Source organism: Peromyscus leucopus, chromosome 1, assembly GCF_004664715.2.
Source record: "Peromyscus leucopus breed LL Stock chromosome 1, UCI_PerLeu_2.1, whole genome shotgun sequence".
NCBI classification, from domain to species: Eukaryota; Metazoa; Chordata; class Mammalia; order Rodentia; family Cricetidae; genus Peromyscus; species Peromyscus leucopus.
This window is the reverse complement of record NC_051063.1, coordinates 114,984,266-115,272,623: the sequence shown is the minus strand read 5'-3', so window position 1 is coordinate 115,272,623 and position 288,358 is coordinate 114,984,266. Positions and strand designations below refer to the sequence as shown.

Below are 288,358 nucleotides of genomic sequence, written 5' to 3'. Positions count from 1 at the left end.
ACGGAGACCGTCCATTTTGTTACTCATAGGATGGGAGACAAGGAGCTATGCAGGAACTTGCTCATTTCATTTATCCCTGATCTTTAGAGAGCTTAGACAACTCCTTCAAAACTTACTTTGAAATGTTTCCAACTCTCTTTTTACAGAAAAAAATCTGGGCAAAGAATTAAGAGTCAAACCCAGAAAATAAAAAATTCTGATCCTCTATTGAATATGCAGCACTCAAAAAATTAAAAATTAGATGGATTGATAATGGTTAACATTAGAAAATCAGAGAAACCACTCAAGGTCCAGTGCCAAAGTGGCTCTCCCCTTTCCCAGCTCTATCTGTGCCTGCTGGAAGCTTCAGTTCTCATGGCATTCTAATGGGCACGAGAGGACAGGTATAGCGGTGGCTTGGAACACCAAGGGTGACACTCTAGTGCTTTGATGGTCACGTGGACTGAGAGATAATCAAGATAACACAGTTTCTTCTTTCCCACCACTCAATAGTTTAATTTCTATGTAGACTCAAGATTATAACTTCTAGTTTCTTTTTTCCCCTTAAGTCTGAATACAAAGACTCATTAAAAAAGAAAATAGGAGGAAAAGACAAAGATATTCCAAGAATCAAAGCAAGTTTGACACACACACACACACACACACACACACACACACACACACACACACACCCCAGACCTTACTCAGAGTATGAGAAATAGCATTCCAAGGGAAGTCTTGGGTGGGGAGTGTGTGAAGTGGGAGGGAAGGAGAGGGAGAAAAGGGTGAGAAAGGGAGACAGAGGAGATCTCTGAAGGCGTTGACCCAGTCTAGGTCAAATGGTGACTATAGGAGGAGACTTATCCTTTAGGAAACTGGTGACCATGGTCCCCCATCTTTGCTCTGACAGCTCATTTGCTTTATCAGTTTAATAACCACCAGCCTGTCCAGATTGCCATAGACCTTCTCCCCTTGTGCTGACCCCCACCCAAACACAGTGCCACCTACTCTGCCTTGCAGGTGCTGTTGGCTAAGGAATGATTCCCTCAGTTCTCTTGTTCTTGTGTTTTCCCAAAGGTGCACAAGAGCATCCCAGAAACCACTTCTGCCATGGTTCTCTGCTGTGGGATGTCTTTCTGTACGCTGTGAATATGTGTTGCTCTGATTGATTGATAAATAAAGCTGCATTGGCCGATGGCAGGGCAGGATTAAGTTAGGTGGTACACTGAAACTAAAGATGAGATGAAGAAGGGTGGAGTGGAGAGAGAAGCCAGCCCTCCACCCAAGGAGCAACAAGATGCTAACAGATTGGTAATACCATGGCCACGTGGCACCATATACATTAATAGAAATGGGTTGAGTTAAGTTATAAGAGCTAGCTAACAAGAGGCCTGACCCATAGGCCATACTGTTTGTAAGTAATACAAGCCTCTGTGTGTTTACTTGGGACCAAGTGCCTACAGGATGAGGGTGGGAGAGATTCATCCCGACTGTGGGGCTGGGCAGGACCAGAGAAACTTCCAGCTACAGTTCTCAGTGTTCAGGGGCATGAATGAAAATTATCGGGATTATTTTTTTTTAACTCCAATGTGTTCTGATGATATTCAATGTTTTGTTGTAGGTGCTGGCCACACAAGTACAATCAGTTTTAAAGATTTGCTTATGGTATGTGCGTTTCTCTGATTACATATGATATTCACTAAAATGTTTCAGGAAACTACACAAATTGATGGAGTCAAGATATCAGTGTCTGGGCGCTGAGAAAAATTCCAGCGACCTCAAGCAATTTAGGTTTTTTCTTTTCTTTTTTCTTTTTCTTCCCCCATCCTTTCCTTCCTATATATTTCCTTCTTTCTTCCTTCCTACAGATACATGTCAGACATCCAACTTGGATGATCCAAATTTGGGAGCCCTTACACCAAAGAAAAATATACAGAAGGTAAAAGATTAGAAATACTAAAAAACACCACCCAAGAGCCTGCTCTGGTATTTCCTGGCCTATTTTGAACACTCATTCATGAGCATATAGTCAATAACTGCATCCTTGCTTAGGGCCCGGGATAACAGTTGAGATGATGAGCTAAACGATGCCCTCCTACTGCTGTCTGAGGTCTACTGACTGACTTTTAGAGTTTGGATCTAGAATGCCACTAAAGGCTCATGTATTGGAGGGTTGTTCCCCAGCTTGTAGTGCCACTGGGAGGTGAGGAAACTTTTAGGAAGCAAGAGCTAAGGGATGCCATGGTCTTGGAGAATATCTTGTCTCCCCACTTACTCTTTCTGTTTTCTGTCCTCAATGAGACAAGCTGCTTTGCTTTACTACATAATAGTCACCATATTTCTGCCTCACCACAACTCCACGATCAATGGATCTTAGTGGCCATAGGCTGAAGTTTCTGAAGCCAGGAACCAATACCAACGTTCCTCCCTTAGGCTGGCTTTCCCAGGTATTTGTCTTACTAATAGCTGATTTCACACTGAGATAGTCACCTAACCTGACAATATCCCTGCCCTAGAAGAACTCATCGATCCTGGAGGAGATTGCTGAATTCATAGTTCCAGTGCAGGCCATGAGTGCCATAAAAGAAAGGCATAGGCTGATGAGGAACCTTGGCCAAGGGGCCATCCCTAACCCTCTTGCGGTGGAGATTGAAGATCCCAGGTTCTTACCGTTGCCTCTGTTCCCAGAAGAGCACTCTCTGATGCCCCATCCTCCCAAGAGCACTGAGCTTCATCTCTCTAAACTCCACAATGGCCTCATCTTTTAGCACTTAAGACTGTAAGAGAGGCAAAGTGAATGCAGGAATAAGGAGAAATCTGTGCTGCCATTCATGGTTCAGAGCACAGACTGTACAATAAAACCCCATAATTCAGTCTCAGTGTGGCTACTTACTAACTACAAGGATGATCATACTCATCCGTCAGTATCCATGAGTCATTGGCTGCAAGACCCCAGGGATGCCACTATCACAGACACTTAAGTCCTTTACATAAAATGGCACAGTATTTCCCTATAGTTTATACACATCCTCCTGCATCCTTTAAGCTCTCTCTTTCAGTTACATGTGATACTAAATATAATGCAAATGCTTGGTAAATAGTTGCTATACCAGTTTTGAGGAAATATCAGGAAAATATCTTTACATTGTTCAGGACAAATGTGAGTTTTAAAAATTTCCCATCCCCAGCTGGTTTGAGTTTGGAAGCAGGGGATAGGGAAGGATGGCCATTTGGCATGCACACAGGAGAACCAGGGTAACCATGAAACATGAAGGTATGTAATATCTAGGTGGTTATTACAACAATGTTTAGGTGTTACTATTTATATTTAGGCTATTTCAGCTATCTATTGATCTGAAGTAGAAAAATTCCATTCCTGAGAACTTCCAGACAGAGCATTGTCCATCCCCATGGGGTCAGGCTAAAATGTTGGGACAATCCTTTTAGGGAAATGTCTCCCAACTCACATGTAGTGCAAAAGAGCAAAAACAAAATGAACAAAAGATTTCATTCAATCAGAACAAAAACTAAATGATTCAATGGGGTAAAGATGAAAATAACATGGACATGGCCATACTAGGGCCTTTATTTCAGGCTGGTGTTGAGGCAGAATTCTCTACCTTTCTCCACACAGCTGCTAATGCTCCACAAGAAAATAACCATCTCTACAAGAATTGAAATTGTGCAATGATTTTGCCCCAAAGCATTCTGTGCACTTACCCCAGGATTGTTTTGTTACAATCTGAAAGAAGTTATAGTATCTTGTGTTGTTGCTTATATTTTATTGACTAGGAAGCTGAGGTACATTATAGTTAAGTTATTGAATCACAAAGATAGATAAAGATAAGCTAGGCCTTGTGCCACTGACTCCTTACTCCACTGAAAGTGTGTACCAGGAGAGAAGCAAATAAGTAACTCCTGGCAACATAAAACCTAGAGGCTCAGCGACAGTGTTAGGGACCTGGATCATAAGTCCATGGGAGTCAGCAATGGGAAGTAGGGGCTTTGGTCTAGACCAGCCTGAATTTGAGTCCTGGCTTTGTGGGTGATATGTACTTACACTTGTGTTCCTCACCTCCAATAATTTATATTGATACTCTAACTTCTGCTGTAGCTATGATTGAAGATGGTGTCTCTAAGGATATAACTAAGATTAAATTAAGTTATGAGGGTGGGGGTCTGATCTTACATGATTCATGTTCTACTGTCCTTTCAATAAGAGAGATTAGATAGATTATGTGTGTCTGTGTCTCCTCACCCTCTCACCCCCACACACACACATACACAAGCCATGTGAGAGCTCAGTGTCAAGGTAGCCATCTAGTGCTGTGGATATTGCTCTGTATAAATAAAATGCTGATTGGCCAGTAGCCAGGCAGGAAGTACAGGCAAGACAAGCAGAGAAGAGAATTCTGGGAAGTGGAAGGCTGAGGCAGAGAGACACTGCCAGCCGCCGCCATGAGAAGATATTAAGATACCGGTAAGCCACAAGCCACGAGGCAACTTATAGACTAATAGATATGAGTTAATTTAAGATATAAGAACTAGATAACAAGAAGCCTGCTGTGGCCATACAGTTTGTAAGCAATACAAGTCTCTGTATCTTTACACGGTTGGGTCTGAGCAGCTGTGGGACTGGCGGGTGAGAGAGATTTGTCCTGACCACAGGCCAAACAGGACTGAAGAAAACTTCAGCTACAATCTACAAGCCAGGAAAAGACCCTGTACTGGAAATGGGATTCGACTTTGATTTTAAACTTCTAAATACCACCATAAGAAAATACATTCTTACTGTTTAAGCCACCTAGGCCGTAGCATCTTGTTATGGACATCTGAAAAGATGAATGGAGCCCACACTAGTTATATGTCTCTTGATGAGACAATCCTCCTCAACTTCACTTTTCAAATGCAAATAATATAGTGATGCCTTGTAAGATGATCACAGTAATCAAGTGAGACCAATGCATTTGAAGAACAACACTTATTTTTATAACCCATTCAGTTATCTAACAAATATTGTTTGAGTATGTGCTTCCTTTTAAGCATTGCTCTGGCTTCTGGGAATCCAAGGATGGTCAAGAGAAGCAAGGAACTCACTGCTGGTGATAAGTAAGCAAACAAACATGATAATAGGAAACAACCAGTGTTGAGAAGTCACATTCGGAGAATACTTAGGATATGGGGTTAGGGCCTCTCTCCTTGAACAATGTATTTGAGTTGAGAACAAAAGAATGAAAGAAGGCAGGTGGCAAAAGGGGATTTAAGTACATCAAAGAAAGAAAAGGAACCGCCTGTGTTCTGTGGTGAGATGGTAGAATTAGGCAGGAACCAGAGGAGACAACCGCCAGCTAATGCATTTGCGGGAGTCACATGCTCTATTATGGGATTTCATGAGATCAGCAGGCTGTCAGGTAGAGAATGCATGGTAGGGAGCCTGAGCATAGGTAATGGGGTGTGCTGGCTGACTGCTATGCCAGCTCGGTGAAGAGAGGAGAGTGACTTAGAACTGAAGAAGAGCGTTCAGACAACAGCTTCTATGGGAAAGAGAGTTGACAGACTTTGTGGTGTGCTTGAGGAGGGCGGAAGGGGGAAATCAAGGGAAAGTCCTGAGATTTAGCATGGAGAGCAGGGAAGGGGAAGTAGGGGACGTGACCATTGCGGACTATGTTCTAAGACTGCAAACACACAACATACTGACATAACAGAGAAAAACAAAACAACACATTTTCTCAGAAAGACAGAGGGAACAAAGCACGGAGCATGAGCGAAGGGGTTAGTCACTGGTGGAAAAGCTGTATTTCTTCCACTCTAGCAACAAACAAACAAAAACAAAAACAAAACAATCAGCTGTGCTCCCTTGAGCACCCAGGAGGCTTCAACTGCTTGAATGTAGCCCAGAAGGGCAGTGAGCTGGTTCGCGGAATGCTGAAGGAAGTTCTTGTATTAACAATGAGAGACGGGGAGGTAAGAGTCAGAGATAATTGCAGGGAGAGGTCGTTTAGAGTGTGTGAAGAAGGGTGCGAGGACAGAGGTGAGTACAGTAAGCAGAAAGAGATGGGGTCCACAGACCGGACTCTCTGATAAGGTGTTCATCGGGAGTGGAATGTTGGACATCAGGGTGGGCTCACCATCTGTGACAAAGTCTGGGTTGTGACCCTGGGCGTGGCAAGAGGTGAAAAGGATGAAGAGCAGAGAGGCCATGGATTTAGAGTCTTTGTGTGTATGGTAAGCCACCCAGAGCATATGAAAACAGGAGAATGGGACCAGCTAGGGCTCCCAAGCAAAGACTTCAATTCAAGAGAAGGATGAGTGTCTGTGGGTCAGAGAGGCCGATACTGGACAACCACAAGGCACCTGTGAAAAGGAACAGTTTTGAGAGAGACTAGGGACAAATAGTTTAAAACAGTAATAAGAGTATTTAACTATATTCACCCCACTTCCTAGCCTGGAGACACACTTGGTGTGAGCTAGAACCCAGCCTTGGGAGGTTTTAGGGGAAAGGGTGGGCACAAGAAGAAAGCTAGGTTTCCACCAGGCTGGGGTAGGGAACAATCAGAGCACTGAGGGTATAAAGCAGCTTATTGATTATACTTCTAGTTCTGAAAGATGCTACAAGAGTTTTGTTATTATTATATATATAGTACACATTCATGAAATGTTTTAGTAAATGATACATAATTCACCAAGCTGGACCATAAGTATCAATTACTCAGTTAAATACATTGTACTGTGACTAAGAGTGAACTACATCCTCTCCGAATAAAGTTTTATTAGATATTTTATTTTTTAGATCAAGACCACATCTTAGAAGCTAGCACACTAATAGCAATGCTGTCAGGTTGTGGAAAGGAGAAACACAAGAAAATGTACACTGATACATCTTGAAATAAGATGAGGAATCAATAAAATGAGACTCAATACCACAAGGTTGAAGGCTTTGAGAAAATGGCTCTCATATCTAATGATAAGACAGGAAATGCTGCATGAAGTTAGGCTCTCTAGATGAAGGTATAGTGTCTAAATAGCATAAAATGCAAATGCCCCAGTGTGGGAGGCCAGCTCCCACCTTTTAAAAGGATTCCTATGAGGAGGAGAAAGGGATAAGAAACTTTTAGATAGATAGTGAAGAAAAGAAAGACAGAAACACAGGATAGCTTTGAGAGGACTTGGATCAAAACCCAATGGTTTCTTCTGCCTCTTCAAAAGGGCTTTTTATAACAATGCCAAGAGGCAGGACAAAAACTATCCCCTTGATAAATCAAAGCACACCACAGAGCCAAGTGTAGACCTTTCCAAACACCTAGTAACCATGCCTGTGGTCAAATCACCCCCTTATGCAGCCCTGTTGGGTAAAGCAAGCTCAGATTCTCAGACCCTGAGTAAGTTCTCACTAAGAAACCTTTGTGGATCTCTCCACCCTTGTTGCTATTTAAACTCCAAGTCCAGCAGTATGGAGACTTATGAGGCAATGAAAATACTGTGGTAGTTCTTGAATGAAAGCTGGTTGGGAAGCATTCAGCATGGGAGAACTGGACAGAATTAGTAGAGCTAGATACATGTTCTCATGGGTGTTAGAAGTTACTGTTTACATTAGCTCATGTGCAAAAAAAGGCGACAGTTTTGGAGGACAGATTTGGGAATCTGACTTGTATTCAAGGAAAGATAGAGATCCTGCTTCATCTGGCAAGAACATGAATGCTCGTGTAGGTGAGTAAGTAGCCCTGGTGATGTTAAAGGAAGAAGGAGATACAGTGAATCAGCTACAATATGATGCTACTTATAAAGGAAGTTTATCAAACCAAAGAAATTGCCTTTCAAATACTAGGACCCTAAATTAACAAAGAGAACATTGCTTCGCCCTTACTGTATTCATTTTTTACATACAGAATCCTCAAACTACTCATAGGAACACTTTGATTGTGGCATCCTTTGTTTTTCCAGATGGTAGAATCAAATGTGACTTTGAATTCCTAAGATAGTTGATATGTTAATTTTGAAATTAAAAAAAAAAAGTTTACTTAAAGTGGCATCGACAATAAGACCAACAACAACAACAAAAATCTCTAATATCTTGGTTAAAAGTGGGCAAAGGACTTGCTTGCACAGATAGACATTTTTCCAAAGAGTATTCAGAGGCCTAGTGAGCAAATGTAAGGTACTCAACACCACCAATCATCTGAGAGATAAGGTGTACAGAAAGATGCTCCCATCAGTATGGCCCTGATTAGCAGAACAAACCATAGCCTGTTGGGAGCTGTGGAGAAATAGAAGCCTTGTGAATTGCTGGAGGGAAGGTAAACCAGTATAGCAAACTGTTAAAATAGAGAACAGTGTGGCAGTCCCTGCCCCAAAACTAAACATACACTCGCCATGTGTTCAAGGAGTTCCACTCTGGAGGAGCATGTCTAAACAAACCAAGCAGGGACTTGAAGAGGGATTTGTACATTCAACTTCATAGCATCATTCACAAAATACAAAATGGGGAGGCAACCTAAGTGTCCATGGACAGATGAGTGGTCTATACATATGCTGCTTTTCATTCAGCCTTAAAAAGAAATCAAATTCTGATATATTTAACAACGTGGATGAACCATGAAGAAGGCCAAGTGAAATGAGCTAGGCATGAAAAGACACACATTGCATACCGTTTAACATGCAGTGTGCACAGGGTTCAAATTCAGAGGGCTGGGAAGTACAGTGAGAGCTGTAAGGGGCTTGGAGGAAGAGATGTGAGTGTGATGTTTCTTTCTACTGGAAATGAAAATGTTCTGGAATTGGATAGGGGTGATGATTACACAACATGATTGTGTTTAACATCACTGCTGAGCTGCACATTCAAAATGGTAAGGTTTTTTTTTTTTTTTTAAAAAAAATCATATTTTATCAAAAATCTAAAAAGACTGATTAGAAATTGACTAGGAGATCTAAACAAGTTTTCGGGTGGGGTTGAATTGGCTGATTGGTGGTGGGACTGACCTCAGATCTGTGTCTTTCCTTATCTGGGTGTGTAATCTGAAAAAGAAGTCAACGTGACACAAATGTAATATGTAGCTGACCCAGCCTTGAGAGGTGTGGCACACACAATCAAGACAGGGAAATAACTGAAACCTGACTCAGAGATGCTCAAAATACCGACTGCATGGCAGTAATTCTAGAGAAGAGGGAGGGAATCACACCAAGTCGATGCTACACTACAGCTCATTTGTCCACACTGGTTGGAACAAGCTGAGGTGTGGTGGAAAGAACACTGAGGTGGTTTCAGAGTCAGAGATCCTGAGCTCACACCCTAATTGTGTCTCTCCACGGCTGAGTGGGAGAAGCACCCCCACAAATTCTGGAGAAGGGGCCTATACAGGCTAAGAAGGATCAGCAAAGCTTTTCATGAGAGAAGAATTAAGTCAATAACCTGAGTCCTCCAGGAAGAAAGATCCACGCCATGGTGCTGACATGAGTTGGGAGTTTAAGGAAAGGGGAAACTTGGAAAATGTGCCCTGAGAAATGTGATGGAGAGCAACCAGGATTAGTAAGGATTTTTGGGCGGCACCCAGGCCCTTCAGAGATTAGATAAGGGGATTCTGTAGCCAAGCTAATCACAGCTGTTGCTTGACTTTCCACAGCAACACTGGTTGGTAACAAAGGGCAAAGACAAGGGGTCAGGGGAGATGGCAAAACAGATACAGCATTTGCCCTGCAAGCATGAAGACGCACAATCTCCAGAACTTACCCTAACCTGGACACGACAATGGACATCTGTAGTCCCGGCACTCCTGTGGCAAGATGCGAAGCAAGGACAAGAGAAGTCCTAGAAGCTCGTAGGTCAGATAACCAAGCTGACAGAGAGTGACAAGAGACCCCAACAAGATGCCATGCAATAAATGACACCCACATGCTCTGATCTTCACATATACACTGGGCATTCCTGTGATTGCAGTGACCCCTGTTGAGGATGGCGTTTTATTGAACATATTCGTGGCTTAATTAACATCCAAAGGACCCTGGATGAGTGCAGTAAAGACTACGACAGCCAACCATATAGAGAGTTTTGAAGGCAAATGTCTAAAGAAAAGATTTAATAGTTTTAAAAGATGATAGCTAGCTAGCTATCATCTATCATCTATCTATCCATCCACCTACCTACTGATTCACCATCCACTCCATTGATTCTGTATCTCTAGAGAACTCTGCCTAATTCACAGAGTATTTAGTTGGTCACCACCAGCCAGTCAGACATGGAGGTAAGAAATGCAGAGGGAGAAAAAGGTGAAAGGCCCCAAGGCAAGATGTGGATGAAGAGAAACAGGCTGATATAGGTTGCAAGAGCTAGCAAGAAGCAAGCATAGGATAGGGCTGAGAACTCATAACTAATGGTGGGTCTCCATGTCATGATTTTGGGAGCTGGTTGGTGACCCAAAAGAAGGCCTGATAGAGAGAGCAGCTTTGTTGTCCTGGGGAGAAGTGACCTTGTGCAAATGATGACTGGACTGCTAAATGTTATGGCACATTGCAGCCAGTGTGGTATGACTCAAGAGAGAGAACAATTCTATCATTGGGATCACTTGAGTGATAAATTCTATCTCAAATGTTTCTTATCTTTCCTATACTGTCTGAATAAATGTTGATTCACTGTTCTAATAGCACTCAAAGTCAACAAAAAGAAAGTTTTCCATGAGTTTTCTTGGTGGTGTAGCTCTGATTTTTAATGTTCTAGGTACAGCAGCATGCTAAAACTATGATGATGATGATGCATATGGCATTGTTGAAGCTCTCCTGTCTGCTGAAATATACTGACTGCCTTTGATCTTAGCTATCCCTCACTAAAAGTGTCACTTTGGCATGCCATATCACTGTTTCCTTACTAGTAAAATGTGAATAATCTCAGTCCAAGGATCCTTAGAGGATTAAATGAGATAATGCATATAGATAGAGTCCTTAATATAATATCAGCAAATAGAAAGTGAGCAATTAATTTTACTTCTTGCATTAGTGTAAGCATCAGTCTTTCCTATAATTCACTCTTAGGGTTTCAGTGAACTTCTGCCTGCTAATTTGCTCCACAAGCCACAAGTTGGTATAACTCTTAGAACAGAGTTATATGAGGCAGGCACAATTACCTCTCTCTGTGTATTTCTCTCTTCTCTCCCCTCATCTCTCTCTCTCTCTTTCTCCATTTTTCTCTTTTCCTCTTTCTCCCCTCATACATAATCTTAAACGACAAGCTTTGTAGAAAGATTCCATTAAGACAGACATTCTAATAAAAACCACCTAAAGACTCTGTGGATTAGGCAGAGTTCTCTAGAAAAACAGAATCAAAGGAGAGCATAGGTAGGTAGGTAGGTGGATGGATGGATGGATGGATGGATAGATAGATGATAGATAGATAGATTATAGACACATAGACAGACAGACAGAGAGATAAACAGAAAGGCAGACAGACAGACAGACAGACAGATAGACAGATAAGGAATTTATTAGATTGGTTTACAGGCTAGTGGCTGGGTAGTCTAACAGTGGCCTGATAGCCATCTGCTCATTAAAGGACTGTTCTTAATGGTTCCGTATAGGTGAGGGATGCCTCAGCAGTCCCAGTCCAGCCCTGAAAGCCTGGATGAGTCCTAGAGAGTCATTGTTATTGTGTCTACATTGGAAGGCAGATAATGCTGAAGTCTGGTAGTGAGGGACTGCAGCAACACCCACTTAGGAAAAAGAAGCAGAGTAGATAAGAGCACAGTGTTTTCCTGGGGTCTCTTTCTGTCTGGGCTGCCCTCAAGGTGTCTCTGATGCGGATCTTCCTACTCAGTCTTCTTTGGAAATGCCCTTACAGATGCTTTTCCTGGATGATCGACAGCTGTCTGATGCTGCTTTAGAATTCCACTGAACTGCCATTGTTTCCCCCTATAGTATCTTCTTTGTCCAACTCTGCCAAGTGCAAGTTAGGTGCCCCTCTTGAGCATTTCCCAAGCTATGATGCCCTTTGTGCACTTCAAACACTACACAAAGGAATTACTCCCTTATCTGTTTCTCTTTCTGGATTCATAAGGGTAAAGGTCACATTGCTCTGGTTCATCATTGCATTCCACTGGGCTACCAGGTACATAGAAACCTGTCTGTGATTACATTTGGAATGAAACCGTGCCACTCCACATGGATGAGACAAGAATTGTCACTTTCATTTTACAAATAAAGAGATCTTAGATCTTAGCAAATAATTTTAGACTTACAATCATAATCCATGTAAAGATCGGAACAGAAGAACCTTACAGCGGAAGAAGCTTTTGTCTGCCTCACGTTCTGAGCCTGTAGTCTGTTACCTTTTACTATTCCAGCCTTAGGAGGTCTAGGGGTCTACAGATGTATTATCACCAACTTGAGATTTTTCCTCTAGAATCAGAAGAAATTTTAAAGAATTATAAAGAGTTAGTAACTTAGGAAAGTATAGATACCAAGGTCATTTGATTCTATGTCTTTACATCACTTAAATCATCTCACATCCTGCCACTTGTATGCTCCCAAAGCTGCCTTAAGGCAGTAGATTTTACTCCATGTTATGAGAGCCCTGGGGTTTCCTTTGGATGAAAGGAAGCAGGGTCAAGATAAGGAAATAGTTAAGCCTGCCGTGATGGCACACACCCATAATCACAACATTTGGGAGGTGGATGTGGGAGAGTCAGGAATTCTAGGTCATCCTCAGCTACATAGTGAGTTTGAACTCATCCTGGGCTACCTGGGACCTTTTCTCAAAATAAACGGAAAAAATAAACAAAAAGAAAGAAAGAAAAAAGTTACATGGCTCAGAAAGAAAAACAGATCTTGGAAGGTCCCCAGGTTACTGGTGAACAGTGAGCACTTACTTACATGCACTATGATCGATCGTGTGTTTGATGTATTTCAGCTGTTTCATATATTTTAAACTTCTCCAAAGTCAAAAAAGTAGCCATGATTGATAGATGATGCAGTGATGCAGAGAGACTGAGGAATCTTTCCAGAATCATTAGTTGAGAACTGGCACCCAGCCATGTCTCCTGCCTCCTTCCCATTTTAGAATTCGACTTTGGAAGCCTGTAGATGAGTATTTGTACAAAATGCTTCTGCATGCTATGCTCCAGCGAGATAAACAGAAGATGGACTGGAAGAATGGTCATTTTGCATTTTACAGGAAGGATACCATTGAGCACATTGAACACGGTAATAAGGATGGCAGAGAGAGAGAGGACAGTGGAGAGCTGGGAAGGCTGGATTTTGAAGGGTGTCCCCATCCCACATAGACATGGAGCTCTGTGCTTTGCTAGTGTCAATTAACGCTCTTCTCCCTTTTAAATTTTTAGTTGTTTTGAAAATTCTAGTCTAGATACAAAGTTTGTGAAAGAAATCCGCTGCCATTTTAGGAGGAAATGAAAAGATGTTTAACGAAAGTCTCCAGGAAAGCAATGCCCTGAACCAAGAGGGATGCAGTTTAGGTGATGGGTTTGCAAATCTAATTTATCAAACTTTGTCAGATTCAATTCTAAAGTTAGCTATGACTCATTTGACTGGCAAGATCCAAATCAACCCAACTCAGCTCAACTGCCTGGATGAGCCTTACCCCATTCCTCACTGATATTTGGTTTCTGAAGCCTGGGAATCTCAGGTCCATTGTTTTCTTCCAGGTTTTGTTTTCTTCTTGGTCTGTACCAAAGATGACTGAACCAGATGTGAATGTCAACATCCAAAAGTGTTCACTGGCACAACAAAGTGTGACTGAGCAATGTAGACATCACTAAGATTTGTAGAGAAGTTAGAGCAAGTATTTATAGCAGCCACATTATCTACTTTTAGATTCCAGGTTCTTTCTGCACACAGCATCCACCCTAAGATGCCTGTCTTTGTCCCCCAGGCTAGTTATTAGAACTTCAAATCTTTATCTTTATTATGGAAAAGCACACCCATTGCCCAGCCCAAGAATAGACCTGGTCTGTGGGCCAGGAATCAAGATAAACTCCATGTTCTAATCAGTTATAAAAGTGTTATAACCCCACTTCCCACAAATGAGGTCAAAATATATTTTTATTAGGGGCATCCTGGTACAATTCTCCCCATATCATGATAAAATGGTTATGATAACAGCAGTGTCTTTAAATTTGAAAGGATAAAGTCATATTCACATTCAAGATGATCCTATTTTGAAGAATGAAGTTATTCTCATCAATCCCTGGGGAACATTTTGTCTCAAAGCAAACTTAGGTTGGTAAGAGAGAGCACTGTTTTTCAGTCTTGTAATTGAGAGAATTAAAATGTTTAAGAAAATTTTCTAGGCAAAGGGGGTTGTCAACAGGATGGGAACAAAAGCAGGAAGAGATGCCTGCCCTCTGGATAGTTAGCTTATAGCCACTTGTGGGTTCTCTATGAAATAACAAGGTAAAACCCATGAGAGCAACTCATGCCAGCAGGAATTACAATCCTGAGGATACATCACGCCATGGAAGTCATGAAAAAAAGAACTGAGAAAATCAAAAAAGCTGGGAGGCACCCAGAGCCCTGGCCGGGGGGGGGGGGGTCTAGCTCCTATTCTCTGCTAAGAGATCCATAGTATAGATCAACTGAGTTTTATTAGGAAAAGTTAGGAGTAAATTTCTTCATCAATTATAACATGGTTGTTATAAATGGGTGCAGCCTTTCTCCTGCTCTTGGCCTTTACTAGCAGTCCTTTGTGTTAACAAGGAATGTGAGACTGGTGAGGCCCACACGCACCTCCAGCATCTACCAGGTCCCTGGGCACAGGAAAGGGATGGGGAAATAGAAATATATACAGAGTCTCAGAGGTTTAAGAATCATTTCCCCTAGCATTAGACTCTTTTGGCAAGTAGAATTTTATACAAAAGCAAAACACGCTACAACAACAACAAGACCAGATAAATTTAGATAGCTCTACTTGAGTTGGGAACTGGAGACCAAAAGTTTATCTATCCCTTTTGGTCCCTCTCTCACTTATGTGGAGGCTGTCCCTTTCTTCTTGAGGACTCTAGAGACTTGAAGGCCTTCACTTTGAAGGCCACCACTCCAGATAAACATCCTAAATCCTCTCCCCTCACAAGCCTAGAGACTACATACAACTATATTTCTGATATAACATTCAGAGGTAAGACCCGAGGCTTGGGGAAAGGTCATTAAGGGTTTGAGTTTCTAGGACTTTAGGAAAGTATGTATGTGATCTCAAGATGTCTGGATGGGGATTTTGCCTTTCACTGGCCTGTAATGTGTCTGGATGAAGCATTTTGCTCTATCTCTTAAGTCCTTATGTAAAGCTGAATGAAGGAAATCACTACTTTCTTTTTTCTCTCCACCAGGTCACTAGACAGAAGGCAGGATCTATTAGGGAATCTTCCTGGCCTTCTAGTTCCTTCTCTCTCTTTAAGTAAGAGAATATGGGTATTCTCTACATTGGAAACCCAGTTGCCTTCTCTTATGTCTAAGATGGCCTTGTAATACCCTGGTCATCCGGTATGTTTTCCTTCTAATGGAGCACGGTGTGCAGCTGGTGGTGTGGATGCACAGAGGGAGGCTGACTGTGTACTCTGTGCCTCTGTAACCTTAAGTCACATGAGCCTTGGTCTGGCTCTAGATCACATGCGTGGGAGATAGACCCAGTAAGGCTGTCCCACTGGGGTTTTTCTGTCCCCAGAAATAATCCTTGTAGATGGACAATAAATCATAAAAGTTAGTTTGGTATGCTGTGGCCAAATATTGAGGAAATCTGGAAGAACTGGAAAGTTTGGAAGGGCTGATAATTTGGGGGAGTAGACAGGATTGAATTCAACTCTCAGATAGATGACCAAGGTTTTTCCTCAAGGAAGCAGTGAGTCAATTTATTTCTTCCAGACAAGGTTTGCATATCCATAGCCCATAATTAAAGAACTGCGAAATAGCTTTAAAACACAGATATAACATTAGTAAGACCTGAGTCCTTCGTCAGTTTTGTTCATTAACAGAATTTTCATGAACACATATATGAAACACCTAGGTATACCGGTTCATGCCTGTAACCTCAGCACTTGGGAGGCTAAGCCAGGAAGATCATGGTTCCAGGATAATCTGGGCTGTATAGTGCAACCCTGTTGCAAGAGCCTGGGAATGTATCTTGGGGGTAGAGTACCTGCTTAGCCTTAATTCAGTCGCTAGAACTGAGAAAAAGGTATGCATGTGTAAACTTTAAATTATACTTAGTAATATTCTTTCAGCAGTCTACCTACTTGTAAACCATCTAGATATCAGATAAACATCCATTAACTTGATTTAGAGTCAGTCCAAGTCTTTAAGTTACCAGAAGATGTGTGTGTGTGCGTGTGTGTGTGTGTGTGTGTGTGTGTGTGTGTGTGTAGACCAGATGTCAATGACTGCTGTCCACCTCTGTTGTTCTCCACTTCATTAATTAACTTATTATTTTGAGACAGTCTCTCACTCAACTTCATTTTGGTCAGACTTGTCATAGTAAGCCTCTGGGATTTGATTGGCTCCATTCCTCTTGCTGGAGCTGGAGTGACAGGCACACACCAACACACTCACTCTTCCGTGGGTGCCAGGGATTTAAACTCAGGTGCTTAGAGATGTACAGCAAACATTTTTTACCCACTGAGCCATGTTCCCAGCTTTTGGAAATTATCTTTATGTGGAAAGTGGATATGCTATAAAACATAATTGCTGTCCAGAGCTGATAGGATGGGTCAGTGGATAATGGCACTACTTACCACCAAGCCTGATTGCCTGAGCTCAAGCCCTGAAACTCACATAGTGGAGGGAAAGAACTGATTCTGGCAAGTTGTTCTCTGACCTCCATCGGAGCCCCATAGTGCACGGGCACTCGTGTGCCCCCCCCACACACAGTGAAATAAAAATATAATTACTGCTCAAATGGTCATAAAAATGATTCCATTTGATTATTATACTTAAAGCTTTCATAATCATAAATGTTTGATGATATAATGCTTCCTTATCCTACCCGTGAAGCCAAATACATTTAGTTTGTGTAAAAATGAATGAAAAGCCTCAAGCTTAAATTCCTCTTGGTGCTGGAAAGGATTTCCTCTTATTGTTGTTGTGACAAAGCTTCTGTCTAAAACAAGAAGGGCTTTTTTTTGTCTCTTGATTTGAGGGTACAGTTCATCCCAGTGGTTAAGCCAAGGTGGCAGGAATGTAGGGTGGCTGGTCATACGCTTCAGCAGTCAGGAGTCAGAGAGAGATGAATGCTGATGCTCCTTTCACTTTCTCCTTGGTATTCAGATTCAGACCCCAGTCTGTGGGACAGTGCTCCTCACATTCTGGATAGACTTTCCTGCCTCAGTTCAACCTTTCTGGAAATGCCCTCATAGATGCACACAGTAGTGTGTTTTGATGGTGATTCTGAGTCCAGTCAAGGAGACAATGAAGATTAAATGTAAGAAATGATTTTTGTAAACCTATCACATGCCAGCCACTCTTGGGCACTTCACCCCTATTATAATTTAATCCTCCTAACATCCACATTCTGCACCGAGTACTTTATATACTTACTTCTGAACTTTGCTCCACTCTTGCAAGGCGAATAGTACTGCCTCATTTTGTAGAGAACACAACTGAGGCTCCTTAAGCTTGCCCACTTACCCTTGTCATGATGCTGACCTACCTCCAATACCCTGTATCAGACAACAGGACACAGTTTAATGACTTTAGAGAAACCTTAGGCTACGTATTCCAGATAACAAGTTATAAGGATGACTTGATGGAGGGGGATCTACGTCTAGCATTTAGCAGTGTATTGGACCACACTAATAATCTGAGGTTCCCTTCTACCCTCAATCAGTTAAGTCCCTATGGAAGCTAAGACCTGTAAGTGGTGGTTTCGTGTGTGCCAATGAGGCTGTTCCCGTGGGACAGAAGGATGTGCTCAACTAGAACCACACTCAGTCCCACCAAGTCCTGCCATCCAACACTAGGAGCCCACTTATGCCAGACACCCACTACTCCCACTGAAGCTGTGGGGCACATTCTTCATCTTGAGATCAGTGTCCGAAACTGAGCCTATTGTTGATAGATTGTGTGTGTGTGTGTGTGTGTGTGTGTTTAATAATAGCCAAAACAGTAGAATTTTGATGTCTAATGTTTACAACATTGATGTGTAAGAATCTCCATATCAAAACCTTCAAGAGATGATAGTTAGTTAGCTGCCGTTGATGTTGGGAAGGAGGGAGAGATAGATTGATGCCTTTAGTTGAGAAATGAAGCAGGTTTTTCACCTCCTTCAGGAAAGCCAGTTGGGTGGTGAGAGCAGAGAGTTTTAGGACACATTTAAAGTTGTTAGACCTTGGCAGACATGACCACATTTAATTATTGCATCCACATTATTATCCTCCTTAAATTACCTGTTGGAAAATAGTCACAGAATGATTTCAGTTCTTTGCCCAAATGCCATAGGGCTGGTAAATGTCAGTGGTAGCATTTGAAGCCAATAGAATCCAGAGACTGTACTCGTTACTGATAGATTAATAGCCTCTCCAGACAAAAATAATATGGAGGAGCACAGTAATAATGACCAGCCATGAATCATGCTTCCCGGTGCCCATGACTACTTGCAAAGTGTCATTGCTGATGTCATCAAGACATAGAGTAAATTGCCTTACTTTTTGAAGTTGAGATGCTTCTGTGACTCCTTTTGACTAATAGAATACAGCCAAAGTGACATAGCACAAGCTTGGGAGCCTAGACCTTTTCATCAGCTTTTATACCCATTCTCTAAAGGTGCTGAGACATGACATCATTCGTAAGTACAGTTTGTCCTCCTGGCAGGTCACAGGCAACAGGACTGAGGCTCTCTACTCAACACCTGCCACTTGAGGAAAACCATCTTGGATGCCCTAAGTTCAGCTAAGTCCTGCCTGCAGCTACCCCATGAGCCCAGATGAGACAAGCTCCAGCCATCCCACAGTCAGAAAAAAATAGCCAGTGTAACCATTGTATTTTCACCAGACAAACGCATGTGGACACTCTTAAAGCTGAATAGATAGTCTGTATTACCAGCCAATGACTGCACAGTGAACTTGGCCAAATCATGCAGCCCCGAGCTTCACTGTCCCTTGCCTTTTGTGCAGAAAACCCACATCCTGGTTGCCACACTTCAGTTAGCAAGAACAGTTAGTGAGATGCTGTAGGATGCCAAACAGCAAGGTGAGTACATTTAGAGACGTTCCTGGATCCTGGAACCATGGATTAGGTCTAAATTCCTGTTTCCGCAGTTGTTGGGGCCTACCTGCTGGGTTTTAAGGTCAGAATGGTGCCTCTAACATGGCGTCGGTTATGCTAAGGTCTCAGGGCCTGTTACGTAGCCATGACTCTTGTAGGTCACCGCATTCTGAAATGCTTTTAATCCATCATCTATCACAAACTACCCACTTTTTTTCTTTTCTTCTTTTTTTAAAAGTCATTTACAGTTGTTTTCTCTGTTGAATTAAAGGATTAGAATCTGGAGGGACTTTAAGGTATTTAATTAGACTCTTATTTTACAGAGGTAAAAACAAATAAGAAATGAGAAGCAGCTTGTCACAAACCATGGTTTCTTACAGCCTGAGGCAGGGCTAAACTCAGCTCTTTAGAGTACCGCTTCTAGAATTCTAATTGCCATACTACCATTCCAACCACATATGCAACCATAAGATAGATTACATCCAGATCATCTCAAGGATATATTCTGAAAGCTGTTTATGGTCTTAAACTCTGATGATATCCATGCAAGGGGATGCATGTGACAAAGAGCCGTGAAATGCCACGAAGTGACTCCTGGAAGCCAGGCAATGAGCTGTTATAACTGAGCATGCTTTGTAGATGGGCCATATCCTTGGAAGATCAGCTGGTATTTTCCTAGCCTCTCAGTGAATGGTCTGGAGAGTGTTAAAGAACATCTGAAATTTGGCCCAGGCAGCAGTAGTTTAAAGACCCATCTTCAGTGAGACTAATGAGCACCCGATGGTGAGAACGCTACTGCAGATCAGGAGTTCCTAGAGGAAAATGCTTTCATTCTTGTTCCTTCTATAGCACCATCATGTAAACAGTAATTACTGACTGAAACTGAAGCACACTGTTGAAAGCAGCCTTGTCACAGTGCTTTGATAAAAAAAAAAAATGCATATACACACAATAAATAAATGAGGGAGGAAACTGTCCAGAAGCTATGGAGATAGCTCAGTTGGAAAAGTGCCTGCTGCTTCGCATGATGACCCAGCATCCACATGAAAAGGCAGTAATGGTGGTTCATCTTATGACCCCAGTGCTGGAAGAGTAGAGACAGACAGATCCCTGAAGCTCATTGGCCAGCCAAGGGAACCAATGAGCTTCAAGTTCACTGAGAGAGCCTGTCTCTAAGAATAAAAGTGAAGAGAAATTGAGGAAAGAAATCTCACTGTCCACATTGGACCTCTACCTGCATGCACACATGCACAAATCCATACTAACAAGTATACCCCTAACACACACACACACACACACACACACACACACACATGCCACATCTCCATATTGTCATTCATTAACAGTCAATCTAAGCTGTACACAAAAGTCTCACTGAGCAATTAATAGAAAGAATAAAAAATATAAAACCAACTTCCAGGAGATGTGAGGAAGCTCAACTAAGATTATGATAGAAAAGGATCCTTGCTAAGAATAAAGAACTTGTCAAACATCTCTATTTCTCTTCAAAATATAAAGATGGTAGTTTATAATTGAAAGGTGATCAGAATAATTTGAACAATACAGGGTAATAAGGAGAAGCCAAGTACAAATTATTCGCCATTCCATTATACATGTGTTTGAGTACTGTGCTGTTCCCGCATCGAGAATTTGGATTTGTTGGCTCTATTAGTATCTGTCCACACACAAGCACCCATACAGAAAACAACAACAACAATACAATATTAGGAAAGACAAATACAGGGTTTGTTTTGTGCTTAGTTTCCATGTTAATCTGATCAGAAATTCATAAACATAAGTTGTGGTCATTGTGATGTTGTTCTCGCCTGGTGACGTGGTGTAAAGTCAAAGAACGTAGTCTGGATGGAAGAAATGGAAACAAGGGCAAAACCAGTCAAAACCTGCAGAAAGTTATTTGGAAGACTCCCTTGAGTCTTACCCATTGCCTCTTCAGAGACCAGCTAAAGGGACACACATGTAATGAGACTTGCAGTTTTCCCCTTCCTGGAGAACCTGCCTTCGCTCCAATGACCTTGTGCCTACAGCCTAAGAAGCTTTCCAGATAGAAGTTTTTATTTGCTTGTGGTTTCAAAGCTAGGATGGAAGAGAATGGGAGAGAGACTAGAAAGTGCTTAGGTGAGTTAATCATTAATTTGGAGAAAACAATCTGCAGACTAAAACCAATCTAGAGTTGATCCAAAAGTGAGCAGCTGAAAGAGCCAGAGCAAACACTCGGGCTGGACTCTGAGGCTGGTGTCTGGCAGGGAGTCCTGCACTGGGAAGGTGTAAAGACAATCGAGGCTTTTTCAGCCCAGGTGTCCCCCTTTCTAAACTTAACTCCTCACTGCCTGAGCTTCAGTTTATCTGCCAGTGGGGAGCCTTGTCCATAGGAACAAGTGTTTGCAGAACTGACGAGGAACAGATGAGGGTGGCTGCCATCTGACTGGTGATGTGCCCAACATGGGCATGCCAAGTGGCCGTGGTCCCATCAAAACAAAGTCTTTGTCTGAGGAAAGGCTGTTCAGAGCGTCCTTGGATCCTTCTTTGTAAGCTGTCTTCAGAGCCCCACAATAAACTTAGCTTTGTGTAATACTCACTGATATATTTTTCCATAACGATCTTGTTGAGGGAAAAAACAACAAGGCTTTGAGTCGGAGAAACTGTGTGAATCTCAGTTATTTCACTTAAGAGTTGTGCGACTTGGGGCAAGGCGGGTGCCCTTTACATCTTTAAATTTCCTTCTCTGTAAAGATCAGCTCAAGATAACTACCTGTTTTTTTTTGTCAAGTGTGAAATTACTTTGATACAAAGGGAGCCACCAAAGCCACTAGCAAACAATTAGTAATTCCTACCAAAATCCATAAAACAATAACAACAAAACTTCACTATCCAAATTAAAATGTTCAAGTCATGTAGATTATTATTACTATTTTATGTAATCTAGGCTGGCCTCAAATCCTGGCTACTTAGCCAAGGATGGCCTGGAGCGCCTGATCATCCTGCCTCTACCTCTCTCTCAGTGTGGGAATTACAGATGGCCACCACAGTGCCTGACTCAAACGGATTGTTAAATCAATTTAAAGTATACTGAGAGGCTGCAAGTACAGTGAGACTCAGTTTTAGAGTACTTGCTTGGTGTGCACAAAGTTTGGGTTGGACCAGTACCATTTAAAAAAAAAAAGGACTTTGAAAAGTTTAGTGAGATGAAAGGAGGAAAGATAAGGGGTCTACTAGCACTCTAAGCCAAGGTGTGGTAAAAGAGGAACAGGCATTCTACAGTAGTGCCAACACAACATCTGCTGTGCTGGCCTTCCTCGCTGATGGTTTAGTTATGGGACCAGAGTTAAAACTGAAACAGAGGGACCACATAAAGGGAAAGAGGGTGGCCAAGAACATGTGCTTTCTCTGTTGGTAAGCCTGGAGAGAAGTACATCTGAACAATAGCTAAGGAAACGGCTACAGCTTGTCAGTTATCCCACAGGGCAGCCAGGGGCTTCATTTACATTTACTGTGCAGAGGACATGGAGTCTGCAAGGATGTCGTTGATTTATGGTTGAATCAGGCTTCATGAATAATGCCTATTTGTGGTTTAGACAGTTAATGCCTCTAAACGATTCAGTGTCTCATATCTCAGGAATTTTATATATCATTTAAATCTAGTGTACAACTACTTCATGAATGCTGTCTATCTTTTAGTCCGTCTGTGTCTTGTATATACATTAATATGCATGTTATAGCTTCCAATCTAAGCTTATGAATTTCATACATCTAATTTCCTTTCTCTTCTGCGGTGCAGTTGGATACTCTCAAAGGCTGCAAGAATACACTACATTATTCTCTTGAGAAGCTCCAGTGAGAAAGCCTTCATTAAAACATAAAGTCCCACATTTTTAAAATTTTTTTTAATTTTATTTATATATTTATTTTTGGTTTTTTAAGATAGGGTTTCTCTGCGTAGCTTTGACTGTCCTGGAACTAGCTCTGTAGACCAGACTGGCTTTGAACTCAAGAAATCCGCCTGCCTCTGCCTACTGAGTTCTGGAATTAAAGTGTGAACCACTACCACCCAGCTACACACAATTTTAAGAGATTAGTATTTCTGTTGATATAATGAACAAAATAATTCTGGTCATTTAGGGACAGAGCAGACAGTTCCTCTTATTAATCAAAAGAACCTCACCAACTCTACTGACTTCACTAGTGTTTAAGAAGTTACACAACTTTTCTGAGACTTGGTTTCCTCATTTGTAAAACGGGGATGCTAGCAATAGCTACCACATAAGGCAATAGCTTTAGATGAAGACTAATATGATAATATCTTTGGAAGTTGTTTGACCATAGCAGCGATGAGATGTAGGTTCTAGCAAGTGCTGACTTTGTGGGTAGCATTCTATAGTGTAGTTACTATTGCTACATCATCTATTATAGATGAAGACTTTAGAGACAGAAAGAACACTCGATAATATTGAGGCTTAAATTTTTGAGGTAGTATTTGGAAATGCAATGGCCGCAGCAGTTTCCTGACAGGGTCTGACAGTTTCAGGGAAATGAATCCCTTGGACTCAGTGATGGTGATGGCCTTTAACATTCACTCTTCCAGACTTTTTAACAGCTTTTTTCTTCTGTTTATTTGTGTTTAGTTCCTTCTATCTTAAACTACCTAAAATGACTTCTACTCATATACTGAATTTTCATTCATACTATCACCTTACTTCGAAATCATGGTATATTGATCATAATACTTAATGCTGATGATTATCTCCTACATTTTAGGGTGGTTTCCTCTCAACAGGAGAAAGGAAATGTTAATTGCTAAGCAATGCTATTTCTTTCAGAAGCACAATAACCTTCCAGGAAGTGAATTGATTCCAGGTTAATCAAGCAGAAACCGGAAGCTTGGGTTTCAGGCGATTGTCTGGGTTACATATCATGTGAGAAGGACACTGAGTACAGTTCTAAGTCCAGTAGATTCCTGACTGCACATTCTTTCCACTGCACTCTGCAGTTAAGAATATCCTGGTTTCCTCTCTGACCCTTCCCCTCTCTCGTTCCTCAAATTCCCATGGTAGCATCTTCCATGTTTCCTATGATGTGTCCACAGAGAGAGTACGCATGAGGCCTTACCCTCATGGAGCTGGGGCAGACAAGTAAGAACATGAAGTCCATGACAAATACAGCACAGAATTCTGTTGGAATGATGAAGGGAGACTGCAGATAACCTGACCTGGGGGTCACAGAAGACTTGCCAGAGGCAGGGGCTTCTGGTGGTTGCATGGCCACTGATACATGTGGAAGAACTTCAGAGTAGTGTTGCCAGATAGGCCCACTGGAAAAGTGTTCACATCTCTGTGGTGATATTTTATCTGTGTACCCCCATAAAGCTTATCTGAGGATCAGAGGGAAAAGCCAGCCACTATATTAAACAAAGAAGTCAGGCAATGGTAGCACACGCTTTTAATCCTAGCATTCAGGAGGCAGAGAACCATCTGGATCTCTGTGAGTTCAAGGCCACACTGGGAACAGAGTCAGGCATGGTGGCACACACCTTAAATTCCAACACCAGTTAACGATAAAGGTCTGGAGGTCTGTACAGACAGACAGGAAGTGATATAGGTGGGCAGAGAGAGGAAATGAGATGACAGAACAGAAAGGCATATAGGCATGTGTATATAAGAAGTAGGACTCTGGAAACTGAGGTGTCTGTAAGGTGAGGTTGGCTGTGGCTTTTCCTATTCCTCTGATCTCTCAGGTTTTTACCCCAAATTCTGGCTCTGGGTTTTTTTTAATTAATAAGACCATTTAGCAATTCGTGTTACGCATCTCCCCAGGACTGCAGCCATCTTTACCAGACTCAGAGCTGACCCCGTGGCACCCTGTCCATGTTGCCAAGCTACAGCATGTTCCCTGATGGGATCCTTGCTTATTTTCCTAAGATGATTGGCCATCAAGCTCCAGTAGCCCAAAGGCTTGTACTGTTTAGCTATTGGCTCTTTGCATCAAATATGCTTCTCATAATTGTGGCTTTCAAAAGGCAAATTAAAACCCTTTGATATGATTCCAAGATTGATCTTCCTTAACTTAAAGCTTCCCAGCTTCCCTGTCAAAAGGTGTGGGGGGGGGGGTGAGAGTTTCAAACGTAAGCAGAGCTTAGATTAGGAAGGGTATCAAATTGTGATATATATATTGCTGTCTTCCAAACCCCAGTCTCTTAATTTTAAAAAAGACTATATGTGTATATAATTATTATTCTCTCATACATTACATCCCTACCACAGTTTCTCCTTCCTCCACTCATCCCAGTCCCTCCTGCTATTTTCAGTCTCACCCTTCTTCTTCTCCATCACCCTCAAAAAAAAAAAAAAAGAGCAGGCTTCCAGTGATATTAACTGAACATGGCATGACAAAATTCAATTAGACTAGGCACAAACCCTCATATCATGGCTGGATGTGGCAACCCAATGGAGGAAAAGGGTCCCAAGAGTAAGCAAAAGAGTCAGACAACCACCCCCCCACACACACACTCCCATTGTTGGGAGTCCCACAAGAACACCAAACTACACAACAGTAACATATTTGCAGAGGACCTAGCTCAGCTTTACCCAGGGTCTGTGTTTGTCACTTCTGTCTTTGTGAGCTTCTAGGAGCCCTGCTTAAGGGATTCTGTGGGCTGTGTTTTCATGATGTCCTGGACCTGGCTTGCTCCTACAATCCTTCCTCTCCCTCTTCTGCAGGGTTCCCCTGGCTTCACCTAGTGTTTGACAACATAGTATATTCTATTTGAGAACGTGATCGTGGGTAGACAAGTAACAGAATGTGAATGGGCTTGCCTTAGAAATAGCCCCCTGCTCTCCTGCTTTCTCATGCATACCGGGGGCTGCAGCTGCATTTCCTGTGTCCCCTGGTTTCTGTCCGGGCTGGTCAGTGGGAAGTGCTGGAGGGGAGTGTAAGATGGGAGGAAGGAAGAAAAGGGGTGCTCCTTTCGTGTCCTGCACCTGGCAGGTGCCACTTCTCCTCTGTGGGTCTTGGTGCCTACAGCCCTGTCGCCCACAGTCTGGTTTCAGCCAGTGAGCCTAGCACCCTCAGTTGGGAACATCACCTCCTCTCTTTCTCCTCTGAGCTGCAGGTGCCTGGAGCCTCTTGCTGAGGTTAATTTTGAGATGTTTCATCACTTCCTGTTTGGTTTCATCTATCTTCCATCTTTTCTTTGGTCATTTTTCTACTATAGTGTTCTCACTGTTTTAAATTCTTAGAGGTACTTTTATTGTCTTACCCTGAGTGTCGGTGAGTGAAATGTTCTTGACTTATGCAATAGATCCTCTCTGTGAATAATGAAGCAAAAGAAAAGGAGCAGAGATCAGGCACTTGTAGAAAAGACTGGATAGACATGCCCATTAGGGTTCCTAGGTTTCTCAGCTTAATAGCTAGTGAATGAAGTTTCAGTAAGCAGTGTTCCTGACATAGGGATTGTTCCTCTTCTGCTTACAGATAAATACTGGAATAGGAAACATGCTTTGGGCTAAAAGAGAAGGGCAGAAAAATCTAAGAGTTGAGCAGTGGAACCTGGTTCTGAATGCTGGGAAGAGCTGGCCTCAGCTCGTTAGCACCCAGGCTGTGAACACTGTGCCTGCTCTGAAGGGCTGATCCCGCTGCACACAATACCCTCCTAATGAAGAGCAGATTTCCCCACCCCACAATCTGGGGTGAACGTTCTTCCTCTTCACCCTAAGAGCAGCGGAGGAATGTTCTGAGAATATTTGCCAGAGCTATTCAGCCAACACTGCGTTTTCACATTCCCGCTGACAGATTTCCGGCTCCTTCTGTTCCCATCATCGTCTGAGTGTGAGCATCCAGAATGGGCCTCTGCACAGAGGCAGTAAGAAATTCACATGGTCTGTGCCATGGAGAAGGAAACTAGGTGGTCCCTGGGCTGAGCTCTTGGCGTGGTGGTAGCAGGAGCCAAAGTGTTTTGATCATCTTTATAATCAAGTGACCAAGACAGTGCCTGGCAGGCTGGGATGGGAGGGGAATGGACAGATCTGTGAAGCAGGCTTTGAAATCCACTTCCCATCCTGTAGCAGAGCAATGACTTCAGGGCACCAGGCACCTTACATACCCTAGCACTAATCCTTCAACAACCCCAGGATGTAGGGTTTTCAAGTTTACTTTACACATGAGAAAAGCGAAGTTCCGAGAGGTGAAATGCTTTGTGTAGGGCTGCATAGCTGTTCAGACACAGAGTTAGGATTCAAACCCACCGTTCATGTTCCATAATGTGCATCCTTCCAGCTCTGCACTGCTGCCGTGACACCCTTGTGGCAGGAGTTTGAGGACACACTGCAGCCACGCTGTCCACTTTGCAGCTGCCCTCGCCACAGCCTGCTTGGCAGGGTCACAAAAGAATACCTCTGAGCATCGAGGAATTCCCTGAAGGGCATTCCCTGAAGTCAACCCCAGGTCTTTCCTCCAGTTCTATAGATAAACATCAGCTGTCACCCAGGAAACAAGACGAAATCTGTAGAGGGCAGGGACTCTATGGAAGGAAGGTTCCCAGTGATATACTCCACTGCCCTGAGATGAGATTGAATGATATGGAGACGGCAGTTGAGTGCTCCATTGTCCGTGAAGAGAACCAGGTGCTTGTTTTCAGGTCATTTACCGCCAGAGTAAACAACTGTGAACCCAAAGAAGCCCAACCCCCCAGGCAGTGTCCGATGATTAGCTGTCTGGTCATCTTTGTTCTCTGACTTAGGTTCCACTCTCCGAACATCACAGGCATTGCAAAGGCAATCATGTTAACATGGAGAGCCCAAACCTCTCTCTATGGTACGGAGCCTGGACTGACGGGAAGGTAGGAGAACAAGCACCGTAGCTCTCCATGCCAGTCATTTATGAGAAGCCTCAGGAATGCTTACCCACACCCCACACCCAAGAATCAGGATGGCTGATTTCTTCCCAGATATTGTAGCTGCTGCTGAAGGCTAGATGATTCCATACGCCAATGGACAGAGAGCGAGCTCCCGCACGCCACCCTCAGCCACACACAGGCCCACGGTTTTCAGCCTCACAGGGTTGGTATGTTTTATTTTAAACCTATTTAAGTTCACACACATGTTCCCCTTCTAGCTGTGTATTACAGCTGGCACAGCCTGTGGCCCTAATGAAGTAGATCTGGATATGTGACCTGCCCTGTGGCCCTGACCTCTGTGTGCCTGGCAGCTGGCTGGATCCTTTTCCTCTGGTGCGTGATTCAGTCATGGAAGAATACATAGTCCTTTTTCACTAAAGTTGCTTCTTAACTGACAACCTGTGTATATTATATTTAAACTCTCCCAGTAAACAGGCTTCAGTCTTTCTTCTCCCTCCTGATAGACTCTTCCAGCCTTCTCACAAATCAGTGGATGCAGTGTCCCTCTGGGGAGCAGAAGCAGGGCCAGGATTTCCTGAAGCCATGGTTCTTGCACAGCCAAGATTCCTTTTAAGATTTAAAGTATCAGCAAAGGGCCCAGTGTCTAGCCAACTGGCTAAAAGGTCTCCAATTAGAATGATGATAAATTATTAGTCATGAGGTAGGAATTTACAGAGAACTTCTAAGCTGCATGCCTGGGAGCAATGGATTATAATACATTAATGCAAAGAATGTCAAATACTGTCTAGATTATTAATAAATAGCATGGCTTCCTACCTATACATAACACCATTTTTCAAACTTTCATACTGTTCTGAAATTAATAGAGCATGGCCATGCTCGTAGAGTGTTTAGTACTGTGTATTGTAAAGCTCATAGAATATAAAACTATAAATGTGATAGAAAATTAATACATTTCAAAATTTTATTACATTCATAGGTAGTTTTCAGTTCTATTTTTCAAACTAACAGCATAGAATGCATCTCACTAATGTGAAAGTGTCTTACAACTAATTGTTGTAAAAGACACCCTCATATTCATGAAGTTTGCCAAACTTTCAGGGAAGGTTGTAAAATGCACCAAAAACTAGGGCTCTCTACCAGACAGAGGAGCCCCAGGATCTGAATTCCGGGTTCATGCCCCACACTGCTCATCTGCACACTGAGATGTAGAGCTCACATCAGCCCACTCAGCACATCGGTGAGGAAACTCAAGCTCAGGAGGCAGATGTGATTGGACCAAGATCATAAAATACACTATCAATAGGGCATCTGCTACCTCCTGCCTTGTCTTTTTCATGCCCAGAAGGAGACAAAGCCAGAAAAGCCTCTTCAGTCAGGCTGTAGCGGATGGAAGCACAGGGTCCTCAGCCTGTCTCTAGTGGGTGAATGCTCTCTCTCCAAGTGTCATGCAAGTCTTTAAAGAATAATATATGTGCTCAATGATAAAAACACATCTTCCATCCCATATTATTTACAAATAGTACCTCGCTGATCTTCTATGCAATCTTTTTTTTTTTTTTTTTTTTTTTTTTTGGTTTTTTGAGACAGGGTTTCTCTGTGTAGCTTTGCGCCTTTCCTGGGACTCACTTGGTAGCCCAGGCTGGCCTCGAACTCACAGAGATCCGCCTGCCTCTGCCTCCCGAGTGCTGGGATTAAAGGCGTGCGCCACCACCGCCCGGCTCTATGCAATCTTTTAAGGGCACTGTTATTTCTATTTTTATTTTTTTTTAATGGTGTAAACTATTTTCCCAAGACCTCATCAAATGGAACGGTGTCAACCAAGTCTGTGTCCTGTCCTTTCTGTGTTACCTCTGCTGTACCCTGAGACTGACTGTGCTTGGAGTTTCATAAGTACTGAAGCCTGAGCCCCTGGTGAATAGTAATGAACAGGGCTCGGTCAGCAGGAGCCTCCAGTGGATGTAAGGGAGTAATGAATTTGTTATCAGTAAACAGGGTCAAGGATTGCAAAGCAACATTAGAATCTATTGCAAAAAGCTCTAAGATTTCAGATGCATGTCATTATTCCAGGCTGAGGGATGAGTGTCTTAACAAGTCTTCCCACCCATTTCCCATGGAGCCTTCTCTGCTTCAAGGGTGGTTCCCTAAGAGACAGTCAAGACAACTTAGATTTTTAAAAGAGTGTCCCCGGGCCTTTCTTGTCTGACTCACTGTGTGGTCTCAAGCTAGTGAGTCACCACCATGTGACTCAGATTTTACATCCCACGCAGGGCTCAGAGCTGAACTGCTGGGACCCTAGGCATGGCTTTATATGGGGGTGACAAAAGACCAATGATGTGCTGGAGGGCCAGGAATCCGGAGTTACACTTCTCTCCTTTGAATTATGAAAAAACAAACTGCAATAGACTCACGACCATCCTCAATGCTTCTTGTGACACAGTTGTGACACAGAATGAACCCGTGTGTATATAGTCTCTGGGTCAGTGGAATACCATCTTGTTTGTAGATGAAAAAAAATTCTGTGTGAAGAAACATGGATCCTCTGTGAACCTGTCTTCTCTCAACAATACTGAGAAAATGGATAGATACAACTTTGCATTCCTAGCTCAAGTGTTGATCACAGTACAGTAAACTCTGAGATAAAAAAGAAAAGAAAAAAATTTCACCCGGAATATGAGCAGTAAGCTCAGAGGCTTACTTACAGAATACTGTAGACTGAATCTAGAGAATGGTTTGGTTTTTAAGGCATCCCCAGTTTCGGCTTGGTCGCAAGACATAGTTCATTTCACCATCTCTTGGGACACCCTGTTCTCAATCTGAGGTCCTACCACAATAGTGAACATTAAGATGTTTGAAATGAGATTCTTTTTTGTCCCTGGTTTATCTCAGACTCTAGTATAATAAATATTGGTTCAAAAATAGATATAAAAGCATACCCTGAGATGCTGGAAGGGGGCCTGTGTATCTTCAGTCTTGGCTTCAGCCAGATCAAGAATAGAAAACAAGGACTGGAGCTGTTACTGCTCTCTCTAGAGAGGAGAGGTGACAGTACCAAGACATTCCTTACAGGTGGAGTGCAGAGAAGCCTGAAGCATGCTTGTGAAAGTAGACCAGGATCAGGTTCTGGCTCTGCTCCTAAAGGACAACGAGAAGGTGAAAGAGCCAGGGGAGTGTGCTGGGTGGGTTTGGACTGCACACCTAGAGGTTTTTTTTCACTGTCAAGGATGCAGCCATTTCCCATGCACTGGAAGGACAGAACACCAGAGAGGAACCATTATGTGACAGGGTTATCTTAGATCTTGTCTGTAAGTGCCTGCTGAAAGAGTGGGGGGATTGACAGGAAGACTGGAGATACTCTGCTTCTCAGTGCTACAAGTGGCCCCAGGAATAGGAACACATCTGTCAGGGTCAAGGGAACTATGAGACAGAAGTCCTTAAAAGGGATGTCGGAGGTACCCTAGTCATGACCCCAAAAGAAGAGTCCTGCTCTGGGCCCCTCTGGGATGCTTTCTTTAGCCAAAGGCTAAGATCAAGTTAAAAACTGTTCAATCCCCTTACCCTCTGGTCACCCATGGATATAATCACAACGGGTCTGAAATAGCAAATGAGAGAGTGGGAGCAGGAAAGAAGAGTCAGTAATAGATTGCATTTCTGCCATTATGTAAGTTACACTTTTCAGCACACCATTTCCCGAAGCCAGGATAGATTTTGCTTTGTTTTCCTGATTACTAATGAATACTTTCACCTTTACCCCGGAGCTTGGCCACACCCCTGCATTTCCACGCCTTCTTTCTATAACTCATACTTTGCGTTTGATTCTAATAGCACATATAGTTTAAAAGTATTCTCATATAAAAATCTAAATTCTCAGTGTTAGTACCTAATAATCATATTAATATTTTCTGTACCCAGCATGGTGAGGCATTTGGCTTGCATGTCATAGAATTGTGTTCACAGAATGACAGTGAACATAGCCATATTGATGGGAAGGCACAGCGGTATTTCAGTCCTTTGGGGCATCTTGTATCTTACCGCCTGGGCACTCACAGTCTTACTCAAAGCTTCAGGTAAGCTACCTGGGTCCTGGGTAACGCATTCAGATTTGTTCCAGAGAATCCCAGTTATACATACCCAAGGCACAGCATGTGGCTATGGAGAAGGAATGGAGACACTGAAGACAAGTTCTCCATCAGAGCAAATAAAAAAAAAATGGGTACCGAACTGTAGTTGCAGATTTTAACAGTCCCCTCTGTTATACAGAGAACAGTGGGGAAATTGTTCATCTACATAAAAATCTCATCCTGATGGAAATGTTCTGACTGCAAAGTCCATGTCAGCTTTGATTTCCTGCCCCAGAGGAGACTTGGTCAAAAGGCACAGAGTGGGCCTGTGCCGTGAGAGAACTAAGTTGGTCACACTCAACCTTTGTCTAGTGGTCAACCCAGCCCAGTGCGCCCCTAGCCTCAGGGCTGCTGAGAGCGGTCCATTTTCTCTTGGAATCACAAGGAGAACTGTAGAAGAGGCAGGCCTGAGGGTGAGTGTCCCTGTCTTTTATTGCTTCCCTGCAAGTTCAGAGAGGCTCGGGATTGGGCAGAGTCTGGGGGTCCGCTGGCCAGAGGACAAGCCGAACGGCCATTCTAGGTCTCCTTGAAGGGGAGTCAAACTGAAATAACCTCAAAAAGGTGCCGCCAGGGCAGAGGCAGAGCCAGTTGTTGTCTCGAAGCTAATTTTAAGAATGTCCTCGACTCTTGGAATTTCATCAGCATGACTCATGGGACTTCAGGCCAACATTCTGAAGCTCTGAATAATACGGAGCGCTGGAAGCCAGAGCTCAATGGGAGTTTTACCTAAATAAAGCCTACCAGCCCAGCCTGCTGTGATACATGCATTAGAATCTGCTAATTCAGCAGAGGCCACACCCTTGCTCCTCTGCTGTTCCCACCATTACTCGCAAGTTCTTGGGACTGTGGGACAAGTCTTCTTGTAAACAGATTTCTCTTTGGGCCACCAGCTCACACACACACACACACACACACACACACACACACACACACACACCACACCACACCACACCACACCACACACACAACACACAAAACATAAAGGAATATTCCACAACATCTTCTCTCAGATGTGAGATCCCTGCCTGTCTTTTTAAACCTTCAGTTAGTTTCTTGCCATCATTTCCTTATTTTTTATTTGTCTTTTATCCTTTCAGACTTTCATATATGTCTAGGTGGCATATGAACATATACACCCCCTATTCCTTATTCCTCCCCTCCAACTTCCCCCATACCCCTTCCAACATCTCTTGAACATGACTTCATGTTTTTAAAAACCAATGCACTGAGTTCAATTAGTGCTGTCCATATGTGCATGAGTCAGGGGCACCCACTGGAGTACTGGCTACCTACCAGTGGTCATATCCTCCAAGAAGAATGACTCCCCCGTTCTAGGTAGCTATCAATTGCCAACACCCTCAGTAAAGGGTGAGACTGGAGATCTTCTCCTGTATCTCTATGGGAATTTTGGCTGGCTTGATCTTGTACAGGTCTTGTGCAGGGAGGCACAGCTGGTATGAGTTTATGAGTGCAATTAGACCTGGCCTGTCCAGACAACATTTCACAGCACTTGTCCCCATCATTCCGCTTACAGTATTTCCACCTTCCCTTCTGTGATGTTCTCTGAGCTTCGGCATGGTGCTCAGTCTCTGTTCAGCACACTGACCAGTTATGAGTCTCTACATTGATTGCTGTCTACTTCAGAAAAGAGCTTCTTTGGCCAAGATGGAGAGAAGCCCAGGTCTGTGGGGATAAATATAAACATTTAGAAGGCAATTTTTGCTGCCATAGCCCTTCTGTTCTCTAGTTCCTTCCACACATGCAGTATGCACCCTTGGGAGGTTTTGTTTTGTTTTGTTTTTGACATGTGCAGTCAGAACAGATATGACAACAAAGCTCAAGTTTGAAAAGGTGTCCAAGGTCCTCTTCTCTAAACTTCAGTCAAACCAAATGTCATTGAAATTCAGGTCTTAGAATGCGTATGGTGGCTTGTCGGTTATCTTCACAACCCACAGTAGATGCTGACATTGTTATAAATGGAGGAGTGTCACATGATCAGGAGGCAAGTTGAATTTGGCATTTGATGGTTAAAATTTAAGGGATTACATGAGGCCCAGTCACTTCTGAGTGGAAAGGCTTATTGTGAGGTAACAGAGATATCACGCAAGGGTGTGTGCCACAGTATATCCAGGACCCTGGTAGGAGCTACAGTGGCTGGCTCTACGCACCGTTCTCTTGAACTCTGTGTCTCTGTCACTGACCCCACCCTCTGTCTTCATCTGTCATGGTTCTCAGTGTGTCTCTAATTCCTCACTCACTTTCTCTTGATCTCTCTATATTCTAGCTTCCTGTATCACTACCTTTATTCTTCCGTATTTTCATTGACACATGACTCCCTCAGTGGTCACTCCTGTATGGAGTCTGCCTCACCCTTTAGCTTGGCTTCTGAGGCTAATGGATCACAACGTTTCCAGATAGATAAGCTATGGGAGAGAACCCAAATCGGCTCAAGTCACCTTTTAGAGCCTTTCCACGTAAATTAGTCTGGTATCCACCCAATGAGCGAGCCTCTCTGTGACAGGTGTCCAGGACTTATCCAATCCTCTGTGACCACAGGTACAGGGGATCCACAGGCCCTCTGAAGGGAGGAGACACAGATGTGAGCTTTTACTTATAAGACTTAGGATTGGGCTTGGGTTTTTCACACTTCTGAGCATTATGTTCCTTGTCTGTAAAATGAGGACAGTAATATCCACTTTCATGAGATTGTTAAGACAATGTGGTAAACACATAGCTAGTGAATTGATGACAAAGGCCTAACCAATTATTACTGTTACTAACTAGTATTGTTTTAGGAGACTCCAAATGTCAAGAATCTGTAACCTGTTTTGACCTATGGCCCTTTGAACTTCTCTCTGCTGTCTTTCCCCTTGGGACAATTTCTCCGCTCCTCTTGATGTCTTCTGAATTTCTTCCCTGTTATCAGCACTGTGAACCCATGTCCGTGCTCCAGGATTTCAGAATGGAATGCTTTGGAGTCACTCTTTTCCACTTGGAAGTGACTTGCATACTTCGCTCTGCTGTTACCAATTACACTGAGGGAGGGGAGAGGAGGGTGTGGCTCACTGCACTGAGCAGTGTTGTGATGTGTGCTTCGTAAAACTGCTCCGGGAAAGGAAGTGGATTATGATGACGCTGCTGGCTTTTATAACATCAATATGAAGTTTTCTGGTATTACTTGGCAAGACAAATCCTGAAATTTCCCTCAAGAAGCCCAAGACAAGTTGAAAAGTCAACTAAAGAATGCAGATATATATTTAATAAAAAGCAAAAATCACGGCGGATGCCAGAAATTGTTATAAACAAATGCTTTGCCAAACACACTCAGTCGTGTGCATTTCAAGGTCTCTGACTGGAGAACTGAGTGGGTGAGATGTCTGAGAGTCAGAGCGCAAGCAGTGATGGGGGAGGGGAGAGGGAAGCAGTGTGCTGCAGCCAGGGCCATTAGAGAAAGGACTGCAAACGGAGCCGGAGTCAACAGACAGAGCCCCAGTCCTAGCAGCGCTGGGGGCAAGGCTAGCCTGCTCAGAGCAGAGCAGGGAGGTGCTGCATGAAACAGAAAAAAATCAGCAGTAACAATACGGCCATTCCAAAATTTCAGCCCAAATGATGCCAGACACCAGCCTGGTTCCAGGGGTATGTGACCTGTGTTGTTACACAGGTCACACAATCAGGAGAGACCCCACACTCAATGTAATGTTTTGCAGTTGTCATTTTGGAATTCTTAATCATTTTTTTTTCTGGAGGAAACATTATTTAATGTTTCACTGGGCCTTAGAAACCATATTACTGGGATTGGCTGAGGAGAGTTTAACCAAGGACTTAATTAAAGCCAGAAGGGAGATTGAAGAGAAGATGGTGGGCAGATTCCTTCTGGTTAGGAAAGGAGAAAGCAAGGGTAGCCATCCAGTGACTTCGAACCAAATAGAAGCAGACAGAGGTCAGGGACCCATGCATTGCTAATGGGCAATGACTGGGGCATCAACTTGCCACGAGGGCTGTGCCCTGAAGGGTACCCAGGGTGATGTGCTCCACACAGTGGGGTGCTTTAGAGAGACGCTCTTGTAACAGGTGTCAATAATTGCATCATCTGGGACCTCAAGGAGAGGGAGAGTCTCCTAGGTATAGCCAACCAGCACTGGACAAAGAACAGTAGCGGTGCAGGGAAGGTGGAGTGCTGGTCCCAGACAGAACTGAGTTCAGCATTCAGCTCTCCTGTATGCAGGAGCTAGGACTTAAGCATCCTGACTTCTCTGAGCCTTAACTCCATCTGGGAAAGGGGGAAACATCTATTCACAAGACTGATGTTTAAATGAGGTATAGTATACACAGTATCTACCACTTTGCATGATGCATATGAATACTTAAATGTCCCCTGTAACTTAATATTGATTTAAGAGAACTAGAGTTAAGACACGTGTACCAGGGCTGGGGTGATACCTCACTGCTTGTCAAGAAAGTATGAGGATCTGAGTTTGAGCCCTAGAGCCCACATATAAAAAGCCAAGCATTGAGGCACAGCTCATAATCCTAGCTCTAGAAAGGTAAGACATATGGATCTCTGGGACTCACTGGCAAGCCAGCCTAGCCTATGTGGAGAGCTCCAGGCTAATAAGAGAAAACAGTGGATGACATCTAAACAGCAACACCCAAGGGATTGTCCTCTCACCTGAATGCATGCACACACTTACCCACACACTCATACACAGACACACATACACATATATGCACACACATACACATATACATATGTATGCACACATACATGCACACACACATATTCATGCACACACATATGTACACACATTCACACATATACACATGCATGCACACATATGTCCCAACCTCACCACCTTGGACTATGAGCAAGCTACATGTCTCAACCTCACATTCCTCAGGAGCAACAGAAAGAAACACTCTGCCTAGGAAAGTGCCTTGAATGCATTCAATGCGTGCAAAAAGCTGTGTCCTGCCATGTTGTCACCAGGAATCAGAAAGATACTTGCAAGTTGCAAACAGGTTTGCAACTCCAATGATCATTCTTTCATTGACCTCAGGAAAACAGATTTCTTGCTAGGGGAGAATAGGGGTTAAATGTGGTTGGGATCCCTCATCCTACAAATACAATAGCATTCTGAACACTTGACCATTTGGGAACGTGGGTCAATCCTTTGTCCTGTCATGTCACCTAGTTCACTAATCCTAGTGTGGCCAAACTGCTTGGTGTTCCTTTCCTTCCCCCAACCACCCAGGCTTCTCTGCTGAACGTAAAGGGGAAATACTATCACCACATGGCTACCGTGAATCAAGAAGCCTAATTAATGACAGGACATGCAATGTGCATGCACTTGCATCAGACATGGAGGGAGCTGGTTCTTTTCACTGTGGCGCACAAAGCATGCAGAGTATTTAGGGAGAAAAATAATGTCCTTCATTAGCCTCACAGAGGCCAAGAGAGGAAATGCCTTACGTAAAAATGACATAAAACACACACACACACTTTTTAAAATCTAAGTTTGCACATTCTATATGGGATAAAAGGAAGAAATACCACAAGGATACTAAGTGCTGAGGATGAGAGGATTTCTGCTCTTCTAGGACAGAATAACAGTGTGGCGATTTAGAAGTCAAAGATGAGCCTAATCAAACTGCAGTGACCCTGAGGCTGAGCAGATCCTTCAGGCCTCAGAGTGCAGGTTTGCTGCTTTGAAGAAGGCCATGTGATAGGGCTGGTAGTTACCCTGAGGCTGACCTTACTAATTGCTTCTCGTGCTGCACTAGGCCCTGTCTCAGTCCTCTAGGATGGGGCCCAGGCAGGTGCAGAATGTGGGTGGAAATGATGTGGAGCCCTTCTCTAAAGCAATGTTAATGCAATTTTTGCCCATTTACACTTGGATTGCCGTTCTGTATTTACTCTGGTTATCAATCCTGTACCACATGGTGTATGGTTCTCCTTACATGTTACCCGACTTAGTTAGCTAGTATTTTGGTGAAGATTCTACCATTTCTAGGTATAAGATATATAATTGGTAAGTTTTTTTTTTCATGTTATCTTTTCCTGGCTTTTCTAAAAAAGGTATGCCAGTCTCAAAAATCTGTTGGGAAATATTCTCTACTTTTTGAAAAACTTGTGAAGATTTTATGTAAATTCTCCCTCAGAGATTCTTTGGCACCAGGGAATCTACCTAACTGAGGGTTTTTCTTTGAGGGACATCTTTGGTCATTAATAATCTCCTTATTTGTATTGATTTGTTAGATGTATTCTGAAGTTATCCTGTCTTTCATTCCTGATTGTTTTAATTTACGGTCTCTCTCACCTGCCCTCCCTTCCTCCTTCTCCTCCTCCTCTTCTTCCCCTCCTCCTCTTCCTCCTCCTCCATCACCTCCTCCTTCTCCTCTTCTTTTCTTAGTAACAGCTTCTCAGTTTTAGTGAGCATTTCAGAGAAGCTGTTTTCGTTTTACTGACTTTTCTCTACTAAGTTTATATTCTGAACTCAATCTTTCTATGCTGCTCTTTATTACTCCTTTCCTTGTGTCCGCTTTGGGTTTAATTTGCTCTTGAGTTGAGGACTTTGCTTTTTCAGGCTATTGATGTCAATCAAGCCTTTATTCTTGTTTTAAGGTAGGAATTTACCACTGTCATGAATTTTTGCAACAACATTATAGGAGGATAGGATCACCTCTACTTCCAGCATGGAAACTGGAGGAGAACAAATGGTTTGGCTAAGGTTATCAAGGCGGTCAATAGTAGGGTTGGAATTATACTGCCAAGGGTTAGAGTCCAAACCCAACACACTCCGTCACTGTCACGATGCTTCCAGACACACCAAGATACACCCAGAGCACTGCAAACCCCACATTTTAAAAACCACAGTGTCTAATCATTGCAACTGTTGTGTACATGGACGTGAGTGTGTTGTGACAACTTCTGTAATCAGGACATATGTGCTTCAAAAGCTCAAAAAAAAATCCCGTATTATTTGAGGGAAGAAGGCTTTCTATGACGTTCTATATCCGCTGAACTCACAGCAGTAAGTGGTTCAACATTTGTTACTGCCATCGAGTTTGCCTACTGCCTTTTTATCATCTGATGTGCTATTTAATTTCACCAGAATCCTATAGATTAGCGATAGCTCTGGACCCCAAAGCCAGGAAATGTTAGTACATAGATATATCAAGTCGGTGTTGCTAAGAGAAAAATTATAAACACAAAATATAATGCCCCATTTTAAATGACTTACCTTCTCTTCTACCTAGTTATAGCCACAATGCAGAGTGGCTTTAAAATAGAGTGCTTTAAAAATGTTTCAAGCTGGAGAGATGGTTCAGTGGTTAAGAGTGTTGGCTGCTCTTTCAGAGGAACCAGATTCAATTTCCAGCATAGTGGCTCAAAACCATCTATAACTCCAATTTCAGGGCCTCCAACACCATCTCTGGTCTCTGTCAGTACCAAGCATACACGTGGTACACAGACATAGATACAAGCAAAACACCCTACATATACAATGAGAAAATATTAGTAACTTAAAAAGTTTCAGTTATTTACTCATGTATTCAAATAACATTTCCAGAGCCTGTTATATGGTGAGCTGTGCATAAAATATTGATGGCAATGGTAAAATTAGACATTTCCCTTTACTCATATTTCTTACAGTTTAGTGTGATAAATATTAACCAAGTGGTCACAAAAATAAATGTATAATGGCAAGTACAGTAAATTTTGAATGCACATACATCTACATCATGATGTGTTAACAGTAGGATAATCTCTCCAGCTACATCATAATGGCTTCCCTAGGAATCATTGCTCCATTGAAGTCTGAAGTAAAGTACAAGTTTAGAGAAGAGTGATTAACGAGTATTCCGGATCAAAATAATGACCTGTCTAAATTTCCTGTGGTGGCCTCAACTCTAAAGAATGCAAGTTGTTTCACTCAAAATATTGCAGTCAAAAGCTGAATTATCCATCCTTTGGATTAGCAAGTACCTCTTAATAAGGGAGTTGATGTTACCATGAATTTTAAAAATATGTCTGTGCATATCAGTCCTGAAAGATTTCCGTGTCTCTTCATTGCTTACAAGGATTTTTCTCCATGAATATCTTATTTTAGGAAGTTAAGAGTTGAATAATTTAAAATTTAAACATACATTTTCTTGTGTCCAATATAAATTACACCATAATAATGTGATTACTCATACATTATTTCTTTATCTATTTTTTTTTGTTTTTGTTTTTGTTTTGTTTTATTTTGGGGAGGAATGAGACAAGGCCTCATGCTATAGCCCAGGCTGACCTGTAATATAGGGAAATTCTTCTGTCTCAGCCTTCTTCATGCTGGGACCATAGCTGTGAGCTATCATGCCTGGATTTCACATACACTATTTCTTAGGGTAATGCTCAAGCATTTTTGACCATGACTAGTCACTCATAAAGCTGATGAGGTTCATTTAGGTTCATTTTCTAATCACATCCTGTTATCTTTTAACATGTAAGTTACTGGGTCTGAGGACATGACTCAGTTAACAAAGTGCTTGCCACACAAGAACGAGGACATGAGTTCAGATCCTCAATATCCACATAAAAGATAGCCATATCTGTAACTGTAGAACTGGGGGACAGAGACAGGAAGAATCTTGTAGCCAGTGCAGTGATCCCAAGTTCAAGGAGTGAACTTATCTCAAACATAAAACAGAGAAGTGATTAATGTCAACACCTCTCCTCCACACACATGTGGACACACACACAAACACATCTACACAAAACAAACCAAACAAATAGACAATTGGCAGCAAAAGCTGTGTTCAGAAGCCTTGCAGTAAATGGCAGGGTATGAGCTTCTACACATCCTTAATTTGCATGAATAGTGCTAGCTCTTTAAGAGTCATATGTCATTTCCAGTGGTTCACAGACATAAAGCTAGCCAATAGCTTTTTCTTTCCAGATGCCAGGTAGTACTGTAAGAGTTTGATATAGAAGAATACATAGAGTCAGTAAAGTGATTCTATGATCTATGACTGTGTCCGTGAAGAAACAGAGGCACAAGGCGGTTAGTTTTTTTCTAGTTCTCATTGCTAAACAGTAACAAAGCTGAAACACAAACCTGTGCTCCCAGCTGCAGTGATGCCATGCTTAAAAACCACATGATAGAGTCAACCAAAAGTATGATGAAGTCTGGGGAACAGGAGTACAGGATGGAGTATACGGACCTCATCAGTTGACACGAGCTCCTGCCTGTCTTCTGGTTCCATGACCTGACCTTCATCACTGTCCCATTGTGCTGTGAACCAATCCCCAGCTATGTTAGGGCCTTTCAAGCTCCATGGTGCTTGCCATAACATCCAGCCACTTTCAGCATCATACAGACCCAGAATCTGGTCTCCATTCACTGCTGGATTCACAGCTCAATACACAGTTCCACATGTATTGCCCAGTGCTGTATCAAAGAATGTTAGAACAAGAAGAGATTTTAGAAGTAATTCAGGGCACATTAGAACATTTTTGGTAATGAAACAGAAGCTTCAAGTTCAGCATGTCACTCAAATCTCTTTGTAGAGACTAAGAAATGTGATCAAGATGTATGTGCTGATTTAGAGACAGTGAGTATAAAATAGAAAATGAAGAGTATTTTAATCCGCTGTCCCTGGTGCTGCAGGAGTACAGGAATTAAAGAAATAAAGCTACTTTTATTTTGTTGGTATTTGCATTAAGGTAGTAGTTATCATCCTATCTAAGCTGTTTATTTGAAATAATTCTCAAAGCTTTATGATCACCCGTGAATTAAACTCGATTGGTCCAATTTCCAGGCAGAAGGAAAAATAAACATATCTTTAGGTCAATATTGACCTTTCCTTATTTGGCAATTTTCCTTTGAGCACTGAAGCTCCCTGGGGCCTTGAAAACTGCAAGATAAGATGGAGACCTCCCTCAGGGTTGCAAGCACCTCTTCATGAGAAATCTGTCTTATAACTCAAAAGAAGCAGGGGTCAGAGCTACTTAATACTTGCATTAGATTTTTATTCATACCGCTCAAAGTCATATTTACATGCCCTTGCATCTCTCTCTCCCTTTTTCTTCTTTACTTATGACTGATTTCTTTTCCTCTCCTAATGTTTCACTTCTCATATTTCATAGATGATTTGTCCGTTTATAAGGTTAAAACTGATTAAATGCCTATAAAGTGTCACGTACTACTGGTTCAGAAATAAGTAAGATATATTTTTTTCTCCAAGCTATACATAAGAGCTTTTTTTTTTTTTTTTTTTTTTTTAAAAAAAAAAAAAGTATGAATTGTAAGAATTTGGGGTTAAAAGTCTGGGCTTAGTGAAAAGAATGTGCAGAATCCTTCCCTACCTCTGTGGTTCATTTCTAGCATGCCTGAGATGACTTTGGGGTACTAGTTGATGACAGAGAGAGCTCGGGAAAGTCTTCTAAGAAAATTGCAGGAAATGTATCTCTTAGTTGACCCTTCAGTGTGGGAAAGACTTCTCTCGCCTGGGTTTCATTTTCTTCTTGGAGACCCTGGTGGACAGCTCCTAAAATCCATGTCGGCACCAAAAAAGGGTAAAGGAGAAGGAAACGAGGGGATGAAGTCAAATCATTAACTCCCAAGTCATCTGGGAAGACTGGGCCACATCTTGCAGAGTAATCCGCCTAGAGCTGAGACAGATCCAGGTTTTTTGGGTCCCAGTGGCTAGATAATTTAGTGAGAAAGAGCTCCTTAAGAAAATTAATACAGAATTACACGTTTTAAAGTAGAAACAGAGCCTTGGAAGGGAACACAGAATTAAGCAGTCCTAAAACTGTTGTGAGCTTCCTGGTACATCTATGGCCACAGCTTCATTTAAGGGACAGACAGAACTATTAGGTCTCTCCCTAAGTTCTGTGTTGGCCAAAAAAACACTAGATTTGCTTCCAGCCTACCCAGAGACCTTCATGATACATCCTTTGACATCAGTTCTATTCAACTCTGTTGGGTGCTTAAGTTTTTTAAATCCTTAACTCATGCCAGTAACAAGGAAGAGTGTGTCTGTGGAGCATCAGAGGGACCTTGTGAGTGAGGCTCTTCTTGGAGATGGCTGTAAGTCCTCAGAAGGACAAGTATTACCATTGCTTTTGCAGCCTGTGAGTACCATGAACTACGAAGGGAGTCTCTGGGGGCCATTCTTCTATACAGAGTAAGCTGTTTTGCTTTGACTGTCAAGCATGTCCCTACAAGTTTTGGTGCATTAACCAACTTGAGGTCAGGATTAAAGGCAGTGATTCACTCGAAGCAGACAGTGCTGTTGGTGCTTGCAGGAATTTATTCTGGCAGCTTGGAATCCAACACCCTGCTGAATTTAAAACAAAAAAAATGATAAATAAAAGTATGTTTTTCCTTTCTACCTAAGCAAACAGGAGAGATCCTTCTAAAAAAAGACCCACAATGGCTGGTAGAAAAGAAATGTCAAGAGAATAGTGATTTTCTTAGTATTTTCACATCTCTTTAATTTCTTCCTTACCCTTGCTTTCTGATTGATATTAATGAACCTAGTGATTTTTGCCATAGATGATTGAAGACACTAAGTTTTGGGCACTGGTGGGATCTGGGGCTATGAAGAAGCCAAACAATCAGGTCCTGCCTCAAAAGAGGAAGGATGATCACAAGAGCAGTTAATAAATAGCCACTAATATGAGATTAAATTAAATAAACTCATTGTTAGGAGAAAGTAAAGAATAAAACAATAGCTATCCTATACTTTAATGCTTGGTTTTTCTTAAAGAAGCAAGATTAAGGGATCTAGACTTAAGCATAAAATCCAGGTTCCTATCTTGGCTCTGTCATCAATCACCCATTCTTACATGAGCAAATGCCCTCACGCCTGTGTGTCTATTTCCCAGTTGTCCTATAATTTTCAGTATAGCACTTGCCTTAGATTGCTGTTGTAAAGTTATAAGAGAAAATATATCTAAAATATGGGATAAAACACCTTATACATGTGTTTAGTATTAAGAGCATTTTGAGTTGTAGAGGATTTACAAGGGCTAAAGAAACACATGGGAATGGGAGAGAAGGAACTTTTGTGTATGCGGTTGGAAACCAGGATGTAGATTTTAGAGTCTGTGGAGATGGATGGATGGGTGGATCGGTGGGTGGGGGAAAAGGTGGGTGGGTGGATGGGAGGGTGAGTAGAGATAGAGTAATGACAGGGTAGGACAAAGGTTAGTTCAGGATCCAGTGTTCTATTTAATCCCATCTGATGCTTTTTTGAATGTCTCATTATCATGAATGTCTTCCAGGGATAAGCATATTATGAAGAAATGAGATTGTGAGGGCTCTCTTTCTGATCATGTGCATCATGATGATGGATGTATAACACTGATACAGGGAGACACTGATACAGCATGGATTTGGGGCTTAGAGATGGAGAATCAGATAGCAAACCAGACTTGGCAGCAAAGGCATTAGCAGTGGAGGAACAGAATGTGCCTGGAGCAGTGGATATTAACAAGAGGGCAGAGAAGTAGAAGTGACACTTGTTCTTGAGTGATAATGAGACAAGAGCTCTACCAAATGAATGAGAAGATTTTCAAGAAAGAGGTCCTTCAGGGGAGGCTTTGGACCAAACACTGTGAGCATTAGTGAGAATTTATTCATTCCTTCAGGTTGATGGAACTAGGGGCATTTGAGTTATAGAAAGTTTTAAGTATTCTATAACATTTTAGTGCTTCTGTTGTGAATTTTAATCATCTTATTTAACTTTTTTCTTTTTTATTTAACTCTTTCGAAAATACTTTTAGAATGAAGAAAGCTGGTTTATAGATGCCTTACCAGTTATTATATTTGGCCTAGCTACATACTGTTCACTTTCAGCTTATCCTATGATGTATCTCTTTATTATACACAAATGAAAAATGAGGAATCAAACCAGGAAAATGATTTACAAGGTCACCTGGGTATTAACATTTAATCAGAGCCCATTATTTAATGTGCAATCACTGTTACTGGAGTTCAGTATATGATATCCAGAAGTATGATGCTTTGGCATTTGTGTGTACTTTGAGCAAAGGAAGACTAAATGGCTTCAGAAGCTAGAAAGCATATCTGGCCTGGTCCTCTCTCCTGTTCCCCCTTTCCCTCCCACAATTTCCCCCAGAAGTAGGTAATAGAAACTTGAATTCCTCTCCTTCCAAGCAAGTCATAAATTTAAAAATGTCATTCACCACAATCTCACTTTCCTCTGAATCTTCTCACGTAATAGATGTCTTGGTTTATACTTGAGGAACATACTGTTATAGGAAAACTAAGAATAGACCAAATGAACAGGACTTTCTGTTTTTCACCATCATTCACAGCCTATAGCTTTTAAAATCACATTTCTATGTGACTGTGCACTCTTCATCAAAATAGTGTTGTTTAATCTTGTCAACTTCAGTAGATTAAGAAGCACCTAGAAGATAACGAAAACACATTCAGATGTTTCTAGAGAGGCTAGACTATTTTGAATGGAAGTTGTACTGTCCCACAGACTGGAGGCCCATAGGAAATAAAAGGAAAAAAGGAGAAAGCCAGTAGCATAGGAATTTTTATATCTGCTTCCAGACAATCGTGATGTGAACTGCTCTGCCTTACTATACCCCTGCACCGTGATTGACTGAAACATCGGAACCCAAGAGCTAACATAACTCTTTCCTCCCTTTAAGTTATTTCTGTTAAGCACTTGTCACAGTGATGAATGTTGGTTTGACATGAAAAATTGGTACCAGAAAATGGGTTTATTATTGTGACTACACCTAATAACATGGTAGACTCCTTTGGAACTGGTTTGCAAGAGGAGTGTGGGAAACTCTGGAGTGGGCTAGCAAATGCCTAGAAAACTATAAGCAGAGCAATGGGTAGCTCATGATGGTACTTAGAAGACCAGACTGCAGAGAGGAATTCAGGTAATCAGATTGTTTTCAAAGGTTTGGGTGGCAGCATGACTTTCTTGGGTCTAGAAACAGAGGCTAAATATGTTACGTTCTGGTAAAGAACTTCTCCACATTTTGTCTTTGTCCTGAGACTTTGCAGGGGGATGAATTTAAAAGTGACTAGATAATATGGCAGAGAACACTTCAAGGCCACCCAGCATTCAGCCTGTGACATGATTATTTCTCTCTGATCCTACTTAGATTTACACTAAGAATAGGGAGCAAAAAGCAGATAGGTTGGGAAAGATTGGGGAAATGCACAGTTTAGACAGGAAATGCACACATTTAATGTTGTGCAGTTATTAAAGAGATATTTTGTGACCTATTTACAACATTTCTGTGAATATTTGGAATGAATATTTTAAATAATTAAAAATTTAAATTGATTGCTAATTACTCATGCATGATAATTATATTTATTCTATTTAGATGCCAGTAATAGATAGTAACCAGAGTTGTCTTATTTGGGAAGCTAGAAACAATATCCAGTTGAGATACAAAGTACGCATCCCTGGAAGGAAATAGAACACTGAAAAGTCCACTCCCTCTGGTACTCTCCCTCCCTCAGTTTAATCTCCTGATTTTGAAGGTTTATTCTCCCTTGTCTAATCAATATCACAACCCTAAGCTCATTCTTAATTAATAAACAAAGAAAGTACATAAATAATATCCAGAAAGATTCAAGAACATTTCCAACACATCAATAGTCTAAACCTAAGAAGTAAAACTGAGTCTAATCAATTGACCAAAGCAAAAAAAGATCAGTAATTATGATTCTAGTTATCATTCACTGAGTGTGTGTTTCATGCCAGAAACTTGGTGAGCGTTTTTTGCTTTTCTTACCATTCACCTATGGGTAAAAACGTCAATATCTATAGCACAAGTATAAAAGCTGAGGCCTAGTGATGAAGTCACTTTACAGTCTCCTTTCTTAAATTGAAAGGTCAGAGTAAATACAGTTGAACCTAAATGAAATGTAAGACTCTCAGTCAAGCACAAATATTTTGAAGCAAGAGGGAAATAGAATATTGAAGGTATTAAGCTTGCATTTGCCATGAATTACAATATAAAGATGATTTCCAGCAATTTGCTATAGGAAGTTTTTTTTTTTTTCCGTCTAAGCATACTAACTCATAGTCAATATATTAGCATTATTAGCATTATTTTTGCAAACAAAAAGAAGATTTTATGTCCTAAATAGTCAGCTCATTAACATTATTATATCAGGCACACTGGAAAGAAAGAAAACAGCTGGTGTAACGAGAAATTTGACATCAGAAGTCACAGAGCTGACAATACAGACTAAACTTTGGTAAGGACACACCAATTGTTTATCTGTGGTAGTATTCTAATTGTACTGAAATGTGATTTTGATTGTATGTTAATAAATAAAGTTGCCCGGGGGTCAGAGCTATTAGAGCCATAGAAAGAGCATGGTGGTGGTGTCACACGCCTTTAATCCCATAGATCTCTGTGTGTTCAGGGATACAGCCAGCATTGGAGACATACGCCTTTAAGACCTAGAGGGCTGTACATACAAACAGTGATGAGGCAGTCATGTGTTTGGGTTTACAACCAATGAGAAGGAAGAATGACTTTGAAACGACTGACACACAAGGAAATAGCTCTCTTTCGGGAAGCTGGGGCACAGCAGGAGGAAGGGTGAGATTTTAGCTCTGAGTTCTGACCTCTTGGCTTTCTCTTTTACATTGTTTCTGTGTTTCTTATTTAATAAGATGGTTGGTTAGATCTACATTTATCTGTTTATTTGACAGTTGCATTGACTCTCAAAGTTATTATCGGCCTCATTAGAGATGGGAAAACTGGAGCAAGGGACCTTTCCAAGGAACCACAGCCAGTAAGTGACAGAACCAGGATCCTTGCTTGTCTGATACCAGGATGACGAACACCTCTTTGCTTTGGGATAGGTGGAGCCCAGTCATTATAGCTATCTGGAACACCATACCCTGCCTGTGTCGCAGGGCTCCTCACTCTCCTTAGAGAGAATTCTACAAATCTGGGTTCTGAGATCTTTCTATCTGGCTCTGAACTGTAAGAATTTCTGTATTTTCTGACCCCAGGATCCAGCAGCCTGTGCTGCCCAGCAGCCCCAGGGCTCATGTCTATTTCTGGTTCTCCGGACATGCTGAAGGCTGGAAGAGAAATAGTCCTTCACTATGAAACAGAAGAGGGAACTAGATGCACAGGCACACAGGAACTGGATGTTGCCTAATGCACAAAGTTCCAACGGCAGACACAGCAGAGCAAACCTGACAATGGGAACAGGGAACAGCAACAGGCTTCAGGAAGTCTGCAGACCTTGGAATAACAAGCCTATCAGTTATTCCAGGCAGATGGACAGGGAGGAACCTGATAGGCCCAGATCTGCCACCTTCTGATACTTGTCAAACGCATTTCACTTAACCAGTTTGGGCCGCAAAAGCCCTTTGGAAGGCACCTTACCAGCCCCATGCCATATTTCATTTGAGATGATAACTTTTAGATGTAGACATTTGTCCCAGTTGAATTAAAACTAAAAAGGCAAATGTCAGAGTGGCTGGCTCTGGACTAACAAAACTCAGGTGAAATTTGGACTAATAAAAAAACTCAGGGGTCCTTTGCTCAGGACATTTCCATAGTGACAGTTGTTAAAGGAACCTCTTTAGATAGACTATCTCCTGTGGGGGTGGGGGGTGGGGGTGCTCCATGAGCATGGAGAAAACCCTCCCCCACCTACCCACATATACCTCCTTTACAATCTTTTCATTCAACCAAACTATGTACTGTCACAATATACAGGTGGCCTCTTCAGAGATTGTTAATTAGTACTAAAATATGCATTTATTTTTTTTCCTTTTATTTTATTTTACAATACCATTCAGTTCTACATATCAGCCACCGATTCCCTTGTTCTGCCCCTTCCCACCCCCCTCACCTTCCCCCCAGCCTAAAATATGCATTTATAAAATACATTTGTGAGCAAGACTGGAAATGTCAACAACAGCCAGTCACTTCAATGGTCACAAATACAACAGGTTCATTCTAGTGCCAGGCAGTGGTGGCGCATGTCTTTAATCCCAGCACTTGGGAGGCAGAGGCAGGTGGATCTCTGTGAGTTCAAGGACAGCCTTGTCTACAGAGTGAGTTCCAGGACGGCCAAGACTACACAGCGAAACCCTGTCTGGAAAGACAAAAGAAAATGACAACAACAATAACAACAAAAGGCTAATTCTTCAGGAAGTTGAGAAGCAAGGTGAAGTTCATTATACTCGGCACTTTCCACTGCTGACCCGTCTGTCTGGAGCAGAAATGTGCTGCAGGAAAGGGCTGGGGTACACAGGGCACAGAGAGTCATGCACGTGATGAATGAGTCAGTGAGCTGTTTGAGCCTCAGATATCATGCTAGCTCTGAGATCCAGTTTTTCTAAATTGTTCTGAAATATGTTTTGAGCTTCTACTCTGTGTTTCGGGCATGGTGTTGGCTGTTAGGGACATAAAGGTGAAATAAATCCATGCAAATATATCTAGGATGGGTTGGGGGACAAACATGTAGACAGACTACTTCAATTGAGCATATTAGGATCCAGATAAAAGTTAAGTCAGGATGTTACGGGAGCACAATGGAGGGGTTGCTTAGTGTTAGCATGGGTTTTGGTGAAGAAAAGGGTTCAGAAACACATCCTGGGAATTTCTAAAGAGCTCTTCAAGAGTAAGTAGGAGAGAGTCAAGTGAGTCTGGGGAATTAAGGACACAATAGAGGTCTTGCCAGAGCTAGGGATGATCTGGGAGAAAAGCGGAAGATACAGAAAGTAAACAGATAAGAGATGTGTGTGAGAGGCAGACATTCTTATCCTCTTCAGGGGTGGAGGAAGTGAGACTTGAAGATGTTAGATCAAATGCCTACCTCTTAAAATTGGGAGCCCTAGTCTGAGGTCTGAAAGCTGTTGTACATAGACGGATAATATCACTTCTTGGAGTCCCATTCAGTCACCTACAAACTAAACTAAAGATAACAGATTCAGGAGGGGTAAACAAGGTATGGTGCGCAAAGCTTCAAAATGGGCACAGCATGTCATAAGTACATGTGAATGGTAAAAATCAAGATGGTAGAAATTTACTGTTAAATCTACATAGTATAGGGACTGGGGATATGGCTCAGCTGTTAAGAATGCAGGACTTAAGTAGTTCAATTCCCAGTATCCATATCAGGTGGCTCACAGCAACCTATAACTCCAGTTCCAAGGGATCTGATGCCCTTTATGGCCTCCAAAGGCAACTGTTGTGATGTGCACTTACACATACACACACACACACACACACACACACACACACACAATTTTTAAAACTATATAATTTTATTTCAGGCACACAGAAAATGCCACAATGAAGACCCAGTAAGAATCCAGGGTGATGGTGAAGTGATCTGTCCTGGGTACTGGCAAGAAAGGGATGCAGAGTTAAAACATTTAAAATTCCAATAAAACTGAATAAAAGTTGGCCTGTTTTTTGTTATTGTTAAGCCTAAAGAATTCAAAACAATGTCAAATAGTCTTCCTTCAAATATCTTTGTTTGGTCTAAGAATTCCAAAGCAGCACTGCACAGTTACCGTTGAGTTTCAATAATATAGTTAAAACCTACAAACCACAGTAGCCTCTGACACACATGACAAACTAGAGAGGCTCCCCTGGGTCATATTCAGTTGTACATCATTTTCAAATAATCATTCTAGCAACACTGTCTCCCTGGTTTTTTGTTTTGAGCAGATAAATATACAAATAAGCACACAGCGCAACAACAGGACATGTTCTATTCCATTGTCTTTTCAATCAGGGTGTAATTACTAGTTCTTCTTTATAAGATGAGTTGCTAAACAGTCTTATTAATAAAAAAAAATGGAGCCAGATATTGGGGTGAAAACTGATTGATCAGAAAAGCAGGAAGAAGTCAGTCACGTTTTTACTGCTAAGAAATCTTCAGCCAAAGAGAGAGCTACTTTCCTGTCTACTCACACCTGTATACCTCTCTATGCCCTGCCATCTTACTTCCTCTCTCCACCCAGCTCTATCACTTACTGTCTGTCTGTACAGACCTACAGACCTCTATGGTTAACTAATGTTGAGATTTAAGGTGTGTGCCACCATGCCTGGCTCTGTTCCCAGTGTGACCTTGAACTCACAGAGATCCAGATGAATCTCTGCCTCCCTAATGCTAGGATTAAAGGTGTATGCTACCACTGCCTGGCCTCCATGTTTCATATAGTGGCTGGCTTTTTCCTCTGATCTCCATGCTAGCTTTATTATTAGAGCACAAATAAAGTATCACCACACTTCTTATGTTCTGATGAGGGAGTTGAGAGCTGGGGAGGTGGTTCAGTCGGTGAGATGCTTTCCATGCAAGCGTCAGTATCTGCATTTGATCCCTGGAACACATGTGAAAATCTGGGCATGGTGGCATGCATTTATAATAGCAATGCTTGGGAGGTAGGCACAGCAAGGTGTCTGGGACTTGCTGGCTAACTGGTCTACCCAAATCGGTGAGCTCCAGTGAGAGACAAGTATGTTAGAAAGTGGCCAAGGAAAATATGTGACATCAACCTCTGGCCTATACACACACATGTGTACACACACTCACATATGTGCACACAAAAGCACACACACACACACAGAGGCTGGAAGCATGAACTGTACTGAAAGTGTGCTTAAATAAACACGAATTACAAGGACACTACAAGAAGGTCTCTGAACTAATTTCGTGTGGACAAAATGTTTATCATATGATCAATAGTAAAAATAACTTAAAGCTATTTACTGCAAATGTTTTCTTGTACAGAAGAAAATGTTAAGTTATGGGTTCCAATAGTTGAGGGGTTCTTCCCACTTCAAATCTGTCAGACTCCAGTGTTCTTACAAGGACCTGTTTTCCATCCTGACTCCTGCAGGTTTCCATTTGTACCTATGCCTCTTTCTTTATCCTGGAATCCTGACACTCTCACATGTCAAGTCAATTACCTGGCTTATTTTGTGTCCAGCTAAGTCCCACATAACGTAACCACTGTTGGTAGGAAACATTAACAGGATATCGAGGAATAAAGTACCTCCACAAAACAAAAAACTATTTGTTTCACAGGCACCACTGGAAAAACATGAAGATAGAATATGACAAATGGCATAGTCCATGATCAGCAATACACTGGTAGGTAGGGAAATAAAGAATGTGGAAGAGGGCAGATACCAAGCATTGTAGTGGTGAATCTCCAAGCTGCTCTTAACACATTGTCGAGTGCCGGCATTTCATCGATAGCTTAAAAATAAACCAATGCCTATAGTCTTGTCAACAGCCTGGGTTGTTTGGGGATTCCCATGGGACCCCTTAGGCCAACAACTCAATTGGATGTAACCCAATCCTGGAAGTGGAAGGTTCATTTGGTGACATGTGATACCCAATTGATACTCTGCCTCCCCATTATTTGGCGATTTCATTTAGATGCCTTCATATGTGTATAGATTTTAGGAAGCTTCCACTGACAGCAAAGCCCCACTGCTGAAGACAACACCTACACAATACATTGAATATGGAGACGTCACACTGGTGCCTCCACAGAGCCCTCACCCCTGCAATCTAGAGCCTTTGGTACAGGAAGGTATTCTGCATACAGTAAAAGAGAAACAAACACCAAGCCAGCCACAAACCTTTGGTCTACAATTGTGTCCCGCCTGCAAGATATGCTGGGGTAGTGGTGACACAAAGCTTGTGGGAGTGACCAACCAAAATCTGATTTGATTTAGGCCCACTCCACCAGATGGAACTCGTACCCTACCCTGCGTGGGTGACCACAACCAGAGCCTAGATAGTACAGGGACCTAGGTAAAACCAAGTACTAAGGGAAAAAAACCAACAAACAAAAGTCGAAATAAAATGACTCTTACAGCATTCTGCTATACATAGAGATAAGTGTCTCACTCAGCCGTCATCAGAGAAGCTTCTTCCTGAAGCAGATGGGAACAAATCCAGAGACCTGCAGCCAGACATTATGCAGACAGTGAGAGACCTTGGGACACTGGTCCCTAAACAGATGCCTCCTTCTAATTCCTCCCCTCAGGGAATCCCACCAAGAGGAGGCAGAAAGAGGTAAGAGCCAGAGGGGTTGAAGGACACCAAGAAAACAAGGTCTTTTAAATCAGCATCATCAAAGCTCATGAACTCACTGAGACAGAGTATGCATGCACAGGACCTATGTGGGTCTGCACCAGGTCCTCTGACTATATTTTATGGCTCCCAGTTTAGTGTTTTCATGGGATTCTTGAGCATGCAAATGAGTGGGTCTCTGACTTTTGTTTCTTCTCTTGGCTTTTTTCTTTCTGTTTGTTTGTTTTGTCCAACTCTGATGTAATAGTATTTGTTTTATCTAATTACATTTTACTTTATTATGTTATATTATTATCCCTTAGAAGCTTTTTTGTTTTCTAATGAGAGACAGAAATGGGGTGGATCGGGATGGGAAGGGAGGTAGGGAGGACCTGGGAGGAGTAGAGAGAGAGGAAACCATAGTCAGTATATATTATGTGAGGGGGAAAAATCTATTTTCAATAAAAGGAAAAAAATTACCCAGTGCCATCCTTTGAGTACACAGTGAAGATCTCCCAGATGGCTGGGAACTAACTGAAAGGTAGACCATGAACGGGTGCAGGGCCTTTAAACTGGCCACAAAGGTAAAGAACAAGCTGATGGCAATAGATCAGTTAATTATTCTTTTCCCCCTTAGCTATAACCTGAGTCCTTGCTGACTACAAAGCTAACCCAAATGATATTATGGTTAAGTATTTCCTCCTTTGATCTGAAAGAATGGAGCATTGCACACAGCCCTGAAGGCCACAGAGCAGGAGGAGGTGGGCACTTCTGAACCCCTTTCAATGGAAAGCCATGGGTATCTCAGGATTCTTCCCCTTCCTTGTATGCCCACTTTCTTCTCAAAGGTGTGTCTTTTTACTTACTGTCTATAAATCACTGGTGCTCCTCTTTCTCTTCTTTTCATCCCCCTCCACCCATCCCCTACATCCCCCACTCCACACAGCTGCCAAGACCCCAGACTTCCCTGCCTCACTGCCTCTCTCTCGTGCCAATAAAATTGTCTTAGAGTTCCCTCTGTGTCTGTTTCTAGTTTTTGTTTTGTTTTGTTTTGTTTTGTTTTATTAACAAGACCAGGAGTTGCAAGGAGGACTCTGCCTGCATCTTGACATCACCCAATTGGGCAGCACTTTATTTCTTAGTGGTGAGGTCTGGATTCAGGAGAGCTGAAGAAGACATTAGGAGTTGGTTGTGGGGAGATGGCCCAGTGAAGAAAGGAGGTTGAAACCAAGCCTGAAGACCTAAGCTTGATCCCTGAAGCCCACAGGATGGAAAGAGAGAACAGACTCACGCAAATTGCCCTTTAACTCCACATGCGTGCTTTGTGAGGTTCACTACCACCAACTAAATAAAGGTCATTTTAAAGGTTTAAAAATAGAGAATGTGGAGAGACCGGAAAGCAGATGCCAAACCAGAGCTGGACACCTCGAAGTGGCAGAGGAGATAAGCCAAGTGAAGAGAGCAGGCCCAGGAGAGACAGTGCTGACAGGGTGAGGTCCTGTAGTGTCGAAAATGTCCTTCTTCTTCAGCTTTGCCCCAGGCGGTGGATTGTTGACTTGTTCTTTGTGTTCTGCTGAGCTGGAAGAATTCCAAGGGGGAAAAACACCCTACAGCCTTGCAGCTAACATGGCATGTGGCAGACGTTTTTGATGAAGCGTCTGTGAAAAGCTAATTTCATAGCTCCCCAAATGACAGAACCAGGAGTGTGGGATGGAGGCTGTGAGAACCCACAGACACTGAGTTTCAGGATCCCAAAGGTGTGTCTGGTCCTTCAAGTAACTGGAATTTAGGAGCTGGTGAACACTTACCTGAAAAGTCATGAATTCCCAGACATGATCTACAGGACAGCAATGCACTCTCTTGGCAGGGCCAGTGTCATCAGCAATCGTTGCTATTTCACGACATGAAGGCTTGAGACCATCAGTCCCTTAGTCACTTGTATTGGCTAGACATTTACTTTGCTTCAGATAGTTTATTTGATCCTGCAGATGCAGTTATGAACACAACCCTTATCTGTAACAGGATTAAAGTCTGGCAATGATGGTGAGCCTCAAACTAATTATGATATACACAATAACAAATCAAAATGGCCTCAGGTAGGCGAAGCATGTGAAGGAAAGACACAGGTACTGTGGGAACATACAATGGGGAGGTCAAAGAAGCCTTACCCAACCACGTCATCAGTAGACATGCCTGACCACACTATAAGGAGATGTACTAGGCTGGTGGAATTCAACCAAGGCAAATCTTATCAGTAAACCAAGGATAAAATGAGGCTGGAGTGATGTGGTGTAATCATACACACTAAATGATACTTAACTCATGACATTCACCAAGGATAGCACATTTAGACTGTAGCATATTTCAATATGATTTATACTCACAAAACATTATCATATAGAATGTGGTGTTTCTGTATTTTACACACACACACACACACACACACACACACACACACATACACAAAGCCAATACTGGCTGAAATACTTTAGAAGACTACTAGATAAAACTGGTACTCCTTGATGGGCCCAAGCTAAGCCAAGTACATCATACATATATGTGTATCTGTGTATGTATACATATGTACATGCATACATACATATATTGCTATATATATACATATGTATATATAAATTGCATATATATATATACATAAGTATGCATATATAAAGATTACTAGGTGACACCCAAATTCAGAAAGCCTGTAGAAGATATCATTCAAGGAAAAAGGGAGAAAATGTCAAACAACTTGAATAAGAAAATTTAGCACTCAAAAACCCAATGCAACACATAATTGGACAATATACTAGTGAACAAGGATGGGCAAGAACTCCATAAAAGCCCAAGAAGGACTTTTAAGTAATCCAGCCCAAATGGAAACAGATGGAGGTAGAGGAAGCTGGCTTGGAATTTTGGCAGCAGAAACAGAGAATATACAGAAAATTTATGATTTCCTAAATCTCTGGTAAATCACAAATAGTGAACGCACTTTACATGAGTGCTCCCTAAATGCCAAGAAACTCAAAAGTGCTCAGCTGTACAGGTGGTGGGGGTATAGGAAATGCGAAGACTGCCTGTAGATAGAACCATATTGAAAGAATCGAAATGGTTATTGTGATTCCAGAAACACCTACATTATATTGCCCCTCACTTCTCTTTTCTTATAATATTCTGGAACTTCACTTATTAGTTTACATTTTACCATACATGTTCCTCTATTTTATAGTTTCTGGGGGCCAAGACCCTGGTCCATAGGTACAGTGCCATCTTTTCACAGGGATGATGGAACAGACGAAGCATTAAAACAAGTATCTGAGGCATAGATGAATGAAAAGACTTGAAAACTGAGACGTGACGATGAATCCTTATTTGATCAGTCATTGAAGGGGTCATATTCTTGGTAAACAATACAGAGTGGAGACAGGAGACCCCTCCTGCTGAATAGGAAACCACACAGCAGTTCTGAGCTGAACATGTCCACCTGCCCAGGAAATGAATAAGACAATGGATTTTTTAATTCTCTAGAAAATAAGCTGAACTAAAGTTCAGAAAATAGAAATACTAAAGATAATAGAAAACTGAAGAAAAATCATAGGATGAGTTTGAGATCAGCTACTCTCCATCTAGGTGGTGTGACTAACGGGTTAGTCATACAAGTCTGGAGGTCAAGAGAAAAGATGAGCCTCAAATTAAAATTTTGTAAAACAGGTGAGAATTTAGTTGAACATTTGGGGAAGGAGCAATAGCAGATAAAACTGGAAATATAGGGTGAGAAAAACAAAATAAGATTTCAATAGAAAATACACCCTAAGGCTTTTGGATGGTTATTATAAGGACTTTTGGGCCAGCTGGAGCAGACCTGTGAAAATCAGAACTCACGGAGCAAGGATAAGTGTCTATGTCCATGAGCCCTCAGGGTTGGCAAGAACAAACTTAATGACTTGTAGATGCCTACAAACCTCAGAAAACAGCGGGCGGAACTGATATCACATGCCAGGACTCCCTTCACAGTCTACCTCTGGCTTGGAAGAAACCAAATAGGAAATCAATCACGTAAAAAAACACATAGCAAGCAATTGTAACAGAAGGACGGATACCTGTTCTATCAACCAGAGATGAGGAGCTGAAAGACATGGGTCCCATTTCTGCTGTGACTAAATACCAAGAAGTAGGAATAAATTGCACACAGGAGTTCAGGGTCTCCTTTGGTTTAGCCATGGTCACAGGCTGTGTTGGACAGCCAAGTCACCAGAAAAATCATCTGCACTGGTGGGGACAGCTGCAGAGCAGAAGTAAAATCCCCTGCCTCCTGAGAGGGCCTCCCAAAAGCTTTGCATAAAGGACCCCTTTAAATCCTACTGCAAACATTCTCTAGTAACAGAGCCAACAGATACACAATCAATTACAGTCAAGCATCTGTAAGAGAATCCAAGGAGTACATTCTAAATGGAAGATTATACATTTAAACTTTAGAAAAAACATATTTTTCCATTAAAATGTCTATGTTTAAATTTCATTGGAGAAAAGTAATCTCGCTGCTAATTTGTAGTTTGATCTATAACTCTAGAGTTTGCTTAAGAATTTCCTAAGGCCATGGAGCAAAGAGGTATGCATTTTAAAACTTCAGTGAAATAATTAATTGCAACTCCAATGATGTACAAATGTTGTTTTGTTAATCCTTTTCAACCTGTTTCTTCTTCATGTGGGGTAGGGAAAACAGCATGCTTTCTTTTTCTTTATCTAAGAGTGCTAAGACGTCTTTCTTGAGTGGAGGTGCTTTTACTACAGAAACAGCACTTTTTATTTTACATGTCATATATGTTTGGGTACAGAGTGACCAGCAGTTTCTCTCCTACCTGTCTTGTGTACAGTAGCATTGTTATAATGAAAGAACCTCACCTCTGTCAGCTCAAGGCTCATGATAGGACATTTCTCTTGCAAGTCTTTGATAAACTTGAAAGATATAGAGATTTGGGGGCCAGCATCCAGAGGCCTTATAAATGAATAAGGTTGTAGGTAATGTGTACATTACACAGGTGCATTTTCTAGGGTAACTTCTGCTTTTATCGGATTCTCAAAGATGTTCTTGATCCAACCGATGATTAAGATCACTACTGTAGAAGTCTCTAGGAAACCCTATCTAACAAAAGGCATGGTGTGATGGAATGATGCAGTTCTTCTTCAGTGCAAGAAATGAGCCCAACTCCCCTCGGTTCTTGAGCCATGTATGCTGCCGGGTCAGTGCACCTCCCCACCCCCATCAGAAAAGTTTCTTTTTGCAGCCGGTGATGACTAATACAAAGACTCACGACTGGCCAACATGCAGACAAAAAGTGACTGCGGAGAGAGCAACCCTAACTGGGTTATTATATCATATCTCCTTTCTAAGACTCAGGAAAATCATCTAAGAGAGGGCAGAAAGATTGTAAGAGCCAGAGGTGGAAGAGAAGTAGTTAGTGTCTTACGAACATGACATGGCCATATTCCATTTATGATCTCACAGCAGCTGTGGTTGCCTGAATAGGACCTACACAAGATCAAGCTAGCCAGCACTCCACCATGGACGGGGGAGGGCTTCATGAGACCCCGCCCCTAACATAGGAGCTTTTGTCAGTTTCTTCAAGGGTGTGGTCCACAGTGGGTTGCCCATGAGCCACTGGATGGCCCTACATCCGTTCACATATGGGCAGCATTAATTGTACACAGTAGGTAATAAAAACAAAAGTATGAAGTAGGGAATGAGAGAATATGGAGGGTTTCCAGGAGAGGTAGGAAGTGAATATGCTCATATGTGAAATTACCAAGTTATAAATAATAATAACATGAAAGTGGGAAATGATGGTCCAGGTTTGTGACTGACACATTTTTCTCTCCCTTAGATTCTTTTATCTCTTTGTCAACAATATTTTTTGTGTGCCCTTAATACTATATGAGAATGTAGCCTTTTGTTTGCTGTGATTTAGTGGCAAAGTGGCAGTTTGATTTTCTACCAGTACGGAAGACAGACTTGCCCAACACAGTCATTCACAGTTTTCATTCCTCTTGACTATGAAGTGAGAAAATATTAATAATGGAACAGGCTAAGTAAATGTACTTGTACACAAAAGCAGGTGCAGATGTAATTGTAAGTTAATATTAAAGATGCACGCTATTTGACATCCAGCAAATAAACATGTCTCAACTATCTACAGACTGCATCTTGGCAATAGTTTCACAGCAAAGAGATTTGGCCCTGAATCTAAGGTAATTCAGATGAAGTTTAAACTTAATGAATTTTTTTCAGAAAACATTAAATGGCTGATAGTGAAAGACAAAGATCATTTGGCATTCTCCTTTTCCATCTCGCATACTTTCACTAATTCCTGTGCACCACAGCTACCCTGATATATCCTCCAACCGCACCCTTAACTCTTCCAGGCTTCCCCTAATCCACCGTAGAGTCCCATATCTCCTCTGTGTGTTTGTGAATTCTGTGTTATGTAGATCAACTGAGTCTCTCTGTTTTACTTTTTTATTATTCATGAAATTATTCCAATGCCTCCTTCACTTCCCGACTTCTTCTAACAGATCCAGCAAGCAAGAAACTTTTGTTGGGTGGGACAGGCAGTTGGGGATAAATTTACATTTGTAACTCATTTCTTTTGACTCTGAAACCACTGTGAAGGAAAACATGCATTTAAGAGCAAATCAACTTCAGTTTAGATCATATCTTTCTTGATTAACCTGTCCCTTTAAACTATTCACACCCATTTTAATCTGTTAAAACGAACTGCTTGTACATGTCAGTACACAGTTGTTTGAATTATATTCAAGAAATTAATTCATTATATGTAACACATAACTTAACTGAACCAATTTTTCTAAGTTCCCTGGTCCAGGAAGGAAACGCTTTTAAGCCACAGGCAAGTGGAAAATGATTTGCATAAAAGTATCTGCACCAGTGAAAGTTTGACACATCCTAAGTCCTGTAATTATTTAGCTTCTCTTTTATTTCTCCACTGAAATCTGGAAAACAAACCTCTAGGGGAAATGCCATAATAAGGCATGTGGAGCCAGGTATGTTGGCAAATGTAAATCAAAGGAGTCTTTGTTCCCACAGCGAGGCATCCCTCTGTACCACCTGACATGAGGCTGCAGACATGCTCATACACGGATTTGAGGATGTGGTAGACTGTGCTCTCAAAAGCCTCTAATCCCAGGAATGATTGCTGCTGAAACCTGCTGGGTTTCAAAAGCAAGGAAAGGAGCACAAATCGTAAATATCTTTCTGTAATTGTCCTTCAGAAGTTAGAAACAACTTAAACTTCACATGTCAATATACTTGGGCAGGAGGGACCAGATTCTAAATCCAGCCTTGGAGAAGAAAGTGTATCTGCCATGCATCAACTGTCACCGACTACTAACAGATTCACAGCGGATCGGTCCATAGGAGCTAAGGAGTACCTATAGAGAAAGCTGCCTTCGGGTCACGGACTACCAGACTGGACATTGGGAGACAGCTGTTTTCTTATATGTCATCAACAATGTGTGTGACCTTGGCCTTGAAGATAACTTCTAATTCAAATATCCTTTGATGTAGCACCCATGAGGCCATAATTTTGAGCCAATGAACATGGAAAATTAATGTAAAAGGATGCACAACTGATGTACTTCCTGGCTCTAGGTGTTAGGAAGCAAGTGGGAGCAGAGAAGCTGGCTAAAAAATTATCTCCCAAAATGTAAACCAGCTTCACGTGTGTGCCTGTGTTTACAAACCAAATAGACATGAGAAGCTCTGTGTCAAAACATTAACAAACAAACATGTGGGCAAGTGAGATAGATCAGCAAGTAAAGGAGCTTATTCCTAAGCCTGATGGCCTGAGTTTGACCCTGGAATCCATGTGGCAGAAGAACTGACTCCTTAAGTCGTCCTCTAACCTCCCCATAGGCATCATGGTATGCACGGTACAATAAATAAGCTACAAAAACAAAACAAAAATACTTCTTTCCACATGGGGTTCCAATCTAGGTAGCAAGAAGAGGCTCCCAAACCCACATGATCAAATAATTGATGAACCAGAATATGTCAGTCTTATATACATTATTATTAGCAGGTGTCTGGCTGGAGTACACTGTTAAAAATAATAGCCGTGTCTAGCACCATACCACCCTGAGTGTGCCCAACCCCATCGGACCTGGCAAGCTAACCAGGGTCAGACCTGGTTGACACTGAGATGAGAATAAAAGTCACACATTTAAGCAACAACCCAAAGCCTGTTAAATGTGCAACATAGAAATGGTACGAAAAGGTGGAAATTGGCTGGCTTTCCACTGTGCATTTGTTCCTGACATTTACACGTAAGTCCCATGACTCTCATTTGCATGTAAGCTGCAACTTTACAAATGTCTAGCATAAGGAAATGTCCTGTGCCCAGGACAGTATTCCCTGTAGTAGTAAGATAGCCTCACTTGGGGTTGCTTTGTTTCCTCTGTCTCGTTTCTCATTAACTCATTCAGCAAAGAAGCCAGGCACTTTTCAGGAGCTAGGGATATACAGGAAGATAACCATGAACTGAAAGCTCATGTCCCAAGGGGATTGGATTTCAGGATCCCCCAGTGTAGGGTCTCTTACCTACCCACTTCTCTCACGAAGTTCAAACGAGTTATTGCATGACTCAGCATCCCTTGTTCTCTTTCGTTACCCAATAGTATGCCATAGCATGACATACCATAGCCTCCTCAACCATCCATTCACTGAATGGTGTTCATTTTTGGTTTCGGTTTTCCTCTACGAGGAATAGAGCTGCCGTGAACATCTGTGCAGAGGCTATGCACGAACATATGTCTAAATATCTGGGATAACTGCTCAAGAGTGAATTTATCTGCCAAACTCTTTTCCGAGAGGCTGCACCATCTCACATCACCACTCTCAGTGTATACAAGCTCTAATTTCTCAGCATCTCTTCTGCATTTAATGGTATCATTGGTTCTTATTTTAGCCATTCTTGCAGGTTGATAGCGAAGCCTGATAGTTTAGTTTGCATTTCCCAAGTGAGTAATGGTGTTGAACATCTTTTCATTTATTTTGCTTTTTTTCTAACCATAACTCCTTTGTCCCATTCCTTAACTAGATTCTTAATGTGTTTTAGAGTTTTAATGTATGTCAGTTTTAAATATGCGTCTATAAAAAGATTTGATATTTTTATCAGATAGATGATCTACAAGTATTTCCTTCCTTCTCTAGCTTTCCTTTTTATCCTCCATTAAGAGGTTCCTTTGATGCAGTAGAATTTTTTATGTAACAATAATAATTATAGAAAAGGTCATGAATTTAAGAGGGGGTTGGATATGGACAAGGTGTCGGAGGGAGGAAAGAGAAGAGGTGGAAATAAAATAATGTGGATACAGTGTGCTCATATATGAGTAGATTGCTTGTTTCTCAAAAGTTTATACTTTAACTTAAAATTCTATGATTAATTTTATAACTAATTTTTATACATGATAGGAAGTTTAGAATGAATTCATTTTTTTCAACCTAGCAATCTCCAGTTATTCCTACATGATTTGCTGAAAAAAAAAATCTGTTCTTCTTTCACTAAGTTGTTTGGCACAAACTACAAACGTGTTTTAAACTTGATTGACTCTCATAAAGTCTATGTTCTGTGTAGCAGAATGTTTTAAAGTGTGTTACTTTTGTTCATGATGCATTTGTTTAATCTCTGTGAAGCTGTGTTACTGTGCTGTGTAAAACACCTCATGCTTTAGCCGGGCAGTGGTGGTGCAAACCTTTAATCCCAGTACTCGGGAGGCAGAGCCAGGTGGATCTCTGTGAGTATATATAGAAGCAGAAAACTGAGAGGAGGGAGTTAAGATCTAGGAGCCAGAGAAGGAGGACTCCAGGGGCCAGCCACCCAACTACACAGAAAGCCACGAAGTAAGAGTAAGATTTACAGAAGTAAGAGAACCGGAAAAGCCCAGAAGCAAAAAGTAGATGGGATAAGTTAAGGAAAGCTTGCTAGAAACTAAGCCAAGCTAAGGCCGGGCATTCATAAGTAAGAATAAGCCTCTGTAAGTGATTTATTTGGGAGCTAGGTGGCAGGCCCCTCAACAAAAGAGAGAGAGAAAAAAAAACCAACAACACTTCTGCACTCTCATAGAGTCCCAAATCTTCAAAGAGAAACAGCAGCAACCACAGCACCATAAGGTGAAAGTCAGGAGAGATGTAGGTCAGGGTTCTAGGGCAGTAAAACAGCTCTATCCTGGTGACTTATTATTTCTTGTTCACTTGTCCACATCTCCACATCTCCTCAGGACTAAATGCCCACTCTTCTGAAGTCTGCTTGCAAGTCTAACCCATTGCATTGAAACAATGGTCCTGAAATATGCTCCCAGGTGATCTCTGCTCTTTGCCCAACAGGTCACATACCCTCTCATTCTAGGTCACCTTCTGTCTTGGCTCCCCAATGCCACCTAAGATGCAGTAGTCCAACGTGTGTGACCCACAGTCTCTCCCTGATTTTATTTGCAGTGTCTTATCCTGAACGAGAATATCAGAATGGAGTAAAGCAGGGCACAGTGTGTTCATCAGCAAAAATGTCATGTGTATAGCAGGACTCACAAAATGATACTCCAAAGTTTGCTACTTTTGCCTGTAAGTAACTTGAAAGATGTTGGAAACCATCAGAAGCAGATGTTGTGACCTTCTCCCACCCTTCTCTGTTACTATCTTCCTCTTAAGAAAGTCCATAAAATTCAGAATTCCTTTCTCCAAAGTGAGTCAGAGAAACTCAGTACTCCTCTCAAAAAGCCAGTAATGAAACCTAGAAATAGCTCTAGGTTTTCTGTGTAAATGCTTGATATGAAGAGTTCTCTCACTGACCTTGCTAATAAACCACAAGACCCTCCTTCTAGAGTAGGTCTTACCCTGTTTCTGAGAATGAATATCACACGGAAATGAATACTCCCAGAAGACTACCAGTGGGATTGGATGCCTTTCCTTTCTCAGCCTCTTATGGTCAGGTCATTCTTTATGGATTCTAAACAGAAATGGATAGCCTCCCTGGGTTGTTTTTTTTTTTTTTTTTTTTTTTTTTTTTTTTTTAGTCTCTAGAAATGACATATACAAAACTTTAATTAAATATATCTGTTACAGGCTTACCAGGCTAATAATCTCTCTTGTGACAGGGACATTAGCTATGACCTTTACGCATGGGATCAAGGAAAGGTATCACATCTTTCTGCCCTTACACATGCAATCAGTCAAGCTCATTCTGACTATGAGTTAAGAAGACAGTGGACAAGAAAAAGACAGGACTTTTTCCTGGTATGTGGACTAACTCCTTCATTTGAACCCATTGTGATGGCTAGTCTCAGCTGTCAACTTGACCATATCTGAAATTAACTAAAATCCAAGTGGTTGGGCACACCTGTGGGGAATTTTTTTTTCTTAAATCATTTAAAATGGGAAGATCCACTTTTAATATCAATCTTTTGAGGTGGGAGAATATACCTTTAATCCAAACCTTTTGAGGTAAGAAGATCTACTTTTAATCTGGGCCACACTTTCTGGTGGAAACCTGTATAAAGGACAAGGAAGAAGGAAGCTTTCACTCTTTGCTTTTGCTCTTTGCTTTTGCTCTCACTGGAAGTCCATTCCTTAACTGGCATCAGAGTCTATGTCTTCAGGATTCTGGTGTGTGCTAAAGACCCGCTGGGACAATCTAGTAATTAACTGAAAAATTACTGGATTCTTGAGCCTTCCATTGGTAGACAACCATTGTTGGACTAGTGTAGTGGGTAGCCATTCCAGTTTTGATCTGGAAATTCCAACCCGCATTGAGGCTTCCGTAACTGTCACGCCTACAAGTCGGGGTCAAGGGAGGCCCTGGGAGACCAGAGATCAGGATGGGCCAGAGTGCTCTCTCTGTTCCTTGGCCCTAGATGGTGGAGGTTGATGGAGCAGAGCACCAAAGAACACCGCTGGACTTCGATACACCTTTCCCAGACCTCACAACCTACCTTTCCCTTTTCTGTAAGTTACCCACTAGATAAATTTTCCTTTTAACTACATGGAGTGGCCATACTAATTTCACCAACAGACTAGCTGGACCACAGCCTGTAAGCCATTCTACTAAATCCATATATACACATATATATTCATTGTATAAGTTCTGTTCCTCTAGAGAACCCTCATACAATCTTTACATACAAATTATAGATCATCCATATGGCAGCAACAGTAGCAGTCCACTGTGTATCCTAAATTATCTGGAGTGTAGGTCTACAACTGTATAATTAAATGGGTTAGCCACAGAACTGCACCATTCTGCCCCTCTGAGGATTTCTCTGTCACTGATCATATTTGGCCATTTTTGCTTAAGTAGTTATGACCTGACCTCTAAATAAATCTTTGAAGAAAACCCATCCCTGCAAAATCAGCTAGTAAGAGTGCTGTCATGGGGAGGTTCTCTTCTGTGGTGACAGTGCGTGCCAGAAACCAAGGAATATTTTTTCTTCAGTGCTAATGGCTAGAAATGTGATTCACCAATTAAATACTGGAAAACACTGGCCTCTTTCATAAGGCAAATGCTTGGGACGTTAATCAACCTAAGTCATCTTATTCTGTGGCAGACCTGGCATGGAGTCAGACTCAAAAGGGGAAATTCCAAACATGAACTGTTGGCACTAAAGTGTGCCCTCCATATTCGAGTTTTATGCATTAATGGTATGTCTTTGTCCTGGAAGGTGTGCCGATTGGTCATAAACTGAAGTGACAGTCCCTCTTAAGGTTAATGTGACAGCCACAACACATAAACTAAAATGCTAACAGTTTAACAATGCTAAATGTACTTCTACTCTCTGAAGTGTGTGTTCCCACTTGGTGGTTAGCTCTGCCCTTAGTACAAATTAAGGGACCCAAGCTTCTTCCACATTGAGCCCCTCTGTCTTTGATAGTGACTTCAAAGATTTTTTCCTGTAAGGAAAGAACACTGAAGATGACAGCTGGGAGTTTCTAGGAGCCAGGGCTTCAAGGAGCTCAGATCATTTTTGTAACATGGTAGCCTGAGAAATATCATAAAACTGATCGAGAGGAATAGTAACAGGTAATGGGTGTCTTTACTCTATGGTGTCTGACATCACTCTACAGCATCTGAAGTCACTATAAATAGTTATGTGATTTGCAAAGTATCTGCAAATCTTCCCAGAGATCCAATATAGCTTAGCTTGCTGATCACATCATGATGAGTACAGAGCTGTTGATACAGTAAAGAGTAATAGATGAGCTAGTGAGTTCACCACCAAAGCATGTTCAGTTATTTTGTTTCTTATATGTGAATGAGTATATAAATCCATGAGATCTTTTCTTTACCATTGGAATAAATTGATGATAACTAATCAATAGCATGATTTTCACATACTTACCCAGAATTAGCAAACTGTCCATAGGCTAAGCAATTCTTTGCCTAGGAAGTTGATGTAGTGTGTTGGCTAGGAACAGCCTGGAGTTATAGCTTTAAGTTCTGCCACATGCTGCCTGTATTAAAACTATCACACTGCATGTAATGGAGACAAGTTAGATTAGCTTTTGATAAAAGAGGAGATTTGTTATAAGAATAGAGAGTTTTATTTTTTGTTTTGTTTTGTTTAGTTTTTTAATTCTGGGTGGAGGTAACAGCTAGAATTCAAGAAACCAGGAGCTAGAAAGCAGGCATGACTGTTTCCCATCTCTACATTTCTCCAGCCACATTGCTGGAATCTGCCTCCCCAAGTATGCCACGCCTGTGTCCCAGCTCTAAGAACAGACTGAATTCTTATTTCAAGTTTCTAAGAAAAAGACTCTGATTGGTTCAACTTGGGAGTATTCATCACTGGTTCTAACCAATAATAACAATGAAAGCAATCTTGCATCCAAAACTGTCTTCCAGAGGCCAATACCCCCAGCCCAGTGTGGGCTCACTTCCTGGAAAAGGGAGAGAGGAGACAGAAAGAGAGAGAGAAAATGAGAGGACAGACAGCTAAAGAAAATTCTGTTAACAAATCTTACCTCTAAGAGTCTCAGTTTCTTCATCTGCAAAACAGAGACAATGCTAATATCTAACCCAAAGTGCTATTCTAAGGATCGAAAAGGACGATGCATAGAAACTCTATCACAGTACCTGGTGGAAAAAAGATATTAAACAACGAAGGAAGATGTGCAAGCAGACAAGCTAACAGCCTGCTACTCCATTGACCAGTGGTTGCAGGCTTAAGACAAAGTTGGGCAGATATGTAGCAGTTCTGATCATCTAAAGTTTATTAGATTTCAGATTTATGTAACTGCAAGTTTTCATGCTGCAGTCTTGACAACTTGAGATCATTGGGCCTAGGTTGTGAAAATGTTGGGGTCTTGAATATTACAATAAATTTGTAGGGTTGTCCAGTTCTGTATCTGGGCTTTTTAAACAATAATTCATGAAAATATCTATTACAGATATAAATAATATTATTGATATTTGTAACACAAAATGCTAAATGGTCTTATTAATTAAAAAAAAAAACCCCAGAGCCAGATATTGGGGTTAAAGCTGACAGATCAGAGAAACAACAAGCCACAGCTACCTCACCTCGCCAACTCCTCAGCCAATCCTGCTTCCTCAGACTGGAAGCCTTTGAGTCTTCACCCAAAAGTGTCTCTGCTGAACTGCTGCTAAAAAGCTTCTAGTTCCTGGTCCTCACACCTTATATACCTTTCTGCTTTCTGCCATCACTTCCTGGGATTAAAGGCATGTGTCCTTCCCTAGCAAAGACATGAGTCCTCAAGTCCTGGGATTAAAGGTGTGTGCCACCACTGTCTGGCCTCTATGTCTAATCTAGTTGTTGGCTCTGTCCTCTGATCCCCAGATAAGTTTTATTTGTTATAGTACAAATAAAGTACCACCGCAGATATATATGACACATCATATAACAGAAAACTCTCACTTTTATCTTGTATGAGTTAATATATGATAGTTAAAGCAGGAAAAGGCTTTGTAAAGTTAATGTGTTCCCAAACTCCTTTCCTCTCCAATGAGTTAGAAACGTGTGCAAAGCTACACAGAGAAACCTTGTCTTGAAAAACAAAAACAAAAACAAAACTAGAAACACGTGCTGGGAGGTAGTCACTAATGCCATGCTTAAGTCTCCAATGTTGTTGCAGAATAGTTGCAGATAGAAATCCTCCAAAGCCTATGTTAATAGGCTAATGCTATAGACAGCCTGGTTTTCTTTGATATCATCTGCCATCTCTTATGAAGAACTAAAGGCAAGATCCTACAGCACTACAGAAGCTTCACTCATACATTTGAGAGCTACTTCTACAAGTGTTTTTGTAGCCATCATGGAACATCAGTGTGGAAAGCATCTTCCTCCTAGGAAACACCCACTCTGCTCCTCTCTTCCGTGAGAAGAACACTTGAAAAATTTGCTCTCTAATATGCAGCAAAGGTCATCACTGGCAACTGTATCCTCCCTGCTAGTCCTTGGGTTTTCCATCAGCTGGTGTCATTTCTATGTTGATATCAGCACAAGAAAGGAGGCACAGTGCTGAGGAACACTGAGAGCATATAGACTCCACAGGTGGGTGGGATTCCTAGTTAAAAAACACGTCCCCCACCACTTCTCCTCAACTATTCTCAAGTCCATTTCTGACTATGGGTGCGTTCAAACAAGTCACTTTCTGGGGAATAATTCAAAGAGCTGGATACTGTTGTTGGTTGTTTTATACTCCTTTGACTCTTTTGACTCTTTTCTCTTTTAGAGGGCACACCACTCAGCTCCCAAATAAATCACACACAAAGGCTTATTCTTGATTATAAATGCCCAGCCTTGGCTTGGCTTGTTTGTTGCCAGCTTTTCTTAATTTGAATTATCCCATCCTACCTTTTGCCTCTGGGCTTTTCCCTTTTCTTACTTCTGTATATCTTACTTTCACTCCTGCTCCATGACTGGTTGTGTACCTGGGTGTCTGGACCCTGGCGTCCTCCTCTCCTTGTTCTCTTGCTCTTCTTTTTCTTCCAGATTTCTTTTCCTATTTATTCTCTCTGCCTGCTAGCCCCACCTATCATTTCTCCTGCCTTGCAATTGGTCATTCAGCTCTTTATTAGACCATCGGGTGTTTTAGACAGGCACAGTAACACAGCTTCACAGAGTTAAACAAATGCAATGCAAACAAAAGAAACACGCCTTAAAACAATATTCTACAATAGGATACATCTTGAAATAAAAAAGCTTGATTGAAGGCATGCAACAACTATAAGGGAGCTAGGAATAAGGTCCCGGTGCCAAACTCCTAGAGAGAAGAGAAACATATTTAAGTGGACAGCATCCTGTGCTGTTTCTTGTGAGGCATTTACCTATCTGAATCAGTGAGCTGTAGAAAAGGCCAAGAGCAAAAAGCAGAATGTAGCAGCAGATCTGTGCTTCAAGGCATATGGAGTTGACATTCAGAAGTAGAGTGCAGGTTACCAAGCTCAGGTTTGCATCCTCCAAAAATACACATGTTGAAACCCCAATCCCTGGTGTGAGCGTGTCTCAGGAGGAGTCTCTGAGCCATAAGTAGGCCATGAAAGTGGAGCCTCCTGGATGACTTTTAATAGACTGATAAGAAGTGGGAGAGGGCTTGCTCTTCAGTCTCTTTCCTCATTGTGTGAAGATAGAACATTTGTGAAGAAGAGAGCCCACACACATGATCTCAGGTTTTCTGGCTTCAGGAAAGTGAGCAAGTGTTTGCTCCTAAGCCTGACACCCCATGGTACTTTGGTTATGGCAGTCTGAGCTGAGGAAGACACCAAGACAAGAACCTTGAGGGAACAAGAAAAGTGCAGCAGAAGGAGCCCTGGAAGTGTTGGCCAAGGCGAAAGTGCTGTGGGATAATCCTCTCGTACACTGTAAAGATTTGTCACTCAAACTGGTTTAATAAAATGCTGATTGGCCAGTAGCCAGGCAGGAAGTATAGGTGGATGATGGCAAGGAGAAGGGCAGAGTCAGGAGTCACCAGCCAGACACACAGGGAGCAGGAGATGAAAGTGTCATGCTAATACAGGTACTGCCACATGGCAGAGCATAAATAAGGAATATGGGTTAACTTAACATGTAAGAGTTAGCTAGTAACAAGCCTGAGTTATTGACTGAGCATTTATAAGCAACATTAAGCCTTCAAGTCAATTATTTGGGAAGTGTCTGTGAGGTATCTGGGAATAGGTGGGTGGGAGAGAACCACTCATTTACACACAAGGAGCCCCAAGATAAAAGCAGGTGACAGGAGGCAGAGCCACTCACATGAGCTTTCCTTGAGGTCACACAACTCAACAGCCCAAACTGACAGTTCAGAGCCCCCTAAAGTGGATGGACACTAACTATTCTAGGTCTTCTGTTTGAGCTACAAGTAACTAGTGAGATGTTTTTAAGAACATAAAATAAGAAAGTTCTTTTTCTTCTAACTTCTCTTCTAGACTGTTAATTTAAAAACTGATATCTTTTCTATTTTGGTTAAAGTTCACATTAAAAGTATTTTTCCCAAACCTACTGTTTAGTCTTTATAAGCAAAAATCACCTTCTCTTGATCCTTCTACTTGTTTGCTCTAAGAGCCTTACTATGGAAAACCAGTGCCCAAAGTGAGTCTAAACTGAAAGAGGGAACCAGATGTATAGAAGGAAAAAATGTTTTTTCAAAATATGAATCCTTATGCCCGATGCTGAACCGAGATGATGAAATCTACTGCGCAGAGCTGTGGGGGAAACCTGCTGAAGGTGAAGTGTCTACTACAGTGCCAGGCACACAGTAGAGCTTCCGTGAACTTTTGCTCATGTAATTCTGTTTTTAGTGGCTGTTTCTTTGACACTAAAGATAAAAAAAATGTTCTTTCCAAACTCAGCCAAGAGGGTGTTTGAAGAGTTGGGACACTAAAAGTGACTCCAACGTTCCCACTTTAACAGTCACTACTTTACCGTTTGCAGTCCCCCTATGACGAATGCTTCTCATGACCCAGAACCTGTGAAGTTATGACAGTGTGCAGTGCAGCTGAAGTTTTGTCAGAGAATCAGGGGGTCTTAGAATAGAGCTTCCTCACTGTCCTGTGAGGCTCCCTAAGCCTTGGGGGTCTCAGAAAGTAATGCCTCAAGTTCAAAAATAGAAATCATCTTTACAGAAACTCAAAATTTATAACATCAGCTAAATAGAAGTACAAGTTTTTAATATATATGTATGTGTATGTGTATGTGTGTGTGTATGTATATATATATATATATATAGCTTCCATAATCTTCATTTATTTATTCATTTATTTATTTATTTAGATGTGTACAGGTGTTTTGCTTGCATGTGTGTCTGTGCACTACATGTGTGCCTGGTGCCCACAGAGGCCAGAAGAGGGCATCAGATCACCTAGAAGAGTTGATATACATGGTTACAAGTCACCATGTGGGTGCTGGGAATCAAGCGCTCTGGGAAAGTAACCAGAGCGTTTAATTACTTAATCACTGAGCCATCTCTCCCACCCCAAAGGCTAAGTTTCTTTAGGGTAAAAGTAATATCAACTCTGTTAACCTAGCTTAGCTTTTCCTCATCATAGCTGTGATTCTGTGTCAACATAATCAGAATCTTTTGGATAAACTGGGTGGGTAACAGTTTTACATACTCATTTGTAGCTTCAGTCTTCCAATGGAACAAATCCAGAGAACATATAACCCTGGACCTGTAGCAGAGCAGCTGGAGTCATAATATTTCCTTCATTATAATGATGTCTGAACCATGACCATGACTGCTGTGATTATGCAGTTCATGACACTAAATATAAACCACATTACTAATAGCTGCATAAAAAAATGGCCCCTAAGAAAGCACTGGTGAACAGATGAACTTTTTCTTAATAAGTGCTGTTTACTTGGGTAACTTGTTTTTTTTCAAAGCACATAATTCATAAAGGAAGAAAAATGTGGGGCCAGGAGGTTGGGGTGTCAAGATTTGAAAATTCTTTTATTTAAAGTGCAGTGTGTGTGTGTGTGTGTGTGTGTGTGTGTGTGTGTGTGTGTGTGTGTAAATGCATGCATACTGGTTCATGTATGTGTGTGAGAGAATGCAGATGTGTGTACAGTTGCACATGCATGCTTTTTGCATGTGATTGTAGAGGTCAGAGGTCTGGCTCAGGTGATTTTTGACGTGAGAGCTCTCACTGGAACCCAGGTCCTGCTGATTAGGGTGATGGACTGACCAATGAACTCTAGGGATCTGTCCATCTCTACCTCCCCATGTACCTCTGTGTTGGGATTACAGGTGCACTTTACCATGCCTGGTGTTCTACGTGGGTGCTGGGGATCAGACTCAGGCCTTCATACCTGTACAGCAAGCACTGTACTAACCGAGCCGTCTCCTCAGGCCCTGCTAACTTTAACATTAGTTTATTTTATTCATTTTTCCCAATTCTCTAAAATGTCTGATGCTGCAAAAACTACTGGGCCCTCTAAGTGTTTATATTTTAACTAACTGAACACCAGAGCAATAGTCTTCACTGCCTCTGAGCCTGCCCCCAAAGTTCCTATTAACACAGGCCCAGACAGCCAGATTGTCCAATGTACATAGAATGAAAAACTATGAACAAGAGATAACACGATGAACAGCAAAAATCAATGTTATAAAGATTACAGCAATATGCAATATGAAACCATGAATTCAAATTCATGACAAGTAATGAAAGAACAGAAGGTACTAAGGTTTAGACTTCCCTGTAACACTTGTCAGATGACTGCCTCTTTAATAATGCCCCTGCCTTGGAGGTTCCCACTAGTAACAACTCAATGTGAGCAGCGTCGTGGTGGAGCTCACACTAATTTAACTGTGTTACTAGAATATGACGGATTAGGGTAGTGGGAGTCCTGGTGTACCTTCCTTATCTGACCACAACAGGAGTTAGTCGTTAAGCAATGCATAGAATGCCTGCTATTAAAAGAATGTATTCTCACTCTTTCCACTTCAGCAATGGAGATTTAATACCATCTTGTAGTTTAGATTTCTGTGACAGTTTATCCCAAACAGCTCAATCCCTTTTCAATACAACACTGAGAATACATGCATTGGCGAGACTCCTTCTAAATTGTGTTTTTCTTATGGAAAAAGAGAGCCAGCCAGAGTTCTCCTATTAGAAGAAAACTGAATCATTAACTACTGTTAATTTAACTGGTTTATTGAAAATGCCAAACTCAACGGACTGTGATAAGGAATTCCGTTTTACCCTTTTCCATCCCTGCCTTCTGATATGGCCGGCCATGAGGAAATCAAGGCAGATCTCACGACTTCAAAGTTACTTTGAGGTAATTAAAGTTCAGTGAAGTGCAACTTAAAACTACAATCTCACAGGCATTTCAAAGATTCTTCTCCCAAACCTAGGCTTGTTCCCTTCTCTTCCCTTCATTAAATCTGATCGCCACCTGATTAGAGATGGGACGTGAGACATGGAATGCAGAGGGTTGAGTTGTTACCCAACAAAAGATGTTCTAATACCTGGAACCTGTGATTGGAAACTTCCTTGGGGGGAAAAAAAGAGTCTTTGTAAGTGTAATTGTGTTAAAGGTGCTGAGCTGAGATAATGCCAGGCAGGCTCTAAATCCAATGACATTGCAGTATAAGAGTTGGCACAGAGACACACACAGAGAAAAGGAGAGGCAAGGTGACCGGGGACTGATGGGAACGGTGTAGCCACAGGCCAAGGAGCATTTGGAGTCACTGGAAGCTCAAAGAGCAAGAGAAACAATATCTCATTGAGCTTTCAGAGGAAAAGCAGTCTGCTGACACCTTAACTTTAGTGTCCCGAATTGTTGGAGAATAAAGCTAGGATGGTGTAAGCAACCAATCTCACAGCAATGTCTTACGGTAGTCCTAGGAAATGAACACAAAGGGCCGAGAGACAAAAGGCCTTTTGATTTAGACTTTGTTTCCTGTCGTGCTCTTGGAACAATCAATGTTCATTCAGAAGTAGGTGTTCCAAAGCTGGATTTGTCGCTAGATGCAAGATCAGCGTTTTTTGTTAGGAGCCTCGTGGGATCCTGGCTTCAGAGACTAACTAGCTCCAGCATTGGGTCCATGTGACTTTCTGCTCAGACAGTTCTTAGTTCAGATGTTGAACACAACATCCTCTTAAGTCTATAATCCTCTCCAAAAACAGGATAAAGAGTACTCCGGGGGCCTTCATGGGTATTATATCCTAGAATTCTTAGCTATTTCCCTGGTATTGCTTTGAGATCTCCTGGGCACTGGTCACCTCCAAAGCATCTGACCTCTTTCCTCTCCCATTACTGACTACCCAGTCAACCTCTGCTTTTCAAACTCCCCAATTTGCAAGGCTGCTTGCAAGCTCTCTCATGAGTTGTCTCATGCTGGTCCACCTGGTGGGCCCAAGTTAGTTCACCAATAAGCATCTAGTCAGAAACCAGGACCCTTCTCTTCTGTGACAAAGGCCCTTGCTCATGCACGGTGCCTTGGCATCTTCTTTGTCTATGGACTTTTCTCAGTCACAGGCTCTCATCTTCTACTAACAGAGTGTTGAGAGTGAGCGATAGAGAACCCCTTCAGCTAAGACCATTGGAGGTCATGTCTGGTGGTTCCTTGTTTTCTGCAGGACATAGAGTACTTACTGTTCATCTTGGTTTTGATCTGTTACTAAAATTGTGAGTTAATAGGAAAAAAAAATTCATCCAATACCCTGTCATACACTGTATAGAATTTGCAAGATTTCTAAAATGCAAATATATTGTGCAACTCTCAAAGCTTTTTCTACCAATTATTATTTATTATAGATCACTTCCCATTCTGTCGGTGATCTTTTTATCTTCTTGGCTTGTTAGAACTAATGATTAGGTTTTAAAACCCCAACTCGGAGTCTATTCATTCTTATAAACCTCCTCTCTATGGTAGTTCCAGGGCTCAGTGTCTGGATTCTTTATCCATCTCATCTCTTGCTTAAAATGAGAAAATATCTATCTGAACTATGAATTGTCTTTAAAAATATAAGAGGAGAAACAAAATAAGTCTGCCATGTGTGGTTATTCTGATTTATTCATAAGAAGGGACTTCTCACAGGAGGGACTGCTCCCATTCCACCAGAACCTTGCTAGTGATGACCCACTGAGTGACCTCTGGCATCCAGAAAACTTCCCAAAGAGAAAAGGTTCTATTCTCGGCACCATCTTTCATTAATTATAAAGCCTAGATGATTCCTCAACTTTAGAATTATGTAATTTCATGTGCTCTATAATTACTGGAGGTTGTAGACATTTTCCAACTAAGCTTCAAATCTTCTGACTCATAAGGAAACTCTAATCCTCCCCTCTGTTACTAAATCTTATTAAAGAAAGTATTTTTAAAGCTGTGTGGATGTATCATGGATAGGTGTGCTACATTACACAGTGTTCCTGTACATTATAGACTGACAAAGGTCATAAATATGATGGAGGTTCTTAGACATTTATTTGGATGCCTGGGTATGTCACTGATTTACACGTGAAGCAAGTTCGTCATGAAGAGGAACTTGCAGGTAACTACAGTTGGCTGATTTTATGTCTGTTTGACTTGGTGGGTCTACAAGGCCTGAATTTCCCCCCAGGAAATCATAGTAAACAAAAAAAGAAAACTGTCTTCAGGATAGACTTTAATTAGAGGCAGGGACAGGAGTAAACAGAAGTTCCCAGTGTGCTATAAGGTTGTCCTGGAGCCCACTTCGTGTGCATTGAAGAGAGGAGAGGTAAAGCAACTGGATCCCTAGAGACGCTCTCCATTCTTCCGGAGAACTGCCTTCTTCTTGGAGCAGGTAAATCTACACCAACCATGGAAAGAAGAGTGCTAGGCATCCATCTCCACCTTCCTCTGCCCCATCAGGAGAGATCCCGCAGTTTCAAGCAGCAACAGCTGAGAAAGCAGCCAGCTTCAGGGCTTCAGAAGTTATGGTGGCCAGTGACTCAAGAGGAACAGAAACAGAGTTACAGCAATGACTGGATCTCTCTATCTCTCTGTCTCTCTGTGTCTGTCTCTATCTGTGTGTCTCTCTCTGTCTCTGACTCTCTCTGTCACACACACACACACACACACACACACACACACACACACCTCTTCGGTGCAGGAAAGGACTAGAGCAGCCAGAGGTGTGGCTCAAATCACAGAACCTGACTCTGCTAAGTAGATTACAAACCTTCTCCTCTGCCAGATGGACTCTTAGATATGCACAAATTTGGGGGTAGCTGAGGTCCTTGTATTTGAAGTTGCTGAAATGGAAGTTGATCAAGAAAAGTAAAGGCCATGTGGGAGAATGAACTTACCTGCAACACGATGTAATTGGGGCCCATGAGGTCATACAGCTCCCATTTTGGTAGAAACTGACACAGTACCTAAAAGCATATTCGTGTTTTGTCATTTAAAAACAACAAAACTCTGAGTATTCAGCCTCTGCCCCAGGTTTATACCTGCTCTGGAGATATACAAATATCTCATACAGAGCTTTTGAAATTTGAGCCCATAAAAAAACTCAGTCAAGTCCAATTTAGCCAATGTTTATTCAGTATCACATGCTCGGAACTGTTTTGTGGGAATACAGATGCAGTATGGAAATAATACTTAACATTTACCCAAGGTTTACTATGTGCAGTTATTTAATCCCCACAGCCATTGTGTGAGCTAATTACTATTAGGATCAGGCTTGCTTTATAGACAACATGGGCTTTCAGAAGGATTAAGCAAATTCCCTCAGGATCACACGCCAGTGATCTTGCCAGAACCAGGATTCAGCTCCACATGCTGTGACTCCAAAGAGAAAACTCTGAGTTACTATACAATAATATATATAATATTATTGTACTGTATAATAATGTATACAATACATTAATATTGGGCAAAAGTCTGAGATGATGGCATGAAATGGCAACCTTGGCTCACATGCTTTCTTTCATCGTGCAAATAAAAGCATTGTATAGCATGCCCTTGATGCTTAGACCTTAGAATCTGCTTTGAAACAGCAGTGTGGAGCCTGTTACAAATAAAAACAAAGATAAATAAGATCTACAGCTAATTGTGGTGCCTGAAAGCAAAGCAGCATCTCTTTAGTCCGTAGCATTTCTACAGGGCTGGCTTTGTCTCCATTTTCACCTTTGAAAGCCATTCTTCCAGATTTGAGGCCAAGCTGAAAGTGCAAAGCTAAGGGAAAGGAAATCAACCTGTCCTTAGAAGTACAGATACGTCTGATAAGAAGCCTGCGACTGGAAAACTGGTAGTCTTCGAGGGAGAACCCTGGCTCCTTAGTCAAAATCCACACTGGGTCTCACTGCCCAGTGAATGCGGCCTCTGTGTGCTGCCTGAAGGCCAGATAACATCCATCGCAATAACACCCTGCACAAGCTAAACCCAAGAGCTGTGAATCCACAAAGGAAACAAATTACATCTCCTTGGGGGAAGGCTGGGTGAATCAGGCAAAGGGATTTGAAGCTGAATACCAGCTGAGAGAGGGGTCGAGTGGCTAAACCTTGTGAGACGGGAACACAAAAACTAATTGAGGTAATAAAGAGCCGAGGAGAGCCCAAGTTCTCTAGAAACAACAGCCTGTCTTAATCTCACCAATTACACAGAGAGAAAACACGCTTTTAAAAACACTTCGAACGGAAATAACCCAAACTCTCCAGTGAACTAACTCGGGATTCCTCCGGCTTGCCCGTGAGTTTTGTCCCACGAAGAAAAGACTGTCAGCGGGGAGAACCTCTCCTTCGCCCCTCCTTTGTGGAAGTGTATGGGGACTGTTGCAAAGTCAATTAGGAAACGGGGAGAGATGCTCATTACAGCTTCACAAGTTCGGAGGCTGTGAAGGAGCCAGGGAAGCAGCCAGTGGCCAGGGTCAGCTGGTCCAGGGGATGCTGAATGGGCCAGATGGTCAAATCACACCGTGGACAAAGAGCCCTCCTCTCGCCCTACTGGGTTGCTGCTCTGACCTCCAAACAAACAAGGAGGGCACAGATTTGTTCCCCCTTATCAGCTGTGTGGCTCAGCAGCTGCCGCCATGGGTTTCTGTTTCCGAAGCCTGCCTTCGCCCAACAGTTGCCTTTTTGTCTAACTTTTGTGTGAGGGAAGAGGAGGTGGAAGGGCCGGAACATAATGGTGAGATGGCGCAGTGGCTGTCAGAGGAGGGAGCGCTTGAATAGAGTATTTCAAGAAGGGCAGAAAATAGATTCCGCCCCCCCCCCGCCCCGCCCCTTAAACAACCTCTGGGAAATCCACCGGCCTGGAAAACACACAGAAAGCACTGATCACTCGGACTAAAGACAACATTTCTTTTCAGAATCCATATCGCGGAATGGAAGTAGAGCCGTGTATGAAATGGCCTCTGCATTGTTAGGGCTTAAATGAGCCATGAAAATAAGGGCTGTCCTTGAGGCAGGGCTAGGACTCCAAGCAGGCCTGCTGAGATCTAACTGCAGAACAAAATGAGAATGCAGAGAAAGCCTGTTGAGAACGACGATGTATCATGTTCTTCTATCTGGGACCAATTATACCCGCTGTAACAATTACTTAGGAAGGCTGCAGGAGTTTATAAACAGATTCCAAAGTGTTCTTGCGATAACAAGGCAGGGAAAGCTGAGTCTGGATGGCTCTCTGTTAAAAGTGTGATTAGGTAAAAGTATATCCTTTTCTTGTTCAAGTTAGCTATTGTGGCTATGACAGTGAAATAGAACAGGGAGGAATGTAATGCACCAAAAATAAAGAACATGTTTTCTTCTGCTCCCAAACCGCTTAATTGTTCTTTGTTGTGTTTCAGACTGTCCAACAGCTGTTTCTTCTCATTTAATAAACAGAAAGCCTGAAGTCAAGAAACCGAGTCACGGTGAGCAGTGAGGGATAGCCGAGAAGTGGGAGACGGCTAAGAAGAGAGGGAGAATCGTTTCCCTGGAAACGCTTTGCACAATGGAGATCAGAGGGAAGGAAGGAGAGGCTCCTTGCTCTCTCTCTGACTGGTGGTTGGTTACACAGCCGTGTGGGAGGGCTCGTGTAGGATAGAGGGCTGATAGAGAAGGCGATGGCGAGGTGACTGGCTACCAGACCACGACTGTCTGTCTGGGGTTCACCACACATCAGGGCTGGTGGAGCGCTTCACAGACCTAAGTCTTTGGTGTCCTAGAACCGCTATGGCATCTGGAGTCCAGATTTAAATCCCAGCCCACTCAGGCAAAGCAGCTCCTCTGGTTTGTGTCCTGGTTTGAAAACTGAGGGTAACACCAGTTTCCAGGTCACGTTAGGCTGGACTAAGTTGGGCAAACAGAACCAAACAATGATTTCGATATAAAGAACGGTTTTCACTGGTGCTAGGGGACTGAATGAGAAGGTGGGGAGTGCTGGGGCAGCCACTGGAAGTTTCTGGAATATTAACCAGGTAAAGATGTGTCACATTGGTTTATGCTGCAGAATATTACTTTAACTGTGTAAAGGTGTCTTACTTTTGTTTATGCTGCATTTGTTTACTGATGTAAAGATGGGTTGCCTCTGTTTCATCTTGCCTGCCTAAGGCACCTGATGGATCTAATAAAGAGCTGAATGACCAAAGAAAGGATAGGTGGGGCTAGCAGAGAGAATAAATAGGAGGAGAACTCTAAGCTCAGGAAGAAAAGAAAGGAGAGAATCAGCAAGATGCCTGAGCCAGAAGCCAAGGAGCCTCCAGCCAGTAGACACAGAGTAAGATACACAGAAAGAAGGTTTAAAAAAAGCACAAAGGCAAAAGGTAGATGAAGAGACACAGGTGAATTTAAGTTTAAAGAGCTAGCCAGAAAAGAGATAAGCTAAGGCTAGGCATTCAAAACTAATAATAAGTCTCTGTGTCATGATTTGGGCGCTGGTTGGTGACCTGAAAGAGAAAGCCTGGTACAAGAAACCACAGGAGGAAGCTTAAGGTGAGGAATAAAAGTTGCTGCTGGAACTGCCAAAGGCTGGACTTGAGGAGCCAGAGGCCAGCTGTCAGGTGTGCAGGCGCTTGGTGAGGCTGTATTTGGTAAGGAAGGAGGCTGCACTCTGGGATCAATGACTGATGCCAGTCAATGGACTATGGCTGAGCTCTTGAACTGAAAGGGACCAGTCAAAACAGAGTAAAGTCTGTCCTCTCCAGCCTTCAGTCTCCCCCATTGCCCCCACTGACAGGAATTACTGGGCAACCTGCTGCCAAAGAAGCAGTTTGTAAGACGCATGCTCCAGCCATAAGTCAGAACGACAGCTCTGTAAAGGAGTAATTACAAAACTACTGTAAGAGTAAATGAGCTACTACAGGGGCTCTTTGACTTACAGTTAATTGGCCTACCACCCCTAAGTCCATTTTGAGTGAGAAATATTATTAGTTGAAAATACACTCACTCTACCATTTGAAAGAAAATGGCCCCCATAGACAGTGGCACTCTTAGGAGGTGTGGCTTTGTTGGGATAGATGAGGCCTTGTTGAACAAAGTGTGTCACTGTAGAGGTGGGATTTGAGGTCTCCTATCCTCAAGCTACAATCAACAACACAGTTCACTTCCTGTTGCCTGCAGATCCAGATGTTGAACTCTCAGCTCCTTCTTCAGCACAATGTCTGCCTGTGTGCCGCCTTGTCTGGCCATGATGATAATAGACTAAACCTCTGAAAATGTAAACCACCCCAATTAAAAGTTTTTCCTTTATAAGAGTTGCTGTGGTCATGGTGTCTCTTCACAGCAATGGAAACCCTAACTAAGACAATACCCAACCTCCCAAATATCAGAGCTTAGCAGCCAGTGCATTGCCAAACACCTGTCATTTATTCTCATGGTTGAGCAATTGGGAACCACAATTTACCGCTGCTAGCCAGCATGAGGAGACTGAATCTGGACAGCCTGGGAAATGATCAAAATTAGAAGCATGGGTTCCATGGACTTACCTTACAGTTTCCAAATCTCAAGTCTCCACTTGAGTGTTTAGAACTGTGCTTGGCATCATGTCAGTGCATTACAAGTGCTTTGAGTAAGCAAATAAATCCACAAAAAAATGCTAGAAATAACAGTAGGATCTCAGTTTTAACGTGATGATGGTGAGGTTGTATAAGGTCACTTAAAATGCTCAAGGTCACATGAACTATTCACTAGTAGAATCCAGACCATTGGAATCTACAGTTGTTTGCCTTCATGAGGTCCCCAGAGGCTCAGAGAAGACAGGCATATAAATAAACCACATGCAAGAGAGACTGGTTTTCATGATGTAGTAGATACACGTGGAGGCATTGGGGGAACATGAAGGAGGATGATGAGCTTACTGACTGTGAGAGACTGGCTGGTGACGACGGTATTTAAACAGAAGTGATGGCGGAGAAAGGCCTTGCCTGACAGATGTCGAAATTCAACAAACCAAGTATATTCTCTGTGCCAGCCAGGCACCGACCCAGATACTAAAGGTACAAAGATTTGTAAATGGTTGTTGGAATCTTTTTTAAGTAATATTTTTTTATCCATCCTTTGAAAGGTTCATACAATATATTTGATCATATTCGTCCCCCTCCCATCTCCTCCCCCTCTTTTCTATCCACCCAACATCATGTTTTCACCTCTGTTTCAAAACAAAACAACCCCCATGGAATCCTGTCTGTGTTGGCCAACTACTCCTGGACATGGGACCTGCCCTGGAGTGTGACCCATATACCAAATATCGCTCCACTGAAGAAAACTTTCTTTCCTTCACCCAGCTGCAATCAAATGCCAATAGCTCCTTGCTGAGGGGTAGGATTTTATGCCCACCTACCCTCCTCCCTGCTGGGATTTTGTCTGGCTTTTACTTATGCAGGTCCTATGCATGCTGACACCGTCTTTGTGAGTTTGTATGTTCATCCGCCCTGGTGAGTCTGGAAAACACTGCTTCCTTGAAGGTATCTACCACCTCTGGCTGTTAAAATCTTCCCACCTCATCTTCCACATAGATCCCTGAGCCTTGATAAGAGGGGTGTGATAGACATCCCCTTTAAGACTGAGGACTCATAAGTGTCTTATTCTCTGTATATTGGTCAATTGTGGGTCTCTGTGTTAGTTGCCGCCTATTGCAAGAAGCAGCACCTCTGGTGAAGGTTGAGTAATATACTCACTGATCTGTGGGTATAGCAAGCAATATGTCATCAGGAGTCATTTTATTACAATGTTCCTTTAGCAGAATAATATAAGAAGGTTTCCTTCTAGGGCCCATGATCTAGCTAGTCTCTGGTTCTTAGCCTCATTGATAGGATCTGATATAGGACCCATCTCATGGAGCAGGCTTTAATTACATCAAAGAGTAATTGACCACTCCCATAACATGTATACCACTATTGTACCAGGGGAGATAACTTACCAGGTAGATCATCATTATATCTCGCAGAGTTAATAGCTGGGTGAGATTGATGATTACTTTTCTCCTTCCATAGCATGTACAGCACCTTCCAAAACTGTGAAGAAGCTTCCAGTTGAGTGCCACCTAGTTTTCTTGATGTTCTATGACATAAGCACATGGTATCTTCAGCAATGAGGACTTACTGCCAAGTAATGTTTTGGGGGTCTTTGAGGCGCGAAGGGTCACCAACTCAGAAAGAGGTAACTCATTCCTGGCACTAAGGTTTTATTTGGTAATGTATGGTTTCTAGCTGGAGTAGTCTCCCCCATTGTAGGGTGGTGGTTTCATTCTTTAAGGAAGTCACAATTCAGTAAGGTAGCACATAAATACTCAAATCTCTATGCTTGTGCTAGAAAAGCAAAGGTATTAAGTGAATTTAGAATAAAACCTTTGGTAAAGTGAGATTCCTACCCTGTCACCTCAGGGAGCAACATTACAAAGGCAGCAGAAGTCAGTAGGTGGGATGTGATAGGGGAGGAGTGAGGCAGATGATGGAGAGTCACTAGTTTTATCTAATGCTAGAACAGACTACCATACTGGCTGGTTAAGGATGTTAGGTGTGGGAGTCTGCCGGAGACCAGCTCGCCGACCTGCTCCCACCTTTTGAAGGGTCCTTGGGTGGAGGAGAGAGGAATGAAGAAATATTGGGTAGAAAGATAGAAAGATGATAAGAAAGACAGTGACACAGGATAGCTGCAGGAGGGCCCTGGGTCAATACCCAGCTGTGCCCAGAGCTTTATTCAAAGGGGCTTTTTATAATGTGCCACAGGAAAAGGCAAAAGACCTCCCCCTTGCAAGATCAAAGGACAAAGTACAGCCAAGTGCAGACCCTTCCAAACACCTGGTAAACATGCCTGTGGCCGAATCATCTCCTTATGCAGCCCTGCTGGGTAAAGCAAGCCCAGATTCTCTGACCTTGAGTAAGGTCTCACTAGGAAGCCTCTGTGGGTCTCCACAGTTAGGGTTTTTTGCTGTTGTTTTGTTCTTTTTTTTTTTTTAATGGAATTGGAAAAGTTCTAGAATGTTCCCTTGCTTCTAAACTTTGTCTCTGAAATCTTGTGTTCATCTTGAAAGGTAAGGAGGTTACTATAAAGCTGAGCAAGAACCCACAGAGCAGTTATAGATGCCAGTTTCCGAGCCTACCCTGTATGCCAAGCTCCTCATCACAAAATGAGTATTATATCTAGACTGTACTTTGTAGTACAGTCAGCCCCTAAAAACAATTCTTAGTTTCTTCCTTATAGTAATAGACTCCCCGGATGAGCCTCAGTAAAGCATATATGCTTTTATGGCAGACAACAGTTTCCAGACTTCCTTGGAAATCAATGTGATTATGTGATGTACTTCGCCCCCTTCAAAAAAAAAAAAAACAAAAACAAAAAACAAAACTGAGCAGATGCCAACTGACTGCTCATGCATCCCATTCCCCTTGGGGAGAACCACTCTTTCCCATTCCTCTCTGCCTTTTCACAGGGAAGAAATGGGATACTGAAGTGGGGTTAGCGCTCCTGTGGAGCACACCAAATCACCTTGGGAGGACTGCAACAGCAGGATCTGTGTCCTGAAGAAAACAGGGCCTGAGAACTCACCTTCTCTCGCCATTGGCCCATTACTGTAACCAATACGATAACATTGTTAGCGCTGTGACTGGGCTGAGGGTATCAGCCACCGGTTAGGAAACATGAAAGACTTCCAAGCAAACTTTATAAGCTTCGGTGAATTGATAGTGTAAAAAATTACACATACTTGTTTGAACCCTTCCGTTATTTGCATCTTTGTTTCTAGCTGGCTTTCAAAAGACTGGGCTTACACCCAAGCAAGGGTGTAAAAGATCATTGTGTTGAGCAAGGGCATACTCACTGAACAGCTTCTAGTGATTTGCTCTTTAGTCACTACTGAAGAAGGGAACACGCATATGAAATCTCTGTCCTTAAGATGTTTGATGGTGATATATGCAAATATAAAAACATTAAAAGAGGTTGGTGTTCTTGGTTACAGACTGTAAAAGCTCTAACTCAAATTTGCTTTATTAATTAAAATGCCACTGATAGGCTTGTGGAAACATCCAGCCTAAGAATAATCCTAACCAGGCATTTAACCTCTACTGGCTGAGACTCTGTGGATGGGACCTGAAAAATCTGTACTGTTGACCCTGCTTCTGTCCTTTCAACAAGGAATCCTGATGTCGCTCTAAGAAGCACTGGTTAATATAGATCTTTCCAACTGCGAACTGGAAATTGGAGCAGAGAGGAGATGGACTTCAAGAGAAGGCCATCATTCTTGAGGAGACGGAATCCTGAGTCCAGGCAGGAGGACTCTGACAGCTCCACCATGCCTGCTTTGCACTTGGGACATGAGAATGGGATGAGGTTGGAAGATGAGTCTGAGAGAAGCACACCTGTCTGGCTGGCAGCCATTCTGAGAGTTGGTAGCCCTGATGAACAGAGCGGTCCCTCACCTTCATTCACCAAACAACTATTTTTTATTGTACAGAGACATGCCAGGCCCTGAGGACAAGTGGTTACAGGCAAAGACCCTAGCCTAGTGAAGCCTGTCTTTAAAGGGTGGGAAGCAGACACTAAGCTGCCAGAACGATGAGCTCATAACTGACTTGTTAATTTATATGTAGGGGGAAACCCTTTTCTTATGCCTCTCCTGGTGATGGCCAACACTGACTGGAATAGCTAGGGTGATGGCCTCCAGGTGGACACATCAGGGGGCAGCCTGAGGGGTGAGATTGCAAGTTGTTTGGAAGGTTGGAGGATGGCATCCCATGCCAAAGCAACAGCAGGTGCAAAGGCCCTCAGGTGGAGGCTGGGGACTGAGTAAGGCGGAGAAAGCAAGCAAGAGAGAGGAGACCTCAAGGGCAACACAAGGTGAAGGAGGATGAACATGAGAAGTTGGCAGGAGCCAGGCTGTGGTTAACCGAAAGGCCTCCCAAGGACTTGGATGCTATCCCACACAGAGTAAATAGTTCCTGTAGAAAAAGGCTTTTGACTACTGGGAGGAGGATGTACACGTTTAAATTCAAGGATAGGAGGGCATCAAGGTGCGGGTGTGACCCTAACATCTATGGCCAGCGGCATGGGGTTCCTAAGAGCCCACTTAGGAACTGCTGAGGGACTTTGCACAAAGCTGGAAGTGGTCTGCACATACACACATGCTCTCAACTGCCGAAAGAAGTGCTTCCCAGGTCTGAGAAAATGGGTGTAAAGTTGTACTTTATATTATTTAGAGGAATTTATTGAAAAATCACAGCCACGTGAGGCTTATGATTGTTATACTGGACAGCATCCTTGCTCAGGACCAGCTCTAAAGGTGGAAGCAGAAGAGGGAATGCTGATCCTTAAGCGCTCACCCCTCAGTGCAACTCAGTTCTCTCTGGGTGGAGAGGGCCAGGGTGAAAAAGTACAAAAGCCTGAGGTGGGAGGAAACTGAGCTTCATCTTGTCTTGTTATGAAGAGCCCCACGTGCATCCTCAAGGGAAGTCTGGTGCCACGAGGGAAGGTTTGGGGACTGCTTTTCCTGAACGCACCAGTCCCCAGTCCTGCAAGCTCATGCTGCCTGTGTGGTGCAGCCTTTGACGGGAGAGTGACAGGGGACAGTAGCGCCTGGCCCCACCTACCTGCAGTGGGACCGAGTAGGCTTTAGCTTCTCAAGCTAGACAGGTGAGCAGAGGAAGCGGGGACCAAGGCTAACCACAGGGATTGAGAGTGCAGGGACCTCTCAGGGCGCAGTCACCCATTCTCCAGTATGGGGGAGGGGATGGCACGGGCTGTCATCCACACGCACACGGGATCTGCTTTCTGAGCTTGCTTTCGCTTTGCTGCGTGCCGGGTGAGGCTTGGAGCATCTGCAACCTAGTGCAGAGCAGGTGGCCTCGGAGGAGGGGCCCAGGCTGGCGTCTTGAACCCATCCGGAGCCCCCAGCCTCTCCAAGTCCTGACTCAGGCCCCACGCTCTGCTGGCGCTCAGGACCTGGCTTGGCTAGAGGGCAACCCTGACCTTGGTCTCTCCCTAGTTCCAGATCTGCGCCAGGACCATGGGCGCCGCGCTGGTTACTGGCCCGCGGCTGGCCTCCCTGCCACGCATGGCCTGCGGCACCCTCCGGTGCCAAGCACCCTCCGTTCTTGCCCAGGGCTGCCACTCCAAGTCGGGTCCGCCTCGCCCAGTGCCCCTGAAGAAGCGTGGATACGATGTCACCAGGAACCCTCATCTCAACAAGGTAATGGTCCGGGTTTAGAAGGGTAGGACGTTGGATCCTGTGGCTGGAGGGACGGACGCCCCGCCCCCTGGGCCTGGGAAGAAGCCTCTGGCGTCCTTCCAAGGCCCTTCTGGTTTTGCCTAGCGGAGATTGCTCTGTTTGTTTTGGTCTTTTCGTCCCCTTCTCTCTCCCTTTTGACACGGAGAGAGGTGACAGGTTATGCGGACTTTAATTTCTTCAGCAAACCAGTACAGACCCAGTGAAGGTTTGCGATGATTCCTCTGACCTAGATTGAGTCAGATTTCCAGCTGATTTTTGAGGACAGTTCCTTTGACCTCCAGGAATTAAAGTTTCTGTATCTGTTAGAGATTTCTTAGGAATATTGCAAGGTTTAAAAGGAAAATGGAGGCAGAGTTCTTAGCACAGACTCGGGCACCAGTGAGATAAATACTCGGGCACCAGTGAGATAAATATCAGCCAGAGTTATGATGATTGTTTGGGGAACATGAATCTGGAAGACAGGTCTAGAATTATAAACTTTTAGCACTGGAGGGAATGTCAGAGATCGGAGTTCAAACCGGTCCTGGAACAGGATTTTATCTTTATGATTTTCTCTTGTTTTTATAGACGTACGGATTTTATGTTACTAACATAATAAATTAAATGGTTCTTTAGCCCATATCGGATGTATTATCCTTCCTTAATATATTCAGCATATTGTTCTCTATGTTGCAACTTTCAGTTCATTACTATCTCTCTGTGTTTTATTTTTTTCTCTTTTTATAGAACATTTATATACTCTCTCTTCTCACCTCACACCTCTTGCATCTAATCGTCTATAATTAAGACATATTTTTTTATATTCTTCTTCTATAAATTTATCTAATTTTTTCTTTTATTTTTTTTTTTTTTCACCTTTTTTTTTAATACATATTTTAGCCCATGATAATGTCTTCAATCTCTCTGTGTCTCAGATTGTTATTTTTGATGATAGATTCCGCAAGTGGCGAAAAGCTCATACTTAAGACCTAATAGCCTAGTCTCTCATCATCTTCTTTTTACAACCTACATAACTCTCTCTTACTTATAATCTTTAGTGAGGTCTTCTTTTATTTTTTTCAGCTCTAATTTATGATCCATATATAATTTTTTTTATTCAATACATATAATTTTTATATTCTTTCATTATAAATTATATATTTTTTTTTTTTTATTGATTTTCAGAAATTACACCATTCCATATAAAACTCTCCTCCATTTTGGTATAATACTTGTGATAATCTTTCTTCATTAATATCATATTTTGATTTTATAGTTTAAATTTAATACTTTATTAGTATTAGGCTTGTTCGTTTATCCAATCTCTATTAGTCCTTGAATTCTACCTATTCAATATACAAACAATATTCTTTTAATTAATATCTTCTCATTGTAGAAGTAATCTTCCATAAAATAAAAAAATAAAATTATGTTTTATAGCTTCTTTGTTATTTTGAGAAGTATTATGTCGATATTTTTCCAATTAGATCTAATCCTTGTTATTATACATGTTGTATAAACTCTCTTTTTGTAATTCTATTATCAGGATGATGTGAAGCCTTTAGTTTATGCTCTTTTATATTATTGGATTGTTCTAGCTCTTTCTCAAATACTCATTAATTACTAGAATATAAGTGATAAACGTTCTCTTTTTTTGCTTTCCTAGTCTATAGGTTCCCTCCGTCACTATCTGTACCTCACTTTCAAACATATGCTCTCTCTCCTCTCAATAAATCGATCTTTATAACATATATTGTGTCTCTGTACTCTCTTCTTTTCCTCTCTAAGCTATTTTAATGGTCATTTTTACTATCTCAGTTTTATGAGTTTTAGACTTTTGGTTAGTACTTTAAATTGAAGTGGTTTGTTTTCTCTTAGTCTCTCAATACTTTACTATTAAGTTTCCTTTTTTTTATTCAGAAAAATTAATCCAAGTTGTTAATAGTGGCTTGCAAATGGTGAGTAATATCTTGATTGGTGATGATGTCTATGTTTTTGGATCAATGGTTGGTTTTTCTTTATTTATAAATACTTTTTTTTTTCTGGGGATCTTTATTTTATAATTACTATTAATAATGGTTAATAATTAATCTCAATTTGATTTCATTCGTTTTTTTCTCTCTATACTTTCTTGGCTTTTACTCTCAAATGTTCATCCTCTATACTTAGTCTCATGTTCTCTTGTTTGTTTGATTTCTTCTGAGTTTAAAGCTCAACTCTTCTTCTCACTCCTAGACTCTGCTTTATGGATTTTTCTCTTCCATTTCTATCCTTAATTGTCATTTTCTTCTAATCACTCTAATTTCTACTCTTACCTAGCTGACTTTATAAGTCCTAAGTTTGTGTTATCTTTCTTTATGTTTCTAACATCAAAATTCTTTTGTCATTTTATTAAATTTTTCTAGCCTCCATTTCTCATATAGTGAATATTTATTAGGTTTTATGGTTTAGGTTCACTCTCTACACATACAATTTTCCTTATTCTCTATAGTATTTTATGTTAAAATTATCACTATTTCCTCTCCTCAATAATAACTTCTTGTTATTTTATATTCTAGTATAGTATTTGTAACGTACACGCTTCGACTCTCTAAGTGTGAGCATTATCATATATTCTATATTATTACTACAGCCTCGGTTAGTGTTAGAAAAATTGCTCTAGATGTTCCAACACCTTAGAAGGTAATTAAATTCATTTGCTTCAACACTCAGCATCATAATTGTATTCTAAAACTATCTACTATTGAGTAGTAAGTATTACTTAATTGTTTTATTCAATTGTATTTCTTGTCTCTCTGTTTTCTTTTTATCTTGTGCTCATTCACATCCCTAAATATCTCATTTCTTCGTTACAATCTCTTTTTATCGTGTGTATTAGTTCTTTCTGTATGTGATACTCTTGCTTCTCTCATAATATTTTTAACTTAGTTAGTCTCATCTTTTTTTTAACTAGATTTGAAACTCTACAAGAATGTCGCTATATTTGTTTTTATTTCTAATATTTATTCTATTTGCTCTGTTGTTTTTTCTTATTCTTGTCCCATATATGTTATGATTTATATTAATCAAATAGATACATAAATACCATTCTCTTTATTTTTGTTGAAGCTTTAATGCTTTTTTTGTCTACTGGTGATTGAAATTGATGTGTGGCTTTAGTTTGATATTATATATACTAGCTTCAGTGGCCATCTTTTCTTGACTCTTCTCTCTTCTTTCTTGCTCATTTTATGATATGATATGTCATAGTTCTTTATTTCTCTCAATATTGATCTTTCTTTCTAAACAATAATGCTTCACTCTCTTTCTTCTCCTTTCGGGTTGTATCTCTTATGCATTTTTGTGTGTTTCATCAAGATAATATTAATCTTTTTTTTCTATTGTATTTCTTCTCTCTAGTCCTATTCATATGGGACATTATGTTTCTTTTTTTATTTTTGAGTTTTTTCACTTATATCTACAAGTATAGCACACTGTCTATATAAAAGTAGTACTACTGTTTTATGTTTATCTTCTGCTGTGGTTGTTGGTGATCATAACTATGTCTTTTATACCAACTTTTAACTTCTTTTTTACCACTTTCCTTTTTTTTTTTTTTTTTTTTTTTATTTTTTTTTCTTTCTTTCTTTTACAAGACTATATCAATTATATAACATGTGGCTTATGCTTGATATCCAATGTCTCTCTTCTTCTTAATCAAAGGTTTTTTTTGTGTGTTGTGTTCTTGTTAAGCTGAGTTCTGTCTCCGTTTGTGAGTGTTCTTACGGTGTCACTTAATTTCTTTCCCTTCTTTATTATATCTTATGTGTCTTTCTCCTATTTTGTCTGGTGCCTTCTTTATTGACTGTAAACAAAAGCTTACTCTTTTCTTGTATCTCAAGTCTTCATATTTGTCTCGCACTTGTTGTCTCTTCTTATATTTATAATGTCACACTCAATACAAATTTGTGCTATGTAGATAGTGCCTTGGGATCTTCTCGCGATTTCAGCTCTTTAAGCATCTTTCTTTGGTTATAGATCTCTCTCATCTATCATCGTTTCTGTTTTTGTTTGTTGTTTCTCTATTTTTTCTTTTGGCAGGTCTCTCAGTGTTAATATGGATCATCCATTATTGAACGTCTGATACTATAATAGTTAGTTGAGGTTAAGAATAAGTGTGATGTTTGTGATTTGATTGAAATAAGCAGTGGTATCTCACTTCTTTTCCTATAACTACAAAAACTCTTGTCTTGGAACTATTTGTGTGGTTTTTTTTGTACACTTCTCTGTTTTATCAATTTAGAAGCTCTATCCTCACTTACATCTTCTGTTTTTTTCCTGTCGCGCCTGTACACTAAGTCCTGTGTTTACTTAAACACCACAAAACAAAATAACATACCTACTCTATTCTTGCTATGCTGTTGGCTCTCTGTTAAGATATACTCCTTTTTTGTGTTTTTTTTAGCCATAAGAACCTATACTAATGCCTTTTATCTCTCATCCTCTCTCTTCTATATTCCTTTAATATGTTTAAGTTCTCTCTTTGTCTTTTTTGGTTCTTTGTCTCTTTCTCTTTTTTCGTCTTTTATTTTCCTTTGACCATATTTTCTCTCTCTCCTTCTGCTCCCACCTAACTTCTTTACTTTTCTTCCTCATGACAGAATAATATATCTTTTCACACTTTTTTTTTCTTTTTTTTTTTCATTCTTTTAAACCTCTTCTAAGTCTCATCTAAATTTATAAATTCGTTTTGTCCTGACCATAGTCCTTTTTCCTAATTTTATGACCATTACAGATCATATTGTAATCACAAGGGTCTTCTTGAGTGACAGTATTTACTGATTTTAATATACCTGTCATTATATGATAATAGTTATTTTTTCTGTACTTGATATTTGAACATCGTAATCCATATTTTCTTTAATCATTTCTTTTTTTTCTGGATAACAATATATCATGCTATCCTTCGATCTCTTATCTTGAAGTCCTCTCGGCATTGGTCCACTCACTTGTGTTAATCCTCACTTCACTGTATACTCAGTAATAACAGGGGATATTGCATTTTTACCCTTCCTTTGGTAAGGCGCATATTGTAATTTTTGCCCAGCTCCAGCCGAAGGTAGTGCTGTAAAAGATCAACAACACAGCTTCATGGCGAACTCGGTTGACTAAGTGACAGAATACTTTCTTTCTCATTGACACTTAGGGATGCCTCTGTTTAATGAGCCCTTATCGTCGTGGAGAGCGGCCCAAGGGACTGAAATTAGCCTAACAACATAATGAACTGTATAACCGCCCCATGACGCTAGAGTAGTCCCCATAAGTATCTTTTATCAAGACCCTTCTTTGCCACATATAAAGCCACAGATCTCTGGTCTGTCTATTGCTATACAGTGCGTTCCAATCCGAACACTCATCGCACATCGTATTTAGATCCTACCACCCAGCGAGGTGGATTTGTTTTTCTAAATTATCCAGGTAACTTGACCACTTTCAGTCATCTTGCATTTGCTCTTCTTGCTCAAGTCTTGTGAGTTCTCCATTAAATTGTGCGGTATGTTGTGTTCGTTTTAAATGTTCATTTTTATTTGATCTCTAGTGACACTGATAAATAAGTATATAGAGAAAAATTACGTTGTGAACTAAAAATACCTGTGTAGTCCTTTATGTCTTCTTAATAATAGCAAATTCTCTCCTGGTACCTTGAATATGACTGACTCACTATTAAGCTGCCATTGTTACAGTAAGGCAATACCCTTTCAGAACTCTCAAGCCGATAACAAAGGTGTTTTCCTGGCCTAGTATACATTGGCTACTATATTAATTCGAGTCCAGTGAAGTACGGAAGGACCTGGATGATCATAACACATAGCTCTTCCCCAAGCATAGACTCTGACCATAGCTATTGCGGTCACTCGCGTGATCTGATTTAGCCGAAGTCCAAATTCCAGTAACAATGATGCACAATTCAGCATATCAGATGATGATACAGAGAGAAACGGTGTGTCTGTTGACTCTACCTATTTAGAATTTCTCGTTCGTTTCTGATATATTTTCTTTCTTTTCACGGGGTTGTTTATGTAAGCTTATTTTTTACTTTATATATACTCAAATGTGTAGCAGTAATCTTAGAATCGTATACTTCTCATGTCAGCGGTTGATTATTGTCGCACATGTGGGATAAGTACTCTCTCTCTCTTCCCCCAGGGCGTGTGAAGCTTGATCACACCCTTATGATGATTGCCTTGCACAATCAAGAGGAAAAACAAATTGCTAGTGTTGATTGAGATGAGAATGAGGTGCGAGATGAGTTTAGAGAAGTAGAGGAAGTTTTATGCCATACACAGACGAGTGACATAATTGTACATCATCGCATTCACATTATTGTTTTTACCTCGAGACCTTCATCGTGTCGACATTCATGACCACGAGTGAGGTTGGCGTCAATTTGGTCTGAAAAGAGATACATAGGCTCAGGCACGCTACCTGTGATAAGCATCGCTCTGTGGGAGCATGCAGCAGGCATTGAGGTCTCTTGCTCTCTTCTTTAGTGGGACTCCTCCGGAAGAGCACGCTGCATGTCTCTGCCATATGTTGGCATTCAGGTTTATACTCAAGGAACTAGGTAACCACCTAATAGTGATACCGGTTGGGACCGCCTCTCCTCTCGAAGCTCGTGTATGAAACGCGTAATTTCAAGATGAAATATGAGACAAAGCACCACAGGTTGAAAGTCAGTTCTGGATTGTCATGCATTTTGAAATGATGCTCCTGTTCTTAATAAAGGCGACCCTAAGTTATAATTCGTGCTCATACAAACAGCTTGAGGACATGCTTACGCGAGCGGTATGTGCTGTCTAGGAACAGCGCCCCTAAGGAATTTTTACTATGGTTGCTAGACCAGCCTAGTGAGCCAGACTCTTAAGATCATTACCACGCTGAAACGCTGCATAACAGCAGAGATATCCGTGAAACTACGAACTCGAAAAAATAAACAGAGCAAGATTAATAGATTCTTTCTTCGACAGAGTTACTGTGAAAGTTACGGTTGAATTGGTGAGGTGCTGGTTCGTTACCATAAAGCCCTTGACACTCTAGCCAGGGTTGGCTCTCATTGTTGTAATACTTCTGCTGTGACCTTAGTTTTTGATGTTTTCTATCACGTTCTCTACCCATTACATGAGCTGCCCTCCAGCCAATTGTCTTCCCAATACCATAGACTCTTTGAAAGGGCAAGTTGAGGAATATTATTAAACACTGTGATCCCTCGTAGATTGGGCACTTGCCCAGAATACAACGAACAGTTAACCTGTGGTCACGTTCACATTCGTGCTCCAATCCAGTTGTGGTAAGTTATTTCTGTGATATGATGCCTCTATAGCCTGTTACAGTAACACCGGGCAAAGGGATGGAGGGTGGAGGTTTGAAGTAAATGATAAGTGCTTGGGTGTGTACTTTGTCTTGTTAACTTAATGTAATGGTGATCAAGGTTAAAAATCCTGAGTTCTACTATTAATAAGGAAATGAGATGCGCTGTTTGGGTGGAACTGGTCAGGAGAGTGTTGTCTGTAACTCCTTACAATTTAGTCTTTCAACCATTTATCTACTGCTCAACCTTTAAAGTCTGGTTTCATCTACAAGCCTCCTTCGCTACTAACGCCAGCTTGTTCCACCGAGTTACTTTCAGCGTCGCTAGCATTCTCTAGTGCTAAGTGCTATATGACACCTATCATCATAACATCCGCAATGAATTCCTAAGCATCCCCTTAAGCCCTCCTCTTGTCTGACTTAACGCTCCATACATGGTCAAGGATTCCGGTAGCTGAAGTAATTCTCAGGTATTTTAGCGATACTGATTATGGAAAGTTAGCATAGTAGAAGGTGTGAAGCTAGCTAATGGTTGTTATACAGAAGACCTCATAGCATCTAGGAAGTCTCAGAGATAATGCTCGCTGTCAACCGGTTGGATACAAGACTATCGCGTGTCTCCAGTAGGAGGCATGAAAGATATGGAAGTTGATCGCTGAAAAATCAGAAAGAAGGGGAATAACTGCTAGTGATATGTGGCTACTTTAGCGACAAGCAGGAACAATCGATTGCCGGGCAGGTAACCAGAACTCTTTCATTTTGGAGAAGAATACAGAATGGAGCTAAAAAAAACAAAGAAGCAAATAGCAGCAATCTCTTACCTTTTTAGCAATTGTAACACATGGGTTTGTAGTTTCCTAGTAGAGTGAAATCAAGGAAATTGATTCAATGATAGACATGTTTTCTATATCCGTAATTATTTTAACTATTATGAAACACTTAGGTTAACAATAAGATGATATGAGAGCTTTATTAATAAGGGCATTTCTTTCTCACCATATGCTTAGGATAATATTTCAAAAACTTAGACGAAGTTCCTAAGTAATTTCTAAAGATATGTAATCTGTTATCATTGAATAAAGCAGCAGGTTATGCAAGAGACACAGTTGTATGAACCTTTTGATTTTTTTGTTGTGCTTAGCTATTAGAGGATTATTATTGTAAAAATAATCTATATCAACCATAGTCGATATCATTTACATTTTTTCAGATGTTACTCAAACTTTGACTCTCAGTTCACAATGTCGAGCTGTGTTCTTGTGAGAACTTCATGCTAAATGCGCGTAGTGTGTTTAGGATAATCTGTGACATATAGATATCTCTGGTTTAAAATGCATTTATTGTTTCTATATATATATCTCTGCACTTAATTCATGTCCTAGCATAAGTGTTTTGCGCGGAACACCGCTTGTGTGTTTTTCTTTCCTCTCGTATCTACTTTTACACAGGTCGTATAGATCGAAGAAAATAGACGCCAGCGGAATACTTAATCCTTGTGTGAGTACAATAGAGAACAAGCCACAAGCTGTTTTGGGTCCTCTCGTCTCTTCTTCAGCACCTTACTCCAGTCATGTCCTATCTCTGCCTGCCTTGCCTTGCTTGGCTTATTCCTCTTCCCCTCTCTCTTCCTTCCTCCTCTGACCAATCTGTTACATAGTTCTCTCATGACGTTTCCCCTTACGGTTCCTAGAGATAATGGACATAGGATTAACAGTTATCTGCCTGCACGTTCTTGTAGCTAATCTACAATACTAGGGGTTCAAAGCCAGTAATAAAAACAGGTGTGTCGTCCACATCACTGTGGGACTAACACACTTTACGAGTCACACAGCCCGTTGTTGCCGCTGCCCAGACACTCCTACCACGTGCAAACTACAGACAAAGGCCTTGAATGGGTGTTTCCTTTTGGTTCCAACCTGCCATGGGTCGGCATGAACAGACCCAGTGGTACCCTCTGGTCCATGCTCCAGATACGGTGGCAGCAGCATGGTTTGAAGCGTTAATTAGAAAGAGAGCAGGCTGGGCTTTATTCGAAGTTTGGGGGGTGCTGGTGTCAAGCACGCCTTTTAAATCCCGCACTTCGGGGAGGGTAGCAGCTTCTTGTCGGTGGATGGAACAGAGCACATGTGGGTAGGGTATCCTATACTGGATACTTGCTGGTGCGAATTCTCGAACGGTCCGGAGTCTGTGAGCTAACCTTAAGGTGGTGAGTGTTCCATGGTGCAAAACGGCGCAAAGCTACACAGAGAAACCCTGTCTCGAAAAACCAAAAAAAAAAAAAAAAAAAAGAAAGAAAAAAGAAAAAAGAAAGAGCAAAAGCATAACTCAGCAGCCCTGGGTGAGGCAGGGTCCTGTCTATCATTCCATCACAGATACATCACTGTCTCCTGGTCCTTGGTCTGCCCAGCAACTGGTCAGCACTGGGTGAAATCTCTTGCTAGGAGACAAGCACCCTTCTGACTGGCACCAGGACCTTAACTTTTTCCTTTCTCAGAATGAGACTTCTTAGAAAATTCTATAATTCCTTGGAATCTATTTTCTCCATATTCTTAATACCCCAAGGAAGAGACTTAAGTGTCTCACTTTAGAAGTTCTGATTATGTTATTCCTGCCAAGATGGCTACAAATTAAATGAATCATTCAGAATGACCTCTGCTTGGTTCCCTAAATTCCTCCTTTTCTTTTACCTCTCTTTTTATCAAACAGCTCTTCTTCAGGACATCCCCTCCCCTAAGATCCCTATCACTGATATTGACATGCCCAGTGGGATGGGACAATCTCACACTGGATATCTGGGGAGTGGATCAGAGAAAGGAGGTCCAGCTTCAGTCAGTACCTCCAGTGCCCTTGAATCCTCATCCTCCACTTCTGATGTCTTCGCTTCCATCCCTGCTGTGACTGACAGAGGAGGCAGAGGGATTCCAGTGGGAATGGAGGATCTGAGGCAGTGGTTCTCAACCTGTGGGTCATAACCACTTTGGGGGTTGCATCTCAGACATCTTGCATATCAAGTATTTATATTACACTTCATAACAGCCACAAAATTACAGCTATGATGTAGGAATGAAATAATTTTATGGTTGGGGGTCACCACAAAATGAGAAACTGTATTAAAGGGTCACAGCATTAGGAAAGTTGAGAACCACTGGTCTAAGGCATCAAAACTGCAGGATGGGGGTTCAAGGATACCATATAAGAGCAGCCTCCCTTCCAAATACCTGAAAATGGAACAAGTATGCGACAGGTTGACGGAGGCTCTGGAAGGAGATTTACTGTTCCCGAAACCTGAAGTTGATTTGCAAAGTGTTTTCTCATAAGCACGTGGCTATAAAATAGATGAATCATTCTCTAGAGCACATAGAACATGTGCTAAATGGGCATCTGTATATTCATTATGAAGACCTTCAGAATTTGTTGCCAATGAATTCTTAAGGGCCAATGTACCATGCTAAGTAGACTCAATAGCCATGACTGTTGCTATTGCGAGTCTGGAAAATGGTTTGGCAATAAGCATCTGAAATGCCTGTTTTGTAACAGAGGTATACTGAGAACTTTGTTTTCTCTCTGCATAGTTCTTTAATAGCCCATTGTCTTTTCAGTTTTAGGTAACAGTTTCTATTGCGGCAGAGTTTCTAGAATTGAGTAAATGACATTCAGCTTAACTTGTACATATTGATGCATCTGGAATGTGTGAAGAAATCTCTCAGTAGTAGTCCCATTTCAATCTTTTATAATTAACCATCTTCTGCTGCCAGCTTTATATGCTGTTGTAAACAGCAATATCCAGATTGTATAAGCAGCTGCATGGATGACAATTCCTTTACAGACACATGTGCTGTCTGGCCCTAACCTGGGCCAACTGACATCTTCAAAGGTTCGAAGTCTTGGTTGCCATTGGCTTTCGAACACTCTGAGGTTTATGATTTTATTGGTTTTATTTGACTACATTTTTGCTGCTTCTCCCAAAGATTTCTTTGATTATCTGCTTTCTAACTGCAGTCATACAGCAGGGTGGGAACGTAGCCTTTCGATTTGTTGGCCCTTGCAGGACACCAATGTGAGCACTCTTGTTTGCAGACAGGGATTACAGTTCACTTACAATCCCTCCACTTTGATGTGGAGAAAGTACATTTGGAAGTCCTTTGGGGTGGCGTTTGACTGCCTTTCGGAGGCAGAACACAAAAGGCGCTCTATGATGGCATGGCGAAAATCCTACAACCGGAGGTGCCAAGGTCAGCCGTTAAAAGCACGCATTCATTTTGGACGCAACCGGTTGCCAGGCAGCCTGGTTAAAACACAGTTCTTACCGAAAGGACAGAGAAAAGAGGAAAATATACCCAGTCATTTGAGGAGAGGGGTTTTTGATAGAAAGATCATCAGCTTTTGAAGGACTTGAATAAAAGAAAATGAAAGCTGTGTTTGCTTTTACGGTGAGTGGAATCTAGAGGAATAATCCTGTAGGTAGCTGAATGGTTGGCAACTTGAGATTATTATTTTTTTTTTTTGTCTCATTTGACGGTTTGGTTTGATTGTGAACTACAGAGCATCCACATGATTTGTCTTGAAACACATTCTGTACAGTGTAGAATTCTGGGGAAAGCAGGCTTTATTGAGTTCTTTTGTGAAATAAGATGCCCTTCTCGTTCACCCAAATAAGCATCTCTTCAGAGCTGTGGGGCTGAGTAGCTTCTGAGGCTGAAAATCACCAGGCATACATTGTAGGGAAACTCCAACCTGGTTCATTGTCCCTATCCCTTCTCCATGCGGTATTAAGAAAAGCATTGGTGATTCCAGTTTAGATGCCTATTGTGCCAATTTTCCTTTAGTATTGTTATGGAGGGGATTCAGACAACCATTATAACAGCTAACAGTTTCAGGAGATATATTGTATCCAGAATTCTTCTAAGCAGTTTATATAGGTACTAACTCATTTATTGCATTATCTCAACCTTTTGAGGTATACATTGTTATTATTCTTATGTTACAGATGGCAGAGGGGGGGGAGCATGAAATGAGTAACCAACTGCCCCATACTCTGTCTGTTCAGTAAGGCACAATGGTACTTACAACCAGGCAATCTAGTTTTAGGGCCACACCTGCACCCAATGTGTGCACTAGACTCAGAATACAAGATCCCTCTTACTTGGTACTTACTAAATGCAGCCTGATGAGCTGTGGCCTTCCCATGGTAATAACTAAGATAGTTCTTGTTCCCTTATGTGGCCACTAGGTTGTGATTACTTCTACTTGCTTGGTTCAAATCAGGAGATCCTGAAGTTGGAGGGGGCTTTAAATATCACTAAGAGTCTTCTACTCACTCTTAAAGTATGTGTAATTCTGCTCAAACTCATTGTTTACATATTAGATTCATCAGTAGCCATTTTATGAGTCCCTACTCCACTTTAAGCAGTGGGTAAGTCATGGTAAATATAGCACTTCTTCTGCCTGTGAGGAGCTTACAGTGTAAGACAGGTGCAGGTGAGGACCAGGGAGGATCCGTATACAGTTTCAGTTTGCTGGGTAAGTGTAATGAGAGGGGCATCTGGACAGACTATGAAAAAGCGTGTAGCCATGCTTTCATGGCAGTGTTTTGGGGACTGGTCTGAATGGATGCCTCGGAGTTGGCAGGTGAAGGTGATGGAGGGGAGGCTGGTTAAATGAAACTGTAAGAGGCTGGCCATCTATTACTGTTGGGATGGAATGGACAGAAACTGAGTAGTCTGTAATGGGCCTTATTTTAAATGAACTGTGTAACATTATTGTAACAGTTGCTTTCCTCACAGCTGTGATAAAAGACCTGTTAAGAATCAGCTTAATGAAAGAAGGGTTTATTTGATCTTACAATTCAAGGGGATGTAGTCCATCATAGTGGGGAAAGGGTAGCCAATGAATGGGGGCAATTAGTCACATTGCATCCATATTCAGGAAGCAGGAGAGAACAGGAAGTGGAGCCTGGCTATAACATCTCAAGGCTTACCCACTATGACCCACTTTCTCCACTGAGGCCCCACCCCTTAAACATGCCACAGTCTTCCCAAACACCACCAGCTGGAGATGAAGTGTTCAAATACATGAGCCCATGGGGAACATTTCACATCAAAACCATCACAATTATAAAACCTCTAATTTGACAAATAGAGTTAATGTCTCCAGCCCTTGGATATGGCCTTTGCACTTATTTGCTTGTTTGTTTATTGTTGTTGCTTTTACAGTGCACAAAGATGGAAGTACCATTTATATCAGGCTACTTATCAAAAGCTTAAGCACACTTCAGGACTCGGCATCTCTTCTGCCACACCCCTTTCCTTGTTAGTGCCACTTGGAAGCCATTTGTTCATCCTGTGCATTCTTTCAACATTTAGTGTATGTAGGTGGTACTGGCGCTTTTCCAGTTTGGTCTCAGTGTTCACTTATTAGTCATGTGTCTGTCTCCATAAATTCGCACTATATTTAGATCCAAGGTATTTTCTTAGACATACATAGTCAGTCATAGCGTACACTCAAGTGTAGCCAGAGTTTTTCTGCCTTGCCCACAGTCAGGACAAATCCTTGTCACCCGCCAGTCCCACAGCCGCTCAGACCCAACCAAGCAAACACAGAGACTTATATTGCATACAAACTGTATGGCCGTGGCAGGCTTCTTGCTAACTTTTCTTATATCTTAAAGTAACCCATTTCTAGAAATCTATACCTTGCCACGTGGCTCGTGGCTTACCAGCATCTTCACATGCTTCTTGTGCTGGCGGCATCTGGCAGCAATCCTTCTGCCTTCCTGTCCTTTTATTTCTCCTCTCTGTTAGTCCCGCCTATCCTTCCTGCCTAGCCACAGCCAATCAGGTTTTATTTATTCATCAATCAGAACAACTTGACATACAGATCATCCCCCAGCACAGCCAAGTGCAGACCATCTCAGACACCTGCACTCAGGCCCATGGTCCTAATCATCCTCTATGCGGACCTGCTGGGTAACGCCACAAAGAACCCAAGAAGGGCTCCCACAGGACATACAGAACATCCCACAGCACTCAAGAGCACATTCAACAGATCAGAAACAACAAGGATGAATACAAATAATACACCAACTGCTCCCTTTCAGATTTTCTGAGGAAAAAAAAGTGAAAAACTTGATTTGAAAATATAAATTATTTTTAGATTTGTCCATGGGACTTGGAGAATTTTAAATACAACAGCTAAAGAATACCATCTTTATGGTGAGATTATTTGTCTCCGGGGCTGATGCAAAGACGTTAGCTATGCTGTAACTAGCAACAGGCTCAAGGACTTTGGAGATAAGGGAAAACAATCAGCTGGAATCGGCTATGTTTGACCCATCAAGAAGTATCACCTGTAATCAGGTATTGGGCAGCAGAACACATAGCCTGAAATCTAGGGAACTTGGGATCTGAAATTCCCATGCTTTCCAATATGGTTTGAGTACATTCCTTGAAGATTCATATGACTAAATGTAATTATTATATTCAGAGAGTAGATACTTAGTGCCTTAGTTAGGGTTTCTATTGCTACCACAAAAAAATCATGACCAAAACGCAAATTGGGGAGGAAAGGGTTTATTTGGCTTACACTTCAGCATTGCTGTTCATCACTGAAGGAAGTCAGGACAGGAACTCAAACAGGGCAGGAGCCCAGAGGCAGGAGCTGATGCAGAGGCCATGGAGGGGAGCTGCTTACTGGCTTGCTTGCCTTGGCTTGCTTAACCTATCTTCTTAGAGAACCCAGGACCAGCAGCCAGGAATAGCACCACTCACCATGGACTGGGCCCTCCTCCATTGATCACTAATAGAGAAAATGCTTTACAGCTGGATCTCATTGAGGCATTTCCTCAACTGAGGCTCCTTCTTCTGATGACTCTAACTTGTGTTAAGTTGACACACAAAACCAGCCAGTACACTTATGATATCAAAAGGTAGGGACATTGAGGGGTGACTAGGATTAGATAAGACCATCATGGTGGAGCTCACAGAACTGAATACTGATGCTTCATAAGAAGATGGGATACAAACACTTGCAAGCGCATGCATATAGGCTCATGCACACACACACAGTCTCTTGCCACATGATGCCTTATGCTACATAGGGACCAATTTAGTAAGAAATCCATTACCATATATGACCCCTAGATGTTGGAGCCAAAATAAAACTCCATAAAGTTATATGTACCCAGCCTACAGTATTTAGGTGTAGCGATTAAAAATGGACTAAAACAATTCTAACCCCAGCCTGGCCATTACTAGATTGAGGGCCTTTGAAAAGCTCTTATTGAAGACTGTTTCCTCATCTATGATGGGAACAACAGTAAAACATACCCTCTTGATAGGCTGTCCTAATGATTAAATCAAACAACATATCTAAAGTGCATCGTAAGCCTTCAATTAATTCTCAGTTAACCCATTTCTAACATTAACATTTCTACACAGTGCAAGCTTTCTGTGCACCACAGACATCAAAAGACTCTGTGTAGAGCATCTGTCCAGAAGGAGAGGGGGAGGGGAAGGCTGAAGCACCAAACCCATTCTCGTGGACGTGAGAGGCCTGCTGGAAAAGGAGTGGGGCAGGGAAGGGGCGGGCTAGGAGAGACCGTTCACTGATAACTTCTTTGTGCCTTGTGGAGCCTGTGTCTCCATAAACTAGACATTTGTCTGAAAGAACCTGCAGTAAGAATGTCTCTAGAAGTAGAAATCCGAGTGTCCCTCCAATAGATGTTCTGGAAATTGAGTCTGGTGTTGAAGATGCTGCTGCCATGAGCAATCTCAGAACTGTGATCGCAATGTTTTGGCACATAATAACCAGAATTTTAAAAAAACTAACTCAAATTTTAAAAGTTCAAATTTAGGTGGATCTCTGTTTCATCGTTGCGATAACATTCCCAGTCTCAGGAGATTATAGCAGTAAGACAGCAGATAAGAGAATGTTTATGATGACAGTTTAGAGACATGAAAGTCAGAACATTGCCTCAGACTCATATAAATATAGCCCGGCCGGCCCAACTTACCTTGCTAACACAGGGAATTTGGGGATCGTTCCATCCCAGGAGAATCTACATATGCTCTGCTGTGGGTAATAAAACTCTGTGTGTGTGTGTCTGTGTGTGTCTGTGTGTGTTTAAGTGTGCATTTTCCTTTGTTAGAATTCAGGATGAACATTTTCTGAAAAGAGTAGGTGATCATCTCACCCAGCATGTTGTGTTTGGAAGAGACTGTTCTAGCATCATATATCATTTTACAGATAAAGTTCTAGCATTAGGTGAGTCCACATTTATCTTGCCTAGGGTGTGAGTAGTGGATGGGGACACAAGTAATAGCTGCCTCTTTCTCTTTTTAATCTCTTTCTCACTTTCTCTCTCTGTGTCTCTGTGTCTCTCTTTGTCTCTGTCTCTGTCTGTGTGTGTGTGTCTCTCTGTGTATACATATGTGTATGTGTGAGGGAGCTATATGAACATGTGTATGAAGGCCAAAGGTTAACACTTGGTGTCTTCAATTCACTATACCTGATTTTTTGAGGAGGGTCCCTCATTGACTTCATTCATTCAGGTAGACCAGCTGGACAGGAAGCCCAGGAATGCCCCTATCTCTCCCTTCCTAGCACTGGAATTATAGGTGTGCATCCATGTGCTTGACATTTTTATATGATTTCTAGGGATCAAATCCATACCTTCTCCTTAAAAAAGTAGCAGTTTGCCTGCCATTTATAAATACCACCTTGAACCAAGTCTTTGTTGACATATATAGGAGTACTTTCTAGCCTTCATTTCCAAAGAAAGTACATTACTATTAATCATTGCCATATACTTCAGACTGAAGCACCTGCTGATGTAACGCTTGCTGCCACTCCTCTGAGTTTATTCTGATGAGTGAGCATGTTCCCAACTGCAACTTCTTTCTATGCTTCTATTTTTCTTCGCAGTAACGTGACCTAAGAGACAGGCCACAAACTCCTGGCAGAAAGCTGAGCCCTTATGTCAGACTCTCCTTTCTTATCTCTTTCATTTTATTTTTGATCTCTTCTAGCCCATCGTTATTTGTTTTGACTGGTAAAAACCATTTGAGGTCACAAGGACAGCAAATAGCTACACAGCTGCTGCTGGGTGAAACAGGAGGAGGTATGGTTGGTGTTGAGAAAAACCCATTAACAGCCATTTTTAGAAACAGGCTTTGAAATCCATCCATTGGAGTTAAAACATTCTCCCCTGCTCTTACAAGAGTGGGAGGCAGCTTCTGCTTGTGTGTCTGTGAAGCCTCAGACACTGCCTAAGACTTGTGGGAAAGTCTGACTTAGGTGCTGATGATGGAAGGAGAGAACTGACTGCCTCCAGTTGTCTTTCGATCACTACCTGTGTGCCATGGGATGCATGTGCATACAGACAGGCACACATGCGTGCACGCACACACACACACACACATACACACACACACACAAATAAAAAATAAGTAAATGAGAGAGAGGGGAGAGAGAAATAAGGAGGGTGTGTGTGTGCCTGTCTAGGGATAAGAGATAGCCTTCAAAGCCACACGCTCAGAGACCTCCTTCTTCACCTAGGCCCAACCTCCTAATAGACAATTCAGCTATGAATTTCATCGATAATGAATAAATTAATTGATGGATAAATCCATTGATGAAATTACTTCTCAATAGTGCCATCAGCAGGACACCAATCCTTCAATACATGAGCCTGGGGAGAAGTACTTCATATCTAAACCATAACATGTAGGGAAAATAATAAAGAATTCCCTTCAGACAGCAAGGGTGAGCTTCTGAAAGAAGTGATAGTTAATAAAAGATAAAAAAAAAGAAAGAAAGCCAATCAAAAGAGAAGCCAGGATTAATTTTGTGTGGGCAGAAGCAGCAGTTCCTATAGAGTCTTGAAGTACAAAGTGACTTCACGTGGCAGGTTCTGAGAAATAACAATAGACAGGCCAGTAAGAGTATGATGAGAAAGGGGGAAACTACATAAGATCAGGGTGGAGAAGACTGGCGCGTATGGGATGTGAGCTAGGAGTCCTTGCTATAAAACAAGAGTTACTAAATGCTTCTAGTCAAGGAGGAGCATGGTATGATTTATACTAATAAAAGGTTTTCCTAGTTGCTGTGTGGAGACAGAGTGGGCGATGGCAAGGGAGGGAGAAGAACAACTCTGTAGAGGCCAGGGCAGTTCCAGAAGCAAGAGAGGGTGGGGACTGCAATGTGGGATGTCAAGAAGAAAGGAGTGGTTGGATTAGAAATAGAGTTGGAAGGTAGAACAGATAGGGCAAAGCCCTGTGTCCTAATTCACCAGGACTTGATCTGTATTTTCCCTCCTCACACTCCTCAATCCCACACAGTAACCACTACCATTTATTGTAGTTACTTCTCTTCTTATATCAACATACGTAGCTCATCATAATAAGGAAATCGTACATTTGTTTTTAATTCTGGCTTAGAGCATATGAGGGGATTGCTGACTGGTCAATTCATTTGATTCTTACAGAAGTGCCTCTGAGTAAGGTGTTATGACCCTTGCTTTCTAGGGAAGACATTAGGATCCAGAAGACTGAGATGTCCCTTGTGTGACTTTCCTGGTGAGAAGTGAAAGAAAATCTAGTCATTCCAGTGCCTTAGTTACTTTTCTATTTGCTGTGATAAAATGTCACGACCAAGGCAACTTATAAAAGAACGTGTTTAATTGGGCTTATGGTTCCAGGGAGATGGGGTCCATGATAATAGAATGAAGGCATGGCAGTAGGGACAGCTTAGAGCTCACATCTTGATCCACAATCAGGGGGTAGAGAACATACCCAAAATAGCATGAGTCTTTCAAAACCTCAAAACTTCAAGCCCACTCCTAGTGATGCACCTCCTCCAGCAAGGCCACACCTCCCAATCTTCCCAAACAGTTCTACCTATTTTCAAATATGTGAGCCTACAGGGACCACTTCACTCAAACTACCACTCTTCAGATACAGCACTAACGACAGACCAAAGAAATTATTTCACCTAAGCCTCGCTTAGCGAATCAGTGAGTTTATTGGGTTTACTTACAGAAGCATGAGTGAGGGTCTAATTATAGGAATGATTACCATCAAAACAACCATGGTAAAGAAAAGACCAAGCTTAGGTTCTAAGTCTTTAAAGGAGAGTCTGACATGAAAGTTCAGCTTTCTGATAGTTGGTGGACTGTCATTGAGATCACATTACTGCAAAGAAAAACAGAAGCATGGGAAGATAAACATGTCAAAAAAAAAGACAACAAGAGGAGCATGGATGCTTCAAAGGCAGCTGCATCATTAAAAAGCCCACCCCAGAATGGGTGATGACTCATAACAGCCACTTCCCTGCACCACTTTCAGGCAGCTTGGCAAACCAGAGACTCTCTTTCCCCAGTAATTATTTACTATTTATATAATCATGAGGAGGGGCCTTGTGAATCTTATAAATTTCAGGAACTTTCTGAGCCTTGTAGGTTTCATTTAGTTCTTGAATCTTCTGAGCCTCACTTCCATCTAGGAGAAAAGGTTGCAATTAGAAAGAAATAGCTCTCCAATAGCCCTGATGTCCCAGAAAATAAGGCAAGATTCAACTCCAGATTTCCTGAGACCATTTGCTGATAGATTCAACAATCATCTGTGGACCACTTGCTGTATTACCAGCACTGTGCTGGGTTCATGGTGGTTAGTCTCAAGGAGCTTGTAATTCAGCGAAGAAATACCCTTGCAAGCCCATAAAGCTATATATGATGTGTTCTGTGTTAAAAGTGTATAATTAATAATGTGTCCAAGTAACTTTTATGTTGGTAGTAGAAATAGTAAGTAGGTTTCTTAAAGTGGGTAACTTTTGGTCATCATGTTAAATTAAATAAAATATTTGCATTGAGAAAAAGGAAAGTTCTCTTTCAGATCCCTTTCCTGGGGTGACATTTCATTTCCTGGTGTTCTAGTACTCAAATTTGAAAGGTATCTAGGAATTCCCTAGACAGACAGGATCAGGGGAAGATGTTCCAAGGCAGTATAAGTACAGGGTGTGAGAGAAAATGAGTGACTCCAGACAGAGGAAAGAGTGTGGAGTGATGGGACTGGAGGAAAGGATAAAGAGTAGGAATCCAGGGCCGACACTGTCTGGGCGAACAGTTTGACCTTAGCCCCGAAGGTGAGGAGGGACACTATACCAGGCTTTTTCCTTTAGGCCCACCAACCAGCTCCCAAATCATGACCCAGAGACTTATTGTTAGTTTTGAATGTTCGCCCTAGCTTAGGCAGGTTTCTGGCTAGCTCTTTTAACTTAAATTAACATGTTGCTCTTTCTCTACCTTTTGCCTTGGGGTTTATTATCTTTCTTACTTCTGTGTATCTTACTTTCACTGCTTGTCTGTGTCCGCCTGGCTTCTCGCCCCTGGCATCTCCCTTGTTCTCTTCTCATTCTTCTCTCATCTTTCTTCAACCCTAGATTTCTTCCCCTATTTATTCTCTCTGCCTGCTAGCCCTACCTATCCTTTCTCTTGCCTAGCTATTGGCTGTTCAGCTCTTTTTTAGACCAATCAGGTACCTTAGGCAGGCAAGGTGAAACAGATGCAACGTACCTTTACATAATTAAACACACCTTCTTACATCATTAAACAAATGCAGCATAAATGAAAGTAATATGCCTTTACACAGTTAAAGTAGTATTCTGCAACATAAATAAATGTAACACATCTTTGCCTAGCTAAAATAATGTTCCACAACAGGACACTAGCATATGGCCCCACTGGATCTGAGTTTTAGACATATCACCTGGCTCCAGGTAAAAGAGTAAAATCACAGAAACTAGTTGCAAAGGGATTCAGTCCCCATAAGGAAAACGAAGATCTGACATTACTGATGATGAGGGAGACACAGATGTGAGAGCTGAAGAAGCAAGAAACTGGTTCCTTTCCAGAATTCCGTGAGCTCCATGATAGCAAGTCTAAGAGTCATTGCTAATATTCAGGAAAAAGTGGAAAGCTCATATTTATCCAGCATAGATTTACACGGCTTAACCAGGATGTTACATTTCTATGCCTTTGCCTAGAGAATTAAAGAAAATAAAACCATAGTTAATGCCAGAGTCAGAAGTTCTGCTTGTCAGTCATGAAGCCTTAAATATTAGAAAGTAAGTTGGTTAGGAATAAAGGCAAGATCTTTCAAAATATACATTTCCTCATGGTTTTATTTGAAACTGTAAAAATGTGAAGGATGGTGGGGCTAGGCTTTTTTGAATGTTTGTTATAAATGCTGATGTCCTTGCCTTTTATCTAACTACCTGTCCTTGTTCTGGTTCTGTTTTCATAAAGCAACATTCTGGTTTTGATTTTGTCTCCCAGAGTGTAGGGAAGGTTGCCAATTGCAGTGCATGGCTGCATTAGTTGGTATTTTCAGTTTCCAGCCTCCTATACAGTAACTGGTATCGATGTCCACATCACAAACATATAGTGACACTCTACTTCAACAGCTCGAAGAACTCAAAAAACTTCCTTCTTTTTCTCAAGTTCCTGGAGGAAAAAAGTAACTCCTTTCACTGAAAATGAAGAGAGAGACAGCTGACTTGAGAAAGTACTTGGGGTACATGAGGACCTGAGTCCAATCCCCAGAACCCACATTAAAAGAAAAGGCACAGCATAGTGGTGTGCTCTTGTAGACCCAGCAATGGGAAGGCTAAGACAGGAGAATCTCTGGGGCTCTATGGCCATCTAGCCGAATGTGATAGGTGAGCTCCAGGCCAGTAAAAGACCCTGTCTCAAAACACAAGATGGATGACACCCAAGGAATGATACTCAAAGTTGGCTTCTAGCCTACACTCACCCACACCCACCCCACACACAGAGTCCCCCACACCCCCACACACACGCACAAACACACATATAGACATCCACATGCATATACACAGTTTCCTTCCCCCACACCCGCCCACACACACTTTTACTTTATTTTTTTAAAGGACTCGGGTAGAATAAAAAGAATTTAGAGCTCATGCAATATGAACCTTTCACAAATTGAGGCCTCCACGGGGAAAGTGTTGTCCCTTTCTCCACTGGATTGAAGTTTAGCTTGCCTTTCTCTTTGCCAAGTTCTAGTTTGTCTTTATGAACCACGATTCCTAGAGAATAAAAATAGAAAATCAGAAGCTTGCAGGAATGATTTTCTTGGCTAGTTTTACCAAGTATCAGCTACTTGCCTAAGTTAAAAGCTGCTTAAAGATTTTTTTGTAAGTAGAATTTTAAGAGAATAAGCAGTGGAGATACCATTGTAAACCCTCTCCTATTTTTCATGCATTTTTTTTTGGTATTCTCTAGGAAAGGTTGTATGTCACATGGTATGATTCTAACCACCATGCCCACACACCATAGAAAGTTCAGCAATGAAACATTTCCCAGAATAAAATACTCTGGTGTTTTAGTCTTATAAAGCTTGTACAACTGTAAAAGACCTTTGGTTTGAAAAAAATACCATGGGTTCCAAAATCTTTGATAGTGTGCAACTCACTATAGAATAAGACCATTGTGGTTGACTTCAATTCACCTCCCCTTCAAAAGAAGTTTTTATAATGGAATCTAACACTATAAACATTTCAGAGCATTGCGACTTCAAAGGAGAAAATCTGTAAGCGTGTTTGCTTCCACTTAGCTGATGGTCTGCAGATCCGAAGGACTCATGGGTCCATTCTGTACGTGGGGAAATGCTTCTTTTATTGCTTGCCTCAGAAGTGTGGCTTCCATCAGCCCACTCCGAAGGAGATGCTGCACTAACGTTTTGTTAAATAGCCTTCTCTATAGCATTTCCCTTTGTTTATCTGTATTATAATTCTTTTTATGGTCTATGTTATTTCATTAATTTTACTATTATTTTCTTATCCAGTGAGTTAAAAGAAAAAAATTTTTACTTTTGTATTTTCTACTTGATGCAAGGACTTAGTATTTAGCCCAGAAAATTGCATCAAGATTACTAAAAATATATCCTTTCTTTCCATTTCGCTCTCTCTTCCTCTCTCTCTCTCTCTCTCTCTCTCTCTCTCTCTCTCTCTCTCTCTCTCTCTCTCCACATAAATGTACACATACATATGTGTGTATGTATGCACACATTAGTTGGGGACTAGCCTCAACTCTCTACCCTCCCATCTCAGCTTTTCAAGTTCTTGACTATAGGCATATGTCATCATGCATTCTCTCTGTATTTTTCAGATGGGCTCCCATTGACACCAATAAAATAGAGAATGGGTTATTGTTTGTATCTTACTAATACCCTAGTTGTTAACATGATGACATCTATCTCTGGGGAGCTATGAAATTACCATGTCTTCCAATGGGAGGCTGAGGAAAGGGGTACCATCCTGGGACTGATGAGAGCGAGTGATGTGTCTGGAACTATCCATCAATGGCGGAGACAAAAAGAAAAGAAACTGAGAAAAAAAAGTGTGTCAGCAGTGTAAGCTAAGAAGCACTGGGCTGCATGTCATATTGGAAGGGCGATTGAAGGTAGAGCATGTCCACCTAACTACAAGCAGCCTCCAGTTAACCACTGGTGCTGTCTTAGAGATTTGGAGCCATGGAAAACTGAGAAACCTCATGTTTCTTGCTTACTTAGCAAGAGAATATTCTCATTTATTTTACGTTGAAGCTCCCAGCCTTAAGGTGGAGCTTCATTTTTAATCCCTTTAGACTCTCGGTTTAAAGAAAATGTAATAGACTTCTGTTCAAGATCATTGAGACTCACGTAAATCATTGAGACTATGAATCACTCGTTCCTTTGAAAGAACATTCACTTTGAATGCAGACCAGTAGAAAGCTCAGACTCAGTTTCCAGCACAGACTCCTCCACAGAGTGTCCCTGAGCCTCTGTTGTGCAGGCAGGCATCCCTTATACCCCGGATTCAGATGCTGAGATGTATACTTCATGCTAGCAAGAGTACAACAACCTGTGGGGGGACGTTTATCCTTGGGATAAGTGTTTGGGTGGGAGCTTTGTGCTTCAAGACACTGAGCACTAATTATAAATAGAAGCATTCTGCTGTGATTGAATCTTTCTTATTTACTCTTCTGATATAAATTATCTAGGGAGACTCAGCTCAAGGCAAGAATAGGAATTTCACGATTAAGACAACAATAGCGACAGCTTTCTATAGGAAGCAGTTAACCCCTGAGACAATGCTAAGCAATGGGAAAAGAAGACATTAATTATAGATGAGTGAACTGACTCCCAAGCTCACCTGGGGACGTCTGTTGCTAGTAATCGCTAGTCCTTGCCAAGGCTCCTTTCAATCTAACATTCTCTTAGAGACAGGGAATGCACTCTGGGAGTGACTTCCTGAGGGGCTTTCCAGCCATGTTTGAGAGCATAGTCTTTCGAAGTCTGATGGAGTGAAGCGAGGTAAGCAATGGAGACTGCACAGGGTGTGAAATCCAAGGGTTCTGGACTTGTATCCTGACATGCTACATACTATCTGTGCTTGAGAAGACCTACTTCATCCTTCTTGTCCAAACTTTTCTATCTATGAAGGAGTTCAAGAACCCCAGCCTCCTAAAGTGGTAACATTTGTCCGAAATGCTCACTCAATACATCTGAAGGATAGCGGCGATCTCCTAATGAATTTGATTTAGCATCTCAGTCCTGTCACAAACATTTACACTGTGTTAATAAGAGCTTCGGGAACCTGGAGCTAGGAGAGTAGCTCAGTTGCTGGGATGCGTGCCTAACATGCACAAGGCCATGTGTTTAATCCACAGTGCCACATAAACCAGGTGCATGCCTGTAATCCCAGCACCCAGGAGGTAGAGCCTGGAGAATCAGAGGTTCAAAGTCTTCAGCAGCTGCACAGTGGGTCTGAGCCCAGTCTACCCGAAATGAATCTCTCCTGATTCCTGCTCCAAGGATTTCTGTCCTTCCTGAAGTACAACTTCAAAAAAAAAAAAAAAAAAAAATCCATGAAGATCATTTGGTTTTATCTCTTACAATGTGTACTGTAAATCATTACCATATTTCTTTTGTTTCCTTTTCTTTTTCATAAAAATCCACAGTAAGTGCTAATTTCCTTTTCTCTTGGTATCTGTAATACCTCTGTTAATGTAGAAGTCTGATTACAGAAGGGAACACAGCTGTGCTGCTCCCAAACTTCATGCCCCTGGATATTCTGTGTGTGGTTGGCCACGCACCCTGCACTTACAGTGTTTGGGAGGAAGAGGAAGTTCTACACTTAATCACCAAACACTCTGGGTTTGAGGTTAGTCTGTAAATGAAAAGCCACTTGGGTTTACTGCATCAGAGAAGTAAGAGGACACAGCATACCTGAGAGACAACCTGTTAGGAGCCAGAGCCAGGCTGGGAGGGTTCCTGAGAAGAGCAAGAAACTGGGTGGGACACAGGCCAAGGTGTTATAGTAAACACAGAATGAATCGGTTGGTTCTGTGCACGTGTTTACACCTGTGCACACCTGTATGCGTTCACGTGTTCACACATTGTTCATTAACATATTATCTTTGCATCTGGAGTCCAGGCCCTGGCATCATCAGAGTCTCCACTTAGTGCCTGCCGGGTAAGGTTCAGAACCTCACCTTCTCCCACATGGAAATTTCCAGAGTCTTCATACTGATTTCCTTGTCCTCAGTTTCTTCCCCTGCTGGGTCCAACTTCTACTTATCTCTACCAACTTCTGGTTAGAGGGTGCTCATTAAGAGACAATTTTTAAAACACTAACCCCGACTTCTAAGAAAAGTTTCTGTACTCTTCATCCTGCACAACACAAGTCATAGCCCCCAACACCATGCACAGCTCTTCTGAAAGGGAGACTCAACCTCGCTGACTAGTCTGTGTGTTCCTCGCACTTGAGTGCACCAAACTCACAGCTTGTTCCATGGCCTTTCTTCTCTTAGCTCTGGCAGCCCCAGAGCAAATGTAGGGATTTTGCACTTCATAGCCACGTGCATCCCACAACAGTGACCCTTATCACACTTCTGTGGAGCATTTTTTCTTTTATTTTTGTCTTATGCCCTAAAGACAGTGCCACTTCTATGACACTTTGCACTTGTAGCAGACTATACAAGCTTTTGATGATCGAATGAAATAATGAGAACTCCCTAAATGTCCATGTGTAGATTCCAATCCTAAATAACACTCAGTCTCTATCAGTCTTGAACCCATCGGAGGTTCCAGATAGAGAGGCCAGGGCTGACTTTCCATTTTTGTTTTTACCCCATTTTTCTACTTAGTTCCTCCTCTATTGAGTAAAGGGAGGCCAACAATAAATTCTTTGCACACCTCATCCACATTGCTAGCTTCTCCCTCTCTCTGCAAACCCACCCCTCTGGTTTCTCCACACCCAAAGTCTAGCTGTTAGACTCCACTCTGCCGTTCGCCAGCTCCTATGCAGCTTATAGGAAAACAAAAAACGTTTTTAGGAACACCTTCCTGTCATCTTTTGTACTTGGTCCCCACGGCACCTTTTAACATAGTCATCTCTCAATTCTTTCTTTGTTAGGATGAAGACATTCAGGATCTGAAAAGTTAACTTTCCCAAGATCTACACACACACACACACACACACACACACACACACACACACACACACACACACAGAGAGAGAGAGAGAGCAAACACAAATGCCAATGAACAGATATGCAGCTCTGGTTTCAAAATGTATGGACATTCTGCTTAATAATGTCCTCTCTGAGACTCCGTTTCCCCATCTGAAACCTCACAGAAGGTAGAGGACAGCAGCTGTGCAGGTGTCTCAGGGTGTGGGGAAGGTTGTCACTCTGGGCTTTCACTGGAGTGACATTTCTAATTAGCATTGGCAGAGTGGTTGGGCAAGGTTCTGCTACCACTATCCCATCCAGGCCATGACCTTGATGCTTCTCTTTACAAGTGTTTACTCAAAGCCACATAGTGCCCTAAAAGCACTTCACAGATGTCATCTCACTTTACAGCTCATAAAATCCTCCAGGGGAATACACAATTATTACTCCCACTTTACAGGTTAAATACTCCCCTGAGACATAGAGAAGCAAGGTATCCCTAGGTATTACAGAGAATTTAACCCTGCAAGTCTCAGACCAGGCATCATAAGCCCCAACGAGGAACTCAACGCATTCCTCCCACCCTCAGATGCTTAAGATCTGGGCCTTCAGGGGCCCAAGTTCCTTTCTTAATCCTCACCAGCTGTGAACTGGTCTTTGCCATCCGTGTTTGATACTGTGTGTACTGTAGCTCTGAGCAGTTCCAAGATACAAGGGAGAGAAATTATCAAACCAAAGACCAGAGTTCCAGTTCCTCGCTCTGCCAGTTAGCAGATTGTGCTCACCCTCGACCTCTATAAATGAGTCCTTGTTTCTGACTGAGCGTAGCATCACTCCCCCATTTGGGCACCCGTCACAGGTCCTCTATGATCTGTACACCTTGTCTCTCAATTCAGGCTACGATGATAGAATACCAGGCTGTAGCCTTGGTTGGTTAAACAATAGACTGGCATGTGAGATCACGTGTCTGCATGGTTGAATGTCAGTGGGGGTCCTCTTCCTAGATCCCTCTCACTATGTCCTCATGTGGCCCTCATCTGTTATGTGGAGATGTTGTGAGGACTCCATCACTTTGCAAGGACACAAATTCCAAAGCAAAGCCTGCCTTCATGATTTCATCTTAGTTGCATTATCACCCAGAAACCCTGTTTCCAAATGTCATCACATTCAGAATCGGGGTGCAACACATGAATTAGAGGACTATAGATATTCAGCCTTAAACATCTTTCAGTATGGAGAGGACAAAGGAGTAAGGCTGTTGGTAAGAGATGGAGTGTAGGGCCTGTCACCATGGTCTCACAGTTTGGGAGACATGTTAAAGTCACCCACAAATCTCCAAACTCCATGGGAAGTTCCTGCTTTTTTAAGAGTGCCTGGGGACATCGAGAGCCAGCAATACTAGTATCTAGCCCCTCACAAATGGTCATTTGAGGTTTCTTGGGTTTTCAGTTTTTGTCTCACAACTCCAAGTCAATGAAGATGGAGAATTCTGTCCAAATGAACTTGTATTGTTCCTTATCAACAACCACAGTTTCAGCTTGTTCTACAAGAGTAAGCTGGGAGTGTTATGTCTGAAGGAACCCAGGGGAGGTTCCCCAGCAAGAAGACAACAGAAAAACCAGCTGCTATCTTTTTTTTTCTCCTCTTCAGAATAAGAAACAAAGTAGAGGAAGCAAACAAAGAACCCTGAACCATTTCCCAGCATGGGAATGTGATCCTCTCTAACTCAGACTTTGTGTGTGGTAGACAATGCCCAGGGCACAGGACTAAAATACTACCAGACATCCTTGGCTTGTCAGGTGGTTTTGTTTTGTTTTTTAGAAGGCACAGTAAGTTGATTTTAAACCAAGGTCCACAGCTTTGTTGTGAGACAGGTAATCGGAGCAGCAAGTAACACAGATCGCCCTATGGTTTGTGAACTCATTAGAGAAGACCAAAGGTTTAAGATGTGGTCCCCAGTGGCATCTGTCCATTAGCTGGCATGATTCCCTGCTCTCAGGATGTCAGCACACAGCCTGGGAGCTGCTCAGGCTGCTGGCAGGTTAGAAGTGACAAAACCATCCGGACAGGGATGACAGTAAGGTATGTACCCTGGGCTCCGCCTCCGTAAACCCAGGTCCCGATTAAGGAAGACTTGAATAGGAGCCTCCATTCTGACTGGGCAAGTAGAAACATCCACTTCTTTCACATCTCTTTGTTCCACTTTCTTTTCCTCCTGTTTTTTTTTCCTCCTTCTGTTCTTCATGCCCAAGATGGCTATTGATATAAGGGAGTATGTTGGGAGCAGGATGTAGGGACTGAACTAACAGTATATACCAAGAGTAGCAATAGAAACCCTTCTCTTTCTTTCCTCCTGCCCATTCTCCAAAGGTAATGAGGGGTCAGAGATCCAGTGGCCCACTCACTTCTCAGCTATGCCACCAAATGCAGGCCAACTGCATAACTGTGTGGAGCCTAGATTTCCCAGCCTGGATGGTGGACATGCAGCCTCACAGCATCGCCATGGTAACTTGATCAGATAGGAACTGTGAATGTGGCTTGAAGACAGAAAGTATCGTACATATTGACAGTCAGGGCATTGACTAATGCTGTGTAGTTTTCTGAGTTCTGAGTACTCTCCTAAGCTTTGTTCATCTATTAACATGTCACATTTCTTAATAACTTTGGAATTCAGGGGCTATTGTTATCCCCATCTTAAAATCAAGGCCTGGAGAGGTTGAGAAGGTTGTTCCAGTGTGGCTGCACAGCAGGGTCTCATAGCAGAGCACTCAGGCTCTAGCATCTGTACTCTGGACCCGTCTCCTCTAAATACCATTCACTCAAGAGAAAGCTGCTTGGACCTTTCTAGAGTAAAGAATGCTGCATCTGTGTCCTCATGATATCTTAGCTTCCTTCTGTTTGGTGGCCTCGGGCCATTCCACTGGGACCCAACAGCCTGTGTGAGGCCCACCTTATTTGGCCTATCACTGGTATCTGTTCCAACACCAAAGCTTCTAAGTTGTCTAAAAGTGTAGTCTGCTTCCTTCCTGCCTGTTCTCCAATACAACTGGATGGGCACCTCTGTGCTCAGGACTCCTGTATTTCCCGAACGCCCACATGGTCTCTGTCCCAACATCCTGTCAAATCTGCCTCCCCAGGGTACATCTATTGCAGTTCCTGTGCCTCTGAGCTGCCTGTCAGTCCCACACCCACTCCCTGGCCTTGCTGCTGACTTCTCTATTCCTGTATCAGTCAGCCTCCCCCCCCCCCCCCCCCCGTGCCCTACCCTGAGCCAGCTTCCAAGGGCTTTGCTGTGTTTCACATTGTGCTCTTGGGAAGAGTCACCACTACCACCTGCTTTATGAATAAAACTTAGGCTGGCATGAGTCTTCTTTAATCAGACGTCTCCAGCCCGGCTTCTCCCACTGTTTCCTTTTGCCTGTAACTGATGAAAACTAAACCCCTCACTGTTTCGTCTGTGCCTGCTTGCCTTTGCCCTAATATATTTTTCCTCCTATAAGGACCGTTGGTGCCTGGAAAGCCCTACAGGCCCTGGTAAACACGTTCTGTTTATGAAACTCCTCATGATTACATCAGACAGACATAGTTCCTTCCTCTGGGTCCCCTAAGCACTGTCCTCTCTCACCCCTGGCCTTGGAAGAACATCATTTGGGTTTAGGGATAATCTTGATCTGCAGTCTAGGTACCTCTGTAGACTCCCACTCCGTCACTACAACCCCCACAAATCTCAACATCCTCAGCAGCCTGTCTGTACCCTCTCATTTCTCTTATTGTATGTCTTCCCCATGCTGTCACTGTCTAGTGTTTTAAGGTGATGATCAAAAACAGCATTAAACTGAGGGGTGTTAGAACAAGCTTTCCCTGTAGGTTTGAATTCTATCTTTGCCTTTCCAACACATGAGTGCTTGGGAAGATTCTGTAGGCAAGCTATGCTCAATTTCTTAACCTACAAAACAAGATCAATAATAGAGTCACTGGAAGGATTAAATGAGCTGAATCCTCTCCAAGCTCTCAGATCAGTATCTGATATACAGGACGTAACTAACCGTCAACCTGTTGCAGTGGGGTGGTCTCGGTGCCATCCCTCTGGTGAGACAGTAAGCTGAATGGAGATGATGAAGTGGTTTGAAACTTTTTGGGGAAGTTTCTGTGGCCAGAAAGTAAGAAAGCAAATGCTCAGCCAGGCTTTGTGGGGACTTTAGTGGCCGACACTGAAGAGCATACCAGATGCACACAGCATTTTCCTGTGGGAACCCTCGACATCCTGACTGTGTCCCTGGAATTTGGAACTGTGGGGTACTCCAGAGGAGAGTGACAAAATGTGGCTCAGCTGTGGTGGCTGACTCATGAATGGGAGGGCGGAGGGAAAGGAATTCTGAAAACCCTTCCTTCCCATATGTTTCCTGTTAATACAGCCATGACCTGTGGTCTGCACTGTTGTGAGAAGCAGTGTCCATGGGGTTTATCCACAGCAACTCAGGTTAGCCTGAGGGAAGGGTTGGCCTTTACCATCACTCATCACCTGGAGCAGCCAGTTCGACTGCCCAGGGGCCAGGGTGGCAGGTCTATGAATACCTCAAAGCCCTCATCACAGTGGATGTGAGACTGTCATAGATTTGGCCAGCTCTCCAGTATGTGACAAGAGAATCAATGTATATGGTGTTGGAAGGAGCCTCAGCCTTAGCAATGGGGTATATGGAAACTTGTTATTTGTAAATGTGGAGACTGGCTGAAGTACAGCAGAAGGGAAACCCTGAGGACTAACTCTCAAGTCCTTCTTCTTTTCCAGAAACCCTTTCAATGGTTCAGCTTGGCTCTAGTATGAGGACTCGGCAGACACAAGCCTAGGGAAACAAGCTCGGTATATAGCCCAGCAAAGACCACCCCTCGGCTCCACACAGCAGTCCAGTGGACCTCTCAGCTCCTCCATTTAGTTCTGGTCTTAGCCAGTTTCCTATTACTTCCCTAGCAGCTTGTGAGTTTGAAATGATGGTGCTGTCCCAGGAGAGCATGGATGCCTTTTCGCCCAACATCTCCTAAAGGCGTCACTTTCCAAGCCACTCAGTCCATCATACTATGGCTTTAGCATCAGTAGTGTGTCTGAGCATGAGTGGCAGCCACTGTGTGGCCATGGGCAGGGTACCTAGCCTCTCTGCATCTCCATTCTTCATCTTCAATGGTCTGTAATAAAGAGACAATGAAATAGTGACTAGCTTTCTCACAGAACACTGGCATCCTGGGGGGAGTACAGTGCCCATGGTTAGCAGCAGTATTGATTATCACAAAAGTTCTCTCAGATTGTAGTATTTTGCCATAAGGACCAGAATTAATAGAGAAGCTCTGAAAGCAATGGTTCCCAACAAGTGGGTCTCAATCCCTTTGGGGGTTGTTGAATGGCTTTTTCACAGGGGTCACCTAAGACCATCCTGCATATCAGATATTTACATTATGATTCATAACATTAGCAAAATTATAGTTATGAAGCGGCAATGAAAATAATTTTAGCTGGGGGTCACCACAACATGAGGAACTGTATTAAAGGGTCACAGCATCAGAAAGGTTGAGAACCACTGTCTAAAAACACAACACTCTGATTTGGTAGGTTGGGAAAGTAATGGGGCTTTTTGAAAAGTTCAGGGAACTAACTTTCCTCATGGTCTATGGCTTCCCTGCTCTGAGTGTGGATCTGTTCTGTGGCTTCCCTGTTGTGAGTGTGTTCTGGTCTATGCTGCCCTGTTGTGAGTGTGGTCTGGTCTATGCTGCCCTGTTGTGAGTGTGGTCTGGTCTATGCTGCCCTGTTGTGAGTGTGGTCTGGTCTATGCTGCCCTGTTGTGAGTGTGGTCTGGTCTATGCTGCCCTGTTGTGAGTGTGGTCTGGTCTATGTTGCCCTGTTGTGAGTGTGGTCTGGTCTATGCTGCCCTGTTGTGAGTGTGGTCTGGTCTATGCTGCCCTGTTGTGAGTGTGGCTCTTGTCTGTCACCTGGTTTCACTGCTCACATGTTAAAGGCAGCTTTGTAAGTGGGCTGACACTAGTGTAGGAAACCCTCACCCATGTCTGTAAATTGTTGTCCCCGTTAAGGAGCTACCTGCCACCAAGACATTAATGTGAGAGGGAGGAATGCGAAAGCACAGAGGTTGAAACGCTGGACTTCATTCAGAGCTGGAAATCACTGCTCAAGACCAAGTTCTGCCGTGACCTTTAGCAGAGGCTTATTCTCCCCAAACCAAGCTGCAGGACCGCAGTTTTCAAACTGACTTTCAAAAGATTTTATTCAGCCCAACCCTGCAATTTAGCATATCACATCCTCCACCAAATCCCACTGTTCTCCTCCCTCTGATTGTCCAGAACCTCGGGGCTCTAAGCCTGGGGTCCTCTGCTGACTTGGTCAGTCCTTCACCCCAGCTTCTGTTCAGTTCATGTCTTTCTCCCCTCCCTGCTGCCTGTGTTGGAAATGAGATTTCCATACCACCTTCCAGCTGCCTGCAGGCGCTGACTCACTCTTTCCCAGGTCCGGGGTGGCCCCTATTAGCATTCCTTGAGAAGTTGTGATTAACTTCTCAGGCTTGTTTTCATACCTGCCTGGCTTCCCACTGACCATGACCTATGCCTACTCTGAGGAGCAAACCTTTGAGTACCCTGACGTACCCTGACTTCAGTCTCCAGCATGACTCATGCCTGTTAACACATTTATTCACCAAACAGCAGTTTCTGAGGAGAAATACTGGAGGTAGATATTCAAGGAGGATGCCAAGGAGTGTGTTTCCTCCAGGCCATGGGCTGGTCCCATAAATGTACTTCATCCTGTTGCTGTTTCTTGGCGTTGGGAACTTGTCTGAAGCAAGTCCTGCAGGAGACTTAGTTTTTATCTAAAATTGTGCCGCTCTGGAGAAGTGTGGATGCAGTGCACCAAACTGGTGTTTAACTTAGGTTTCTCAAAATAAGCTGGGTGTAGTGGCTCACATGTATAACCCCACTGCTGGGGGAAGTGGATTCCTGGAGCTCACTCACCAGCCAGGCAATCTACTGAAATCAGTGAGCTCCAGGTTCAGTGAGAAATCTTGTCGGGAAAAAAAAAATGAAGAGTGAGAATGGAAGACAGCTAACATCCACATCTGGTCTCCACACAGATGTGTATACATGTACCTACACCAACATCCATGTATGTGCACATAAGCATGAACACATAACACACACAAAGAGAAGGAGAGGCGGAGAGGGAGGTAAGGAGGGATATACTCTCTGAGGCTGGTGCTGTAGCATACAGAAGCCCTGGTTTGATCACCAGTACCACAAAGAGAAACAAAAATTCTGTCCGCAGAGGACAGAAGGACCTAGGAAGACATCCCCAGTGATCTGCCATTGAAACAACAAAGCCCACAATGTTATGAGACAAGAGAATAATAAAAACAAAACTACCAAGCTGCCCCCCTCAAGCCCCTGGATATTTCACTGGTGGATGGCCCAAGCTTTCCAAGTACATCTGTCTTTACAAAAACACTCCAGGCCAAGTGGCATCAGCCAGGCCCTCCTGATAGGAATCCATGTGCCCATCCCTTTTCCTTTCCCCTTTTGGGTGATAGAAGAGACTCAAGTCTTTTGCTGGTACACTAGTGTGACGTGGCCAAGCACTCCCATTAAAACACAAAACGACTGTGAAAGCCTCATCACAAAATTTCCGTCTTTATTGTCGGTGGCAAGCCAATGTCAGCAGAGCCGGAGGTGTCTTTGATTCTGGGGTGCTGGAGCATTTTAGACCCAGCTCGTCAGGCTCGATTTCTACTGAAATGCATCATACTACCCCACTGTCATGGTTCAGGCTTAGCAGAATGAAAACTGAGCAGTTAAAAGCCACATTGTTATTGACATCCAACTTCAGTCATGACTTGTCACCCAGCAAAACTTGGTGTGAGACAACTGGTGCTGCTGGGTGGGTGGTGATGAAGCCTAGCCAGCCTGGCCGCAGAGTAAGCCCTGAGGATGACTCACTAGGTCAGGATGACTGCTGGGCTCACGACCTTGAAGATCCCAGGCCTGCATCTTTAAAGCCACTCCTGACCCTTAGAAACCACCTTTGCTACAGCAAGGTTTGGAAGATAACCCAGACAGTACCATCTGTGCTTATATTAGGATAGTAACGGACTGGTTTCTGTCAACTTGACACAAACCTAGAATTGGCTAGGAAGAAGGTCTCTCAGTGGAGGTATTGGCTCCATTACATTGACCCATAGACAAGAGGGTGGGCCATTTTCTTGAATGATGTCGAACCGCCCAGCCCACTGTGGGCGGTATCACCCCTGGTCAAGTGTCTTGGGTTGTATATGAAAACCAGCTTAGCAAGCTAATAAGCATTGTTCTCCAGGGCCTCTGCTCCGGCACCTGTCCTAAATTCCCTTCACAGTGGACTATGACAAGGATGTGTCAGCCAAAGAGACCCTTTCCTCCCTAAATTGCTTTTGGCCAGTGTTTCATCACAGCAATGGAAAACCTAAAAAAGACAGCTGGTCCTCTTCTATCAGTGAGTAAAACCTTAAGTGGTTATCTTTAGGCATTCCAATGCCTGGAATGATGAAAGATGTTGTAACCAGGATAAGTTCCAGGTCATAGGAATTTGACATCTCTACCCATAGGGGAAACAGGAGGGTCTGGTCTAAAATTTGATATTCAGTCAACCTCCTTTCTCGAACTAAAAAGGCTGCTTCAGTGTTTTTTATTTTTATTTTTGTATTGAAAAGCTTCTTTAAGAAAACAAATAAGTGAGTCCAAGTCCTGCCTCTTTCTCTTGAAATGTGTTCTGAAGCCCTGCAGACAGAGCCATGTCCCTGGGAATAAGTATCCCAGCTGCTCACAGTGTTATGACAAAGGAATACAAGTTCAAGGACATGAACTCAGGACACTAGACATTCTCATGACCTGGTGAGAAAGATAGTGTGGCTCCAGTTTCCAGGCTGGGTTTTCTTTCCCCAAAGACAAATCATTAGTGAAGCCCGCTAGATTATCAGATGGAGACCACAGTTGGCACCGACATCTTATGGCTTTTTCAACCCTTGTTTGCCAATACAAAAGGAAACAAGATCTAGAAGCTTCTCTCTGTGTGAAGTTATAGTTCCCTGAAAGTAGGTGAGTGACATTAAGACGAGAGACTGCAGAATACATTGTAGGGAGTAAAGTCTGAATATCCATTCCCTAACTCGGTTGCCTCAACCACTTCCTAAAATGAAATATTGTTCCTGGACAGGTGACCCAGCACAGAAACAGAAAGAGCTTCCAGGAAAGACTGTACACAAACTCTGAAACTAGCATGGTAACTGTAATCCTGATGGAAGCACACACCTGTATTGGTGAAATATTATGGCAACTCCACATAGTTAAAAGGGAGGTTTATTATGTTGGGTAACTTACAAGTGAAGGGATAGGTTGCAGGGTCTGGGAAAGGCGTGTCACAGTCCGGCGGTGTTCTCTGGAGAACTCTGCTCGGTCTACCTCCAGCCTCCAGGAACCAAGAGAGCCCACACATCTGGATCTTAGGTCTCAGGGCTCCTCTCTCAGCCCCGCCTTGTAGGCAAGACAGTTACCGAAGCCTCAATGGGGGTTGGAACTTCCAGATCAAAGCTGAAACAGCTACCCACTACACACCTGTGATCCCGATGATGGTAGCACACACCTGTAATCCTGATGGTAGCACACACCTGTAATCCAGATGATGGCACACATCTATAATCCTGTAGATGATAGCACACACCTGTGATCCTGATGATGGCACACACCTGCAATCCTGATGGTAACACATACCCGTAATCCTGATGTTGGCAGAACACACCTGTAATCCTGATGATGGTGCACACCTGTGTTCCTGATAATAGCACACACCTTTAACCCTGATGATGGTAGCATACAACTGCTAGGCTGATGGTTGTACACACCTGTCATCCTGATGATAAAAGATAGCTGTAATCCTCATACTCAGGTGACCAGGACAGGTATATTGCCAGTTTCAATACTCATCCTTGTTGTAGGATGGGAAGAGAGTATGACTCATCTAACACTTTGCAGTGTCAAGGTGGACGCATCATAGAATACAGGCTTCAACTTTACTTTCGTGATCTTTTTTTAATTATCACTATGATTTCTTAAAATACTAATTTCAGTTCTCACTCCAGAGATTCGGTCTATGGGTCTGAGTGTGGCCTGAGCATCGGAATTTCGTCTTGCCATGTAGTTCAAATGTGTAACCAGAATTGTAGAATTGAGAACCACTGCTTAGGACAGACATTGTATCCTAGACTGTGGGCCTGGATCCACTTAAGTATCTGCTGCCTCAGGAGCAGATCCCAGAAGTTTCTGTGGCCACAGCAATATTGGGAGGATGCCGGCGACAGGAGCAGGCAGTCTATAGCTCTATATGGCTGGGGCACAGCCTGTCACAGCTACTCCCGTGGTGACAATTATAGGAGCCAAAAGGTGAATCTTCTTATATGCTGGCTTGGAAATATTTTGTGTGCTTACATCTCAGCTCTCCCACTAGAATCTCAGTTTCTTCAGAATGAGATTCTAGCACCCAAAGATATCTGTCATCTTCACCATTTAACTACATCCTCCATTAAGGAGGTCTTCAGTTACTCTCCCTCACTGTCTCCCAGGCCTCACAGCACAGGCCTAGCAAATGGTGACTGAGCACAAACATTCCTGAGAAGGTGGTATTTTCAGTTTTTTTTTTCATCCCAGAAGCTATTTTCTCCCATTTAAAACCAAGAACATGCTTTTGTGCAGCGCAATTGAGGACACCAGGATAGCTCACTGAGTTTGCCGGCCTCTGGGCCCAGGTTTAGCCTCATGTCCTCTTTCTTTGCTCCAGGTACCCACGCTTCTGCTGAACACTCAATCTCCCTTGTCCAGGGAGGCATTAGAACGTTCACCGAGTCCTAAGGGCTGTGATTTTGAGGTTGATACTAAATCCTTCACAAGTCAGCAGAAAAGCTGCCAGGGACATGTGTGCCAAGTGACCATGAACATAATTCTCAGAACCCTGGTAATTTCACCGTGAGTCTGATTGAAAAATTATATTTGTGGTTGGGCAATGCAAGAACAAAAGAATTATATTTAATATTGATTTGCATATTGGCAGAGAGATTTTTTTCGCTGTTTGAAAAAGGCATCCTTCCAACCTTGAACACCACCGAAGCCAAGCAGATCTGGTTGCACAGTCCTTAGAGCCATGGTTACAGAGAGGGAATACAAGTGGGGAACTGAGATTTGTTGGGAATTTGCTGGGCTTTTGTAAGTCATTTTGTAAACATTAGTCCGCTTAGTCCTTGCCACACTCTATTTGCCTCATGAAGATATTCAAAACACAAGCATGAGCCTGCATTCCATCAGACTTGAACAGTAGAAAGCTAAGTCCATAGCATGGCCTCTGAGGTCTTCCATGGGCTCTTTAGTTCCTTCCTCTCTGACATGGCAGCTGTACAGTGAGCCTTGTTCCCTTTTACTGATGACATTTATACACCTTTGTCCTTCTTCTGGAGCGCCCTTCCCTCAACTCCCTCTGAGTCCTGCGGTAGCCCTCTGCCTACCTAGCTCCCAGTCTTCCTTTCATAACATATATGTATATATGTACACATGCCAGGGTCTAGGAGGCAGAAACCACCATACCACTCATTTGAGCTGAAGGGATGGGGATAATATGATGACTTATTAAATATGTGTATAATTATTTAATAATGATTTTTAACAATCTTAAACAATTTGATAAATTTTAAATTATTTGAAAAGTTGTTAACCAGGTAACAGAAAAGAGAAAAGGAAACTCCAAGCTGGGATTGACAAACTCTGACAAACTGTGGACCGAATCCAGTTCATGGCCTGTTTTTGGTGGACCAGTGTGCTAAAAAACATTTTAATAGGTTCTTTTGTTTTTAACCTTTGTAAAGATTGTCAGGTAAAATAGCAACAGTGACAGCATGTGAAGTATTTACTATCTGCCCCTTCAGATGAAAAGCTCAGTGACACCTCACCCCCCACACCCACCCCCGACCTCCCCATCTAAAGTTTCATGAGGTGGCAAGTGTAGGAAGCAGCTGCCATTTCTAGTGAGTAAGAATTGGAATTATTAAAAGGTAGAAAGCTGGAGAAGGGGCCTCTACTGCTGAAATGAGGCACAGCTGCCTGGAACAGGCGTCTCTGAGGCAGGGTAGGCTACTACTGGCTTTACGAACAGTGAGAAAATTGTGCATTCTCCCGAAATGCTTCCACAGAAGGTATGTATCGGCAACTGCCCAGTGAAGAATCCTGCCCAGGTTTGGTCACAGAAACCACCCAGGAAATAGAAAGGAACAAGTCCCTCCTCCTGCCTCCAGTCTCCCTCTGTGATGCCATCTTGACAGAGCTAAACAGGGGGACAGTTTGCAAAGCCAAAGTCTGGTTTGCAGGGTCCCGGTCCTGACTGATCCAGGTGATAGTGAAGGAGGTTTGTGACAGAAAGGGACTGATCTAATAACTAGTATTAGAAGGTTTCCTGGGATCCCGTGATGTCATAGTGCCCTCCATCACGTCTTTATTGTACTGTGTATTGTTTCTCCACTTGGTTAGCTATAGTTCATGAAAATACTAGGAAGAACCTCATCTCAGGGAAACTTGGCATAGTTTTCAATGTTCACTCTTCACAAAAAGCCAGTGCAGAAGGACACATTAGTCTCCCTTTCCAGGTGAAATTAGCACCAAGATAAGGGAAATCGTTTACTCAATGGAACACTCAGCTAGAAACAGACAGGCTTAGTCCAGGGTCTCTTTTCAGGATGATACTGTTCTGTCTTCAGCTTCAGTTTTCCTTGAGAGTCTTTCCCAGCGTCTCTCTCAGTCTTTCATTAGACTGGGTCTCTCTCTGCTGACCAATGGATCCCCTCAGCTCACCACGAGGTCTGCCAAATAGGAGGCCTTTGATGAATGTCTGTTGGGCGACTAAATAAACAGAAGAGAAATCTGTCATAGAAAAGTTAAGGCAGCAGTTACTAACCAAAGCAGAGATCATATTCCAGTCTATCTGACCTCAGATGCCATAGTCTGCCCAGTCATGAGCTGGCACAGTAGAGCTTTGCTGGTTGGTAACAATGAGCTTCCTGACGATGTGCATGAGACTTGTAAATCTCCACTGCTTTTTGCATTTTGAACAAATGATGTATTTTGTCTGGCCTTCCAATTAACCAGAAAATGTGATCAGCTACACTTCTCATTTGGTGGTCATACTGCATCAAAAAAAAAAAAATCACTACATTTCATTGTCCAGGGAACCCATCTCCAAAAACAACGGTCCTATACATCTTATGTTAACTACTGCTAGTGTCTAGTGAGGACTTTGGTATGGGAATGGGGATTCTTGGGGGTTTTGTATCATATGCTGTTCAAGCATTTATAGTTCCTTCAATGAGCATACTAAAGAAACATATCATTTTAATTCCTAAGGAGAGCAAATATTCCTCCTAGTAAATTTAAACATAGCTAAATGGTACTCCCTCATCTTGGGGCAATGTGTGTGTTCCTTCCTGTGTCATTTTCTGTCTCCTGTCTCTTCACTCTGCCACATAGGCCAGACACTTGCTGAGCTGCATGTGCCTTGTGCAAAAGTTTCTCTTGGAGTAAAGCTACCATCCCACAACAGTGTCATGAGGCATTCCAAGATCTGGTCTTCAGAGTAACCCATTTTTTTGTCCTCTTCCACTGATGCTAGTGTAGAAGTTTGTTCAAAAGCATCAGAAGGCTATATAGGAAGACAGAAGTGTGGTAAATACAACACATTCACCCCTGAAAACTCAAGCCTGCTAATAAAATCTATTTAGTCAGTGCACCAAGCTAACTTTCCTACCTGGGTGATTTGTATATCAGTGGTATTGATATTGGGTAGTTTTCTGTTACTGGATGTTGCTGCTATTCTGAAAAATAAGATTATCAACAATCTGGTTAAATCTGGGGTGAGAGAATAGAGAATTCAAAGCTGTTTATGAAGTAAACATTGTTCAGCGAGATACTGTGGCATCCACCTAGTTTGGAGAGCCTAGGCAAGAGAATCCTAAGTTTGAGGCAAGTATGGGCTTCTTAGTGAGTTCTGGCCATGCTGGGTTGCATATTGAGGACCTAGTTCATGCATTTCCAGCTGTGGATCATGGGACCTCTGAGCTCTTAATAAAAATTCAATTGCTGAGACTTTTTTTTTTTTTGAGGGAGGGTCTTATTACGTAGCCCAAACTGGTCTTGAACTCATGGTCATCCTGTCTTGGTTTCTCAAATGCTGAGATTGCAGGTAGGTACCACTATGTCTGAAAAAGGCCTCACCCTTAACTGAATCAGAAATCACTCAGGTCTCTGAAAAGACCCAAGGTGCAACCAACAGTTAGGGATTCTCATCTCTCAAGAACACTAATTATGTGGTGAACAGCCTTTTATTTTACGTATCCTATAACTTTGAAGATGTCATCAAGTATGGCAGTTTGGTCTTTGACTCTTTCTACAATGATAACTATAGTTACATATCTACTATGACAGGGAAGTATGTACTTTATTTGTTAATGACTCCCATTGACAGCATATTATAAAACCAGAACCGCTAAATTTCAATCCTATCTCTGTTGCAAACTTTTGCATGACCATTCGTAGACCTTAACTTCTCTGCTTTCTCAGAGCTTTCCTTCATTGAGTTGTAGTTTGGAACACATTCTTTATCACATATTCTTCCACAAGTCCTACAGCTCCCCTATCATACTCTGGCCATGCCCACATCATTAATCAGTCAATTACAGAATGCCTTCTTGAACTTGGATGATTCAATCTAACACACATCGCAGGCATCCACCAACAATTTCTTAAAGCTGATTCCCAATTGAAATGTTAGCATCTCTTTAGACTACAATATCCCAAAAGTTTCTATAAATTTTAAAAATACAAAGCTCTTTGTAATGAGAAAAGGGAAATTTCATCTTTTGTTTCAAATATTCATTTTTTTATATAAAAGTTCATGTAAAGAGCTGCCAGGTGAGGTGCTACACAATTGTAGTCCTGGCAATTTAGAGGCTGAGGCAGGAGAGTCATGCATTTTGAGATGGTGGTGAATATATAAAAACTAATTTACTGGACAAATATTTTTATAAGCTGCTTTAATTCAAGTCTCATGCTGAGCTCCCACCATGTCTGTTTTTCTAATCTCAATAATGATTATGATCTTAGTGCTGATTGTCTAGAAAACCCTCTCAGCCTGTGCTGTTAAACTCTACTCAGAGTGAGATGCTAACTTTACCCTAATCTTGAGTTATAGGGCAGCTGCGATTGAGACACAATCCTACTCATAAAAACAAGCTTAAGGCTGGAAAGTCATTATAAAAGAAGGGAAATAGAGACAGGAAGGAAAGGGAGAAAAGAAAGGACAGAGAAGGGGAGGGGAGGGTCAAAAAGGCTCTGAGGGACCAGGTACAGTGGCACTTGCATGTAACCCCAGCACTTGTGGGGCTGTGGTGCGGGGAACACAGAAAACTTTAGCCACTGGGCTTTCCAGAGAGACCTGGTTGCAATGTGTGTGTGTGTGTGTGTGTGTGTGTGTGTGTGTGTGTGTGTGTGTGTGTGTATACACACATATATATATATAATATATATATTACAAATATTAAAAATAAAAGTACATTAAGGAAAAACTTTAAATAAATTTTTTCAAAGTGATGAAATCAGTCCTGGCCTGTTGATTACTTCAGGCCAAGTGTCAGGAATTCAGAGTTCTACATTTTTGTTTAAGAATTCTGAGATTCTAATTACAAGTTAACTAAGACCAAGGGCACTGAGTAGTTTCTTTGTTTTGGTTTATTTTCTTCTGAAACAGTGCAATTAACCTCCATTGTTCTTAAATGTCACAAGTTCTGTGCCAATAAAAACAATATTCTCTTTCTATTGACTTTAGACCTGGATAGAAATTGCTTTAAGTGTTGTTTTTCTTCTTTTACTAACTTCATACAACATTGTATAAAGATGGAAAATGAATATATCGAATAGGCCAAGAATTTTTCCCAAAGCAATCAGGGAGGAATTTGGAGATAGTGAGAATAGGTGTTGTTGTTGTTGTTGTTTTTGTTTTGTTTTAAATTTCTGATCTAGACTCAACACAGTAACATTATGGTCTGGGCACCTCACTGAGAGACCTGGAAGAACTCCCTGACATCAACTGACCCCTGGATCCCAAACCAACCCTTGTTTGGGAGGAGGCTCTCTCCAGGAGCTTGGCCAGAGCTTAACCAATCACAAGCATGAGAAAGCTCACACTCTGATGGGAAAATGATCTGAGTTGAGGATTAGGTGAAGCCAGCCTGGTCAAAATACGTGGGCTGAGGCTGAGGAGAACAGACGTTGGCAGATTTAGCAGAGTACTGGAATTTTAAAACTTTCGATCAGAAAAAAAAAAGTATTATATTAACGTAAACTAGTAGCTGAGTCTAGCTCTCCAGGGGGGTGACTAGTGACAGTGCCTGTCATCTCTCCTGAAAGAAGTCATTGCAACCCAAAGATCTGAGTTTAGCTCTAGCTCTGCCCACCCTTGCATGAAGCTTATATACTCTTATTTTCAGATAGGACCCTAAGCAGCTGGGGTCCTGGTATCATATCACAATGCACAACATGTGAGAAAATAGCCAGCCTCCGCAGGATGGCTAGCCACAATGGCTGATGGCTCTTTGAAAAGAAAGAGGATGGAAAACTTAAAAAGCACACTGGAAAGAAACCTAAAATCACATCTTAGACCACTTTATGAGAGCAAATTGCCTCAGAGGGCTTTGTTGGCATGAAAGGATATATGGTTATTATGCTTTGAACAATGACCGTACTTAATAATAAGGCTGATCACATCTATTCCCTCTGCTTAAGGTCAGGACAATGAGTCACACACTTCACTTTAATAAAGCATTTACTAAACGTCTAGTAAACGCCAGGTACTGTGCTCAGGGCCATTGATTCAAGGGGAGATAAGACAGATGTTTGCAATCTGGAGCAGGAAACAGATAACGAAGTGTTTTATTTTTCCATTTTTATCCAAAAATATCAAAATTTAGCACTCTTGGTGTTATATAAGTATATCAGAAAATTTGCTTCCATGAAAAACTCATTCCCTGGGTAAATGAATTATTGTTATGGATCCTTCTTGTTCTCATAGCTGGAAGAACATTAATTAGCTAATCAGGCTCACACCCAAACGATAAATTTGCTGCCTCTAATTAATGTATGATAACGTTTGGTCCATACCCTTCTTTCTCTCTACTTCCAAAAAGCATCACATTGAAAAGCAAGGTCAAACTTTGCAGCCAGAAAGAAGCTGAAGGTAATCAATGCCATATGTTTGCCCCTCGGTGTAATAATTCAGTATGCAGCTTCAGTACTAGTCCATAAACTTTCATGCTAATAGAAATAGCTATTTCTATTAGTAAGATTGTAAGTTGCTCAACGAAGGCATGTATTTAGCCGGGTCAATAATAAGTCAGACTTCACTGGTGGTCTTTATTTGGAGGAGAGGGGAATGTAGTGTATGTGTGTATGTCTGTATATAGACATTTTCACAAGAACACAGATATCTGTAGAGGCCAGAAGAAGATGTTGGATCCCCTGGAGCTAGATTTACTGGAGTGTTTGTGAACTGCCCAGTGCGGGTGCTGGGAAGTTAACTCAGGTCCCCTGAAAGAATTCTATGTGCTCTTAAGCACTGAGCCATCTCTCCAGTCCCTCATGTCTCTTCGTTGCTCCCTTTTTGAGAGCTTGGCATGAACAGTCTTTACATGTATTACCTCGTTTAACCTTTGTGTTAACTCTATAGGGTCTTGTTATGTCACTGTGACCACAATTTTTAGAATGAGGAGACTGGAAATGTATGATACCTATGAGACAGTCCGCGATCCTTTCAGTAGCTCTGAACTCAAAGCCTGTGTTGTAGCTGTTTCCTCCAGATTGGAACACTCCCTCCCGAAGAGATGTGGGAAGCTCATGAAACTCAAAATACTCACAAGGCCCTTTTCAGAGGTGACAGAAGTAATAAGGTGCTGTGGAACAGGAGACTTCTCGGAGTAGCTGTGTGAAAGTTGTACAAGGGACTCCAGAAAGGCAGCTTTCATGTGTGGTCACCTGTGCAGGAGTAGGGGGCTTCTGATGATGTGGCTTTCTGAGTCACCTGTGCCCCTGAAACACCAGTAAACCCACTGGTTCACGGGCTGGGCTTGGACAAAACCCTTTCTTTGGTCTGGTATTGTCTTCTCTAACCAGGGAGAATAAAAAATCGAGTCCCCAGGAAAACTCACATGTTGTCCTAGCCTCTAGGCTGGTGGCATTATAGTTTGTTTCAACTGTCCCCATTCATAGGCTTCTACGACAGTTTAATATCAAAGCTCAGAATGCCTTTTGACATGTTGAATTATTTACTTTGCCTTTGTCATTCAGAGTCTAACTTTTAGATCAGGTTACACATCTGTGCTGCAGTTTAGCGCCCAGCACAGGGAATTGTGTATGTGAGAAAGCCAGTGTGTGTTTTTCTTTCCCCTTTGGTTATTTTTCCTTTCCTGCACACAGAACTTGTGGTTAAATTATTTTCCTTAGACTTTCATACTAAAATAATTTGCCTTTGGACAGTGGCCAAGCACAGGCCATTTTCAGTGTTCTGCCAGATTGTTTTTCTGAGCAGCCAAAATGAAAGCATGTCCACGTCTTATAATGGACATTTGTAAGTCGGGTGTTTGGGCAGTCAGGGCAAGAACATGGGAGTCTCCCTAATATCTTGCATGTTCTCACTATGCCTACTCTTAGGGAATGACCCAATAACTACACAGAAAAAACGAAAGCATGACCCCAAATCCCACATCAGTTACCATTTCCAGATTTGGGTTATGGGTCCTTTATGTTGAATCTAGAATTTTAATGAGGCCTTTTAATCTTCCACTTTTTACATAACCCTGCATTTCTATTTTATAAAATTCTTAGTTGCCATAAAGAAACTAAAACCTGGAGAGAAGCACCCTCATTCTAAACCAGTGAGTGCTGAATTGTGCCAGTAACAATGCTAATTATGTCTACATCATTACCGGTATGATGTAGATTATTCTCTTTGTATATAATAGGTGAACTGAAACTCAAAGACACAATTGTTCAAGGCTAGTCAACTATAGCAAATGGCAACTTTGGGACTCAATACCAAACCAGGCTGCAGGGTTCTTGCTCTTCATCTTTTAAAAATTTTGAAGAATTTTAGGTTTACAGAGAACTTGTCTGGATAGCACGGAGAGCTCACAGCACCTCTCATGTCCTCGGTGTGTAACGTTTCTCCAGCACATTGGTCGAAGCTAAGAAAGCAATGGTGCCCTATTGTTGTTAACTAAAATCTGGATGCTAGCTGAATTTCAACAGTTTTCCACTGTCTTTCTGTTCCAGGACTCCATGCAGAAGACCATGGTGTGTTTCACTGTGATGTCTGTGATGGTGTCCTTAGGAGTTTCTTTTTGTTCACAATTTTGAGGCCCCATTGCTCAGACATCCTGTAGAATGTCCGTTAACTGTGTTCGCCTCATTTTATTTTCCTCACAATCAGACCAAGCTATTTTGGGGACAGGTTCTCACTGTGTAGCTCAGGCTGGCCTGGAAGTTCATTCTGCCTCAGTTTACCAAGTGCTGGGACTACAGGCATGCACCACATACCTGACTTGCGACCCTTGTTCTAGCCACTTTCCGGTGCTGTCACTGCCATTTTTAGACATATTTATATCATAAGTTTCTATTTGTTATTCCATTTTAAATTCTATCAATGTGGGAAATAGAACCTTGGCATGCCCTTTATAAAAAGTTTATTTAAGATACTAATTTAATTGAAAACCCCAAGATGACTTGAATATTTCTGTAATCATAATAGCAGCTTGAGAATTAGTGTCAGCACTAAATTCTTAATGAAATAATGTTTTCAATATAAAGAAGTTCCAGTATTTTCATGTTGAAAATTGTTCTAAGAGAAGTAAGCCTAAATATCACAAAGGGCTTATTCAGGGGAGGAAAAAATAGGCTGTTATTTATGATGATGAAACATTTAAAACTCACACAAACGCCTAACAACAGGAACATAGTTAAGTAAATTATAGAACATGCACAAAATGATGTATTATCAGCGTCTTAAGAAGACATTTACAAAAGGGGGCCATAATAGGATACTATTTAGTTGAGGGAAAAGATAGAATAGAGCATTCCTTTCGGTCATGACTAACAACACAGGCATTGTCCCGAAGTGACCAGAGGAAAACACAGAAAATGTCAACAATGACTGTCCTGGGGTGGCCAGCTTTGCCATTCTACTTTGTTCTCATTTTCTGTACATTCCATGCCATTTAAATGGTTCTGGGTTTGTATTGTAAGGAAAGAAAAAAGAGAAGAACAGAGGGAGGGAGAGGAGAGGAAGGGAGAGGGGGAAACAAAAACACCCTCAAAGGAATTTGCTTTTAAGCCACTACAGGAACATTTTGTGACTACAACAGGTGATTTCATAAAAGAATCCCAGAGAGTAAGACCCATGAGTTAGGCCCGATTTCAACCCCCGAGTCACAGCACCACCAAGAGCAAGATGCCAACATTTCTTGAGTAGGAAGAGTGCTACTCAAAAGGAGGAACGAGTTGTTCCATGGCACTCGCACACCAGCAGATCCCCATACCACCTTGTGAAGGCAAGGGCACACCCAGACAGAGGTGGACTCTTCCTAGCTCTGTGATTTTGAATGAGTCATCCACCTCAAAACCATTATTTCTGCACCCATCAAGAGAGAGAAGTTAGCAACTATTCCTATCCAGAGTTGAAACCCTAACACAGTGACCATTGCCAAGAAGCAGAAAGCCAAGATACTTAGGCCCATGGTAAGAGCACCAAGCCTGGGAAGAGGGAGACCTGTATCTCTCACAGATGGATGCTTTCCTTTAGGGAGCCCTTGCTATCTAGTCATCCTACTGATGGCCCAGAGAGAAAGGAATCGTGTCTCCAGTCTGCTTATATGACACACAGGGGCTCCGGAACTCACAGCAAAAACATATTCCAACCCTGTATGTTAATACCACACTTAATCATTTCAGAAGAGGGCAACCTGCATTGGAGTCCCCACTCCACAATTTATTAGCAGAATCACCAGGACAATTTATTTAACCCTCTCTTCCCAGTTCCTTCTTAGAGTAAGAGATTAAAAAAAAATGTGGGATTCTATTTCAAAGTTCCAAATATAGGGCTAGGCACACAGTGAATACTCGGTAGATGGCAGATAGAGGATGGCCAATACTGCCTTTGCATTTCAAGTGAGAAAACTGTTACAGAAAGCTGGGTGGGTTTTCCAAGATCCAACCTGTAGAACCAGAGGATGAGTCAACCATCCAGGCTTTTGCTGCAGTCTCAACATCTGGGTGTCCCTGTTCCCTGATGGGGCAAAGCTCTTTTAATTAATGGCCTATATTCTTTTTACAAATTTATTTTATTATTTTCTATCAATGAAGCATTATCCAGACATTCATCCCTTTTCTATTTTCTCCCAGATCTATTGAGGCACGATTGACCAACTGCAATTATCTAGACTGAAGGTCTACACCGTGGTTATTTGGTACATGTAATACATTGTGTTGTGATGACCACTATCAAACGATTTAGCTCGTGCATCCCCTCACATGGTTACCCATCCCTGCTTTACTCTGGTGAGAACATTAAGATCTACCCTCTTCCAAAGTGTCAGGCACACAACACTTCCTAACCACTGTCACTTTACTATGTGACAGACCCAGAGCTTCCTTGTCTTGTAACTAAGTTTGTGCCATCCTAACAGTGTCTCTCCAGACCCCACCTCCGGCAACTACAATTCTACTTTTAGTTTCTGTGAATGGCTTTTTTAGTTTCTCTTATGTGTGAGATCATCTAGTATTTATCTTCCTGTATCTGGCATAGTTCACTCAAAATAATGTTCTCTGGACTCACCCACATTGTCATAAGTCACAGGATTTCCTTTAGCTGAATATTATTTGCACATATAAAAATACATACGCACACTGTGTGTGTGTGTGTGCGCGCACGCGCGTGCGTGCGTGCGTGCGTGCGTGCATGCATGCGTGTGTGTGTGTGTGTGTGTGTGTGTGTGTGTGTGTGTATGTGTGTATCTGTCCACATCTATTAACAGGCACTTCTATATAGGATGCTCACTTTTTTTCCAGATATGGTTTTTGTTCTCTTGAATGTACAGCAGGGAAACCAAGGAGTCACCACTATTGCCCACCGAGACTCTGGTGAACAGAGTCCAGGCTCTAAGTTAGGCCATCACAGACTTTCTGATCCTAACTACAGGTGCTTAGTCAAACACCCAGTGAAACGGTTCTACAGTATAGCAGTATGTTCTACAAACACAGTGTGTTCTGGGAAGAATAGGCAGCAGTATAGGGAGGAGATTGAAGGCAAGATCAAAACCTATTTGAGGAATCATCTTAGTTTGATGCAGCATCTGGAGTTTGGGACTATCCTAGCTCAAAGCTGTATAAGAACTGGCATTTCTAGAAAACAGTTGGCTGGGTCCTAAGCAGCAAAACATGTATTGCACATACCACCTGCTTCCTTCCCATCACCCAGTCTCTGTCTCCGATCTGGGTTGCAGCAAGCGCTCATCCTTTTCTCAAATCTCAGTTGCTATTCACATTTGCTAACACAGGTCCTCCCTGGCAACCAGTCTGCCTCTGAGCAGCAGACAATGGCCCCAACCCACCCACAGTCTGAAAGAGAACCACAGGCGGCCAGCTGAATCATTTATTCAGTCACCATGAGCAGAAAGAGGAGCATCTCCCAGTTTCCCAGCAATGACTACAGAGGAAAGGCAAAGTAGGGTGTTGTCCAGGACCTGAGCCAGTCTCCCTGGGGCCTTGGATGAAAAGTGGACATTCTCCTCTCACTTTGAGCCTCGCTTCATCTTCCCATTTAGTGCACAGCTTAATTCATGTACTGTTAGCAGTGATTTCACAGTTGTTAAATTCCCACATTGTCCTCCTCATGAGTAGACTCAGGACAAGTGATCCTTTCTCCATGAGATAACTGGATGATGTTTCTTTCCACTGGGCCCTCAAGGTGTTTAGTTTCTACTTACAGATCATTTTCTTAATTATAAAATAGTTCAGACATAGAAAAAAAAGTATAACTTTTTAAAAATCTGATTACTAGGCTTTGGAGATAACTCGGTAAATTACCTGCCTTGCAAGCACCAAGGTATACATTTGATTCCCAGAACCCATGGGGGAGAAAAAAAAAAAAGCCAGACATGGAGGTGCATGCTTGTAATCTCAGCACTGAGAAGGTAGAGTCATGTATTCCTCCAGTTTGCATGCCAGTTAGTATAACCTACTTGGCAAGTTGCATGCCAGTAAAAGACACTGTCTCAAAAGCAAAATAAACAGAAACAAAGCTGTGAGTGTAGTTCTGGGGTAGCACAAATGACCAAAAATAAAGATGGAGGCACTTGAGGAACAACATGCAAGACCATCCTGTGACCACACACTGTGACCGTACACTGACCACACACTTGTGCACATGTATACACAAAACACGTGGCTTAAAAAGTGGAATATTATCATTGCATCTGTCTCTCCACTATTTTCCTCTCTGATCACATGTTCCTCCTCATTATGTTTCTTGATTCCCATGTGTGTTTGTATGCTTTTCCTGCATATGTGTATAATCTTAAACCTCTTTGGTCATGTTTAAACATTTGAAAACAGGTCCAATGTAGCTATTTTTCAACATCCTCATTTCTATGGTGGGCTGAAAAGGTTATAAGGACAAAATGAATTAATACATATAAACAATATAATAGTGCCTAGCATAACAAGTGTGAACTAGCATTACCATTGTTTTTGCTAGTTGTGTTTTGAAACTCATCCATGCTAAACATTTAGTTTTATTCAACTTATTTTAATCTCCTTGTACCACTAAACTCAAATGTAATTCTCCATGCTTGCGTAGATGAACTTTCATGCTATTCCTAACTTTTGCTACTGCAAACTATTTTGTGATCAATATTTTTTCAAATGTTTCCTTGTGCATGGGCAAATCTTACTGGTTTATAATAGTGAGGAATGAGCATTATATATTCTTCAATATATGTTAGCTCACTTCTATATACTAATGGGTATTTATAGGTATGTGCATTTATGTGCACAGATTTTTATCATTCCTAGGTCACTTTAAGCTCCTTAGAGAAAAGCCTAGTAGAATTCAGGCATTCAATAATTAGTTTAACACATGTTCATTCTGCCCTAGTGTAGAGAGCATGCAGGTCAAGGTGACAAAAATTCAAATATTAAATAACAGTGGCTAAGGGCCTGGAGAGCTGGCTCAGTGGTGAAGAGCACTAACTGCTCTTCTAGAGGACCTGAGTTCGATTCCCAGAATCCCCGTGGTGGCTCAGAACCTTCTGTAATCCCAATCCCAGAGGATTTGATGCCTGCTGGCCTCCGTGGGCACTGTACTTGTATGCAAACAAAACATCCACACACAACAAATAAAATAACAGCAGCTGTCTGCTAATGTATATATGATCTTGAAGATACAGATTGCACAGTCAGAATTATGGTCCCTTACGAGGTTAGGGACTGATTTTCCAACATGAGTATTCATGTTGGATTAAGCATTCAATGTGCACTTTTGTTCCAACAAACACTAACAGTCCCACTTGCTAGTAGCGCTCACCACTCATCTCACTGAATCCAATTTTATCTAATGAGAAAGCACTGTTTTATTGTGTTTAAGTGCTAAGAACCAATTGCTAAATGTATGATCTTGTACAAAGTACTTAACTTTGATAGATTCCTGTTGTAGAATATTAGTTTAACATGTGTTACATTTGTTTATGCTGTGAAACATTTGTTTGATGATGCAAAAATGTGTTGCATTATTTTATGTTGCATTTGTTTAACTCTGTAAAGATGTGTCACGTTGCCTGCCTAAAACACCTGATTGGTCTAATAAACAGCTAAATGGCCAATAGCTAGGCAGGAGAGGGATAGGCAGGGCTGTCAGGCAGAGAAAATAAATAGGAGGAGAAGACAAGAAGAACGAGGAGTGAGAAAAGGAGAAGGAAAGGAGGATACCAAGGGGCAGCCACCCAGCCACTCAACCAGTCATGGAGTAAGAAGGAAAGAAAAGTATATAGAATAGAGAATGGCAAAAGATATATGGGACAATTTAAGAGCAGCTGGCTAGAAACAAGACAAGCTAAACCTGGGCATTCATAAATAAGAATAAGTCTCTGGGTATTTATTTGGGAGCTGGGTGGCGGGCCTCCAAAGAGCAAAGAGTGAAAAACCCAGCTACAGATTCCTGCTTCCAGGTCTGTAAATTGGTGCTGTTTTACTATCCACCTAAAAGAGGTTTCATGAGAAAATGCAAGTGTTTACTTATCCCAGACAGGTAATAAGTATTTGGTGATTGGTACTCCAATGATGACAGTGGTAATGATGTCATCCTCATGCCAAGATGGGTGCCCTTCTGTGGTGATACATTGTGTGCCCTAGTAAAATTTACCTGAAAATCAGAGAACAGAACAAGCCACTTGATTAAGCATAGAAGATGAACAGTAGTGGCACACACCTTTAATCCTAGCACTCGGGAAGCAGAGATCTGTCTGGATATCTGTGAGTTCAAAGCCCCCCTGGACTACATGAGATTGACTCAGTCTTAGAGAGAAAACAGAGCCAGGCAGTGGTGGCACATACTTTTAATCCCAGTACTGGAGCACACACGCCTTTAATCCCAGGAAGTAATGGGTGGGCAGAGAAAGGTATATAAGGCGTGAGGAGACAGGAACTAAAGGCTTTTCAGCAGAAGCATCCCTTTCAGCTAGGGGCTTTTCAGGCTGAGAAGTCCTAGAGGTAAGAGGTGGCTTGTTCCTTTGTTTCTCTGATCTTTTAGCATTTACTCCAATATCTGGCTGCGTGTTTTTTATTAAAAGACCATTTAAGATTCGAGCTACACCCTTCCAGGAACCAACACATCTAGGGAGTAATTATGAAATTTTTTACTTCCTTCCTTCCACTGTACCACAAATCGTCAGTTATAATCAAGTTATCTAATTTGCAATCTCATATTACAGGCTACAGCCTCTTTCATAAGACGTGTACTCACAGTAGGTTTGATCTCAGCCTTGCTGTATAGAAAATAAGAAAACTTTTATGCCATTTAAATTTTTGAAGGCTTTTTTTTAGTACATCATTTTAATTCTTTCTATGCAATCTGAGAACTTCACCCATGTATAAAATGTAGTTTTAATATTTTAACCAATAAAATTGTCTGTAATGAAGGAAAAGAACTGATAACTCCCAGTGTTTGTTTTATTGTTGTTACTATTATTACTGTTGCTATAGCAATGCAATGTTACAAGGTTATTTCCACACAGGTGTATAATGTACCTTGAGCATGCCCATCCCCCACATTCTTCCTCCCTAGCCACAGCCATTTGTATTCATTTTGACTCTGCTCTTCAGGAGTTAGAGCAGGATCCAAGCAAGCCCCAGAGCTCCGCAGACAGCTGCATACTCCCACCTCTAGAGGGAGCCTACAGTGTGCTTGAGTCCATTGCTCTGACTTTAGGAAAAACTGTTGAATCCCTGCTTGTGGACATCACTATAGCAAGAGATCCTCAAATGAAACCCCCAGGATCCTTTCCCAAACTCCATTCACACACAGCCCAGACTGTTTGAATCCCATGAAAAGTTAATTTTGATAGGACTGAATTTCACTATAGAGTGGTCTTCAGCTCTCCACAGTGGCCTCTCCTAAGAACTTTTCCTAAATTAAGCAAGTGGCACATAGACGCACAGACAGACACAGGCTTTGTCTCTTGGACTCTTTGCTGCAGCTGAACTTTAGAGTTAGGCTCATTGTGGAATTTCTGGAGCCTTCCTTATCTGTTTGACAAACACCCTCTGGGTTCTTTGGATCTTTGTTTTATACCATAAACTTATATGCAAGGAGTATACTGCTTATGCTAATACTGGACTCAATTCTGTGTCAGAATGTGTTTACATCCCCCAAAGTACTGCCTACTGCCAAACAGTTGGAAATAACCAGTAGGCATGTGCGTGAAGAGTCTGTGCATTGTCCTTTCTAGCACAAGAGATGCAGTGTTACAAAGCCATTTCCACTCACGTGTATCATGTATCCTGAGCATGCCCATCCCTGACATTCCACTTTCCCAGCCATCTAGAGAATGATTCCAGAGCTCCATTCTCTTTTTGAAGGACTAACAGCAGATGAGAACATTGTTGTAGGCTCATTGAGTAGAAAATTGGTCTGGCACCATTCTCAAGTCAGATCAAGGACACACTGAGTTTACTGAAAGACCAACTTTGGCTCAATAATGAAAAGAAAAATTCTTTGTTAAAAATCACTGTCTTAGTGGTGTAGCCACTGGTACATTGTCCATGCTCCAATATATAATCCCACAGTCATGCTGCTTAAGCAACCTTAGCTAGACTCAGTTCATCACACACAAAAGACATCAAAGTGCAAGGGAACTTATTGGAAATAAGTTGTTCAGCAGAAGTGGGGAGATTAGAGGAGGTAATGGCATGGGTGTTAGCAAAATATGTTACTTAGATGCATGAAATTATGAAAGAACAGATAAATTTTAAAAAAAGACTTCCGTATTTCTGGACACACTCAACTGAAAGCCAGAAACGTCCTATCAAGAACATCACTCCAACTACTCAGCAGAGAAAAACAATGAAAGCATGAAATTTGCAGGCAAATGGATGGAACTAGAAAAAAATCATCCTGAGTGAGGTAACCCAAACCCAGAAAGACAGTCATGGTATGTACTCACTCATAAGTGGATTCTAGATATAAAATAAAGAACAATCAGACCACAACCCATAGAACCATGGAGGCTATATATATATAGCATGGAGGTCCCTAGGATGACTGTGGCTTATAATAAATTTCGGTTTTACTCAATTATTGAAAAAAAATAGCCAAATGAATGGAAACACATAAACTATGAACCAAAGGCTGAGGGGGCCCCCAGCTGGATCAGGCCCTCTGAATAGGTGTGACAGTTGATTGGCTTGATCAGTTTGGAAGGCAACTAGGCAGTGGGACCAAGTCCTGTGCTCATTGCATGAGTTGGCTGTTTGAAACCTGGAGCTTATGCAGGGACACTTGGCTCAGTCTGGGAGGAAGGGACTGGACCTGCCTGGACTGAGTCTACCAGGTTGATCACAGTCCTGGGGTGGGGGGAGGATTTGCCCTGGAGGAGGTGGGAATGGGGGGTGGGCTGTGGGTAAGGGGAGGGGGTGGGAGGGGGGAGAATAGGGGAACCCGTGGCTGATATGTAGAACTGAATGGTATTGTAAAATAAAATAAATTAAAAAAAAAAAAAAAAGAACATCACTCCACCTCAACTGCTCTGTAAATCTCTCATAAAGGCCGATTTCCTGATTCATTTTTTTCCCAAAGCTATCCATTTGGCTCTCGATGAATATTTTTTCCCCTCTAGAAAAACAAAAGACCCGTGTCTCAACTCACTGGTTTGTAAACAGTACTGTGAAGTCAAGAGGAAATGATTAATGGTGTGCATGGTGGGGGAGGGAGAAAAGATGGAGTTAGGGAAGGCTGCAGAGTGCTGAGTGACAGGAAGGGTTAGACATGGGCAGCAGGGCAGCAAAGGTGTGAGAACACACTAGAGCTTGGTTCACTGAATGCATGGTGTGTGTCCTGGGATGACTTGACTGAGGGCCATCAGGTAATGGTAGAAATGGTAGAGGTTAATAAGTAAGGGTGATTTCCACACTATTTAACGCCGAGCATGGCGTGGCTCTGAACCAATTAAAATGGAGGCCAGACAACTCAGATCCCTGTGAGGTGCTAGGCAACTAACTGACCTGCCAGTAAGCCTGAGAAGTAACTTCTGGTCAGATAATCCTAAATGAGGAGAAATACAATCATGTTTGCAATCGAGATCATCCTTAGGAAAGGCTGGATTACTAAATGTCTTAGTGGCTGTGAATGTGTGAAGCTGATAGAATTTACTTAGCAAGTCATTTCAAAACGAAATGCTGATTGGAGTCCCAAACCCAGCCATGGAAAGAAGCCTGAAGAGCACAGTCCAGGGTGGCGGCAGCGGCAGCAGCAGCCATAGTAAAGCCCACAGTAGGCCAAAATGAAAATCCAACCTTTGGTTTCTGAGAAACAAAGCTTTATCTCCTTTTCTGGTCATTGGTACTGGAATGACCTTCAGGGAAAGCCTGGCTTGGCATTGACTGCTGATTTTATTTATTTACCACAAACAGCAGCTCACCTATTTATACTCCCTTTTCCTGGTGACACATGGACTAAAAATGAAGTAGGGCTGGTCAAGACAGGAAGATAAACATCAGTTAATTTAAAGTAATTTTTTTCCAGACAAACGATCTCTAAGTCAAGTGATCCCCAAGCAGAGGCACCATGTCATCATACTGAAATTCCTCTTCTCTTTTTGATTGGAGAGTCATCAGCACTGTGGAATAAGGGTCACTTCCCAGTGGCAGTGAAGGCCTTTCCATTAGCTCCAAAAGAGGACTGAGCCCTAAGCAGGATCTGGGACCATCAGTCAGTGGATTGTCAGGAACATTTGTGGTTCAAACTTCTGGAGCATAATGAGAAGCCTTTGTAGAAGAATGTGACATCACCCAAAGCACCCTGAGACAGCTTCTAGGGACAGGCCACTTGTTAGGCTAGACCAGTGTTCTGAGTGACACTGTATTTTAACTGTAAATGGGCAGAGATGCTCTCATTCTTTTGTAGTGAGCTATTACTGGAAAAGCTGACCCCACTTCAAAAAGAATCTTCTAAACTAGGTCTTGAGATATTTCCCTAACTCCAAGGCACACAGCATGTCAAAGGCCTGGGGGGTGAAAGTTGTACTTGGAGCCAGGAATGTGACTTGAGGCAAGTGATGTCTTAGTCTCAATGCCTGTGAAAGTAATCCTCTTCTAACTTATGGCTGCTGTCATGATCCCCTAAGGCATTAGGAAGTAATGAGTCAATGAACTGGTGATTGCTGTGTAAGGGTCACATGACAATGTTGTTCTCATTGGTTCAGACAGCACAGGAAGGGGGAAAAAGCGAAGTCTTCCCTCTGCAACATGAACTCCTAGGCCTGCCATTGGAGAATGGACTTCAAAAGCTCTTAGAAACAAGATGGAGCTGGGACAGGGGTTGGGGGTAGGACCAGTGGGTAAAATGCTGGCTTTGTAAGCATGAGGATCAGTAGCCAGATCCCAGAACCCACACACAATCTGAGTAGAGTGGAAAGCTGCCTGGAATCTCAGCATGCATCCCGAGACAAGGGTAGGGGGGTGTGGTGGGGGTGGGGGATCTTTAAGGCAAGATGGCTAGCCAGATGTACCAACACAGTGAACCCTGGGTTCAGCAAGAGACCCTATCTCACATAAGAGAGAGCAATCAAGGAAGATACTGGATGCCAATCTCTGGCCTACACATGCATGCATGCATACACATGGCCAGGTGTCTGCAAACACCACACACACACACACACACACACACACACACACACACACACACATACACACACACACACACACACACACACACACACACACACATGCATACCATACACACATACAGAGAAGAGGAAGAGGAGGGGAGGAGGAGGAGAGGGGTGATAATAATTAAGTAGGACTGAAGGACAGTCAGTTGTCTGGGCAGCAGTGGGAGAGCCCTGGGCCTGATGATGTTGGGAAAGGTGAAAATCAGTGAACAGAAGATGGCTGAAAGAGAACTGATGTCAGAAACGGGAAGAAAAATAAGTGTGGTCTTTGGATTTCTGCTGTCTGGTTTAAGCCCTAGCTCCTTGTCCTCTGACTATTTCTTGCCCATTCCATCTGTAAAATGGGCATAATTTTAAATTTATCTAACTTAAGGGGTTGTTACAAAGGCTCAAAATTATAGCTAAACAGCTGAAAATAGAAGCTATCTATGAAAAGCAACCATTCTTTGAGGGGAAAACTGACTTAATTGTAACACAACAGAATGAAATACATCATGAAGATACAGGTCACTGGTTATCAGGGCTAGAAAGGACTCAGAGCTCTCTAGAATTAATATTGGGTGGGTGAGCCCAACAGAGGTGAACTAGCAGTCACATAGCTATTGGTGATAAAGTGAGATCCCAGCAAAAGTAATTTCCTTTCCTTGTCCTCAAAGACTTCTCAGGACCAATACACAGCCATGAACTCTTAAAACAAAAACCTCATGACTTAGAAGCATGTTCAGCCTTTGTGGTGGACTTACATATATACAGATGCCCTGGGGGATGGGAGGTGGTGCACACTGGAATCCAGGCTGGCCCATTGGGCATCAGGCCCTGTCCATCATCACATGGGTGGACAAACAGCCTAAGTATCCATCAATAGATGAAAGAATAAATAATTTGCATCATGCCTATACAATAGAATATTGATATACCATAGAAGAAACGACATACTGACACATAATAAAACATGAATAAACCTAAACACATCACGCTAAATGAAAGAAGCCAGACAAAAGGCTGTATATTATACAATTTCATTCATATGAAACATCCAGAATGAGGAACCTGTAGACACAGAAAGTCACTAGTGATTGCTTAGAGCTGGAATTTGCTTGGGGTTAAAGGAATAAGGGGAATAAGAAGTAACTGTTTTGTGGGTAGAGGGTTTGGGGGGGGAGTTGTGGATATTGCTCTGTATAAAAAAAGTGCTGATTGGCCAGTAGCCAGGCAGGAAGCATAGGCAGGACAAGGAAAGAGGAGAATTCTGGGAAGTGGAAGGCTGAGGCAGAGGAGACACTGCCAGCCGCCGCCGCCATAAGTACCAATATGTAAGATACTGGTAAGCTATGAGCTATATGGCAAGGTATAGATTTATAGAAATGGGTTAATTTAAGATAGAAGAACTAGATAACAAGAAACCTACCATGGCCATATAGTTTGTAAGCAATATAAGTCTCTGCATGTTTACTTGGTTGGGTCTGAGCAACTGTGGGACTGGCAGGTGAGAGAGATTTGTCCTGACCATGGGCCAGGCAGGACAGGAGAAAACTCTAGCTACAGGCATGTAATGAAAGTATTTTGGAATCTGATAAAGTTAGTGACTGCACAATTTTGAATACACTTCATGATACCAAACCATTAACTTTAAGGTGGTTCATTTTATGTTAAAAAAAATACATAAGTTACAATGGATTGGCTTTGCTTTAATTATAGTAGCTGATACATAAATAATAATAATTTCTTGGAGACTGGGCAGGAGGAGGACACACACATGCCCACCTGGGGCTGCTTGCCCTAGGTAGAGAGAAAAAAACCACAGGCCCACTCTGAAGTGCCTAGCAGTAGGGTGTCAATTATGGTGAGCAAATCTATGGTGGTAGAGAGAGTATGGGAGGTCGGCTCCCATTTTTTCCCAGGGTACTCTTGAGAAAAGAGGGATAAGAAATATTTAGACAGAAAGATAGTGTGGAGAAGACAGGCAGAAACACAGGATAGCTTCAGGAGGACCTAGATCAATATCCAGCAACCCCTTCTGTCTCTCCTAAAGGACTTTTATAGGAATGCCAAGGGACGGGGCAAAAGACCTCCCCTAGCACAGTCAAGTGAAGACCCTTCCAAACATCTGGTAACTATGCACATGGTCAAGCCATTCCCTAATGCAGTCCTGCTGGGTAAAGCAAGCTCAGATCTCACTAGGAAACTTCTGTGGGCCCCCACAGCTCCCCCCCTTTATATAACAAAAGCCCCTCCAGGCCCTTCAGATAGACTGTGCCTGTATTAGGTCATTCTTCTTTACTAATCTTCCTTACCCATCATGGAGATACACTTTCCATCAAGTATATTCTGGCTTAGGTTGGAAGCTAGCAAGAAGAAAGATGCCCATCTTTAATTACCAGCCTCTGACAAGAGGGAGTACAGAGCCTAACTCAGCTCTGATTCAGGTCCCTACTTAGAGCTTACAAGTAATTGCAACATCCACAGCTATCCCTGGGCTGCCACACGCCCCAGTAAAGGAGTAGGGGATAATAAAGAGGGAATGTTCTTTTTGAATGGGTCTAAGATGTCTACAACAGCCTTAGCTGTTCCAAGCCCTTTTCTAAATCAAAACTCTCAATGCAAAGGCATCAAATAAACGGCATCAAACTTAAAGGTTCCCTTAACTTCACCAAACCATGGTTCATTAATAAATTAACATAGCGGGGGGCAGGAAGGGGGAGAACAAGGGAATCTGTGGCTGTTATGTAGAACTGAATAGTATTGTAAAATAAAATAAAATAATAATAAAAGAAGTCAAAAAATAAAAAAAATAAAAAAATAAATTAATTAACATAGTTGTAGTATGAACATTACTATACATATTTACAACTAGCATAAATATCACTATACATATTTACACTTTTTACAAACTTACATTCAAAAGTAAACACTATAGGACTACTTTACAAACCTTAGCAAACATCTAGTAAAGATCTCTTAACAGAACTATTTATATTTTCTTCCAACAAGACAGAGAGTACACAAATCATGAGTTAACACAGTTAAAATTGTAGGTAAACTCAAAACCGCTTCATCCCTGTAGTTTGGAGTTTACAGTCAGCTTTGATATCATCCTCAAAGTTTTCCTGACAATTTGAAGTCAGAGCCTAAATCATCAGTGGCTCAGGAGTCTTTGTATCCAGCTTCCTAGACCCTGGAATTCAGTGAGTTGCCATTGCTAGGGGGGGGGGGGCTGTAACACTTGGGATGACACTACTCTCCCAAATCCACCTTTCCCACCAGGCCCTCTCAGCCATTCTGGAACTGGCAGAAGTGCATCCAGCAGTGGATGGTCATCAGCCAAGGGGCTCTCCCTTTACTTATTTAGCTCACCTGAGTGCCACAATTCAAACAAACATTTCTGAAACTTCACTCAGTTACAGCAGCACTTTCAGTTAGCTTTCTCAAGAAGCCTTTCCTCAGGGCAAGAATGGTTGCCATAGTAACTTAACTGAGCCACCTTTTTATTCAGCTGGTAAGACTCAAAACTGTCCCTTAAAGGGGCTATGCATTAATTTGCTGCTAGTAAACAGAAGTGGTGTGGACCTGGGCTCTGTTTCATTACTAAATGGCAACAAAACCTTTTGTTCCAAACTTCTTAGCAGTTTGGGGGCTCCCTTGCTCTACTTTCCCCAGATTGCAGGATGGAATCTCAGTATCAGTAACATTGGTTCCACTGCTTTTCCTCCAGCTCTTCTGGAGGAGCGTCATTAAAGCTGAGGTTCCTCAGTTTCACTCATTGTATCAAATGCTCAGGCAGCCATTAAGCTTCATTTGGTGATGGGTAGTACAAATTCCCCTTTCTTAATTTTTTGAAGCTGCATCTTAAGATTGCTATGAGCTCTTTCAATGATGCCTTGTCTTTGATAAATTTCTATTAGCCCAATGGTTCCCTCTTATATCTCAGGCACAACCCAGGTTCCTTATTCACCCTTAAGCTTTTTCTACACCCAAAGCAACTTTCCTGAGTTCAGACCACATTCCCTTGCTTTCTAAAGGGTCTCAAGTGGCTTGACAAGTGACATCAGCATTTTAATTGCCCCCTTACAGGCACGCTTTGTTCACCTGTTTCCTGTTCCCTGGAGCTAAGCTTTCTAACAGTGCTTGGGAAAAAGCAGCATTTGGGGCTGTACCTGTACCAGCAGCGAGCAGTTTTTTACTTCTCAAGCTGTTTGAAAGGAATTTGGAACATGCATTCACATGATATTTCCCTGGGCGTCTTGCTGCTCTATTATGGGGAACATTTGAAGGCCTTGCCCTTCTCCCCTGCTAGCCACTTCCCGGATGCTGGCTTGAAGAGGAGATGCAGCTCTAACAGTGAGGCTTTGCAATGCTCTAGGGGGTTTTGGGGCTAAGGCAGTTGCAGCAACCTTTCCATTCTAACAGACACCCCCCACCAGGGTGAGTCTAATCCTATCCCTACAGAAGAAAGATGAGCACCCTTCTGAGAAGGAGAGACGTTAAGAGTTTCAGTTTTTGAGGAAAAAAAAAATTACTAAACATTTTAAGCTCTTCAGTTCTTCTCTTGTCTCACCCCAAGACTTCTGTTCCCTTAAATCGGCTTCATGGCCAAGCAGGAACTAACTCTGATTGTATGATGTTATCAACGAGTGTTTTATCCCGTGGCACTAGAGTGAAGGGTTTTGTCTTGTCCTTGTCCACCTCAGGGAAAATTTTGCCCCTGCCACTCAGGACTCAGAGCTAAGCTGTCCTCCCCCTAACACAGCCAAGTGCAGACACTTCCAAATACCTGGTGACCACACATGTGGTCAAGCTATCCCCTAATGTGGCTCTGATGGGTAGAGTATGCTGTGGGACAGTCTATATGTCAAATTGCTCTGATTGGTCAATAAATAAAACACTGGTTGGCCAGTGGCCAGGCAGGAAGTAGGTGGGACAAGGAGAGAGGAGAATTCTGGGAAGCAGAAGGCTGAGGCAGAGAGACACTGCAGCCGCCGCCATGACCAGCAGCATGTGAAGATGCCGGTAAGCCACCAGCCACGTGGCAAGGTATAGATTTATGGAAATGGATTAATTTAAGCTATAAGAACAGTTAGCAAGAAGCCTGCCACGGCCATACAGTTTGTAAGCAGTATAAGTCTCTGTGTTTACTTGGTTGGGTCTGAGCGGCTGTGGGACTGGCGGGTGACAAAGATTTGTCCTGACTGTGGGCAAGGCAGAAAAACTCAAGCTACAAGAGTAAGCTCAGATCTCACTAGGAAATCTCTCACAAGAGAGGCAGAATGGTTCATGTCCTGTGGAGAAAGACAGATCTGAAGAGGTGAGGCAGTGAGGAAGAGCTGATATGGGAGGCCTGTTTGCCACCCAGATATAGGATGCTACCAAGGACCATGTCTGGGTCTGTGGTCCTACCACAGCCAGGTCTGTGTGTGTTGACGTCCATGGCTCCTGTTATCACAAAAGGTCATGAGGATGCCAGGGTCTGGGCCACCACATGTGGCCACATTGGTGCCAGAGGGCCACACCTCCACAGGGGCCATCCCAATCTGAGTGGCCTGTACTGCTGCCTGGGACCATTGAAACCCCCATTCTTGAGCTGCAGCCAAGGGCCATGTCTGGGTTTGCGGCCCTGCCACAGCCAGGGGCGCTGTTGATATACATGGTACCTCTTACCATCAAAGGCCATGTGGATATCAGGGTCTGGGCCCCCACCTGGGGCCATGTTGGTGTCTGAGGGCCACCCTGCAGCCAAGATGATGCCAATCTCAGTGACCTGTGATGCCAGCTGCTGGTATCAGCCCAGCCACTGGGTCTGTGCTACTCTACTACAGCTGGGGTCTGTGTTGATATCAGTTGCCTGTGTTACTAAAGGAGCCCATGCAAACCATGTGTTGAAGTAAGAGGGTCATGATGACCTGTCCCCACCCCTCACTGGCCCCAGGAGAGCTGTCCCCCCATTGGAGAGCTGAACGCGGGGCCCCCCCCCCCCGTAGGAGAGCTCTTCCCACCACACACTTGGGGAAGCTGGCTCCACTCCTCTCCTGAGATGAGTGGTTCCAGTGGCCCAGACTGACCAACTCAGCTACCGCCCAGACACACCACATCCAGAGCTTTGAGGTCTCAATCCCCAACACCTACCCCATCTATGACCTGCTAGAGTGCATGAAGGAACTGTTCCTATGGAGCCAAGGACAAAGGATCTCCATGACTCAGGGCAACAACAGGATATCAGGGAAGAGTTTCAGTGAGGGCCCAGTATTGATGGTATACCAGAAGCCAGAGGCCTTGAACCAGACCAACAACTCACCACACAGTGATCATTTGCAAGTTAAGCTGTTTGAACAACGGAGTATAGTTCATGATACACAGCAGCTCCCAATGCCAGTAAAAGGAATGAAGAGGTGATGGAGGAAAGGGAGAGATGGAGGAGTGAAGTGGGTATTGTTGTTTGCTTTTTGTTTGCTTGTTTGTTTGGGGTTTTTTTTTGGTTTTTTGGTTTTAATTATTTTTTAATTTTTTATTACTTCTTTTTTTCATTTTCCTTTGGGAAAGACACTACAAGGGTGAAGGGTTGATACAGAGGAACTGGGAAATGAATGGGACTGGGATGCATGATGTGAAATTCCCAAAGAGTCAATAAAAATTTATATTTAAAAATAAAATTTCTTAATTATCATTATGGCAATTCAATACAAACCTAGAAGTTTATCTATTCAGAATATTTGTGTCAATTATCCTCTAAACATTTCATATTTTTTTTCTTGGATTATATGTCTGTAGTATATGTGTGTATGCATGTTTACATGTGTGGGGGCACATGTATGTGCACAGGTGCATTTAGAAGGACACGTCTTCTTCAGTTGCTCTCCACTTTATTAATTGAGGCAGGAACTGTCACTGAACTCAGATCTGAATGATCCCATATAGTCTAGCTGGGATTCCCTGTCTTGGCTGTAAGAGCCCACAGAGGTTTCCTAGTGAGATCTGAGCTTGCTTTACCCAGAAGGGCTGCATAAGGGGATGGATTGACCACATGCATGGTTCCCAGGTATTTGGCTGTGCTAAGGAGAGGTCTTTTGCTCCACCCCTTGGCATTCCTTTAAAAACCCTTTAAAAGAGACAGAAGGGGCCAGTGGATAAGGATCCGGGCCCTCCTGAGGCTATCCTGTGTTTTTATCTGTCTCTCTCCCTTCTATGCTTCTATCTTAATCTTTTATCCCTCACTCCTCAAGAGTACCCTGGGGGAAAAAGGTGGGGGCAGGCCCCCCACACTCGGCCTCTCTAATTCTGGTATTACAGGTAGCTGCTTCACCTGTCCAGTTTTCACATGGATTTTTAAGGATCCAAACTTTAAGGATCCTCATGCTTGTGTGACAAATGCTTTGTCCACTAGGTCATCTTCTCAGCCTGAAATTATCTGTACTTGCTGTGCCTCAGTTTCAATCTGTCAAGTGGGTATAATAATATTTGCCTCACTCATTGTTGAGATTAAGTATTAGATGTAAATGGAAATGTACCTACATTTCCAAACAGGTAAATTTGTTTGCATTTATATCACATTTTAACATGTTCATACTAGATAAGCTCTCTACCATTGAGCTTAATCTCCAGCTTCAGTATATTTAATTTATGAATTCCTTATCACTGCTCTCTTTTCCATTTTGATTCTTCAACAAGACAGGCTGCTGTACTAGCAGAGAACATTAGTTTTATAGAGGAAATGTCTTTGCTCTTGCTTTGTTCTCAGAGGCAGTACCTGTGTAGCAAGGTATACTTTCTTGATCAAAGGCATTTTCCACATTGTCATTAAGTCCTCAGACAAAAAAAAATGCAATGTCTAAGCTGTACATGTTCCAGAAATATACGTCATGAACAGAACTGACAATAGGTCTATTCTCTAGGACTCCCAGGACCTTCCCTTCCTCACTAACATGTGTAGTTCCCATAGCTTCTGCTTCCCATCCCAGTCATGTGACTAGAAGTAGTCACATAACCCCAGGCAGGACACAGAACGCTAAGAAGCACATAGGATTGCATGATGTATTTAGATAGCCATTGTTTCTTCCATATTGTTTCTCATTAGTCCAAAGAACCCTAAGCCAGAAGTTCACTTCTGGTTCTGCTTTGACTTTGCAAATGTGCTCCTTGGAACTGTGCTCCAGATTTGTTATTCCAGTTCTCCCGAGGCCCCTGTGGTCACATTCTTGCCTTAACTCTAAACTTCAGTTCTTGTGATGGGGAGCGGTTCCTCTGAGTGCCTGTTACCAAGGCTTCCCTTATCTACTTACGGCACGTCTGTAATCTGATAATAGATTCTGTGCTCTAAATATACTGCAGATATAACCTGGCTGCTTGCCTTCTCTGAACTTCTCTATACTTTTTCTGGCTGATTCCAGAACCTTCCCTTTATTTTCTGTTCGCCTTTGCAAACTTTGGCTGTTCACAAGCCGGCCCACTCCCATCCAGGATCTGGTTCTGACAAAGGAAATGGGAAAAATAAAGAAAAATAAAGAAAATGGTGGCAAAGTTCAGAAAAAAGGGAGGTGGAATAAAGGCAAGGTGATCTAATAAGTGCTCGTTACATGTGGAATGTCTAAAAGTCACTGAACCTTTCTGAAATTGCGGTTTCTTCATCTACAGTCTGAATAAGGTAGACAGATGAACATTAAGGTCCCTTCCATCACTTAAAATGTATGATTTTCTAAGTAGATAAGAACTTTGTTTAAAATCTTTGAGATCCTTTGAGAATCGGAGAGAAGAAAGCCAGAGCATGCATATTAACTCAGAAGTAGTTTGCCAAAATTTTAAGTGGAAACTATTATTATTTAGGAGCATCTAGTTCTAATGGTTAAATATTTTCTAGGGATTTCCTGGATAAAGTCTGGAACCTTTACTTCTAAAATGGAAAAAGGGAGAGTTAACTTTTGATATATTTCACCTGACCATGATGAACATATTAAAGTTGCCCAAGTGGGAAATTTATAAAGCACTTTTTATTCTGCCCATTTTTATACTAGTCAAAAGAGACTGAAATTCAGTATGTTCTCAAATTAGTTAGAGAAAACCCTTGTCAGATCCCCCACAATCCATCTGGTTATTATTATTAAAACATCATGGGGTATATGTACTTTCCATTGGAAAAAAATGAATAATCCCTTGAAAAATGTCATTTCATAGGTTTTGAAACATGAAAGCAACTGTTAGGGGAGCTATCAAAGCTGTCTAACCTGCAGTGTGAGCTGTCAAGGGAAAAAACATAAAGGATTTTTCAATAACTGGAAGTTCAGTGGATTCTGATGCCAAAGCCTGGGATTGTAAGAACACTTGGTGGAATTCTTAAAGACAGTTGTCCACTGCCTACAGGCATCTGAACCCAAGAGACAAATCCTGAGTCACCTGGACCACATTACACTGTCTGGGACCTGGAAGGTTGCAAAGAGGGGTCCACTCAGAGACAGCCCTGACACAGATGTCCTCATGAGAGAGAAGAGTTCCAGTTGTGACATTGGATTCCAAGAGGGCCATGTCCTGTGCAGCCTTGCCTCTAACACACCAATTCCAGTGAGAAAATACTTCTGAAGTAGGATACATTAGAATGAGCAAAGTCTGCAGTCTGGCAGACTTGGAGCCATGTCTGAACTCTTGGCTTCCCAGTCATCAGCTTGGTTATGAATCTAGCACAGGAACTGATTCATAAGAGACACTCGAGAAGTCTCTCTTGACCCAACCCATTGAACCAAGGAAGGACTGTTCTGGCCACAATTAACTTCTCTTGGTGTAGTGTTGTGTATGAATTCTAAGGTAGGCTCCATGGGATCAGATCCTGGCTATACAGGTATTTAATTCTCTAGATTCAATTTCTTCATCTGTCAAGGGAGATGATGATCATATCTACTCATAAATCAAAAGTGCCTAAAACAGTATCCCATATATAATAAGCTCTACATATACATATCTAGAAAACAAAATCACTTGGGTTATATATGTTATATACTTGGGTAATGTATTTGGTTTCTGTTTTGTGGTTTTTGGTTTGGTTTTGGTTTTAGTTTTTAATGATGCTTTGAGTTTTAGTATAACCATGTAATTCTAGGTGGAGAAAAAGATGAATATGAAATTTTGCATCCAGGATGATCTGAACTTTGTTTAAACTAAGATTTTGCTTTTATGACTTTTTAAAATAGGCATAGAAAAAGGACTAAGAGAAAACAGATAAAAATGATACAGTGTTTATCTCTAGATGATGATGATGAAAGACTTTTTTTTTTCTATCATGTGCTTAGAATGTATTATCTTTAAACTTAGGAACATGGCAGTAGGCTCATGATCCAGTTCCAAAGCTTAGTAGCTGTGTGTGGAGTCCCAAAGCCTGTGTGGGACTCGCATGTTATATGCAACACTGTTGTCCTGTAAAATATTAAACATAAAGCCAGAATAGGAAGTATTGGTCAATATTTTTTTTATCTTGCTGAAATTGTGGCATGTGGCACTTTTAAGAAAGCCTCCAAAACATCAAGAGATCCCTTTATGACATGTGTTAAAATTCTCAACCTGTTGGGAAGAACTCTGCCAGTGCCTGGAAGAGGGAATCTGTCTGCTTTGTGCAGAGTTCCTTGCCTGTTGCAGGTGGCTGTTCGCCTTTGCTGTGTGAGCGGTGGAAGGCTGGGGAACTGCTGACCTTCCACACTCATTTGTCCCAATAACCATGAACTAGGAAACTGACATGCAGCAGTGAGTCATCTTCCTGGTAGCAAGCCAAGCCCACCTTTGTCATCTCCACCCGACTTCTTGGGGGTTTGTTTTGTTTTGTTTTCATCCACAGTCACCCTGACTCCTCACAGTCACTCTGTGCAGAAGGGTCCATAGTAGGCCAGGTTTGTCGATGAATATTCTGAGGGCAATGGAAGATTAAATAGCTGTCTTGAGGCCCTATGCAGAGTAACCCATGGGCCAGGACTCAAATGCTAGTTGTTTGTCCCCTAAATTCTGATTCTTCCCTTCTCAGTGTACCCCATCTCAGAGGAGTGGCCAGAAAGAATATTCTCAGGTCTTGCTGAACTGGGAAGGCTTCCGTAGATAATCTAGATTGCTGTCTGTTTAATCTTTGTCTTGTTGCTAGCCACAAGAAAACTTGGCATCTCCAAATCTGAAGGGCAGCTGGGTAAAAGGTTCCTTGTCACTAATTTAACATAGCCACCATGGCTTATCTTAGATCTAGAGACTGACTTGGTCATATCCAGCAATTGTCTGTGAAAACTCTGTTTTCCTATTGGTTACTGTGAGATTCCCAAACAGTGTTTCTATGTTTGCCCAAATAAGGCAACCTATTAAAGCTCACCTTCCTACATCTCTTTGGAAGTAGTAATGAAGTCACCCCTTCTAGAAGAAGATGGATTCTACAAAGTGCTTCTTGACTTCTCCAGTGGTCTTTCCCCTTGAAGACAGATTCTCCCAAGTTGTACTTGTCAACAGAGCTCAGTGGTCATTCCAGGTTGAGCTGGAGTGTTCTCCCTCCCAAAAGCCTACAGTTCTGGCTTTGAACTTGTCCAGTGTGAGGAGTCTCTGTGAGCTTTTGAACCAATTGGTGAGTTCTTTACAACAAAGCCACAACCTGGACAAAACAGCCCAGTGACATTCTTGGTCAACTGGCCAAGTTCCCCTCCTTCTCTTGCCTATGCCGTCATGGTTTTTGTAACTGTAGGGGTGTAGAAGATGGACCAACGGGAGAAATAAAAACCAGAGGACAGAGTCTCAGTTCCTGAGAGACTTCTTGTATCCCCTATCCAGGTAGGCTTGGCCCATGGTGAGTTTTAGCTCACAGGGAGTGTTTTGGTTTGGTCAGGTTGCCATAACAAAATGCCATAAACAATATGACTTATATGGCAAAAATTCATTCTCTCATATTTTAAGAGGCTACAAGGCTATGGTGCCAGCAGGTTGCGATTTTTCTGAGCTCAGCCTCTGGCCTTGGAGATGTCCACTCTCTCACTGTGTCCTCACAAGGTCGCCCCTCTGTGTTCATGCCCTGATTTCCATTTCTCATAAGGACAACAATCACATTGGGGCCTCCCCTAACAACTCCATTTTAACTCCTCTTTTAAAACTTCTCCAAACACAATCTCAGTCTGAGGTACTGAGAATAAGGGCTTCAACTCATGAATTTTAAGAGGGCTTAATTCATCTCATAAGGGGAGGCCCGTGGAGAACCAGATTCAGTATTCTGCATGCTAAGTCTTCACACAGACCCTGGCAACAGCCTTGCTATTACTGCCTCGTGGTCTCTAGCCTCTGCTTCTCTCCAGTCCTCTACTTAGTGACAATTGGACTATTTTTGCCTGCTAGACTGCTTCCCTGTTGCCCTTAGATCATCAACTAGTTGCTCAGCACATACCTGAAGTCATACTATAACACCTTCACTGGATCTCCATTGCCTCCAAAGTAACTTTCCAGAGCTCATTTCTGCCTAGCTCAACCTATCTCCAGCCTCCCTGCCTACCACCACTACACTGTCAGCCTCACCTCCCAAATAGGGGCTAATCCTCCTCTGGCTGTGGCTCCATCCCTTTTTGTCTTTCTATCTCGTGTCTTCAGTCTTGAAGAACTGTCTAAGGCATGTCTTCCCTGCATACACACATACCCCAAGCCCCCAAGGAGATGACTTCTCTGTATTCTACAACCCCACAGCACTGAACATTCTTTATCTGTGCTGTTCATTATCTTAAACGGCATCAATTTCTTCATATTGCCTCGCTAGGATGTGGGCTCCTGAGCAAAAACACATTCCCTTCTTCACCACCATAGGTGTGGGACTATGTGTACCAGTATCCCACATCTAGTTGTCCCATACCTAGTAAGGAGGTGCTAAACAAAAAGATAGGTTAAATAATGGAGTCTCCTCATGGCGCTGATAGCACTGATGGTCTATGCTGTGGCATTCATGGGTTACTTAATAATGTCCTCTGCAAACATGAGTAATAAACGACCTATGGAGAGCATCCCTGAATGTAACACTTCAGTCAGCAGTTACGTTAAAATTAGATACACGAAATAAGAGCCGGAGGCAGCAGCTTAAACCACGGCTGACCTCAAAAGTCTGTGCATCTTGTCACTGTGGTGTGAAGTCCGCACACTTCAGTGTAGCTGTCTGAGCCCTAGTACAGCTGAATATGCTGTAAACCTGTGATGAACAAAATCCCTTACTCATGTTCTCCTGAAGCAATCCAGGACAAGAAGTAGAAAAAAAATGTCCCATAGTGGTTAAAGGCTGGAGCAAAACAAGTGCCTGCCCTGTCCATTACAGAGTAAGTCAAAGCTGGAGGAGACTCAAGGAGACAAGCAAATGCCTAGCCCAATATTTTTCTCTGATTACTTCTTTTGGACACAGAGCAAAACAGACATTTTCTTTTCATTGACACAAAATCTCAAGGAAATATTATAAAAAACTGAACAAGATATACAGACTTCAAGACACCCAGCTATTTACATGGCATCTCCAAGTGGATGTATTAAAAGCAAACTCAGTGTACACAAGGTAAAATATGAGAAAGTCTCTCTAGAATAATTGTGGTCCTCATCATTTGTGTCCCATCTGAATAATGCCATCATCAGCTATCCGGTTATGATGACAGTGTTCCTTGAACTCCTGACCCCTTTCTCTCCCCCAACCCCATGGCTCATCTGTCACCAGGTCCTGATCATTTTATTTCTAAATACATTTACCCTTCAGCTGTTCTCCATCTGTGTCTGAACCCAGGCTACCATCTCATCTTATCCAGATAGTTGCAGGAAATTCAATTCATCAGCACATTCTTGGTCCCCACCAAAAATTCCCTTTGTTGCTACAGCCAAAGTGATCTTTGGTGGGAGGGTGGGGAATTTATTGTATCTCTCTTCTGCTGAAAACTTCAAGTGATTTCTTTTTTAGCTAAGTCTGCAAACCATAGTCCTGAGCGAGCCACCTGCACACCACATAAGCCTGGTACACTCTATGTTCCTTCCCTTCCCAAAGCCTTGAAAACCTACTGATCTCCATCTAGACAGCACAGTTGAACTCTACTTCAACCACACAGCCTAATTAGCTGTCATTATTGTTGTTATAATTAAAAATGTAGAATTGTTCTTTACCATAGAGTTTCTATTTGTTACTATGACTACAACTACTATCTTAGAACACCTAACACAAGATCTACCTTTTAAAACAGACAAATAAATATAAAACACTTAAAATGTTACTGTAATCCATTATAAGTGCAAATACTGTACAATGGATCTCTAGACCTTCATTTTGCATAACTGAAATTTTATACCTATTTCATCCTGTGCTGAGCCGATGGAACCATCATTACACCAGTTTGACTATTTGGTAAATATCAGATGTGTGCAATTGTGCAGGATTTGTCCATCTGTAACTGGTTCATTTTGTTGTGCAAAATGACTTCAAGGTTCCATGTTGTTTAATTTTGCAGGGTTGCATTTGTTTTCAAAGCTGAACAGCATTCTCTGTTGAACATGTATACCATATTTTTAATCCATTCATTTATCAAGCAATATTTGAAATGTTGGGCTGAAATGAACGTAGAATGCTAATATGTATTTGAGGTCTTGATTTCAACTCTCTGAAAAAACATCATGAGCAGTGTTCTTAGATTATATGGTAGACTTTTTATTTTGTTTTGTTTTTGAGGAATCTCCTTACTTTTGTTCCATGGGAGCTGCACCATTTTATATCTCTGCCAATAAGGTAGAGTTCCAGTGTTCTAAAATCTCCAGCCAGAACTAGTTATATTTTAATTGATAATAGCCATCCTCACACAGATGAAGTGACAGCACATTTAATTTGCATTTTCCTAATAGTTAATGGCACTGAACATCTTGTGCCTGTTGACCGGCTGTTGGTCTTTGGAGAAATGTCTGTTCAAGTCCTTTGCCCCTATTTTATTCTATTCAGGTTGTTGGGGGTGAGATTTTTGTTTGTTTGTTTGTTTGTTTCACTTTTGTCTCCTTCTTGAAGATAGCATCTCATGTATTCAATTCTGGCCTCAAACATAGCATGTAATCAAGGATGGTGTCTTAGTTAGGGTTTCTATTGCTATGACTACGGCAACTCTTATAAAGGAGAACATTTAATTGGGTGGCTTACAGTTCAGAGGTTAAGTCCATTATCATCATCATGGTGGGACATGTCAGCATGCAGGCAAACATGGTGCTGGAGAAGGAGCTGAGAGTTCTACATCTTTAATCTACAGGCAACAGGAAGTGAACTGAGGCACTGGCATAGCTTGAACATATATCAGACCTCAGAGCCTGTCTCCACAGTGACACACTTCCTCCAACAAGGCCATACCCACTCAAACAAAGCCACACCACCTAATAGTGCCACTCCCTATGAGCTTACGGGGACTGATTACATTCAAACCACCACAGAAGATCTTGAACTTCAGTGTCTATCTGGATCACTGGGATTATAGACACACAGTTACACCCAGTTTAATGTGGTACTGGAACACTAAGCATGGCTTTATGTGTACCAAGCAAACACACCACCAACTAAGCTATATCCCAATAGCCAGGCTAGGTTTGGGGTTGTTTTGATTTTGCTTTTTTTGTTGTTGTTTCCCCTGAGTCAAGTTCCTTTTATATTTTAAGCTACGTGGTTTGCAGTTATGTTCTTCGGTTCTTCAGATCACCAGGCATGGTGCTGACTGCTAACTTGGCTGAGCCTGGGGTTTGGAGTTCCTGCCATTTCACTTGTGTGTTTCACTTTTGTTTCCTGGATTTTTGCATCAATTCAAAAGAAGAAATCATTTTCCAAGCCAAAGGTGCAAAGCTTTTTCCCTGGGAAATATTGCTTTAATTCTTTAATCCATTTCTCTGCCTACGACTCCGATATCAATTTTTGCATGTATATATCCAGTTTTCCCAACACTCTTTTTTTTTTTTTTTTTTTTTTTTTTTTTTTTTTTTTTTTTTTTTTGGTTTTTCGAGACAGGGTTTCTCTGTGTAGCTTTGCGCCTTTCCTGGAGCTCACTTGGTAGCCCAGGCTGGCCTCGAACTCACAAAGATCCGCCTGGCTCTGCCTCCCGAGTGCTGGGATTAAAGGCGTGCGCCACCACGCCCGGTCCCAACACTCTTGTTGAAGTTAGTTAACTCTTTATCTTCCAGGTATTATTTCAAATATGGCTTCTTCGTGGAAGCCTCATCTAATCACATACACCCCCAAAATCACCCATATCCAGGCTTCCAGATCTTTACATACTGTTGTAGCATCGTCTATAACGGCTCTGTAGTATTTCTTCTTGTGGTATTTCTTTCCTACAACAGCTGTTTGGGGAATTTTATAGTATTGCCATCCTCATTTGAAAGTGCACTTCTGCTTTTTCCAACTTTGTTCCCACTGCCTACTCTACTACATAATACAAAGTAGTTGCTCGCTCCACAAGTTTTTATATAAGAAGTGGTATCATTTTGTTTTGAATGAGTGGCAAATCACTTTATCTCGTGTTTTTTGAGTGAGTTCTACCTGAATGAGTATTATTTTTGGGACTTTCCACTTCTTTTCTTGGTTCTAGCATCGTACATGCTACATAGTATGCACTCACTGAAAAAAAATGAATGAATGAATGAATGAATAAGTAAAGGAAATGAGGAAGAAACAATGATAAAATTGATTAAGCAGGGTCGACAGGATGCCTCCACTCAACAGAAACAGCAGTGAGGAATCTGTTCTAAGGCCCTTATTTATAAGCCTTAGGTTATCTGGTTTGTATTCATCTTCAATCGTTAAAATGCTTTAAGGGGAGAGAGAGGGGTATGGCTCAGAGATTTGTTTCCTATAAGAAGCCAGTCTCTAGTCTTGGTTTCTCACCAAGGTTTAACTGCCTCTAAGGCAAAGTCACTTGACTTGGACAACCCCTACCCAGCTTCCTCTTCCTGGTCTTTATCTTCTTTTTCTTCTTCTTCTCCTCCTAGATGCATCTCCTTCACAGACCATGACACAACAGTGTCATTTCAGGGCTGTCACTTCTTTTGAAATATGCAATTTTTATATTTTAAGTCAATTATCTTAATAGTTAGGTCAAATAACAGTGCTTTTCCTTTTTGCTTCTCCTTCAAAAAGTGCATCTTCACATATCGTTTCCCCTTTGTAAGTTTTCCTGATCAATTATGTCAGCTCAGGTACTTCTCAAAGACTGGGGGAGTCACCTTCTCTCCTGAAGTTGAGAGTTGAGGCTTAAGTATAGCAAAACTTTCCCTTCTGATACAGATAACCCTGCTGATGTCATCGTTTTTAGACTTGAACTACAAGTCAGTCACTAAGGTGCTCCTGATGCACACTGAATTTTGAGAATCAATATTCCATTAAGTTCATGCCCTCCCCTTTAACCTACTCTAGTGACTGGCAGACAGGCACAGGAAGGCTTTCCCACAGAGGGTCTCTCACATCCACACACAGAGGCATGGGAAAACATGCTTGCTCTAAGCATGGTAAAGTTGTTCATTATGTTGAAGTCTATCCCTGAGGGGTAGCAGAAGTCATTTAAAGGAGCTTTTAAATGTTGACTTTACTTATCACAGGATATAGGTTTTAGAAGAGTCTGTTAGCCAAATGACACTAAATATAGCTTCTGGCATGGGGCTGTTTTCCTTGGAGCAGTTAGAGGAGAGGTCACCCTGTGGGTCTCAGAGAATGTCAACATGGCCTCCTTCAGAGCAGGAGATGTTACTCTAGAAGAGCCCAGCCACATGTGCAGGAATTCCAGTGACATTCCTGGAAAACAAGAACAGACAAGAGTGCTTTAACCATGTGCAACTAGTCCCTAAGCACACAGACCCCAGAGCTAATCCAGTTTATGAAATGAGGACTAAAAAGAAGGGATACTAAAATTCATCAAGTCTAGGATCAGATTCTATCTCAGGAGGGAACAAAGAAAACAACTCAGTGTTGATTATATAAGCTAAGCGCTGATGAAGACAAAGACGCACATGGCTTGAGATCCCACCTCCTTCTTTTAATATAAATCTAATAAAACACAAAATTGTCATTCAGAAGGCAATCTTGAACCTTCAGCTTTCAGTCCAGTTCCCTTTGCATTTGTTTCATTCCATTTAGATCCGGATATGTCACCAGTTAAAAATTATTGAGCACTAGCTCATATATCCCAAATAAATAGTATCTCAACTCTGAGAACTGAGGAATGAGTAGAACCAACTGAGGGTAAAGGCTAGAAGGATGAGGATTGTTTTTAAAAGAAATACGTAGGAGGCCTGGGAAACCACATGTTCTACAAGGCATTTAGAAAGGGCCCAGTCACAGCTGTGTTTACCACAGTGCTAACCACCAACTAGCCAGGCATATCACCCGGGAGGCTCCAAGCCAGGCTCCCGGCAACCCTTTGAAGTGGATGTTACAATCTTTATTCTACTGAGCAGCAAGCTGAAGCTCAAAGAACTTAGAAATTTTTCCACGAGCACAACAGGTGAGGCTGAGTTACCATTTGAACCCAGGAGCTAACTTCAAGGCCTGTTCGCCCTTGCTTCTGGGCCCCCTGCCTCTTAGGGAAAAATTGTTCTGTGCACACCTAAAGTGCAGCAGAAGAGGTCCCTGTGCATTTCTTGCTCTTCTGCTGATCTCCCAAATTTTCAGGCCCCAAACCAGACCACAAAAATCTAAATGACTTCTGAAATAGGAAGGCTGTAAAGGAAACTGGTTTGTATTAAAAGGTTCCTAGACTGGTGATCTATAAAGGTAAAGGCTGTATATGTATGTATGTATGTATGTATGTATGTATGTATGTATACACACACATATGTATATATATGCATGATCTCTCAAACACCAGCTACCTGGGATAAATCTGCTACTCAAAGTGTGCTTGTTAAATGAATGAATGTTTAAATGAATTAAAGAGCCAGCATGTTGAAACGGACTTGAGACTCAAGATTCATCTCTGTACTTTGTTAGGGCCACTTTAAGAGTGACTCAGCCTTAGCTTTCTGATCTGCAGAATGGGGATATTTTCAAGGCCTACTTTATGTAGTGGTAGATGCCTAAATTGACGACATGACCATTGCATGGTATGGTAAAAGGGAACGTTTTTACTGTAGATATGACAGAGAGAACAGCCAAAGGCATTTGGAAGAGTCGAGAGCAGAGAAAGAAGTAAGCCAGCAGAGAGAGAGAGAGAGAGAGAGAGAGAGAGAGAGAGAGAGAGAGAGAGAGAGAGAGAAGCGAAACAGCAGAGTTATAAGGAGAAAGAATAGCTGGGGGAGGGAAGTCCATGAGCTGGACAAGTTTAGGGCAGGGGAGGGGATGGGATCTGCTGAGAAGAGCCAGCATGGACTTTGAAATGTATAACAGGTACTTGTGATATTGAGGGAGCCTAGAGGTCAGCATGAGTTTTGGTGTACTAATAGTCACCACAGATACCCATTTGTCCCATGGAAAATAACTCCTTTTGGTAGAGGGGAACTGGATTCACAAGTTCCTGAGAAATACTGGATTTTCTCTAACTGCAAGAAATGCTCCTATAGTCCAGGTTGAGTCCATTTCTGGAGTTTAGGGAATTGGAGTCTCCTTTGGACCCAACAGTAGCCCTTTTAGATAGCTTGGAAGCCACTCTCATAAGAAATAGATATTCTTGCCGGGCGGTGGTGGCGCACGCCTTTAATCCCAGCACTCGGGAGGCAGAGGCAGGCGGATCTCTGTGAGTTCGAGGCCAGCCTGGGCTACCAAGTGAGTTCCAGGAAAGGCGCAAAACTACACAGAGAAACCCTGTCTCGGAAAAAAAAAAAAAAAAAAAAAAGAAATAGATATTCTTTGCAGATGTTGACAATCCTAGTTTTCTTCCTGCTGCTGTGATAAACACCACGACCAAAAGCAACTCGGAGCAAAGTGTATGTGGCATACAGTTACAGTCCATTATCGACGAAAGCCAAGGGTCTCAGTTACTTTTGTATTGCTATGATAAAACACCCTGAGCAAGGCAACTTATAATGGAAAGGGTTTAACTAGGCTTACATTTCAGAGGATTAGAGTACATGATGGCCGAGCAGAGGTAGCAAGCAATAAACAGCAGAGTGGCCACTGAGAGCTCGTATCGTAACCTACAAGCAGAAGGCAGAGAACACATTGAAATAGCACAAGTCTTTTGAAACCTCAAGACTCCCTCCAACAAGGCCTCAGGTCCTAATCATCCCCTAAACAGTTCCACCAACTGGGGACAGGTACTCAAATATATGAGCCTATAGGGCCCATTTCCATTCAAACCACCACACGGAAGCAGGAGCTCAGGGGAGGAGCCTGGATGCTTGAACTGCAGCAGAGATGATGGAGGAACACTGCTTACTAGCTTGCTCCCAAGACTTGCTCATCTTGTTTTCTTATACACTCCAGGACCACCTTCATGAGTGTGGCACTGTTCAAGTGTGCTGGGCTCCCCTACATCAATCACAAGCAAGAAAGTGCTCCTACAGACATGCCCACAGGTTGTGTGATGGAGGCAGTTTCTCAGTTGCGATTCTCCCTTCTCACAGGATTCTAGCTTGTATCAGGTTGATGAAAACTAACCAGAACACCAACAATGTACTTAGATGTAGATAGTTGTTCTAAACCCACTCCTCAATGGATTCTGGATCTTGGGACTCATACCTCCTGGTGACAAGACACAGAGAGAAACTGGTTACCCTTATCTGTGATACACAATGGTCATTTGTCCCTAGAAAAATGACCTCCTTCCTGGTTTACCTGGTCAGATAACAGAGCTGGTCAAGACCCAGGAGAATGAGGATTGGGTCCATGGAAGGCCTAGAACAGCTCAATTAACAGCTAGAGAATGACACTATTGATAAGCTTGTCTAGTTGTGTTCTATCACATTCTGGCACCTCCTCCCACTCATACACACACACACCAGGTATGCATGTGCAAGGTCACTTCTGAGCCCCTCCCAAAGCATGTCTGTTGGTTTTATTACTCTAATCATAGTTCACTTTTTGACCCACTCCTCCCAGCCTGGACCCATCAAAGTGCAGTTATGTTGTTGGAGGAAGGAAACTGCCTCCTTTGTTCTCAGCTGCTCTCTGCTGTTATCCTGGTGAGGTTCAGCTGAGTGAGAGCCAGCAGGGTGCCAAGAATAACATTATCTAAAATTTAAATAATAAACGCTTGGGAATACAAGGTCATGCAGCATTCAGAGTGCCACTGAATTTTCCCAAGAGAATGATTCATAATCTTTCTGTCTATTCATCTCCTGTTCAGTGGGGCCAAAATTCCAGAGTTGTCAAATACTTTGGGAGCAGATCCTTCTACTCTTCTCCCCATGATGGTTCTTAACAACATTTTTTGCAGAAACTAGTCTTCCAAGAGAAAAGCAGTTGAAACAGCCATTATTTTCATGTGACTCTGAATGTCCCTTGGGAATTACATCCCCATGACACACTTAAGCTTCAATTTCTTCTTCTGTAAATGGGGATAATAACACCTGCCCTGTCTAGGCTCAAATGGCATAAGTCATATGAGAACATCTTTAATGCAATAAAGCCATAAAATATGCAAAGCATTTTTTTATCATTAACAAAAATACTAGGCCAAGATTCCTTTCACCTCTCAAGCAGTAAATTCATCTTAATTAATATTTGACATGAGGCACAACCTTGATACCAATATCAAGTGAAGATTAAGGACCTATCCACACAGATGAGGATAAATAGTGGCCACTCAAGCATCTAGCAAAGTACTTGGTACAGAAGAAGAATCTGAAATTTATTTAATAAACAAGTACAAGAATAAAACTGTCTTCCTCTCTTCTAAGGATGTCAGACATTGATAAGCAAAGCATTCTAAGCTTCAGACTTAGAGATGATAGGCTCCTCGTTCTGATTTAGTAGACTATTGTGAAGGCTTCAACAAAGCTGTATGTGTGGCCCTAGGGTCTTACTTGATGTTGCTTTCCTGATTCCCCTGGATATATAGTTTCTATCAAGTAAAATGAACCCAGGGCTTCCTAAACAATCTTGTTTCTCCACATGATCAAGCAACCTCTTGCCTGTTTCAAATTACAGGTGTCCACTGAAGGTTAAAGCCAAATTTGGAGTAGTTCAGAAGGGCAATATTGCCCACTGAGTGGGGGTATGGAGACCTGGGCTCTGCCACAACAGGGATCTCAGAGACCTGGCTGATGATTTGGAGGGAAAGATGGCCGAATTGGATGTTGAGCAACCACCACTTCCATGGAGCTACTGGACTGAGCCAGGGTAGAACAAAGAAAGCTTACATTGTCCCTGAAGCTCTTCTTTGTGGGGTCCTACCTCCTTCTTCCCTTCCAAAAAGCTCAGATGGAAAAAAGTCCTAGGACAGCAGTCCCCAAATCTGAATAGTGTCAGAATCACATAAAGAATTTATGAAGACTCATGACTCTCTGGTCTTACAGACTGAATACCGGTTTTTGAAGAGATATACGTGATTCTTTTTTTTTTTTTTAATTTTTTTTTTTTTTTTTTGTTTTTGTTTTTCGAGACAGGGTTTCTCTGCGTAGCTTTGCGCCTTTCCTGGAGCTCACTTGGTAGCCCAGGCTGGCCTCGAACTCACAGAGATCCGCCTGGCTCTGCCTCCCGAGTGCTGGGATTAAAGGCGTGCGCCACCACCGCCCGGCTTATACGTGATTCTTATTGTCTGTCTATCTACCAACCAGAGACTACTGGTCTACCACACTGAGGTTAATGTGCATAAGTGAACCCCAAATAAAGACGTGCCCAGAGAGAAAAGGCCAGCCAGTGGGAAACTTCCACCCTGGGCTCCACTGCAAGGAACTCACGGTGGTGCAGTACGGCAGAGAGAAGAAAAATACTTCTTATCATTGCTCCTGGTAAAAATGCACAGAGGAAGGAGACAGGGGGCCACAAGTAAGTCCGAGCTGTACCAGCTCAGTCAGGGGGGCATGACATGGAAAAGGAAAGGAAGTTGGCTTGAGCCTTCAGCTGAAAGAGGTCCTGGGAGAAAGGGGCAAGTGGAGGTAGAGCAGGCAAGAGAGTTTCCAAGCAAGGACACCCCTCTTTTCCTCCTCTCTACCCATGGCCTCCCCTTACCCTCACTGTTGGAGGGCTGTTGAGGATGAGGAGAATTTAGAGTATTGGTTGGCATGATATTTGTATAGCAAATTCTATAACTCTTTCTCTCCATGGTCAGTCACCTTGCTGAATATTCACCTTGACCAACCCTTGCTTGTCTGCCTCCCCAACCACTTTTCTCTAAGCATCTCATAGACCTAGTCACATTGTTGCCTTTATCTTCAAGGAATGACTAGCATTAGCTGACACTTGTTGGGTGCTCACTAAACACTGGTCACAAAACTAGTGTTACTTGAAATTCACAGAAATCCCTTGGTGGAAAATTTGTGACAGTGGTGTCAGTTGGTGGCGTGACACATAGGATGGGTAAGAAAAGGTGTTACCACACAGCTCTCCTAGTAATATGAGACTCCTATACTGCATTTATCCACTCATGCTTCTTATATAAGTTACAAAAAACCAAAAACAAACTGGAGTTATGTTAGGAGTAAAGGTATGAAGACCAATTCAAGCCCTTGTCTTCAAGGAAGATGGACTGACAAATAGCTCTTTCAAGGCAAGAGGTTGAAGCTTGGTTGAGAAACACACAGGATTCTGTAGGAGCATAAGGCTCTGAACCTAGCCTGTGGGGATCCCAGGCTGGTATAGATCCCCTACTTGTCTCTGTTTTCTGAAATTCTCCTATACACAGTACTTACATCATCCCCAAAACCAACAGGTCCAGATACACTTTTTATCTTGACAAAAGGAGTGAATGGCGCTCTCTCTGTTTCTCCTGTAATTACTAACATCTCTAGCCCTTACACGTGACCATTACTTCCTTGGGTATTAATTTTGCTGAACCATCTACATTCCCACAGAAGAGAGGAAGCATGTATTGTGCACTTTGCCAAAATAGGTGAAACTAGGGCCTGGAAAAACACAGCTCACTTATGTGATGTTACATGAAGATGAGGGGGAAAAGTAGCTGAAGTACAATGTGTCTTTGGTAAAATGGGTCTATCCTGGAGATGTAGTACTGGAACCAGAGCTGAGAAAGACACTCCTAGAGCACATTCTCCAAACTGGCTTGCCTGTACTAGCTGTTTATATTGGCATAACTGCTGTTAGAAGCATGTTTTTAAATGTTAGCAGAAGTTGATCTTGGGATGCTTGAAGGGCAAAGAGAGGTGTGACCGCTTTCCAGGCACTAAGGGATCCCAGCCACACTGCCACCTTGCCCTGGCTGAAACAAAATAGGCTCCAGCTGAGCTTGAACACAGTCAGGCTTGGGTGCTGCCCAGAGGTTTTTACAAACAGAACTATATCTCTAGGACTTCAAGACACCTTTGTGCAAAAGTCTCTTACTGAGGTCCTCCATCAAAGCCCACAGCTTAAGAAGCCTTCCCATTAAGCATCTTGAATGGTGCCTTAAAGATTTATATCAATTTTTTTTTTAGATTTGTTTGTTTTATTTTATATGTGAGTGTCTGTGCCTTCATGAATGTCTGTGCACCACATGCATGATTGGTGCCTATGGAGGTAAGAAGAGGGCATCAGATTCCCTGGGAATGGGGTTACAGAAGGTTCTAAGCCAGCACGTGTATGCTGGAAACTGAACCCAGGCCCTCTGAAAGAACAAGTACTCTTCTTCTCCACCGAGCCTCTCCCACTCTTGTATTGACTTTTCTTACTTCCCCTCTCCGTGGCCACACTTCACTGAAAGCCTTCCCAGACCAGGTTGTAAATGACTTCAGAGTGCATCTACTTGTGTAAGTACATACCGGAAACCACAGAGCTCCATCATGAGACACTCCAATATTTGCAAAGCATGTCCATGTAGGCTTTTGGGAAGAAAGAGTCTTTCTATGAGAATTCCTGGCCCCTCATAGGTTTTGTTTGCATGTATTCATACTTAGCAGGGTTTTTTAAAGTTATTTCTTTATCCTTAAATTTTAAATCATCCATCATATATAAAAAAAAAACAAAAAAAAAACAGGCTTTCCTGAAGCTCCTCACACCACTGGGCTGTCCAGAGAAGGATGCTAAATTCCTTGAAAGGAACCTTTTCTGATATGGCCACCCAGGTGCAACTGAAGCCCTCAGGGTGCTGGTCTATCACTGAGCGTACCTCTGGCTCCGATCTCCCCAGCTCCCTCAGCCACCCAGCGAACCACTGCTCTGCATGGTGGTAGATTCAAGGATCTTCATTATGCAGCTGAGGCAGGACACAAGGCCACAGATCTGATGTCTCAGTCCCTTGCTTTCCAGCACGTATACAGTGGTCCAGAACTATCCAGATCTCGATTCCTATGCTTCCTACTAGGCCTGGCTGGGAAAGACCGCCAGTGTGAGAAAGTTCTGCCCTGTCCAAAGCAGTATGTGTCTCTCTACTAAATTAATTAAAATAAAAGGAACTTAAAAATCCTGTTTCTCATTTATATTGGCCACATTTCAAGTGCTCAGTAGAGATATGTGTCCAGTGGCTACTGCATCTGTCTAGACAAATACACATTTTTCTCATAGCAGCACTGAACAGACCAATGCACTGATATATTAGTGAGGGCCCACTACTACAAGTTTGCTGTATGAATGGCTCACCTGGGGCCTATAGATATCTGGAACATTCTATGTCTTTCATTCAGATTCCACAGGATCTAAATTAGTTTCTGTCTTATAGTTTTCTTGCAAAATGAATTCATCCCCCATCCATGTATGTATTAAGTGATTGCTCTGTATTGGCTACTGTGCCAGGCAATGAGCTCACAGTTGATTTATATATAGTCTCTGCTGTGAAAGAATTTATTGACCTGCATAGAAAGGAAATAAACACCTAAGTGTTTTTCCTAGTTATACCAAATAGCTATTGCTTATAGTCCTTAACCTGAAACTTCAATAACCACAACCTGAAAACACTTCATCTAAAATGAATTTAACTTCCATATTCCAATCTGCTTCAACAGCCCAGAGCAATGAGGAATCTCAGAGGTGAGGTGATTTCCTTAGGCTCACACAGTCAGTAGAAACCGAATGTAGAATTCTCATCTTCCAGATTCTCTCCTGCTCCCCACCCTGCCTGTGTGATGGCAGCACCTCCATGCTCTGTCTGTAATCACAGGAAGAAATGCCCAATTGTATCTGCAAACCTGAGCATGAACTTCCAGGCATATGTGGCTGCAAAGTCACATGCCTCCTATATATAAGTGCAGTTGGAGGTAGCAGAGCCCAGCCCTGAGCCCTCTCCTCCACTCCCCACTGGGGAACTTGAAATGGCTTTCTGGGTATGTAATTTTATACCTGAGAACAGAAGTACATCTGGGAGAAAGGCTACTCTCAGGTCTTTGTCTACAGAGACCTCCCAAAGCTTGTATTTCTGAGACTCCATAGATCCATCCCAGGAGTGTGCTAAGAGCCCTCAGAAATGTGATACAAAGAGAGAATGGCAGTCTTAGTAATCCCACTTCCGGTTCCAACCAGAAATCACGTCACCCTAAGTCTTGAAAGTCTCAGACAAATAGAGTCAAGAAGTAATGTTCAAAGGGAGGAGGAAATGCCATCCAGTCCCCTAACAGCTCATCAGCTTTAACTGTATGCCTTGGGGCTGAGGACACAGCCCTGACTCACCTTTGCTACCCTCTAGGCTTTATAGTTGATTGATGAAGGAAGCAGGTAATCATATAAACAGTCAGCGAAGGGCATGATGTAATGTGTGGGACAGAAAGCCTGGGACACATGTGTCTGCTAATGCTTCCTGCTAATAATTATGTTGGTGAGAGGAAACAACTCTGCGCATACTGTGGTCCATATGTATAAATTCAGAAGTACAGACATACCTGTTTGCAGAAGGGCATGGACTGGTCGAAGAGTCATAGACTCTTAGTGTATCTATATGACATAGGGTGTCAGGGAAAGCCGCTGGGAGGGGATGACTATGATTTGGAAGACCAGCATCAGGAAGCAGTCAGAGCATGGTAGACATGGGCACTGGTGTGAGTCCGGTTGTGACAGCCAGAATGAATGTGACTATGAGGGGGAAATGCCTGGAGTAACGGGTGCACCAGCCTTGTCAGAGCCTATGGACAGACAGTCACACTTTGATGATGTCACTTCAACCCCTGCTCCCTGCCTGACTCTGAAGTGCCCCTAAGGCTCATCTCCAGCATCTACTAGTGAGCTTTCTTGTGCCACCTCCCTTGAACAAAATAATAATAATAATAATAATAATAATAATAATAATAAAATCTGCTGCTCACTTAATGCTTAAAGCCTCACCCACCATGGCAGGGGGCCATGATCATTTTTCCACGATGACCCATGTGTCTACTTAAGTAAATTCATGAGGACAGAGACCAGAGACTATTTGGCACTCCAGTGCCTCGTATGGCAGGCCTGGCACAGATAGGAATTAACTGATGCTTGTGAAATAAACAAGAAGAGATTGCCAAATGAACCACATAGCTCTGGGTCCAGAGACACAAGGGGGATCGGAAAAAAAAATCAGAGAAGCTCAGTCATCAGGAGCAAAGGCCCAAGAAAGCCTAGATCTCAGAACAGCAGGGCCTAGGACAGAGTCTGATCTGCCTCTGAGCCCTGCGTTTGATGGTGAGATATATTCAAACATCCCCTCTCTGATACCAGTAAGTTTTGTCCTGAGAACATGGGCAGCTTGGCAAATAGAGTTCAGAGCCTGGGCTTGAAGGGGGATGATGAGCCAGGCAAAGTCGGGGACAATAAGAAAAATATTAAAACAGATGCAGCACAGTCACTGATAGTCAGAGTGGCCACAAGCCTTCAGGTATTAAACAGGTGGCAGCCCACTGGTTGTTGGGTCTTGTAACAGCCCAGTGGTTCCCTGGGGAAACCCAGAGGAGATGATGGACACTTGAATGGGAAATCTCAAACAGCTGAAACATTTCAACATTCATTAACAATTGGTAGTTCCCCACATGCAGATCTTAGCTGAAAAATGCCACTTGAGTATGAGGTCAGTTTTTTTTTAATTTTATTTTATGTGTATGAGTATTTTACCTGCATGTATGTGTACCATATGTGTGTCTGGTGCCCTTGGAGGTCAGAAGAGGACATCAGATACCCTGGAACTAGAGTTATAGATGGTTGTGAGCTGCCATGTGAGTGCTGGGAACTGAATTTGGGTCCTCTCAAAGTGCTCTTAACCACTGAGCCATCTCTCCAGCCCCAATGAGGTTGAAATTTAATTATGAGAGCAAGTCATTTTCCAAAAGCCATTTGTTCTATCTTGAGGGTTTTGTTAAAAACTAGATAATATCATCTGTAGCTCTGTTTACCAAGCACAGAAAAGCTGTAATTTCTCAATGTGGCAATGATGAGTAAGTGACCCATTACTGACTCCTCCATATTGTACAATCCCCACTCTTACTGAAGGACCTCTGGTATACTTTGTGAAAACTGGCTTTCTGACACGCAGACCAAGAGTCTGAGTGCCACTAAATGCAAGTCCTAGCCCATTTTCCCTCTGCTATAGGGAATGGTCTTTAAGATCTCTATATTGTCCCAGTACTGGAGGCCAAGGCAAGATCACAAGTTCAAGTGAAGCCAAGCTACTTAGTGAGTTGCAGCCAGCTGGAGCAATTTAGTCAGGCCTTGTCTCAAATTTAAAATAAAAAGAAGGCTAGGAGCAAGCTGAGGATATAACTCGGGAGAAATGTTTCCTAGCATGCCCGGGGCTGTGGGTTCAGTCCTCCATACCTCCTGCAAAAAATAAGTACTTACCCTTTTGGAGGCATGGGACTGCTAAATTGTCTTTCTGCTTTGCCTGTTTATAAATTTAGAGCTTCTAGAAGCAAGTTCTTTAAATCCTTAAAATTACCAGTTGCTAAACAGTCACTCGTTTCCCTCAAATACAAAAGAAGTTGATGGAAGTCAGCCAAGAGAAACACTTAAGCTTGTAGAGAGAAGCAGGCTGTTATTAAAAGCCACAGTGGCCATTAACAAAGATGATGTCATAATTAAATGTCTGGGATCCCTGGGATCCCTGCGGCCAAGGAGAGGCAACCACAATCTTTCCAAATCAGTTAAGAGTCACCTACCCAGTGGTGTTTGGTAAGAGTGACCAGTCTAGCCGTGCGTAGTGGTGCACATTTTTAATCCCAGCACTTGGGAGGCAGAGGCAGGCAGATCTCTGTGAGTTCGAGGCCAGCTTTGTCTACAGAGAGAGTTTCAGGACAGCCAGGGTTACATGGTGAGACCCTGTCTTGAGGAAGAAAAATAAAGATGACCAATCTGCAGGCAAGGTAGTTTCCTGCAAAGGAATCTGGGAACTAGCACGGTGCCCCCTGCCTCCAAAGCTGTTGGCAAGCACCAGGGATGTATGAAGCTGGTAACTGGTAGGTCTGAGGCTACAGGCTGATCAGGCCATAGCTTCCTGCAGCAACTTCCTTCTTAAGACTGCTATAGAGGAAATGGCAATGTGGCTACCAAGAACCTGTCTGGGAATCTAACCCTCTAAAGGAATCTTCAGGTAACTGGATTTCCTGAGAATGACGGGGCCACTGCCATTTTTCCAAGGGAGTTACAGGCTCAAGGGACCGGACTCCAGGATAACACAAGGCTATACCATTTGCAGGCATATCCCCAACCAGTATAGAGGTCTGCCAAAACTAAATGTGCCCCTCTTCTCCCACATCCTCACAATAGCATATTCCTTCCAGAATTCCCTTCCTCCCCCTACCACCGTGGAATCAGAAATAGGCTGCAAACCCCACCACCACCACTTCCTCTGAGATTTATAAAAAAGGACCCTCAACCATAAAAACACACACATACAAGTAACAGTGTATGAACTGAGTAAGTTGTATTTATATATTTAGGAATACACACACACACACACACACACACACATAGTACATATAAACATATATATGTAATAACAATTTTTTAAAGAGGCTTTGAATTTGAAAGATTGCAAGGGGGCATATGGGAAGATTTGGAGGGAGGAAAGGGAATAAGAAAATGTTGTAATTATAACATTAAAAACAAAAAAAAATGTTTTTTTTAAAGAGGAGTCTCACTCTGCCTCATGGGTCTGCTGTCTGCCATATGTCCCTGACATGCTGTCTATCTGTCTATATGTACAACTGTGTCATTAATAACTCTTCTAGTAAATCTCTTACCCAAAAAGACTTTCTGCCTCAGTGATCCCTCTGAACCCAACATCTCCATCCTGCCTCAGTGCCCCCTCTGAACCCCAAGTCTCCATCCTGCCTCAGCACCTGCCCTAAACCCCACCTCTCCATTCTGCCTCAGCACCCCTCATTCTGCCTCTTTGAACCCCTCAGTGCCCCTTCTTAACCCCACGTCTCCAACCTTTCAGTAACTTAGGAAAATCTTTGGTAAAGCAACTTTGGGATTTGTGTGGAGTGCTTTGGCCATGTCCGTGTGTATCATCTTTTCAAACAGAGAGTGACCTGTCTTAAGGTAGACCTTTCACACAGTTCATGTACTTCCCAGAGAAGAAATGGTCTTCAAGACATGCAGAAGTTGATTTGTGGCTACCACTTTATAAATCTATGGGGAGCCCCGTCCCAGAGATCCCTGGCCTTCAAACCACATACAAGAGGCAATTAGAAGGTGCCAAGGACTCACTCATTCTCCCTCCCTCCAATTCTTTTCCTTTGATCAAATCTGCTGCCATCTAACCTAGGATAATCACGGTAAAACTACCTTGCCAAATACACTCACTGGCTACAGGATACGCCCTGCTTTTAAGAGGCAATTCAGTATAAAGCAAGTTAGGTAACCCCTCTACTTTAGCCCTTTTGTCTGTAAAGTGGAGGTTTTTAAATGTCCCTCACAGAGTGGTTGTAAGTGAAATATAGAATGAAACCGCGTATTTAGAGACAAACTGTGACATACATGCAAAATGGAATGTTACTTGTTGATAAAAATGAATGAGCTGTCGTCATGAAAGACACAAAAGCCTTAAAGTGCTCGAGTTTGAGAACTTAAACTAGGTTAAAGTTAACTGGGTTCATACGTGAGAAAGAACCTAGTCCAGAAAGCCTGCATATTCTCTTACTCCAATTGCATGGCATTCGAGAAAAGGTGGAACTGTAGGGATAGCAAAAGATGATGGGTGGCTGCTAGAGGCTTGGCAAAGCAAGAAGGGATGCACAGGGAAAGCCCATGGGATTCTGTACATGTTATAAATTCACATAACAATCTCAGTGAAGGAGGAGGAGAGGGAAGTGTCTCCTTAAGTAGCTTTGGAAATTAATGGAGTCTGTAAGACTAAAAGCCAAAGGAATTTCGTACCCTGTCTTAGAAAGTTGTTCTCCACAGTTAAGAATTTTGACTCTACTGTATGTGTGTGCTGGAACTAAGAGATTAATAAACAGATGACAGATGTTGGGAGGTGAACTTCTGACTGAGTGAGAATTTATAGATCAGCAAGATGATCAGGCTAGAATGATCCATGTGGTGTGAATTAGAGTTACAGGCTTTGGTATGAACATAATCCAGGCTCCAATAGGTACAGAAACAGCTGCAAATAAGTATTAATACACATTTTATAGTGCATGCTTATGTGTCCTTGCTTTATAAGCTGAGAGATAGTGCAAACTAGGAAACCTTGCAGCAAGGTAAAGATGCCAAACCTTGGTTTCTAATACCAAACTCCGGGAAAAGAACTCCGGGCTCTTAGAAGAAATGGCTGCTTCTAGAACCAGAACAGGCAACATACAAGATGAGCATTCTGGAGTGTCAGAAAGTGAGGAATTACTCAACACAAAACAAAACTCTGTATTATGGGATGTGTCAAAGAGATACTGAAAGATACTGGAATCAACTGAAAGAGTTCCCAAAGGCCAAAGCTGGAACAACAAAGTAAATAAGGGAGTGTTAGATCATAAGCCAAGGTAGAGAACAATAGTCCATGAGTCTATCCTAATATATATCAGTTCTGACACAGACCAATTCACAGGGCAGAATAATTCCAAAGCAGGAGACACTAGCAAGCACTACCTCAGCTTGGTGGTTGTGATCCACACCAACAGACAATGCCCTCTCCTCTGGTGGCCTTCCCCTGAAAGCCTCCAGCCCCACTGTAACTGTGAGAAAAGCTGGACTTGTTCCAATAGAGAAGTATCATCCAACATACCTGACAAACGCTCTCCCAAAGGTCAAGGTCATAAAAAGCTGAGGGTATCTGGGGACTGCCATAGTTAAAGCAAGCCTAAGGAAATGACTAGACATAATGTGGCTTGCTTGGATGGAATCCTGGATAGCACATGGGCGAGATAAAAAAAAAACGGAGGGAGTCTGAATAAGCTACAAGCATTAATTGTATAATGGGTCTGTTTGTTCATTAACTTTGATGCATATACCACGCTAGTGTAAAAAGTTAGTCAGGAAAAGTAGAGGGGAGGAGGGCATAGACAGGAACATTATTCTATAGTCTGGTTTTTTGTGGATCTCAGCTTCTTTTTTTTTAAAAAAAAAAAAAAAAAAAAGCAAAATCTAGACTTGATTGAAGTGACTGTCTTCCTCATTTGTCTGATCAGGGGCCTCGGCTTAACTAGTACAAGAAAGCCCCCCTTTAAACAGCAGATTTTTCTTTTTTCTGATTGACAAGAACTTTAGCTGGCCACAGATGGAATGTCTGTTCCTTGGCTTCCTGGAAGTTCATTAAGTCTGTGTTCCTTTCTTCCCCAGGGCATGGCCTTTACACTCGAAGAAAGGCTGCAGCTTGGCATCCATGGCCTGATCCCGCCCTGCTTCCTCAGCCAGGATGTCCAGCTCCTCCGCATCATGAGATACTATGAGAAGCAGCCGAGCGACCTGGACAAGTCAGTGGCTGCAGTCTGTTCTCTGTGCCCAGTCCTGAGGCTGAGCTGCCCAACCCTGTGGCCCCCAGAGGGTTTCTAATTTCTCTGTAGCTAGGAAAGGCTGAGAGCCCCGAGAGACTTCAGATCCAGCTCCGTCCTTAAAAAGCGTTACGGGCTCCCTAGAGACGAGGCTTACAACAGAAGTCCAGCTAAACTGAACCTGGATTCAACTAGCGGAGTCTGGGAGGCCATCTGAGAGATGTTAGAGATGAATCAGCCCCAGAAGCCCCTATGAAACAGTTCAGTGGTCAGCAAGGGCTTGGAGGAGGGCAGTTCACTGAGCAAAAGGAGATGGGACAAAAAACGGGAGATCTGGGGCTGTTAAGAAAAACAGCAAAAGGAACCATGGCTAAGAAAGCTCCCCAGCCATATAGACTGTGGTAAATGTTCCAGTGAGGAGGGGAGGAGAATATAGAATTGGAGAGACATGTACACAAACAGCTAGGGAAATGGAGAAAAGATGCCTTAGGAAGGATCTAGATGCTATGTTGAGGGTCATGGGCAGCAAATAAGAGCACTGCTTCCTCTGAATACTCCTCAGTGGAGACACAACCACAAAGATCTTGTTCCAGAGTCTTCGAGTCAACATTAAGTGTTACAAAAGATGGTAGTCACCACCCAGGTACACACCATATCAGCACAGCAAAGCCTAGTTGTTCTAAGACTAATTCTAGAATGAGTGAAACCCACTGTCCTGCCCTGAATAACTAAAGTCTGCCAATCTCTGTCCTTCACCTGTATAATGACTGTGCCCATGACCCATTGGGTTTTATGAGAATTAAATGCATATCTTTGTGATGTGATTAGAATGTTGCCTGGGACGTAGTAAACTCTGTGTAAGTTTGTTTTAGAAACTGTGTCATCTTGCTATGGGCTCTAGCAGATTATTTAGGAAGAAGATAAAGGTTCTCTCTATATCCATAGAGCTAAGTGGCTAGAGCTAAATGCCCAGGAAGGGCAGAGTTCAGTACCACATGAGGCTCATTCTGTATGTAGTTCCCAGTGCCTCCTCCAAGGCACCCATAGCTTCTGAGATGCAGTTAACAAGCCTGTCCCTACCACATTCATGTCCTCACTCCTAATGCACTGAATCCCAGGGCTATGACTCACATTAGCTCCAAGACCATATTGCTACCAACTCAAAATTTCTCTCCCTCTTGTTCATCTAGTCACGTCATCTTGAAGAGCAAACCAGAAGTTACACAATAGAGTACACTAATAGATACATGCCCAAACTCCATCAGAAACTCCTGTTAAATGTACCAAAAAGAATTAGAGTCCAAGGTAAAATATTTGCTTCAAATATGAAATTATAAAAGCTACACTCTCTAATGCTCGCCATCTCAATGCTTTTCAGCTTAATGGGCCTCACTTACTTGCCTAAAGTGATGCTCTAGAACCAAGAAGCGATGAGTGTGCATATTCCCAAGAGCTCTAGAGGGCTTGCTCCTGGCTCACTACTTTCCTAACTCACTCCCAAGAGCCTCTCATTTCAAGAGGTGATTGGGAGAAAGGCTAAGAGGGCTCCCCAGCCATGCAGGCTGTGGTATGCTGGTAAATGTTTCAGTGAGGAGGGGAGGAGAGTATAGAATTGGAGAGACATGTACACAAAGAGCTAGGGAAATGGAATGCCCTATCCTGGCAGAGGGTTGAGGGCATGGCTAACCCTGAGTGTAAATCCTCCCTGGGCAAGGCCTCCATTCTTAAGCACAGTGACGTCATCCCAGATCTGCCAAAGAGTAGTGTCCCTGGATCAGCTGGTTTCTTCTTTCCTTTCCAAGGTATATCATTCTCATGACTCTCCAAGACCGCAATGAGAAGCTCTTCTACCGGGTGCTGACCTCAGACGTGGAGAAATTCATGCCCATTGTGTACACACCCACTGTGGGGCTGGCCTGTCAGCAATATGGTCTGACCTTCCGCCGACCTCGGTGAGTACCTACTAAGGGGGCCAGAGAGAGGCTGGCCTGTAGAGGGTAAGAAATTGCTTCTTGACCTTTAGAGGCTCCCTTGGAGTCAATGGCCCAACAAGGAGACATTAGATTTTAAACACATGCTCAGTAAACTAACACCACCCAACCAGGAAATGCTCTGAGAGAGAAGTTAGCAAGGGGATATTGAATCTACTCCACTTCCAAATGATAAATATTCAACATGTTGCTCAAAGTTGGCCTAAGAAGTCGTGCCCATTGTTTTAACAATGCCTACCTGTCACCTCTCCCTGTCCTCTCCCTTTTCTGTCCATCTCCAGCATACCTACAGCCCTCTGGGTAACTGAGGACAATGAATAGCACTGGATACCAAACACAAACACATGCTCCCTTTCCAGCCCTTAAATCACTACACCTCTATTTGGAGTCGACTTAGTTTCAATACAAAATGTCACTTTGTAAGCAAAAACTGTGGCATTACATTTTCTCCTAAAGCTAAAGGATGTGAGAGAAGCTTTCTAAAGAAATCGTTTTTGCTTTCATTTTTAGTCCTGAAAGATATATGTATAAATACATTTGTGCCAGATAAATAGGAAGGGTCTTCAGTGCAAGGTGTCTGATCATTGTAACCGCACAGTTCTTGCATTAGCAATAAAAGGAGGGTCTAGATATGTTATGTGTAATAGAACATCATAGGAAAGCAATAATAAATGTACAGTGTCCTGTAGACCAGTGGTTCTCAACCTTCCTAATGCTGCAACCCTTTAATACAGTTCCTCATGTTGTGGTGACCCCCAAACATTAAATTATTTTCATTGCTACTTCATAACCGTAATTTTGCTACTGTGATGAATTGTAATGTAAATACCTGTGTTTTCCCATGGTCTTGGGTGACCCCTGTGAAAGGATTGTTTGACCCCTGTGGAAGGGGTTGTGACCCACAGGTTGAGAACCACTACAAAACAGATGCAAAATTTACATTTATAGAGTAGTTATAAATGAGACTTCTTGTTTTACTTTGTTATGGCTTAGTTTTTTATTTTGTTTGTTTGTTTGTTTATTGGCTTTTTTTGAGACAGGGCTTCTTTGTGTAGCCCTAATTGTCCTGGAATTCACTGTGTAGGTGAGGCTGGCCTCGAATCACAGAGATCTGCCTGCCTCTGCCTCTTGAGTGCTGGAATTAAAGGTGTGCACTACAACCACCTGGTGTGGCTAAGCATTTAAAGACAGGTTCTCTTGTAACTCAGGCTGGTCTGGAAACTCACAATATAGCAAAGCTGTTTGGGATCTCTTGCTCCTCTTGCCTCCACCCCTTGCCACCACACCTGACTGCAAACCACTTTCTAAAGGATGTGTTATACAGGGAACATGTGGTCATGGATCTATGACACCTCTTGTTAATTTGTGCTGGGCTGTGAAAGATGAATGTAAAGAGTTGGGATTTTTAAAAAATTGTCTATGTGGAATGCTGTGCCCTAGATGAGACATCTATTATCAACTGCTCCAAAGCTCAGGAAACATCCAGAAGAGGGAATTGGAAAGAACTCATGAGCCAGATGTTTGGGAGGAAGAATGCACAATAGCATCTTCTGGACATGGCAGGGCCATTTTATTCATGAACTCACTGTAGCTGCATTAGGCCATTGCTTTGTGTCATACACGAGGAAGGAGCTCATGAGACTCTACCCCTCAATGAGGAACTATGGGCAGGTAATGAGTGCTGGGGGGGGGGTGTCATTTTCTTTAGTGATGTAGCCACTGACAGGTTGCCCATGTACCAGTAAATAACCCTAACTAATGCCTATATAAGCAACTTTAGTTAAACTCAGTGAGGCAAAAAAAAAAAAGACATCAAAGTAGGGGAGGTTGTTGGGGAAAAGAAGGGTTCTAAAGGGGGACAGAGGGAAATGAGAATAATGGGGGTAAAGTGAGCAAAAATTCAGAATATCCATGTTTGAAATTATTTAAAAAATTAAAAAAATAGAAACATAAAAATCTAGCTCAGGGGAAAGGGGTAGGGGGACCATATCGGGGGACCATGGAATCAAGAGAAAACTAATTAGGGTTAGGAATGCACAGAACCACTCCAGCCACTAAGATGACTCGATCTCCCTGGGTCAGTAGGGTGACTTAAGAAGGCTGGTAGTGACCTTGTATAAACGGATGGCATGACTACTCTGTGATATGGTTAAGGGGGAGGTTTTTATTGTAGATATGACGGAGAAAACAGGCATCTGGCTTAGTTTTTTATTTTGTTTGTTTGTTTGTTTGTTTGTTGGCTTTTTTTGAGACAGGGCTTCTTTGTGTAGCCCTAATTGTCCTGGAATTCACTGTTTGAGAACGTAGACTGGACATGGCCGGTAGACTTGGCCTGGCCATGAGGGAAAGCAGGAGCAGAACAGAGAGGGAGAAAGCAGGGGAGCAAGTGAGGGAGACAGAAAGACCAAGAGAGAGAAGCATAGCTGAAATCGCGGGGTTAGAAGCAGAAATGAGTGGATGCCGGGGGGCGAGGGTGGGAGCATGAGTTGAAGAAGTTTAGGGCAGGAGGAGAGTTGAGAAGAGCCAGGATGTCACCATGGACCCTGAAATGTGTAACAGGTACTTGTGATACTGAGGGAGCCTGCAGGCCAGCATGAGCTTTGGTGTGCTAATAGGACCTTAGGTAGCCATTTGCCTCTTCTGCCAGTGATAAGGAAAATGGCTCCTTTCATAGTACCCAAAGAATGCTGACTTTTGTCTAACCACCAGAATTTGGGGAAAGGAAGTCTCCTTTGGACCTGACAGACCTAGCAGAGGACCATGTGGTGGAGTTTATGAATGTTTCACTGGGGAGCAGGGAAGAGAAAACAGAAAAAAAGATAACTACTCTTTTGAAAAGTTGTGTTGTTAGTTGTAGATGCTGGAAACTCAGGAAGATATGCGGTTCAAGAGGAATTTGTCTTTCACTGGTGTGTTCTGATTTGAGACAGGCTGGAGCAGTCATCCTAGCAAATGTCCGATGGCTGCTTCCTTCCCATCTTTCATGCTCAGATCCCTGTCACCCTCTGGTCCTGGTCTCGTGACATTGTTTGATTGTCTTTGTAGCACTTGTTCCTGTCTCTAATAATTCCATATGTGTTTACTTCTGCCAAGAAAAAGTATGGAATTTTTTAGTTGATTTATCTAGATACCGACCTTTGTTAGCATGCATGGCATCTACCTCCCTGAGGCAGTAAAACAGGAGGTTCAAGGGTCTGGGTAGAATGGATGAAAATTTCTGCCCAAAAATGAAGTCTCTTCCACATGATCAAGGGAGTTGGATGGATGGGGAGCTGTTCCTGGCTCAGGTCAAGTCGGATCTGTGGTGCTCTAAGGAGACAGGAATGGGCAGAGCAGTGGAAGCAAGGTGGGGCTCAATGTGTGCAGAAACAGGATCCTGAACCACTTCCACACAGAGAGCCAGGTCGTCTTTAGGTGTAGGGAGTGGGGGTGCTGCATCTGGGGACACAGTGTGGGGGAAAAATAAGCAACAAGCCGAGCACAAAACCCAAAGATGGACTGGAATGTGGAGAAAAATCGTAACTCTAAGGCCAGATACTATCCTCAAATCTTTACACATCCTATTTAATTATCATCACACCATTGGGAGGTAGGTACTGTTATCTTCTGCAGAATGAGGAAGCTGAGGCACAGAGAAATAAGTTACCCAAAGTCACACAGCAAAGCCAGGACTGGACCTGTGTACACAGAACTAGAGTGTGAGCAGGAAACTGCCACACTGCTCGCTACACCGCCTCACAGTTCAGGAGTGGGTGCACACAATGGGCATTCAGGGTTGGGAACCACAGCAGTTCTAAGAATGATTGACTGCCCAGGATCTAAGGTGAAGATTAGCTAGGTGCCATTTCAGGGCCTCTCCCCAGAGGAAAGATCTAGTCAGGCCATTGGCTTGCAGCTGGCTGACGCTAAGACAGGTTCAGGCAGACTGAAATGTCTTCTCGGATTAGTTCCTCACACCTAGTACAGTGTGTTTTTCACTAACCCTTCTTCAGATGACTACCCAATTAAGTGATCTGACATGTGACATTCTGAGCTGTTGCTCTAGGTTTCCATCTGGCCTCTTTCCAGGTGTTAATTTCATGCCAGCCCTGCTCCCAAGGGAGTGGAGATTGGGTTCTGCCTTAGGCCAGGCCTCAGATGAGGCTCAGGGCTAGGATGGCTTTATAGATTAACATCTGAGGGAAGGACAGCCCCAGGGTCAAGAGGAGGAGAGCCAGGCCCTCTCAGTTTCTGAAATGATAAATATTCCTGCCAGGTTGCTGTTAACAAAGAAATGCTCTGTAGAAGGGCTTGGTCCCATACCAAAGCTAATTAGGTCCAGCCAATACTAGAATTGAGGCCTCCAAGATGTCTCAGCTCCACATTACTGCAGATCCTGGGAGGAGGGACCAAAGTATCTCTGAGTACCTAAAAGTCTTGAGTATCTCTATTAGTAGAGTAGCTATCCCTCATCCCTTAGTGCCTTTCCCTTGGAACAACCTCTGCCTGTGCTTCCGTAAGTCTGACTGACAGGGGCACCCACTAATAGTTACTGGAAAGAAGCGAAAGCCAGAGGGAAGGCTGGGTAGATGCCAGGACAGATTTCAACCCAAAAGACAGGTGTCAAGAGGAAACCAATATGGTAGCCAGATTCAATTCTAGCAATGAAAAATGGGAATTAGAACCAAGAAGTGGAGTAGGGGTGGGTGGTAACATCAAAGGTAGACTACTTTTGCTAAAGTAACTTGGCATAATTCTTGCTCAGAGTGGCTTCTTCAAGAACAGAGAGTGAAATCCACTGCCTGGCCTATCACAAGAGACTGAGGAGCCTGACTGAAGGTTTGGTTGAAGGAGAATCTATCAGAGAGTTAGACCATGGGAAGCAGAAAGAGATCAGATCTTAAAGTCAGGCCATCTTGGCCTCAAATTTCAGGTCCTCATTGATAGTTATGATAAACGGCACTGGTTGCAGCACTGGTTACCACGTGGAAATGTCACGGTCATGACAGAACCCAGTGGTACTTTTTAGAGTTTTATTAGGAGGAAAGGGGGGAGGGGAAGAGGAAAGCCAGGTCTGGGGGGAGGGAGAGATGGCAGGGGCAGAGCAGAGAGCAGGGAACAGAGAGAGAGGGTGGGGGTCCCCATCCAGCTTTTTAAGGTGCAGATTGCTTGACCACGTGGCTGCTACATAGTCACCAGCACCCACTGATGACATAAGATTTAAGACCCTGAGGACAGAGGGCAGGATCCTAACATTACAGACTTTTTGCTTATTATAAAAAGTGAGTGAATAGGAATAGGGGTGTTGTTTCTCTCCAAAAACTGCTTCCAACTGACTTGGTGGGCATTGGTTGGCTTCTTAGGGGGCTAGGGAAGGGGGCCTTCTGATGTAAACAGGAGTCCTGGGATGGTGGGCTGTCCTGCTGCCCTGGAGCCGTCCATCCCTCTTGGCTTGGCACTCTGGCCACTTTTGTGTCTGACAGGATGCTGGTAAGACAGAAAAAGCCTGAAGTAGATATGACCTGTCCAGATGAATTTAAGCTGGTTTCTGGAGCTTGGGAAAAATTTTGAACATGTTAAGAAGCAGCCATGAGAAGATTAGTGACCATTTGTAGTGTTTAGTACTCTGCTTATATTGGTTAGTGTTAATGGTAGAGACAGAGAGATTGGAACATCTTTTTAAGCTTTATCAAAGACAGATTATTTAAGGTACCTGTTTCTTTTACTAGTTTAGCATCCAAGAGACAGGTGACCAATTGTTGAGAGCATTTAACAGTAATAGATGGTTATATTAAAGTCAGTTTTTGTAGAGCCCAGACACTTTTGGGTCTGGGGATGTAAATATCTTTTAGCTGTTGCAGTTTTTTACTTGATGATCTCTGGACTCCAGTTCTGTGGTAGTCGTGTAACCATTAGCTGAGCAGTGAGTTAGAACAGGGAACTGGGAAGAGAAAAGCTTGTGGTGCATAAGAACTTATTTTTTGGAATTAGGGACAAGGCAGAGATCAGGGCCCTGTCTGTATGCATGAGGAGGAGCAGCACTTCTGACAGGTCTGGAGTGAGGCGCATGGAGGGAGCAATGAAATGAAAGCTCCACTGGAAATCTTTTCCATTAAGTAACCCTGAAAGTGCAATTAAGTCTGGTGAGGTGGGTAAGGCTGTCCTCCCCAGCCCGACAATAGGGAAACGAGGAGAGGTGAGACCCCAAAACTCCCAGGGCTGTGTTAGTGACTCTGGTCCAGAAAGAAAGAAATGGATCGCTTCCATGCTGTGTTCTGGGTTCCCTGCGAATGAGCCTGTGGCCAAGCCTAGGTCTGCTGGAGGTCTTAGCTTGATGTTCCCATGCCATCTTGGTGCTTGGGTGCAGTCAGCTGACCAGTTGTCTCTCTAGGTGGCACTTTCAACAAGGCTCAATTGATGGCCTGGCCTGGCAGGGCACACACTAGCCCGCGTGGCTGCCCCCCCACACTTAAAACAGGGACCCAATGGCTTTCAGGGGACAGCATGCACCAGCACTTGGCAATTCTGTTCTCAGGCTTTTTTCATCTCTCCCCAGTATACCTTAAATGCCACAGATGAAACTTCTGCCTGTGGGGTCAGGAGCCTTGCTCTGCAGATGCTTAAGTTTTAGTCCTATGTCAGGGAGGTCTGAGGGACAAAAGACGGATTTTGCTTCATGTCTTGAATTTTTTTTCCTTGATGTCTGCTGGCTTGAGGACAGCTTTTGGAAGACCTGCCAGGAGGCAGGCTATAAACTGAACTCTGGCTCAAGAGCCATCCTGTAAACTTATTTGCATGGATCCTAGCCTACTTTCAGACCATCTGTGCCTCTCACAGCAGCTTGAGAATGAGTGGGAGGAGTTAAGGTGAGCTAGGGTGAGAGTCAGCAGAAGTGGCCTGCCCTATACTGGAGAGCAGAAAGCAGAAGTCAGATAGACAGAAATGGCTGCACATGGCAGGGAGCCCTGCGGGGGGAGGGAGAAGGGTTCAGAGCTTCAGTAGGAAGCTTGGAGATAAGGTAACTCTTTTCATTTGCCCGTTCACTGGCAGAAGTTAGATGATTTCTGTGAAGCTATTATGCAGCCAGATTTACTGGTATCTGCCCCTACATCCCATGGCTGCAGTGCTGAAAGAGAAAAATAAAAAATTAAAATAACAAAAGGGGTCTCAGGCTCCTATTTCAAGCGTCCTTGAGAATACTCAGTCTGTAAACTGGCATGAACAGTACAAGTTACCGCAGCCATCGTCACGATAAGGGTAAGGACTGGGGCGTACATACTGGAGACCCCCCAGGAGCCAGACAGCATCCTATACTTCATCAGGATAGAATGTGTCATGGTACGCAGCTGAGGACACCCCAGGGGTCCGGCGCAAGTAATATAGCTCAGGCTGCAGCCACGGGAAATGGTGGGTGAACTCACCAGTCGCACCTGTGGTGGAGGGAGACGTGGTGGCAGCAGTGGCCGCAGCTGGGCAAATGAATGAAAAAAGCATAGGAGGCAGTTTCAGGTCCTCAGTTAGGTTTCCAACAACGTTCAGCCCTGGACGCTGAGTGCATGGTATTTCCCATCTGAGAACAGAGTCACGGCACCAAATGAAAGTTATGATAAACAGAGCTGGTTGCAGTGCTGGTTGTGGTGCTGGTTACCACGTGGAAAGGTCACGGTCATGACAGAACCCAATGGTATTTTTTAGAGCTTTATTAGGAGGGAAAGGGGAGGAAAGGGAAAGAGGAGAGCCAGGCCTGTGGGGAGGGAGGGATGGCAGGAGCAGAGCAGAGAGCAGGGAACAGAGAAAGATCAGAGAGAGAGGGTGGGGGTCCGCATCCAGCTTTTTAAGGCGCAGATTGCATGACCACGCGGCAGGTACGTAGTCACCAGTACCCGCTAATGACAAAGATGCAAGACCCCAAGGAGTGAGGGCAGGATCTTAACACTGATAACTTTGACAATTAGCATAATAAACTCCCACCCCCGGCCTTTTCTGTAGGAAATAGGAGCAATGTGTATGCTGCATGTGAAGATTTTGTGATTCCCTATGGAAAGGTCCTGGCCCTATGAGGTACCGGGAGCTCCCTGACTCACCATCTTTAGGCTGTGTCATGTGATTCAGTCACCCACCCTGTACTGGATGGTTTTATGTCCACTTGATACAAACTAGATTCATCAGCTGAGCAATGAGGGTGCGTGCCTTTTATACCAGCACTCAGAAGACAGAGCCAGGCAGATTTCTGTGAGTTCAAGGCCAGCCTAGTCTACAGAGTGATATCTAGGACAGGCACCAAAACAACACAGAGAAATCCTGTCTCGAAAAAACAAACAAACAAACAAACAAACAAACTAGAGTCATAGGTGGGGGAGCCTCAATTGAGAAAATGCCTCTATAAGACCAGGCTGTAGGCAAGCCTGTAGGACAGTTTCTTAATTGGTGGTTCATGGGGAGGGTCCAGCCCATTGTGGGTTGTGCCGCCCCTGGACTGGTGGTCCTGGGTTCTATAAGAAAGCAAGCTGAACAAGCAAGCCATGGGGAGGAAGCCAGTAAGCAGCACTCCTCCGTGACTTCTGCCTTAGCTCCTGCCCCCAGGTCCTTGCCCTGCTTGAGTTCCTGTTCTGACTTCCTTAGATGATGAACTGTGATGTGGAAGCATAAGCTGAGTAAACCCTTCCCTCCCCAAGTTGCTTTGGTCATGGTGTTTCATCACAGCAATAGTGACCCTGACTAAGACACCACTCAAGAACATGGGCATCTCAGTCCTTTGAAATGCCACCATACTCCATTTTTTAGTCCAGATCCTAAACAAAATTATCTGCAATCTTAAGTAACAAATTCATTAGCAAGTATCCACAAAAACTTTGAGATAAAAGTGTGCTGAGTTTAAAAAAAAAAAAAAAAAAAGACTAATTGGATGTTCTGTGGAAAACACCTAAAGATTTATTTGGATTTGAGAAAGATAACATCCCTTGGCTCTGAGCCAAGCCACCATCCTTTCCTGCAAACAGATGTGTTTCTGCACCCAGGCCAGTATGACATACATACAGGATATTAACAGCTGTCATTTATTGAATGCTTACAGAGTCTGTGATTGGGCCCTAGGCTAGGAACTCCCACAGAGCACTTGCTATTTCACTGAGAAAGCAACTGGAACCAGCCTGTTCAAGATCTTAGAGCTAACTCAGAAGCAGTTCTCTGGGCTTTTTCTGTACCTGTAGTCATGCTTCCTGTGGCCCTGGTAAACAGGATTCTTCATAGATAAACACCTGCCTTCTTGTAAACTCACTTGCACAATGGACCTGCCCAGAAGAGAGGCATAGAACTCACAAAAGCCCGCAGGCAGAAGGAGCAGTATGCCAGGATGGACAGAACATTGGGGTTGGAGTCCACAGTAGTGTCAGTCTCCCTACCATAATAATAACCAGGCAACCCTGGAACCTAGCTACCCCACCTCCAAGCTTGCGTTACAGAAACTGTGCACCTCGTGGGGCCTGTTGTGAAGGTCAGAGGTGCTAAATGCTTTATTGATGGCAAAGTTCCCCATTAACTTAAAGGGGCTTTTTTCTTCTCTCCTTCCTCACTCCAATCCCCGTAAGAAGCTGTGATTAAGTTTCATTCACCTTGTAGTTTCCTGCTTCCTGCTCAGTATGTCTAATGAGCCTCATTTTCTCACACTGGAACATTTTTATCTTCGCACACACAAAGAGAACCTCTGCGACACACATCGTATGTTTCCTAAATGTGCACTGGAGTCCATTTCTAGCCAAACAGAAAAAATGAGTGTCAATATCCCAAACAAAGTCAATGTGGAAAACAACAGCAAACTATGCCAGCAAATGGGGAGACCCCCTGCCTGACACCCAGGACACATTACATTTTGAGCACATTACAATCTGGATTTACCCAACTGTCAGTTTTGAATCACACACACACACACACACACACACACACACACACACACACACCACACCACACCACACCACACCACATACCACACACCATACCCCTAGCACAATCAGAAGAAGGTAGGCAGAAAGCAAGGATTAACATCATTGGACCCACCTCACCTCTACCCCCAGGGTGCTAAAGCAGAGATTCCCTGTTCCATACCGTGTTCTAACAAACTCCTCTGCCAAACTGTTTCAGCAGCACTTCTGGAAAGGCTCCCTGGAGAACCTGCAAGGTCTGCCCCTGGGTCTCTTTGGCATCTCCTCTGGACCTCCGGGTCTTTGGTCTTACGAATCTTGAGGTCTGGGTTCTTCACGTGTGATCCCCTTCCGGGCTACAAACCCTAGGGCAAGTCATCTCACTCCTTCATTACTGGGTAAAGTATGACTGAGTGGCAGAGTTAGGCTACCTGGCTTCTATAATGTCTTCCAGTTCTAACAATTTTTGATCTAATTAATGAAACTCTATAATCAAGTTAGCAATGAGATCCTGAAGTAAGTCATAGTCTACGTTGTGTGGCTGAGATTAATTTTTCCTACCTGTGAAGTTAAGAGAATTTTGTCTGGGCAGAAGTTCTCAGTCCTAGAAACACATTTGAAAATACCTGTAAAGCATTCATTAAAATCCCTGAGTTAGAAAAAGGCTCTTCGGTTTTCAAAGGCTCTCCAGAAGGTTCTAACAGGAGCCATGCTGCAAACCATCAAGCTGGGTGATCCCTTCTAATTGGAACTGCTATGACTTTTAAGAGAGTCAACAACCTGTGTCTCATATTTTGTAAGCCATACCAGCCCGGGCATGTACTTGGAGATTAAGGTCCCAATATAACAGAACTTCTCTCTAATTGAAGGCTCAGTAAATCAAGTTGTTGATCTCTGCTACCAAGTTCTCTCATGTCTCACGTACAGGGTTGCTGGCCAGGGGGAGCCATTTCTCTTCTAATACACACTGGCATCCTTCTGACTCCCCTGTGTGACTGCCCACCTTGTATTCATAGACGCCCAGTCGCCTGATGTCAGTAATTAGTTACAGTAGCAGACATCACGTTCAAGGTGAATCAGCTGAGTGAGTACATGGCTAGCAAGGTCTGGCTCAAAAGATAACCTGGACCAGTTGATGTCCTTCCCAGGAATTTGACCTGGAAAAAAAAAATGATATAGAGAGGACTTTCTAGTTTGGAAGACACATGAGGACAGAAAGGATGCTGTGGTCCAGATTTTAGAGTAGGGTCATGGTGAGTCAAAGACAAATGCCAACTGGAAAGGAACAGGAAACAGATCAGTAGGTGAAGGGGTCCATGGAAAGGAAACAGAAACCGGGAGAGTGAGCCGTCAGCAATTGGTCCCTAGTGCTTGCTGCCTGACTGGCCGACAGTTTTCCACACTAGTTCCTGTCCATGAACCTACAATGCACCCTCTTTCTCCAGAGGTAACTTAAGTGAACCTCTGCTGTGAGTAACTAGAAGAGCCAAACTGAAAAGGAGCTCTGAACTCAGATAGATCTGATGACCTTGTTAGATTGGCTGGCGTTGACATCAAAGTGTCTCCATCTTTAGCATGCATGAAAGCTAACTGGAGGACTTGCTGAGATACACATTCCACATGGCAGGGAAGGGACCTGAAAATGTCCATACCTAACCAGGTCCAGAGATGCTGCTGCTGGAATCACTGGGCTAATGGGAAGTGAAAGGAAGCTCACAGCAAAATGAATAGAGACCGTTTAAGGAAGCAGGAGTAGGCACTTCCAGGTCCCCAGTGCACACGGGGAGAAAGAACTGTGAGTCATGAACGTGGGTTCTGATCCCAATGCATGTCACCAACAGTGTAACCCTCTGTAAGTCTCCCACCCCTTCGTGGACCTCAATTTCTTCGTCTACAGAATGGAGAGTTTTACTAGGGATTTCAAGAGTTAATTCTGACCCCGACAATCTCCAGTTTGTGGAGCAGACTGAAGGCCTGGAACGATAAAGTTACCACTAAGGTTTGTGGTATTTAAGATAAAAATGAAAAGGTAGATGAAAACACATTCTTTTCATTTTCTGACAAGAGAAAGCTTGCAGGCTTATCTGTAGACTAGTCTTTTTTTTTTTTTTTTTTTTTTTTTTTTTTTTTTTTTTTTTTTTTTTCTGAGAGCCCTGGTTCACAAGCGGGCACTTTTCCAAACAGACCAGCTGGGCAGACCAGCATTGTTAAGTACAGTTTGGGGCTGTGACTTGGATTCCCTGCTGGAATGGATATAAGGCATGAGGAGCCTCTCCAAGGGACATTGTTTAGCTAGTATTTGTCACGAACAGCACAAGGATTGCACTAACTAGTTCCCCCATCCCATGTTGCTGAAACAGTTTGAAGCACAGAGGTGGAGGAGAGAAAGAACATTTGCTGTGTGTCCAGATTACACAGACTTGAATCATGGAGAGAACTGGCTTATTCTCTTTAGAGATTGTCAGGATTTGCATTTTTTTTTTAAAGTCCTTGCTTTGTCGTCTGGGGCATGCCCAGGATTTTCCCCTCCAAAGGAGCCGCTTGCTCTGTGGACAGGACTGAAGGCACTCCTTGGCCATCTGTGAGTTTGAGCATAGAAGGCTGGATGTGGAGGTGGGAATTGTTGAGCAGTCCCATGTAGACACAAAGACTACATTCTCCTTACTTAAGCTGGGAACACATGAACTTTATTAAGTAGGACGGGATGTTCTCTGTTTGACTTCCTTTAGCCAAAGGCAGATTTCCCTGGCCATTTAAACAAACTGATTTTGTTTCTCTGTCACTGGCTCTGTCCTTTTCCTCCGTTGTCCCTGGCAATCCCAGCCATGTGATCAAAGACTAATTGTGAGGGGAATTTCCTCAGTCAAACCAGGAAATGCGCATGTACAAGCAAAAGTTGAGCAGACCTTTCTTCGAACAACCTTGATCTCCCATTGACCTGTAAAATGTGCTAAAGGCTATGTTGACTCACACTAAATTTAGTTCAAAAAGAGCCTCAATTGGTACAAATGTTCTGGAAGGTTCTAGGATAGAGGAAGACTAACCAATTCCTAGCATAAAACTTTTTGAAGAAAAGCAAAAGTTACCTTGCCATAAACACCCCCCCCCCTTACTTAGCCTTCCCCCAGAGCTATTATTATTTTATTTTCTGGCATTAGACCATTACACCTATGCAGATCTCTGGAAATCCCCATGTCTTAGTGGGTAACATTGAACTTTTTGAACATGTTGTTTAGAGATTTTTTTTTTAAGATTTATTTATTATGTACATTGGGGTTTTTTCCTGCATGTATGTCTGTGGAACAGTGTCAAATGCCCTGGAACTGGAGTTACAGACAGTTGTGAGCTGCCCACAGAGTGCTGGGAATTGAACCTGGGTCCTTTGGAAGAGCAGCCAGTGCTCTCAACCACTGAGCCATCTCTCCAGCCCCCTCTTAAAGACTCTTAAGCTATCATTTCTCAAGCCAATAAGGATCAGCAATTAGGAAGAATAGGTAATGTTGCAAATGGAAGGAGTCGATCAAGAAGGGCATGTCTAAAGTGCTAGAGACAAAAACAAAATTCAAGACTTGTGATGACTAATCTTGATTGTCAGTTTGAAACATGGAAACCTAAGTCAAAGAACTGCCTCCATCAAGTTGGCTTGTGGACATGTCTGTAGAGCATTTGCTTGATTACTAACTAATGTTGGAGGACTCAGCCCACTGTGGGCAGCACCATCCCTAAGCAAGTGGGCCTCGCTATAAAGGAAAGGTAGCTAAGCAAGAGCCTAGAAACAAGTCAGGAAGCAGCTTTTCTCAATGGTTCCTATCTTGGCCCCTGCTGGAGTTCCTGCACTGACTTCCATCTGTGATGGACTGTGAAATAAACCCTTTCTTTCTATCATAGTTTGCTTTCTAGTGTTGTGATAAAATAACATTACCAAAATCAATTTGGAGAGGAAAGGGATTATTTCATCTTATAACTCTCGAGCCACACTCCATCTCTGATGGAAGTCAAAGCAGGGACAGAAGCAGAAACCTTGGAGGAAAACTGCTTACTGGCTTGCTCCTTGTGACTTGCTCAGTCTGGTTTCTTATAGCACTCAGGACTACCAGCCCAGAGGTGGCACCACCTACAGTAGTCTGGGCCCTCCCACATCAATCATCAATTAAGAAAATGCCCCACCTGCTTGCCCATGGGCCAATCTGGGGGGAGCATTTTCTCAACTGGCATTCCCTCTTCCCAAATGACTCTAGCTTGTATCAAGCTAACATCAACTAGTCAGCATACCTCCCCAAGTTGCTTTTGGTTGAGATGTTTATCACAGCAACAGAGAAGCAAACTAGAGCGGGACCAGATGTGGTATTATGAGCATTGTGCAAAAGGTTCCTGGAATAGAGCAAGTGGAAACCCAAAAGGATAAAAGGAAACACTGGGGTCCACAATGGACATCCTCAGCTCCATATGTGTGGATGATCTCCTCTCCTGGATCACAGGCTTCCAGGAAAAGAATCTTATATTATACTTCCCTAGACCTCCTGAGCATCGTCTTGAAGCCCTTATCAGAGAAAGCACTTAAACAAGGGTTTCTGCAACTAAGGGGGCATCTCAGTGATAAAGGAATGTAATAAGGATGCACAAAACCCTTGAGTTCAAACTAAGCCTCCAAAAAAGTCACAGGAAGAGGTGGAAGAGGGAGGTAGGGAGGAGAGAGAGAGAGAGAGAGAGAGAGAGAGAGAGAGAGAGAGAGAGAGAGACAGAGAGAGAGACAGAGACAGAGAGAGAGACACAGAGAGAGAGACTCTTCTGGTGAAATTCAACAAGTATTGACTAAGCATCATCTTTATGGTCAGTCACCATAAACACATAAAGTTCCAAATGGAATAAGGATATTTGTTCATGGATTCCTGGTCTGTGTCCTTAAAGAGTTTACAGCCCAACTAAGAATGATTCTAAGGCCATATAAACCAATGAATAATGTATAATTTGGATTATCTAGTTTACTAGACACTCGTACTGAGATAACTCATTATGGTAAAGAAATTTTCTATGTATGATTGGTTCTAGATCTAAGGAACCTTGAAAGGATTTTTGTGTACTTTGGGAAGATGCTCCAGCATAGGCCATGGTGTACAAAGATTAACTGAATGAGTTCCAAGGAGGTAAACTGCATAAGCAAGGCATGCGGAGGGCTTTGCTGGTAGCCTCTGCCTCCTTCCTAACATCACCAAGTTTCCCAGTTGTCTTTTGTTCTCCCAATTGTTGTAAGTATTAAAGGTGCCTTGACTCTTCCAGAACCAATCAGTAGGTCTTAATTATCCTCAGGTTATCCTAATATTCTGCTTCCTTGCCACTAACCGATTTAGATGTAGATACTGACCCAATTCTGGCCAAAAAAGATAGAAGTGATCTGCCAGAGGACTTCAGGGGATTTCTTTTCTGTTTGTTTGTTTTGGTTTTGGTTTTTTACTTCAGAAGAAAGCCTCTAGACATTTCTAGACATTCTGACAACCGTCTTGGAAGTCTGGAACTGTTTGCAACAGCCATTCCACAGCCCCAGTGAATGTAGTCCTTACTATCAACACTACAATGCCAGGGACGGAAAGTAAAAATATGGGCAATCCAGTCTATAGCCACAAAACAAATCCTGGAGGCATGTACCTCTGGACTTCTTGTTATATAAAGTAAAGGTGACAGTAGCTTTTATCTCTGTGTACAGAGCATCCAGTACCCAGGTACTCTTCTAAGCACTTCCCTCATTCAGACTGTAAGGGTATAGAGCGGCGCTGGTGTCTGGCTAGCGCTGGATCCCGGGGCAGGCGTGGTTTGGCTGGTGGCGGAAGAGAGTAGAGGAATCATGAGCCATGGTCACCGGAGTTAGAATGGGCTTTATGAGAGAGAAGAGGGGATAGGACAGGAGAAGCCAGGCCTGGCAGGTAGGAAACAGAAAGAGAGGGGTGCAGAGAGGTGCCAGAGACGGCGAGAGCACGTGGGCGTGCACCTCTGGCTTTTAGGCTGGGACGCAGTCACCTGCTAATGACGTACTGAATGCTTACACAGACCCCACAGTATTTCCTATGGAATAGCATGATTTGACGTTGCTGTGATTAAAAACCATGTACAAAAGCAGCTTGATGAGGAAAGGGTTTACTTCAGCTTGCATTTCCAGGTCACGGTCCATCAAGAGAGGCTGAGGCAGGAATGCAGGCAGAGGTCATGGAGGAATGCTGCTTTCTGGCTTGCTCCAGCTGGCTTGCTCAGCTAGCTTCCTTATGCAGCCCAGGCCTATCTGCCTAGGGATGGCACAGCTACAGTGAGCTGGTCACTCACATCTATTAGCAATTAAGAAAATGCCTCAGAGACATGGCCACAGGCCAATCTGACCAAGGAAATTCTTCAACTGAGTTTCTCTTTTCCCAGGAGCCTCCGGGCTTGTGTTAAGCTGACAGTTGAAGCTAACTATGACGAGGTATGTGTCATTTCCCTTTCTGCTGCTGTGATAAAATACTCTGCCAGAAACAAGGAAGCAAGATCGCAGCTCAAGACTATAGGCTCTCATTGCAGGGGACTTCTCCGTGGTAGGAGCTTGAGGTAGTTAGCCATACTGTATCGGCAGCAAAGATGGATGCATGCTGGCACCCAGTTCACCTTCTCCTTTTCATTTAGCCCAGGGCCCAGCCCCATTCAGGATGGATCTCCCCACCTCAGTTAACTCAGTTAAGAAAATCCCTCACAAGCATGCCCATGGGCCAACTTAATCTAGACAATTCCTCATTATGACTCCCTTCCTAGGCGATTCTAGATTGAGTGAAGTTGACAAAACTAACCATGGCAGTGTGTGTAAATACCATCGATGCAGTTTTCAGGAGGAAGAAAATGGAGCAGCTGAGTAAATCTGAAAAGGCTTTGCCATCTAGTGTCTAGTAGAGCCACAGTTTACACCACAGTGCCCTGATCAGTTCCCTATCCTTTCTTGCACTTCCTGGACTGCTTCATTGAACACCTCTCTCCAGGACAGGAAACTGTCCACTGAGTCGGTCCGCCCTGGACAGAAGATATTACAAGATCAGTCTGTTGCCAGAATGGAGACAAGAAGAATGACCATACAGAGAGTGAGGAATTTGGATGGGGCTAATCAGGGGCGGTGACAGACAGCTGAGTGAGGGGACACTAGACCAGAAGTGCTTCTTGGAGAGATTTCTCCGAGAACTCACTGACACAGAAAACCAAAGAACTTGTCAACACCTCAGGTATGAGATGGAGCTATGGAAACAGGCCACCGAGAAGCCGGGACCCGCGGGTAGAAGTGAGGCTTTTCAGACTGTGGGCCCTGATGAACCTGACAGTGTAGGGAGCAGACCTTGGGCTCCTGAAACAGAACACTGAGCCAGATCACAACCAACACGACTGAATTCACTTGTTTTTTATTGACTGGCCGTACTGGGTCGGTCAAGGTGTCTTCGTTATCTCTGAATCCCACAACAGCCCTGAGAAGTCAGAGTGCATTGTACTGCCAAGACGAGACACTCAAAGGTAGAGGGCAGCATGCCCAAGCCTGTGTGCTAGTAAGTTGCTGGTCTCCAGCTTGTATTGGTACTATCTCAAGGCCTCTCTCGCCATTCATTTTAAAACTTCCATTAGTCTTACATTGCTAAAATCCAGTGTTTCTGAATCATGTGTATTCTTTTAAAAAAATTGGTCAACCCCCTCTGTCCCTAATAACAACAAAGCAAACACATCCCTAGGCTAAAGGAAATTAGCAACAGGTACCTACAGGAGTCCATGTGTATGAGTCTCAGGTCGTTGTGCCTTATAATGAAACAAGGTGTGGTAGGACTGTGAATTACAGTGTCAAATTAAGGTGCTTGGTTATACAAGCTCGGGAAGAAAGCCCAGCTTCTTGCACATAGCAAGGACTTTTTGGGCCCTCTGCTCTCACACTGAGTTGGGATCTGAATATTTAACAGCCTTTACATTTTAAAACCCACCTCTGGCCAACATACCTATGTGCCCCTGCAGCCCATTCCAAACACTGTCAAGCAGCTCCCTGACTCAGCGTTCCAAGAGAAAGTGTGGAATTGGCCTCCTAAGAGGCCTTTGAGTAGGAGACTCATCTCTCCAGGAAGCAGTGGGTAGGACTCTGTCTGGGAACAAATTGGTTGGAATTGATTAGCTCTTACAAGCCCTTGGAGCTCTGCATTTCTGTAGCTTTGCCTCCCTGCACAGCATACAATGGCAGGATCACAGATCTATAAATCAAGCAGCTCAAACTAAGGCTAAGAGAGGAAGTGACGCCCTGATTACCAGTGGTCCAAGTCAGGGCAAGTGACAGGACAATGACATAAGTCTCCCACTCCTTATTCTCAAACCTTTTCTGCCCTTCATTCTACAGAGATAGATACGATCGATGAATTGTAACCATATATTTTAGGGCAAATTCAAGTATAGTCCTTTAGACTTCTCTGTGAAGCAGGGGAGCCCACTTTGACACAAGGAAATAAAGAATTCAAGAGGGTGAGTGACCCTGCCCCCCCCCTGCCCCCCGCCCCAAAGCTGTACAAATAATAAAAGAAGATACTGAGCTGGGTCCTGGGATTTATAGCTTCCTATTTGCCACTCAGAACTGTTTCCATAAGAAGAGCCAAGAACTCCAACAGGGGAGCCCTATTCGTTTGCTAACAGGTAAATATCAACATCCTGCTCCCCATAGGTCCTTCCTTGCAGTACTTATTAGCTGGAAGGAGGGGTGGATTGATGGACAATATGTGGAATCTTCTTTTCCTGATAATTTCTGATGGAAACATAGAGGTGTGGGTTGCTGTTATCAATGGCTCCTTAAACACAAAGAGCTATAACTGTAACTTTGCACAATGCAGTCTTAAATTTGTTTAACGTGAACGTAAAATGTGGCTTGATTCACTTAAGAATTTTCAGCAAGAATATTTGCACCGGGCATGATCAATTTTCACTAAGTGTTCCTGTGATTTAGTTATATATATAAGCACTAGGGAAAGAACATTATAGCAATCACAAAGAGTTTCTATGTTAGCAGGATAATTAAAGAATAGACTATATTCATTGTTTGCAAAACAATGTGGTCCTCAAATCTAGCTCTATCAACTGGGGAGAAAAAAACAGCCGGAGTGGAATAAGATCATGACCCATGTGTCCTGAACCCTTGGTTCCAAGGTCTACTAACAATGACCAATGCTCATCACAAATGAGCTTGAAGAAATTGCCCTTGTCTCCCAGTACAGGATGAACCCCGGGTGAGCCAATCAGTGCCTCTCATGTGCAGCCAAGCAGAGGGACATAGATGTGAAGTTGTCATGGAGACGTTTTTACTTATTGGAAGAATAGATGAAGCCAAATGACCCCCTAGATTCAATAGGGATAGAAGTGGGGGTGTCCAGGAGTGAGGAGCAAGGGGGAAAAAACCATATCTCTAGTCACAGAAAGTACGAAAAGTTTAAATTAAAGTAACAATAGAAGAAAAACAGAAAGGGAGCTGTGTAAAATAATGAAGAGGAAAAGCAATTAAAGGATTTTTATCATCAAGGCAAGAGGGTGCTTGAGAATGAATGAGCTGCACCTGTTTTAAAGTTTCCTAAGAAACTACTTATGAAAATTACACACTCCAGTCCACCCTCTCAAGATCCCGATCCACTGTCTCAGGAGAGGGCCCAAGAGTCTCTACTTAAAAATGGCCCACAACCGACCTTGCTGCAGGAAGCTTAGGGACTGTATATTACCAACACTGCTCCTCGTCAGCACAAAGCATCAGACAGCTGACCCAAGCAGAAGCCTGCTCCACTCCTGGCACCTCTTTGGAAAACTCAGAGAAAAGACTATTTTCTACCTAAGCGTAAATTTTAAAGCAACACAAAAGGAGAGTTTGATTACTAGGTGACTGATAAGGTTTTTTCCCCCTCCAAATCAGCAACTTTAGTTAGTATGTCTTGTTTCCTTTAACCTCACCTTCTACCCTGTCTTTTATTAATTGTTGAAAACCAACAGCAGCTTTCTATGCCCAAGACCTCTCTGCTTATCCAGATAATACGTCTCTGCCTGCTCCAAAATCCACCTCAAACACCTGTCTTTTACCTGCCCCTCAGGTTCCATCCTCCAGGCTCAGCTGCAGACAGCTTGGCTCCTGGTCCTGAGTCTGCGGACAGTGCCCTCTGGACTTCTCTGCTGTAGAAATCGCTGTGTTATAGGCCGGTAGCTCCTCACAGATCTGCCCTGTCGCTCTCAGTCACGCTGCACAGGGAGCTCTGTGTCTTCTTCATTTTTGCATTTGTTTCCCTTTTTCTTTAACATCTACCAAGCTCTTTACCATATGATAGAGTCCAGTGGATGGATGAAGTAGTCTGTGAGAATAAGATTTTTTTTTGTCTGTTTCACCCACTGAGATAAATATCTCAAGTGTTCACATAAAGGGTTCAGTACACCATTATTGAAAAAAATTCAGAAACTTAAACAAGCCCAAAGAAACAAAAGAATGAGACTGCTTTGTCCCCAACACAATAACGTAGCTTTTCATAGTACCTTCCTAGCAGGTCAAAGTGGAGAATGCTATTAGATATTTGCCAGTGATGAGTCTGAAGTTTAGCTGTGTAAGCCTAAGATACTCAGAGGAGAAAAAAGAGGAAGTTTGCAAGCATTTGGTCATTTGTACATAATTTAGAACAAGTCTACTGTCGTGGAGCCCTGGTCCCAACATTCCTCCACTGATGGTAAACCACAGATGTGGAGAGTCCTGGAGGCTAGCTTACATGAAATAAGAATTATAAAAATAACTTTACTTATTGAAAATTCACTAAATATGCCACTTGTTTGTATCATATCGACTTTTCATACTTTTACCTCATTGGTTAACATTTAATCCAAGGCTGATATTTGTTTAATTTTGTTTGTTTGACTTTTTTAAGAAACGAGGTCTTGCTGTGTAGCCCAGGCTGGCCTTGCATTCCCTGTGTAGTTTAAGCTGATTTCAAGCTCCTGATCCTCCTGTCTCAGTTTCCCTAGTGCTATAGTGCAAGCGAGCACCAAAATGCCCAGCTCAAGTGCTCTTTGTGGGACTGTTGCAAATAGGACTTTTCCTAATTTCTTTTTCTACATAGTTTATTGTTATTAATGAAAATAATACTGATTTTATAACTATTTTTGGGTTCTTCAACCTTACTGAATTCATTCATTAATTCTAATTTGGGGGTGATAATTATTAATCTTTCTTGATGAATTGATTCCTTTACCATCATATAATAATCTTCTTTTACCTCTTTTATACAATTTTGATGTATGGTCTATTTTTTCTGATGTAAGTATAACCACCTCTCCTTTTTTATTTCCATTTGCATGGAATAGTTTCATACTTTCCCACTTTCATTCTGTTTCCTTCAAAGTACAGTGAGTCTCTTGTAAGAAACATGTGTCTAATTTCTTTATTTTGATGTATTAAGAAATTCTATAGTTTTTATTAGCAAATTTAATCCATTTACATTTAAAATGATTATCGATGGGTAAGGACTACTACCATTTTGCTAATAGTTTTCTAGTAGTTCTGTATCTTTGTACCTTTCTTGTCTATCTTACATCTCTTCCTGTACTCTGCTAGTTTTTTCAGTTCATTTATTTTTGGTTTTTTTGCGGGGATGGGTTTCTCTGTGTATTCCTGGCTATCCTAGAACTTGCTCTCTAGACCAGGCTGGCCTTGAACTCACAGACATCTGCCTGCCTCTTCCTCTCAAGTTCTGGGATATAGTCAGAAGATTTCTTGTGTCCCAGCCAGCCCACAGGTTGGGACAAATCTCTCCCACTCACATCCCCCAAGTGAACACACAGAGGCTTATATTAATTACAAACTATATGGCCATGGCTCAGGCTTATTACTGACTAGCTCTTACACTTAAATTAACCCATAATTCTTGTTTATGTTTAGCCACATGGGCTTGGTACCTTTTCTTAGTTCTGTCTTGACATCTTGCTTCCTCTTTGTCTGGCTGGCGACTCCTGACAGCCTTCCTTTTCCCAGAATTCTCCTTATCCTCTTATCCCACTTATACTGCCTGGCTACTGGCCAATCAGCATTTTATTTATCAACCAGTCAGAGCAACACATATTCACAGCATAGAGAACGACATTGCCATCTCATCATGCCCATGTGGTTTGATAGCTTTTTAATATTGAAATGCTTTGAGTCTTTTCTTCAAAGAATTATATTCTTTGAATCCAATGCAATAAGCATTGTGCTCACTATTTTCCATAAATTCTCTTTTAGTTTTTATATGCAATTATGCTCTTCTTAATTTGTGTTTTTGTTTTGTTTGTTTTGCATGTATGTGTTGTTTGTTTGTTTGTTGCTATTACTTGATAGATAAGAAAATTAAGGCTCAAGCCTGACTGGTTGCCAAGGTGGGGCCACTGCTACCACAAAGCCTGAAACATGGGAAAGCCCATCTGATCCTGTGCTCTCAGGCTTTGAAATCACACCGGCATCTTACAGATGTAGTACTTCAGTCAGGCCTTTTATTCCTGGGATGCAAACCTTCTAGTCATTTCAGAGAAAATCCTTTCTTGGGCATTGACTAGTCTGATCTGAGTGTTCTGGGATTTCTTCCTTTAATGACATGAGTAGTTTGAAGGCCAAACATGGTCAAAACAACAAATTGGGTCAAATATGTCCTTCCTGATTAACAGCACCAAGATGAGTGGAGTTTTTGAGACAATAGTTCCAGGCCTTTCTATCTCTTACATTAGCTTCCAGTGTGTAAGGTCTGTGGGATCCCAGTGTATGTGTTCTCAGTGAACTTTTGTCCTCTTGGAACCTGTGTTTTTCTCTCTCTCTTATTAAATTCCAGCTTTCATGACTAATTTGCAGTGACAACCCCAGAAATGCTTGTATGATAAATGAAAGAGGGTAGGGGCTTCCGCTTACAAATTGCTTCAAGATAGGCTTCCAATGCCTACCCTTCGAATTGCCTCATAAATGCTACATGAAATAGATTTGAGCTTTTATAGCCTTTGTGTGGGGGCCTGTTGTTTCAGGGTGTCTCCACGTGCTCGTGGGTGCCTGGAAGCTGCAGAGATTTATGAGTGAGTAGGGAAAGGTATGTGTGAGGACTTCTTCAACCTGTTTTGGGAAAGCAAGCAGAAAGGATGTTTTTCTCCAGCTTGCACAGACATGTAAACAAGTGACTCACTAGCTGCCTGAGTCAGGAAGACAGCCACGTTGTCGGAATCACGGGGTGATGAGTATTTGCTTCGAATATCAAAAGTTTGAGCTAGAACACATTCCAAAAACCTCACTTCCCAGAGACTCAGATTAGCCAGCGGCCTGGAAGGAGACAGCAAAGAGTTTGTTTTATAAAGTAGAGGCATGTGTGAGCCTTTGCCACATTCACGGTCAGGAAAGAAAGCAAAGAGTTGTGAAGTGTGTCTACTCAGAATAAAGGGGGCCTGGGATCTGTGATTATTATTTCTGGAAGAGTAAATATTACGATAGATAATGAAACTCCTTTGTACCTACTTTCCCTGGGTTCCTTGGCATATTATAATATTTCAAGTAATGTTTGAAACTACATTAGCCCTCTCTGGTCTAATTGGAAGCATCTGGGAGCTGCAGGGTTGGCATTTTCAGATTCCACGGTCATTTTCAATGTAGACTACAGTGTCTGAGCTGAAATGCTATCTGTGTGGCCTTTTCCTCCCTGCCAGCCGCAGAGGAGGCACGTGACACAATAGACATGCAGGACAGTCTACTGGCTTCCCTCTGCTTGGAGGCTTTTTATGGAAGCCTGCACTTGTTAGTGTCTACATACCTTCTCTACCCCTCAGACCCTTCTTATTCAAAGAACGTGGATGGAGATGTTCCTCCCCAACCTGTGGAATTCAACTCAGGAATTTTCTGCTGCCAAATCCATCTCATAATCAACTAAGAGGCTAGAGAAATATATTATATTTGCAAAACCCAGGAAGGCCAAAAATTAGTTTAAAAGATAATTTCAAACTTCTTATATGTTTTCTCTGTATCAAGAGAAGGCTATCTAAATGTCAACAAGATACAGGAGGCAGAGTGGCTTCTCTCCTACTCTTGCACATTGCTCTGATTCCTTTGTGTTGTTGGTTGTGTTTGTGTGTGGTGTGTGTGTGTGTGTGTGTGTGTATGTGTAGTATGTGTGGTATGTATGGGTGTGTGTGTGTGTGTGTGTGTGTGTGTGTGTGTGTGTGTGTGTGTGTGGTGAGTATGCATTCAGGTATTCATCCACATGCATTTGGCATGTGGATGCCAAATGTTTACGTCGGTTACCTTCCTCAGTTGTTCCTCACCGTAGTTTTTAAGACAGGGCTCTGGCTGAGCCTGAAGCTCAGAACTGGGCTGAGGCAGCTGGCCAGCAAGGTCCTGGGACCGGCTTGTCTCTGCACTGAGGTCACAGATGTGCATGGCCATGCCAGCTTCTACAAAAGTCAGTGCTGGGGTGCAGACTCGGTCCTCAGGCTTGTGCAGCAGGCAATTTATCTCCTGACCATCTCCTCAGTTCCATCCACTGTTCTGATTTCTTCTTACGTTAGCAATGTCTACCCAGCTCCTGGTTGTAAGTGGCAGAGCGACACTTGACTCCCAGACTTGGGACATTGAGTAGATGCTGTACCATGTGCAAAACAAATGTCCCGCCTGGCATGTTTGGGTTTGTTTGTTTTATTATTATTTGTTGTTGTTACTAGGGGATTTTTTTATGTGTGTGGATGTTTTGCCTGTGTGTATATGTCTGTACACCACTAGCATGCCTGGTGCCTATGGAAGTTAGAAGGGAGCATCAGAAATCCTGCAACTGGAGTTACAAATGGTTATGAGCCACCACATGGGTGCTGGGAATTGAACCCAGATCCTCTGAAAGAGCAGCTAATGCTCTTAACCACTGAGACATCTTTCAAGCCCCTTATTACTTGGGTCTCGATAGCTATGTGGACAAGAATTGAAACAATACAACTAAAAGAATGATCTCTAAAAAAAAAAAAAATGTGGGGGTGGAGTCGGCAAGATGTCTCAGTGGGTAAAAGATGCTGGCTGCAAAGGCCTGGCAATCTAAACTCGAGCCCCAGAACCCACATAAAGGTGAAAAAGAACAGACTGCATGGAAGTAATCCTCTGACCTCCACACATGTACCACCCCCCATAATAATAAAAATCGAAACAAATGAAAAAACACTTGAGTTTTTATAGTTGGTATCCAATAAATGTTTGTAATGTGCTAGATCTGCAGATCAGCAAGTTTTTAAGAGCAGAGGGGGAAACAAATAGTAATTGTGTCAGGACACATGGAAACCAGTTGCCCCATCTTTGAACCAAGGCAGGAAATTCAGTGTCTCTTGGGGGAATCTGACCTATATTCTTTTGGCAAACATTTCTATGACAAGTTGAAACTCATCAAGAGGCTGTTTTTCTGATGGCGTCGTGTTGATGTGCAAGGGTATGCTCCCATCAACTGAATGGGATGGATTTAATGATTCCAGCTTCATTCTACTGATGAACCAATCCAGGTCTCAGTGGATCTGGGGTTGAAATCCAGCTCTCTCCGGTTACAAATCCAAGTTACTGCAACAATTCCAGGGACCTCTGTGAGCCCTGCCAGATTATAGGCCAAGTTTTTGTAGTTGTCTGATCTACTTACTGCCTTTGTTTTGCAGATGGGGAAGCAGATTGAAAAGGGTCTAATACTCTCACAGTCCCAAAGCTGGTGGGAAACTTCCACCGCCCTGCCTTCACTGCCCCATTCCCACATTCAAGGAAAGAGAGAATGAATCGACCTGTGTTTGTCAATTGAACTGTATTTATACAGTTGCATAAGTGCGTACCCACAGGGATCCTCTGGAAGGGGTGGGTATGGTGCCTGCTTTTATAATGCTGAGTCTACTTAGGGAAGCCCATACCACGGCAGCCAGGAGCAGACAGAGAAAGGAGATGGCTAATGGGCTTTCTGGGTCAGCTTTGCTTTGTCACTCTGAGATATAGCTGTCCTATTCTTCTATGCTTGTCTTTAAGCCTCCAATAATGGCTTCGTGGCCTCCTTATATACTCTATTATGCTGCTTTTTTTTTTTTTCCTGATCCTAAATCAGAATGGCCTCTGGACCAGAGACAATTACTTTGTCCTTGTGTCCCAGCATGTGCCCAGCACTTTGTCTACTACAAAGCATAATACACAAAGCCATACAGGCTGAAGGTAATGATTAACCTTAAGTGTGTGAGATCAAGATAACCCTACTCACCCCAAGGTCACGTTGATGGTGTCACTTAGATAAAAATCACTGCCATAACTTTAAGCCTCTTTCCAAAGACAAGCTCACTTGAAGTTCACTGTCATCGAAGAAGGTCAGAAGAAAGGGGACCTCCCTTGGGTGGGGATGAGCACACACCCATACGCTCCCTTTGTAACATCCACCTCTGAAGGAAGTGGAGTCCAAACAGGATGGGTTGTCCAGGACACAGGAAATAAGCTGTGGGGCTTCAGTGTCCTTAAATAAGCAAACTGTTCCTCAAGAGAGAAAGGAAACCCAACGACTGAGTGTGAGTGACCCACCACTGACACCTACCCTGTCTGTAGGCACCCTGTCTCCCACTTCCATCATGCCACACAGACCATGGGTATTGGCTTCTCTTCTTACTCTCTAGGTATCTGGCTGGCAGAGCCTCAGAGACACCTAGATCTACTTCCTACACTCCTTAGACTGCTTCTCCTGCATGCTGCTGACTTCAGGAAAAGTGCTGGTGGGCTTGAAAAATAGCTTCCTGTGGGCTTTTCAGAGGACAGGTTGCCTTCCAGCCAAAAATGTGTGGAATGGTGGTTTGCTGTCAACAGTGAGTCTTTGTTACACGGAGCTGAACTTCAGCTCCCTCCTCCTGAGTCCACAGCAGAGGGCTGCCTCATGCAATTGACCCTGTTTTAATTAAGTCTTCCTTTTGTGTTGGACCTGGTGCCAAGGGGTCTGAATGAATGCCGTGGATGTCAATGGACTTTGTTGTTCTGGGTTGTCATTTATTCCCAGTTCTATTTGGGGACCTGTCTGAGGGTCATTCTCCAGCAGAACCTCAAGATAAGGGTTAAGAGACTTTCTCAAAAAAAAAATAATAATAACCTTCTCAAGAGTGAACATTATCTTTGTTTTGCTTTCTCTCCAGTGCAATTGAATTCTCAAAGTTGAGAAAATGTTTCTGCCTCCTGATGGAAACTGGAGATGGTGATGTAGTTCACAAGCCTCTATTGGATGGGGGAAACTTCACCAGCATTTAGGAAAACTAACAGATGTTGAGTTTGATGTAGTTCAGTTGGTAGCATGCTTATCTACGAAATCCTGGGTTTGTTCTCCAGCATCACATATACCGGGCCTTGGGCTATATGTCTATAATCCCAGCACACAGAGGGTAGAGGTAGGAGGGTCAGGAATTCAAGGTCATCCTCAGCAACATAACAAGTGTGAGGCTAGCCTGGGCTACATGAGCTCACTTTAGCCCTGCCCACACCACCCCAGGAAATTTCATCAAGGCTTCAGGCCAGCTTGGTCTCTAACACTGATTATCACTCTTGGCCTTACTCAGAGAAGCCTCACCTCTATTTTGTGACCTGTGAGGAAGGCAGAGACCGAGGACTTCACAAGGTGCTGAGGGTGAGTGCTGACTGGCTGCTCAGCCCTAAACGAGTACTTCCATCACCCCTCCAAGGCTCAGAGAATAGTGTGGTACAAGAGCCAGAAGATGGGAAAAGCGCTGTGAAATGCCATTCTATGGGCAACACACAGCCACTGCCGTCATGGACAACGCAGATGGTTACACAACCATGGTCCATTAACAGTCAGACAAGGAAAGAGAAGAGAGATGCTGCGGGCCCTGCCTGTCAAGGCTGAACCGTTTCCTGTTGATAGAATCAGGAAAGGGGGAGTCGCTGCCCTCAGTGGTGTGGCCGCTGGTGACCTCACCAGGCTCCAGTGGAGCGTCAGCTGATGATCATACAGGCGGCACTGATAAAACCAAGTGAGTCACACAATAAACTAAAAGTCATTGGTCTGAGAAAGGGACAGATTGGTGGGGTGGATCTTGACAAAAGCTTAAAGGCGATGAGAGAGAGCAGGGGAAGAGAATGGTCAGACTGTGTGATAAACATGCATGAAATTATCAAAGAACTCACCTAACAAAGAGTAAAAAATAAGAATGAAATAATTAATTTAGAATTGGGAACATATAGAGAAGGAATTGTGTTGACCCACGACTCAGGGCTGACATAACAAAAATCGGATCGCTGGATTCTTCATCTCCTAACGCTGTGGAACAGGTGAGCACAGGCTCGGTGGTTTGAAACAACAGGAATGGATTTGTCGTTCTGACACAGTTCTGAAAGCAGGGTCCTGTTCTCTCTGAACACTGAAGGAAACAATCCCCTGTGCCCTTCCAGACCTCTCTTGTTTACTGGCAAGCCTTTGCAGTCCTTGTCTCATAGACATGGCAGTCAGGTCTCAGCCTCCATCCCTGCAGTCAGGTCTCAGGCTCCATCCCTGCAGTCTGCTCTCAGCCTTCATCCCTGCAGTCTGCTCTCAGCCTCCATCCCTGCAGTCTGCTCTCAGGCTCCATCCCTGCAGTCTGCTCTCAGCCTCCATCCCTGCAGTCAGGTCTCAGCCTCCATCCCTGCAGTCAGGTCTCAGGCTCCATCCCTGCAGTCTGCTCTCAGCCTTCATCCCTGCAGTCAGGTCTCAGCCTTCATCCCTGCAGTCAGGTCTCAGGCTCCATCCCTGCAGTCTGCTCTCAGTCTTCATCCCTGCAGTCAGGTCTCAGGCTCCATCCCTGCAGTCTGCTCTCAGCCTTCATCCCTGCAGTCTGCTCTCAGGCTCCATCGCTACACGATCAATCTTTTCTTTGTAGGGCACTGTCTTCCCTTCTTACAAGGCCAGCATTCTTCTAAATAGGGTCCCACCCTACTGACATCATCTGACTATTCCACGAAGACATTCTCTCTAAACAAGGCCACAGGTGTGTGGGGTTAGGATTTTAACATTTAAGTAGGTGGACGGACACAATATCCACATGGTTTGGTGGAGGCCTTCACAAAAACATCTTAACATAGTATGGACTCAGTTTATAATTGTGAAAGCACAGGACTGGATTTATGTCATTTCAGTACTGCATCCTGCACCACTAATCATCATCCCTAATGCAAGTACTGTCTGGAGAGTACCTGTTGTGTGCATGGCACTGTTTCACAGCTACAAACAAAACAGGTGCAGCCCAATCCTCTGTAAACACAAACAGTCTCGTGGAAGGAGATGTGCCTTCGAACTACATCATTTCCTAGCCATCATTTGCTCCCATAGCATGTTTTCAGTAATGAAATCTTCTTCCCTGGCTTCATGGCCAGAGTTCTAGCTGAGAGATAAAACTTAGAACTCCGTCAAAAGGACAAGGCCTCTCTCTTTTGCTTTCACCAGAGTGCCAGTGTTTTGTGTATGAGACATCTCTGGGAAAAAGTTGCTGATCAAAGTGGACCATGGTCATGTCATGATATTGAACGAACAATTCTAAGATTGCAATGCTTAAAACAAAGTTCATGGGACTGAAGGATGGCTCTACAGTTAAGAGCACTTGCTGCTCCATCATGAGGACCCATGGTCAAATCCTGGCATCCACATCAGATGGCGCACAAACACCTCTAAGTCCAGCTCCAAGGACTCTTGTGCCCTCTTCTGGACTCTGTGGACCTGTACGTATACACATGCAATCACCCAGACACATGCATATACATATAAAACAAACAAATCTTTAAAATAAGCTTCATTGTGTATTTCATCTTAGGCTTCTACACACACACACACTACTTAGTGCTGTGCTCTGTGTCTCCCTCACTCCAGGTCCCAGGCTAATGAAGTAGCTTTATCTAGAACTGTATAGGTTGCTGTGACAAAGGAAAGGAAAGAGGGTAAACCACACAGTGGCCCTTAGGTAAGTTGTGTTGTGTCCACCTCTATTTTATTGATTAACCACAGCAGCCACCAGGCTGTGCTACCTGTCAGCAAATCCTTGTGCCTGGATGAGATAGCATACAATGTCTTTGGGGAACAGAAGCAATTGCTTCCATACATGGGTAGAAAGAAGGCTTCTGGCTTTGGGACAAGAGAAGCAGCTCATAAAAAATATGCCTTTCGGGTCCAGTTGATTAGGTATGTGGAAGAATAGCTTAGGTGCTCAGTTTGATGAACATCAATTTATCCCTTTCTCTCTCTCTCTCTCTCTCTGCACCCTTACTCCAAAGCTCTGTGCAAGAAGAACCCTGCACCACCTCGACCCAGGTCAATCCAGTAGACCCTGGTGATCACACATCAGCTAGGAGGGTCTGAGTTCTGTTTCTAGAAACTGCAGGAGGAAAATCTAAACTTGGGAAAGCCATGAATCAGTTGCTATGGTTTCAATCTGAAACAAACCTCACAGACCAGGTGCTAAAACCTTCCTGTCTGTCTTCAGTGCCATTGAGAATGGAAGGGCCAATGGAAGAAGACAGACAGGTGACTTAGTTCATACCCCCAAGAGGATTTTGAAACCACAACCCTGTCCTCTTTCTTTGTCTTCCCGCTGCCATAAGGCAAGGGCTTCCTCTACCTTGTATTTCTACCATGGTGTGCTGTGCCATCACAGGGGTAGAAGCAATGAACCAAGCCACCATGGACTGAAACCTCTAAAATGATGAGCTGAGCTAAACCTTCCCTCTTTATAAATTGTCTACCTAAAGCATTCTGTCACAGTGACAGCAAGCATACTAACACATCAGAGGTCAGAGAATCCTACTGCCAAGCCATTCTCCAGTTTTGCTTTGCAATGCAGTATCCTGAGTACAAATACAGTATGCTTTTAGGTCTGGATTACTTACTCACAACGACATTACTCACAACTTCTCAGAACACGTTTGTGCTTTATGTAAAGCAAGGCATTTATTCATTAAAAATGGCTTCCATACATCGGCAGCTTGCCATAGTGTGTTTTTCTTATTCCTCAAATTCTAAATCCTAAATCTGCTCCCCTGAGGTAAGTAAGGAAAACCTAGGAGAAGCCCTAAGTAGCTAAAGTTACTCTCCTGGTCCACTTAGCAGCTACATTGGGGTTTCCACCAATGCCTCTGCCCCAGGTACTCATCTGGGCATCACCAGAAGCATGAGAGGCATTCTGTTCTAGTTCCTCTAAGAAGCCACTAGCCTTGATGAGTGTTCCTGTTGTTGCCTTGACTCTGTAGGCTGCCCAGCACCTGGGCAGCCAGCAATTCACTCAAATTCTGGAGATGCCTGTGTACCTCAGAGCCAGGAAGTACTTCCTAGCACTCCCTTACCACCTCAGTGCTGTGGAATAAAGCTTTTGTACACTGGTTTAATAAAATGCTGATTGGCCAGTAGCCAGGCAGGAAGTATAGACAGGATAAGCAGACAAGGAGAAGTCTGGGAAGAGGAAGGCTGAGGCAGGAAATGCCAGCCCGCCATCCAGGGAGCAGCATGTAATAGAACACAGATAGAGCCACGGAAAACGTGGTGACATATAGATTAACAGAAATGGCTGAGTTTAAGTGTAAGAGCTAGTCAGTGGTAGGCCTGAGCTAATAGCCAAGCCAGTTTTAATTAATATAAGCCTCTGTGTGTTTACTTGTGTCTGAGCGGCTGTAGACTGGGCAGGACACAGCTACACCCCAGTTCTCTGGCTGGGACTGTGGAAAGCCAGTGTTATCAGACCTCTTGGACTTATTCTAATGGACAATCAATAGGCAAACAGATATTGATAAGACTGGTATGTCTTAGAGCTTTGTGGTGCATAGGGATTCTGCAGCCTTGCCCTGTCTATTGCTCACAATCATTCTACAAAGAAACTGAGGTCCCCATTCGTCTAACCAGATGACTAAGGCATAGAGAGCTGAAGCATCTCATCCCAGATCACATCCCTAAAGGAACCACCTCCTGGTATCTTTGAGACCTGTACTTGAAAATCCCCAGGCCTTCACATCACTGTCTTGTGAAGATGCCGGTAGGATGATGGGGGCTATCCTCTGAGAGCACAACCTATGCACAGGGTACTCACATACAGGACCTGTTGAGTCCCTGGATCAGAGATACTCACAACAGCTTCCTGCATGGATGAATGGAGTGGATTTTGTCCTTTTGTGACATATGCTTCCTTCCAAGTTGCCTATGATCTCATTCTCATTGAACATTAGCTCTTGCAGGGATAATAGAAAATATATAGTCCCAACTATGTGTCACCAAATAGCCCTTTTTTTTGTCCTCTCTTAGGTAGGGTGTTTCTATTGCTGTGAAAACGCACCATGACCATGGCAGCCCTTATAAAGGAAAAGCATTTAATTGGGGTGGTTTACATTTTCAGAGGTTTAGTCACTTATCATCATGGTGCAACATGGCAGCATGCAGGCAGACATGGTGCTGGAGAAGGAGCTGAGAGTCCAGTCCTACATCTTTACCCACAGGCAACAGGAAGTGGTCTGTCTCACTAAGAATAGCATGAGCATAGAAGACCTCAAAGCCCACACCCATAGTGACACACTTCCTCCATTCAAACCAATAAGGCCATACCTACTCCAACAAAGCCACACCTCCTAATAGTGTCACTTCTTATGAGCTTATGGGGGCCAATTACATTTAAACAACCACATTCCACTCCCTGGCCCCCAAAGGCTTATAACCACATCATAATGAAAGAAATCCATTCAGTCCAACTTCAAAAGTCCCCATAGTCTATCACAGTTTCAACAGTGTTTTTTAAAGTTCAAAGCTCAAAATGTCTTCTGAGATTCATGCAACCTTTTAACTGTAATCCCCTATAAAGCAAAAGCAAAAGCAAATCACATACTTCCAACATATAATGGCACAGGATATACATTACTGTTTCAAAATGCAGGGAAGGGAGCATAGTCAGGAAATACTGCACAAAACAAGATCAAAACCCAGCTGGGCATACTCCAAACTCTGCATCTCCATGTCTGATGTCAAAATGTCTGCATCTCCAAGTCTGATGTCAAAACACTCTTCAGATCTCCAACAGTGTTCAGCTTTGTTGACTGTGACATATTTCTCTCTTTTAGGCTGGTTTCACTCCCTGTTAGCAGCTTTCCTTGGCAGGTATCCCATGACTTTGGAATCTCTAACATATTGGGGTCTCCAAGGCAATTCAGGCTTCTCCTTCACAGCTTCACACAATGGCCTCTCTGGGCCTCCATTCAGGGACACCTCTGACACATGCCTGGACTCAGAGGTGTTCCTTAGTAATGGAGGAATATTCTGTAACCCTTTTTTTTTTTTCTATCCTTAAAGCCAGAACTACATGGCCAAAGCTTGCAAGTTCTGCTGCTTACTGCAGCTAGAACATGGCCCCTTGCTTAATTACATCTTCACCAGCTTTCTGCTTTCCCTGGTTTCCATGGCCCCTTGCTTAATTACATCTTCACCAGCTTTCTGCTTTCCCTGGTTTCCAAATCTGCCTAAGGTTGACTATCCTGGAACTTGCTCTGTAGACCAGGCTGGCCTCAGACTCAGATCTGCCAGGCTCTGTCTTCTGAGTGCTGGGAACCACACCCAGCTCTAAACTTTTCTTTAATTCCTTTTCACAAGTTGGAAACTTAGCTGGGTGGGGTCTGATCCTGAAGTCTCTACTCCCTTTATTCCATTTCTTAATCCATTTATCTCCTTGAAGACAGGACTTAGCTCCGTTCCACTCAACTCCATTCCTGGTGTTTCTTTTCTCCTTAATTTGTACACTTTGTATTTTTCCTTGCTCAGTTTGCTCCTTTTCATTTTAAATCTTCATTAGAGTTACCACTAATAACCACACGACAGAGTCTATATTAGGCTGTTTTAAGATTTCCTCTGCCAAAGGAATTAATCCAAAACTCTTCACTTTAGCCTCAGGCAGACTTTTTGGACAAGGGCAAAAAGCAGCCATATCCTTCACCAAAATATCACAAGACCGGTTTCTAGGCCACATAACTAACATTCTTCTCCTCTGAAACCTCTTGATCCAGGTACCCACAGTCCAAATTATACTCAGCACCATTGTCTTCCATGTTCTTACTAGGATGGGCCATTAAGCAGCACATAAAGCGTTCAATTACTTTTTTATCCCAAAGTACCAAAGTCCATATTCCTCCAAATGAAAATATGGTCAGGCCTATCACAGCAATATCCCAGTCCCTGGTACCAATATTTGTCTTAGTTGGATTTCTACTGCTGTAAAGAGACACCATGACCACAGCAACCCTTATAAAGGAAAAACATTTAATTGGGGTGACTTATATCTTCAGAGACTTAGTCCATTATCAACATGGTGGCATGCAAGCAGACATGGTGCTAGAGAAGGAGCTGAGAGTCCTACATCTTGACCTGCAGGCAACAGGAAGTTCTCTGCCTCATTGGGTGTGGCTTGAGCTCACCCTTACAGTGACACACTTCCTTCAACAAGGCCATACCTATTCCAACAAAGCCACACCTCTTAATAGGGCCACTCCCGTTGGGGGCCATTTTCTTTCAAACCACCACATGCTCCCATTGGGTGACCCATATAATGAGAGATTTTCTGCCCACTATACTTTATTCATGACTACCTTCCTCTGACACCAATAAAAGGTACTGCAACTGCCAATCACGGCTTGGGACAGTCGGGCTATCATTCCAGCCAAAACGCTAATTTATAATCAGATTCTAGCATTTGCCAGGCAATTAGTATGCGTGTTAGGCCTCCAGGGTGTTGTGCCAGCATTTGAACCCAGACAAGCTGACCCATGAGCCTGCACTAATAAGTACTACTCTGCCAGCAACAGGAAGAGCTACCATGTATTGAGTTATACCAGACATTGTATATCAGTTTGTAGAAGACACTGTAATACACTATTTAATATGCACTGTCTTATTTAACCATTATAGACAAGGTAGAAAGCAGATGGGGCCCACGGGGCCACTTCTTCCCTTTTACATGTGAAGATCAGAAGACCTAGGAACAGAAAAGTTGTGCATAGCTATATCATTAGGGACTGGCAGCCCCAGGCTTTGAGTCCAGGTGCTGCGCTGCAGAGTAGAGACTTTAACCCCTCAATGTCAGTTAAGCCATGAGCAACCTTGTCATTTGTCAGTGCTGTGCTTTAAATTCTCACTCCAGCCAGGCGGCGGTGGAGCATGCCTTTAATCCTAGCACTTGGGAGGCAGAGCCAGGCAGATCTCTGTGAGTTTAAGTCCAGCCTGATCTACAGACCAAGATCCAGGACACGCACCAAAACTACACAGAAAAACCCTGTCTCGAAAAACCAAAACAAAACAAAAAAAATTCTCACTCCAGCCACAGTGACTACCCTGTGATTGAGTTTTCTGTATGGAGCCAAGCAGAACTGGAAGGGGAGCTTCCCAAGGAATCGAGGTACTCTTTCTGAGGTCACTGAGGAGGAATGCATTCCTCAGCTAATAAACATCTTATGGAAATGGGAAGGACTATCCCATCACCAGTGACTGCTGGAAATTTTGATTTCCCCTGAGTGAAAAGCGGCTAGAACTGAAAATAGTTCACTGGGAACATTTTACAAGTGATTCTTTCTGAGCTGGTCTAGATGCTTTTCAGGTGGACGATGAAAACACCCCTCACCTCCCTATTCAGGGATTGACCTAACTGGAGCCTAACTAAAGGAATGAAGAAATGAAAGCATGTGGACACAGAAAAACTTGGATGGTAAAGCCTCAGCACCCTGGAAGCTTGGCGTGTTTACTATATACACTTGAACAGAGAGAGAGGCAGGTTTAGTGCATCTCTGTCTGAGCAGTCTCTACAGAGGGGCAGTCTTCAGGCTGTGACCATCCAGAGAAAGAAAGCTGCAGTGAACTTTTCCACACACCATCAGCATTCACACTCAAACCCAAGGATGCTTTGCCGTTCCTCTGATCCTTACTCAGGGAAGGCTTTGCCCAGTCCCATGGAGCCAAGGCACTAGGGTCCTCAACATGGCCATGCCCATGTCAACAATACACATTCACTCAGGACTTCACCCTCTCCCTACAACCCTTGAGAATCCTTCTGGAGCCTACAATCCTTTTGTTTATTATCATAATCCCTTGCCAACAAGAATTCCAGGAAAGAAAAAAAAAAAAAAAAAAAAACCTCGAAACCCACATCCAGGGCAGTCCTTTACTATAATTTATATGCACATTTTAAAAGTTCTTAATAAATTTCAAAAGGGGGAAATTTTGAAATTTGCAGTATGATCTCTACAGCCCCTGTAAATAAGCTTTAAGAGAAAGTGAATGAACAAGCCTTTCAACAGTTCGTCAGGTCAGATATTTAAATGTAAAACTGTTCAAGCTCCCCATCCCCTCCCCCTCTTATTGTCAATCAAGAGGGCTGATTTTAATGCACCATATAATTTTAGTAATCACACTTTGCCTGTGTTTGCAATTAGCCACACACCGCTCCATTTAGCTCTACACCAGAGTATGTCTGGTACCCATTCACACATGTGTGCCCCCCACCCCCTCCCCCAAGCATCTTACTGGGCCTCTATCAGGGTTCAGGGTATGGAAGGAATGTTGAGTGGGAGACCTTTCCAAAATAAAACCAAGAGTCCAGAAATGGGTCATGGTCATTACTGTGGGTTAAGTGATTTCCCTAAGTGAGAGAGACATCAATAAATCAGGACCTGGCACCTGGTTATCCTAGTTTGAAGGAATTGGCCTCCTTGTTAGTGTAGGAGAGAAACATTAGCCTGTCTGCCCTTCATAGTTCTCAGCTGGAATGAGCCCTTTTCACAAAAGACAGATTAACAAGAGAAAATGGAATTTAACAAGTATAGCCTAAGGAGCGGTTAGAACTTCAAGCTAAAATACTCTTGTAAATTAAACAAAAGAGAGGTGGGGATGGGATAGGGTCCTAAAGGAAAGAGATTATGAGATGTCCACAAGTGAGGTAAGCAAGGGTTATCAATAAGTTTCATTGTGCACTTAAGAGGGATGCATCTGTACAAACAGAAACTGTTAAATAAGTGTAAATGTTCTTTACAAAAGGAAAACAAGCCTAGTGTGGCACATGCCTTTAATCCCAGCACTCAGCAGGCAGAGACGGGTGGATCTCTGTGAGTTCAAGGCAAGCCTGGTCCACATGATGAGTTTCTGGCCAGGAAAGGTGCATAGTGAGTACCTTTTCCAAATAAAGGAAGGGAGGGAGGGAGGGAGGGAGGGAGGGAGGGAGGGAGAGAGGGAGAGAGAGAGAGAGAGAGAGAGAGAGAGAGAGAGAGAGAGAGAGAGAGAGAGAGAGAGAAAGAAAGAAAGAAAGAAAGAAAGGAAGGAAGGAAGGAAGGAAGGAAGGAAGGAAGGAAGGAAGGAAGGAAGGAAGGAAGGAAGAAAGGAAGGAAGAAAGGAAGGAAGGCAAACCATGCCTTTTCTGGATCTACCCATGCAAAACATAGCTCTCAACACAAAGGGACAAGATATAGCTTATCCTGGAACCACATATAAGTGATCATGGCCCAGGAACATGATTCAGGTTTCCTCAAACACTATATTTCAATATAATAACAGTTGCAGGAAATTCTTATAGTTACAGAACAAAAGGAAGTTATAAATCAAGGCATTCTTCAAATACATTGGCGGGAATATCAGGTGGGCAGGTTACAACACAGAAAAAAAAAAAAAACATTTTTTAATCTGTTACAGGTTTCAGATGTTATCTAATCACATTCTTAGCTTTCAGTGGAATAAGACATCTGTTAATACATCCCAAAAGTATTTACCTGAAAAATCAAAGGATGCTAGGTCAGACACAGAGAACTAAAGATAGAAGATAATCTGGCAACATTCCAACTCTCTTCAATCAGAGTTTTAATCAGCCTTGTAGAATACAGGTGTTTTGAGGTGTTTTGTTTTGTTGCTTCCTGAAAACTTCAGTTCACAATGAAATAGCTCAGAACAGTCTCTAAGCGGGAGAAGCTTATTTAAGAGTTGTCTAGTACTCTTCACCTGGAAGCCATCAAGCTTAATGAGTAAGTTAATTCAGATGCTTACACTGCCCGCTTCAGAAACAGGACCTTACACCACCAATCTTCTGTGTATGTCTTTTCCCTGGCCCATCCACCACCCTCTGTGCATTTCCTGCACTGCCTAGCACCACCCACTGTCACTCAGGTCACAGGCCCCTTCAGGGCTCACAGACAAATTGCCTTAGTGCCAACTCTCACCTAGATTTACCCAACAGTTTCCTCCTTCATCACTTGAACAGCATCACCTGCTGATTCACATCTCTATTTGTTCAATGATGATGTTCTCAGCACGTATTATAAACTAAGCTGGAGGGAACCGTGCTGAACGATAATAAAGAGAGATGCAGAGCTTGTCCTTATGATGCTTACAATCTAACGGTGGAACGTTAGCCAAGGAGTGGCACAGTACATATGTCTGTGCATGCAAGGATAAGAGACCACGAGCTGCTAGCAGGAACCTTCTCCCTTGACTTGGAAATTATCAGAAGAATGGGAATGAATTCATTACATGAAGAGTGAGGAAGCCCAGTAGGGTTGGGCAGAAGAAACAGCCTAAACTGAACACCCTGAGCGAGGTAGAAGTCTGGAAAGGAAGCCAGGATGGCTGACAAGTTGAGAATGAAAGAAATGAATCAGTTTTATCTTGTCTTTGAGTCACAGTTGGTGAAAAGCTAGATCATAAATTTGGTATAAGACGTGTTATGTTTGAGTGCCTTTAACACGTGTCAGGCAGGCAGTTAATAGAGGTCTAGAGCAATTCCTTCCAAGCCCAGGTTGATTTTTGTCCCCTCTGGGTATATCTGCTAATGATTGGAGACTAGTGTTGTTGTTATTACAGCAGAGGAGCTACCGGCATATAGTAGATAGAGGCAAGGGATGCTGCCAACAACCTTGCAGGGCTCAAAGCAACCTCACCCACACAGCAAAGAATTCTCTAACCCAATGTCAATAGCACCCAAAATGAGAAATTCTAGTGTTCAGATATTTAAAAGTCAGTGTCCAAGTGCCTCTGGTGTTAATGAGAAAACATAGAGGAAGATTGAAAGTGGGTTACAGGAAGTATTTGAGGAATGTTATCACAAACATGGCTGGACAGCCTGTATAAAAGAGTAAACAAGGGCACTCAGAAAAGAAGGAAAACTGAAAAAAAGGGGGGGCGGGGATCAGAGAAGCCAACATTTGTGGGTAGGGGAATAGTAAAAGTATCAGATTCTATCAAAACGCTGGAGGACGGACAGAAGCAGCTCGGCCGTTGGGAGCACTTGCTGCTTTGGCAGAAGGCTAGAGTTCAGTTCTCAGCCCCTTCATCAGACAGCTCACCAGCTCCAGAGAATCCAGCACCATCTTCTGGCTTCCAGGGGTACTGCACACACATGGAGCACATACACACATGCAGACAGAACACTTATACACATAAAATAAAAGCAAATAATTCTTTTTTAAAAAAGAAACCAAAGAATGTGAGGGCTAAGAAGTGTTCATTGTTTCTAAAGAGGTGGAGCCATTGCAGGTTTGGCAATGCGATGCTAATAAAAGGCACACTGCTGTGGTGGGAATTAGAAAGAAGGACAAAGTCTAGGCAGCTTCTGCAGGCAAGTTTTCTTTTGGTTTGGTTTTGGTTTGGGTTTGTTTGGTTTTAGTTTAGTGAAAGAAGAAAGGAGAGAGAATAGTCCGGGAAGGGATTGGCATTCAGGACACTGTATGGGGGTTGCAGAGATAGCTCAATGGGAAATAGCACTTTCCATGAAAATGTGAGGATCTAAGTTCAATACCCAGCACCTACATTAAGAAGAAAAGTTGAGGGCAGCAATGAGGGAGGGACCGGCAAGGGTCGCTCTGGGGGTTGCTGGTCATCCAATCCAGTCAAACACTGTTCAAAAAATAAGGTGGAAAATTCATTATTTCAACCTCTGGCTTTCACATAAATGTGTGACAGGTGCGCGCGCGCGCGCGCGTGTGTGTGTGTGTGTGTGTGTGTGTGTGTGTGTGTGTGTGTGTATGTGTGTGTGTGTGTGTATGTATGTGACCACACACACACACACACACACACACACACTTATTTTACTTTGGAAATTCCAACATAAATGAAATAAGTAGGTCATTATAACAGATATCTCTGGTATCCATTATATGGATGCTGGATTGTAGCTTTTTGTTCTAAGCAAGTTAACTAATTCAAATTCCAAGCTCCATCTGCCCAAATCAGCAAGAACAGGGGTCTTTGCTCAGCTTTGTGTTTTTGTTGGTGTGTGTGTGTGTGTGTGTGTGTGTGTGTGTGTGTGTGTGTGTGTGAGTGCCCCTGTGTATTCATGGCCTGTCAATGATTGGACTTTTTGTACCCAGACTTGAGAGTCCCTGAAGTTTCTTCCTTTCTGATTTCACCTCTGCACTGTCCAGCAGCTCTTCCTAACCCCAGACCTACTCTCATGCACTCAACCTGGAATTCTGCCTTTCTGTTGTTCCAAGCTGTTTGAAGATTGGCCTGTGCTCAGACAAAAAGCTGCAAAGCTGCACATCTCAGAGAATAGTTCCTGCTTTCAAAGGCATCCGCTCCTCCAGTTTCTACCCCTCCTTCGCCAAACTCCATTGCTGTATACCAAAACCACGTATTTCATAGCATGACAGTAATATAAATTGTTTATATATGAGTGATTTTGTAATAATTGTCTTCTGAAGGGTTATTCTGTGTCATTACCAGAAGCCAGGAGTCTAGTTTCACTTCTAAAATAATAGAGATTTGAGTATGTAAATTGTATGGGTTATCTACTAGAATGAAAGAGAGAGAGAAGGGAATGCCACAAATGTACACATATTCTCTCATCTCTAATCCTAAAGCAGAAGATTCATACCCACATCCTATAAGTCTAAACAGTAGACATTCTAAATCAAGGAACAAGCTAATAAACATAATATGCTCTATTGTCTTGCATTTGGAACTGCACCATCTTGGTAGACTGGAAGGCTAAGTTTGAATTGGGTATTGCTAGACTCCAGTACCACAGAGAAAAGTATCTCATTAAGCACCCTTCCCCTGCTTCCCTTCCTAGCTACATCTCCCATTTTAGAGGCCTGGTGTATACATGTGTGAACATCCCTGTTTAGCAGGGAATTTTGCTTTGGCCCTACTCCTTCCTCTCCATATCCCACCCTCAGAAAGCCCACCAAGCGATGGCTCCTCCCCTGGAGCTGCTCAGAGACCATGCCTACAGGGTATTTAAGGCCCCCTCCTTGGGAACAGCAGCGTGATTTCTCCCCCATCCCCCAAGAGATCTCCCAGGAATGCTTTGCTCAGATAAAACCTGGTCTTATCAATTTGGCTTGATTTGGCTTATTGCATTGGCACAGAAACCCACAATCAGGGATTCAAAATCCCAACCCACATATCCAAGTTCTGGCCCTGGCCATGTGGTCTGTACTTTGAAGCAAGGACCTGGAGAGCAGACCCATACAGTTGCTAAGGCAGTTGTGGGGCTAGCGAGTCAGGGCATTCTGGGACCAGATCTAAAGAGAAAAGAAGAGGAGGTGCATTCTCTAGAGAAGATGGCTCCAGGCAGGCATGCCCTTGACCCAGCACACTCCTGGTCCTATGGAGAGAAGCAATTAAAGAAAGGAAAGACACCAGACCCCTCCCGAGCTTTGAGACAAAACCCATCTTCCTTGGGGCTGGGGGCAGAAGTCAGCAATGCAGTTGATGGCGGTACTCATGATCTTTGCTCTGTTTCTACACTGACTGCTTGGTTTCTTCATGTGTACATGTTTGTTTTTCCTAGTGGGCTGTTTATCACCATTCATGACAAGGGCCACCTTGCAACAATGCTGAACTCTTGGCCAGAGGACAATATTAAGGTATGATCCTGGTTTTATTGCTAATGTCTTGCTTGTTGGAGGAATCATTGCTGTCTGTATTGGTGTTATTTCTACCTATAAAATGGGCCATTGTGACACTGAAGGCAGGATGCTTCCCCCTTTCCCAGGCTCTGATCACACACCAGCTGTAGCCGCCACAAATGCATAATAGAAGAGAGATTTGCCTTAACTACACATCTAGGTGAAATTGTTCTTAATTAATATTAGTCTAAAGAACTGTTCAGCATGTGTTGTGTATCTACTGAATGCACAGTGCCAGTTTCCTTGTGGGTGTAGACAGAAGTCAAGCATGGACCTCTTCTGGAGTAACGAATACTTCATGATGAAAACAGGACATAACACAACAGGCTAGCCAGGTAGAATGTGGCCAGAGCTAAGAGAACCACGTGGAAAGAGCTGCAGGTGACCACAGAGGTAGGAGGACTTTCATCTCGGACGTCATGGGGAATGACTTTGGAACTGGGCCTTAGATTGAGGGTTGTGAAGATGTCAGCGAGGACCTTCTGCATAAAAAGTTTACAGTAAGCAAACTTGGGTAGTTGTGTGTGCCCCAGGTAGCACAGAACAGAGAGTATATGTGCAGAGTGACAAAGTAAAACTGCCACTGCTTCTCAAATATCAAGTCTCCTTAAAATTTTTAGGAAGAAAAGGATGAGATTGCAATATGGAAAGCAAACTGCACAGTGCTCCATATGGAGGAGTCTGAGGGATCTGGCATCTGAGGCAATTAGCTTTTCTGGAAGCGATGTAAGTGAAGCTGATGGCCTCTTAGTGAGGGAGTTTCCAGCCTGGGAGTCAAAGTACTGGAGCTAAACACAGGGTAACCCTGGGGCCAGCTGTTCACCTTACCCTGGCTCCCCTGGCAAGCTGCAGATTTTCTGTAGGGTCCCGCTCCTCCACCCCTGCTTGTTTCCGGAGCCCATGCCTTACCAGAAGGTACCGAAGAGAGCCTCTATTGGTTTTCCACCCAAATCAGGCATTCTGTAGGCAGTGTGAGCATTTAGAACAAGAGCAGAAAAGGATTAGGACCTCGGCTCTCTGCAGCCAGGTCTGAGCTACAGCCCAAGTACAGTCCTGGCCCCTGGGAATAATTCATCCTCACATCTCCATCTGGGTGTGACTTTGCCCTGTGCTTATCCGCTTGGACTCCAGTTATGTGTAAGGCCTTGGCCTTGAAAGTTTTGGCCTCCCTCCCAGGGAAACATGTTTCCAGGGTGTGTCTAGGATGAAACTCTAGTAAAATGTTGAGGACATTAAAGGAAGCCAGCTCACTTAGTAGGGAGTTAACTTTAGGCCAACCTGAATGGGCACAAGGCTGAGGTCCTGTCCACTAATCTTTTCCACATGCCTGGACAGCTCAACCACGGAGGAACCTGTGCATCAATAGACCCTCTGCAGATGCTTGCCATGGTGAATAAATGCAGTCAATAGATGCATTAAGCACCTTCCTTGTACCAGGCACTGTGCCAGAATAGAGATAATGCATAGAGTACTTTCAGGCAAATTAGGAGCAATTGGAACAACTAAAGAAAATTCTTCTTCTTCAAATGGAAGTGAAAAGGTATCTCTTCCTCCAGGCTGGCCCAGGGATCAAACCTCAGTTGTTTCCTTGGCCAGGCACAATATGCATGATTATTATCAGGTCCTCCTCCAAGAATTCCAAAATGAAAATGAAAGGTTCCTTGTCTCTAGAGTCTTTGTGTTACAGTTGAAAACCCAGAATATAAATTCAAAATAGAACCATAGGAGCTGAGTGACTGTTGACTTCAATAAACATATTTTGAGACCCTTCTAAATACTGAATACTAACTACCAGAGGGGTGGTGACAGTGATTAGAGGCATAGACACAGGAACTTTAGACTCTCTAGAGGAAACGTGCCTAAAGTAGGCCCCAGATAGACAGCCAGACCTCTCAGAAGGGTGTAGGATACGTGAGCTGATCTAGGCTGGCGAGTGCCATCTGACTCAGCTGCCTTTGACCACCCTTCAGGAAGCATCTCCTCTGAGGGAGCTCCCTGGAGCTCTGTGATAAAGATGTGCAGGACCAAATTCAAGGAACTCACACTCTGCTTAGATGGGCTTACTTTGAAACAAGGGCAGAATGCCATGCCTCTCCTGCCAAAGAGAGGAACTTCCAGGGTAAGCTGTCCAGCCTCCCTCCCCTTGAGGCTCCAAAGGGGCCAGGTAAATGCCTGGGACAGCCCCCACCCTTTATTTCTGTCTCACTTCAGAGAGGTTCCAGTGACCATATAGAGAAAACAGCCCTGATTTTGTAAGCAGACACATAGGGCTTCTGATCATGAGTCTTCCCTTTGCCTATTGTGTGTGCAGATTGACTTTCTGAGCTTTGGAGTCCTGTTGTGGATTAATTATGATGATGCCCGTGGACACTGAATAGCACACAAATGAGCATTGTCCTTATAGGGGGTATTGGAAGTAGTTGTACCATATGTGGCTATATATGACCAAAGGGCAGCCAGGGAAACAGAGGTTTCTTCTGGGAATCAGAGGTCACAAACGGGTAGTCACATGCCTTGTACCCAGATATACTTGGTTTGGCTCTCAGTGCCTGTTAAAATTCTTGAATTTATAGGCAATATTTTTAAAGCATATTTCATTTAAAACAATAAATATAAAAACACTTGGATTTTTGGCTTCTCTGGAAAGTAGGCACTCTGAATATAGTGTGTGTAAACAAAGGGATGGAGCTGCCTGGACTTCCCCTAACCCAGCCCACACTCTACCCTGCTCCACTTAAGAGTCTTTCTCTGAAGGTTTCCTCCCTTGATACCTGAGGTGCCCTTTCAGAAGTTCAGAATGTTCTGAGCTTCGGTCCTTCTTTCTTGTTCCCTAAAAAAGGGAGGCTGAAGATCTCTCCACTTCCACGAGGACTCTCTGCTCAACCCCCACCCCACCCCCCTTCAGAGCTCACACAGGGCATCTTCCCAGGCACTGAGGGCAACGCTCAGGAAGGATTCCTTCTAAGATTCCCAGGCTGGGCCCTGAAGGATGGGGAGGGGAAGGGGACATTGCTGAGAGGAGCATGCAAGGGTCAAATGGACATTGCTGAAGGGAAGACAAAGTCACCCACAGGTGAATGCAGGTCTCTAAACTACATCTTGTGGCTAAACTCCCCTCCCCCTACACACACACACACACACACACACACACACACACACACATACACACACACACACACACACACACACACACACACACACACACACACACACCAGCAGCAGCAGCTGATTCAGAGAGGCATTTTCTCAAGGCCTAGGAAGTCTGTGGAACCCAGCATGGCTGACTGCTCGGCTAGAGAGGAGGGTTAACTTCAGAGGACCTTCTGAATCCATTTGGAAGATGAAAAATGAACTTTCTGTGGTTTCACAGCTAGAAAGCCAGGAAACTGAAATACAGGAAAAGATAATTATGAGGAACCTACGGCTTAAGGCCAGGACTACCCAAGCTTTGTGGCCTTTCTTCTTCAAGGAGGAGAAAACTGTCCAGTGTAAATCACACAAAGGAGTGAGAATCGCTGCCCCGTCTCCTTCCCACAGTGCCCGTTGCCTCCAGCAGGAGAAAGGCTCAGTGAGAACCTTCTCTCTGTGTCAGATCCCCAGATTCCTAAATATCTCTCCCAACCCAGTACCAACACTTCTGAGAAGAGAGAGCACTGAGCAGCAGCCTCTACCACGAGGCACCAGCCCGCGGGGCTTAAAACATGGTCCAGATTGCTAGAACCATGTGCCTATTGCCATGCATGGATCAGGGTGTGGTGAACACCTTCTGTGTTGGTGTCAGAAACAGGACTTGCTGAAAATCTCTGAGACAGAAATGAACTTGTCAGGAAGGGCTCTTGGTTTAACATCTACACACTGGAAGGAGGTGAGGCAGAGCAAAGGACCACAGGTTGCCTGTAGTAAGGTTTGGAGGAAGACTCGGCAAAGCCTACGAAGCAGGCTAGGAAAGGGGTGTGAGCAAGGTGGCTCAGGTAAAGAAAATTCTCCAGATAGGCTGGTGGCTAAGATCAGCAGTAAAGAAGAAACTCCCTCATCCTTGAATAAGGAACAACCTTGGGCAGACAGCAGCAGTCCCTTCATGCAGTATTGTTATCCAAGTGCCTTACACAGACCGACTCCCTGAATGCCGTTGACAACCACAGGGCTTCTTACTGTCTTTGTTTTAGAGACAAGGAATCTGAGAGGCTAGGTTCTTTGTGAAGAATGGAACCAAGACTTGAAACTAAAGCATGTGTGTTATTTATGTTATGGAGTAGGGGAAAGAAGGAGGATGATGAGAGACAGAAGGGTGAAATGAAAGGAAGAAGAAAGAGTGGTTGGAAAACTTTTGTAGGCAGCCCATAATCCTACTAATAAATCTAAAACAGCCCAAGAGCAATCCAGGACCCGTGATCTTCCAGTCAGCCTTTGGTTAGTTAAGCTAAGGGCCATACCCAACAAGTCAGGAAAGGTCATAGGTCTGAGGAAGGCAGGCCAGAAAGAACACAGCATACCATCCTTCAAACCTCTCCATTTGTCAAAGAAACAAGGGACGTCATGACTTTTCCAACATCCAAATAAGGAAATTGGAGTTCTGTCATTCCAGACATTGTTGCTGGCTTTCCAAAACCAAAGACACTGCCCAGAGTTTCCCTAAGCCCTTGGCAACCCACTGAACTGGTTAAGTGGTTCCCAGCATTAATTGGATTGCTATCAGGGACAATGAGAGGCAGTATCTTCTCTCTGAACTTAACTATACTGGCTTTGAATCCTGTCCAGCCGAGAAGCCACTTTATGCTCTGTTGGAGCTATAGCTTGCCTGGCTAACTGATTATGTGTCACATTGCTGGCCTCAGAGCCAACAGCTAAGGAATCAAAAATAACACAACTTAATATCGCCCCTAAAGAGCTTACAGCTTTTATGAAAGACATGGAAACATGAATATTTATAGTACAAGGAAAAGAGTAATAGCTACTCTGGGCAATGAAAAAGGCTCTGGGAATTCAAAGGAAAAGAGGGAGAAACCTAGGAGGGAAGCTTCATGGAGACAAGCGAATTTATTTTTAATTTTATTTTATTGTTTTGATCTTTGAGACAGGGTTTCTCCCTCTAGCCCTGGCTGTCCTAGAACCAGCTCTGTAGACAAGGTTGGCCTAGAACTCAGAGATCCACCTGCCTCTGCTTCCCTAGTGCTGGGATTAAAGGTGTGCACCACTACTACCTGTAGAGACAAGTGAATTTTTAGCTGTTCCTTGAACCACACAAAAGTAGTAGAATTCCAGTCAAGGAAATAAAAGAGTTGACAAGTAAAATGCCACCTATTGCAGGACATGTATATTCCATACAAAACCGGAAATATTTCAGTTTAGGATGGAGCATGGAAAAGACAGAAAACTTCAAAAGGCAGAGTGGAAATCTTAAAGGTCAGGCAAAGAAAATTCCTGATCTTTGTTTTATAGGTGCAAGAAACTGATACATCCAGATGTGCTCTGTCAACATAAAATAGGATGGGGAGACTCCAGGAGTAAAAAGAACAGTCAGAAAACCATAGGGTGGTTTGAGTGACAAGCAGATTGTCTGGTCAAAGGCAATAGGAATGGTGTGAGGATCGCAGAATAAGAGCCAGAGGACTGGAACAGATCAGCAGAACTTAATAGCCAACTGGGCATGATTGACAAAGCTCAAAGAAAAACCAAAGAAGGTTGGGTGGTCTTGAGCTTGGAAGATGTGGGGAAATAAGAGAGGAGGTGAATCAGATCAGCAGTTCTTCCTGGGTTTGTACTAGAACTCTGAGGGGGAAGACCAGAGATGAGAAGAGTCAAAAGTAGGGATCAGGAGGACTGTGAGGGCTGATGACCCAAGCTAGCACATTTATTAATCATAGCTCCTAATATACTCTTCAAACGAGGAAGCAGCAAACAAATCCATAAAGTTCATCAGGCAGCAGAATTATGGGGAACTCAGAGTAACTCTAGTTCCTCTTTGCAAGATCCATGCTGGTACAATAAGCAAATCATTTCACATCTCTGTGTCTGGAACATTTGGCCACAGCTTTACAGGGAAACTGTCAAGCTCCAGGCTCTGGCCTTGGTAGCCTCCAGAGCTCTGGCACCAGTCCATTGCTGGCCTTGCCAAGCATGACCCTGATAGAAACAAAAGCCCAGAGCTCCTTGTTCCATGCACAGAACCCCAAAGGGCCTTTGACCTTACCTAGCCCCTGACAGGAAGGGAGCAAAGTAAAAAACGTCAAAGGAGAGAAGAATATAAGAATTCATTTAGACAAGGAGTGAGGGCATTTGAGAGGCTTATTGGACATACAGATGGCACAGTAGTATTTTGTGTGACTCTTGGTATCCTCTTAATAAGTGTTTGCAGAATGCATAAAGGTGACAGGGAGTATGTGTATTAGATGTAACAAGTGCTAACTGTTCATAAGAATGAAAAACTCTACTACATATGCCCAGCTGGAGAACAGGAAGAAAGATCCTCCAGAAAAAAAAATAATAATACAAAGACAGAGAGAGAGAGAGAGAGAGAGAGAGAGATTCCTAAGAGTGAAGAAGCCACTAGCCAGAGGATGCAGTTATAGATATACAACAATAACTTTCAGAAGGTATGTTAAACAATATAAAGACTTAGGTGTCCATAGGGGCAGTTAGAAATCAGTGGAGGTCCCTATCTTAGTTATGGTTTCTGTTTTTGTGATAAATCACCATGACCAAAAGCAACTTGGGGAGGAAAGTGTTTATTTCATCATACAGCTTGTAGTCTATCATGAAGGGAAGGCAGGACAGGAGCTCAAGGCAGGAACCTGGAGACAGGAACTTAAAGAGAGGCCATGCTGGAGCACTGCTTACTGACTTGTTCCCTCATGGCTTGCTCAGCCTGCTTTTTTTTTTTTTTTTTTTTTTTTTTTTTTTTTTTCTTACAGCACCTAGGACCACCAGCCCAGGGATGGCATGACCCACAATGGGCTGGGTCCTCCTCCATCAATCAGCAACCAAAGGCATGCACTACAGACTTGCCTCCCAGCAAATCTTATGGAGGCATTCTCTCAGTTGAGAGTCCCCTCTTCCTAAAGTCTCTAACTTGTGTCAAGTTGACATAGAACTAGCCAGCACAGTCTTTGATCCCGGAAATATCATGATGAAAATGAGCTTTAGATACAATGAACATGACATAGGTTGGCAAGAGAGACGAAAAGTAAGAAGAGGGTCCAAGCAGTCTGCGAAGCTATTGTACCAAGTCAACCATTTGCACAGAAGAACTGAGGATTGATGACAGATGGAGAGGCATTCCCACATTAGAGTTGAACATGTAGTGGAATTCCCTGGGGTAGTCCCAGGCTGGGAAACTGCACTCATGGCCCCTCATCATTTTAGGGTTGTAAGAATAATGCATTAGAGTAGATAGCTGCGTGTGCTTAATCTTGCGCTGTTTGTGTCTGTTATGACTTTTCCTGACATAAACAAACATTCACCCCAGATAGGGCACTAACAAGAGATCAAAAAAACTGTCCCACCTAACTATACCTTAGTGAACCAGTGAGTTTATTGGGGAGTATGGCTGAGGGTCTACTTACAGGAGCATAAGGCAGCCTGCATCACTGAAAAGCCCACTCCAGTATAGTGGGAACTCACGAAAGCTGCATCCCTGGAGCTCCCTCCTCAACTTGCAGGCAGCCTGGCCATTCAAAGAGTCTCTTCTCCCCCCCCCACCCCCCACCCCCCGCAATTATCACTGCTTATGTCATCTTCTGGAAGAATCCCCTGACTTCCTGTAACTTTCAGGGGCTTCCTGTAAGTTTCTAATCCCTGAGCCCTGTGTGTTGTGTTTACTTCCTGAGTCTTATTGGCCTCCTTCCTCTCCACAGGAGGGAATGTTTTAATTCAGAGCAAATAGGTACACAACAACTTCCCTCTAAACAACAAAGAATTCCCTCAGATGGGGAACCCAAGTCAGTAAGCTTTGATTTGGACAGACCAGAGAGTAGAGAAATGGAGTTTGGGACTCCAGAGGCCGCATGAGGACACAGGCTCTAGCTGGAAATTCTGCCAGCAGGAGGTCAAAGGCAGGTAGACACTGGATGCTACGGCAGGGCAAGACTTGCCAAGGGCACAGATGCTTTATCCCAGGGAGATAGGGTGGCAAAAATACCTTTGAACTAGAAGCCCAAAGCCTGACTAAGAGGGGTCCCACACTTGCCAACATGACCTTGACAAGTTATCTAGACTTTCCAAGACAACTAATGTGGGACCATTAACCCAGTTACTGGGACTTAGCTGATACATGGCAGGTATATGTAGACCAGGAAGACTTTGAGTTTCAACATGCTCACTTGTCAAGTGGAATAACAGTGTTAGCCATTCCTGTGCCCAGACCATGAGAGAGGGAGAGGGTGTGAGATGTCGCTTGTGATCATTCACCACAGAAGTTGTAGAGCAATCTGAAAGGGAAATGGGATTTTCATGGGTCTGCTGCACTCTCCAAAACTCAATTCCTGAAGTGGATAAGTGTTTTTAGAATCTTTGCACCTTTTTCTACAAAAGGGCAGAAGCAGCCCATGTGTGTTTCTCCCCTGGAGCAGTAAAGAAGTGAGAAAAACTTTTGTGCACTGAACCACACCAGGGCAAGAATGGGTCTTCATCTCTATCCTGGCGTTGCCCCTGCATAGACTAACTCAACCCTTATCTGTTCATTTAACAATGGGGTCACGCAGAACATCTACAGCTCAGAGCCAGTCTTCAGTCCTGGAAAAGTCTAGTTTCAATAGATGAATGAGATGCCTATAAACAAAACTCTTCCAGAGACACTGGGAGCCCGTGATAGTGAGCTTATTGCAGTGACATATAAACTTCACTGTCACCCCATGGGATTCCCCTTGTCCTGATGCTCATGACCCCTCACTTCCCATTCTGCCATTCATACAATTTACACCTCCTTGCCTCTTACACACACTTCACACAAGTCTATCCTGGACCTCAACTTTCTTATTTGTACCAGGCTTTTTCTTTTGAGCTTTCAACCAGCTCCCAAATCATGACACACAGACTAATTATTAGTTTTGAATGATCAGTCTTATCTTAGCTCTTATTTCAATCCATTTCTCTTTATCTGTGTTTTGCTTTGGAGCTTTTTACCTTTTGTTCCCTTCTGTATTTCTCACTTCCACTACTTCTCGTGTCTGGCTGGTGACTGCCTGGCTTCCAGCCCGGGGCATGTCCTTCTTTTTCTGCCTTGTTCTCTCCTCCTTCTTCTCTTCTCTAGCCTAGATTTCTCCAGCTTATTCTCTCTTCCTGCCAGCTCCATCTATCCCTCTCCTGCCTCACTATTGGCCCTTCAGCTTTTTATTGGACCAATCAGGTGCCTCAGACAGGCAAGGTAAAACAAATGCAACACATCTTTACATAATTAGACACACATCCTTACATCAGTAAGCAAATGCAATATAAATAAATACAACACAACTTTACACAGTTAAAGTAATATCCCACAACATAAACAAATGTAACACATTTTTGCCTAAAGCAATATTCCACAACACCTATCAAAGGTCTTCCATTCCACCTACACCCTCACAATTGCTTCTTGTCTGGTGTGTGTGCCCTCTCATCTACAGAACTTACAAGAGTGGGTCACCCTACAGGAATATCTCAATCTCTACTGTCCCTGCACTGTCCTGCTGCATTCAGGCCTCTGTCCCAAACTATAACTGTTGATAAATATGCCACCTCTCTCATTTGGGTCCACATATATTTAATTTTATAGGTAAGCAAACTAAAGTTCCTTCCCCCATGATATGTCTTACTAGCAAGCAGGTGCTTTATGATTACTTATTAAGTGAATGAATAAATAAACATCCATCATGATCATATATAATCATATCTATCATCACCATAAGCTCCATCAACATCATATCTTAAAGGTAACATTTGTACCAGAACTGTGTCTAGTACATAGTTGGGCCTATGATCTATGCCAATCATCACACAACCAAAGAATCCGCCTGATTCCATGATTTGTGATTCTAGGAAATGTTACAAGCTCTGTTCTTTGCAAATTGGCCTCAAAATGCTGCAGCTGGAGCAGCAACATACACTTTCTTACATCTTTCCCTTCCCATCTCATGCCCCAATTTTAGGCTGAGACTGTCCAGTTTCTGAGAGAGAGAGAGAGAGAGAGAGAGAGAGAGAGAGAGAGAGAGAGAGAGAGAGACTAGATGTGGTTTCTCTCCAGCTGTTTCTGCAGCTCCCACCCCAATCTTCAGAATGCAAGGAACGCTGTCTTTCTGTCATTTTGCCTCCCTGATGGTTCTTGCCCACTTGCCAGAAGGGACCAGCCACCTGCAGTTGATGAATCCTCTCTGGCCTTGTCCCAGACAAGCTGCTTTATTCCCAACAAAGGCAGCCAGCGGGTATCCAGCTGTCAGGCCTGACTGCTAGGACTTTGAAATGAGCACTTTGTCATGGAGGTGGTGCTCCTGATTGAAGGTACCCTGCTGTGTTTTTCAGGCTGTGGTGGTGACTGATGGAGAGCGCATACTGGGCTTGGGAGACCTGGGCTGCTACGGCATGGGCATCCCTGTGGGCAAGCTGGCCCTGTACACAGCATGCGGAGGGGTGAATCCACAGCAGTGCCTTCCTGTCCTGCTAGATGTCGGCACCAACAATGAGGTAACAGGCTGTCTGAGCCAGGAGCTCTTGAGCCAGAAGGAAGATGAAGTGGCGGAGGTGGAGGGGGGGGGGCACTTTTGTGGAATAATTATATCCACATGGGCTGTTTCTTTCCCAGGATCCTCTCGACACCCATTTACCATATAGTTGTGAAGTAGAGGACTTTCCTCTCCCACCCCTTTGCTTTTTCATCTTCCTCCTCTGTGTCCACGATGCCCTGGACTTACTTCTTCCCTTGCTTCTATGATCCCGTTTAGCTGGCAGTCCTCCTTGGGGCTACACGTCAATGGTGAGACGAGTCTGTGTTCTGCGTTTCTAAGGCAAGTTGCCTCAGTGCCAGAATTGAAATTCAAAAACAAGGCCCCCAGGCTGAAATGTCTGAGACAAGCAGCTGAGTGTTCTGCAGCTGAAGCGAGAGGACCTGAGGCGAGCCACGGGTCACTCACTCCTCCTGCAGGATTCAGGGGCTTCATCACTGAAGGAGCTTAACCCCCAGGCAAGAGTTTGCTCCTGGTACCACCCTGGCACATTGTCTCTGGCTGTAATTTTCTGTCCTGTGGCGGGCAGGGAAAAAAAGTGTCTTTGACAGGTGGTGCTGGCTCACACCTTTAATCCCAGTATTCGGGAGGCAGAGGCAGAGAGATCTCTGTGAGTTCCAACCCAGCGTGGTCTACAGAGTGAGTTCCAGGACAGCCAGGGCTACACAGAGAAATCCTGCCTGAAAAAACAAACAAACAAACAAAAAATCCTCCTTTTTTTTCTTTATTTCAAAATGTTTGCTTAATTCAAACTTTTGAAACAATTTAGTTCTTTCCACAAAGGAAACAAAATACAGCTCTGCCCAATTGTCATGTTTTCAAATTATAATTTCATTGGAATATGTGAATTATATAAAAATGAGTTCTATTGTGGTATTTTCATATTCGTCCATAATATTCTTTAAAGGAATTCCTTCTAAATAACATGTATTTTTGAGTTTAAGATCAGTGTGTGTTCTTCTTTTAAAAATCAAAATCCAGAGATACATTGAAAGTAAAATATCAGTCACATTATCAGTATATTTATATTTTAATGTTTTGGATATGTGTTTATAAAAATACTGCACCTCTTTAGACCTGATCACCTACAGCAATACTGCCGTTTCTAAAACCTCTTCCTCTTGCAGTGTCTCTTGACTGGACTATGGGGAAGGGGGCTGGGTGGTGGCACAGGCCTGATAGCTGCTCAATAAGGCCAGACCTCAAGATTTGCTCTAAACCATTCAAGTTTATACGAAACAACAATTAAAGCTATCCTCAGACTCATAGAGGTCATCCTCGCCTCTGTAGATGAGTACAGCAAACCTTATTTCAGTCATTCTTCTAGTGCTCCTGATGAGACTGTCACCCTGTCAGTGCCTTAGAAGCTGGCCCTGAGCTGGAGCACAGAGAGCCTGAGAGTAATATGAGCTATTGTATCCCCAGGGGGTACTGGAGATCCTTTGTTGTTGAAGGTCCAGCACCTACCAATGTGAATGAAGTTCAAGGCTGACTTTGATTTGTAACTAATCCATCAGGAAGGATTTCCAAAAGCAAGTGGCAGTCATGGACCAGGACCTTACACCTAGTTTGAGCCTCAAAGTAGCCTCTGCCACTGCCTTCTCTTCCCACTTCAGGAAACTGAGGTCTAGAGGGTTTAATTGGCCCAAAGGGATTCTAATTAGAGCCAAGAGCCTCTGCCATATCACACCCCTGCTGGGATTCAGTTGTTTTATAAGCCAACAACATCTCTTGACTTTTATTACTAAAGTAACTTTAAAGTATTATTCACATTCTTAAAAGAAATGGCATCTCTCCCACAGTTCTATATTTGTGCCCCCTTTTCAATATTTATCTAATGACATATGCACATACAGATGTATTTATTACTTAGTTGTAATCATAATGCACCTGTATTTTGTTCTCATTTTTCAATCAAGGTTATTTTGTGAGCACTCTCTCTTTACTTATTTAATCAAAGTTTATTGAGTGTTTAGTAGGTGCCAGGCACTCTGGTAGGCATGAGGGAGATAAATGAACCAGGTCTGGGTGAACAGTCTAGCTGTCAGTGTTTCAACACTGTCACGAAATGGGTCATTTTAATGAGTCATATAGTAGATCTACTCAAAGTGTCTGCTTCTCCCGAGTGCTTTACTCCAAGCATGAGAATTCCAAGTTGCCAAGTGAACCAACATTCCAAAGACCGTGATTTATCCCCCTTCGAATGAGTTTGCTATGTCATGACCCACAGTAGAATTCTTTGTTAAAAATGTGTTTGTTTGTAAGACTTGCACAATGACACCAGCTAAGATGCCAGTGTAGACTGGGGAAATGTCACAAGGTCCCCTCCTAGGTGAAGAGCTACAGGCAATAAAGGGTGCTAGGAGAGTGAGAATCGGTCTTCTCCAGAGACAATCCCTCTGATAGGCTATCCAATTCTAAGTGGTCAGCCCTAAGTGCATATACATATGAGCACAACACTAAATGGACGCAGGAGAAAAATGTGTTTGTGTAAATATATGTAATATATATAATATATACACATTCATATATATTTTATATATTTGCACATATGCATGTATTTATGTGTGTGTGTGTGTGTGTGTATATATATATATATATATATATATATATATATATATATGAAGTGTTCATGAAGTTGAGAATTCAGAGGTAGCTGGAGGGACATGGGAGGGGCTGGAGATGGGAGATTATGGGGTTGAAATTATGTAAATACAATACTGGTGTATAAAATTCTAAAAAATAATAATAAAATAAATTTTTTAATGCATCTCATTGCAAGGCATTTTCCCCAAGAGTCTTAAAGTGCATCTCGCTGAGAGCAATTCTGGGCTGGGCTGTAGGGAAGCAAAACTGGGCCTTATCACTTCCACTGCCTATAGCAGTACAGGGAAGATGCTGTCATGAGACGTTTTGTGTGCAAATAACAAAACCATCACTGTGTATTTCTCTATTTAAAAAAAAAAAAAAAACTCGGTAGACAGGCCCGGAAGTACTCTTGAACACATTGGCACCAGAGACCATTTCCTAAATATAACACCAACAGCACAGATCCTGAGCACAACAGTTAATAAATGGGACCTCTCAAAATTGAAAAGCTTTTGCAGGGCAAAAGACACAGTCAATAAGACAAAAAGACAGCCAACAGATTGGGAAAAGATCTTCACCAACCCCACATCTGACAGAGGCTTGATCTTCACAGTATATAAAGAACTCATGAAACTAGACATCAAAATACTAAACAGTCCAATTAAAAAATGGGCTAAAGAGCTAAACAGAGAATTCACAAAACAAGAATCACAAATGGCTGAAAGACATTTAAAGAAATGCTCAACATCCTTAATCATCAGAGAAATGCAAATCAAAACGACTCTGAGATACCACCTTACATCTGTCAGAATGGCTAAGATCAAAAACACTGAAGACACCTTATGCTGGAGAGGATGTGAAGCAAAGGGAACACTCTTCTACTCTTGGTGGGAATGTAAACTTGTACAACCACTGTGGAAATCAGTATGGCAGTTTCTCAGAAAATTAGGAATCAAACTACCTCAAGACCCAGCCATCCCACTCTTGGGCATATACCCAAGGAATGCTGATTCATACCATAAAGATACATGCTCAGCTATGTTCATAGCAGCACTATTTGTAATAGCCAGAACCTGGAAATAACCTAGATGCCTGTCAATGGAAGAATGGATGAAAAAAAATGTGGTATATATACACAATGGAGTACTACTCAGCAGAGAAAAACAATGAAAGCATGAAATTTGCAGGCAAATGATGGAACTAGAAAAAATCATCCTGAGTGAGGTAACCCAAACCCAGAAAGACAGTCATGGTATGTACTCACTCATAAGTAGATTCTAGATATAAAATAAAGAACAATCAGACCACAACCCATGGAACCATGGAGGCTATATATATAGCATGGAGGTCCCTAGGACGACTGTGGCTTATAATAAATTTCGGTTTTACTCAATTATTGAAAAAAATAGCCAAATGAATGGAAACACATGAACTATGAACCAAAGGCTGAGGGGCCCCCAGCTGGTTCAGGCCCTCTGAATAGGTGAGACAGTTGATTGGCTTGATCAGTTTGGGAGGCAACTAGGCAGTGGGACCAAGTCCTGTGCTCAATGCATGAGTTGCCTGTTTGAAACCTGGAGCTTATGCAGGGACGCTTGGCTCAGTCTGGGAGGAAGGGACTGGACCTGCCTGGACTGAGTCTACCAGGTTGATCGCAGTCCTGGGGGGGGGAGGCTTTGCCCTGGAGGAGGTGGGAATGGGGGGTGGGCTGGGGGTAAGGGGAGGGGGTGGGGGGGGGAGAACAGGGGAACCTGTGGCTGATATGTAGAACTAAATGGTATTGTAAAATAAAATAAAAGGGGAAAAAATTTGATCTTAAAAAAAAAAAAAAAAAAAACCTCCTGAGGGGGCAGCAATTTAATCAGTATCAGAACCCCCCTCTGAGCTTCCTGTTGAAGGAAAACATCTGCTTTCTACATCCCTGAAACCGAGTCACTTTTACCTGCCAACACCAAGGACGTTTGGAAAAATAAACACATGGAGCAGTGAGTCCATGGGGGAGGGACGCCTCAGGGTTCAGTTCTAGGGGCTCAGGGGAGAGGAACCCCTCAGTCATGGCTGTGTGTGGATGAAACCAAGTATAAGCAGAAGGCACCAGAAGCAGTATCTCATTCAAGTCCTTCATTCTAGGTAGGAAAAGAGGACCAGAGCCTATATGGCTTTTCTAAGGACTCATTCCAAAATCCTGTGCACATGGTACTCTACAGTGAGGTTTTTTGGAGCACCCCAACAGGCTTAGCTCTCTGGTTGCCATCCTGAGCCCTGAGAGTCTTTTGCTGCCTGAAACCCTGAACCTCTGACAGAGATGCCATGTGGCCATCTGGAAGCCACTGTGTGGCTGATGAGAATGTTGGCATCTATAGACAGACACAGGTGAAGACTGACAGCTGACCCAGAAACCTTGACTTTGAAGACTTGGTGAGAATGAACAGAGTCAGAGTCAGTGGCTGTGCTGGGATTTGCTGATTCTTCTGTTTTGCAAGCCTATTATCTGTGACTTGAAGACTCAGCTTCCTGGTGTGCTACTACCAGAGAGCTCCCTCTCTGCAAGCACATGTGAGGATGCCACCCCCAGAATCTTTGCAGCTTTCTCCTGGGCTTGACTTAATTTTCCAAGAAATAAGCAATAAAAATAACTACAGTTTGGAGAAATGGTGCTATGGCCATGGAATGAACCCCAAGCCATGACCTCAGGACACAGATGATTTTCATGACCTCTTAGCATGCCTGTTGCTATTCAAGGTAAATATTTTTTTAACGAGAAGATTTATCTTCCAACTTAAGTACAACATTCTGTAATATATAGCAAAGAGGAGGAAAAACTATTTGTTTTCTATGATAATTTGTCTCCAGAGAAAACCTTAGAAAGGCAGTGCTAGGCAAACAACCCCAGAGGATGTATTCAACCCACAGCAGAGGAAGAAGTTCCAGACTGCCTTCTTTGGGTAAATTCCTTCACCTACAATTCTAATCACTGACTTATTCAGTTCCAAATGGAACTTATTAACCATATAACAGAGAGAAAAGATTTAGCCACCAAATTAATACTTAGGTACCAGGGTACCTTGTACATACTGGAGCTTGGGAATGAATAAGTTCAGTCCCTATCTTGTTCTAAAATAATGGCTTCGTCCCTTTTATTCCCACCAGTGGGTTTTTTGTGACCTGAGGCAGTTTACTTCACCTTTACAAGCCTCAGAAGTCCATTGGGAGGAAGCTGAAGTGAGGGATTCCCAAGATCTAAGCTTTTACACTGGCATCTTTCTTAGCTCAACACTGACGCTCTGGCAGCTGGTATCAGTTAACATGGTTCACAGATTTGCTGTGTGCTGACACTGTGTGATCTCTGGGGAGATGTAAAAGAGAAAGGAACATACTTTTCCTCAAGAAATCACATTATGTGACAGGACTCATTATTATCCCTTTTCAACACAGAGGAAGAAACAAAGCAGCAACGTTATATTTCTTGCCCAAAGCCTCTGAGCGTAACTGACAGGGTGTGAATTCAAACTCAGATCCATCCAATTCCAAAGCCCCAAAACCCAGACTTTCTGGACCTTGCCAGCTACTGCTAAACTCTTCTGGCGAGAACAGACAGAAGTGAAGACAAGAAGATGGTGCTTAACTCCTTGGTCCCCAGATCAAATGATGGGGAAGAATGGATGCCACCATGAGAACCGGTCTGAGCCGCTTCCTCCTGGCTTTGCACAGTCATTTAAACCACTGAACTCCAATGTCCTGCTCTGTAAAAACAGGAATGGGACAGTCAGACACCAGATCCAATGAGGACATTTCTCCTCACAAGCTTGGTGCAAGCGTAAGATGAATTTGTTTTTAGTGTCATCTCTATATGTAAGTTTCCCCCATTTTTTGTAGTTAGTTTTAAAGTATTTGAGGCATGGAACATCTTATTATAAAAATAAAATACAAAGATGTCTTTAAAGGGTTTTTTGGAGTCAGTGTTCATCGCTTCCCTTGTTGCTGTATGAATCCCAAAAGAGGCAATGAAAGGGAGGAAGGATTTATTTGGGTTTGAAAGGTGCTGTCCATCATGAGGGACGCCGTGGAGGCAGGGCTTATTACACTGCATCAGGGCTGCAATATGGGTCTGGGTCGGTGAATTAAATAGTATGTCAGTTCTCACCGATGAGCAGAAGAGCCCACCAAAGCTGCATGTTAAGAGCAGAGACTCTGGGTTTAAATGTTGACTGTTGCTCTTACTAACCGAAGGTCTTGGGGCAGGCGGCTTAACCTCTCTGTATCTTGTTGCTTCATTCATAACATAGGGGAACAATAAAAAAAAATGAAACCCATCTCTCAGGTCCTCCTGGGAATACATATGTAACAGCTTCCTAAGAGGAAACTCCTGAAGACTGAAGAAAGAGAGCAGTAGTTGGACCTTCAGACTATACAACACTGACAAGACTCTCGTAGAAAGAGAAATGAAAGATGGAACGTTAAGAACTCTGGCTACAGGAGATCCCAGAAGAGTCTTTGGCAAGCAAAGACTGTATCAAATGGCCTCATTTAGGAAGAATGCTCTGCCCTAACCCCCCCCCCCACACACACACACCCCTCATCTCATTCTTGAGCATTCTAGAGAGAATACAGATGTGATGCGATGTGTGATGGCCCTTAAACTATCTTCCTGCCACAGATTCTGTTTAGAGAGTTCAGAGTCTTCCTGTGGCTGCTGTGACATCACAGTTAAAGCCCTCAGCATGTGGCACATCAGAAGCTTTAAGAGCTGGAATGCCTGCCGTTATTTTTACCAGGCACTGGAATTCACAAAGCTCTCTCATATTCTTTCACACAATCACCATAACCACTCAGTGTGGCTACACTTTATCCTCATTTGGCAGATGAGAAGAAAGTTCTGGAAGGCCATAAAAGCTTTCTCAAAGTCACAGCAGCCTGTCATGATGGAGGTAAAACTTGGCTCTTGTAGCCCTTGTCTTCACAACTGGCAGCATCAGCTCAGATGGAGCTGATGCATGAATGTGTCCATGAGCTCTTATTCTGGATGAATTAGAAACAGAAATGGGAAATTCCAAGAGGCTCTAGCAGAGAGTTGTTTCCTGTTGCCCAAACATAGCAGCCACTTTCCCCTCACTCTGCCTCCAACCTGGAACCTTCCTTTGTGCTCATCTGCCTGGAGACCCAGCTAACTCTTTAGAATCTGATCATCTTTTCCGGCCTGACCATTTCCCCCACAATACAATTCCAACCCACCATTCAAGTAAAGTCACTTTCCCACTCTGGATATTCATATGCTACACTATCTCCCAAGGCGGTGCCATCCTTCTCTGTGACAGTCAGTTTGCTGATCCACACCCTCAGTACCCTGTGAGCACCCTCACAGAATCAGTCATTCTCACTGATCATTATAATGCTCCAGGCTGCAGTCAGGGGTGTTGATGATCAATAAATACATGGTGTCTTTTATTACATGAGTTGCACATATTTTGACAGTCTTGTTTATTTTTTAACTCTTATTTTGAATTATTATAGATTCAGATTCATTTCTCAGAAAAAAAATACAGTGATCTGTATTGATTACTTTTTTTGTTGCTGTGATAAAATACTGACTAACAGCAACTTATTCCAGAAGGCTAGAGCTCATAATGTTCATGAACATGGCATGGTGACAGGGCAGGAGGCTGGCTGATCACATTCTGTCTGCGTACAGGAAGCATAGAGAGAGGAAGAGAAATAAGGATATATACCCTCAAGTCCCAACCCCAATGTTGTGCTTCCTCCAGCAAGGTTTCACCTCCTAAAGGTACCACAACCTCACCCCCAAAGTCACCACCAACTGAGGACTAAGTGTTCAAATATGTGAGTCTATATGGGACATTCCTCATTCAAACCACCACAAGTCCCTATGCCAACTATCCAGTTTTCTTCAATGGTAGCATCTTGTATACCACCAGGAAAATGACCTTGACACAATCTTATTCACATTTCACTAGTTTTGCATATATTCATATGTGTGTGCATACACGTGTGTTTATGTACTTTCAATTCTGTGACTTGTGTAGATTCCTGTATCACTAAGGCAGTCAAGCCATGGAATACTTTCATCATAGGGATATCTCATGCTATCCATTTGTAACCATACCCATGTCCCCATTTCCTCTCTTTAACATCTGGTGGTTGCTCTCCATCTCTATAGCTTTATCATTTCAAGAATGGTACATAGATGGAATCAGATAGTATGTAATCTTTGGGGAATTGGCTTTCTTTCACATGATATAGCTTGAGATTTATCTAGATTTGCCCATTAACAGACATTTTGGTTTTTTCAAGGGTTTTTTGTTTTTTGTTTTGGTTTGGTTTTTTGCTCTTACATGATGAAGCTTCTATGGTTATTAAAATAAATGTGTTATACATGAGTTAGTCTACTGATCCATAGGGGTATGAATGAAATAGAAAGCTCAGTGGGAGAAGCTAGTCAGGCCAATGTAAACAAAAGAAAAGACCCAATGTGCATGTTGCTACTATTATGGAAAATGTTTTTGCAAGAGGTAATGAAGAATCACCTGCCAAGGCTAAGGGATATAAGGTTAGCATTGTTTTTTAGATGAAATTTCTAGTTGCATCATTCTACCTTTGCATCCCCAAGACCTAGCATAGTGCGAGGTACATGGCAGGTAAGATTTTACTGAATTAATGTTTTATAAGTTATATTGAGGACAAGAAGATGAGATCCCCATCCCCAATCCAGACACTACCTAAGGTAAGCTTCAGAGGTTCTCAATCAAGAGCACTTCTGCTTTCAAGAATACGTTTAGCAATGTCTAAAGACATTTTTATGGTCACAACTGCAGGTGTTGTTAGGTTCTGGTGGGTATAGATTGGAGATGCTGCTAAATATCTTATAATGTACAGGTCAGCTTCCAAATTAAGGAATTATCCAAGCCAAGGTGTCACTAGTGACACTATTGAGAAACGCTGAAATAAACCCAGAGCCTATAGCCAAGGCTTGAAAGACTGTGTCTGATGGAGGCTCATCTGCCTCAAAGCATTGTTCATTCCTAAAGTGGGGATTGCATGGGAATCTAACGTGAGTCAGGGGCTTAGCCTCCAGACTCTTCCAGGGATTACCCTAGGTGGAGGTAGGAAAATCAGGCAGATTCCTACTTTCTTCTCTCCTCCTACCTCCTGTCCTTCCCACTAAACCTGGACACTTGCTTTGCAGAAAACAACAATAAAGCAGGAAGAGTGAGCAGGTTCAGTAAGTGGATGCTCTCTATTCCAGGAGCTTCTCAAAGACCCTCTGTACATTGGCCTGAAACACCAGCGTGTTCGTGGGAAGGAGTATGATGACCTACTGGATGAGTTCATGCAGGCTGTGACAGATAAGTAAGTAGACTGACCATCCATCCCTTTTAGAGAGAGCTCTTAAGAAATACCATGGCCAAAGTCAACCCTAGCTTTGGAAGAATTACAAAAGAGGCTGTGACTATATGCTTTGGGGGTGGTCTGAAGATTTCAACTTGACATATGCACTTGAAAGTCTGGAAGTCATGTGGGGTGGGCCTATCTCCAGGACAACCTTCAAGAAGGTACTATGATGTAGAGGTAGCTAAATACCTGTTGTTTCAGTAGGGAAACCTCTTGGTCTGAGCTTCTCATAGCAGTTTATATGAATACAGACACTGCTCTTCTGGTGAAAAGATGTTACCCTCCTGATAAAAATGGCTTTGGAAAGCAGCTCACCAGATTCATCTTCATACACACACACACACACACACACACACACACACACACACACACACGGATTGGGTTAGGTCAATTTAGGGAAATGTTAATAGACCAGTGCAGCAGAGTCCCCACATCCAAGCCTTCTAGCTTTATGAGTAGTACTCATGTCTTCTCTGAAGACCATAATGTTGGCAGCTCGACTCTCCACCCCTGCTTATTCTGCCAGCCACCGTGGCCACTCACAGCCACTGGCATGCTACCAGGAGTTTTAGCAATGCCCTCCACGAGCTGGGCAAACCAGAGCTTCTAGGACTCAATGGACCTATGAAGACAAAACATATTTCATTCTCCCTTGAAAAGAGATAAAATCATATTGTGGTTCTGTGGAATGGGAAGGATGCTGCAGACAAAAAAAATTAATAGTGGGGCACAGGGTGGGAGCAGAAGTTGGAGTAAGCTGGAGGATCAGGGATCCAGTGCATACCTGGAGAAGTTTAGGCTTTGGAACACATACTACATCATGAGAAGAGAGCAGAGGCAGAGTGAGGTAGGGGGAAAGGGGGGATGAGATAGATGAATCAGGCTTGGGATTCTTCCAGAAAGAAGGGAGTTGAGAACGTACTCAAGGGAATTAGCACAATGGTGTGTCAAAGGTCTAGGCTGATGAAGAAGGGGAAAAGGGACATGGAGAAGCAGGAAACAGGGAAGGGATGAGGAAGAGTGTAGGGTCAGTAGATGGTAAATCCTGGTGAGAATTCAGAATCATTGCACTGGGTACCAGGCAGAAGAAACTGATTGAAGGGAAGTGACACCCTAAACACTGCATGTCTGTAGTGGAGACTGCAGAGGAAATGCACCACTGGGATGCAGACACTAAGGAAGCCAATTCACAAGTGGGTGTGTTAATAGAAGCATAGCTTCTAGAACAAAGGAGGTGAGTCCCACTTCCTTCTTCCCCTTTCAGACTATCTTAATGTCACCTTCAAGTCCAGACAAAATGTACCTTTAAAGAACAATAGCTGTGACAGTGTGGGAAAGAAATGCTTGGTTTGGCAGTGAGAGGCCACTCTGTCTGTATCAAGGGGCAGGAGTACTTCTGGACATCTGAAGGCTATTCTTCCAGAAGAGAATTGGACTTGTCCAAAGGAGAGCCAAAGGGCACAGTGCCAACAAAGGTCATTTTAGGCACAAAGTAAGTGCCACAATACACTGTGTTCTCTGTTGTGGAAGGAATGCTAGGATATGTCTTTTGGCGTTTTGGTGGTGATTGTATGGATGGGTTCAAGCAAAACATGCTTTTGAATGTGTCTTCCCACTCCATTACTCTAGTGTGATCTCTTAAGAATGCCATGTAGCTGGCAGGATAGGTACTATCATGCCCACTTTAATGGAGGAAGAAGCTGAGACCCTAAGATGACAAGGTCACTGTCTTGGCTCACAAGGTATTCACAAAGTACCTTGCAGGACTGTGAGGTGGACCCAGTGTGCCAACTCCACCTGCAGGCTCTTTCTTATAATGTTTTGTGACCTGAGCAAAGGGAATGGCATTGCCTTATAGAGCCTATTTTTTGCTTCCTGTTTCCAGGACTCATGGCTTGCTTATGAGTCAGTAGTCATCCCGTGATTCCCCAAAGAGAAGTCTGGCTATTCATGTGAGAAGGTTAAATAAACTAGGATGTAAGAGGCTTTTCAAATCACCATCAAAAATCAATTCACAACTCCACAGTCACACAGGCAGTCCAGGGTGAGCCCTTAGGGAAGGGTATGCATCAGCCACCAGGAATGTGTCCTTCTGCAGAAGAGATGATGGATGGGTTGACAGTTCATTGTTTTGACTTTCTAGCAAGCTAGAACAGATGTTTCTGTAGATACTGTAGATGGAAAATGAGCTGGTCTCCCCAGGTACTCTTGGGAATGTGCTAGCCTGGATATGGGATGCCTGGCCTGGGGTGTGAGTCAGAAGCCTTGAAGCCAAACACACTGGATTTTAAGAAAGAACTTTGGGAACATGTGACTCCTGCCTTCTATGTCCTCATCGCTGCCCAAACATCCTGCCAATAAAACACTTCCTCTGTTCACCCTTCCCTACTAACTGAGACGTCTGTAGATTCTGGGTGATAAAAGAGGGAAGCGTGAACAAGATTTCACTCTGGCTCCATTTCTGTTCTGAATGTTGGTCACTGAGGGAGACATACCAAGGCAAAGGAATATCCAGTTAAGTCTGCGAACCACTGGGGCTGGGATGTAGCTCAGTTAGTAAAGTGCTTTGCCTAGCATGCTCGGTGGTCCTGGGTTCCTAGAGTCACATAAACCAGGTACGGCAGCACACAAGTGTAATCCCAACTTTTAGGAGGTGGACGAAGGATAATCAGAAGTTCAAGGTTATCCTCAGCTACATAACAAGTTCTAGGCCAGCATGGGTCACATGAAACCCTGTCTTAAGAAAGAAAGACGGAAGGAAGGAAGGAAGGAAGAAAGGAAGGAAGGAAGGAAGGAAGGAAGGAAGGAAGGAAGGAAGGAAGGAAGGAAGGAAAAAGAAAAAAAATAAATCTATGAATCACAACAGAAAGCTGAGTGTAGTTCTCAAATCAGAAGCAGATTGGCATTCCAAGCACTGGTCATTCTGTCTATCCTTCTCTCCTCTCCTGTGTGGTAGGACTCACGTATCATATCTGGGTATTGGACTGGCACGTTCTCCTCAACAGTTTTTGTTTATATTTCTTATTTGTGTTGCTAACAGGGAATTCTTTAGTTTAAGATTTTTCCTGGAAACCCAGCTCCGCCTGATTTAACAGATTTCTGATATTACCTGCAGCTTCAGCCTTCAGGCAGGCCAGGAAAGGAAGCCACCTCCTTTCCCATTAGCTCCACAAATTCTAAGCCTTCTTTACTTATTTATTTATTTATTTATTTTTTTGATCGTGGAGGTTCAAGACAGGGTTTCTCTGTATAGCCCTGGCCATCCTGAAACTGTGTTGCAGACCAGGCTGGCCTCAAACTCATAGAGATCTACCTGCCTCTGCCTCCGAGTGCTGGATTAAAGGTGTGTTCCATGCCCAGCCCTAGCTGCACAATTCTAAATCTTCGGATTCTTCAGCTGCTTGGGTTTGAGTAATAAGAAAAACACCTGATTATAAAGACCTTCACTGTACAAAGGAAGCCATCTACTTTTCTAGCTTCATGAAATGACTATTTTGACTGTCTCATTCCTCTCCATGTGTGTCTCTCTGTGTCTCTCTGTCTCTGTCTCTCTCTCATACACACACACACACACACACACACACACACACACACACAAAGGTTCACAGCATAGTGGAAGTCACTATTCACAATTAATGATCTTTGCAGATAAGATGTATTTATAGACAGCTTTGGATTTCCCACCCCTGAAGCCAGCCACCCCATAGGCTCACCTCTAATGCTGCCTTTCAACCTTGATGCGCACCCTTGATCTTCAGGAGCCAAGCTCCTGCACCCTGTCATACATCCCCAGTACTCTTTCAGTCTAAGTGGGACCTCCCCATCCCAGTGCCCGCTCTGCTTCTCATCCTACTTGTTAATGCCGTTATGTTTGGTGGGTGGCCTAAAGGTTTTGAATCCAAATATCTGAAAAGCACAACTTACTCTCTCTACTGTGCCTTGATTAGATTGAGAGAGAGCAAAGAAAGATGGGTGCCAGGGTAGTTAGAAATTCCCAGGAAGTTACAAATTTCGAGTAGTCAAAAACAAAACAAACGAAAAACACCACCAGACTCCTGTGACCTGTAAGGTCCAGATATTCTCAATTCTATCAACCTGAAGTTACTGAGTGGAAGGTCTTATGATGTGTGTCTTTCGCTTTCTTTTCCCAACAAAGAGCTAACTGAGCTTGTGGCTAGGTGTCTTCCATTGGAGGACAGAGGAAGAGAATGGGAAAACAATTCTCCTGGAGAAGAGAGTGAGGTGCAAGCTTTCCAGAAAAATGGTTCTTCCTCCTAAGGTGGCTTCAGGCTCAGCTGCCATCCCCAGCAAAGCTAGTGGACTAAAGCACCACTCAGCTGCACGAGCTCCAAACCCAGCGATTTCTAGTGGACTAATGCACTGCTCAGCTGCACAAGCTCCAAACCCAGCGATTTCTAGTGGACTAATGCACTGCTACGCTGCACGAGCTCCAAACTCAAGTGATTTCTAGGATCAACAAAAAGCAATCTAAAGGGCTTGGCAGTTTGGTGGGGGAGTTCTTGATCAGCAGTCGTGAGGGTCTGACTTGGGTTCCCCAGCTCTACAAAACAAAGCAATAACAATTCTGAAGTGTAGTAGAGCTAGAGAGTTTATTCCAGCTTTTTTCTTGGTTACATTGCAGGTTCTTGATTGCTGCAAGCTGAGATAACTTAATCGGTTGGCTCACTTATGATCTTACTACTGATCACTAAATGTGACTGCACTCGGCTACCCTAGAAATGTTGAGCCTAGCTTTTCCTCACGGTCTCAAAGACTCTACCTCGTCCCACGGCTGCTTTGTGTGGCCTCTTCTTCTAACAACATAGCTGACATTTTTATATGTCTGTCTAGTATTCCCAGGAACACCACATAGAAGAAGTTACCAGGCTTTCTTAAGAATGATACCTGGGGACTGGAGAGATGGTTGGGCAGCTAAGAGCACTGGATGCTCTTCCAGGGGACTAAGATTTGATTCATAGCACCCACTTGGTGGCTTACAACTGTCTGTAAATCCAGTTCCTCCAGGAGATCTGACACTCTTTTCTGGCCTTTGTGGGCACCTGGAATGCATGTAGTGCACAGACTTGCATGCAGGCAAAACAGTTATACTCATAAAATAATGAAATGTGTTTTTTTTTCAAAAAGAATGATACCTGGAGGCAGAAAGAATGTAAAAGCTACAGGAGAGGATAGAAAGTGAGCTCTGCAATGCTGTTTTCTGTACACAACATGGCTACCACGCTCATGAAGTCACCACAGCTATGGTTACCTACACAAGACCTACACGATATCAACAGCCAATTCCAGCCTAAATGAAGAAGGGGCTCTCCAGGGCCCACCCCTTACTGAGGAGCTATTGGAGGCTGATAGCTGCTGAGGGAGGAAGAATCATTTGGGGTTGGTTTGTTTTTGTTTTTAAGCCTGTAGCCACGGGTAGGTTTCCCATGCCCCAATGCATGATCTCACACCTGTGAACATTTACATGGGCAATACTGATTGGAACTAGTGGGTTATCAAACAGAAGAAGAAAGTAAGAAGCTACAAGAGGGACATGTTGGTAAACTATGGGGTAAGTTGGAGAGTAATGAAATATTGCCATATTTCATTCTATATATGTACAAAATTCTCCACAACAGATAACATATAAAGAATGACATCTGAAACTGGCACAATACAACTGCCACCACATTATACTAATAAAGCCAGATCATGGGTACATACTGAGTTGTAAAGGAGGAGGTAACATAAGGGTATAAATACCAGGGGATGGTTCACTGGGAGCCACCAGCGAATAGACTATCACGGCCCATCATCCTGAGAAAGACAAGAAATAGGGTACCAGGAGTACAAAAGATGCTCTGAAAATACAAGAAAATAATGGCATAGTTACATATATATCCAGGTAAATGTGTTATATGAAATCAAAAGGCATTTTTACCTAGCATTTGCTATATTCCAGATACTAAGCTAGGCTGGTAAGTAATCTGCAGATACATAAAGATCTCTGCTCTCAGAAGAGCATGGAAACACATTTGCCTGTAACCCAGCACACATGAAGATGAGGCAAGAGGATCGTGAATTTAAGACCAGCCTGGGCTACATAATAAGACCATGTATCAAAACATCCCGATCCTGTTCTCAAAAATATTGCATTAAAACATTTCATCTGTATCTACTGATGTTTAGATAACTTGACTTTCTATGATTTCTTTGACTCAGTGTCTATGTAAGTCAGTAGTTCAAGAAGAGTGAGTGTTGTGAGCTTCCAGCCCATAAATGTTAAAGTTGAGGGAACAGTTATGGCCACCTAGGCAGAAGGAAGAATGTTGTGGGATAATGCTTTTATACACTGGTTTAATAAAACGCTGATTGAACAGTAGCCAGGGAGGAAGTATGGGTGGGGTGGGCAGATAAGGAGAATTCTGGGAAGAGGAGGGGATGAGTCGGGAGTCGACAGCCAAACACAGAGGAAGTAAGATATCAAGGCAGAACTGAGAAAAGGTACCAAGCCACATATCTAAACATAGATAAGAATTGTGGGTTAATTTAAGTGTAAGAGCTAGTCAGTAATATACCTGAGCTAATGGCCAAGCAGTTACAATTAATATAAGCTTCTGAATGGTTATTTTATAAGCAGGCTGTGGAATTGTGGGGGCTTAGTGGGACCAGAGAAACTTCCAGGCTACAAATGTAGCCCAATGTGGGTTTGTTATATATAATTTTACTATATTAAAGTTAAAACCTTCTTTTTTGATTACACAGAAAAGGGGAAGTGCTGTGGGATATCTTTCTGCATGCTGTAAATATGTATTGCTCTGATTGATTGATAAGTAAGGCCGTTTGGCCTATAGCAAGGCATCGTAGAGGTAGGCAGGAAATACAAGCAGATAGACAGGAAGAAGAAAGGCAGAAAGGAGAGACATGAGCCAGTCACCCAAGGAGCAACATATAATGGGATACAGGCAAAGCCATGGAACATGTGGTGATACATAGATTAATAGTTATGGGCTAATTTAAGATATGAGTTAGCTAGCAAGAGGCCTGCCATAGACTATACAGTTTGTAAATAATATAAGCCTCTGTATGTTTACTTGGGTCTGAGTGGCTGCGAGACCATGGGTGAGAGAGATTTGTCTAAACCTCGGAGGACTGGGCAGGACACAGGAAAACCTCCAGCTACAGAAGAAAGAAAAGAGAGTATGACTCACCACCACTACCTGAACGGTGCCCAAGTACTCTGTGAAATTTGAGATTAGGCTGGGATAGTGTTGGTAATAGTGGGGGAGGTTAAGCACAAGGTATCATCTTGGTTCTAACTTCCACTGTTCAGGGTTCTGTGTTCAACAGGGAAGAGTGCAGTGGTGGCACTGTCTTCCCTGAGCAGGAAGTAAGATATGTAACACATAGGAAATGCTACATAATACATCTTGGATCTATGAGAACTCTGTGGTCCAGGCTTCTGATTTTATGAGCATTTACTCCAGCTGGTCTTGCAACTCCTACAACTCATTAGCATGTCAGAGGCTAATGAAGCCTCCAGCTTATTCTCTATGTGTTCAGGATAGAGTTAAACCAAGTTTATCCCCCTCCTCTCTCTCTATGAAATGAAAACTGATTCTTCTAGTGTACAAAAATATGCTGGATTATGGATGTAGATTATGGGTACATTCAACTCCCTCCTTCCCCACTCCCTATCTTCCAATAAAGTAGGTATGAAAATGCTGAACTAACCCTCTCCACATACACGCCTCTAATTTCCCTTCTGAATCACACGGGGTGCTTATAAAAAATGCAGAGTCTCTGAGTTGAAATGTGAACATCTGTGTTTTTGAAGTTCCCCTAATAACTCTGGTATAAAGTGGTCTAGCTTCATTTCTGTTGATGTGATAAAATATCCTGACCAAAAGTAAGATAGGGGAGAGAAAAAAAGAGTTTATTTGGCTTACAAGGTCCAGGTAACAGTCCATCATTGAGAAGAAGTCAAGGAAGTAACTCAAGCAACTAGACATAACACATCTACAGTCAAGAGCAGACAGAGAATAAACTCATGGGTCCTTGTTCATTTACTGCCCAGCCAGCCCTTCCACTCTCATACAACCTAAGGGCCCCTGATTAGGGAATAGTCCCACCAACAGTGGGCTGGGTTGCAATCAAGACAATTTCCCCATAGACATGGCCACCAGCCAACATGATCTAAATAACCCCACAACTAAGAGTCTCTTCTCAGGCAATTCTGGGTTGTGGTAAGTTGACAGCTGAAACTGACCAGTACTGACATAAGCAAAGAATCATCTGCATGCATATAAACCAAATTGTTAATAGTGATTACCACTACAGAATGAGATTGCCTGAGATTTTTGTTTATCAAATTACTCATTTTATCATGCTTATTTATTTATATACAGATACTTCTTTTGTAATTAAAAAAACTTTCATTATGAGGGTCTTTGTTAGGGTTTCCATGGCTGTGAAGAGACACCATGACCACAGTAACTCTTGTAAAGAAAAACATTTAATGGGGTGGCTTATGTTTCAGAGGTTTAGTTCATTATTATCATGGGAGGACATAATGGCATGAGGGCAGACATGCTGCTGGAAAAGAAGCTGAGAGTCCTACATCTTTTTTTGGTTTGGGGGGTTTTTGAGACAGTGCCTGTCCTAGATCTCGCTCTGTAGACCAGGCTGGCCTCAAACTCAGAGATCTGCCTGGCTCTGCCTCCCTAGTGCTGGGATTAAAGGCGTGTGCCACCACCACCCAGTGAGTCCTACATCTTAATCAGCAGGCAGCAGGGAGTGAACTGGGTCACTGGGAGTGGCTTGAATATATATGAGACCTCAAAACCTTTCTTCACAGTTACATACTTCCTCCAACAAGGCTATACCTACTCCAACAAAGCCACACTTCCTAATAGTGCCACTTCCTATGAGCTTATGGGGGCAATTACATTCAAACTCCCAGAATATGTTAGATACCAATTCTCACCCAGAGATCATTTCTTATTTTTCATTTATTTGTTTGTTTGTTTGTGTATTTTATATGCATTGGTGTGTGGCCTGCACTAATGTCTATGTGAGGGTGTCAGACCCCCTGGAACTGGAGTTACAGACAATTGTGAGCTGCCATGTGGGTGCAGCCAGTGCTCTTAACCCCTGAGCCATCTACCCATGTTCCCATTTCACATTTTTAAAAAATACAATTAATAAGCAAGTATCTATTCACTCTCTTGGTAAACTGGATACTGGTCTAATCCAGATACCTATGGACAATAAGCAATTCACTTGTTTAAGTTACTTAACATTGTCAACAACCCTAAGTTAGTCAGCTCTTCATCACTCTAATGAAAAACCAGGGGTAATTATAGAGGTGATAACTATTAATTAATAGTTTTGGAGGGTCCAGTTCAATATCAGGCAGATCTACTGCTATGGGCCTCTGATGGAGGTACTATTATGGCACAGGGTATGTTGTAGAGTAAACCACTTTGTCTCATGACCAGGAAGAAGATGAGCCATGTCTCATAATCCTTCTGGAGGGAAAGTGCCCCATTTTCTAAGGACCTAAAATATGGTGGTTTGAAAAAAAATGGCCCCAAAGGGAGTGAGACTATTAGGAGGTTTATTGGAGTAGGTGTGTGGCCTTTTTGGAGGATGTGTGTCACTTTGGGGGTGGGTTTGAGGTCTCCTATGCTCAAACTACTCCCAGTGTCACAGACCACTTCCTGTTGCCTGCTGATCAAGATGGAGGACTCTCAGCTTCTTCTCCAGCACCATGTCCCCCATGATGATAATGGACTAAACCTCTAAAAATATAAGCCACCCCAATTAAATATCTTTCTTTATAAGAGTGGCCATGGTCATGGTGTCTCTTCACAGCAACAGAAATCCTAACAAGAGAGAACTGTACCAGGGACTGGGGTACTGCTGTAATAGGCCAAACCATGTGTTTGTTTGGAGGAATTTGGACTTTGGTACTTTGGATTAGCGAGGCAGTATAAAGCTTTAAGTGCAGCTTAATGGGCCATACTAGTAGGAGCACAGAAGGCAGTGGTGCTGAGAGTGATTTGAACTGTGGGGGGCTGGCTGGCTCAAGAGGTTTCAGAGGAGAAGGATTTTATTATGTTGCCTAGAGATCGTTCTTGTGATAGTTTGGTGAAGAATGTGGCTGCTTTTTGCCCTTGTCTGAAGAGTCTTCCAGGGGCTAAAGTAGACATTTGGATTAATACTATCAGCAGAGGAAATCTCAAAACAGCCTAGTATAGACTCTATTGTATGGTTATTGGAAGTAACTCTGATGAAGATTTATAATGAAAAGGAGCAAGCTGGGCAGGGTAAATTACAAAATATAAAATTTGAAGAGAAAAGGAGCACCAGGAGGTGGAATGAAGCTAAGTCATGTGTTCAAGAAGATAAACAGATTAAGAAATGGAATAAAGGGAGTGGTGACCTCAGGGAAAGATCCCACTCAGCTAAATTTCCAACTTGTGAAAAGAATTAAAGAAAGAGTTAGAACTGGATGTGGTGGTGCAGAAGCCTCAGAAGGCAGAGACTAGTGGATCTCTGACTTTGAGGACAGCCTGGTCTACAGAGCAAGTTCCAGAAGAGCCAAGCTTAGGCAGTAAAGGAAACTATTGAAAACAGAAAGCTGGTAAAGATGTAATTCATTTGGGGTAGCTTACATTTTCAGAGGTTAGTCCATTATCATCACATGACATGGTACCATGCTCCAGCCACAGAGAATATGCAGAAGAATTTGGCAGCTTCAGCTACATGGTTCTAGCTTTAGAGGTAAGGATAGAAAAAAAGAGGCTATGTAATTTGCCTCCATAACTAAGGAAAGCTGCTGAGGCCAGGCATGTGTCAGGTGTGTCCTTGGATGGAGGTCCAGAGAGGCCACTGTATGAACCTGTGAAGTTGAAGCCTGAATTGCCTTGGAGACCCCAAAATGTTGGAGATGCCAGAGCTGTGGGATACTTGCCAAGGAAAGCTGCTAACAGGGAGTGGAACCAGCCCAAGAGAAAGAAGTGTGTTGTAGTCAACAAAGCTGAAAGGAGTTGTAGATCTGAAGAGCGTTTTAAAATCAGACATGGAGATGCCGAGTCTGGAGTTGCCCAGCTGGTTTTTGGTCTTGCTTTGGTTCAGTATTTCCTCACTATGTTCCCTTACCCATATTTTGGAACAGATATATATGTGTGTGTGTGTGTGTGTGTGTGTGTGTGTGTGTGTGTGTGTGTGTATCCTCTGCCATTATATGTAGGAAGTGTGTGATTTTTTTTTTATTTTTATAGGTGATTACAATTAAGAGATTGTATGAGACTCAGAAGAAACTTTAAACTTGAGATTTTTAAATAAGTTTGAGACTATTATAGATGATGTGGACTTTTGAAGTTGGACTGAATGCATTTTTGCTTTATGATATGGTTATAAGCCCTTGCGGGCCAGGAGTGAAATGTGGTAGTTTGAAAGAAAGTGGCCCCCAAAAGGAGTGACACTTTTGGCCTTGTTGGAGTAGGTGTAACATTGTTGGAGGAAGTGTGTCACTATGGAGGTGGGTTTGAGATCTTTTATGCTCAAGTTGCTCTCGGTGTCACAAACCACATCCTGTTGCCTGCCTATCAAGATAGAGGACTTTCAGCTCCAGCACCATATCTGGCTGCATGCCACCATGTCACATGATGATAATGGACTAAACTTCTGAAAATGTAAGCTACCCCAATTAAATATTTTTCCTTTGTAAGAGTCATGGTGTCTCTTCACAGCAATAGAAACCCTAACTAAGGTAGTCCCCATCTCCTAATGGTCACTTCCTAGCAGTGCTACTCTGGGCACTAGGCTCTTAATCCAAGGGCCATGTTCATATCAACTGTATCAGACTCTAGTAACTAGGTATGTTATTCTCTTATATCACCAAAATATAAGTCCCAGGGAGGGGTCATCATCTTTTCTGTCTACTGCTCTAGCTCAGACAACCGAGACAATGCTGACTGCAATGCAGATTATCAAATGAGAGACCTGAGGCCCAGGAAGTTAAGGAAACTGCTCAAGGTCACACATCCACTTAACAGCAGAGTTGCACTGTGAACATAGATGGTCTATGCTGTGGATGATTAATTAATAAATAAAACACTGATTGGCCAGTAGCCAGGGAGGAGGAAGTATAGGCAGGACAAGGAGGAGAAGAATACTGGGAAGTGGAAGGCTGAGGCAGAAAGATGCTGCCAGCCGCCACCATGAAAAGCAAGATGTAAGGTACCGGTAAGCCATGAGCTACATGGCAACTTATAGACTAATAGAAATGGGTTAATTTAAGATAGAAGAACTAGATAACAAGAAGCCTGCCACGGCCATACAGTTTGTAAGCAATATAAGTCTTTGTGTGTTTACTCGGATGGGTCTGAGTGGCTGCAGGACTGGTGGGTAAGAGAGATTTGTCCTGACCAGGGTCCAGGCAAGACCAGGAAAACTCTAGCCACAAATGGCGCCCAACATGGGGCACGAACCCACGACCCTGAGATTAATAGTCCCATGCTCTACCGACTGAGCTAGCCGCCGCCATGGCAAGCAGCATGTGAAGATGCTGGTAAGCCATGAGCCATGTGGCAAGGTATAAATTTATAGAAATGGGTTAATTTAAGATATAAGAACAGTTAACAAGAAGCCTGAGCCATTAGGCCAAACAGTTTAAATAATATAAGCGTCGGTGTCTTTATTTTATAAGTGGGCTGTCAGACTACTAGGGCTTGGCGGGACCCGGAAAGAGAAGCTCTCCAGCTACAGGTCTATCTGCAGAATTCACTTCCTAATTGGATATTTTCTATTGCTGTGCCATCACATGGAAGAAAAGATAGCCAACATTCTCCAGACACCTTAATAAACAAAGAAAGTAGATGAGAGGGAAATCTTATTATTAAAGCTGTTCTACTTAGCTTACTCCTGCTTTCTCTGTCTTGTTCAAGGGCAAGGTTAATGCCTACCTGTCCTCGCCAGAAGGGTACTGTAGAGAGACTAGACATCAGTCACCATTCTAGACACTCTCTAGCTCCCAATGGTGAATGTGCATCCTCTTACTGCACAGGCTTGTTATCTAGTTCTCCCCAGTTTCCCCTTCTAGATGACAGGTGTCCAGTTGCCCCATCACTCACCGGAACTGAGCCACACCCCCATAGCTCTCATCAAACCTCAAACCTCAGCCAGCACTAACTCCAGGGGGAAAGATGAGACACATGTGCTCCCGGCTTCTCCTGGTAGTTTTTAAAGCAACATTACCAAGGGAAAGCCTCTTAGCTTCTGGCAGCCAGACCACAGTGAAAGTGTAAGGATTGTGTTATCATTTTAAAAGATTATAGAAAGAGCACTGTTTGGCTCTAAGCTCTCGCTGTAACATTTAAAGACGGTCCTTACACACTGTGTGCTGACAGTCTCCAAATACAGTCTTGTTTCCCGATTTATCATCTTCTATCCCAAGATCAGCTGCCGTAACTCACAGTGGAGCATGGCTAGCCCTCAGTGAGAGGTTCTGACTCTGAGGAAGATCAATAGATGATTGTATCATGGATTGTAGTGGCCCTGAACAGAGATATACAAATAATCAGAGAGGCTTTGTGGAGGATACCAGTGGCCTCGTGACTACTGGAACACACAGTCTATGGGAAAATGGGGTCTGTTATCTGTGAAGCTCCAGGTGGTTGAGAGAAAAGGATGTGAGATTTATGAACAAGAGTTTGTGGAGTGAGTTGCTGTAACTTAGAAGGAAGAAAAAAAAAAAAAAGCTCGGGAATGACCTCTGACCTGTGAGAGGTTGAAAGGTCAGCAGTCAGCCACCACCCTCTTCCTAGATCTGAGATTATTGATGCCTTGTGTGATTGCCTAGGAACCGAGAAAAACAAGGAAATTCAGGAGGAAATCCAACTGATCGTCAAGTGTTTTCTGTCTGGCCTGAATTTGCCCCCTCATAATGACTGAGGAGTGGCCACATTATCCTGAGATGTTTGCTGGAAATTGCTGCTTCCTGAGACTGTCTTGATAGTTGAGGGGATTTCCCCTCAGTGAGGTCAGAAGGTCAAGCAAGGAGCCCACTAGTCTGCCTTCCAGGCAGGCACACAAGGGGCTTTCCCAGTCTGAGATATGGGAAGGAGAAGGTCTCTGAGGTCCCTCCCTCACACTCCAGGCTGGAATCCCATCCACTAGTCCTCACCAAATGGAGCCACAGTGACCCCCAAATCACCTCCAGCGACCAGCAGCCTGAGTCAGGCCCTTATTTGAAATCTCTACCTTATGTAGCACTAGAATCTGGGTCTCTCTTTCCTCTGCCCATTACCTGTGCACAAAATAAGTTCAGCTCGACTCCCAGCCCAGAGAACGGCCCTTCACATGTTTGAAGATGTTCACTGTGCCTCAGTCCACTGTCTTCTTGTTTTTTAGGCTCAGTGGGCCCACTATCTAGTCTATGATCTCCTGCTCCCTTGCCTGTGGTTAGCTTCCCTGGCATCTCTGTGGGTCCCTCTTCAACCTCTGCCTCCCCATGACTTCCAGAACAGTCACCCCCTCAAATATGTCTGTGGGTGAATTGTGGTGAGACAGCTAATGTCTGCTCCATATCTGACCACATCTTCTACCTCCTCCCAGCTCCTGCCTTCTCCCAGCATCTTAGGATCTCCCCCATCCTCTCCTCCTTCGTTTCATCCCTCATTTCTTATCTCTTACCTCCCCTCCAATCTAGCTCATTTATCTCCTATGTATGCTTCCCATCTCCAACACAAATCTACCCTTCAGTCTTGCACCCCCTGGTGGTTGCCCCACCACAACCACTAAGAAGCCAAACTTCTTAAGACAATTTATCATTGACGTTCCTCTTCCATTTTCCACATTAACCCCATGCATCGTGGTCCCCTTCACCACTCCACTGAACACAGTACTCTGCAAAGCTCACCAGGGTTTTTCAAACAGTGTCTCAATGGAAACTCTGGATCTCTGTTTTACTTGACAGCCCCAAGTGGCACTCGAGATCCCAGCCTGTCACGTGGGTCCTGTAGCAACTGCCCTGTAGGTCTCTACTCCTGTGGCTCCCCTGATCACTGTCCTTACTGAACTCTTCTGGGCCTCTTTCTGATCTTATGTGTCCTGGGATTTTGTTCTCAACTTTGCTCCCTGCCTGCTATATAAACACTTTCCTTAGGACCCTCATTCAGCCTTGTGATATCAACTATTCATACAACCCCCAGTTGAATTCTTCTCCCTCCTGAACACATGCACAGCTCTCTGCTTCATAGACAACTCCACTCAGATGCCACACAGAACCCCAGGCTCAATTGTCCAATGTAGTAAATTTAGCTCTTTTCTTATCCCTTACCTTGAAGAGTCCCCTCTTACAGAGCTCCGTCTCATCTTCTGCCTCCACCCTGTTATCGAATCCTGTTCCTTTTCATCAGTACCTGCAGTGTGTCAGGACCTTATTATATACATTATCTCATTTAACATTCATAACAGGACCTATAAAGAGGTGTCATCATCCCTCTGCCTTGCAGATGAAGACTGAAATCTTTGTCAAATTGCTTATCTATGGCCATACATGTAGTAAGTGATGGAACCATAATCTGCCTTCCTTGTGATTTATTATTATTACTTCCTGAACATCTTTTCCTCAATTCCCTTTTCCCCTCCATATCCGCATTATCATACACCAGCTCCTTATCATCTCCCACTGTGCAGAACGTGTGTGTGTCCAGTGTGTCCTCCCAGCTATCCATCTATCATCTACTCTGCTGCAAGAATGAACTTCCTGAAACACAAGGCAGCTTCCTGCCCATGCTCCTCTGCCTTCTTTAGGGTTACTATTGCTGTGATAAAACACCAGTGACCAAACAACTTAGGGGGGAAAAGGTTTATTTGGCTTATGCTTCTACATCACTCACTGTTCATCGTCAAAGGGAGTCAGGACAGGAACTCAAACAGGGCAGGAACCAGGAGGCAGGAGCTGATGCAGAAGCCATGGGGTAACACTGCTTCCTGGCTTGCTCTTCAAGGCTTGCTCAGCTTGCTTTTTTAGGACCTGGGACCACCAGCCCAGGGGTGGTCCCACCCACAGTGGGCTGGGCCTTCACACATCAATCACTAATTAGGAAAATGCCTAACAGGCTTGCCTATAGCCAGATCTTATAAAGGCAGTGTCTCAGTTGAGTTCACCTCCTCATTTCCCAGTGACTCTAGACTGTGTCAGGTTGACACAAAACCAGCCAGCACAGGCTCAGTGGGTCTCTGCTCTCTGGAAGAATGTTTGGCTCTTTGTAAATTCACTTTAAGGTGTAAGCCTGGATTCCACCCAGCCTCATCTTCCCCAAACTCATCTCTTTTTACTCCCCTCTCGCAAGATTAAGCTTTATGCATTTTTCTGTAAATCCAGGAGAATTCTGCCCCATTCTACATGTGCATGCTGTCCCTCGGCCTAAGACCTCTCTCCTCCCCCATCCACACCCACAGTCTGTCTGGAAATGTTTGCTTTTTCTCTAAGTTCCAACCCTGAGTCCCTGTTCTTTGGAGGCCTTACTGCCTCCCCCCAAAAAAACAGAATTGCCTGCCCTCCTTAAGTTTTCCCACATGTTGGCACAAACCCATGTTATTGCCCTTGCCACGTGGGCTGCAATTACTTTTCCATTTTCTAGTGCCCCCTTCTAGCTGTAAGACCTTTGCATTCTAGCAGGTTCCATTGCTCATAGCAGATATTAAGACTAACTTTGTGGAATTGAAGTGTTTAAATTGTATTACATCTATTTATCTGGGAGGAGACTGTGCTGTGGCACACATATGGAGGTCAGAGGACAATAGGTAGAAGTCAACTCTTGGGGAATCCTGTGGAGAAGCGGGGAGGAAGGATTGTAGAAACCAGAAGGTCAAGGACACCACAAGAAAACAGCCCACAGAATCAACCAAACAGGGCTCATAGGGATTCCCACAGAGACTGAACTGACAATCAGAGAGCCTGTATGGGTCTGACCTAGGTCCTCTGCATATATGGTTGTGTGGCTTGGTGTTCTTGTGGTACAGATAATGTGGGAGTGAGGACTGTCTCTGACTCTTTGGCCTGCTTTTGGGACCCTTTTCCTCCTGCTGGGTTGTCTTGTCCAGGCTTGATATGAGGCGTTGTGCCTCGTCTTACTGCAACTTGATATGCCGTGTTTGGTTAACATGCCTGGGAGGCCTGCCCTTATCTGAAGGGAAATGGAGGAGGAGTGGATCTGGGGATAGGGCAGATGGGGAGGAGGGACTGGGAGGACTGGAGGGAGAGGAAACTGTTGTCAGGATGTAATATATGAGAAAAGAATTTTTAAAAAGTCACTTGACTTCAAGGAGGGAGAGAGAGAGAGAGAGAGAGAGAGAGAGAGAGAGAGAGAGAGAGAGAGAGAAAGAGAGAGAGAGAAAGAGAGAGAGAGAAGGAGGAAGAGGAAGAGGAGGAGAAGAACTCAACTCTCTCCTTCCACTGACTGGACATGGGGAACTAAATCAGGTTATCAGTCTTGGTAGCGAGCCCCTTTACCCAGTGAGCCACTTCACAAGCCCCAAAGTGAATCTTTCTATCATACTTAGTGTATAGCTCCAGGCATAGAGGAGACCCTGCTCATTATAATACTCTAATTAAATTAGAACAAAATTTTAATAAATGCCATATGATGTGGCTTATGTTATTATGGATAGGAACAGCGTATAGTAGTTTGAAAGAAAATGGCCCCCAAAGGGAGTGGCACTAATGGAGGTGTGGCCTTGTTGGAGTAGGTGTGGTCTTGTTGGAGGAAGTGTGTCATTGTGGAGGTGGGTTTGAGGTCTTATATATGCTCAAGCCACACCCAGTGCGTCAGTCCACTTCTTGTGGCCTTCATATCAACATGCAACAGCTACCTCTCCACCATGTCTGCCTGCATGCTGTCATGTCCCGCCATGATGATAATGGACTGAACCTCTAAACTGTAAGTGAGTTACTACAATGAAATGTTTTCTTTGTAAGAGTTGTCATGGTCTTGGTGTCTCTTCACAGCAACAGAAACCCTAACTAGGACAAACAGTATATCATGTGATTCCCTTAGGAGAAAAGAATTCACACTATCCTAAAAGATAGTTCAGGGAGGGCTCCTGAAGGGAGACAGTGTTGGAGACAGGCCCTACAGTTTAAATAGGAGTTGGCCTAGACATACAGAAACCTAGGCTGAGACCCATGACTTGAAGCGAAGCCATTTGCAATGGTCCACGATGGTTTGGAAGCAGCAATATGTACCCAGAGTCTCTGGATGCCCGAGTGTCTACTGAGCAATTAGACTAAGGCCAAAGTGAACACACCTGTGGACATGAACCTGACTCCTACAGGCAGAGGAAGCCTCTTAAGAGGGTTTTTGTTGTTGTTTTGGTTTGGTTGTTTGAAATTGGTTCTCTCTGTGTAACCCTGGATGTCCCTAGAACTCTGTAGACCAGGCTGGTCTTGAATTCAGAGATCCTCCTGCCTCTGCCTCCCAAGTGCTAGGACTAAAGGCATGCTCACCACCACCTGGCAAGAAGAACTTTAAAATCTTTTATTTTTTGAGAACTTCATGAACATACCTAATCACTTCTACCCATCCCTTGCCCCTCTGGCTCCTCCTTCTCCCCACCAAATCCATGAACTCTTTTCCTTTAATTATTGTTGTGACAAGCGCCTAAGTGACCCGTAGAGAATGGGGGGGGGGGAGCCGATATAGAGGGGGTGGGAGCAGTCATGGGAGGGTCCCAGTCAGCGGCAGCAATGCAGTCCTTCCAGAGAGAGATGACTTTGCTCTGAATCCCCATCCCCAAATGCACATCATTGTTTGTGCAGGAACCACGTCCCTCAAAGTGCACTCCGCCTCAGGTGGGAGACGGAGGGACACATCAAGATGAAGTCCATGGTCAAATAAGTTTCAAAACCTTTTTCATTATGCATCACTTTACAAAGCCTTTCATATACACTACGTCTGGTACATGTATTATAAAGAGTTACCCAAACCTATTTTACTAGGAAAATTTATCTGAGAGCATTTCAAGGGCATACCGTTTAATGGAATGTGTAAAATTTTTTAAAGACCTCGAGTTTCATGATTCTGCCAGTTCTAGTTTCTGGAAGAAAGAAAAGAAATAATTTTCCATGGGGTGATGACTGGTAGTTTCGCTGGGCGCTAGGCCAAGGGAGACCTGCATGAGGTTTTCATAGGGAAAACAGAGCAGACTCCCTCGGGAATATGAGTCGTAGCTTTTAGTCATTGGATTCAGACGCAGGCTGAGCAAGCTCACCTGTTCCTTCCAGCTCCCTCATGTTTATTCAGGCCTGAAAGGGGTCAGACCAGGTGTTTGAAAGAATGACAGGCCCCAGTCTCTAGAACAGAGATGGATCTGCAGTCTCTGGAACGTTCTGCAACAGCAGCCCTCTCTGTGCCTCTGGTCAGCCCATGAGGGGAAGAGCCTCAGACGGCCCTGTCCCAGGGAGGCTTGGCCCCAGTAAAGCCCAATTCTGTTGTTCTTGGCCTAGGTCTCCTTAACCTATCTCACAGACACAGGTCACCACCATACACAGCCTGGGGGGGAAATCAGACATTCACCCATCATCCTGTGCCTATAACAGAGCCCTAGCCCTGAAATGGAATGACTTCTTTGACAGGTCAAAGAGCGCTTCCGGGATGCACCCCAAAGTGGAGAGGTCTGGGAGTCCCCATTTGTCTTGGGAGGGCCTCTTTTTCCAAGGCAGGATTTTTCTGTGGGAGGAGAGTCAGATGTTCCTCTGCTGCTGCCAGGGCTGCAGGGTGAAGAGTTCAAAGGGACAAATGGGGACAGATAAGCAGGAGCCTCCCGGGTCAGGGTGTCTTCTGGCAAGGCAAGAATAAAGGGCGTCAGTACACAGGCTACTCTAAAACTGGGAGAAAGCCCAGAATAAGGGGCTCTGAGCAGGGCACGGTCGGAGGAAACTAGACCTTCCTTCTGAGGTTGCTCCTGAGCGATGGCCACCTGCTGGTCTCCCTGTGTAAGTACAGAAAGGACCCTAAGACTGAGTCTCCAGATTTCCTTGTCATGCGTAACTCCTACTAGGAACTATGAAGGACCCCGGTCTCCTGCCTCCCCCACCATGTCTCAAAGAAACATCTGAGGGAAATGCCCAAATGTCAAACCCAACCTCAAGCATTAAGTAACCTATGCCCACTTCTAATAGCCTCAGATCAGGGAACTGTGGGCCAGAGAGAAAAAAGACTCAGGCAAGACTCTGTTTGTCAGAGACAACCAAAGAAAACTATGTTTCTGGCTCCCTGTTTAGTGTTTTCTGCACCATGGATCATTCCAACTCAGAAAGAAGATAAGCTCCACTACCTGTTGAGTTTTATCTTTTATAAATCTAGGTTGCTTTTGACACAAAACTGAAGTACACCCAGATTAGAGCCACTCAGGACTTCCTCTCTGGAAGCAGGGTGTGCATGGCAAGGTGGTGTGAAGACAAAGAATGTGATCCAAAGCTTGGTGTGACCCCTCAGAGGTCAACTATTTTGTTTTCATTGTCCTTGGAATTCTAATTGATAATAACATTTGAATTTATGTTTCAGTAAATGCCTGTGTTTGACTGTACATGAATGGAGAACCATGTCTTTCACCTGATCTGTTTAGATTTCCATGTTGAATTTTGGTTTTGTTCTTAACTAGGCTGTAACAGTTGAACAGGTTAGGAGGTAAATTCACAACACCAAAATCCCACCACTTCTTTCATGTATCTACTCTTTTCCTAAAACTCTGAACGACAGTGTTGGCTCATGACAGGTTTTCATAAATTTGGATGAATAGAAGAATACTGGGTGGTAGGATGGATGGATTGATGGATGGGTGGGGGGTTCCTGATTCATACTGGGTTAGTTTGACAGAAGCCATACAGGAGAGGCTAAGGGATTGGGATAACACCATTGAAGACTCCCAGGTCATGATGGAGAGAAAGAGCAGATACAGTAGAAGCAAAGGAGGATAGAAGTGGAGAGAGGAGCTTTAGTCAGAGGCTGGAAGGGGACAGTGTATAAACTGTCTGCCTGGGGCTGCTCAGAAGTGCTAGGAACTGTCAGATTATTAGGTCCATGTGGCTTTTATGCAATTCCAAGTTGGAATTAGATTAAACTGGATTGTTGGGGTTTTGTTCCATATTCCATGGAACCCAGGGGAATTTCTTGTGTAAAATTAAATGAAACATGAAACAGATATACACTGAACAAAGGTATTTATAATTTTTGCCTTATTCTTACCTTAGCAAATGGGTGGCAGTATTGCTTCAAGGTCAAGTGTGTGAGTATGTATTAGTATGTGGAAAGATACACACACATCACTTGTTTTGTTGTCTAAGCTTTTCAGAATTTTCGCCCCAGGCTAGTTGTGAAATGACACCGAAAGTCTTATGTAGAGTAAAATGTCAAGACATTCTGTTCTCTACTCCCAGTCCAAATACTTGCAATTCATAACCTGAACAAAAAAAAAAAATCACAGTAAATTTTAGCTTGACAGACATGACATTATATTTATGAGTGGGTGGTTTTATTTATTATTTCTATTCATAGTGCAATTGTCCTTCAGTATCCAAGGAAGATTTGTTGTGGAATTCCTTATGGATACCAAAACTGTGGATGGTCAAGTCCCTTATGTAATATAATCTACATACATTGTCCTATATAATTATTACTTGTACATTACTTATGGTACCTTATACATTATAAATGCTGCATATAAAATGCTTTGCACTCTTTAGTAACTAATGATGAGAAAAGAGTCTCTCTATATATATATATATTAGATCTTCTTAAACATTTTCAGGGTGGGATTGATTGAATCCATGAATGCAGAATCGACAGATGTGAAGGGCTAACATATTATCAGGCACCAATGTGTTAGTTACTGTACAGTGCTGCTACTTAAAGAACAGTAAACCACTGGGTGGTGGTGATGAATGCCCTTAATCCCAACCAGGCAGATCTCCTTGAGTTTGAGGTCAGCCTGGGCTACAGAGGGAGTTCCAGGAAAGGCGCCAAAGCTACACAGACAAACCCTGTCTCGAAAAACAAACAAACAACAACAAAAAAAAGAATAGTAAACCATGGACTGCATTATTGAGAGAAATTATGGAACTACTTTCTAAGACCTAGAAAAATATGGCAGTCTGTATTTAATTATACACAGAAATAGCAACATGGAGTGTTGATAATCATACCTAATAATACAGGGGAACTCAAAGAGAAACTTGTTGTAGTCCTCTCTACTGCTGTCCCATTGAGCTACACATGGACAAATCATTAAGTCTTCTGAGGATCACGCCGAAGCCCGGGGCCAGTGTCATACGCTTTCCATCATCCAACCCAGTCCCTCACATCTCACTCTTCTCCCCTTTTCTGGAGTCCTCTGGAGCTAGACCTGCGATTTAAAAAGTCTCCTACATCCCATTACTCTGACTGCTCCCTGGCCTGACCTGGCTGAAATTTAACTTTCCTCTGAGACCACTAATACCCCTACAGCCTTCTGTGTTGTCTCTTACACATGGGATTCTCTTACAACTCCATTTTAAACCAGTTGTAACTAGTCCTCCTCAAGAACTCATATAGAAGGAAAAGAAGCCTGGGTGATGGGCTAAGAAGGACAGAGAGCCCTATCCACCTCATCAGGACTTACTCCGTGAGTGTAAATAAGAATTGTGACCAGAGGGCCAGGTGGTGGTGGCACATGCCTTTAATCCCAGCACTCGGGAGGCAGAGGCAGGTAGGTGAATCTCTGGGAGTTAAGAGGCCAGCCTGGCCTGCAAAGCAAATTCTAGGACAGCCAGGGCTGTTACACAGAGAAACCCTGTCTTGAAAAAAGAAAAAGAAATGGGGCCAGAATGACACTTGTGCTTAGCACTTTGCAGTCTAAAACTCACATGCCGGCTCTAGCTAATAGTGCCATATTTGCTAAGCACAAATTTCAATTTGTGTAATTGGAATTTGCTGAGAGACAACACCTCAAGTTTTTAGACCACACACACAAAGATGAGCATGTATGGTAATAAGTAGTCAGCTAGCCTAGTCATGGCAATTATTTCACAATATACACAAATTTCAAATCATAAATGTTCTATGTTTTAATACAGAGAGGTTTTATTTATCAGTTATACCTCCATAACACTGAAGAAGAAAATAACCTTCATCATTTAATCCTTACAAGAGCCCACAGAAGTTGACAAGGGAGATAGCGTTGTACCTGTTGAACAAACAGGAAGCTACAGCAGGCCTGAAGGTGAAGTTACATGTACAGCTCACTCAGTTGTGTGTGGAGATGCAGGCCAGGACCACCAGATGCCTGACTCGGGCCTGGCACTCTTTAGCACTGGGATGCTGCAGTGGCAGCATCTGGCAGAAGCCAGTGACTGTGGAAACCTGTGTATCTGCCACATGTTTCCAGAGTCTTCGAACTGCTAGAGGGGGCACTAGGAAATCAGTTCATATCACAGAGTCCTGCGCAGAGCATCTTTCCACAGCTGGTCCCAAGTAGGCCTCATGCTTGTGGTCCACATCACATTGGCAAGAACAGGCTCCTTCTGCCTCTCACACACCCAGCATGGATCAATCAGGACTTTTTTCTGAATGAATATGACCTGTTCCTGAAATCACAAATTAACTCATGGGATGTTAACTATTGTTTATCATGTACTAATAAACTAAACAATTCATACCATGACTGCTTAAAGGAAGCCTAGGAGACACAACTACCAAACACCAGAATCAAAGGACAATAATAGATTAGACCTACATGCAAAGCTCTCAGGCTAAGAACTCTTTCTTCAAACAGCTAACAACTTCTCTCTCAGCTTCCCAGAAGGCAACACATACTAAAAAGAAAAAGGGATTGTGAAACACTGATAAATCCAATATTGTTTTTATCAAGACCATGAAGCCTAATAGGCATAGATTCCAGTAAGTCAAGTCAAGCAGCCTTCTGGGCTTGCCTTATCCACCAAGGCTGTGTTTCTTCATTTTCTGGGCTTCTGGAATCACACCATCCAGGGTGCTTGTTGAAAATACAGATTCCTGAGCCTCATCCTACTGTCCCTGAGTGAGGCCATCTGTGAGATGGCCCCCGTGATCCATACTTTCATGGGACCTCCTGTACTTCTATTCCTGGAGGTTGGGGAATGTCTTCACCAGGATAGCAGTGGCTTCACGGGGTGGCCTTTCTCAGCCTTGTTTGTGACTTGCTGGAGAATAACACATGAATGTAGAGGAGTGGAATGAATGACTTCTAGCCTCGGGGTCTAGAAAGGGTAGGAGCAGGCTTCAGAAGCTTCCAGACCCAGAGTGATTCTGCTCATTGCTGCATTTGGAGTGAGCTTTCTGCTGGGGTCCTGGATGGCCACAGACTGCAGAGAAGGCAGGATCTACCTCAGCCTTGCTGATACTCCTACAGTGTGCATGGTGGTTCATGGGGAGTCTGTAGTCCACATTAGATACAGTGAGGTTGACTTGGTAGACTGTGAAGCCCTTAGCCCCTAAATGCTCACACTCACATACGTAATGGAGCAGGCGAAGGTCTTGTTCTAGGAGTTGCTGATCCAGCCAGGTGAAAAAAAATAAGAGGAAGGCCCCACATCATCCTTACCTCTTGTCCTGCGCCTCTTCTGTATCCAGTTCAGGGAGGTTCTGCTCCAGGAGGTAATCATACATTCTTTCCTGCCTCTTTCCCCACCCTCCAGGTTCGGAATAAATTGCCTCATCCAATTTGAAGACTTTGCCAATGCCAATGCCTTCCGTCTGCTCACCAAATACCGCAACAAGTACTGCATGTTCAACGATGATATCCAAGGTACATTTTCACCCACCTAACAGAGTCACTGGGTAATAACACTTTTTCACAAGGCTCACCCAAGTGCCAAAAGCAGAGGGGGGAAATGTCATCTCATAGCTGGTTTGCTGCCAGAAGCTGTTAAAGAAACAATATTAGACTTGGAGTCAGCTTCCACTTGGCTGATTCTTAGCTCTGTGACCTTGAACATATCTCTCCACTTGGCTAAGCTTTGGTGTGCTTAAGCACCAAATGGAAATCATTACTACTTCAGAGGTAGGTAAGAACTGGATGGTTTCATATTTATAAGAAATTCTTAACACTACTGTCAATGATTAGCTACCTGAACTTGGAAAAAACACTTCTCTGACTGTAATTTTATCATCTGTTCTGAGATGGCAATAACTACATCAGGAAAGCATTGTAAAGACTTCGAGAGCCAGGACTGGGAGGCTGGAAGCCTCAGTGGGTAAAAAACACTTGCTGCCTAAGCATGAAGACCTGAGTTTGGATTCCACATTCACATGAAAAGCCTACTGCACATGCCTATAACCCCAATGTGGCTGATATACGAGAATCACTGGGGTTTTCTGACCTCTAGACTAGCTCCCGTTTCAATGAGAGGCCTTGCCTCAATAAAATAAGGTACAAGTGACACCCAATGTCTTCCTCTGCTTCTAGGCACACTGACACCATGTGTGTACACCACTCACATGTGTATATACAGCACACGTGTGTACATACAACACACATAGATGTACATGCACACACATACATAAGAGACATACACAGAGCGAGAGCTTATACACCGAAAATAGTACCCCATGACTTACCAGATCAAAACATCATTGTTCATAAAAATGCCTTTCCATGACCATAATATCTTGCCCATAGACTTTCCAAACACAAGGTGCATCCCTGTCAGAGAGTCATGACAAGTCCTTCTCTAAGCTTGGCTGAAAGTTATAAACTTGAAAGACACTGGCAACCAGAGACACAGAGCATTTCAAAGGTCAATGGAAAGCATGTTTTAACTCCATGTCACTTGGTCACCTGATCTAGAGCCTTAAAAACCCCACAGGAGGTTGCTTTTTGGAGGTGCCCATATCTGAAGGTGGAACAGAGTGGAGACTTCTGAGCAATGCTGTTATCTGACCCAGGAGTTCTCAGTTGAGAATGGTTCCTAGATTTTTGTAAGACCCAAGGGAAACCTTGATGGCTCCACATATCTTGTTACTTAACAGATGAAGTTTGGTGAGCCAAGCCTGTTAAACCAAAAGTCCATGTCAGATGAAAAGAAAGAGCTGGTATGGAACAGTCTCATTCTTGAATAAAAGTTAGCTGACATTCTACAGATGATTCCTCACCCCCGTGCCCCCAAAATGAGACCAACTCTTCATCAATATTGTTAGGAGTATACAAGAGAGAACATGAACCCAATTTAAAGTTTATCGCTGAATATCTGTGACATACTAGGCATTGTTCTGTACACCTTTAAGCCTATGAGATACTAATATCTGTGTCTTCTGAATGAAGAAACCGAATCACAAAGAGAATAAGTAACTTGCCTACCCAGTAAGTGTGCAGTTGAAAGTTTAGTTCAGATATCTGGACTCTAAATTCCACATTCATAACCACTTACTATACTGTTCCAGGTCTAAAACCACAAAGCCAAGTGCCTCTTTTTTTTTTTTTTTTTTTTTTTTTTGGTCCACATTATAGGGTAACAGGAATATGATAAATGATTTTTTTTATTTGTTGTGAGTTTCCAAGGGATGATATAATGCAGTTCTAGCACACTGTTAGAGAATTGAGTTCAAACATTATTTCAGGGCCTGAGGACTAGATGCCCAGAGAAGGGGAGACCCAGAGGGAAAGCTCGGTTTCTCAAACTGTCCCTCCAGCCCCCGATGCCTGGGCCTGCAACAGGCCCTGGTGGGCTATGCCAGCCACATCCCAACAAGCCAGGTACTCTCCGGCTTCAGCAGTACAGTCCAAGAGGACTGGCTGGAGGCAGAAGAACATTCTCTCACTGCCTGCCAGTCAACTCACAGCCAACCTAACTGGCAAATGTGCACCTCTGGCCTCGGAGGAAGCACCTGCTGACTGGCTCCCCTCTTATGCCACTCACAAATGAGTCAGCAACAGGTCAGCCATATTCAGAGTTCCCAGGGCCGCCAAGTGGAAAACAAGTCCATATGGTCAGCACATCTGGTATGCAGACTCCAGATGCACCATTAGACAGATAGACTTGTAAACCTCAACATGTTATTATATCCTCATAAACATGTGCAGGAACACAGCAGGACCCTGCTGTCCATCCACCTCCATCTCCCCCACACTGATGCTGGAATGTTCCTCTAACATGGAAACAATGACTCACTATGCTAGCCATCCCTTTGTGAGAAACTCTACACTCACTTGCTGAAATGCATGGGTTGGGGAGCAAGGACCTCTTCCCTGTCTTCTAATCGTCCCTTCAGTTTGGTTGGTTGGTTTTTGAGATAAAGTCTCACGCAGCCAAGACTGGTCTCGAACTCCTATTCCTCTTGTCTCTACTTCCCAAGTACTGGAGGTACAGGAGCATGCCACTATGCCCAGCTTTTCCCATCCCCTCCACCTGGGGGATTCCTTTATCCTTCAGGACTCAGCTCAATGGGTGACCTGCCCAGAAATGGTCTTATTTGGGGACCCGCCTGGGTGCTCTCCTCCAGCTATTCTTACCTTGGTCAGTTCTACATCATTATAACAAATACCTGGGAAACACAGCCTAAAGAAGGCAAGATTTGTTGCTGCTCTATTTTGGAGATGTTTCAGTCTGTGGTCCATTATTTCTGGGCCTGTGGTGAGGCTGAGAGGCATGGCAGGAATTAGGGCAGAGCCAGTTGCCTGATAGCAACAGGAAAAGGTGAGAAAAGAGCAAAATGGTCTCAGGACCAGATCCATCCTTGAAATGTGTGCCCCTGCCAACCATTTCCTCCAACCAGGCTCCACTTCCTAATTCTCATCATTGCCCAACAACACCCTAAAAATCTGAATCCATCAGTGGACACATTGGTGAAGTCATCAGAACCCTCATGGTCCAATCACCTCTCAATGACTGGATCTACCAGCCAGGGCCAAGATTTTAACACATAAGCTTTTGGAAGGTACATCAGATCCAAAGCACTTTACTCTAGATGATTCTGCTGCATTCTCTGTCTCCCATGAAATGGTAACCTTCTGGAGTCAGGAACCATGGCTTACTTATTTTTGATCCCCAGTTCCCAACACAAGAATTGGCATGTGGATGCATGAGGATGCATGATATCCACACATACAAACAACATTCTCATCATCACACCTATTCCTGAAGAAATGTCCATGCTGGTCCCTGCCTTGCAGCCTCTCGATTTCCTGGTTGTCATACATATGCTCACATACAAGTGCACCTCACATGTGCTCATACTCAGATGTTAGACATGTATGCATGTATGTATAATTTCATATGCATGAACAATTTTTAAAATTAAATCAGTTCATTTGTTTAAATTTATTGCGTTCTCAGTCTTATCTGACTCCCAGACAAAGCCCTCTGGAGAGTTTTCTGGTTCTCACAAAAAAAAGGGGTGGGGGATAAATTTCCTATCCTTTTCTCAGAAATTAAGCAGAAGTCATGAATTTAGAACTCATGAGAAAAGCTGGGAGACAGAACCAGAATGAGAGGCGCTCTATCACAGCCTGTGGGGATCCCAGCCTGATATGTAAATGTGCCCATGTAACTAATCAAAATGTGGAGAGGTCGGCATGGCGATCCAGCCACATCTTCCTTCTCGGGAAGACTTGTTGCCTCAGCTGATGCAGAGCCTCAGCCACAGAAAGCCTCTTACCCATGATCCTGCCTGCCACAGGCTACCCTCCCCACGGATGAAGAAATGTGTCTCATCACTCCACCCCTGTTCTAGGCTGAGCTCCTCGTGGGGTCAGTTGAGGCTTTGAGGTCTACACTGAGTCTCTATATCACCATTTTCTCTCTGTCCAGACAAGCACAAGCTTGGACGGGCATAATCCATCCCAGCAAGATGTGGGAATAGTCTCGGAATCTGCCTGTGACCCACATGCTGGAAAGACTGGAACCAAGTGGCCCTCATGAAAATGAGACTAGAGTCATGATGCCTGCTTTAAGCCTAAGCCCTGCTTCATACCCTCAGTGGGACAGGGGAAGATGAAACCACGGTCCTCCACTATGTGTGACATTAAGCACCTTATTTGTACTGTCTGAATCAGACCCCAGGGGACCCACGGAGTTGAACTCTGGAGCCAGAGCACAGACAGACTTCCTTCTGTTTGTCTCCTCTGTCCTCACCCCAGCTCTGGCTCACAGGAATCCTTGACCCAGGCCAGGCTGGTTCTTGATGAACAGGGCTGCCAATGCACTGACTCATTGCTGGCAGCCTCTTCAGGAATTTTGGAATAGGGAGAGGCTCAGGTGACTTTTGTTGTTTCAGCTGAGAATGTCTCTGCTCTTGGGGGAGAAGAGAGAGGCAGGAAAGGGGAAGGGCGGTGGGGTGGTCGTGTTGGGGAGAGACTAATTTTGACCTTGGGAAGGATAGCTTGTATGAAAGGAATCAGATACAGAATGCTGCTGACCTAGTGACCTTGGGGCCTGACCTCCACTGCAAGCTAATTACATTGTGTGACAGGGGGACAAGAAACAGTTGACTCATCAACTCCAGCACACACTGCACCCTACCAAACTTACCCTTGCCTCTAGTCCTTCTAAATCTTCAAGGACAGATAGCCTGACAGGATGCCTGTATGCTATGCCATCCCTTCACAATTTTTGTGTGTTTGGTTTTGTTTGTTTGTTTGTTCTTAAGATAGGGTCTTGCTGTGCAGCCCAGGCTAGCCTTGAACTTGAGGTGATCTTCCTGCCTCCATTGCCTTCCTACTGCTTGGGATCACGGAAGTGCATGCCCCTAAGCCTGGTACTTTCTTACTTTCAAGTTTCAGTGTATGAGGCAGGGTATTTAACAGACATCGGACTGAGATGGGTCTGTCTCCGAACCCTCATTTTTCTGCTCTGTGGTTCTAGCCAAATGGTATATGTTCTCATAGCATTCTTTACCTTTCCTCTGAAATGAACTAGTAACTGTGACTAATACTCAGCAAATATCAGAGCAACCTGTATGCTCTTCCCAAGCCAGCACCTACACCAGTGAGTTGAAACCTATGTCAGTTTACTGCTAAGTATCTCCAGCATGACCCATGTTGCACTAACTGGGGTGTGTGTGTGTGTGTGTGTGTGTGTGTGTGTGTGTGTGTGTGTGTGTGTGTGTGGTGTGGTGTGTACAGGAACAGCCCATCAGCAGTACTCAGTTCATGGAACCTATTACTAATATTTATAGAGCATACATTGGGCAGGAGGAATTGATGCAAATTCAAAGAGTGTGTGAGCACAGTGCACTGAAGCCTGATGAAAAGGGAAACATGGCCACCATGCTTTTCTACACCTCTCTGCCTGCTCTCTGTTCCTTTAAAAAAAATTATTTATTATGTATACAGTGTTCTGCCTGCAGGCCAGGAGAGGGCACCAGGTCTCATAGGTGGTTGTGAGCCACCATGTGGGTGCTTGGAATTGAACTCAGGTCCTCTGGAAGAACAGCCAGTGCTCTTAAGCTCTGAGCCATCTCTCCAGGCCGCCCTCTCTGTTCCTTCTTAAATTTTATTTTATTTCTTATTGTTGTGTGTATGATGTGTGTGTATGATGGTATGCACACTAGAGTGCACGTGGGAGATCAAAGGACAACTTGCAGGAGGTAATTCTCCCCTTCGACTGTGGGTTTGGGGAATTGAACTTGGGTCATTAGGCTTACATAATAAGAGCATTTACTCGTTGAACCATCCCATCATCCCCATAAGCGCCTAGTCTTACAGCACTGAACTCACTGCTCTGTGAATTTTCTAGTAGTTCCATGAGTTGGCATGTGCTGATTCTTCCACCTAGAACTTTCTTCCTGCTCTTGGCTAATTTTATTTGATGCTTAAAGGCGCAAATGTGGCTTCCCACATGATACTACATCCACGGTTAGACCACAGGCACCTAGGTGACCCCACTCTTCTCATGACCCAGAACTGGGCAATGGCAGAATGTTCCCCCAGAACCACCAGCTGAAGGATCACCTCAGTGGACACAGTTGGCTACAGATGCCACCATATGCACAGACAGATGGACACGAGTGGCTGAGCTCCAAAGATTTTTGTCAGCTTATTTGTCCTGTTTACAAAACAGCAATGTCATGGAAAGCCACCAACTCGCCCACCACACACATCCATAGTCCCAGGCCTTTCTTTGGTCTCCCTACAACAAAATTCACCACCCACTTCCATCTCATTTCTCCTCAGCAACCACAACCTTCCTATTCACTGTCCTGTGTTCTGAGGCTGCTCATTCCTGGGACCAATCCCAGCCCGACCCTGGATCTGAAAGCGGTTCCTCAGGAACCTTCTTCTAGCCACCGGGCAGCTAAGGACCTGGAGAAGCTAAGAAAATGGCAGTTTTCCCTCCAGGGGCTGCCACACTACTGCAGGAGAGGCCCACTCTGGCCTTGCGAACTGCTGTGAAAATGGGTGTCTTAATCTCTTCCCACCCGCAACCCCTCAGAGGAACTTTTAGAGGAAACTCAGACTTTTGCAGGACCCTGCATCCAAAATAATATAGAATAAGTATTCAAAACAAACATTTACTGATATCAAATCGATACAAAATTTATTTTTAAACAATTCTTTGGTATGCCTATAATTTTTTACCTTTTATCAAAGATGAATGCAAGTTTTCATGCTAATGGTATGGGTACAATTAATTTTAAAATCAAATATAAAAGTAAAAATTAAATCATGGCTGAATACTGCAGGATACAAGCTATCTTCAACATTTTTCAGAGTGGATGCATTTTAATTTTAAAATTGTCGGTGCTGAGAACACTGCTTCATATAAATATGGAGTGCAAAATGGCAGAAGCGTGTCTAGGGCTATGTCAGAAATTGTTGGAAATTCTGTCTTACTCCCAAGCCCAAATTCATTGAACAATGATTTATAAAGCTCGAGTCAATAACTCAAAAAGCAATTTTTAAAACATTCAAACACTCTAATACAAACCAACCCAAAGATGTACAAATTTAGTATTTATATCCTGAGGAATGACAATATAAAAAATATTATATCTTTTTTTTCCATAATTAAACATATTTTTCTCTAAGAGCAGAAAACTTGGTGGGCACAGCAGAGAGGCTGCAGTGTGGAACAGACACCAGTCTCCAACCCGAGCCAGGGCAGCTCAGGCAGCCTTGGTTGGTGTTGCCTGCTAGGACCACACATGCAGTGCTAAGTGAACATGATGTATGACCAGAACCAGGGCTGCAGAGAAGCCCCACAATGCAAGAGAGGCGAGCACTGCCAGATCACCTCAGACCTATCATGCGCTTGGCTTCGAATTAATTTGTGATTATTGCACATTCAGAAACTTTTGACTGCCGCTGCTTTTCTTAGCCTCTACCTCAGTTACATGCCTCACATGGGGTTACAACCCATGGTTTAATATTCTGTGCTCTAGGGCACCAGGGCTCTGGAGAAGTCCCTTATGACACAGCACTGTTGAAGCAGCCTCAGAGGCCTCGCTGGGGTCTGTAAAGAGGACCAGGACTCTTGTGGAATGATGTCCGCAGCTCCCAGAGAACAGCTCTTCTGTTGCTCTTTCTGTGTCCAGTGTTTTTAATGGCCCCAAGTCGGCCCTTGAGGGACACACTCGAAAGAGTAAATCAAGGCAGTCGCTGGCTGCTGTGGGAAGGGAAGTGCTGTGGATCATGGCAAAGGTCTGCCTCGCTCAACAGAAGCCATCCAGCCCTCAGAGACTCGGGGCTCCACAGCCACCTCAGCCAGACCTTGACCCAGCCCACCACTCCCTGTCCTTCCAGCTACCAGTTATTAACACTGTCACCGTTTCCTCCCGAAATCTGTTTAGCAGAGAAACTGCTGCGACTTGGTCAACTGTGACCATTAAAAGGAATATTTCCACTTTGTCCTCTTGTGCCATTTCCTAAACCTACAGCCTCAAGTACTCTGTTTGCAGGAAATGTAATTATGGAACATTCCCACTGAGTAAGAGAGTTTGTTTATCTTTCGTCACGAATGGGAACAACTAGTTCACATCACTTGTGGGCACGAGCCATGTCCTCCCAACAGCCCTAGACTCTCAGACTTCTTGAGGTGATTACCTCCAAAAATCTAAGCAATTTTCCTCCTCTCCATTTTAAAATTCCAGGCACACCGGCCAAAAACTAATAATCCCCACCTCACCCAACAATGGAAGTTAGTGGTAGAGATGATAACTTGATTTGCCAAGCTCCTTTTTCATAATTAATAACCACTGCTTTCGCTCTTAAGTTCTGATCTGGAAGTAAGATAGCTTGCCCGCCTAGAGTGAGGCCTCAAGAGTAGGTCCCAGAAGGGTGACCATGAAGAAGTAGCTGAGGGTGTATAGCCAATGGGTGCATAGTTCCAGGAGCCAAATTCAGAAGGAGTTCCCCCAAGGAGCAATGGGCAGCAGTGCCAAGTACTGCTGAGAGGCTGCAGGGCAGGAAAGTGAGAACTGACCACTGGACCTGCCAAGGTGGAGCTGCTTAGGGACCTCGACAAGAAGTGGGCTGGTCGCTTGTGTAGACTGGATTCCACAGAGAGGAAAAAATGAATGGACGCAGGGGTCGCATTCTGCTCTTTGAAAGGTTTGACCATAAAAGGCAGTAAGAAGTGGGCTCGGGCCTCCAGGGGCAAGACATTTTTTTTTTTTAATAAAAGTTTTACAGTGTGTTCATGCACTGATGGGGATGACCCTGCAGAGAGGGAGAAACTGAGGATGAAGAACAGAGGACAGAATCAGAGAACACATCTCCCGGGTCCATGAGAATGAGATCCCAGTGCACACGGAGATGGCTTTGGCTAGGAGCCGAATTACCTCCATGGTTTCTGCGGGGGTGGCAAAGGGTGTGGAATGAGGCAGAGGGTTTGGAGGCCTGCTGAGAAGATTCCCAGGGTCTTGAGAACATTTCATTCTTCTTTATCCGTTGAAGTGAGGTCCCTGGGTAAGCACTCCATTCAACCTCTCCTGGCTGCTTCTACTTCCTTTGAGCCTCATTGTCCTAAGAGAAAGTCAAAGGCTAAAAACCTCCATTGAGGGAACACAAAAATATCCACCCCATAGCGTTTTTATGAAGATTAAATGGGCAAAGGCTGATAAGAGAGTAGCACACAGCCAAGTTTACCATAAGACTAATTGATAGAGCTTGGGAGGGAGGGGGCTCATTTGCTGTGCAAATTTGAAGACCTGAGTTCGAATCCCCAACACCCATGTAAAAAGCCAGGTGAGGCTGCTCTTGACTTTAACCCCAACATTGGGGGTGAGGGTCAGAGACAGGCAGATCCTGGGGGGTTGCTGTTGAGTCAGCCTAGCTGAAACAGTGAGCTTCTGACTTCCTGTCCCAAGGCAGTGGAGAGCAACAGAGGAAAACACCTGACACCCTCCACTGGCCTTACATGCATGTACCACACATGCATTTCCCCATCACATACAAACACACAAAACATACGCCACAGCACACAACAACAACAAAAGCATAACAAATAAACGCAGATGCTTTTGTGTTGGTTCATTGCAGTGTGCAGCTCTTCTGTGAGACCCCCACACACACTGTTTTTCATCCTGACCCCATTCAGCTGAACACTGATGTCTCCTGCCAAAGTTCTCATCCATCAGCTTCCATGTTACCACTCATCCCACAGTTCTCTTCCACAAAGCCCATAATGCCGTTCCTGCTGCCTCCAGCTACCCAGGAAAGGCTGTGTGCTGCAGACCACACCGAGGCTTCCTGGCTTTCCTACCAGACCACTGACTAGATCAACCCACCCTCTCTTCTGCACCACCCATAGAGGTCAGTGTCCTCCTCTGTACAATTATAGGAGGTCAGATTCAGAAGCCTCCATCCAGCACTACATTCCAAAGATAAATTCAGTTATTCAACCCTCAGGTTCTAACCTCACAAGATATTTGATATCCAAAAAGAGAAAAGGCATCAAAGATTGTCTATGAACCTTGAAATATCTTTGGCGCCATCTACTGGTGTATGGTTTGCAACTGGCCTCCCTGAAAGCAGAAAGCGTTCTAAGGAGCAGAAACTCTGATTGCAAATGACAGACAGAACCGATGCCTCAGTGGGAGAAGCCAAGCCATGCCGCCCCAATGCCTGTCAGCACTGAATGAGCACACAGAAAATCCAGAGAGCTTTAGAAATACGTATCTCAAAAAACAAAAAAGAAAAAAGAAAAAGAAATACATACCTGATGTTAGTTACTTACTGGTGGTATTTCCCGTGTTGCTTTGAAATCTTCATAAAAATTTTAATAAAAATGTTTGCATGAGGTCTATGCAGGTGTGTGCTCCTATGTACCAAGTATATTGGGTCCATTCTTCTAACATGTTCCACATTATTCTTTGAGATACTGTGTCATTCTTTTTTTTTTTTTTAAGATTTATTTATTATGTATACAGTATTCTGCCTGCATGTGTCCCTGCAGACCAGAAGAGGGCACCAGATCTCATTACAGGTGGTTGTGAGCCACCATGTGGTTGCTGGGAACTGAACTCAGGACCTTTGGAAGAGCAGTTGGTACTTTTAACCACCGAGCCATCTCTCCAGCCCGATACTGTGTCCTGACTCCGATCTGTGGTGACAGATGCCTATCACCAAACCCAGCTCACACACCGGTGCTGAGGCCCCAAAGTCAGGTCTTCATGCTTGAGCAGCAAGCACTTTCCAGACTGCGCCGTCTGCCCAGCCCCATAGTGGCCATTTTTAATGGTTGAAAATATTCTCCTAAATGACTGTCCTAGCTAATTTACTCCATCATTTTTCCTTTGTTAGATCTTTAGCTTATTTCCAGTCACTATGTTTATAAATAACACTGTCCCAGACGTTCTAGTGCACGTATTTCAGTTTCCCATACATCAATTTCCAAAGGTAGAATTATAAGGTCAAGGGACAAAAACATAAAAGCATTTTATGCCCTGGATTTATATGAGGAAACCGTTTTCTAAAAAAAAAAAAAAAAAAAAAAAAAAGTTGCTCTTTAAATTGCAAAGAATGCTGGAACCTCCCTTATCAGCAGCCATAAATTGCGTTGTTTTTTGTTTTCTAACTGGTGAAAATGAAGCAAACCATAAACAGTGCCACTTTAATTTCCTTTCCTGTTGACCTCATTAATATTGACATTGCGATTTCAGTTTTGTTGTGAGCCCTCGGTATCAGTCAGGGTCTGGACCAGAGACCTAGACAGAGAACACTCAATATCAAAAGTGTTCATTGTGTATTAGAGCGTTGAAATGCAGAAAAGAAACAATAAGCCTCGGCCCCCACCCCCTGAGGCTGAGGAACAGAAGAGAAGAGGCGGCAGCTGGCTGGTGCCGATAGGCGTGCTGTGAGCTAAGTGATGGATGAACTGCAGAAGGAGTTCAACAACGCTGTAGAAGTGAAGAATCCTGTCTGGGGTTGTCTGACAGCAAAAGCAGAACTCTGGACCTTTTAAATTGCAATTTCAAATAAATAATACTTTTAAAAACTATACTAATGTTTCAGAGGATAAACCCATCTGAAATTACTTTTATCTAAAATTCAAATCTTATTAAATATCTACAATTTACCTGTGATTCTACAAGCCTGAGGCAATGCCGGAAATTGGCAGATCCCAGGGGAGAGCCAGTGGGTGGTTTGTGCTTCCGTCAATTGGAGCTCAGAAAGTCCGTGTTAACTGGTAGAGTCCATCCTCTTGCCTACTCAACATCCTTGCCCATAATTCCACGCCTTTGTATTCCCAGATGGCAAGAGAAACTCTAACAAAAGAGAGCTATCTCCAACAAGTGAAGACAGTCTCACCTTCTCCCCAAAATAAGAAGAGACACGTTATGATTTTTATCTGTGAGAAAGTTACACTAACCATAGCGAGGAAGAATTCACTTGCTCTTCAAACCCAGTCACTGTTGAAAACTCTGCTACTCCAAGACTGAAGTATAGTATTAACTTCCAAAAATGTATAAAAATGAGTAAGGGAAAAAGAAGGGAGAAGGAATTAGCCAACGCCATCCATTATCTATTGTGACCTAACCAATAAAGAAGTATGCATGGCCGCTTGCTGGCTTTAGCCAGTCACAATGAAGGGACTCTGGCCAGCTCGAGCATAGCAACTATGGCTCTAGGAGACTTTGGTCTTCTCCCCCATTCCCTCTGCCTTACTAAAACCCGTTAGATTACATTCCTAAAGCTAGCCACCAAGGTCTGTTTCCTTATTTGGCCACTTCCTCCTCCTGAGGCTGACTACCAATGTCCAGCTATTGAAGTCCAGGAATCAAAAAGCCCCCTTTAGTTCACCTAGTTAACAAGCCCAATTAAAATTAAACACCTCATTTTACTTTTATAAACCATGACTTTCCTATGTGCCACGTCTGTCTCCTCTCTATCCAGAGGCAGTCCTTTGTCCCTCCTGGACACATACCCCAGCCCCCTTGCTCTTGTTCCCTTCCCCTTCTCACCCATCTGTAGCATGAATCTTAAAAGTTCTTAATAAAATCAAACCTGAGGCGAGTTATTGGGGTCCATGCTGGTAGATCAGAGAGACAGAACAAGCCACAGCTATCTCACCTCGCCGGATCCTCAGCTGGTCTTGTCTCCTCAGACTGGAAGCTTCTGTGTCCTCATCCCAATGGCTTTCAGCTGAACTGCTGCTTCAAAGCTTGAATGCTTAACCAGCCAAATGCTTAACCAGCCAAAAGCCTCTAGTTTCTGGTCCTCACGCCTTATATACCTTTCTACTTTCTACCACCACTCCCTGGGATTAAAAGGCTTGCTTTCTGGGATTAAAGGCGTGTGTCACCATGCTTGGCAATTTCCAATGTGGCCTTGAACTCACAGAGATCCAGAGGGATTTCTATCTCTGGAATGCTAGGATTAAAGGTGTGAGTGCCACCATTTTCTAGCCTTTGTATCTAGTGGCTGTCTATTATCTGACCCCAGATAAATTTATTAGAGTACACAATATTTTGAGGAACACAATACCACCACACCCATCCTCTACCTCCTGTCTTTGTCTCTTATTCCCTGACCTCTGTCCCTCTGGGGCAACTAAATCTTACCCTGAGAACTTGGTCTTGTGGGTCCTGTGCTGATACTTTTCCTTTCATATAATGTTACTGGTGCTCCTAAGTTTCTTCCTCAACTATTCCTGTTTTCTTGTCCTCAGACAGGACTTTATCTGGCCAGGGTTCTTTACCCAGGAAGGTGGCCTCTCCCTGCATATCATCAATAGCCCTGCCTATCTTTGGTTGACATACCCGTTAATATTTACTAAGAAGCATGGAAATATCAGTTCCCCCAGAGGATGCCCAGCTCCAGCCATCTTCCTTCCTGGTGGTGATTTCCCTCTCAGTTATCAGGATCAAACCCCACAGTCCGTGCAGAGAAAATCACAGGTGGTGGTCTCAATTCCCAGTTCAATAGAAGCCTGTTATGATTCTTAATGGAAGTTTTTCTCTCTTGAGAGTTAAGGCCTCTAACCAGGCGGGGCACGAACTTGAAGTCACAGGAAGCATAAATTCTGTGAGTGCATTATCTGGTGAAACTGTGAGAGGCCCATGTGTTGTGGCTGTGAATGGGCACAATGTGTTGTTTGCTCAATCAGATAATGGGTTACCTATTATTACCTTGTACAGTCTTATGATAAGGTGGGTAAGATGGGCAGCTCATGACACGCAATCACTTGGTGTCTCATGGTCCCATCATGTCTTATTTTTAAATGTCTTTATCCCTTAAATGAATAATCCTATGAGTGTCATGTCCTTCAGTGACTTGGTCAGGGAACTGACTGGGATGACAACAAGAATGAAGGAGTGACAGACACTAAGGAATGACAACAGACATGCATATAGAGAAGCTGGGATTGGGTGGACCATGCTCTCACTCTGATGGAGGGCACCAGCACTACACAGTGAATGGGTGCTTATTATATTCAGCACAGGAGGAGGGTTTGGCTAGTCTCTGTGGGAGGTCTCTATAGGGAGGAGTCTCAGGCTGTAAACATCTGGAGGAGGAAACTTCAGTAGATGCTTTCTGTACACTCTCAATATTCCCACACAGACTAGGTGAAGGCTTTGCCCATTCCCATGAATCTAAGGTATTGGGGTTCTTGACATGACTGTGCCCATGTCAGCAATACACATTCACTCAGAATTTCATCCACTCCCCCACACGTCTTCTTTTTCTTTTCTTCTCTCTCTCTCTCTCTCTCTCTCTCTCTCTCTCTCTCTCTCTCTCTCTCTCTCCCTCCCTCCCTCTCTCTCTCTCTCTTTCTTTCTTTTGCATCTATTAATGACATCTATCCTGTGGCTTCATTTGTTGATAACAGTGTTGTTTTTTCTGCCAGCACAGGAGCTGTACCTGAATCTCCTGCTGTTTCAGCCAGTCATTACGCCTCTGCAGTTACTGGCCCACTTCTCTGGTAGTAGCCTGGTGGGACTTTTACGTCCGGCTGGATCCACCTCCTGCAGCTGCCACCAAATACAGTTTTTAACTAAATCTCTATTGTTCTACTTACCAATAAAGACTTGGGAGTCAGAGGCTGGGGTGAAAACCTCTGATTTCAGAGGTGGAAGAGCAACTAGCTGGCCTTCCCTCTTTGCCTGTGTCTCAGAAAGAGAGTGTCCTTCCACTCAGCCAAACTCACAAGACTGCCACACTCAGAGTCCCTCCCTACAATGTCCTGTGCATCTCTCTATCCGTGTTTCAGACTCCCTCTGACTCTCTATGATTACTTTCTGTCAAGTAGTTGCTGGCTCTGCCTCCTGACCCAAGGTTGGTTTTATTTAATTAATGCAAACGCAAACTCTCAGTTCATAGTATGATCAAATATCCACATCATAATATCAATAGCAGCACCTGGCTAGCTGGTTGTCTCCCACCAACAAGTAATAATTCCAGGGACTGTTTCACAAACAGTTATTTGCAATAGAAGGGAGAAGATAAAATCAATTTGCCCTGAATCCCTCATTCCTGCAGATACTATTTCTTTAGTTTTTTGTTTGTTTGTTTGTTTGTTTTTGTTTTTGTTTTGTTGGGGGAGGGCTGTTTGTTTGTTTGGCGGGGTTGTGGGTGGGTGGGTGGGTGGGTGGTTGGTTTTTAAGGCAGGGTTTCTCTATGTAGCTCTAGCTGTCCTGAAACTCACTCTGTAGTCCAGACTGGCCTTGAACTCAGAAAGCCACCTGCCTCTGTCTCCTGAGTGCTGGGATCAAGGGTGTGCATCACCGCTACCTGGCAGAAATGGGATTTCTTTACGAGTTAAGAAAAGTTGCTTCTTCTCCTTCAGGTCCTCGATGTTGGGAACTCTGCCAAGTCTTTATTTGGGGATTGAGGGCTAGAAGCCACAGGTTCATACGGTCCACTCTGTTGCAGGCACAGCCTCTGTAGCTGTGGCAGGGATCCTGGCTGCTCTGAGAATCACCAAGAACAGGCTCTCCAATCACGTGTTTGTTTTCCAGGGTGCAGGTGAGGTAAGTACCATCAGGAGGAAGATGGTTGTTCTGAGAAGAGTAAGAATGGGTGGGGTCGTATTCATGGTAGTATTCAGAGGTGGTCTGGATCCCACTAGAGGACACAGCATGAGTGTATTCTATTCATGGTAGTATTCAGAGGTGGTCTGGATCCCACTAGAGGACACAGCATGAGTGTATTCTGATCACTGCAGTTTTTTGAGTCTCACTGTTTGAGTTTCTCCAAGTGAGGATTTAACTGGGCTTCCTAGGATTTCTAAGACTAAGGAAAAGAAGAAGGGCTCATTTTGGTGAAACATCTGGTATGTGCTGAATAACTGTGTGCCTCGAGTTTAAATATCATCCTTATGCCACTCCGCAGGCTGCCATGGGCATTGCCCACCTCCTTGTCATGGCCCTGGAAAAGGAAGGCGTACCCAAGGCAGAAGCCATAAAGAAGATCTGGATGGTGGACTCCAGGGGTCTGATTGTCAAGGTACTGTTCAGGTCTGAAAAACTAAAGGTCTCCCAGAACCTAGAGCTGCCAAGAACTAAGCTGAAAGAGTTTTTCATCCAGGCATGGTGGTGCATGCTTTTAATCCCAGCATGGGGAGGCAGAGACGGGTGGATGTCTGAGTTTGAGGCCAGCCTGGTCTACAGAGCAAGTTCCAGGACAGCCAGGGCTACACAGAGAAACCATGTCTCAGAAGAAGAGGAGGAGGAAGAAGAAAAGAAAAAGAAAGAATGAAAGGAAGGAAGGAAGGGAGGGAGGGAGGGAGGGAGGGAGGAAGAGAGAGAGAGAGAGAGAGAGAGAGAGAGAGAGAGAGAGAGAGAGAAAGAAAGAAAGAAAGAAAGAAAGAAAGAAAGAAAGAAAGAAAGAAAGAAAGAAAGAAAGAAAGCTAGTTTTCCAAGAGACAGAAGGCTTAGAGAGGATGGAAAGCAAAAAGTTTTAATTGCTGTTGTCCAAAAGTTTTGATGGTGTGTGTGTGTGTGTGTGTGTGTGTGTGTGTGTGTGTGTGTATTGTGGGGGAGTGCAGTATGTATACCTGAACACCCCTTCCAGCCTTTTCTCCTACCACTTCCTGCCTTGAGTTTATCTCACCTATATTGAATCATAGTCCTCCGAAAGACCCAGACTCACTCTTTTCCACAACTTTGCACAGCCAGACCACTGTTGAAAGGGATGTGAGCCTGGTGATACATCCTCCCATCCCCCCATCATTCAGACACTGGTGACCCCTTTTGTTCACTGACGCATTTTCCAGCATCATTTTGTTCGCCCTATTGAGCCGACTTCTCATCAAGGAGCTGTAGGCTTGGCATCATCCCTCTGGCACTCTGAGGCCAGCTGGAGCCGTCAGAAATGACTACACTCATTTCCCAGCACTTGTGGCAGCCTGTCACCCTTGGGCTTCTGTGGGAAGAGATGGAAAGAAATCTGGAGCTTCTCAGGTGCAACTGGCATGACCAACCTATCCTCCAGCTTACTGAGGCTCACAGGAAGACTAGTGGATCCTATTAAATCCACTCACATTAGCTCTCAGGCACTGAAAGTGTCAAGGCCCTGTCCTTCTGCAGTCCTGTAGATGGCACTTCTTGGGACCAGGGGGTTCAGTGAGGCTAAGGAATTTCCTAAGCGTCTTTCTATCTTGACTCAGTTATCCATGACCCCCAACAGCTAAAAATAACATAAAAATAAAAGATGATTTATTGATTCTTCTTCTGTGAGGCTCGGGAGATGGTTCAGGGGTTAAAAACACTTGTTTGCTCTTTCAAGGGACCTAGATTTGATTTGATTCCCAGCAAACACATGGTGGCTAACAATTGTTTGTAACTTCAGTTACATAGGACCTGGTGCTCTCATTAGCCTCTACAGACACTGCATGCCTGTGGAGCACAAATACAAGCAGGCAAAATACCCACACAATTAAAATAAACATATATTTTAAAAAAGAAAGAAAGAAGAAAAAAAGAAACATATGTATACATTCCCTTAGGGTCCGCCTTAGGTTCTAATGGGATAAAGGGTCTGGGCCTCACTATTCTGAAGGCTCAGATCAAAACATGAGGTTCAGTCAGAAACACTGTCAGAATCCTAATATACTAAGGCCCTGCTCAATAGGCCCTCAACACCACAGCTACACCATCTTCCTTCTTTTCCTACAGGGTAGGAGCCACCTGAACCATGAGAAGGAGATGTTTGCCCAAGACCATCCTGAAGTCAACTCCCTGGAGGAGGTTGTGAGGCTGGTGAAGCCCACGGCAATTATAGGTAGGGAGAAGAAGGGGACCTACCACAAAGCCCAGCTCACCCTCTTGACTTGCAGATGGATAGTCTGAGACTCGGTGAAGAGTCATAAACAACCTATGGAAGCACAGCTGTTTCCCCTATTCCAAGTCTGGTTCAATACCATAAACTTTTATTGAGTGACTGCTGTACAGAAATCATAGAAATGAAGGACCAGAGTTGGGCCCATTCTTGTTGACACAGAATGATATATATATAATACAGTGGGGAAGCACAGTGTTGCTCTCTAGCATGGAGATGAACACTCCTTCCACGCCAAAACTGGAGCCCTGGCACCTGTCCTTGTACTCAAGGAACACTCTGCTCTCAACAACAACATTCAGGAATGCCTTCCAGGTGCACCTTCAAGACCAGAGACCTGAAATGGACCAGTGGTCTCCCTGGAATGAGCAAGAGGTCTTAGCTAGCTCAAGCAACAGGACTCTTTTCCTTTCTGCACTCACAGCCCCTATAGTGGATTCTCTCCCCAAGACCCCCAAGTCTGTCACGGGGTACCTAGTTCCCTCACCAGTGCCACGAGGAGAGAGATGGGACGTTCATACAGAGTAGGCATTGCCTACTACCACCCTTTTCCCTGTAGGTGTCGCTGCCATCGCAGGAGCCTTCACGGAGCAGATTCTGAGGGACATGGCCTCCTTCCATGAGCGCCCTATCATCTTTGCCCTGAGCAACCCCACCAGCAAGGCTGAGTGCACAGCTGAGAAGTGCTACCGGGTCACCGAGGTCAGCGGGGAGTCCTTCCTCCCACCAGCTGAGAGAAAGTAGTAGCAGTTACTACCAGCAACCCTCTAAGGGTGACAAACAGTGCTCCATCATCATGAGCAAGCTGAGGTTTAGAAAGATGAGTCAACTTTCCCAAGATCATCAAGCTAATAGAGAATAGAGCTAGCCCTACAACCTAGATCTAACTCCAAAACCAAAGCTCTTCCCATGATACTGGACTGCTCCAGGTCCCCCCAAACAGCAGAGCTTTGTCCAGAACCCATGGCTTCTAGATTCTCTAGGCAACTAACTACCTTGTGTTGGCCCTCCCAGATGTTGGGGAAGAGGCACCATGACCTCCACTGTCAGTAACTCAGGGAGGCGAGGCTTAGCCTTCTGGTCAAATAAATGAACTATCTTTAGAGTATTTACCAAGTTCTTACTATTCTGGGCACTTAGGGGAGGGTGAGGATGGGCCCAATGTTTAAGAGATAAGAATAGACTACCATGACTGCTCTAAGCCTGTCCCCAAGCTCCAACTCTGCTTTTCTTCCTACATCCAGGGCCGAGCAATCTTTGCCAGTGGAAGTCCTTTTAAGAGTGTGACTCTGGAAGATGGCAGGACATTCATTCCTGGACAGGGAAACAATGCCTACGTGTTTCCTGGGGTAGCACTGGGTGTCATCGCTGGTGGGATCCGACACATCCCAGATGAAATCTTCCTCCTGACAGCAGAGGTACTGCTGCTTTTCTTCCTTGGATGCTTCTAATAGGGTTGGTGGATCAACACCAGGGCTTTAAGCCCAGAGACCCCTGGATTCATCACCTCTTGTCTCTTACACACTCACCCCCAACCCTGGCATCAGACCAGAAACAAGGCTGGAAAGAAAAGCTCATAGAACCATGAACAGAGAAATGTTTTTGCTTAGATGGCCACCCAGAATGATACCAAGGATGGGGGGAGGGGCTAGGACCCAAGAAGTAAGTGAGGGGCCCAGAGACTCCTGTGTAACAGGCTGTGAGCAACCAGAGGACAGAGTCTTTGTTTGCTGGTCACAAGTTTATTCATGTTGGTCTTGGTGATTTCCTTCTAGAATTCATGGAACCTCGTGCAGTTTTAAACTTCAGCCAGGCTTAGTACAGAAAGAATGAATTTTGTTGAAGCCTAAGCATTAAGCTTCCTTAGGGCTATGCATGGCACAGGTACCTGGACAAGCTTTGGACTTTGGGATAATGAGATGGATTTGTTCTGTAAAGAATCTCTCTGTCTCTCTCTCTCTGTATCTCTCTCTCTTCTCCCCCAATTCTCTCTCTAGCATATTGCCCAAGAAGTCTCTGAGCAACACCTGTCCCAGGGGAGACTGTACCCACCACTCAGCACCATCCGAGATGTGTCTCTGAGAATTGCAGTCAAAGTAAGGGGCATCCTACTCTACCTTCTAATATGCATAGTAAGGCTCCACCTCTTCTTATGACTTCAGGAGGGCTAGGCAACCACAGAAATCTGAGTGCCTTGAACCTTGCTGCATGCAACCCACAGCCTGGGTGACAAACTCTTGCCTGCTCAACAGCCTGAGTCCCACCCCAAACAACCACCCAGGCCAATTCTAGGAAAGCTCCCACATTCCCCAACAAACATCAGGAAGGAAGGTCATTAGAGGCCACGGTCTTGTGAACCAGAATGTGGGTGGAATTTTTTTTTTAATGAATCATAATCATTCATTTATGGGAAAGGTTAGCTTGCACAGCATCATGGAAAGGATTCAGGGTTTGGAGTCCCCACTCTAGCAATCAGCAGAGGAGTAATTATGGCCCAGTAGTTTCATTTCCCTCAACCTTGGCTGCTTTTCTATAGAAGCCAGTAATTCCTCCCTCCCAAAACTCTGGAGATTAAAAGCTCCTGCTGGCCAAAGTAGATACTTATTTTCCCCCTTTCTCTCTTTAAGGGGTGATGAGGTGATCAGGTTCACAGAATATTCCAGACTTTGAGATTATGCAAAAATAATGGGTTTTCAAAGAAAACATAATGCAATAAAGACCAATTTCAAACAATAATTATCCAAGCTGGATAATAAGTACATGATATCCTTTCCATTAGTGTATTTTTTTTCTGTAAGAATAACAAATAACTTCAGAAAGTGCACTGCATAGCAACACATAGTTCCCATGAGTTGTCCATAGCAGGTGCCCTTAAGAAGCAACTATGAAGTCCAACAATCCAGGTCCCAGTCCAGCTCACCCAGAGTCCACTTCCTTCACTGGGGACTATTTGTTCACAAGATGATCATCGAATTCAGCCACATGAACTTACATGGGAATGGGCTCTGGGTGACTGTTACTCATTATATTCCTATCACTCTAGAAAAAGGTTATCATGACTTTGCTTAGCAAGCAGTAAGCGAAGTACTCATCAAGTCTATCATTGGCTGAACACCCACAGGGAATTAGAAGCAGACCTAATAGGTTGGGCCTCTTTGACCTTGGTCCAGGCACTGGGTATGAATCCATCTCCAGAGCTCTGGGAGAGGGGGATTACTAGCCCCTTGGGAAAAGAAGCAAGTACTATCTATGAAGAAAGTTTTAATCCTCCCCTTCCAGTGGTGTTAAGAGGAGCATGACTGGTCCTTTAGGGACTGTTCCTTTGCCCCTGGCTGCCAAGTAAGGGGATTTTGAGGCAGGTTTTCTCTTAGATCTAGATTCTCATCCAAACATGTTTTTCCTAGGTCCTCGACTATGCGTATAAACACAAACTGGCCTCCTACTATCCAGAGCCCAAGGACAAGGAGGCTTTTGTAAGATCTCTGATCTACACTCCAGACTATGACTCCTTCACACTAGACACCTACAGTTGGCCTAAGGAAGCTATGAATGTTCAGAAGGTCTGATGTACTCCCTGGGGCTTGTTTGGGCTGGATGAAGAAATACAATATAAATGGGTTCCAAAATGGCCAGCCTTGTCACTGTGGTTATTTTTGTTTGTCATTTGCTTTCCTTTGTGTGTTTTGGGGAGACGCTAAGGCATACAGTGGATGATGGCTTTGTTCCTGACGGCCCTGGAAGCTCACTTTCCTATAACCCTTTTCTGAATTCCTTTCCAAATGTTCCTCTCACTGTTAATTGCTAACTATTAACCAAACCTTGTGGGAAATTCTGCCTAGAATCCCACCATTGTAGATCGCAAGGTCTAGATTGGGCACAAGTCCTTTTTCATAAGAGAGGAAGTGTTGTGAGCCATGGAAAATGTTTATACAAAAGTCATAGTGCTCAAAAAAGAAAGGATGCTTCCCAGGAAGACACAAGAGGAGA

General features: G+C 43.2%; 1 protein-coding gene and 1 non-coding gene across 2 annotated transcripts; one reads left to right on the top strand and one right to left on the bottom strand.

Annotated features, from left to right (window-relative positions):
* Nucleotides 1-86,130: 86,130 nt before the first annotated feature.
* On the top strand, nucleotides 86,131-288,001 carry Me3 (malic enzyme 3). Its single transcript, XM_028894969.2, has 15 exons — nucleotides 86,131-86,261; nucleotides 86,614-86,817; nucleotides 176,996-177,129; nucleotides 178,950-179,099; nucleotides 220,823-220,898; nucleotides 231,432-231,593; nucleotides 241,482-241,585; nucleotides 266,352-266,461; nucleotides 281,966-282,063; nucleotides 282,425-282,538; nucleotides 284,209-284,314; nucleotides 284,931-285,073; nucleotides 285,616-285,789; nucleotides 286,369-286,467; nucleotides 287,776-288,001. The coding sequence occupies exons 2-15, from the start codon at nucleotides 86,635-86,637 to the stop codon at nucleotides 287,935-287,937; spliced, it is 1,815 nt and encodes a 604-aa protein (XP_028750802.1). The 5' UTR covers nucleotides 86,131-86,261; nucleotides 86,614-86,634; the 3' UTR covers nucleotides 287,938-288,001.
* On the bottom strand, nucleotides 254,104-254,177 carry Trnan-auu. The gene has a single exon. It is a non-coding gene; the product is annotated as a tRNA-Asn (tRNA).
* Nucleotides 288,002-288,358: the final 357 nt, after the last annotated feature.

Coding starts and splice junctions, on each gene's coding strand:
- Me3 (XM_028894969.2), top strand. CDS start 86,635: ATGGGCGCCGCGCTGGTTACTGGCCCGCGGCTGGCCTCCCTGCCACGC. Junction 220,899..231,431: donor GGCCAGAGGACAATATTAAG/GTATGATCCTGG, acceptor TGTGTTTTTCAG/GCTGTGGTGGTGACTGATGG. Junction 231,594..241,481: donor ATGTCGGCACCAACAATGAG/GTAACAGGCTGT, acceptor TCTCTATTCCAG/GAGCTTCTCAAAGACCCTCT.